This window comes from Scyliorhinus canicula, chromosome 21, assembly GCF_902713615.1.
Source record: "Scyliorhinus canicula chromosome 21, sScyCan1.1, whole genome shotgun sequence".
In the NCBI taxonomy this organism is placed as follows: Eukaryota; Metazoa; Chordata; class Chondrichthyes; order Carcharhiniformes; family Scyliorhinidae; genus Scyliorhinus; species Scyliorhinus canicula.
In genome coordinates, this window is record NC_052166.1 from 17,197,955 (window position 1) to 17,486,312 (window position 288,358).

Here is a 288,358-nt window from a genome sequence, read left to right on the forward strand (position 1 = left end):
CATCCTAATTTCCTCCCATTTTTACAGAAATTGACAGTGATTGGGTGGAATATTAAATCACTATCAGGTCAGTTAACTTGTCCAGCCTTCACTGGTTTCTTTGAACCACCTAATCTAAACTCCTTGCCTATTAACTCCCCAAAACCTATATTATCCCTAATTTTCAATTATCTATGAGTGAGTGCTACCTACAGCTTCAGCAGCTTACTGCCAAAATACTGAACCATTTAAAGAAGAGCTGTTTCTTTACAAGTAAAGGCACTGATTAAAACTGGCTGCCATTGGTCATCTGATGACTGATGCTTGACTACTTTTCCGGAAAGTCTGTCTAAATTGCACTGCAAACCTGTCACGTGAAATTTCACAGCTGTGTGGTTATAGAACATAGAATTGTACAGCACAATACAGGCCCTTCGGCCCACGATGCTGTGCCAAACTAGTCTGAAACTACGATCAAATCAACCTACTTCCAATCATTCTAATGCACTCCATATGCCTATCCAATAACCGCTTGAAAGTTCCTAAAGTGTCCAGCTCCACTGCCATAGCTGGAAGTGCGTTCCATGCCCCTACCATTCTCTGAGTAAAGAACCTACCTCTGGCATCCCTCCTGTATCTTCCACCATGAACCTTATAGTTATGCCCGCTTGCAACAGCTACATCCACCTGAGGAAAAAGTTGCTGAACATCCACTATCTATTCCCCTCATCATCTTATACACCTCAATTAAGTCACCTTTCATCCTCCTTCGCTACAATGAGAAAAGCCCTAGCTCCCTCATCCTTCCTCATGACCTACCCTCCAATCCAGGCAGAATCCTGGTAAATCTCCTTTGCACCCTTTCCAATGCTTCCTATATGAGGTGACCAGAACTGCACACAATACTCCAAATGTGGTCTAACCAAGGTCTTGTACAGTTGCAGCATAACCTCACGGCTTTTAAACTCAATCCCCGTTAATAAATGCTAACAAAGGCTTTCTTCACGGCTCTATCCACTTGGGTGGCAACTTTCAGAGATCTATGGACATGAACTCCATATTCTTCAGAACCCTGCCGTTAACCCTGTAATCCGCATTCAAATTTGTCCTACCAAAATGAATCATCTCACACTTATCAGGGTTAAACTCCATCTGCCACTTTTCAGCCCAGCTCTGCATCCTATCAATGTCTTTTTGCAGCCTACAACAGCCCTCCACATTATCGACTACTCCAACAATCTTGGTGTCATCAGCAAATTTGCTAACCAACCTTCAACTCCATCATCCAAGTCATTGATAAAAATCACAAATAGCAGAGGACCCAGCACTGATCCCTGTGGTACACCGCTGGTTACTGGGCTCCAGGATGAAAATTTATCATCTACCACCACCCTCTGTCTTCTGTGATAGCCTGTTACTGATCCAATCGGAAACATTTCCCTCTATGCCATGCCTCCTTACTTTCTGTATGAGCCAACCATGGGGCACCTTATCAAAAGCCTTACTAAAATCCATGTATATGACATCAACTGCTCTACCTTCATCTATGTACTTAGTTACCTCCTCAAAGAATACAATCAAACTTGTGAGGCAAGACTTACCCCTCACAAATCCGTGCTGCCTATCCTGGATTAAGCTGTATCTTTCCAAATCTTCATAAATCCTATCCCTCAGGACCCTTTCCAATAATTTACCTATGACCGAAGTGAGACTAACCGGCCTATAATTCCCAATACCTATTCCCTTTCTTGAACAACGGGACAACATTCGCCTCTCTCCAGTCTTCTGCCACTATTCCTGTAGACAGTGAGGACATAAAGATCAAAGCCAAAGGCTCTGCAATCTCAACCCTCACCTCCCAAAGAATCCTAGGATATATCCCATCAGGCCCAGGGGACTTATCTATCCTCAGGCTTCCAACACATCTTCCTTCTGAATATCCACCTCCTCCATCCTACCAGCCTGTTACGCACTATCCTCCTCAACAACATGGCCCCTCTCCTTTGTGAACACTGAAGAAAGGTATTCATTTAGGGCCTCTCCTATATCTTCAGACTCCATGCACACGTTCCCACTATTGTCTTTGACTGGCCCTAACTTCACCTTGGTCATTCTTTTATTCCTCACATAAGTGTAAAAAGCCATTGGGTTTTCCTTGGTCTTACCCGCCAAGGACTTCTCATGCCCCCTCCTAGCTCTAAGCCCTTTCTTGAGCTCCTTCCTAGCTATCTTGTATCCTCAAGTGCCCTAACTGAACCTTTTTTTTTCTCATCCTTACATAAGCCCCCTTCTTCCTTCTTTCTCTTGACAAGACATTCAACCTCTTTTGTAAACCATGGTTCCCTCACTTGACCATTTCCTCCCTGCCTGACAGGGACATATATATCAAGGTCACGCAGTATTTTCTCCTTGAACAAGCTCCACGTTTCAATTGTGCCTATCCCTGACAGTTCCTGTCTCCATCTTATGCTCCCCAATTCTTGCCTAATCGCATCGTAATTGCCCTTCGCCCAGTTTAAAAAAAGTATATTTAAATTCTCCATTTTCACATTTTCCTTCAAAATCTACATCCCCCCAACAAGCAGTAAATGGTAACAAATACAAAGTCAATATTGTTGAATCAGCAACGGCCCCATCCTCCCACCACCCCAACCAACAGCCCACCTGTCAATATATGCATCAAATAAGAAACCCTCTCACAGTGGGAAAAAAACAAAGGAGAAAAAGAAAAAAGAGTCCGGGACCGCCCATGGTCACCATTAACCTATAGAGTCCACTCGCCCCCCCCCCCTCCCCCCCACATTCAATGCCATCCAACCTCTGAAAGAGTACCGTAAGTGACACCCAAGAGTTGTAAACCTCCCCTCCCCAACTCCTCCCCTCCACGTCCTCTTGTAAAACTCCTCCCCCCAACCTCGGTTACTTCCCCCCCAACTTTCCACCCCGGCTAGATCACTCGGACCCTGTTCTGCCAGGCTTCGAAGGCCACAGCCCCTCCCCCCACCTCACCCCCGTTCACTGGCCGGCTTAAACCGGCCAGCATGGAGACTCCCACCCGGGTCTCTTTCCCCCTTGCCCGGCCCCACGAAAACCCAGAAATCCCAAACCCCGCATACACATCCACACCCCAAAGAACCCTCATTACGACTGTAAGTCCCATTTCTTTCCTTGTCCAAATATACACAACGTTGGCTCCTGTAGCCCATACACCAGCACGCAGTGAAACAAAAAAGAAAAAATACAGTCATGAGGCTACATCAGTACATGACCATTTTTCAATTCTGCCACAGTCCTTCTGCCTTTGCAAACTCCTCCGCTGCTTCTGCCATCCCAAAATAAAAGTCCTTGTAGGTCACGTTCAGCTTCGCTGGATATACAATGCCGCACTGCACCTTGCTAATGTACAGTGCCCTCTTCACCCGGTTGAAGGCAGCCCGCCTCCTCGCCAGTTCCACCGTAAAGTCCTGGTATACACGTATACCAGCACCAGCCCACTGCACCACCCGCTTCTGCTTAGCCCAGCACAGGACCTCTCCTTCACACTGTACCTACGGAAGCACAGAGTCACTACTCTTGGCGGCTCACTCGCCTTTGGTACAGGTCTCCACGACCGATGAGCCTGATCCAGTTCATATCGGTAGGGAACCTCCCTCTCCCCCAATAGCTTTGCCAACATTGTGGCAAAATACTCAAGTCGGCCTCGGCCCTTCCACTCCTTCGGGCAGCCGCACAATTCTCAAATTCTGTCGCCTGGATCTGTTTTCCAGGTCTTCCATTTTGCCTCGCAGATCCTTGTTAATCTCTATCACCTTCCGCATCTCCTTCCCCATCGAGGTAATTGTTGATCACTGTGCTGCAATAATGTCTCTTCCACTTCCTTCAGCGCCTCGCCTTGCTCCCGCACCTCCGCTCGCCACCGCTGTCCTCACTGGGGTAATCGCCTCCTCCACCAGCACTTTCAAAGCTGCCCCCATCTCCTTCCTCATTGCCTCCTTGTGTTTTGTGAACTGCCTTTCGAATTCCACGGCCATCACCTTAGTTATTTCTTCAGCCGTAAGCAATGCGGCCTCCCCTGGTGCTCCAGCCTCCATTTTCTTTACTGACCCTGTGGTGACCTTTCCACTTCCCGACGGACTTTCAGCTGTTTTCACGGCTGTTTTTTAACTAATCCTCGACATTTCCTTTCCCTGTGCTTTCTCCTGACTTTTACTGCCTTCGCTGCCCCTCGGACCAGGCGTTAAACCCCGACAATGCCATTCCTAAACGGGAGCCCTCCAACACGCGGCTGCCTCCCGCCCGCCGTCACTGGAAGTCCCACCCTTCCCCCAGTTATAAACCTTGCCCTGCCATATGTTCCTATCCCTCTCCATTGCTATAGTGAAAGGGTTGGTATCAATGTCCACTTCACATAGAAACTCTTGAAAGGAAGGCATTAAGAATGTAAAGTACTGGATGATTAATCTCACTGTAATTCTGTGAAAACAATGGAAATTGTTACCCAACCAGTTACATCCCATAAATACTCAATCCCACCCCCTACGCCTCCTCATGGAGGACAAAACAACCAGTCTCATCTGAAAAATGTGTCAAATTTTCTCAGATGCAAGTTTGAAGGCTGGGATTATTACAACAATGGATGCAAGATGGCATTACCTTCCTGGAATAAATAAAAATGAGTTTAAAGATTGATTCTGCCAGGCAGAGAAAGGGACAAGCAGGAAGGAAAGACACCTGGCAGCTATCTGAAGTTCTGATGAGAAAGAGCAGGAAAGATCTCTTTTTCCGCTCCCTGAAACAAGAGTGTCTTCAGGAGAGTGCTGATCTGAACAAAATCAGCTCCAGATTCCTCCCAGAAATATCTACTTCAAACAATCACAATGTTCTGCAATCTACGTCTTGCAGGCAAGCAAAGAACTTCTCGTATATTATTTGAACTTTTATATTTTTGGATTCTAATTTCCTTACTTCTAATATGTGTGTTGCCGCATCTTTTATTATTTTTCCTTTTTAAAAAAAACTAATTTAGAGTGGCCAATTAATTGTTTTCCCAATTAAGGGGGAATTTAGCGTGTCCAATCCACCTACCCTGCATATCTTTAGACTGTGGGGGTGAGATCCACCCAGGCATGAGGAGAATGTTGAAACTCCACACAGTGGACAGTGACCCGGGCTGGGATCGAACCCAGGTCCTCAGCGCTGTAGGCAGCAGTGCTAATCACTGCGCCACCGTGCCACCCCTATCTTTTACTATTTTTCTTCGGGTTTTAGTAACTAATAAACTAGCTCTTGGTTAAACAGTAAATACATTTGGACTGGAAAATCCAAATGTCTCGGGGAAAATAATTTAAAAAACCAATGTTGTGACCAACTGAGGGAGCTGAATAAAAGAGGAGTCAGCTCACTCCTTCTCACCTGGTCGTAGGAATACTTAATTATTCCCTTGTAGACTATTCTTGAATTTTGCAACAACAGGTTGTTTAAGAGAAACCAAATTCTAAGCATCATCTTTATAAAACATAAGCCTCAAACTTTATGGGTTGGAAAAATGTCAGGAGACTGATTTCCATCTGAGTGGGCCTGAGAAAGGGCTGAGGAAATTGATCTGCCTGAAATTCCTCTCAGTTCTGGTTGGTGGGTGGGGGTGGCTGTGGGCACACTTGCTGAATGTTTTAGCATTGTACACTTCCATATACAAAGGAGGCTGGATTCTCCGCAGCCCCGCGCCAAAATTGCGTTTGGCGCGCCGGGGGGGGGGGGGGGGGGGGGGAGTGAATCCAATTTCACGCTGAAATCAGGCCCGTCACCGGTCCAGTGATTCTCCGGGACATGCGAATCGGCATGTTCGCTGAGTACTCCGCGCGGCTGGGGAGGCCATTGCTAGAGACCGGCCCAGCGATCCTCCACTCCCAATCGGCTGAGTTCCCGACGTCGTAATCCTACCCACCTATCGCCATTCAGGAAGCTCGCGTGGTGGCTGCGGAATCAGTGTGTGGCCACCCTGGTGGGGGGGTCGGGGGGATCGGTCACCGCGGGGGGGGGGGGGGGGGGGGTGCAGATCGGGACGCTCTGATCTTCGGGCGCAGGGCCGATCGGGGGGGGGGGCCTACATTCTTAATCTGCCTCTGCGGTCCAAATCTGCCATGACGCTCACGCGGCTGCTGGAGGCCACGGGCGTACACATGCGTGGACTCAAAACCCGAAGTGCGGGGGCCCGTGTCCACAGCTAAAGCTGCGTGAACTAGTCTGGGTCCCTGCTAGCCCCCTGCAGGTCAGTGAATCGGCTCATCTTTTTCCAAGAGAGTGAAACGCCAGTGTTTTTATGCCGGTGTGGGGACATAGTCCCATTTTGGGAGAATCCAGCCCAGGTGTTTGTCCCCATTTTTTTGTCCTTATTTACTTGCACCACCATTATTAATGGCCACACTTGTCCATTTAAATCCTGAGCATTTAAAGTGCATTTCCTCTCCCTATCTGTATTACTTCACATTTTCCTACATTCAGCTGCAATCCTCCAATCCTTTGCTCACCAAGCTATCTAATATATATTCTGCTGGATTATTTACCATCTTTGTCACAATTTGTCCTCCATAATTTGGTGTCATCAGAAAATGTTGATATTATTCTTTTGATTCTTAAGCATGGGTTACTTATATAGACAATAAATAAGCCAGCTCGAGCATGATGCCACCACAAAGCACAGAATGCTCCCTTCGGGATAGCTTGGTCCACTCCTCCATCACCTCCAACTCCTCATCCTCTTCCCATGAATACAATCTCTGCTATATTCTCAGAGCCCTGCTTCAACACCAGGATCTGTTATAAACTGCCAAATAGAAATCTGTGGAGGGCCTTGCTTGCTTACTCACATCAATTCTTGGTATTTTGAACTGTCTGTACAAAGACAGGCTGAAAACCAACACCCCGGCACTTAGCTTTCTATTTAACTTCATGATTCTTAGCTTTTCATCCCCATGGCAAACTCGAAGTCATGTGGTAGTTTTTTGGAACCTAATAATATTTTTCTTTTAATTCTAGAGTACCCAATTATTTTTTCCAATTAAGGGGCAATTTAGCGTGGCCAATCCACCTAGCCTGCACATCTTTGGGTTGTGGAGGTGAAACCCACGCAGACATGGGGAGAATGTGCAAACTCCACACGGACAGTGACCCAGGGCCGGGATTTGAACCCGGGTCCTCAGCGCCGTAGGCAGCAATGCTAACCACTGTGCCACCGTGCTGCCCAGGAACCTAATAATCTCATATTCAGGAAACCAATTGACCGTCTTTCAGAATACGTCCCAGTTTACTCGAGCCGTAAAGGGGACACAGCACAAAAAGAAAATCTAGGCTTTTCCTAAATATATAGGTCACATTTGTCAAACTATCAGTGATTACACGTATCTTTCCTTCAGCTGTTGATAATGTTGTCAATGATTTTTTTAAATCATGTTCACCACGATGTTTTAAAAAAATAAATAATTCTGGCATGGAAGCCACTGTCATGTTTTATACCTAGGCTAGCAATTTTAATGCTCCGTCACAGTGTACATCCTCTAGGCGAATGTGGTACACTATTTAAGTTCAGCGGAAACATAATATCACACCGGGCAGCAGAGGCTGTAAAATCCTGGCCCTGCTCTCTATTTTGCAGTTACTACCAGCAGCTTTTGAGACTATGATAAGTACATCTGTTAAATGCAAAGATCTCTCATATACATATGAATCATGGAATCTAATTTCTGATTCCCCTGATGGTAAACTAAGGAACTGCATGATTTCCAGATAAATAAATTTATCAGCATCACTTCATCTAAAATATGTTAAAACCATAGACTGGATTCTCCGCTCTGCCACATTTCTGCCCCAACCTGCCGGCGGGATTCTCCGTTATGCCGACCAGTCAATGGGGGGGTTCCTATTGTGGGGCAGCCCCACGCCGTCGTGAAACCCCCGGGCGACGGCAAAACTGAGAATCACGCCCAACATGTTTGATTTGAACTCCTATTATTATACACTTTAAAATCTCAGGTTATAGGTGAAGGTCTAGAAGGACAACATAAACAAGATATCATTGTCAAAATATGAAGGAAAATGATTAAAGTAGCCAGAGTGCAGTGCCATAATGGCACACACAATTCACTTTTTTTTAGAACTTGCATAAAAAAGGCAATCACTTCAGATTATTGGTGAGCAGATAATGTTGTGAGCAGAAGATTTGAAGCAACTTGTCCTCAGACTTGTGGTTGGCCATTCCACCAAACTCTTATGGTGGGGCGTTGAAGCAGAAACCTATTTTATAGAATTTACAAAGCAGAAGGAGGCCATTCGGCCCAAAGAGTCTGCACCGGCCCTATGACAGAGCACCATACTTAATCCCTCGCTTCTACCCTATCCCCGATTACCATAACCCAGTAACCCCACCTAACCTTTTGGATGCAAAGGGGCAATTTATCATGGCCAATCCACCTAACCTGCACATCTTTTGGCGCGTGGGAGGAAACCGAAGCACCCGGAAGAAACCCACGGAGAAAGTGCAAACTCCGCACAGTTACCCAAGGCCGGAATTGAACCCGGGACCCTAGAGCTGTGAGGCAGCAGTGCTAACCACTGTGCCGCCCTAACGGAATTTTGGCCCCTTGTAATGAACTGATGTTAAAAGGAAAATGAAAAGCAAAATATAAACACTCACAAACTGAAAGTAGTTATGAAGTCAGGAAAGATCTTTGTGTTTAATACTAAACAATGAAAGAACTATTCAGATGCCTTCCTATTGATCAATATTACAATTAAACCACAACCATAAAATGTTCATAACATTTTTGGAAAGTAAATTAGGGTTCGTAAAATTAATTAATTATGTTTATTGGGATTTCATAGTGGGCAGTTTGTTGAGAATGACTGCATAATCAGCACATACGGACTTCGTGCTTTATGTCAAAGCACATTTTAAATTGTTGTGAAGTATTCTGTAAGCTCACAATTCAAAGAACTGTATTAGGCAATTTATGAGCAGAATGGATATTTACTCTAACACACTAACCATGTATTTCATATCAGATGACAACACAAAATTGCACATATTATTTCCTGGCCTTATGTGCTGTAACGACATCCTGGGCGAGTTCTAACCCACAGATCCTGAGATCTTTCCCCCTTGACTGCTTCAATGAGTTACAGGCACCAGATTATAAGCAGAACATTAACAAACATTTGTTGATAACAAGAGTAAAAGATGAATGTATAATGGCTATAACGGAATAATGGTCTATTAGTCCAGGCATTGTCAAACCTGGGGGCACGACCCGCAGGTGGGTTGCGGGCAGGTGTCGGGAGGGTCGCGGAGCTGTCCGTCGGGGCGCTCCCGATCGCACAAATCTGCGCGCAACAGCAGGCCGTTAATAACGCAGGCTGCAAGCGGCCTTCAAAATGTAAAAAAAATGCGGCCGCACTGCGCATGCATGCCAGATCATCAGCGCGCATGCGCATAGTTTTGCGCGTGCGCGCCGATGATCTGGCAGGCATGCGCAGTGCGGCCGTTTTATTTTTTTAAACGGTCGCAGCTTTCTGTCTTACAAGTTCGGGGGGAGTTTATTCATTTTATTTTTTTCATTTATTTTATTCATTTTATTTTTTTTACAAGTTCGTGGGGGTTTTATTTGATAAAATTTTAAAGGAAGAAATTACAGAACTTTGGACAGATGGAGACTCCATACTTTCCAATACCGGAAGGCTTCACCTTCATCCAACAGGTTCCATTGGAGGAGCGTGTACGAGGGCCAAAGGGACCCAAATCATTTCCTCCATTTTTGTCAGCAGCAACAAGGTAAGAGAAAATGGTGGTCGCGCAGGTCGGCTGGCGTGGGTTGCGAAGGTCGGCCTGGTTGGGTCCCGAAGGTTGGCCGGTTGGTAAAAATGTGTCCCCGGAAAAAAGTTTGAAGAACACTCTATAACTAGTCTACATATTCGCAAAAACTCCATCCCACCCTCTACCCAGACAAACACATGGTGAAGGGGCAGGAAAGGTTAAAAAAATAACAGGGATTAATAGGTATGACAGATTTGAGGATCGTCGCTGCTGAGGTTGTGGTATTGGTAGGTGCCATTCTTCCCTGAATTCAACCCTCTTGAGGAATTGACTCATACAGGAGATTCAGGTCTGTGTAATTCTATCCTTTGACCACCAGGTGGAGCCTCCGTCTCACCGAGATATTACTGGAGTTTTCTACCTGAGTTTATATGAGAACCTACGTTCATTCTGCCGGTCTGATCTCAGTGCAGAGATTGTGGTGAAATGGTGGCTAGTACGGTTGCCTCACAGCGCCAGGTACCAGGGTTCGATTTCAGCCCTGGGTTACCAGATGGAGTTTGTACGTTCTCCCAGTGTCTGTATGTTTCCTCTGGGTGCTCCGGTATCCTCCCACATTCCAAAGATGTGCAGGTTAAGTGGATCGGCCATGATAAATTCCCTCTTAGTGTCCAAAAGGTTAGGTGCAGTTAGGGCGATAGTTCAGAGGACTAAACTGTTACAGATCTGCTGGACAGACCTAGTGGGAGAAGCTGCTCTCCGCTTTTCACTCCAGTAGTTCCCTTCACAGATCTGGCTACTGCCTGCAATCTTTTAAATAGGAGTGTCTTCCACTGGTGTGGCTGGGAGTCCCTTTATCGCCTGGCAGCGAGAGAGTGCCTTCCAGCTGCTTCCGGGCTGAATCTCTTCACAGAACTCAGGACAAAATGGAGCTCTTCACATGACCTGCCTTTCTTCCGGAATGGTCTAAATGGCTCCATCTATCGTGAGTGAGAACAGGTGATGCCTCAGAATTCCAGATGCACTGATTGGTTGCTTGCTAAGTTTATTAAATTGACATCACGGCCTCTGCCACAAAGCATAAAGGGGAAGTCATGGGCTAGTTCATTAGACCAGGGCTGTTTTAGAATGCCTGAAGTCTGTAGCCTAAGCAAAAGTCCAATGTTGCAGCAGCTCTCGGGGCTGGAATAAAAAAAAATACAGAACGGACAAAGGTTTTTGACAGGATCCTTAAGAGCTGTAAGTACTGTCCAACTGTGGAATAACCTCCAGATTATCTGCCATTTACTGCCCCTCTGGTACTATTCCATCTGACCGAAAGCAGGGGCTGGTTTAGCACACTAGGGGCTGGTTTAGCACACTGGACTAAATCGCTGGCTTTTAAAGCAGACCAAGGCAGGCCAGCAGCACGGTTCAATTCCCGTACCAGCCTCCCCGAACAGGCACCGGAATGTGGCGACTAGGGGCTTTTCACAGTAACTTCATTGAAGCCTACTCGTGACAATAAGCGGTTTTCATTTTTCATTTCATTCACCCAGAAATAAAACAGATAAGTCAAAATATCAGTCAATACAAACTAATAATATGAACTAATCCATATTAAAGTGTAACTTTAAAATAAAAGGGACCATATCCTAAGTTTTGTTTTGCAGAAACAAAAAGAACCTAATTGAAAACCAGTTCAATTTAAACAAAAATACTTAACTTCGCCAACTAGCCCCGATTAGAATTCTGCATAACTACAATGTAGCTAAGTTTATTTACGAGACATCCATTTTCTTAGAAATACGGACAATTAACAACCAGACCTACAACTCTTATTGAAAAACTGATTCACAAAATACAAAGCAAACAAGATTTTCACTAAGAAAGATAAAACATTTATTGATCTGCATCATGAATATACAGATTTGATGAGGATCTCCTAGAAAAGAAATCTGGAAATGAAGATTATAATGAGGATGATTAGGGTTCGATGTGGCCATCTAGTGTCAAGTTGTTTCCCTGTATTAAAATAAAAGAGATGCAATTTAAATTCTTATATAAATCTTTTATGCCACTAGGAAGTGGTAGAGAAAATGTGAAACAATACATTTATCCATTCCAGTAATTTTGACAATGCATCTTAAAAGTATTTGAGCATACCACTCCCCTCAGGGTCACTCCAGGGCTCGTCTTAGGCATGCAGAGGTTAACAGCGGATGGCCCATTAAGGTGTGGGAAATTCCACATGAGCAACATGTTGCTTTTTGCAGTCTAATTACATTGTTTAGCTATTTCAATGATAGGTTTGAAGCATGAGTATCCTTGTCAGGAGGCAAGAATCATATTAGAGAGGTGGAGCAAATGGAAGCGAATAGGGTTTAGTAGTGGTGGGTAAAACCAGAACCATGTTAGTGGGAAATCGCACAAGCCAAGTTTAGTCAGAGGGGAGGCAAGTAAAGGAATATCTTTGTACTTTTTAAAATGCAGAAAAATGGCAGAAGAAAGCCTATTAAGCCCACTAAACCCACTCCTTCTCCAATGCAATCTGGCCTGCCATGAAATATACGTCAATTAAATTTCCTGTGGGAAAGTGGAGTACGTGCATTCCTAGCAATGCGGTACATTCACCATAATGTATGTTCTACGAATCCTTCATTGCTTCCCTTCACAGACTCCCTAGTCTCAGTAGCATAATCATCTAGTCTATTACTACCTCTATAAATCTCCAATGCCCTACCAGTTTTTCTTCAGCTCCTTTTTGTAGCAGTTAACTAACTCTATCTCAAATATTTTCAGAGGTTATTTAGCCACATGATTCTGCTGAGAGTCTTCTTGGAGGCTTATTAACGTAAGATTGGATTGTTTTTGGGTCGCTGTGGTGATGGTTTACAGTTGGCTGTTCAGAATGTAACAAAAACTTTAACAGTAAACATTAAGAGTTTCTTTCTGTGGGCTCTTCATTGCCGCCCTAGCTGCCGCTTTTCCAGTCCGTTCTCCGCGATGAACTTGTCTGCATCCACAGGGACTGTGAAAAAGTGCTCCTGCCTTGGTACGTGACCCAGAGCTTGGCTTGGTACAGCATTCCAAACCTCATGCCATTTCTGCACAGTGCGACCTTCGCCTTGTTAAATTCGGCCAGGTTAGCCCCAATGTCTTGATAAATCCGGATCCCTTGGCCTTCCCAGTTACAGTTTGACGCACTATCAATTATGACGAGACGAGAGTAGAGAGTAATCGAGGCTTTATTAAGTAGAGATGTGTTGCCTCCTGCAGCTGCTGCCGAAATGGCTGCAGCTCGTTGAGCAGACATATTTATACTCAGCCTACTGGGCAGAGCCAGCAGGCAGAGATCTACCCCCGTACCTGTAGTGCAGGAGCCTTACTGTATTACCTCTCATATACGTATTATACAAACAGTGGTGACTACCACATTCACCCCCTGTTAAAAAGAGACCAGCGGGGGCGGTGGAAAAACTATTTACATGGTGTGTAAACATTTTTAAAGTGTAGTTTGTTGAAAGTTCACAAATTTAGCCGGTTGGGTGCCTTGATCCTCCGTTGTGAGCGCCGCAGTCCCGGTGGTGATGCAGGCGCTGGTTTGGTCGCCTGTGACTCCGGGAGCATGTAGTCCTCATCCTCATTCCCAGGTGGAACCAATGGGAGGACGGATCGTCCTGGAGCGGGGGCTGTGGTGAGTTGCGCTGGGGGGAGGATGGGTGGCGCCGGGGCAATTGGAGGGGGGGGGGGTGGGGAACCAGCTGGTGCCAGGTCCCTGAGGGAGACTGTGTCTTGGCGGCCGTGGGGGTGCGCCACATAGGCGTACTGCAGGTTCGCATGCAGCAACTGTACCCTCTCGACCAACGGGTCCGCCTTGTAGAGTCGCACGTGCTTGCGGAGGAGGACGGGTCCTGGAGCTGCCAGCTACGTTGGGAGTGAAACCCCGGAGGTGGACTTCCTAGGGAAGGCAAGGAGACATTCGTGGGGGGCATTGCAAAGTAGCGATCGGATGGAGTGGAGCGCATGTGGGAGGACCTCGTGCCAGCGGGAGACCGGGAGATTTTTAGACCGTAGGGCCAGCTGGACGGCCTTCCAGACCATCCCGTTCTCCCTCTCCACCTGCCCGTTTCCCCGGGGGTTGTAGCTGGTCGTCCTGCTCGAGGCAATGCCCTTGCTGAGCAGGAACTGACGCAGCTCGTCACTCATGAAGGAGGAGCCCCGGTCGCTGTGCATGTAAGCGGGAAACCAAATAGGGTGAAGATGCTATTGAGGGCTTTGATGACTGTGGCAGACGTCATATCAGGGCATGAGATGGCGAAGGGGATATTGGAGTATTCATCGACCACGGTCAGGAAATACGTGTTGAGGTCGGAGGAGGGGAGGGGCCCTTTGAAATCCATGCTGAGACGTTCAAAGGGACGGGAGGCCTTCACCAGGTGTGCTCTGACCTGGCAGTCTCTGGTGATAGCCCTGACCTCCTCAATAGAGTAGGTCAGGTTGCGGGCCTTTATGAAGTGAAAGAACCGGGTGTCCCCTGGGGGACAGAGATCATCGTGTAGGGCCTGGAGTCGGGCCACTGTGCACATGTACCTCGGGATAGGGCATGGGGGGGGGCTCATTGAACTTACCAGGGCGATACAAAATCCTGTAATTGTAGGTGGAGAGCTCGATCCTCCACCTCAAGATTTTATCATTGTGTATTATTGTACATGAAGGCAACCGACCGTTGCTCAATGAGGAGAGTGAATTTCCTGCCAGCCAGGTAATTCCTCCAATGCCGCCCAGCTTCTACGGTGGCTTGGGCCTCCTTTTAACAGAGGAGTGCCGAATTTTGGAGGCATGGAGGGTGCGGGAAAAGAATGCCATGGGTCTGCCTGCCTGGTTGAGGGTGGCAGCCAGAGCGATGTCTGATGCATCGCTCTCGACCTGAAAGGGGACGGTCTCGTTGAACGCGTGCATCGTGGCCTTGGCGATGTCGGCCTTGATGCAGTTGAAGACCTGGCGGGCCTCATCCAGCAGGGGAAAGACTGTGGACTGTATGAGTGGGAGGGCCTTGTCTGCATAGTTAGGGACCTACTGGGCATATTGGAGAAAAACCCCAGGCATCGTTTCAGGGCCTTGGGGCAGTGGGGGAGGGGGAGTACCATGAGGGGACGCATGCGGTCGGAGTCGGGCCCCCAGAACTCCATTTTGCACCATATTGCCAAGGATTGCTGAGTGGTTGGTGCTGAACATTCACTGCTCCTTGTTATACGTGAGGTTCAGGAGTTTGGCAGTTTGGAGAAATTTGAAAAGGTTAGCGTCGTGGTCCTGCTGGAAGGTGGCCCGCAGCCCGTACCGGTCAACCATTCGGTCCATCTCACGTTGAAAGACCGAGACCCTGTTCGTGATGCCGAAGGGGACCCTAAGGAAATGGTAAAGGCGGCCATCTGCTTTGAACGCAGTGTATTGGTGGCCCACCTTGTGGAGCTGGTGGTAGGCAGATTTCAGGTCTACTGTCGAAAAGACCTGGTACTGGGCAATCTGATTGCCCATACCAGATATGCGTGGGAGGGGGTACGCGTTGAGCTGCATGTACCAATTGATGGTCTGACTGTCGTCAATGACCATCCTCTGTTTCTCTCCAGTCTTTACGACTACCACTTGGGCTCTCCAGGGACTGTTGCTGGCCTCAATGATGCCTTCCTGCAGAAGCCGCTGGACCTCCGACCTGATGAAGGTCCTGTCCTGGGCACTGTACCGTCTGCTCCTGGTGGCGACGGGTTCGCAATCCGGGGTGAGGTTTGCAGACAGGGAAGGTGGATCAAACTTAAGGGTCGTGAGGCTGCAGACGGTGAGGGGTGGTAGGGGTCCGCCGAACTTTAGAGATAGGCTTTGGAGGTTGCACTGGAAGTCCAGGCCGAGTAACAGGACAGCGCAGAGGTTGGGGAGGACGTAGAGTCGGAAGTTGCTGAACTCTAAGCCCTGGACGATGAGGTTGATGATGCAGTACCCCCGGATTTCCACGGAATGGAATCTGGAGGCCAGTGAGATTCTCTGGTTAATGGGGTGTACCGCGAGGGAGCAGTGCCTTACCGTGGAGGGGTAGATGAAGCTTTCCATGCTCCCGGAGTCAAGAAGGTAGGATGTCTTGTGCCCATTCATCGACGCAGTTGCGAGGTTGTGTGGCCAGGACTGGTCGAGCGTGATGGAGGCGATTTGCGGTTGGTGTTGGTAGGTCCTGGGCTGGTTGGTGGTGATGGCAGGTGATGAACGGCCCGATGAAGTATCCGACGAACAGGGGTCCTGAGGCGCCGTCCACGATGGCGGCGAAGATGGTGGAGTCCACGGGGCGCACATGTTCTGCTTGGGGGAAGATGGCGGTGCCAACGGGACGCATGTGGTCTGCGGGGACGAAGATGGCGGCGCACACAGGTGGTGCAGGAACAATGGGTCTAGATACAGCAGCGATCAACTGGGCCTAGCACATGGCAGCGAAATGTCCCTTCTTTCCACAGGCCTTGCAGATTGCGTTCTGCGCCGGGCAGCGTTGTTGGGGGTGCTTTGTCTGCCCACAGAAATAGCACTTGGGGGGGCCCCCCCCCGGGGTTGGCTGGCTGCCCCGCGGCGCAGGCTTGGGGTTGGCTGGGGGTGGCCGTTGATGGGGTCCATGATGTCAACGAGGGCGCTGTGTGGTCGGGGGTGTATGCTGTGCGATCGGGGTCGTATGACTGTACGTTGCGGGAGGCTACCGTTAGTGAATTCGCTAGTAGCCTGGTCGCAGCAAGGTCAAGGGAACCCCCTTCTAATAGTTGCTGCCGGATGTACGCCGACTGCATGCCTGTAATGAAGGCATCCCTGATTAAGAGTTGTGTGTGTTCCACGGCCGAAACTGCCTGGCAATCGCAGTTCCTTGCCAGGATGAGCAGGGTACACCAGAAATCGTCTAATGACTCACCGGCAGTTGTTGCCGCGCAGACAGGAGGTACCTGGCGTAGAGTTTGTTGATCGGCCGGATGTAGTTCCCTTTCAGAAGTGCCATGGCCTCAGTGTAGTTGGGCACGTCCCAGATAAGGGGAAAAATATCGGAGCTCACCCGCGAGTACAGGATCTCGAGTTTCTGTGCTTCTGTGGGCTGTTCTGTAGCTGATCCGATGTCGGCTTCAAAGCAAGCTAGCCAATGGTCGAAGGCTGATGTGGCATTGGCTGCTTGAAGGTGCAGCTGCAGGCGATCTGGCTTGATGCGTAGTTCCATCGCTGTAAAATCTCTGCTTAATAAATTGACGCACTATCAATTACGACGAGACGAGAGTAATCGAGGCTTTATTAAACAGTAATGTGTTGCCTCCTGCAGCTGCTGCCGAAATGGCTGCAGCTCGGTGTGCACACACATTTATACTCTGCCTACTGGGCGGAGCCAGCAGGCAGGGATCTAAACCAGTACCTGTAGTACAGGAGCCTTACCGTATTACCTCTCATACGTATTATACAAACAGTGGTGACTAACACACAGTTTTTGGATTGCCTGGCCACGTGTAGGATTCTTTCCCGGTCCTGGTACCGGTGCATATTTGCACTTATCGCCCTTGGCTGTTCCCTGGTTTTGGGCTTTGATAGAAGCGACCAGTGTGCTCTGTCGATTTGTGGTGGGTTGGGAAAGCTATCCTTTCCCACCAGGTTGCCTCGCATTTGGGCCGCATAGTCTGTGGTGTTCCTACCTTTGATCCACTCCGATAGGCCCACGACTGGTTCTCCTGGTCCCAGACTTTTCCCTTCAGGCCCCTTTGCGTTGCAACCAGTCTTGCCACCTCCTTTTCCCAGGGTGATAATCAGGTCGCCCTGTCTGTGGCAACCCTTTCCAGCTCCTTGATTGTTTCTTCCTGGGCTCCCAGTCACCTTTCTACCTTGTCCAGGGCCATCTGCATGGTCGGCATAACTTTGGCAGCCACACCTTTCACTGCAGATTGGATTCCAATTTTGTTTCCTGCTGATGCTCTCTCAATTCTCTTGAGAGAAACATCCTCCACCCATCCCCATGTGGGGTGGGGGGGGCTTCTCATGCCCCCTCATGACGGTCCCTCTCGCTCTGGCAAAGCCGGAGTTTCACGGCCTCGTATGTCAGCCGACTCAGTCGTTTGCTGCTTGTCCAGGCTTTTTCTGCTCTTTGTCTCCACTCATCCTCTGGTCTGGCTGCTTTTTGGCATCTTTTCCTTCTTTTGTGTTTTGGTAGGGGTGTGGAGATGTTTTGTGGTGTTAGTGGACGTTTTTGGGCAAAAAGAGCCTATTTTATTAGGTTTGTGGGAGGAGAGCCACCTGATGTTCAACTTCTCACACATCCCCATCACTGGAAGCCCAGGAGAACTTCTTACACCCGTACGTAGAAGGTTCTACTAGATCCGGGACTTAAATTTAGGTAACAAAGCCAGGCAAGTGGTTGATGCATCAGTGGGAAGCATTTTGCAGACAGTGATCATGACTCATTAGATTCAAGATTTTTATGGAAAAGGACAAGGATGGGCCTGAAATCAATGACTAGGGAGCATAGATTTAAGGTAAGGGGCAGGAGGTTTAGAGGGAATGTGAGGAGAAACTATTTCACCCGGGAGTGGTGGGAGACTGGAACTTACTGCCTGAAAGGGTGATGGAGGCAGAGACCATCATAACATTTAAGGAGTATTTAGATGTGCACTTGCGATGCAAAGGCATACAAGGCTATGAGCCAAATGCTGGAAAATAGAATTAGAATAGTTAGGTGGTTGTTTTTGATTGGTGCAATGCACTGAAGATCTTTTCTGTGCTGTAGACCTCTATGACTCTATGCAAAGGAATGTTTACGAGAGGAAACTAGTGTTAAATTATAACACTTCAGTGGAATTTGACATTAAATTTGTGATAAAATTTCTTTGAACTTGTCAATGTTTTGTTTATTCTGAATCTTGATGCTTTGATGGGTTTGAACTGTAAAAATACATTGTAGTAACATTAGCCTGTAATCACTTTGATCTGCAGTGGTTTTGTTAATTGATGGCATTGAAAACACATGACGATCCTATAAAAAGCTCAATTTACTATTGACAAATTTCAGTTAATTCTTAAAATGTGGACAAGAGTGGATCAGATTATCTGCAGTGAAACACGCTAGTATCCCGACAGTGCAGGAGAACATTTGGCCCATTGAGTGTGCTCCGACCCTTCGAAAGAACATCCTACCTAGGCCCAATCGCCCAATCTTTCTCCGCAACCCCAACTAATTTTTGGACACCAAGGGGCAATTTAGCATGGCCAGTCCATAACCTGCACATCTTTGGACTGTGGGAGGAACTGAAGCACCAGGAGAAAACCCACGCACACACAGGGATAATGTGCAAACACTACACAAGTCACCCAAGGCCGGAATTGAACATGGCTGTGAGGCAGCAGTGTTAACCAATGTGGCACCGTGGCACCCATGGTTTGCTTTCTGGGCACACATGTGCCAGTTTCAGCATGGGGTCTGAAAACTTAGCTCTATCAGCACAGCCTCCATGATTTTGAAGGCAGTCTGAAATCAGATTTTATCGATTTAAATAGTCAGCCAGCATCATGCAGTTATTTGGATGCCTTCAGCAAACGTATGGGCAGGGCATTCTTGGCCTGAATTTACATAGACAGTCTCTCCATGTGGTCCCGGGACATCAGATTGGGGAAGATCAGATGCCCTTTGGAAAGATAAGCTTCCCTTTCGAAGAGGCAATATACTCTTTGTGAAAGATACATTTCCCTTTTGGAGAGGTGAGGCGCACTTTAGAAGAGGTAAGGTGACCTTTGAGACAAAGTATTTGTAAAAAGTAGATAAACCAATTGTAACTGTTGAGCTCATTAGAAATGACACGTTCTCATGAATTATCAAGAACTGTCATGGCAACTGTTATGGCAATTAAACCTCCTGGCCTTTCAATATTTGGAAATAAAATTTTCTGCAATGTTTAGAAAAAAAAATCACTGGTTGCTATTTCACTCTGTGACGGGCGGATCTGCAGGAGAAGGGCGTTCCAGGTGTGTGGGGGAGATAAATGGGGGAATGGGGACTCCCGGGGTGGGAACGCTGTTTGTCAGTCTAACACCCTCTCCCAATTCCTCACAGATATTGAACAGTATGGACGGTATTTTGGACCCAGAATTTGCCCTAGTGGTGGTGCCGGCAAGCCGGGCGGCCAGGTGCTGTCAACAGCAGCGTCAACAGAGGCCTGAAGCCGCGGTCCATTTGTCAAACCCACCCCACACCCTGAAGACCCGGTTGTCCATCAGGCCAGGGTGAGACACAGAGGGGGAGGCCCGCGACGGCCCAGGGTGTACAAGCGTCACTGGTCGTTCGAGCAGATGAAGGACAGCACATGCTGCAAGAGGTTCTGCCTCAGCAAGGGGTGGTGCGGAACCTGTGCCATGTCTTTGCGGGCATGACACCACGTGGAGAAGGACACCCGCTCTCTGTGGCCATTAAGGTCACTGCAGCCATGAACTTTTACCTTGGGATCCTTCCAAGGCTCGAGCCGGGACCTGTGTGGCATCTCTCAGGCTATAGCCCACAGGTGCATCCGACAGGTCACGGATGCCCTGTTAGCCCGGGCAAAAAACCAAGCCCAACAAGATGCTCGGGCAGCAGTATTCTCTGCCATCACCAGGATGCCCCAGGCATTGCTCATACCAGGCCACCTGGGAGTGCTCGACATCAACAGGAAGGGGTTCCACTCCTGTGCGTCCACCGCCTTACAATAATGCAAGTGTGTGCACAACAGCTTCATCCGAGGGCAGTCAGACATCCTTGGCATTTTCGAGGACCACCCCAGGATGGCTAGCTGGTTCAACAACACCATGGTGTTGACACCCTTAGTGATGCTCATAAGTGATTTGGACATGTTCTGCAGTGCCTCGGCAATGCTCATCTGCGACTAGGACAAGCTCCACAGAGCCTCGGCCATTCCCATCTGAGAGTGGGACATGTCCCGGAGCGCCTCATCAAGGTCAACCTGGTACTGGGTCACGTCCCCCATCCAGTCGGAGAGTCTAATGAGGCCCGCAGCCGTGGCCGTCACTGATACCTCCACTAATGCTGCTGACATGCACCAGCTCTCCATTACGGTCGTCAGCCTAGCAATGTTGTCCTCGGTGCCCCTCATTTCTGGCACCATCTCCTGCACCTGTAGCCTCTGGAACTCCTCCAATCGGCTATGGACCTGCTAGAGTGTCTCTGACATAGAATGTAGAACATACAGTGCAGAAGGAGGCCATTCGGCCCATTGAGTCTTCACCGACCCACATTAAGCCCTCACTTCCACCCTTTGCGCGTTACCCAATAACCCCTCCTCACCTTTTTGGACACTAAGGGCAATTTAGCATGGCCAATCCACCTAACCTGCACTTCTTTGGACTGTGGGAGGAAACCGGAGCACCCGGAGGAAAGCCACGCAGACACGGGGAGAACGTGCAGACTCCACACAGACAGTGGCCCAGCAGAGAATCGAACCTGGGACCCTGGCGCTGTGAAGCCACAGTGCTATCCACTTGTTCTATCGTGCTGCCCTAAATTTAGAGTACCAATTATTCTTTTTCCAATTAAGGGACAATTTAGTGTGGCCAATCCACCTATACTGCACATCTTTGGGTTGTGGGGGTGAATCCAACGCAAATACGGGGAGAATGTGCAAACTCCACACAGACAGTGACCCGGGGCCGGGATCGAACCCGGGTCCTCAGCGTCGCAGACAGCAATGCTAACCACTGGGCCACCTTGCTGCCTCTGAATGTCCTGGCCACATCCTAACGTCTGCATCAGCTCTAGGTAAACCTGCCTCAGGTTCATTTGTGACATCTAGCTAAATAGTTTCTATTTACGGGTGGTGAACAATTGTTTTACCTCTTGTTGCTCCAATAATCACATGCTCCACCATCAAAAGCACTATTCGTCATTTATTCGCAACAAAGGAGGGAAAGGGAACAAAAGACAAACAAAATTATATTAGTTTGTTGAATACAAATCTATAAATGATTTTCTACAAATGTTTTACATGCTAATTGCTGTAGATAAGCACAGAAACTCCTAAAAACATACTTAAATAATGGCTCTGATCGATCTAAAACGCTCTCTCTCTCCAAATGCTGTCAAATAGCTGAATGTATCCAGTATTTTCAGTTTTTAATCTGGGTTTTCCAACATCCCCAAGATGTTGCTTCTGTCAAAATGATCGCTAGTTTCAGGCATTTATCAATTGCAAAGAGAGAGCAGGGCCCCGAGCCAATGCTGTGCTTGGACACAGTTTTGGAGGAGGTTCCAGAATTAAACACCTTCAAACATTTCAGACTAGGTCTCCTGAATTCTGACAGCTTTTGTGTAGCTGGTGCCGTGCTGATCATTACTTGGTGTGGGCAGAATTTGTAACTTTCTATGCATGGATGGGTTCCATGTATTGGCATTTTAACAACCCTCTGTTGAAAGAAGAGTGGGACTTATTCTGTCAATTCTGGTCTGGCTGGGGAAGCAAGCACCCTCCTTGAGGCTATGGAGGAACCAGGGCAAGGCTCATATTTGCACCTTCTCTCAGGGGTGCACAAAAGGGTCATGAAAGAGGTGGAATCCAGAGTTGAATAGTTTGAGAAGGAGGTTCTCTCCCTAGAACCTAGTCTCCATCAGATTATCGAAGACTCAGCCCGGCAGAAGGTGTACAAAGGGAAGGGTGCACTGTCGATCTGCAGCTTGTCGCATGTTTGAGATTGTCGTGAATCTGGTTCCTTCAGGACCTGAACGATAAATCCTCCTTCTTCTACTCACTGGAAAAAAAGTAGGGATCTGTAAGCAGTTTCTGGCACTACTGGCCAAAAACAGATCCCTGATCTTGGATTGGGGGGAATCCGTGTTCTTGCCTTTTGATGTGCTCTGTGCTCTCTGAATCCATCCAGCCAGGAGGCTTGTAACGTTCTGTGGAAGAACCTGCTGAGTTCAACCTAGAAATCACCGAGTGACGCAATGCACTGTTGAGCCTGACAGACCTGATCTTAGCCCTTGATTGCTTCTCAGAGCAAATTCCCCGAGCTGGAAGGGTTGATCGTGGAGTTCCACAAAGCATCCTGGGAAATTCATGGGTTCTGATGGCTAGGTCTGGTGACTGGGAAGATGCCCTTCACATGGAACAGAGATATCACTGCCCAAAAGGGGCATTCTTCATCTGCTCAATCCTCAGCATGGACGACAAGCGGTGGAATTCTCTGTATTGACGCTCGGCCAGGATTCGTGGACTTGCACGACAGAAAAACTGGCGCTGCACCTGGACCAATTCAGTGACCGTGGAGGGCCTAGCACCAGTGCCACGTGGAACACAATAAATTCCAATGAGGAACACAATAAATTCCAATGAGAAACTACGCCGGATTCGCGATTGACGCTCAGGAGGTTGACAAGCTGCACCCGCATATACACACTTCATTCCCCAACAAGATGGGCCAAGGAGAACGGCCCCGAGATTCACGGACAGCGAGAGGAGACCCCGCTGGATGCCGTGGAGGAGAGGCAGGCCACCCTGTACCCCAGCCAGGGAAGGAGGCTGCTAGCCGCCACCATTCGCTGTGCCTGGGTGCAGGTAGCAGAGGCAGTAACCTACATGAGCAACACCACCCGGAACTGCCTACAGTGCCGTACAAAACTGCACAACCTCCTCAGGGTGGCCAGGGTGAATAGGCAGCATTGTGCATCTGGCACTAATCCCGGTCCCACACACCCGTAGGCATACCACACCCCACCCGGAGAGCGGCCAAACCCCCATCCTGCACCACATGACGGCACCCATATCCGCCACCATGGCTGGCTGTCTTGGCCACTGAAGCCACCACCATCACACTCCCTGGGCTGCATGAGTTGGGCTGTCTAACACTGTGCATTTTCTGATGCCTCCCTTCCAGAAGAAGACCACTCATAACTGCAGGGAGCAGGAGAAGACTGGAGGGGGAACCACCGGACCTGCAGCCCCTCACCGCAGCAGAGCAGAGGGCACTGGATAGGGCTGTCACCGGGGTGAAGATTGGCCTCAGGCGAGGAACTGAGATCTCGCTGTTGCAGTTCCCAGTGACACGTGTGTCCAAAGCTTGGGGCATTCTGTGCAGGCGTCGCCCGAGGTTCAGACCATGGCTGCCCTCTCACATGCAGTCATGTGCCAGAGCTACCTGTACATTGCAGCAGCGCACCTGAGTGCTTCCCAGTCACAGCAGGCCATGGATGAGAGCGTCAACAGCATTGCAGAAACAGAGGGAGGTGGCCCAGTCCCAGATGGAGATGGCGCAGTCACTGGCTGATTGATACAGACCCAGAAGGTGGTGGCACAGTCACAGTGTAATGTGGCGCAGTCCCAGACGGAGGTAGTCCACTCCCTGTGCTCCATGGCCAGGTCGGCAACCCCGAATCATGGAGTTGGTCTCCTTCGTGGCATGGCTATGTGAGGTTTTCTCTGCGGGATCGGTTTAATTGCAGCTCCCCTTTATTAGTGGGTAGCTGGCAAGCACAGTCCCAGCGAATCAGCCAGAGGGTATCATTTGCGGCATGAAGTCAGTGGGGCCTCGTTAAGTGGACCAATTAACGTTTGATACTGGTGATGGCCTCGCCGGGTCGAGCGTCGGATAACTCACGGCAGTTCTGCTCGCTACCACACCAGAAAATTTCTGTTAAATTGTGTTCAGTGTATATAATCACCCTCAACTACCAAGAAATTGAAGCACATCGGGGATGGAGCAGCATCAAATCTGGGTCTCAGACTCGGTGTGACATGCAAGCGGTGCAGTATCTTGAACTGAGTTTCCTTCATTTTGTTGCATACCGAAATTTTAGCATTATTCCATATACTATCCCATGTCCCCTCATCAATATTAGTTGCCAAGTCTCTTTCCCAAGACTGCAAGGTACCCAATGTGGCACAGAATCTAGAACATAGGTCTCATAAAGTATGCTAATTAGCTGTTTAGGCTCCCAAGATATCAGGGTAGTAATTTCAAGGTTACTCCTGAGGCTAGGAACAGAGAGATTCTGCAGTTGAACGCATGTTTAAGAGTTGGTGTATGGAGGAGGGCTTCAAGTATGTGGATCATTAGGATATCTTCCAGGAAAGGTGGGACCTGTACAAGAAGAATGAGTTGCACCTAAACTGGAGGGGCACCAATATTCTGGCCGGAGTCTTGCTAATGTGGGGCGGGAGGGTTTAAACTAGCATGGCACGGGGGTAGGAACTGGAGCAGCAGGCTAGCAAGGGTAGAGATTGGAGGAAGAGCTTGTGACTAAGACAAACATTGCTAAAAGGGAGAGCAGGCAGGGGGAGGTTGCTGAGTTCAACGGGTCTGGAGTGTGTTTGCTTCAACGCAAGAAGTATAACAGGTAAGACAGATGGATCCTGGATTAATGTGGGAAATTATGATATTATTGCTACTACGGAAACATTTTTAAAGGAGGGGCCAAACTGGCAGCTTAACGTTCTGGGATATCGATGTTTTAGATGAGATAAAGTGGGTAGCAGAAAGATTGGGGGGAGTTGCATTGAGAGAGGACATCGTGGAGGGATGCTGCCCACTCAAGGACAAAGGAGGGAAGATTATGCGTGAAGTCAAGAGGAAGTCGGTGAAATCCTTCATGAGTACTTTCCATCAGTATTCACCAAGGAGAGACACATGCCGGACGTTGAGGTAAGCGATGAGTGTAATAATAATAATAATAATTGCTTATTGTCACAAGTAGGCTTCAATGAAGTTACTGTGAAAAGCCCCTAGTTGCCACATTCCAGCGCCTGTTTGGGGAGGCCGGTACGGGAATTGAACCCGCGCTGCTGGCCGTGTTCTGCTTTATAAGCCAGCTCTTTAGCCCACTGTGCTAAACCAGCCCCAGGGTGTATGGATACTCTAGAACATGTCAGCATTATGGAGGAGGAAGTTTTGGATATCTTAAAATGCATTATAAGGTAAACAAGTCCCCTGGGCCAGATGGAATATATTCCAGGTTACTGTTGGAGGCAAGAGAGGAAATAGATACATAGAAGATAGGAGCAGGAGGAGGCCTTTTGGCCCTTCGAACCTGCTCTGCCATTCATCACGATCATGGCTGATCATCCAACTCAATAGCCTAATCCTGCTTTCTCCCCATAGCCTTTGATCCCATTCTCCCCAAATGTTATATCTAGCCGTCTCTTGAATATATTCATTGTTTTAGCATCAACTACCTCCTGTGGTAATGAATTCCACAGGCTCGCCACTCTTTGGGGGAAGAAATGTCTCCTTATATCTGTCCAAAATGGTTTACCCGAAATCCTCAGACTGTGACCTCTGGTTCTGGACACACCCATCATTGGTAACATCTTCCTTGCATCTACCCTGTCTAGTCCTGTTAAAATTTTACAAGTATGATATCCCCCCCTCATTTCTCTGAACTCCAGCGAGAAAGATGGGGCCTTAACAGATTTCTTTGCATCATCATTGACCACCAGGCGAGGTTCCAGGGGATTGTTATCCCTTTGTTTAAGAAGGGAAGCAGGGATAATCCAGGTAATTATAGGCCAGTGAACCTGACATCAGTGGTGGAGAAGCTGTTGGAGAAGATACTGAGGGACAGGATTTATTCACATTTGGAAGGGAATGGACTTGTTAGAGAGTTGGGCAGAGAAATGGCAGATGGAGTTCAATACGGACAAATGCGAGGTGATTCATTTTGGAAGATAATATTAAATTTCCCTAATATTGACTGGGACTCCCTTAGTGGTTCAGATGGAGAGCGATTTGTTAGGCGTGTCCAGAATTGTTTTGAAGCAGTATGTTGATAGTCCAACCAGGGAGGGGGCCTTACTGGACACAGTATTTGGGAATGAGCCTGGCCAGGTGACCAAAGTTTTATCAGGGGAACATTTTGGGAAGAGTGATCATAATTCCATACGTTTTCGAATACTCATGGATAAGGACAAGTGGGGTCCTCGAGTGAGTGTGCTAAATAGGGGGAAAGCCAACTACAACAGAATTCAGCAAGAGCTGACGATTGGGAGCGGCTGTTTGAGGGTAAATCCACATTTGCACAATATTAGGTGCAACCCATTCTTCTTGTATTCCAATTCAGGTGTGAAATATGCAGTAAATGACAGAACCCTTAGGAGCATTGATGTACAGAGAGATCTAGGCATTCAGGTCCATGGTTTCATGAAAGTGAGAATGGAGGGGTCAAGAAGACATATGGCATCCTTGCCTTCATCGTCCAGGACATTGAATATAAGCCGTGGCAGGTCATGTTTCAGTTGCATAAAACTTTAGATTGCCCACATATGGAAAATTCCCTGCAGTTCTGATTGCCACACTACCAGAAGGACGTGGATGCTTTGGAGAGAGTGCAAAGAAGGTTTACCAGGATGTTACCTGGCCTCGAGGGGGATCTGCCTACTGAGGTAATATGGGCCGAAGTTATAAATAGGAAAGGAGCGGTCACGTTGTTAGGAGTTTTCTATAGGCCCCCAAATAATGAGATGTGGAGGAAGAAATTGCAAAGCAGATTATAGATAGGTGTGGAGGTCTCAGGGTAGTTGTCATGGGTGACTTTAACTTTCCAAATATCGATTGGAACCTCTATAGGTCGAACAGTTCGGATGGGGTAGTTTTTGTACAGTGTGTGCAGGAGGGTTTCCTGACACAATATAGGCCGACAAGAGGGGGGGGGGCCACATCGGATTTGGTACTGAATAATGAACCGGGCCAAGTGTTAGATTTGTTTGTGGGAGAGCACTTTGGAGATAGTGACCACAATTCAGTGTCTTTCACTATTGCAATGGAGAGAGATAGGGCCATATGGCAGGGCAAGGTTTATAACTGGGGGAGGGGCAATTATGATGCGATTAGGCAAGAATTAGGGAGCATAAGATGGGAACAGAAACTGTCAGGGAAAGACACAAATGAAAAGTGGAGCTTGTTCAAGGAACAAATACTGCGTGTCCTTGATAGGTATGTCCATGTCAGGCAGGGAGGAAATGGCCGTGTGAGGGAACCATGGGTCACAAAAGAGGTTGAATGTCTTGTCAAGAGGAAAAAGGAAGCGTACGTAAGGATGAGAAAACAAAGTTCAGTTGGGCCGCTTGAGGGTTACAAGGTAGCAAGGAATAAGCTTAAAAAAAGGGCTTCGGAGAGCACGAGGGGGCATGAGAAGTCCATGGCGGGTCGGATCAAGGAAAACCCCAAGGCAAGAAATAAAAGAATGACCAGGCTAAGGTTAGGGCCGGTCAAGGACAGTAGTGACAGTCGTCAAGTCCACTGGGCCAGATGGGATATATCCTAGGATGCTTTGGGAGGCAAGGGATGAGATTGCAGAGCCTTTGGCTTTGATCTTTGGGTCCTAAATGTCCACGGGGATAGTGCCAGAGGACTGGAGAGTGGCGAATGTTGTTCCTCTGTTCAAGAAAGGGAATAGGAATAACCCTGGTAATTATAGGCCGGTTAGTCTTACTTCGGTGGTCAGTAAGTTAATGGAAAAGGTCCTGAGGGATAGGATTAATGACCATTTAGAAAGATGCAGCATAATCCGGGATAGTCAACATGGATTCATGAAGGCTCAGTCTTGCCTCACAAATTTGATTGAATTCTTTGAGGAGGTAACTAAGTGTGTAGATTAAGGTAGAGCAGTTGATGTCGTATTGGGCGGATAATAGGTTCCGACACCAAAATCGAGGCGGGCGCCGATTTGACGGCAATCGCAATTCTCCGTCACCTCAACAGCTGTCAATGTGGTCCGGAACGCACGTACAGTAGACACTGTTTGCATATTAGCGGGCCTCCGCGATTCTCCGCCTCAGATGGGCCGAGTTCCCAGCGGCATGGTTCACTTGTGCTTTTAAAAATCGTGAACCGGCATCGTGGCTGGTGAGGGAGCAAGAGCTAGTAGGACACAGAGAAGGCTGTCAAGTCGAGCATTGGCTGGGGGATGAAGAGGAGACACAGGTCGATTGGCCAGGGTGACCCCTACAGGACTGGGGTGGTGTCCAGGCACGGGCCACCATTGCCGCAGCCTTCAGGGCAACCACCTTGCTGCATACCCCATTGAGCACCAACCTTGGTTCCTTGTTCTGCTCTGAAATTGGCTTTATGGATAACCCGCCCAGTTACCTGGGTCCCTGTTGACAGACGTCTTCTGGGGCGGCTGGGCCCGGCTGTTGTTTGGGTGTCCCAGGTGGTGTGGCCAACTGCCCGCCAGATGCGGCAGGGACCAGCGGGGGGAAGTGAGAGTCCAAGGTGCTGTGGCGTTCACCACATCCTCCATTGGGGTGCCCAAAAGTCCCCGGGCTACTCCATGGAACCAGGATGCGAGCGGAGCTATCCCTTGACGCTCCTCAGCACTCTGGCACTGCCAGTCCTGGAGGCCCGCTCTGGTCCCGACCAGGGTCTGCATGCTTGCAGCCATGGAGCACAGGGAGACAATCTCTGTCTGGGTCTGACTGTGTCTCTATCTTCTGGGTCTGTGTCACAAAAGCCAGTGACTGCGCCATCTCCTTCTGGAACTGGGCCACCTCCCTCTGTGTCTGCTCCATGTCAGCCAGTGCCTGGACAATTCCACTGACGTTCCCAGCCGTGGCCTGCTGTGACTGGCGGCACGGCAGCACAGTGGTTAGCACTGCTGCCTCACTGCTCCAGTGCTTAATTCCTGCTTCTGGTGGCTACGTGAGGAGTTTGCATTTCTCCCCGTGTCTGTATAGCTTTCTTCCTGGTGCTCTGGTTTCCTCCCACGGTCCAAAGATGTGCAGGTTAGGTGGATTGGCCATGCTAAATTTCCCCTTAGTGTCAAAAAGGTTAGGTGGGGTTACTGAATTACAGGGACAGGATGGAGGTGTGGGCTTAAGTAGGGTGCTTTTTCCAAGGGCCGGGCAGACTCGATGGACCGAAGGGCCTCTTTCGGCACTGTAAGTTCCACAAATTCCATGACTGGGCAACGCTCAGAAGCGCCGCTAGCTCTGGCACATGGCTGCCTGTGAGGTGGCAACCCTGGGTTCTGGATGGCAGCCAGTCCCTGGGGTCGGCCCATTCTGACTGCCTGCCCCCTCGGGTGTTCCTACCTCCACCTGCTATACTGGATCAGCTGTGTGGTGCTCACCAGAGAGGGTCCCAGAAGTCTCCACTAAAGTCTCCTAGACCTCGGCCAGTGCCTGCACAGAATGGCCCAGGTCGTGGACAAGCTGATGCATAGCCAAAACTGCCGTCCCAATGCCTCCACCGCGGATGCCACCCGTGTGGTATTGGCCTGGGTAGCACATATTGTCAGCTCCTGCACGCATTCGACTCATCCAACTGCACCTGCAGGTACTGGATGCTCGCCGACAATCCCTCATGTAGTCCCTGGCTCTGCGACTACATCTCCACAATTGATAGGACTGTCTGTTCCAGAGGTCGAAACCCATCTGGACAGCAGCAGTCCCTGAGGTTGGCCCATTCCGACTGTCCACCCCCTCAGGTGTTCCTACCTCCACCTGCTGCACTGGATCAGCTGTGTGGTGCTCACCAGAGAGGGTCCCAGAAGCCTCCACTAAAGTGCCCAACCAAGGTGAATGTCTCTGGGACGGTGAAGGCTGTTGGAGACAGCTGTGAAGGGAAATCAGTGTCACCCTCAGATGCAAGCTCCGAAGTGTCTTTTGGCTCGGGTCGAGGCTGCTGTCTGAGCTGCTCGCGTCGTCAGTGCTCGGCTCATGGTGGCGGGGGGGGGGGGGGGGGGGGGGGGGGGGGGGACCACCAGACAGACCTCCCCATCACTAACAGTTCCTACAAGACAAAAGAGCAACACGTGATTCGACTGTAGGCTGGGGGGTGGTGGTGGTGAGTGTGGGGTTGTGAGGGGTAGTTGTGTGGTAAGGTTGGGGGTGAGGGTGGGGGTAAGGGGGTAGTGAGAGTGAGGATGGTGTGGGGGAAGATGCCGACACATGTGTCACGGGCAACTGCAAATCAGCGGGGTCTCACTTCCTCGGCTGGGCTGACCACCCTTCCCTCCGGGTCGCTGACCGTGTCCAGGGCCCTCTGCTCTGCGACAATAAGGGGCCGCAGGTTCGGTGGTCCTACTCCAGTTTTCTCCCGCTCCCAGCGGTTATGGGACCCTTCTCCTAGGGCGATGGGGGGGAAACGGAAATTTATTTTTAAAAATATAAATTTAGAGTACCCAATTATTTTTTTCAATTAAGGGGCAATTTAGCATGGCCAATCCATCTACCCTGCACATCTTTGGGTTGTGGGGGTGAACCCCATGTAGACAAGGAGAGAATATGCAAACTCTACACGGACAGTGACCCAGAGCCGGGATTCGAACCCTGGTCCTCATGCTAACCACTGTGCCACCGTACTGCCCTTGGGGGAAACGGTATGATGCATGTAGCCCAGAAGGTGGGTAGCTAGTGGCCTCAGCGACCAGGGCACCTGGCCATGGTGGCCGGTATGGGTACTGGCATGTGCAGAGTGGGGGTTTGGCCACCCTAGAAGTTGTTGGGGGTGGTTACGGGAGTGTGGGATGGAGTTCGTGCCAGGGCCACAATGCTACCTACTCATCCTGGCCACCCTGAGGAGGTCGCACACTTTCTTCCTACATTGCTGGCCGGTCCTGATAGTGTTGCTGGTGGCGATCGCTGCCTCTGCCACCTGCGCCCAGGCACGATGAATGGCAGTGGCTGGCAGCCTCCTTCCCAGGCCGGGCACAGGGTCAACAGTCTCTCCACCACCGCAACCATTGATTGCATTCTACGTGGTGCCGGTGCTAACCCCTTAATGGTAGCTGAATCGGTCTGGGGCGGCGCAAGTTTTGCTGTTTTAGGACTCCACAAATCCTGTGCCGGCATGAACACTTAGTCTCAGAAATGGAGATTCCAGCTCCATTCGGTCTGCATGCCTCTAACTGCATCTCAATTTTAAATTTAAGCCCAACAGTGAAAAGGATCTGAAGACTGCTGGATCCAGCTGACAAGTGTCTTTCCCCTTATATGCTAGGTCGAGTTTATCTGTTTCTGGTGCAATCAGCCTCCATCTCCGAGCTAAGATGCTCTTCCAAGCCACAATGTCCCACATCTCCCATTGATCTTTCTAATCCTGCCTGTTTCCTTTGTGTTAGCGAGTTGCAACCTCCTTTCCAACAACCCTTCCAATTTTCACTCTTGTGGACCCTTCCTAAAATCCCTTCCAATACCCTCTCTGAAGTCTCCCATCTACCCAGAGGCCTCCAATCTCCCCCACCCACTTTCCCAATCCCCAGATGTCTTAATGTCAACCCGAAAGTTGGCAGCCTCGCAATCTGACCACTGTGGCCATGAAACTGAATAATAGCCCCTACTGTTCTATCCTCACTGCTGAGATAATATTAGTACTAATTAATTCCTTAATTTTCTCCCTTGACAATCTGAGTTTAGAGGGAGGAAATGGATGAGGAAAAGAAATCTACAAGAATATTTTCACAGGAGAGGCCTCAAACAAGATCCAGACGCCCAGAGAACGGCTGTCAAAGTCATCACAGGCAATAGGGGGTGGAGGTGAGCAGGCCCCCTCAGCCTCAGCCGTGGATTCTGGGGATACACCTAGAAATAATGATAGACAACAAGTTAACCTATCTATCAGAGATAGGTTTTTGATCAATAAGGGGATCAGGGGTTATGGGAAGAAGGCAGGAGAATGGGGATGAGAAAACTATCAGCCATGATTGAATGGCAGAGCAGACTCGATGGGCCGAGTGGCCTAGTTCTGCTCCTATGTCTTATGGTGTAACCTAGGCACTATTAGAGAAAATACACCATTGTAATACCTAGCTAGCATTAAAAATCACTTATGGGCTACAAAGAACAAAGAAAATTACAGCACAGGAACAGGCCCTTCGGCCCTCCCAGCCTGCGCCGATCCAGATCCTTTATCTAAACCTGTCTCCTATTTTCCAAGGTCTACTTCCCTCTGTTCCCCGCCCGTTCATATATCTGTCTAGATGCATCTTAAATGATGCTATCGTGCCCGCCTCTACCACCTCCGCTGGCAAAGCGTTCCAGGCACCCACCACCTTCTGCGTAAAAAACTTTCCACGCACATCTCCCTTAAACTTTCCCCCTCTCACCTCGAAATCGTGACCCCTTGTAATTGACACCCCCAATCTTGGAAAAAGCTTGTTGCTATCCACCCTGTCCATACCTCTCTTAATTTTGTAGACCTCAATTAGGTCCCCCCTCAAACTCCGTCTTTCCAACGAAGACAATCCTAATCTAAGGCTGGTTTAGCACAGTGGGCTAAACAGCTGGTTTGTAATGCAGAACAAGACTAGCAGCGCGAGTTCAATTCTCGAACCGGCCTCCCCGAACAGGCGCCGGAATATGGCGACCAGGGGCTTTTCACAGTAACTTCATTGAAGCCTACTTGTGACAATTAAGCTCTTATTATTACAAGTGTTTTTTTTTATAAATGGTAACTTAAAAAGGTGACAGAACAGAATATCTTTGTTGTACCTACCTTGGTTCTTTTAATGATCTGCTAAAGGAAAAACAAAAAAAGATGTTAAATTTCTCTCATAACACTTAATCCACTATCAAGGAATCAGTTAATCAAAGAGTTGGCATTTGCACAAATTGTGCAGTGTCTAAAGAATTATGAAACAATAAATTGATTGACTAACTATGTTCAGTTAACAATCTTACATTTTTCAGTTCTTGTTTAAAAGTGATAAATAATTTTATTAGCTCTGGCACGCTTAGAAAAACCTGTTGTGCCCAAAAGCAAGATCCAGACCCTCAAGAGAACGCCTGCCAAAGTCATCACAGGCAACAGGCGGTGGAAGTCAGCAGGCCACCTCAACCTCAGCTGTGGATTCTGGGGATACATCTAGACGTAGAGGAAGAGTAAGTAACGATAGGCAACTTGTGGGCACAAGTGAACATATCTATCAGAGTTAGGTTTTTGATCAATAAGGGGATCAGGGGTTATGGGGGAAAAGCAGGAGAATGGGGTTGAGAAAACTATCAGCCATGATTGAATGGCAGAGCAGACTTGTTGGGCCAAGTGGCCTAATTCTGCACCTATGTCTTATGGTCTAACCTGGGCACTATTAGAGAAAATACACCATTGTAATAACTAGCTAGCATTAAAAATCACTTTGATGACCCATAAAGAGCCTTCAAATTGTCATGTCATGGCGGCAGGCTCTGCAAACCCCCGTGCAAACTTGGTGCTTCCTCCTGTGCAACAGGAGAAAGGCAGTACAATGTCTCTCTCACCTCCCACACTGATGACGGAATAATGCAATGTTGCTCTTGGCACAGGCTCCCTAGCCCCAACTCCCCATCCATGAAAGTTACCCCATTCCTAATGGCTGAAAAAGTGACAGAGTTTGTCCACCTCGTTAAGAGGTGGCAAAACACACCAGGACCCCGACCTCAAAGGAGCCAGTAGCAGCTGGCTTGTGTTATTCTGTCTCTATGGGTTTGGTGGCAAGTTGCGTTCAGCTATCGGTCAGGCAGGAGTCAGATATTTTGTGGAGGTTGTGATAAGGATTGCTGTCCTCACTGCAAATCATCATAATTCTCCTGCAGCATCCAGTCAATAACTTTTGAGGCTCTGACCATGAATGGAGCGACCATGCAGATGACCGCGGGTTCCACAGCAGTGCGAAGGAAGTCTTCATACCCTAGTTCTGGTCGTCACCAAAACGAGAGACAATGAGGGCATCCTTAGCACTGCGCCTCATGCAGGCCCTAGCCATCACCCGAGGTCCTTCTTCCTCCTTCTCTGCGGGCTGCCCATCATAGCCCTCGTTAACATTCTCCTCATCCGATGAGATGTGACACTCCTCCATCTCTTCCTGAACTAGCTACTCTGCCTACTGCAGTGCCAGGTTGTGCAGAGTGCAGCTGATCACTATGATGCAGGACACACTCTGGGGCTGTATTGGAAGACTCCCCTTGACCGGTCCACATACCAGAGCCACATCTCGAGCAGTCCAAACTCCAGCTCGGTCAGCGCACACGTAGACACATGAGCCTCATTGTAGTGAGTGTCAGCGGGTGTTATTACCTCTGCACAGGTGTCATCAGCCATCTCCTGAGTGCTTACCCTTGGTCCCTGAGGAGCCACCCTGCTCCCCCTCAAAAACACCCGCTGGGATCTAAGAGCGTCCCAAGATGAAACTGTCATGGATGCTCCTGAGAAATGTGCATTGTGTGGTCACAGACATTGAAGGAGTGATATGAAGCCCTATGCCATCATGGAGAACACAAGAGCCATGTGAGTGCAGTCAATGCCACCCTGCACATGGGGCATGCCTGCTTATGCAGGCTTTGCCAATGGCCCTGATATCCTGGTTCCCTGGTCCCGGTCCAAGTTGATGAACATGTGGGCCCTGGCAGATAGCTCATCTGTGACTTTCGCTCTGCACTGCTGACTGGTCACCCACACATCCTTGAAACAAGCCGCTGGCATAGACGTTCAGAGCGGCAGTAACTTTCAGGGCCGCAGGCAATGGGTGACCTCTCAGTCCATGTGTTGTCAACTCTTGCATCACCTGGCACAGTTGGTCAATCAACCCCTTGAACAGGCGGTGATCTCTGGCACAAGACCTCTGACATCTGGAGGCAGGATGTTCTACGTCGAAACACCCATGGTTTGTAGTGTTTCCTCCGAGGCTCCGCCATCTTGTACTCTGTTTCCAGAAGATCATTGGGCCCTGCCTTCCCCTCCTCTGCAGGGCCCTGGTCCTAGCCACATGCAGTGGCATATCGATGTCGCTTCTGCTGGTCAAACGCATTCAAAATAATTACTCGCTCAACTGACTCCATTATCTCCAGAATCAAAAACTGAAATGAGAACATCAAAGCAATAAATCATGACAATGCCTTGGCCCCCAGCCCTCTCAGGATCACCCGAGTGACCCCCCTGAGAGAGTATCTTTCAATGGAGCCTGACTTCCCCCACCCCCCTATACAGTAGCCGTTTCCTCACAATTGCCCCTCCTAACTCCATCTGAACGAAGTGCTTTGACCCTCAAGTGCCTCAGCAGTGCGTGTTCCCCCCCCCCCCCCATGGGTGAGGAGTGAGGGCAGTTGAGTGCATCCAATGGACCTACATTCTAAACACACGGGGAAACAAGATGCTGCCCCTGCCATCCTTTGATTGGAGTGACCGAAGAGCAAATTCACCATAACACTTTGCATTAGAGGCCACATCGGTGTCACCGATGTTGAAAAAGAGCACGCGAGGAAAAATAGGAAACATGCCAGGTGAGTATCCCAGGATCCAGCCGTCAGCATTTTCATGCCCAACTTAAATGTTTGGACTGCTCTCTCGCTGGCCAGTCCATTTGAAATTGGGTGGTAGGGAACAGTCCTCGTGTTGAAACCCGTTGGCGTAGGCGAACATCGCAAACTCGCACTCCCCCATGCCATTATTGCACACCAATACCTTTGGTATTCTGTGCGTGCTGAATGTTTCGCATAATTTTCCCATGGTGACCCATGCTGGCCGCCTGCAACAGCACCACTTCTAGTCATTTAGAGTGAGCATCTACCAGGAGGAGGAACATTTCCCACTGGAAATGGTCCACAAAGTTGACATGAACCCGGGCTCAAGGTCTTCCAGGCCATTCTTAAGGGAAGAGTGGGCCGCCAGGGGTAATTGTTGGTGTGCCCAATATTGAGGGCCTCACTGGACTACTCGTACAATGTCTGCTTTGAGGCCGGGCGAGCATCTTCATTTTAGATACTCCCAGGTGCCCATTATGGAGTTCCAGTAAGAGTGCTGCATGCCCACGCTCGGGGACCACCCGGCAGGTGCCCCATAAGAGCACAACATTTTTGATGCTCAGTTTTTGCATCTTTCCCGTTTAAGTGTTCAAGTCCTCACGAAGAGCCTGATGCTGGCCCCGTACTGCACCATGTGCCTGACATGGGAAAGCTGTGGTTCGGTCTGGGTCCAGCTACGTGATGCACTATCAATTATGACGAGACGAGAGTAGAGGGTAATCGAGGCTTTATTAAGCAGAGATGTGTGGCCTCCTGCCAGCGCCGGCCCTAGGGTTGCTGGCGCCCCGGGCAAGCTGAACTTCGGCGCCCTTCGGGGGGGGGGGGGGGGAGGGGGGGGGGGGGGGGGGGGGGGGGGGGGGGGCCGAGGGGGGTGGGCCGAGCCCGGGGCCGGGGGGGGGCGGGGCCGAGGGTGGGCGGATGGGCCGCCCTGGGGGAGGGCGGCCACCGCGCATGCGCTGGTTGGCACCGGCCCAACTGCGCATGCACGGGACCAGAGTCTCTGGCGCCCCCTAGCACATGGCGCCCCGGGCGACTGCCCGAGTTGCCGGTACCTTGGGCCGGCCCTGCCTCTGCTACCAGAATGGGAGCAGCTCGGTGTACACACACATTTATACTCCGCTTACTGGGCAAAGCCAGCAGGCAGGATCCTCACTGTCTTCAGGTGATGTCCCGGAGGACTGGAGAATAGCCAATGTTGTTCCTTTGTTTAAGAAGAGTAGCAAGGATAATCCAGGGAACTACAGGCTGGTGAGCCTTACGTCAGTGGTAGGGAAATTACTGGAGAGAATTCTTCGAGACAGGATCTACTCCCATTTGGAAGCAAATGGACGTATTAGTGAGAGGCACCATGGTTTTGTGAAGGGGAGGTCGTGTCTCACTAACTTAATAGAGTTTTTCGAAGAGTCACAAAGATGATTGATGCAGGTAGGGCAGTGGGTGTTGTCTACATGGACTTCAATAAGGCCTATGACAAAGTCCCTCATCGTAGACTGGTACAAAAGGTGAAGTCACATGGGATCAGGAGTGAGCTGACAAGGTGGATACAGAACTGGCTAGGTCATAGAAGGCAGAGAGTAGCAATGGAAGGGTGCTTTTCTAATTGGAGGATTGTGACTAGTGGTGTTCCGCAGGGATCAGTGCTGGGACCTTTGCTGTTCGTAGTATATATATATATATATGTATAAATGATTTGGAGGAAAATATAACTGGTCTGATTGGTAAGTTTGCAGACGACACAAAGGTAGGTGGAACTGCGGATAGCGATGAGGACTGTCGGAGGATACAGCAGGATTTAGATCGTTTGGAGACTTGGGCGGAGAAATGGCAGATGGAGTTTAATCCGGACAAATGTGAAATAATGCATTTTGGAAGGTCTAATGCAGGTAGCGAATATACAGTGAATGGTAGAATCATCAAGAGTATTGAAAGTCAGAGAGATCTAGGTGCACAGGTCACTGAAAGGGGCAACACAGGTAGAGAAGGTAGTCAAGAAGGCATATGGCATGCTTGCCTTCATTGGCCGGGGCATTGAGTATAAGAATTGGCAAGTCATGTTGCAGCTGCATAGAACCTTAGTTAGGACACACTTAGAGTATAGTGTTCAATTCTGGTCGCCACACTGCCCGAAGGATGTGGAGGCTTTAGAGAGGGTGCAGAAGATTTACCAGGATGTTGCCTGGTATGGAAGGCATTAGCTATGAGGAGCGGTTGAATAAACTCGGTTTGTTCTCACGGGAACGACAGAGGTTGAGGGGCGACCTGATAGAGGTCTACAAAATTATGAGGGGCATAGACAGAGTGGATGCTCAGAGGCTTTTCCCCAGGGTAGAGGGGTCAATTACTAGGGGCCATAGGTTTAAGACGCGAGGGGCAAGGTTTAGAGGAGATGTACGAGGCAAGTTTTATTTACACAAGAGGGTAGTGGGTGCCTGGAACTCGCTGCCGGAGGTGGTGGTGGAAGCAGGAATTATAGTGACATTTAAGGGGCATCTTGACAAATACATGAATAGGATGGGAATAGAGGGATACGGACCCAGAAAGTGTAGATTTTAGTTTTGGCGGGCAGCATGGTCGGCACGGGCTTGGAGGGTTGAAGGGCCTGTTCCTGTGCTGTATTTTTCTTTGTTCTTCTTTGCAGAGATCTACCCCCGTACCTGTTATACAGGAGCCTAACCATATTACCTCTATTATACAATCAGTGGTGACTAGCACATTCATCCTCTGTTTAAAAAAAGGAGTCCAGCGGGGATGGTGGAATTTTTTTTACAGGTTTGTGATATTTAAAGTTTATAGTCTGGTGAAAATTTACAAATTCAGCCGGTCGGGTGCCTTCCACTGTGAGCGCCTCAGTCCCTGTGGTGATGTGGGCGCCGACTTGGTCGGAACCAGTGGGAGGACGGGCCGTCCTGGGGCGGGAGCTGTAGTGAGGTGCGCTGGAGAAAGGGTGGATGGCGCCGGGGCGATCGGAGGGGTGTCGGGTGTTGGGCTGTGGGTGGGGATCCAGCTGGTGCCAGGTCCCTGAGGGAGACTGTGTCCTGGCGCCCATCGGGGTACGCCACGCAGGCGTACTGTGGGTTTGCATGCAGTAGTTGTACCCTTTCGACCAACGAGTTCGTCTTGTGGATCCGCACGTGTTTGCGGAGGACAGGTCCAGGAGCTGCCAGCCACGTTGGGAGCGAAACCCCGGAGGAAACCCTCGGGAAGGCAAGGAGACGCTGTGGACGTAAACGGGGAAACCGAACAGGGCGAAGATGCCGTTGAGAGCTTTAATGACCGTGGCAGATATCATATCAGGGCATGGGATGGCAAAGGGAAATCGGGAGTATTCATCGATCACGTTTAGGAAGTACGTGTTTCGGTCGGTGGAGGGGAGGAGCCCTTTGAAGTCCATGCTGAGGCGTTCAAAGGGGCCGTAGGCCTTCACCAGGTGCGCTCGGTCTGGCCTATGGAAATGCGACTTGCACTCCGCGCAGACCAGGCAGTCCCTGGTGACGGTTCTAACCTCCTCAATGGAGTAGGACAGGCCTTTATGTACTGAAAGAAGCGGGTGACCCCTGGGTGACAGAGACCATTGTGTAGGGCCCGGAGTCGGTCCACTTGTGCGCTGGCACATGTGCCTCGGGATAGAACATCGGGGGGCTCGTTGAGCTTCCCGGGGCGATACAAAATCTCGTAATTGTAGGTAGAGAGCTCGATCCTCCACCTTAAGATTTTATCATTTTTGATCTTGCCCCTCTGTATTATTAAACATGAAGGCCACCGACCATTGGTCAGTGAGGAGAGTGAATCTCGTGCCGGCTAGGTAATGCTTCCAATGTCGCACAGCTTCCACGATGGCTTGGGCCTCCTTTTCGACAGAGGAGTGCCGAAGTTCGGAGACATGGAGGGTGCAGGAAAAGAATGCCACGGGTCTGCCTGCCTGGTTGAGGGTGGCAGCCAGAGCGAAGTCCGATGCATCGCTCTTGACCTGAAAGGGGAGGGGTTCGTCGACCGCATGCATCGTGGTCTTCGCGATGTCTGCCTTGATACGGTTGAAGGCCTGGCAGGCCTCAGGTGAAAAATTGTGGAGCGGATGAGTGGGAGGGCCTTGTCCGCATAGTTAGGGACCCACTGGGCATAATAGGAGAAAAACCCCAGGCATCATTTCAGGGCATTAGGGCAGTGGGGGAAGGGGAGTTCCATGAGGGGGCGCATGCGGTCGTGGCCGGGCCCTAGAACTCCATCTTCCACAACATAGCCAAGGGTGGCTAAGCGGTTGGTGCGGAACACGCAATTCTCCTTATTGTACGTGAGGGTTTGGAGCAATTTGTGAAGGTTAGCATCGTGGTTCTGCTGGTCGTGGCCGCAGATGGTGACGTTTTCTAGGTACGGGAAGGTGGCCCTCAGCCCGTACCGGTCAACCATTCGGTCCATCTCAAGTTGGAAGACCGAGACCCCGTTAGTGATGCCGAAGGGAACCCTAAGGAAATGATAGCAGCGGCCATCTTTTTCGAACGCAGTGTATTTGCAGTCCGCCTTGCGGGTGGGGAGCTGGTGGTAATCAGATTTCAGGTCCACTGTAGAGAAGACCCGGTACTGTGCAATCTGATTGACCATTTCAGATATACGTGGGAGGGGGTACACATCGAGCTGCGTGTACCGATTGATGGTCTGACTGTAGTCAATGACCATCCTCTGTTTCTCCCCAGTCTTTACTACTACCACTTGGGCTCTCCAGGGGCTGCTGCTGGCCTCAATAATGCCTTCCCGCAGAAGCCACTGGACCTCCGATCTGATGAAGGTCCTGTCCTGCGCACTGTACCGTCTGCTCCTGCTGGCGACGGGTTTGCAATCCGGGGCGAGGTTGCAAACAGGGAAGGTGGGTCGACCTTAAGGGTCGTGAGGCCGCATACGGTGAGGGGCTGTAGGGGTCTGCCGAATTTTAGAGTTAGACTTTGGAGGTTGCACTAGAAATCCAGGCCGAGTAACAGGACAGCGCAGAGGTTGGGGCAGACGTAGAGTCGGAGGTTGCTGAACTCTACGCTCTGGACGGTGAAGGTGACGATGCAGTACCCCCGGATTTCCACGGAATGGGATCCGGAAGCCAGGAAGATTCTCTGGGTAACGGGGTGTACCGCGAGGGAGCAGCCCCTTACCGTAGAGGGGTGGATGAAGCTTTCCGTGCTCCCGGAGTCAAGAAGGCAGGATGTCTTGTGCCCATCGACTTTCACCGTCGTCATCATGGTTGCGAGGTTGTGCGGCCGGGACTGGTCGAGCGTGATGGAGGAGAGTTGCAGCTGGTGTTGGTGGGCCCCGGGCTGGTTGGCGGCGGTGGCAGGCGATGAACGGCCAGAGGAAGTCCCCGACGAACAGGGGTCCTGAGGCGCCGTCCAAAATGGCGGTGAAGATGGCGGCGTCCACGGAGCACACATAGTGGGCGGCGTTAAAGATGGTGGCGCCCACGGACCGCACGTGGTCTGCTGGGAGGAAGATGGCAGCTCCCATGGGCTGCATATGTTCTGCTGGGAGGAAGATGGCAGCACCCACGGGCCGCATGTCGTCTGCGGGGACGAAAATGGCGGCGCCCACGGGTCGCACCTGGTCCGCCGGGACAAAAATGGCGGCACCCACGGGTCGCACGTGGAGAGTGCAGGAACACTGGGCCCATGTACAGCAGCGATCACCCGGGCCTGGCAGCGAAATATCCCTTCATTCCGCAGGCCTTGCAGGTTGCACTCCACGCCGGACAGCGCTGTCGGGGGTGCTTTATCTGCCCGCAGTGATAGCATTTGGGCCCCCCGGGGTTGGCTGGCTGCCGCGCGACGCATGCTTGGGGTTGGCTGTGGGCGGCCGCTGGTGGGGCCCACAATGTCCATGAGGGCGCCGTGCGGTCGGGGGCGTATGCCGTGCGGTCGGGGGCATACGACTGTAGGTTACGGGAGGCTACTGTTAGCGAGTTCGCGAGTTGCCTGGTTGCCACGAGGTTGAGCGTACCCCCTTCTAATAGGCGCTGGCAGATGTACGCAGTCTCCATGCCCGTAACTAAAGAGTCCCTGATCAGGAGTTCTGTATGTTCAACGGCCGAAACTGCCTGGCAATCGCAGTTCCTGGCCAGGATGTGCAGGGCACGCCAGAAATCATCTAATGACTCACCGGGGAGTTGCTGCCTCGTGGGTAGGAGGTGCCTGGCAGAGAGTTTGTTGATCGGCCAGATATAGTGTCCTATCAGAAGCTCCATAGTTTCAGGGTAAGTGGGCGCATCCCGGATAAGGTGAAAAATCTCCGAGCTCACCTGTGAGTACAGGATCTGAAGCTTCTGTACGTCCGAGGGCTGTTCAGTCGCTGATTGAGGTAGCTTTCGAAGCAAGCTAGCCAGTGGTCGAAGGCCGATGTGGCGTTGGCTGCTTGAGGGTGCAGCTGCAGGCGATCTGGCTTGATGTGTAGTTCCATCGCTGTAATATCTCTGCTTAATAAATTGATGCACTATCAATTACGACGAGACGAAAGTAGAGGGTTTATTAAGCAGGGATGTGTGGCTTCCTGCAGCTGCTACCAGAATGGGAGCAGCTTGGTGTGCACACACAGTTATACTCCGCCTACTGGGCGGAGCCAGCAGGCAGAGATCTACCCCCGTACCTGTTGTACAGAAGCCTTATCGTATTACCTCTATTACCTCTGGGAGAAATCGAATGACTCTCCTTGAAGTGCCCCAGAAAGGGCTTGTGGTCCGCCAGGACAGTGAAGTGGTGCCCATCGACATACTGGTGAAATTTATTTATGCCGAATATTATGGCCAGTTAGTTCTCTTCACTTGTGCGCACCATTTTCCCGTGTCGGCCAATGTCCTAGATGCAAACACGCTATGCCACTCGCAACCATCTTCCATTACGTGGGCTAGCACGGCCCTAATGCCGTAACAGGATGTGTTGCAGGTCAGCAAGTGTGGCCTAGAGGGGTCAAAATGAGCAAGCAGTCTTGGAAGAGGTAAGCTACTGCTTTAATCTATGGAGGAGAGTCAATACATTGGCCAACCCTGGGAGGAACCTTCCATGATAATTGACGAGCCCCAGGAAAGCCCTATGTTCCGTTGATCCCCCTGGCATCAGGGCATGGCGGATGGCCTGGACCTTCTCTCCCATGGGGTGCATGGTGGTCCACAAAGTACCAAAAATATACCACTTCGACCACATAAAGACACTCTTTTCATGGCAGAGGTGGTCGTCAGCCACCTCAAAGCATTGTTGCACTTGCCAAGTTGCGGAGATGCTCCTGGTCAGACAAACCGGTTATCAACACATTGTCTTAGACTGCCACACCCGGAAACCCCCATAAAATGTGTTCTCTGAAATATTGCATACGCTGAGGAGACCCGGAATGGTAGCCAATATATTCATAGAGCCAACCCGTATTGTTGTTGATGAATCTTTTTGATTCAGGGGCCAGGACCAGCTGGAGATACGCATAGCTCATATCTAGCTTGGTGAATGTAAATTTACTGCTGAGCTTGGCATACAGATCCTTGATCCTGGGGACTGGATAACGGTCTAAGCATGATAAACAGTTTACTGTCATCTTATAATCCCTGCACAGATGCACCAACCCATCGGGCTTCGTTACATGGTATGACTGGCGTTGCCCAGTTGAAAAACTGTACTGGTCTTATGATCCCCAGGTTCTCCATGCGGTCCAACTCTGCAACTACCTTTGGACGCAAGGGAGGGGCCATGGGATCGAAGCTTATTCTGGCTTTGGAACCTGATGGTCCCCAAAACGTCCTGTAATATGGTCTGAAATCGGGACAATGTGGGCGCATTTGGCAAACCTTGCCAGCCTAAGCGAAGGTGCCGGAGCCAGTCACGCCACAGGCTCGGACCACTCTCATGTATAATAACCAGTGGTAAATTGGCTGATTGGTGGCAGTATTCAATGTGAACGGTGGTTGTGCTCGCAATCACGAGAGGCTCCCCCGTGTAGTCGCTAGCCTTGCATTGGTATCCTGGAGAATCAGCTGACGAATCACAGATTATATGCGGTCGAAGATGTGGCGATGAATACCAGACATTCAGACCTCATGTGGAGTTCCACACAGGTCATATGGCCGTTCGCCTGGAGCAAGATTTGGATGGGCAGGATCCTGGTCCTGTCATACAAAGTGGTTGTTGGTACTGTTCGTTATTGTCCTCCATATTGCCCTGTCACAAGCGGGCTGGTCATGCCATGCGGTGCAGTGGATGGGCAGGCATCACCACATGGGGCCTTCTGTGCTCCAGATCCCTGCGCCCCGCTGCAGGCCGTTAATCATTGTCCCGGTCCTCCTGGTTAGGGGAAAAGGTTTGCTGGCGCCCCAGGGCCTTTTTTAACACCTTGCCCCTTTCCTGTAGCTGTATCAATGCTGAGGAACGGGTTCCTTGGAGAAACAATGTTAAAGCCACTTTACGGATAGCACATTTTTTCTCCCCCTTCCCCCTTGCTCTCAATACTCTCTTCTCTGAAATTAGGCTTTTGTCAAGCTGGGTACACCTGTCACGTTCATGGAATACAGATTGTTATGGATGTTAAAGGTAATTAGTTATAATATAAAAGGGTTACATAACTGTATCCAGAGAAAAACACACTGTCAGTTGAAACATCTAAGCTGTAAAATTGCATTTTTACAAGAAACACATTTGTCAGACATAGAACATTGTCATCTGGGCAGATCTAGGGGCAATCAGGTATTCTTTTCCTCTCATGCATCAGAGAGAAAAGGAGGTGTTCCAATCTTATTCCACAGATCAGTGAATTTCTGTATCCATTTCTGTATCCACCCGCAACATAAGGACAATGAAAGCAGGTTCATACTGCTTAATGAAACAGTAGATGGGATAAAGTATCATTGATAAATGTATCTGCCTTAAATAAGGATGACCCATAATTTATGAAAAAAAAATCTTTAACCTTATCTTAGATAAAAGTACAGGATTGCTTTTATTGGGTGGGAATTTTAATTGTTATGCCCCAAATGGCAGACAGGCTCTCAGCATCATCAAACCCTTGCATCATGATAAGCAAATCATTGAGAAGTCATGTTACGGAACCTGAATGCATCTCTCTTAATTGATAAAGAATTTGAGAAAAGAATTGCAACACTCTCTAGAACTCAATTCAGCACCTGATACCTCATCCCTAACCTTATGGGACTGCATGAACGCATATTTAAGAGGTAACATCATCTCATTTGCTTGTACCAAAAGAAAGAAAAATGAATAAAATGGGTATAACAAATTCAAAATTTAGAACAACACAAAAAGCACCGCTTACCAGCTTTGATGGCTTCCCTCACAAAAGGCTCGCAGAGCTTTGGATAGTTTGCTTTCAGAACAAGTTGAAGGGGGTTTACGATTTGCAAAACAGATATTATGAACATGGCGAGCCACTTGTTGGTATTTCAATTAAGAAAGCAGCAATCATGCAATATTGTTCCAAAACTTAAGTCACAGGCACCCATCACTTTTTGACCAAACCAGAGCAGACCTCTTCTGCTTTTGTGGACTTACATAGGAAATTGTACGAGGATTCTTATGCGTGCAGGAATAGAGAAATTTTTTTACGATTTTCTGCAAAGCATCAACATGATGAGGTTGTCAGAAATAGCGCTAAGAAATTGGGAAAGTCTATCACCCGTTTAGAAAGGGATGAGGCAATAGATGCATTTAAAAATAATAAAAGTCCCGGCCTGGATGGCTCCATAAGCAAATTTATAAGACCGTTAAAGACATACTTACACCCTAACATGAACAAGCCTATCAACACTCATTAGAATCTGGATCATTGGATCCTTCATGGAGAGATATAATTATTTAAAAAAATAAATTTAGAGTACCCGTTTAATTGCCCTTAGTGTCCAAAATTCTATGATTAACCTAGGACAAAAGTTCGGCACAACATCGTGGGCCGAAGGGTCTGTTCTGTGCTGTATTTCTCTATCTATCTCTACCCAATTCATTTTTTCCAATTGAGAGGCAATTTAGCGTGACCAATCCACCTACCTTGCACATCTTTGGGTTGTGGGGGCGAAACCCACGCAAACACGGGGAGAATGTGCAAACTCCACACGGGCAGTGACCCAGAGCCGGGATTCGAACCTGGGACCTCGCCGTCGTGAGACAGCAATGCTAACCACTGTGCCACCGTGCTGCCCTGAGAGATGCAATCATAATAGTTATTCATAAGGGGAGGGGGGGACACCTAACAGCATGTGGGTCATATCACCCCATAGCGTTATGGAATTGCGATCTGAAAATTCTAACATCAATGCTTGTCCATAGATTAAATATAAGAACATAAGAACTAGGAGCAGGAGTAGGCCATCTGGCCCTTCGAGCCTGCCCCACCATTCAATGAGATCATGGCTGATCTTTTGTGGACTCAGCTCCACTTTCCCGCCCGAACACCATAACCTAGAATAATAACAGAGGTTACCCAGACCAAACCAGATTTACAACGAGACATACTCTGGAGATAATCCCTGCAGGCTCCTTAATATGACTCCTGCCCAAGGTAATGGAGTGAGTATCATGGGTGTACCTATTTCAGGCTTTAGATTGCCTGGGATTTGGATCCAACTTTGTGAGATGGGTCCACATTCTCTATTCAAATCAATGGGCCTCTGTTAGAGTGAATGTCATATTTATAAAGCCTTTGGGCTAGGTAGAGGGACAAGACAGGGTTGCCCTCTGTCCCCTCTGCCATATGCTATATGTATGGATTCCTCAGCACAAATGGAGAGACACAATATAAAAAGGGTTAAAGCAAGAGAAGGGCACAAATTGTCATTATATGCTGATGCTATACTTATCAAATCCTACAATATCCAAATGTTTTCTGAAAGAGAGTATTAAAAAGTTTGACTATTACTCGGGTTACAAAGTTAACAATGATAAAACTGAAGTGATGTAGATCGGTGGCTGGCCCTACCCCACTCTCTGTTAGGGGAATGGAAGTTATTAAGAAGAATGTTCTCCCTAGATTGTTGTATTTGTTCCAGATGCAACATATTCAGATTCCAAAATCTACATTTAATATGCTGGATGATCTGATCTCCCGTTTTATATGGCAAGGAAAACAACCCAGAGTGCGATGTAAAACATTATAGCTTACTAAGTTGGAAGGAGGTTTAGCACTTCCCATTTTAAAATTCTATTTTTGGGCAGCTCACCTAAAATCTATGAGAGCTTGGATAACGGACAAGGGGCGAAAATCTCCAACCCCCAGGACATAGAACATAGAACAGTACAGCACAGAACAGGCCCTTCGGCCCTCGATGTTGTGCCGAGCAGTGATCACCCTACTCAAACCGACGTATCCACCCTATACCCGTAACCCAACAACCCCCCCCCCCCCACTTTAACCTTACTTTTTAGGACACTACGGGCAATTTAGCATGGCCAATCCACCTAACCCGCACATCTTTGGACTGTGGGAGGAAACCGGAGCACCCGGAGGAAACCCACGCACACACGGCGAGGACGTGCAGACTCCGCACAGACAGTGACCCAGCCGGGAACTGAACCTGGGACCCTGGAGCTGTGAAGCATTTATGCTAACCACCATGCTACCGAAAGCAGGAGGGTCGGAGAATCGCCCGGGGCCGCCGAAAATCCCGCCCCAGCCATGTCCAGAATTCTCCCACCCGCAAAAAGTCGGCGTGCCGCCAATCCCGCCTCGGAGAATGGCGGGGGCCGTCAGGAGGCTACGGGTTTCTGTGCTGCCGTTATTCTCTGTCCCGGATGGGCCGAAGTCACGCCGCTGAGAGGCCCCTGCTGCCGCCGTGGTTTGAACCACCTCTGTGCCGGCGGGATCAGCGGCGCGTGGGGCAATCGGACCCCGGGGGTGCCCCCACGGTGGCCAGGCCCGCGATCTTCCGCCACCGCCATGGCCTCCACCATGGCGGAGGCGGAAGAGAATCCCCCAGCGCACATGTGGTGGTGGCGTCAGCGGCAGCTGACGCACCGGCGCATGTGCGAACCGGCGAAGGCCTTTCAGCCAGCCCCGGCGCCGTGCATCAAAGGTCGTTGTTGCTGGTTTTGGCGCCAGTCGGTGTGGTGCCAACCTCAATGTGAGGGCTTGGCCCCTAAAGGTGCGGAGAATTCCGCACCTTTGGGGAGGCCCGATGCCAGAGTGATTGCCGCCACTCCGCTACGCTGGGACCCCCCCCGCCCCCTAGAAGAGAATTTCGCCCAAGAGCAGAAACGTGGTGGCTGAATCTGGAGAATCCTGGCTGCCAACTTCCATTAACAGAACTGCTATTTCATAGAATCCCTAGAGTGCAGAATGAGTCCATTTGGTCATCGGATCTGCATCGATCCTTCAAAAGAGCATCCCATCGGGCCTACTCTCCCGCCCTAACCCGCAACCTCACCTAACCTGCACAGCTTTTGGATACTGAGGGACAATTTAGTATGGCCAATCCACCAAACCTGCACGTCTTTGGACTGTGGGAGAAAACTAGAGTAACATAAGAACAAGGAGCAGGAGTCGGCCATCTGGCCCCTCGAGCCTGCTCCGCCATTCAATGAGATCATGGCTGATCTTTTGTGGACTCAGCTCCACTTTCCCGCCCGAACACCATAACCCTTAATCCCTTTATTCTTCAAAAAACTATCTATCTTTACCTTAAAAACATTTCATGAAGGAGCCTCAACTGCTTCACTGGGCAAGGAATTCTACTGATTAACAACCCTTTGGGTGAAGTTCCTCCTAAACTCAGTTCTAAATCTACTTCCCCTTATTTTGAGGCTATGCCCCCCAGTTCTGCTTTCACCTGCCAATGGAAACAACCTGCCCGCATCTATCCTATCTATTCCCTTCATAATTTTAAATGTTTCTATAAGATCCCCCCTCATCCTTCTAAATTCCAACGAGTACAGTCCCAGTCTACTCAACCTCTCCTCGTAATCCAGCCCCTTCAGCTCTGGGATTAACCTAGTGAATCTCCTCTGCACGCCCTCCAGTGTCAGTACGTCCTTCCTCAAGTAAGGAGACCAAAACTGAACACAATACTCCAGGTGTGGCCTCACTAACACCTTATACAATTGAGGAAATCCCACGCAGACACAGAGAGAATGTTGAGACTCCACACAGTCACCCAAGGCCCAAATTGAACTCGGGTCCTTGATACTGTGATGTAGCAGTGCTACCCACTGCACCACAGTGCTGCCATTTATGGGTAATAGCATAAGGGACTGCGGATTGAGTGAATGAACGAGATTGATTATCAATATTTGGAAAGAAATTCAGAAATCATTTGATTTACATGGTTCATTCTCGGCTCTGACCATTGTGAGGTCTATAAAGGTTTCATATTCCACTTGCATGATAATGGCTTTAAGAAATGGTCTGAATATGGTCTCATCTTCCTTCACCAGCTATTTCAGCAGGATACTCTAAAATCATTTGAGCAGATCAGAGGGGAATTTGGTCTTCCAAATGCTGACATTTTTTAAAGATACCTACAGATAAGACATTTTCTTTTAAAACAGGAAGACCTAAACAAAGTAAGAAGTCCATCTCTTTTACCCTCAATTGGCTGAAACCCATATGCCCAACCTATGAAACTCGGTTATCCGAAGTCAGAGAGCTATTTGAGATTGAAAGAATCATGCAAGCATTATGAGAGCTTGGACATTAAGATTGTTTGCACTTTATTTCTACTTGTCCAGAAGATTTTCAGCAGATGGTACAGAGTAAACCCATTTTCATCTATCAATGTTAACTGGACTGAGAATCCTGTGCATTCGACAAACCACAATAGGTTTACAATATGGTGAAGCTACATGCTTCTAAAACAGGCTTTAACTTTATTGTATGTTAAGGTACCAACTGTGAGGACTCAGATAATACATTCCTGCTGGTTATGCGTCATGTGAGGGTACTGATGTCAACAGAGTGTTTGCTCATGTTTTGGGCAGGTCACGATCTTGATTGCATAAGCAGCATCCTTAATAAACTTCTCATTGTGTTTTACAAGAATCAAGAAAATGGGCATTTCCATACCTTTTCTCTTTGCAACAATGAAGAAAACGTGACGAGGATTGAGGCAGAAAAAAAAAAATTACTGAAAAAGAAGGTTTTGTCAACTAAGAGTGGAATGGCTTCAGGAACAACGGAGGATTCTCGGGACCGAACGCTCACATTCACAGTCGTCAGGCGAAGCACCTCCACCGATTTGAAGGTTTAACACATTTTTTTGGTAGCAATGTAAGACCGAAAGTAGGGAAATAATTTTGCTTGCGTTGAATTGAACGGGGTCCGGGCTGCAGGGACTGCGCACGTAGCAAAGCTAAAGGGGCTGTGCGGAACGGATATTTTAAAGTCTGCAGATTTTGCACAGGCCATGACTTGGGGAAAAAGTTGGACTTCAGTCAGGCAAAAACAGAAAATAATTCCTCACTGCTTGTTAAAGGGATTGTTTGTGCCATACTTTCCATTTTAAAAAAAATCTGAATTTGGTAACTGTAGACCCTAGGAGCCAGGGTGCAAAAACAGTGGAAGAAACGTTCGCCATGGATGCGTTGGTGAGGATTATGAGACATGGACTTCATATGAGGAAAGATTCTAATTATTTCTAATAGCAAATCAGACACCTGAGGACCTAAAGGTCTGAACATTTATCAGCATCAGCTTAGTTGGGTGTAAACATTTATATTGCTGGAGAATCTAGTTCATCCAGAAAAGTTGGGAAATGGGAAAGTGCGTGGAAAGTTTTTTACGCAGAGGGTGGTGGGTGCCTGGAATGCTTTGCCAGCGGAGGTGGTAGAGGAGGGCACAAACTCATATCAAAGAACAAAGAATACAGCTTAGGAACAGGCCCGTAGGCCCTCCAAGCCAGCGGCGACCATGGTACCTGCCTATACTAAAACCGTATGCACTTACAGAGTCCATATCCTTCCATTCCCACCCTATTCATACATTTGTCTAGATGCCACTTAAATGTTTTCGTACCTGCTCCCACCACCTCCCCAGGCATTGCGGTCCCATATATTTACCACCCTCTCTGTAAAAAAACTTGCCTCGTACATCTGTTCGAAACTTTTCCCCACGCACTTTAAACCTATGTCCCCATGTACTTGATTCTCCTACCCTAGGAAAGAACATATGACTATCCACTCTGTCCATGCCACTCAATCTTGTAGACCTCTATCAGGTTGCCTCTCAACCTCTGTCGTTCCAGTGAGAACAGACCAAGTTTATCTAACTTCTCTTCATAGCTAATGCCCTCCATACCAGGCAACATCCTAGTAAACTGCTTCTGTACCCTCTCCAAAGCATCTACATCTTTCTGATAGCGTGTCGACCAGAATTGTACACGATATTCCAAATGAGGCCTAACGAAGGACCTGTACAGCTGCAACATGACTTTCCAATTTTTATATTCAATGCCCGACCGATGAAGGCCAGCATGCCGTATGCCTTCTTGACAATCTTATCCACATGGGTTGCCACTTTCGGTGATCGGTGGACATGCACGCCCAGATCTCTCTGCCTGTCAATACTCGCAAGAGTTCTACCATTTACTGTGTAATTCCTACATGCATTGGACTTTCCAAAGTGCATTACCTCACACTTGTCTGGATTAAACTCCATCTATCATTTCTCCGCCAAGACTCCAACCAGTTTAGATCCTGCTGTATCCTCTGACAATCCTGTTCACTATCTGCAACTCCACCAATTTTTGTGTCGTCTGCAAACGTACTAGTCAGAGCAGCTTACAGTTTCTTCCAAATCATTTATATACACTATGAAAAACAAAGGTCCCAGAACGAATCCCTGTGGATCGCTGCTAGCCACAGCCTTCCATTCAGAAAAGCACCCTTCTACTCTGACCCTCTGTCTTCTGTGCCCAAGCCAGTTCTGTATCCAACTTGCCAGCTCAACTTCCTGACCCATAGACCACAATCAGTAAGGATAAACAACACCTCCTCCACAATAGTCCTCAATAACGGAGCCCAGCAAGGCTGCGTACTATACTCCCTGTACACACATGACTGTGTGACAGAATGTGGCTCCAAATCCATCTAAAAATCTACTCATGATGACATGACCGTAGTGGGTCAGATCCCTAACAACGTTGAGTCAGAGTACAGGAGGGAGATAGAGAACCTAGTGAAGTGGTGTAAGGACAACAACCACTCCCTCAATGTCAGCAAAACTAAAGAGCTGGTCATTGACTTCAGGAAGCAAAGTATCGTACACACCCGTCTGCATCAATAGTACCAAGGTGGAGATGGTTGACAGCTTCAAATTCCTAGGTGTGCACATCACCAACAATCTGTTCTCGTCCACACACGTCGACACTATGACCAAGAAAGCACAACGGCGCCTATACTTTCTCAGGAAACTAAGGAAGTTTGGCATGTCCACATTGACTCTTACCAACTTTTACAGATGCACTATAGTAAGCATCCTATCTGGCTGCATCACAACCTGATATGGCAACTGCTCGGCTAAAGACCGTAATAATCTACGGAGAATCGAGAACATAGCCCAGTCCATCACACGAACCAACCTCCCATCCTGACTCTCTCTACATCTCCCGTTGCCTTGGGAAAGCGGGCAGCATAATCAAACACCTCTCCCATCCGGCTTATTCACCCTTCTAACTTCTTCTATCAGGCAGGAGATACAAAAGTCTGAGAACACCAAATAATACCTTCTCCCCGCTGTTACCAGAGTCCTGAATGACCCTCTTTTTGATTGATCTGATCTCTTCACATATCCTGGTAAGGTGTATCCAGGAAGGCTTTGCGATGCAATATGTATGTATTTAGTCCAACTAGGGAATGGGTAGTAATGGACTTGGTATTGGGGAATGAGTCTGGACAAGTGGTTGAGGTTTCAGTAGTGGTACATTTTGGGAGTAGTCATCACAATTCCCTACGTTTTAGGGTACTTTTGGATAGGGATGAGGGTGACCCTCGATTAAGGTGCTAAATTGGGGAAAGGGAAATAACGATAACATTAGACAGGAATTGAAGAATTTGGATTGAATGCAGCTGTTGGGAGAGTAAATCAACATCGGACATGAAATGAAATGAAATGAAAATCACTTATTGTCACAAGTAGGCTTCAAATGAAGTTACTGTGAAAAGCCCCTAGTCGCCACATTCCGGCACCTGTTCGGGGAGGCTGGTACAGGAATTGAACCGTGCTGCTAGCCTGCCTTGGTCTACTTTCAAAGCCATGTGGGAGCCTTTCAAGCAACAGTTGATTAGGATTCAGTAAAATCATGTTCCGGAGAGAACAAAGGATAAGAATGGGAGGTTTAGGGAGCCTTGGATAAGAAGGGATATTGTGAACCTCGTCAAAAAAAAGCTGGAGGTTATTGTACGGTCTAGAAGGGTGGGAACAGTCAAAATCTTTGAGGAGCATAAAAAAAGTGGGAAGGTACTTAAACGGGAAATTAGGGAACATGAAAAGTCCTTGGCACGTAGGATTAAGGTGAATCCCAAAGCTTTTTATTCATATGTAAAAAGCAAGAGGGTGGCCAGGGAAAGAATTGGACCACTTAAGGACAGTGGGGGGGGGAATCTATGTGTTGAGCCAGAGGAAATGGGCGAGGTACTAAATGAGTACTTTGCATCAATGTTCACCAAAGAAAATGACTTTGTGGAAGATGGTTCTTGGGTAGGGTGTGTGGACAGTCTGGCTCATGTTGATGTCGAAAAGGAGGTGGTATTGGGTGTTTTAAAAGACATTAAGTTAGATAAGTCTCCTGGACCGGATGGGATTTACCACAGAATACTGAGGGAAGCAAGGGAGGAAATTGCTGGGGACTTAACTGACATCTTTATATCCTCATTGGCTATAGGTGAGATCCCAGAGGACTGAATAGCTAATGTAGTACCGCTGTTTAAGAAAGGTAGCAGGGATAATCCAGGAAACTATAGGCCGGCGAGCCTCATGTCAGTAGCAGGTAAATTATTGGAGAGAATTCTCAGGGGCAGAATTTATACCCATTTGTAAGCAAATGGACTCATTCGCAATAGACAGCATGGTTTTGTGAAGGGGAGGTCGTACCTCACTAACTTGATCGAGATTTTTGAGGTGACGACAAAGATGATTGATGAAGGGAGGGCGGTGGATGTTGTTTACATGGACTTCAGTAAAGTCTTTGACAAGGTTGCTCATGGCAGACTGATACAAAAGGTGAAGTCACACAGGATCAGAGATGAGGTGGCAAGATGAATACAGAACTGGCTCGGTCACAGAAAGTAAAGGGTAGCAGTAGAAGGATGTTCTTCTGAGTGAAAGGTTGCGACTAGTGGTGTTCCACAGGGATCTGTGCTGTGGCCTCTGTTGTTTGGAGTATACATAAACGATTTGGAGGAAAATGTAGCTGGTCTGATTAGTAAGTTCCCGGATGACACCAAGGTTGGTGCAGTGGCAGATAGTGTTGAGGGTTGTCAGAGGACATAGATAAACTTAGGCAGAGAAAAGGCAAATGGAGTTTAATCCAGACAAATATGAGGTAATGCATTTTGGTAGGTATAACATAGAGGGGAAATATACCATAAATGGCAAAACTCTTAGGAATATGGAAAGTCAGAGAGATCTGTGCATGCAGGTCCACAGATCTTTGAAAGTGGCAACACACGTGGACAAGGTACTCAAGAAAGCATACGGAATGCTTGCCTTCATTAAACAAGGTGTTGAGTATAAAAACTGGCAAGTCATGCTACAGTTGTATTGAAACTTCGTAAGGACACTTGGAATATTGTGCACAAATCTGGTCGCCACAACCAGAAGGATGTGGAGGCTTTGGAGATGGTGCACAGGAGGTTTACCAGGATATTGCCTGGTCTGGAGGAGGGGGGTGGGGGGTGTGTGTGTGTGTGTTGTTGTTGTTAGCTATGTCATGAACGACGCGGGCTGAGAGATTCACAGACAACACAAAAATTGGTGGAGTTGCGGATAATGAAGAGGTCTACAAGATTATGAGGGGCATGGATAGAGTGGATTGCCTTCCCAGGGTGGAGGGCCAGTCACCAGGGGGGCATAGGCCTTAAGGTCCGTGGGGCAAAGTTTAGAGGAGACGTGCGAGTCAGGCTTTTTACAGAGGGTGGCGAGTGCCTGGAACGCATTGCCAGGGGAGGTTGTGGAAGCAGATACATTAACGGAGTTCAAAAGGTATCTTGACAAATACATGGATAGGATGGGTATAGAGGGATACGGCACTAGGAGGTGTTGAGGGTTTTGGCCAAGATTGGTATCATGACCGGTACATGCTTGGAGGGCCGAAGGGCCTGTTCCTGTGCTGTATTGTTCTTTGTTATCTTATCTACTGAGTAGTACTTTTAAAAAAAATTTAGAGTACCCAATTACTACTTTTTTTCCAATTAAGGGGCAATTTATCATGGCCAATCCACCTAACCTGCATATCTTTGGGTTGTGGAGGCGAAACCCACGCAGACACGGGGAGAATGTGCAAACTTCGCACGGACAGTGATCCAGGGCCGGGATTCGAACCCAGGTCCCCAGCGCTGCAGTCTCAGTGCTATTCACTGCACCACCGTGCTGCCCTTTTCTTTTTTTCTTTTAAATTTTAGAGTACCTGATTCATTATTTCCAATTAAGGGGCAAATTCACGTGGCCAATGCACCTACCCTGCACATCATTGGGTTGCGGGGGCGAAACCCACGTAAACACGGGGAGAATGTGCCAACTCCACACGGACAGTGACCCAGAGCAGGGATCGAACCTGGGACCTTGGCAGCAGGGCTAATCCACTGCGCCACCGTGCTGCCCTTCTACTGAGTAGTACTGCACTCCTGTATTCTCACCCGATGCCTGTGTCTATGATTTTCATTGTGTATTTGTGAATGACCTGTTTTTATCCCATGAATGGAATGATCTGTTTGGACTGTACATAGAACAATACTTTCCACTGTACATCGGTACATGTGACAATAAACAAATCCAATCCAATGCAATGTAATGCACAGAGATCGATTTTGTTACAGAAGACTTCATTTTGGAGTAACATCTGCGCTTGCTCTTTTCAAAGATCCATGGATCAAATTCTAAGTGAGTTGAAAGAAGTGCAATGTTATTTAGATGACATATTCATCATCGGTTCAAATGAACAGGAACATTTGGAGAATTTGGAAGATACACTGAAGTGGCTACAGAGCCACAATTGAAGAGTTAAAAAGGAAAAGTACGACTTTTTCCAGTCATCGAATTGTCTCGTTGGTATTATCAGCAAAGATGGCTTTCACAGAGAGCTGAAGAAAATATCAGCAATTATGTCCTCAAAATGTGACATTTTTAGGATTGGTCAATATTATAGTAAATATTGTCGCTATTTTTCCCACCGGAGATGGCAATAATGTTGCTCCCAACAGCGTCGCCAATACTGTGGGTATTTCTATTTATCTTGGTGAACCACAAGCCTTCCCTTATATCGATCAAATGACCACACAACCAGTTAGTTAGTTCAAAAGATGGTTTATTTACATACACAAGAGTTATCTCAACATGCAAACACAATATCTACTACGAGTTAAACTACACCTATCGGCTACAATAATCTATACTAAACTTCAGGGCGACCGGCACAATGGATATGGATACGGCCTTTCTCTGGATTTCGCTTGCCTTGTTCGAAGAAAGTGCCTCTGTCTCCGCTGGGGTCATCCGTCAGGTCGCGATCGTTGGTCTTGAACTTGGCTGGCTGTTTCTGCTACAATTCGGTTGGCACAGGCCAGATCCAAAAGAGACAGAACACATGGCTGCGTCCTCTTTTATCCCTCTGGGATTTTGTGCTCTTTATTGGGCAGTCCTTACTTCGGACCCAATAGTTCGACAGGGTTCTGATCACTGTCATCGATTTCGGCCAATAAAGGGGCGGGTGCCTTGGTGGCTGGACGGGTCCTTGGCGGTCATTGACCATGGCAGTTGTGGTTTCTGAGTAAGGGGAGTGGCGCCAATCAGTCTGTGGCTTTACTGGCTGCTTGATTGGAGTTCTATTGTCCTGGGAAAATGGACCTTTAAAATGCAAACGGGCGGGGATTTCGATCAGGTATGGTTACCTGTGTTTTAGATACACATAGGCTCTGTATCTGTCCCGAGTCCTGGGTTGGCCATAATTCCCATGGTCCTTTGCAGATGGCCATCTTAGATGGCTACAACATGTACCGAATTTAGCAACAAGATTGAAGCCTTTACATACTTGCTATGAGTCAAATAGGCATAGCACTGATCAGAAGAATGTAGGAGTGCATACAATGAAGTGAAAGAAGCTTTACAGATGTCAGAGCTGCTGGTTCATTATGATCCCAAGATGAAGTTGCAACTTGCTTGTGATGCCACACCTTATATATGGTTGGTGCAGTCACCTCGCACATTATGCCTTTAGTAGAGGAACGACCGATAGCGTTTGCTTCATGCACTTAATAATAATAATTGCCTATTGTCACAAGTAGGCGTTAAATGAAGTTACTGTGAAAAGCCCCTAGTCGCCATATTCCGGCGCCTGTTCGGGGAGGCTGGTACGGGAATTGAACCCGCGTTGCTGGCATTGTTCTGCATTACAAGCCAGCTATTTATCCCACTGAGCTAAACCAGCCCCAGAGTGCGTAACTGGTTAGAAACAGGGGAATTCACAACAGGGAACAAAGAAATAGCTGGAATGGCTGAGGAACTGAATTCGCTCTTTGCTTCTGTCTTCACAAAGACATGAATAATGTACTGGAAGTTCTGAGAAACACAAGTTTTAGTGAGGTGTTGAAGGAAATTAGTATTAACAAGAGAATGGTTTTAGGGAAATAAATGGGATTGAAGGTAGCTATATCTCCAGGGTCTGATAATCTTCATCCCAGAGTACTTAAGGAAGTAGCCTTGGAAATAGTAGATCCATTGGTGGTCATTTTTCAAAATTCTTTGAACTGTGGAATGGTTCCTACAGATTGCAGGGTAGCGAATGTAACCCCGCTATTCAAAAAGGGAGGTAGAGAATATACAGGGACCCATAGACCAGTAAGCCTAGCGGCAGCAGTAAGGAAATTCCTCGAATCCATTATCAAAGACATTATAGCACAGCATTTGGAAAGCCGTGGTATAATCAGACAAAGTCAGCATGGATTTATGAAAGGGAAATCATGCTTGACAAATCTATTGAAAATCTTTGAAGATGTAACTAGTAGAGTTGACCAGGGAGACTCGGTAGATCTAGTTTATTTAGGCTTCCAGAAGGCATTTGACAAGGTTTCACACAGCAGTTTACTATGTAAAGTTAAAGAGCATGGGATTGTGGGTAGTGTCTTGAGATGGATAGAATGCTGGTTCGCAGTCACAAAGCAAAAAGTTGGAATAAATGGGTCTTTTTCCAATTGGCAGGCAGTGTCTGGTGGAGTACGGCAGGGATCTGTGCCAGAACCCAACTGTTCACATTATATATTAATGATTTGGACAAAGGAACTAATTTCCAAATTTGCAGATGCTACGAAGTTGGGTGGGAAGGTGAAAGTGGGACAACACAGAGATGATTCAGTGGGATTTAGATAGGCATATGCAGTATAATGTGGATACATGTGAGATTATCCACTTTGCTGGCAAATATAGGAAGGCAGATTACTATTTGAATGGGTGTAAATTGTGAGAGGTGGATACTCGGTGGTGTCCTCGTGCATCAGTCTCTGAAAGTAAGCGCGCAGATATAGCGGGCAGTAAAGAAGGCACATGGCATGTCGGCCTTCATAGTGAGAGGATTTGAGTTCAGGAATAGGATGTTTTACTGAAATTGTATTGCGCATTGGTGAGGCCACACCTGGAGTATTGTGTGCAGTTTAGATGTCCTTATCTGAGAAAGGATATTCTTGCTACGGAGTGAGTGCAGTAAAGGTTCCTGGGACGGCGGGACTGTCATATGAGGAGAGGCTAAATTGGTTAGCATTATATTAATTGGCGTTTAGAAAAGTGAGGGAGCATCTCGTAGAAACTTCTAAAATTCTAACAGGATTAGATAGGGTAGATTCAGAAAGAATGTTCCAGATGATTGAGGAGTCCAGAACTATGGATCATAGTTTGAGGATAAGGGGTAAACCTTTAGGGCTGAGGCGAGAAGAAATTTTTTCACCCAGAGAGTGGTGAATCTGTGGAATTCACTAGCACAAAATGAGGTGAAAATATTGTGTTCGAGAAGGAATGAGATATTGTTTATGATCATGGCTGACCATCAGGTTCAGTACTCTGATCCTGTCTCCCTGCCCCCCCCCCCCCCCCCCCCCCATATCCCATTAGCCTCAAGAGGCTAAAGGGATCAAGGGATATGGGGGGGGGGGGGGGGGGGCAGGGAGACAGGATCAGAGTACTGAACCTGATGGTCAGCCATGATCATAAACAATGGCGGAGCAGGCTCAAAAGGTCGAATGGCCTCCTCCTGCCTCTATTTTCTATACGTTTCTATGTGTGTATGCATGAATGATTGAACAAAATGAACTATGCTCAGCTGGAAAAAGAAGCATTGAGCATCATTTTTGGTGCAAGAAGGTTCCACCATTATCTTTATGGGCGTATTTTTAATCATTTGATGGATCATAATCATTTGACTACAATCATTGGGCCGTCAAAATGTGTTTCTTTGGCGGCTTGTGGATGGCAGAGATGGTCATTTGTATTGTAGGTACACATATCGCAATCAGTGCAGCATGCAAATTCTGATGCTTTATCAGTTGTCGTTACAAATCAAGCGTGACGCTGAAGAATATTTCATTAGTATTTTTAAAAATAATCTTTATTGTCACATAAGAACATAAGAACTAGGAGCAGGAGTAGGCCATCTGGCCCCTCGAGCCTGCTCCGCCATTCAATTAGATCATGGCTGATCTTTTGTGGACTCAGCTCCACTTTCCGGCCTGAACACCATAACCCTTAATCCCTTTATTCTTCAAAAAACTATCTATCTTTACCTTAAAAACATGTAATGAAGGAGCCTCAACTGCTTCACTGGGCAAGGAATTCCATAGATTCACAACCCTTTGGGTGAAGAAGTTCCTCCTAAACTCAGTCCTAATCTACTTCCCCTTATTTTGAGGCTATGTCCCCTAGTTCTGCTGTCACCCGCCAGTGGAAACAACCTGCCCGCATCTATCCTATCTATTCCCTTCATAATTTTAAATGTTTCTATAAGATACCCCCTCATCCATCTAAATTCCAACGAGTACAGTCCCAGTCTACTCAACCTCTCCTCATAATCCATAATCCAACCCCTTCAGCTCTGGGATTAACCTAGTGAATCTCCTCTGCACACCCTCCAGCACCAGTACGTCCTTTCTCAAGTAAGGAGACCAAAACTGAACACAATACTCCAGGTGTGGCCGCACTAATTAGTTCATAAATCAAAGATTGGTTTCCAACATCAGTTTCAGCTGGTGAGGGATAGAAACTGGGGACATGAGAAATACTCAAGTGGTAAAGGTAAAGGTGATCTGATGGGAGACAGTAAAGAGAATGTACCTCAGATTAAAAAAGAAATCCAGGAGGGTGGAAAAGAAATGAAAAGTTTCAAATGTTTTCACTGTAATAAATAGGCCATGTAAAGTCACAGTGTTGGTGGTTGAAGAAAAGCACTGGGAAGGCTGATGTAGTAAAACAGGATAAGACAGTGGGATTTGTTAGAGTGGTAAAGGAAAGCCCAAGGGAAGCGAAGGAGGTGCAAACGATTCTACAGCCTATTCAAGAAGTAATCGTTAAGAAGGTGCCAGATGTCTTATAAGAATTTACTTGTGTGGGTAAAGTTTACTCATGTGTATCAGGAGGAGCAGGTAAAGAAGTCACAATTTTAAGTGATACAGGGGTTAGTCAATCTTTAATGGTAAGAGATGAGGAATTATGTAGTTTGGGAAGAATGTTGCCAGAAAAGGTAGTGATACGTGGAATTCAGTGTTCCATTATATAAGGTAAGGTTGGAAAGTCCAGTGAAGAGTGATGAAGTGGTAGTAGGAGTAATAGAGAAACTATCTTGTCCAGGAATACAGTTTATCTTGGGTAATTATATAGCTGGATCGCAGGTGGGAGTGATGCCTACTGTGGTTGATAAGCCAGTGGAAAATCAGACAACTGAAGTGTTGAAGGATGAATATCCTGGGATTTTTCCGGATTGTGTAGTAACCCGGTCGCAAAGTCACAGGTTAAGACAAGAGGAGAAATCAAAGAGTGAAGATGAAGTTGAAGTGCAATTATCTGAAACGATTTTTGATCAGTTGGTTGAAAAAGAACAAGAACGGGTGGAGGAGGAGGCGGATATTTTTAGTTCAGGAAAATTGGCGGAGTTACAACAGAAAGATGTAGAAATAAAACGGATATATCAGAAAGCATATACGGAAGAGGAATCTGAGAGTATACCAGAGTGTTATTACCGTAAAAGTGATGTCTTGATGAAAAAATGGAGACCTGTACATGTGCAGGCGGATGAAAAGTGGGCAGAAGTTCCTCAAGTAGCATTGCCGGTAGGGTATAGAAAGGAGGTGTTGCGAGTTGCACATGAGGTACCAGTGGGAGGTCATTTGGGAATCAGGAAAACTCAAGCTAAAATCCAGAAACATTTTAATTGGCCTGGACTACATAAAGATGTAGTATAATTTTGTCAATCATGTCACACATGTCAAGTGATAGGGAAACCTCAAGCAGTGATAAAACCAGCACCCTTAATACCCATTCCAGCATTTGAGGAACCTTTTACAAGGGTCCTAATTGATTATGTGGGACCGCCTCCCAAAACAAAAAGTGACTATAATGGATGTGTCTACTAGGTTTCCAGAGGCCATTCCAGTACGTAATATTACAGATAAAAGGATTGTGGAGGAGTTACTTAAATTCTTTATTAGATATGGACTGCCCACAGAAATTCAATCGGATCAAGGATCAAATTTTACTTCAAAGTTATTCAAAGAAGTTATGGATAGTTTAGGAATAAAACAATTTAAATCAACTGCGTATGATCCAGAATCGCAGGGAGCGTTAGAAAGGTGGCATCAGACATTAAAGACAATGTTGAGGGCATATTGTCAAGATCCCAGAGGATTGGGATAAAGGAATTCCATTCGTATTGTTTACAATTAGGGATGCACTTAATGATTCTACCAAATTTAGTCCTTTTGAACTAATTTTTGGTCATGAGGTAAGAGGACCACTTAAATTGATTGAGGAAAAATTGGTGGGTAAGAAATCGGAAATTACACTATTGGATTACGTGTCAAATTTTAGGAAACTATTAAATAGAGCAAGTGAATTGGCTAGACAATGTTTGAAAGTTGCACAAAATGTGATGAAACGGGTAGCGGATAAGAAATCCAAAGTTTGTAGTTTTGTCAGTGGGGATAAAGTTTTAGTGTTGTTACCAGTGGTAGGTGAGCCTTTAAAAGCTAGGTTTTGTGGACCGTATCAAGTTGAAAGGAAATTAAGTGAGGTGAATTATATGGTAAAAACACCAGATAGAAGGAAGACTCACCGAATGTGAATATGCTTAAAAGGTACTTTGAAAGGGAAGGAGAGAAAAAGGAGGTTTTAATGATTCTAAGTGACGAACCAAATCCAGATGACTGTGAATTTGACATACCTCAAACTAAATTGGAAAATGAGGATGTTCTTAAAAATTGGGATGAATTGTTGTTACCTTCCAGAGGAAAAACGAACTGACCTGAAAGAGTTATTGATATCACATGGGCAAGCTTGTAGAGATAAATTGGGAAGTACTAAAATGGCTATACATGATGTAGATGTGGGAAATGCTGTTCCTATCAAAGAACATCCATATTGACTTAATCCTTTAAAATTGGCACAGGTTAACAGAGAGATTGAGAGTATGCTGAAAAATGGCATAATTGAAGTGGGTTGCAGCCAATGGAGCTCACCCATAATGATGGTACCTAAACCAGACGGTACCCAACGGTTGCGTGTGGACTATCAGAAGGTTAATGCAGTCACAAGAACCGACTCTTACCCTATCCCACGTTTGGAGGATTGCATTGAGAAAGTGGGACAATCCGCTTTTATTTCCAAATTGGATTTACTGAAAGGTTACTGGCAAGTACCATAACATTATAAAGCATTCTCGTAAAGATCAAAGAACCAGGGTATATTACAGAGAAAATTAAGCAAATTTCTGATATCTTACTGGAACACCGTACATACCCTACGGAAAGTTCACCTGCAATGCTGTTGTTCAAGAGGAAACTACTAACGCAGTTTGATTTGTTAACTCCACCTGATACTTCCAAGATTGTCAAGCTATAAGAAGCTAAAATTGCTAAGAGGGAGAAAATACATAAAAAACGAGTTTCAACCAGGGAGAGAGTGTGAGCTAGGGTCAACACCACCAATGAGAAATGGGTACCAGCTATTATCCTAGCAAAGATAGGTCCGACATCATGCGCCATACAGACAGATGATGGAAGACTTTGCTGCACGAAGTGAGTTTACAGAAATTTCAAGAAGTTTTTTTCCCTTGGAAAATGGAGAGAGCAATCCATTTGGAACAGAGACCAAAGAGTGATGAGTTCAGATTCTGTTTCTGAGGACTTTTCAATAACTATAGTGACAGATACTGAAAGGGGGCAGCACGGTAGCATGGTGGTTAGCATAAATGCTTCACAGCTCCAGGGTCCCAGGTTCGATTCCCGGCTGGGTCACTGTCTGTGCGGAGTCTGCACGTCCTCCCCGTGTGTGCGTGGGTTTCCTCCGGGTGCTCCGGTTTCCTCCCACAGTCCAAAGATGTGCGGGTTAGGTGGATTGGCCATGCTAAATTGCCCGTAGTGTCCTAAAAAGTAAGGTTAAGGGGGGGGGGGGTTGTTGGGTTACGGGTATAGGGTGGATACGTGGATTTGAGTAGGGTGATCATTGCTCGGCACAACATCAAGGGCCGAAGGGCCTGTTCTGTGCTGTACTGTTCTATAACTACCAAGTTGTACCATTTACAGAAAGGAATGAAGGCACTTCCAAAGTCGCAAGTAGCCAAGTTCAAGAATTCCAAATTCTACGAAAAAGGAATAGGTGTCCACCACAGAAACTGTCTTATTGAATTGTATCAATGTATAGAATTAATACACAAATGGATCGCCTTTATAAATTTTAATTGTTGTTGTTGCACGAAAGAAGAAAGGGGGAGGGGTGTTATATATCCGAGAATACATTCCTGCTGGTTATGTTTCACAAGATGTGTCGTGACATCAGCAGTGTTTGCACGGGCTTTGGACAGATCACTATCTTGATTGTATGAGCTACATATCTTAATAAATCTCTCATTGTGTTTTAGAGGAATCCAGAGCGTGGGGACCTCCATACTTTTTCTTTTTGCAACAACAAATAAAATATAACACCAACAAAGATTAAGAATTCTATACCTTACTTAATCTACTATTTTTGCATGTCAAAAAGGTACTTACAACTTTTGAAGGCTTTTATGGAGCAGACGTGGAAATATCAGAAGTACAACTCCTGCAATGATTGTAGCAATGCAGAGCAGAGAGAGTAGACCAAGCATTGCCACAATAGCCCTTTCATTCCCTTCTGATGTCATATATGAGCAGTCACAGTTAATAGCTATTAGGCAAATAAAAATAATGATAATTAAATAACCAGTCACACAATCCAAATTCCTTTCTTCTGTTTACTTCAATTTCCTTTAAAATAAACTGGCAAATGGACTGAACTATGAAGCAGTCAGACCCTATTTGGAGTATTATGAGCAGTTTTGGGCCCCATATCGAAGGAAAGATGTGGTGGCTTTGGAAAGGGTCCAGAGGAAGTTCACAAGAATGATCCCTGGAATGAAGAGCTTGTCATATGAAGAATGGTTGAAGACTCTGGGTCTGTACTCGTTGGAGTTTAGAAGGATGAGGGGGGAATCTTGAAACTTACAGGATACTGCGTGGCCTAGATAGAGTGGATGTGGAGAGAATGTTTCCACTTGTAGGAAAAACTAGAACCATTGTAGCAAGAGATCGGGATGCCCCACAAGGGATGGGACCAAATATCGCGGCCAAAGCCAGTTTTAAACCGGCCTCCTGGGATCTACTGGTCTCCCCAGCGAGGCTGCAGCTGGTCACCATTCAGTACTGGTCCACACAAACGTGGGAGGTGGGGGAGGTCTTCCGGGCTATCAGAGACCCCTGGGTGGTCAGGGTCAGTGCAAGGTGGCCCCCTGGCCCTCCCCTTGGAATGTGGGCACTTTGGCACAGCTGGAGCTGTGAAGCATTTATGCTAACCACTATGCTACCGTGCTGCCCTAAGATGCCCCCTCATTCTTCGCTGAATAAAATCCTAGCCGACTCAACTCTCCTCATACATCAGTCCCACCATCCCAGGAATCAGTCTGGTAAATCTTTGCTGCACTCGCTCCATAGCAAGAAATTCTTCCTACGGTAAGACGACCAAAACTGCACACAATATCCCAGGTGTGGTCTCACCAAGGCTCTGTGGAACTACTAATTCTCTAGTATATCTCCTGTATCTAGGGAAGATCAAATATTATGGCAAAACCTTTTTGCTATCTCTACCCTCGTGTCCTTAGCAACCTGGATTACATGCCATCCAGATCAGGTGACGTATCCACTATGTGTCGGCAACCCTTCCAAAAAATGTTTCTAATCAATTTTCACCCCATGCTTCTTCTTCCTTAGTAAACACCAGTACAAAGTAGTCATTACGTATTCTGCCCATGTCTTTTTCTCTAAGCATATCACCCTCTTTGCTCCCGATGGATCCCTCTTCACCTCTTGCTATCTTATTATTATTTCGAAGAATTTTGTTTTTCCTGTCATGTTATTTTTTTAAATTTAAAGTGTCCAATTCCTTTTCTTTAAATGAAGGGGAAATTTAGCGTGGCCGATCCACCTATCCTGTGGGTTGAAACTCACGCAGGCATGGGGAGAATGTGCAAACTCCACACGGACAGTGACCCAGGGTCAGAAAAGAACTCGGGTCCTCAGTGCCATGAACAGCCAACCATTGCGCCACCGTGCCACCCATCTCCTTTCATGTTATCTGTAGTCTAATCTCATATTCTCTATTTGCCAGCCTTATTTTCCTCTGCAAATCCCCTCTAAATCTACTATATTTCGCCTGGTTCATAGTTGAGGAATTTGCCTGACATTCATCTGAACCCTCTTTTTAATTTCATCATATATAGATTTATCCAGAGGGTGGTTACGGTGAGGAACATACTGCCTGGGAGGGTGGAAGAGACACGTTTCCTCACATCCTTTAAAAAATACCCAGATGAGTACTTGGCACGTCATAACATTCAAGACTGCTGGCCAAGTTTAGGGGCTGGTTTAGCTCACTGGGCTAAATCGCTGGCTTTGAAAGCAGACCAAGCAGGCCAGCAGCACAGTTCGATTCCCGTACCAGCCTCCCCGGACAGGCGCCAGAATGTGGCGACTAGGGGCTTTTCACAGTAACTTCATTGAAATTGAAGCCTACTTGTGACAATAAGCGATTTTAATTTTCATTTCATTTCAAGTGGTGGCAAATGGGATTAGGTAGGCAGTTCAGATGTCTTTCATGCATCGGTGCAGACCCGATGGGCCGAAGGGTCTCTTCTGCACTGTATATTCTGTGATAGATCCCCTTTGTTATATAAGGGACAATGATTCTAGTTCCCCTGCCTTTCACCCTTGATGCAATGTACCTAACCTGTACCTGAAACCTTAAAGGTCACTTGTAAAATGTAAATATTTACTACAGTTCTGTACTTTACCATATGGTTTTTCAGAACATAATAGTGACATAGGCCTGGATTTTTCATCCTTAATCTGGAATCCCAATTTAGGAGCGTATCCAATGTCTCTCATATCCCCCATGCCCTCTCCATGAACCATGAACCCCATGTCCACTCACTCACTATTGACAGAACTCATGAACTTTATAATAAAACTGGGAAGTTTTTGTGATGCTCATAAATCTGCCAACAAAAAATACTTTCAAAAACACCATAAAAAAAAAGTCCTTTTAAAATACTCAGTTCACCAAAGTTATTCAAGCTCCACTTGGGGAAAATCTAATACTCTTAAGTGCCCCTAAACTGTCAAACTCAACAGTCATTCAAAAACCTCTCGAAAAATATCTTCCTATTAATGGCTCATTCAACTATCAATCAAGATAAAGCTAATGATACTCTTTTCAGCTGTGTCAACAACTTTGCTGAGCTCAAACTATTTGTGGGCTTTGCAGGTCAGCCAAGTATCCATATGGGATTCCACTGCACAGCTATATAAACAAAGGGGGTGATCCTCTGGCCTCATTGTGCTCTCACTCGAGCGAAACAAGGTCAGTGAAAAGCAAGAGAGGCTGAAAATGAGAACCGCACCAGTTTGCAATGCAATTTGAATTGGCAATAATAATAATAATAATGATCTTTATTGGCACAAGAAGGCTTACATTAACATTGCAATGAAGTTACTGTGAAAAGCCCCTAGTCGCCACATTAAATGAACATTTCAAACAACCCAAGTGGATTCCTGTGGGTGGGCAGGCCATGTGGGCGTCACTGCCTAGCATCCCAATCAGACTGTAATGCCTGGACACTATGCCTGAATACTGCAGGAAGCAACACCACACACACACCAGCCAACATCCGAACACCCAGTGTTGTATGGGACACAGCTCCAGCGACATGTCCATAGCCAGAGTGTGGGTGAGTGCTACAGGGAGGTGACCAGTACCTGGTCCAGGTGACGTTATGAGTGTGTGTCCGGGGTGTGAATCTGAGGTTGGGGCAGGGGGAGATCAATGGGGGAATGGAGGGTCCCGGGGTGGAGGCCACCCACCGCTGTCTGTCAGTCTAACATCCTCTCCAAATGCCTTACAGATATTGAACCTTATGGCAGCGATTTTGGTCCCAGAGCTTCCCTAGAGGTGCTGCTGGTGGGCCGGGCGGCCAGGCGGTGGCAGCAGCAATGTCTGCAGATGCTCGAGGCGACCGACTATGTGCTGGACTCCACCCATACTCTGAGGACCCGGCCGCCCATCAGGCCAGGGAGGGATCCAGAGGGGGAGTTCTGCAACAACCCAGGACAACAGGTGTTGTTGGTTGTTTGAACAGATGACAGACAGTGCGTGCCGCAACAGACTCCGCCTCAAAAGGAGACAGTGCTGCATCCGTGCCAAGCCCCACAGACTTGGCACTACATTGAGGACACCCGGACCCGGTGGTCATCAAGGACACTGCAGCCCTGAAGCTTTACGCCCCAGGATCATTTTAGGGCTCGTGCGGAGACCTGTGTGGCATCTCACAGGCCACAGCACACAGGTGCATCCGACAGGTCACGGATGTCCTGTTTGCCTGGGCGGAAAACTACATCATCTTTAACATGCACCACACCCAGCAAGATGCCTGGGCAGCAGGTTTCTCCGCCATCACCAGGATGCCCAGGTCCAGGGTTTAATAGATTTCTATATAATCTATAATCTTTATTAGTGTCACAAGTAGCTTTACGTTAACATGGCAATTCAGTTACTGTGAAAATCCCCCAGTTTCCACACTTCGGAACCTGTTCGGGTACACAGAGGTAGAATTCAGAATGTCCAATTCATCTAACAAGCACATCTTTCGGGATTTGTGGGAGGAAACCGGAACGCCCGGAGGAAACCCACACAGATACAGGGAGAATGTGCAGACCCTGCACAGACAGTAACCCAAGCCGGGAATCAAACCCTAGTCCTTGCAACGGTGAAGCAGCAGTGCTAACCACTGTACTACCGTGCCGCCTATATTTCCCTGAGTTCAGTGGGCCCTCTTTGAGTAGCCTACATTAGTAGAAAGGGGTTCCACTACCTGAACATACAGCTCGTGTGCGACCACCAGGGAGCATCCATTACAGTTACATCCGGGGCAGTCGGTCATCCCCAGCCTCTTCGGGGACACCCCAGGTTGAGCCGCTGGCTCTTGGGAGATAAGGGGTACCTACTGAGGACCTGCCTATGACGCCAGTAGGAGGCTGGAGAGCGAAGTAGAGACCAGGTACAACAAAGCCCATGTGGCCACCTGGACTGTGATTGAGCGGTACATCGGACACCAGAGGCTAGTTTAGCTCACTCGGCGAAATCGCTGGCTTTTAAAGCAGACCAAGCAGGCCAGCAGCACGGTTCAATTCCAGTACCAGCCTCCCCGGACAGGCGCCGGAATGTGGCGACTAGAGGCTTTTCAGAGTAACTTCATTGAAGCCTACTCGTGACAATAAGTGATTTTCATTTTTCATTTCAAGATGTGGTTCTGATGCCTCGACTACTATGGTGGTGCACTCCAGTAACCCCATCCCTGGAGGGTTGCCCGCTTTGTGGTGGTCCGCTGTTCCCTCCACAACCGCACATAGCAGCGAGGCGACGAGCTGGAGGTTAGTGATGAGGAATATGTGGCCACCAAGGAAGAGGACAGGGATGATAAGGCCGCGCCGGACCAGCATGGGCTGGAAGACGAGCTCAGGGAGGAATCGGAGGGCCAGCTGGAGGCTGCAGGACAGGCAGCAATGGCGTGGGTCCAGCAGGCCCGGGCGGCCAGGAAGGCCCTCATAATCTCCCAATTCACTTAGGATGTGGCCTGGTTCGTCACCCCCCATTCCCATTTCCCACCCTCCCAGTGTGTATGTCACATCACTCAAGGTACATGTCACTTCACTCAGATTGCTGGGACTGTGTCGGCACTGTCAGCGGGTCACTGTTGCATTGGGACGGAGAGGCAGCTTGTTTGAGTCCTGGCTGCCCTGCATCATCGAGCTCTGCCAGCCCTGCTGGCTCCCCATGGTCTGTCGTATCAAATCCCTTGGTGATGCTCCTCAGTGACTGGGACGTGCTTTGAAGCACATGCTCCGCAGTGTCTCGTCCATTCCCATCTGAGAGCGGGCCATAGAACCTCATAAAGGTCAACCTGGTACTGGGTAACATCTCCCAGCACGGCGGACATTCTATCGAGACTCTCAACCATGGCACGAGGCCTTGGACACCTTCACTAATGGTACTGACATTGTGCACCTGGCTTCCCACTGCTGTCGCCAGCCTAGCAGTGTTGGCCTTGGTGCCCGCATTGCCGGGGACATCTGCTGCGCCTGTATCCTCTGGGACTCCTCCAATCATCCATGGATCTGCTGGAGTGTCACTGACATCTCCCTCTCAATGTCCTGACCACTCCCTATTGTCTCCATCAGCTCCGGGAATAACTCTTCCACAGGCTTAGCATCAGGATTGTACCCAGCTGGGTCCTGGGATCCAGAGACCTCTGACTGCTGTTTTGCCGGCGGGAGTTCCTGTCTCCATCCAATGTGCATCAGCAGCAATGTGGTTCTTTCCAGATTGTGCCCCAGAAGCCTGACACTAACATTTCCCACCGATGTGCGTGTATCTGCGCTGGTGGAGGGTAGGGGCGACAGCTGTGCCGCCTTGATCGTGTTTTCCTTGGAGCTTCCCTCCGAGGTGTTCTGCTGGGAGGCTGGAGAAGGGGCCACCCAGAATGGGTCATCGGCTGGAGGACCTATGGGGGAATGAACATGTGGTCAGTGGGTCGGATGGGTCAGTCATTAAGGCAATAACACGTTTGACAGGTTCTCCGGGTGGAGCCTGGTGGTTCCTCACCTCTGCGCTAGCCTCCGCGTTGGTGATCGCTCTGTCCTCGGCTACCCCAGTCACTCCTCGTGGGAGGTAAGGATTCTTACATCTGGGGGGATGGGGCAGTGGGGGGGACTCACGCATGCTGTGCGGTGTAGGTCGTTGACCTTTTTGGGGCACTGGAGGCAAGTCCTCCTGGTCACGTTCCCGATGCTCACAGCCACCGCCAGCTCATCCCAGTGGCTGACTCTCCGGGACCCTCAAGGGAACAGGACATCCCTCCTGGCCTCTACTGCACCTAGCAGCCTCCCCAGATCTGCATCGCTGAAACTTGGGGCCGGTCTCCTGGGCGCCATTGTTGCGAGCTGGCTGGGGTTGACTGAGCAAGAGCTGCTTAAATGCTGCTCAACCTTATTAGCCGGAGGTTTGGCAAGCGCGGTGCCGGCAAATCAGCTGGTGAGCCTTCATTTGGGGCGAAAAGCCCATGGGGCCTGTTAAGTGGACCAATTAACATTGAATAGCGTTGCCGGCTTTGCTGGGATGAGCGCCGGAAAGCTTGCGGCAGTTCTCGCTCGCCACCACACTTATTAATCTTTCCGGAGAATCCCACCCAAAACCTCTAGAGCTGAATTACATTAATAACCTTTCAGGGAAGTTTTGGAGTAAACAACTACAATTACTACACGAGTTAACTATCTTCAAAAGATTGAGGAAATGATAGGTCATGAGGTCTTATTTATGATATAAATCTTTGATGGACCAAAAATGTTGTAGAAAGCAGCATGGTGTTCAATAGATCATCAGAGCAGCCAAAAGATACATAAAGTAAAAAGCTTTGGGTTGGGTTGAGCTTCAAGTTGGTTATCAATAAAGTCTGTTCTGTATACACCACTATGAAATAATCTGTGCCTACTTGAAACATGTTTTTATGAACCGTACGGGGAAACGGTCAAATACTAATAGTTATGTAGGCAAATGTGGCAGTAATTTTATATTTAGCAATGTACCAGAAACAGAAAATTAATGACTAGCTGTTTTTTGGTATTGGTGCTGTCAAAACTGCCAGGAAACATTCCCTCTTTTTCAACCAGCCCTTTATAATCACTTGGTTATAAGTGATATGATGTTGGCTCATCCAAAATATGACACCTGACAATGCAATGAAATGGTGGCCTCAATTATATACTCATGCCCATAAATAAAGATGAGCACACAGCTACCGTTATCATTTAAATATGTCCTGAATGCTACAATTGGATCTCACGTTTGTTTAATATCGGAGTTTCATTATATATTTTTTGTCCTTAAGATGACAAGAAACTCATTTGTACTCACATTGTTTACTCTTTCTCTGATTTGTCTCATCAGGCCTATACTATAAATAGAACAAAAATATTGTGAAATCAGAGGAAGACGAGACATGAATGTATTACTGCAATGTAGAAATTATGTACACAGAACCAGGTACTATTTACCTTTATTATGCTCTATGTTTTCCTTATTACCTTTAGATAGTATTCAGTTTGATGTGATGCAGAGGCAAGAATGGATGCAAGTTTGTTAGTTTCCAGCTATGTTACGTAATTGAGATAAGAAAGTTAATGCAATGGCCACTGTGATGTCCCATCTTTACCCGCAAATATTGCTTTTGCGTCTCTGCTTGACTAAACTGACTGTTATGAACTGGTGTCATTTGCTACCTAATGATCTACATACAAAACCTGGCTTAGGGATATTTTTTTTCGAAGACATGATTTCCATTTTACTCCAGGGAACGAAGACAGTCTGTAGTACAAGTATGCAACAGGAAAGTCACAATTGCTGTTTTAAGAAGGAGTTAATAGCCTGATTGCATTTGTTCTGTAAAGTGGTCAAGATTTATACTTTCCACTGGAAGACACTTGAAGGGCCAGAGATCTTCATGTTTACACCTGTCTCTGCATGAAGAGAAATTAAGTAGAATTTGATAGTGTCCAAAAATGGGCTCAGGCATCATAATTATGCTGTGGCAAGAAGAGTTAACTAATGGCACAACATTAGTTGTTCCAAGGTTCTCAGACACTACACTGGAGAGGCTTTCCTCTTACCACAGAGAGCCAGGAGGCCCTCCAACAGACGTTAATAGCCATTGTAGTTAATTCCAACAGTCCAGCCCAGAGGACATGGATGCAATGCTGTAAGAAATTCAATGATCTCATACAAGTGGTCAAGATCGGAGAATGCATCTTCAAATGCCATGTCTTGCCAACTAAATCGCAAGGATTAAAATTTCTAAATTAACCCTCCTAGCACAGCCCCGCTATTTAAGTTCTATTTAAATTGGCTATTTAAGTTCTATTTAAGTTATAGTATCCTGGCTTCCATGTTAAAACAGGCTTTTTGACTGAAGTAGGTGGGTGCTTCAGATGCCCGTGCTGGCTGAATTAAAATGAACTAACTAAAACAATTAAAATAAATTCAGTTAAAATTGAGGCAACCGCAACAGGGTGGAAAGGCAACTGACACAATATTTAGGCTGGTACTGTCTCATTAACATCAATCAAAGGGAGTCAAATTCGACCCCTGAAATGGACAGTGAATTTTATGTACACCAAAGTAAGGTGGCTAAATGCCTGAGCATTTCAATTACGCTTTGAAAGGCATTTTATGGCCTATCACTCACCTTCCTATTGATTATGACCATAGGTTTAGCAGTAGAAGATAGTGCTACAGATTGAGATGGTTTTGATCCTGCTCTTGATACAGAATTCAAATTTGAAGTCAAATTGTGAGCCGATGTAGTAGGAGCTTCATTGATGATTATTTCCAATGCCCCTGATGCAGGTGATATAAAAGCCGTAACATTCTCAGTTTCTGAGCAAGCTAGGTCAAAGTGGATAAAATAGGATCACCAATCAATTTATCCTGAATATTAGGAAGACAGGTTAAAGGGAAAATCAAAGACAGACATGAGGCATTTCAAATTCTAAAAATATACAAAAGAATTTGAAGATTGCATTCAAAGTCTTTGGAGAATCAAAGTAGCAATGTTCCTTTAAAATTAAAAAAAATCAAATAAATCCTTAATTTATATTTCCAGGCACTACAATAATGAGCAATGTTGCACAAAGAACACAGGTGTGGATGTGTGTCTAGTTTAACGTATCACTTTAAATGCAACTAAAATTGAGACATACATCAGCATAAAAAGACAAAGGGATTAAGTGTTTGGTGGAAACCAGATAGTGCGAAAATGAAAACGGAGCGGAGGTCAGACCTATTCTAATACACATCAATCTAGCAAGCTTGCAGGACCCTCCTTAAATAAACTCCAATGACAAGATCAAGGTCTAGTCTATCATCTTATCCTGAGGTATGAACGGGCAGCAGCGGTGGCTTTGCTATCAGGCCAGATCTCCGGTAAATATAGCAACTAGGCCCGGAAGAAGTTCAACAGCTCACATTAAAAAAAATATGCTTATACAGTAGTTTAAAAATGGCAGAGTTACCTCTCTGAACTCCAGAGGAAACCTTGAGACTCCCTGCACTGAACATTACTCTTCCAGGCCCCCCCACTTGATCAGGTTTCCTCTGGAGCACTTAACTTGCTGCCCCAGTGCTCGGGGTCGGCATGCCATCCGACATGCCACCCCCATATACCCATAAGAGGTGACTGCAGCTGCTGTATGTCCGTCCCCCTGGACAAAGCCCCATCTGTAGTAATATGGTCACTAACTCCCACTCTGGCCGCAAGGCTGAAGGCTAATAGGGAATTGGCAGTGTTATTAATGTGAGCATTTCACAGCTCCAAATTGGTTTCAGGTTGTGTTTACTTTTTACTCCTTGCCTTTGGCTGCGGAACTGCTGGCAGACCTAATGTTTTGTTTGCTGTAGCCCCTTCAGCGTCTGAAGCCTGAAATGAGGCAAAGGAAAGCTGTGAACAAGCCTATTACCTGTCTGAAGGGGGGAGGTGCTTTCTCACTCCTGTTATGCTTTGACTTGGAGTGGCTTTCAGGTACTGACTGTTCCTGTTTTGAGATTTGCTACTGGAAGCTGCCAGAGGGAGAGAGAGAGGAAGCCTGTCTGCTACTGTAATGCCTGTGCTCGCACTTGCTGTTTCCCTTCTGCTTTTTTGACCTAAGTGAGGCAAAAGGGGGATTTTGGCATTTTGGCTGGCCTTTTACCGAGCTGCAGATGGAGGAGGGTTTGCTCTTGCAATCTGTTCAGATTTTTATTGATACCTGCAGCAAGCTGCTCAGTTGAATCAACCACCTTCCTCTTCGTAAGCACTGGCAGTAGCTGCATCTCACTCTCTCCCCTTCCTCACTACAGGCAACAGAAGCAATGGAGGCAGCAGCAAGCGGACACAGTTCCCAAGTAGCAGCAACAGCAGTCAGGCACTCCTCTCTCTCTTCCCCGTCTGGCAGCTCCCAAGAGCTGACTCTCAAGGCAGAAACAATCATTACCCTGAAAGTCACACTAACATAGCGCATAACACAAAGTGGAAGGGTGGTGGTTAATTCAATTGAGCAGCTATCTGCAGGTATGAATAACCGTGATATGCCATCAATTAAGACGGAGAACGCAGAGTGAATTAACTATGGCTTTAATTGACGTACAATAGAACTGGCAGCGTGCCCCAGAATGAGGCAGTGTGAAAGGTCGGCAGCTTATATACCCAGGCCATAGGGGGAGGAGCCACGGGCAGAGCCAAAACCGTACAACATGTGGTGAAGTGAACAAGTTGCATCAGAGATTGAGCCTGACGGGGGCTTTGATTGTCTGCTGTGACCGCCTCAGTTCCGGCAGTGGTGTGGGCATCATAGTCGGCGGAGACGTTGAGGCCGGTGTGTCGGGGAGCAAGACAGCTTCTGTGTTCCCAGACGGGTGGGCAGCAATGGGGGAACGGGGTATAGGGTCGGGTCGAGTAGTAGTAGAGAGGGGAGGAATAGGGTCGGGAGCGCCGGTGACAGTCGCTGGGGAACCAACGGGTGCCAAATCTCGAAGGTCAGTTCGAGCAGTATTGGGAGGGGAGGAATAGGGTCGAGAGCTTGTACTCCTCGGAGACGGCGATGGCGGCAGAACTGCTGAAAGATTCTAGACAGCGTAGCCAGTGTACAAAGACATCGGCGTCGGCTGATTGGGGGTCGACCTGCAGGTGGTCCAGTTTGAGATCCGGATCCATATTAAACAGCTCTTTGATTTAATCTAAGTCAATTAAATTGATATGCAATCAATTAAGACGGAGAATGCAGAGTGAATTAACTATGGCTTTAATTGACTTACAACAGAACTGGCAGTGTGCCCCAGTGTGAAAGGTCGGCAGCTTAGATACCCATGCCCTAGGGGGAGGAGCCACGGGCAGAGCCAAAACCATATAACATGTATGTGGTGAATGTACTTCATGTAATTCACACTGTATAGTATTGTGTCCTTGTGGGCTCTGTGAGCCGCTGTGAGCCGTTGCGCGGCTCTGCCCACAGGGGGAGATGAGGAGCTTGTACAGGGCTCCACCCTCGGCCCCTCCCACTACTGGAAGTATAAAGTGCTGCAGCCTTGCGAACCTGCCCTCAGTTCTTCTGGTCACAGGCAGGCTCAGTTGTAAGTCTATTAAAACCGCAGTTTACTTCCAATCGTGTCTCGAGTGAATTGATGGTCACATCAATTTAATAGACTTAAGAAAACTACTATGGAATCAGCCCTCAAACCTGATCGACTAGAACTCGACTCGCAGGCTGCAGAGGCGAAGGAGATCTTTCTACACTGGCTTTGGTGTTTCAAGGCCTACCTGGCAGCATCGACCATCTCCGAGACTACAGAGGAGCAGAAACTCAGCCTACTGCATGCACGGGTGAGCCATCGCATCTCTACGCAACTCAACTGTACCGAATCGTATACTGAGGCCCTCGCCATGCTCGACCGATTATACCCGCCGCCAGCGCCCCGCAGAGTCGCTAGAGGACTTCCTGCCCGACTTAAAAGCCCTTGCTCGGGACTGCAACTTTCAGGCTGTAACTGCCTCCTAGCACATGGAACTCGCTGTCCGTGATGTTTACGTTGCGGGGGTCCGGTCTAACGATGTGCACCAGCGACAACTCGAAAAGGGGGCCCAGAACTTGGAGGACACGGTAGCGCTAGCAACCACTATGGAGGTCGCGTTTCAAAGTCTCAACACACGCCCCGCAGACCAAGCGACCCCATCATGGACTCCCGACCAGCGACTGCCTCAGGCCTGCACCGCGCGGCCACCCACCCACTATGGTGCGCCAGCGAGCCATTTTTGTGGCCAGCGCCAACACCGACGGCTGCATTGCCCGGCCCGCAACGCGACCTGCAGCAGCTGCGATTGAAAAGGACATTATGCCAGAGTATGCCTGGCGAAATCAAAACCCTCTAACTCCCCCGCAGTCCAGAATAATCGCTCCCCCAACTCGCAGGCCCCGCAACGTTGCAGTGTGTCTGCCAACTCCGCCTCTGCCCACCATGTGCGACTCATGGGGGCCGCCATCTTGGGCGCCATCTTCCTCACCGCCCGCCACGTGCTACCTACGGGGGGGCGGCCATCTTGGATGCCATCGTCTTCATCGCCCGCCACGTGCGATCAACGGGGGCCGCCATCTTGGCCATCACCCGATGTTCACCTCGACGACTACGACCTCCACGGACAGTCATCACGGGGCCACTGCAGCACTGCTGATCGAGCCGACTAACCGCAACTCAACGCAGTCACGTTGGACCAGTCGCGTCCGAAACACCTCAGGAGCTCGATGATGTCCGTTCAAATCAACGGATACAAGACACCGTGCCTCTGCGACTCCGGGAGCACCGAGAGCTTCGTACACCCTGACCTGATAAGACGCTGTTCGCTCCCTATCTTCCCTGCATGGCAAACTATCTCCCTCACCTCGGGCTCGCACTCGGTCCAAATACAAGGGCGCACCGTTGCGACCCTAACGATTCAGGGCGCCAGCTACTCTAATTTCCAGCTGTACGTACTCCCCGACCTCTGCGTCCCACTCTTACTCGGGCTCGACTTTCAATGCAACCTCAAGAGCCTCACACTCAGCTTCGGCGGACCCCTACCTCCCCTCACTATATGCAGCTTAGCGACTCTAAAAATCGACCCCCCCTCCACTCTTCGCGAACCTATCGGCTAACTGTAGACCAGTAGCCACTCGCAGCAGGCTGTACAGCCTGCAGGACAGAGTATTCATTAGGGCCGAAGTCCAACGGCTCCTACGTGAGGGAGTCATAGAGGCCAGTAACAGCCCCTGGAGACCTCAGGTGGTGGTCGTCAAGATCGGGGAAAAGTTCCGGATGGTGGTTGATTACAGCCAAACCATTAACCGGTTCACGCACCTCGATGCGTACCCGCTCCCCAGAATTGCAGACATGGTCAACCAGATCGGCCAGTACCGCATATTCTCCACCGTGGATCTGAAGTCTGCATACCACCAGCTCCCAATCCGCCTGGAGGACCGCTACTACACGGCATTCGAGGCAGATGGCCGCCTCTTCCATTTCCTCCGGGTCCCCATTGGCGTCACGAATGGGGTCTCGGTGTTCCAACGAGCAATGGACCGAATGATGGACCAGTACGGGCTGCGGGCCACGTTTCCGTACTTCGACAATGTCACCATCTGTGGCCACGATCAGCAGGACCACAACGCCAACCTCCACTGATTTCTCCAAACCGCCCAGAAACTCAATCTCACCTACAATAAGGAGAAATGCGTTTTCTGCACTACCAGACTAGCCATCCTCGGCTATGTCGTGGAAACGGAGTCCTGGTCCCCGACTGTATTACAACTCCCCCTTTTACAACTCCCTCTCCCTCATTGTCCCAGGGCCCTCAAGAGGTGCCTGGGATTCTTCTCTTATTACGCCCAGTGGGTCCCCCAGTATGCGGACAAAGCCCGCCCACTATTTAAGACCACACTCTTCCCACTGTCAGCAGAGGCCCACCAGGCCTTCAACTGCATCAAGGAGGACATCGCCAAAGCCGCCATGCGGGCGGTGGATGAATCCGTCCCCTTTCAGGTGGAGAGCGACGCCTCAGAGGTCGCTCTCGCCGCTACTCTGAATCGGGCAGGGAGATCAGTAGTCTTCTTCTCCTGAACCCTCTCCGCCTCGGAACTTCGACACTCCTCAGTCGAAAAAGAAGCTCAAGCCATTGTGGAAGCCATACGGCACTGGAGGCACTACCTCGCAGGTAGGAGGTTTACCCTCATCACCGACCAAAGATCGGTTGCTTTCATGTTCGACAACTCGCAAAGGGGCAAAATAAAAAACGATAAAATCTTGCGGTGGAGGATCGAACTCTCCACCTATAATTATGACATCATATATCGACCGGGGCCCCCAGATGCCCTGTCCCACGGCACATGCGCCAGTGCGCAAGACGACTGCCTAAAGGCTATCCACAACGACCTCTGCCGCCCGGGGGTCACCCGGCTCGCCCACTACATCAAAGCCCGAAATCTGCCTTTCTCCACCGAGCAGGTAAAAGCCATCACCAGGGATTTCCCGATCTGTGCGGAGTGCAAACCGCACTTCTATAGACCAGACAAGGCCCACCTGGTAAAGGCATCCTGGCCCTTTGAACGCCTGAGCATCGATTTCAAAGGGCCACTCCCCTCGACCAATCGAAATGTGTACTTCCTCAACGTCATAGACGAATTCTCCCGCTTCCCTTTTGCCATCCCATGCCCCGATATGACCTCCCACACAGTCATCAGAACCCTGCACAGTGTCTTTACCCTGTTCGGTTTCCCCAGCTACGTACACAGCGACAGGGGTTCGTCCTTTATGAGCGACGAACTGAGTCAGTACCTGCTCGACAAGGGCATGGCCTCGAGCAGGACTACCAGCTATAACCTCAGGGGGAACGGGCAGGTGGATAGGGAGAACGCGACGGTCTGGAAGACCGTCCTACTGACCCTCTGGTCCAGGAATCACCCGACCTCCCACTAGCAGGAGGTCCTCCCCGACGCGGCCTATGCAATTAGGTCCCTCCTGTGCACTGCCACCAACCAGACCCCTCACGTGCGATTATTTGTTTTCCCTAGGGGCGCGACCACGGGGGCTTCGCTCCCATCTTGGTTAAGGACACCGGGCCCGGTTGTCCTCCGGAAGCACGTTCGGACACACAAAACGGACCCACTAGTAGAGGGTACTACTGCTACACTCGAACCCACACTACGCCTTTATTGAATACCCCGACGGCCATCAGGACACCGTTTCCCTCCGGGACCTGGCGCCTGCAGGATCCACCACTACCACCACTGAGGTACCCCTCACACTACACCCCACCCAATCCCCCACGCCCTGCGCCCCCGCGCCTATAGGTTTCCTGCGCCCCCCTTCGCCCGCTGCACCGGTCAGGAATGGAGCTCGGACCGAAACACCCCTGGAGTCCACCCTCATATCCACACCGACAGTCACCACCCAAAGAGGCTGCAACCCGGTGCTCCGCCGATCCCAAAGGACGACTCGGCCACCGGACTGGCTCCACCTGTAGACCCGTCACCCCCGCCGGACTTGATATTTTTACAGGGGGTGAATGGGGTGAATGTACTTCATGTAATTCACATTGTATTGTGTCCTTGTGGGCTCTGTGAGCCACTGCGCGGCTCTGCCCACAGGGGGAGATGAGGAGCTTGTACAGGGCTCCACCCTCGGCTGGAAGTATAAAGTGCTGCAGCCATGAGAGCCTGCCCTCAGTTCTTCTGGACGCAGGCAGGCTCAGTTGTAAGCCTATTAAAACCGCAGTTTACTTCCAATTGTGCCTCGAGTGAATTGATGGTCACATCAATGTAATATAGTAGCAATACTGTGCAACACATAATACTGTGGCAGCACAATACAACACAGTGGTTTCACCACAAACTGCTTTTCAGTTTGCTGGTGCTTTTATTGTACTTCTGACTGTTCAATGTCTGGAAGCTGTGCATTGTTTGCTGCAGTCTTTTACTTCTGTGACCTGGGCCAAGGACTAGGTGGAGTTAATGATCTCATACTGAACTACAGGAATAGAGGGGGGGCGGCTCAATTCGACTGTGCAACTTGTTGAAGGAATGAGAGCTTACTCTTGCAGCTTGCTGGTGTTTTTGTTGTACTACTGACTGTTTCATGTTTACAAGTGTGTGTTGCTTGCTACCACCTCCTTTGCTTCTGTGGCCTGGATCATGGACCGGGTGGACCAGACACCAGTATTACAGGACGGGAAGGGTGGCAGCTCCCTTCAGCTGCGCAAATTAAAGGTCGCGAAGAAATGTCTTTGAAGATTGTTAGTGTCTTATTGTGCTGACGACTGTTTATTGTTTCAGGTTTGGAGGCCGTGCAAATTGCTGGTGTCTTTTTGTACTGTTGCTTGTTTACGTTTAATGTTTGGGACGCCTTGTGCTTGCTATTGTACTGCTGCTATTTGCTGTTTAATGCCTGAAGGCAGTGAGCTTGTTTGATGCAGCCCCTTTTGCCTCAGTGGCCTGGAGTGCTGGAGAGGTGGAGGGGGTGCTCCCTCGCTCTTCGGCCATTCTCTGTGTCAGTGTGACCAGTGTGACAGTGTATTGTTGCGCTGCAACCAAGCGACTTTCCACTGATGCAAGTCTGCTGCTGGAAGCTGCAAGTTGGGAAAGGGCAGCGGGTTGATTTGGATGCTGATAATTTCATTGTACCATTGCCTGTTTGTTATTTAATGTCAGGAGGCCTAAAACCTTGAAGCTCTCGACCCTTTCTACTTCGTTCCCATTTATGTAGACGGGGCATGTTCTCCACTATGCTTCCTGAAGTCGATGATAATCTCTTTCGTTTTGTTGACATTGAGGGAGAGATTATTGTCAATGTGGTGGCAGTGGCTGGCCAGGCGACCAGACGCCAGAGAAGACGTTGGCAGCAGCGTCGACAAAGGCACAAGGCGGCAGTCCATGTGGAGGGGCCCGTCCCACACCCTGAGGACCCGGTCGGGCAGGAGAGATCCAAAGGGGGAGGTTGGTGATGGTCCAAGGTATACAGGCATTGCTGGGCATTTGAAGAGGTGTCAGACAGCACGTGCCGCCTCAACCAGGAGACGGTATGGAACCTTTGCCATGTCCTTGCAGACTTGGCACATGGAGGAGGATACCTGTTTCCAGTGGCTGTCAAGATCACTGCAGTCCTGAACTTATACGTCTCGGGTTCATTCCAAGTCTTGTGCGGGAACTTGTGTGCCATATCCTAATCAACAGCCCACAAGTGCATCCGTGAAGTCACGGAAGCCCTGTTTATCCGGGCAGCGGACTATATAAACTTCGACCTGCTGGATTGCACCATCGCCAGGATGCCCCAGGTCCAAGGGAAAATAGATGGCACACATGTCGCTTTGCGCGCACTGACGGTCCAGGAGGTTCCACTCCCTGAACGTTTAGCTTGTGTGCGACCACCACCTCAAGATCATGCACATGTGTCCTGGCTAATAACAAAAGGCAGAGGCCAATGACCGATGCGTTGACCCGGTATAATGAGGCCCATGTGGCCAACTGGGCTGTCAATGAGCAGTGTATCGGACTCAGTGTACACCTCCTGGGGGGTCACCCACTTTGTGGTGGTCTGCTGTGCCCTCCACATCTGGCACAGCAACGGGGTGACACAATGGATGTGAAGAAAGAGGAACATGGAACCTCATCAAAGGAGGACATCAAGGAGCAGCCGGATCAGCAGGGGCTGGATGACAAATCCGGGATGACTCATGGGAGCACCCGGAGGATGGAGGACAAGCAACAGCGTCAAGGATCTGGCATGCCCGGAGGGCCAGGGAGGCCCTCGTCCTCTTCTCATTGGACGTGACTTTGTCCTTCTTTCACCCCCCTCCCCATTTCCAACCCACAGTCCCCCACCACCCGTCCTCCCTCCCCTACCCGCTCAACCATTCCCTCACCCACCCACAATCGGCCTTTTCCACCCTCCCAAGATGATGGGCCTGTGTCGGGAATGTCAGCGGGTCAATATACAAGGCAGGAAGGTCCTGATAACCTGCTGTGAGTGGAGCTCTGGTGCTTCTCAATCTATGCCATAGTCTGACCCTTACTACTGATGGTGCTACTGCTGTGCCGCCCCCCCCCCCCCCCCCCCCCCCCCCCAGAATGAGGTAACCTGATGGGAAACCTATAACCCTAAACTACCGGGCTGGGGCAGGAATGGGAAGTCCCGATCAACTGGCTATGCAATAGCCTCAATTGGGGAGGGTGGGCAGACCATTCTAGACCTTCCCCACCTCTAGTACAACTGCAGACAGGTCAGAGGCAGACAGAGGAATGCAAGGAGACCACCTAGAAAATTTTACGGGCCTCCCAGTTTGCAAACAAGCCACAAATTCTCCCCCAGGAGTCTATTCCAAATTTTGTCAAGAAGAATTAATATCAGTCCTAACTTAAGTTACACAGAGTAGGGGAGGGTGGGCAGACCATTCTAGACCTTCCCCACCTCTAGTACAACTGCAGACAGGTCAGAGGCAGACAGAGGAAAGCAAGGAGACCACCTAGAAAATTTTACGGGCCTCCCAGTTTGCAAACAAGCCACAAATTCTCCCCCAGTAGTCTATTCCAAATTTTGTCAAGAAGAATTAATATCAGTCCTAACTTAAGTTACACAGAGTACTATGATCTGTTCCAAACACCAGCCTTAGGAAAGATACATTGGTCTTGGAGAGAGCGCAGCATAGTTTGACCAGAACTCGTGGGAGAGGTTGCATAGTGATAATGTAGCTGGATAATGTAGAGGTATCGGCTAATGTTCTGGGGACATGGGTTCATGAATTCATGGGACATATATTCAATTAATAAATCTGGAATATAAAGCTAATCTCAGTAAATGGGGATTATAACAACCATCATGGATTGGTCTTAAACTCATCTGGTTCACTAATGCCCTGGAAAGAAAAGATTGACAATTTTATTCCAGAAGGCGGTCACACCTATGGAATTGGGACGTCTGTTGAGTTTAGCAGTGAGGGACAGGAGAATGTAACCATGAATGGGATAAGTAAAGGGACTGAGCAGACAATAGTGGAGGAGCCTCAGACTTTGCAACTGTGAAAGAGGTTTGAGGTACTCACGACCTGTGAGTTCTGCAAGGTGGATGAACAGGTTGGCCACGGCACAATGCTTTGGGAAGCCCATAACAGAATGGCTATAGTGCAGAAGGAGGCCATTTACCCATAGAGTCTGCACCGATCCTCTGAAAGAGCACCTCCTACACAATCTCATAACCCCACCTAACCTGCACTTCCCTAACCTGCACTTCCCTGGACACTATGGGGCAACTATTTTGGCAGGGCCAATCCACCTAACCTGCACATCTTTGGACTGTGGGAGGAAACCAGAGCACCCGGAGGAAACCCACACAGACACGGGGAGAAAGTGCAAACTCCAGTCGCCCAAAGCCAGAATTGAACCCGGATCCCTGGCGCCGTGAAGCAGCAGAGCTAACCACTGTGCCACCCATGTACAGTAGAAAGGAATGAATTGGTAGTAGGAGACAGTAGAGTGAAGGGAACTGCCACATCTCGACAGCAAAGGGTGGAGTCCAAAAGGTTGTGTTGCCTGCCCAGTGACTGGTTTCAGGACACCTGCTCAGGCTGGAAAGAAACTTACAGTGGGAGAGGGAGGATACAGTTGTCATGGTTTTATAGGTACCAAAGTCATTGGTATGATTAGATTTGTTGTCACATGTACCGAAATACAGTGAAAAGTATTCTTCTGCCGCCAAGGGAACGTACACCGTACGTACATAGTAGACAAAAAGAGAATAATCGACAGATTACATTGACAAATGGTACATAGACAAACAGTGTTTGGTTACAGTGCGGAACAAGGGGCCAAACAAGAGCAAGAGCAGCATAGGGTGTCATGAATAGTGTTCTTACAGGGAACAGATCAGTGTGAGGGAGTCATTGAGGAGTGTAGTAGCTGTCGGGTAGAAGCTGTTTCTATTTCTAGATGTGCATGTATCTTCTGCCTGATGGTGGCAAACCCTGGATGGGAGGGGTCTCTGAAAATGCTGTCTGCCTTCCTGAGGCAGCAGGTGTATACGGAATCAATGTGAGGGTGGCAAGCTTGTGTGATGCGTTGGGCTGAGTTCACCACACTGCAGTTTCTTACGATCTTGGGCTGAGCAGTTGTCATAGCAAGCTATCCTGCAGCCGGATAGGATGCTCTCTGTGGTACATCTGTTGTGGGGGGAAGTTGTGCTAAACTTCCTGAAGTCGATGATCAGTTCCTTGGTCTTTCCAACATTTAGAGAGAGGTTATTTTCGGTACACCATGCAACCAAGTGATCTATCTCCCTTCTGTTGTCTGATTCGTCGTTGTTTGAGATAGGACCCACCACAGTTGTATCATCTGCAAATTTATAGATTGAATTGGAGTTAAATCCATTGGGGACATAGACGTGTGTGTACAGGGAGTACAGTAGAGGACTGAGCACACAAGGAAAGAGGTTCTGTATAGTCAGTATGAGGAGCTAGGCACCAAATTAAAAAGCATATCCTCACTGGAAATAATCTCTGGATTATTGAGGATGTGAAGCAAGGGTTAATAGCTAGAGCGAGCCAGAATGAATGGGATACATTAGTGGAAAATCACAAGTAGAGGAGTTTGTTATTGAAGCCATTGAAGGAGGATGAACTTGTTGAGATAAGGGAGTTGATATCTGAATTCGTGAGCGGACTCATGACTGTAAGCCGAATAGCCTTGAGAAACAAGGAAGATGGCCGGATAACGGAATATGAAATGTGGGAGCCGCTTGCAACTATGGGTTAAACCTGCTGTTTAAGCTAAGACTGCTATATACTCATGTGCCAATAGATAACCTCAAAGTCTGTAAAATCATGTATCGAAACTATGGCAATAACAAGTTAATCATGTTTTGGATCTATGGCAATAACAAGTTTATGCTTTGTAATGGGGGCGAGCTCAAGTGAATGTAAGGGACAGCCCCCTAATAATACATACAAAATAAAGGATGTTTTGAGCAATACTTTGGCACTCTCCGAGGTGGTTCCCCAGAAGACTTAGAGAGTGGCTCCGTTCGTAATAAAGAATATTCTGAAGTACGAACGTGTTAGAGTACTTTCTTCCGGACTGAGAGACAAGTGAATTAGAAACGCATTCACATTATTACCTGAGCCATATACAAATTGTCATAGAACAAATAAGACTAGAGAGAATGCATGGCTCCCAAGATTGGCATGAAAGAAGTGGGTTCCAGTTCATGGGGCACTGGCACCAATGGGCTGTACCATTGGTCTGTACATGAACCATAACTAGAGAAGTAGACAGGGTCTAAGCTCAATGGACGTAGAGTAACCGAAAATAAACAGAGCCCCCCCCCTCCCTCCCGGGCCCGACATAGGTACAGTCAAAATGCCAGCCCAGCACCTTGACTCTGCAAGACTGGCAGTGGCACCCGGAAGTGCCAGGCTTGCCCCCAGGGTGCCAGTGCCAAGGTGACATCAGCAGTTCCAGTGTGCCTCCCACTCCGATCGCCTGGGGGATCCTCCCCAAGTGCGGTTCTGCCTAGTCCTCATTTATGGGCAACAGTTCTGAATGGCACTCGGCTGCGATCTCACATTTTATGTTTCACCCTTCAGTTCATAAGTTAAATTACATATTGCATACCCATGTAAAAAAGGGAAATATTACAAAATAAAGGAAAAGAAAACTAAAGGAAAGGAAGTGAGGGACAAACATAAAACATCACATATATTTACTAACAACTGTCTCCCCTCCCACTGTGGCCGTGGTTTCCTTAAGATGTTCTGCCTGTGTGGCCTGACGCGCACCACACCTTTCCCAAGTGTGTCTTTACCGTTTACTTTGGCTTTCAGCGTGCCCTTGGGCCTGTCCCCTACGGTTCTGTCCCTAGTCTCTCTTGCCTACTATGTGTGGGTTCGATTCCTGGCTTGGGTCACTGACTGTGCAGAGTCTGCACGTTCCCTCCCTGTCTGCATGGATTTCCTCCGAGTTCTCCGTTTTCTTCCCACAAAGTCTCGAAAGACGTGCTTGTTAGGTGGATTGGACATTCTGAATTCTCCCTCAGTGTACCCGAACAGGCTCTGGAGTGTGGCGACTAGGGGATTTTAACAATAACATCATTATGGTGTGAATGTAAGCCTACTTGTGGTGCTAATAAAGATTATTAATTATTAACATTGGGCTCCCAGTAATCAGTTACCACAACTGTACTGTAACTATCCACATGTTGCCCCATGGTATTGCAACATACCAGGGGCATGGTTGAGGCCACCAACGCATACCCTGCTGATATTTGATGTGGGCATACCCATGGATTTTTCTTTCCCTCGATACCCTTTGGTTCCTCTGCCCTGTTTCCCTTCTACTCTGGGTGGTCTCTTCTGTCACACCCCTCCACCTTTACTTCTTCTTCAGATGGTTTCAGTCCCTTCTCCTCCCAGCCTGCTTCCTCCCCCACCTCCATTATTGGTTGCTGGTCACAAACAGGTCCTTGGCAGGTTTTCATGTGTTGCAGAAGCCTTCCTCCTATCCTCTAATGTCAAATTTTAGCAACTTAGCATAATTCCGCAAATTGGGAAAGATAAGACCATGGCAGAAATCCCCGACCTTGACACACACCGACGATCGGTCGGTGTGTGTCAAGGTCGGGGATTTCTGCCATGGTCTTTTTTCTTTAATAAACATTTTATCGAGGTACTTTTTGGTATTATAACAACAACACAATAAACAATGTACATGAAACTATAAACATAGTGCAAAAGCCGTCTACCTCCCTTACAGGTCCCACCTTTATTAACACCCTACTCTATGCTAAACTAACCCCCCTTCTGCTGACGATTAATTTTCCGCGAAGAAGTTGATGAACGGATTCCACCTCTGGGTGAACCCTAACAGTAACCCTTTCAAGGCGAACTTAATTTTCTCCAAACAGAGAAAACTAGCCATGTCCGATAACCAGTCTCCCACTTTGGGGGCTTTGAGTCCCTCCAAGCTAATAGTTTCCGCCTCCAGACTACCAGGGAAGCAAAGGCCAGAACGTCTGCCTCTTTCTCCTCCTGCATTCCCGGGTCTTCCGAAAACCCCGAAAATCGCCACCTCTGGACTCAGCGCCACCCTTGTTTTTAACACCGTGGACATGACATGTGCAAACCGCTGCCAAAATCTCCTAAGCTTCGCACATGCCCAGAACATGTGGACATGGTTCGCTGGTCTTACCACACATTTTGCACACCTGTCTTCCATAGAACATACAGTGCAGAAGGAGGCCATTTGGCCCATCGAGTCTTCACCGACCCACTTAAGCCCTCACTTCCACCCTATTCCCGTAACCCAATAACCCCTCCTAACCTTTTTGGTCACTAAGGACAATTTAGCAATGGCAATCCGCCTAACCTGCACGCCTTTGGACTGTGGGAGGAAACTGGAGCACGCGGAGGAAACCCACGCAGACACGGGGAGAACGTGCAGACTCCGCACAGACAGTGATCCAGCAGGGAATCGAACCTGGGACCGTGGCGCTGTGAAGCCACAGTGCTATCCACTTGTGCTACCCAAAGAATCTGCTCACCCGGGCCACTGTCATGTGAGCCCGGTGAACGACCTTAAATTGTATCAGGCTGAGCCTGGCACATGTTGCGGACATGTTGACTCTACTCAATGCGTCCGCCCATAGACCATCCTCTATCTCTCCTCCCAGCTCCTCCTCCCACTTGCGCTTCAGTTTCTCGGTCTGCTCTGACCCCATAAGTTCCTTGTAAATTTCCTAGACGCTCCCTTCTCCTACCACCCTCTGGAAACTAGCCTGTCCTGAATCCCCCTAAGCGATAGGAGCGGGAAGGTTGACACCAGTTCACGTAGGAAGTCCCGCGCCTGCAGATACCTGAATTTGTTTCCCCTCACCATCCCAAACTTCTCCTCCAGCGTCCTCATACTCGGAAAGCTCCCCTCTGTAAACATATCCCCCATCCTCTCAATCCCTGCTCTCCGCCATATCCGGAACCCCCCATCCATACTTCCCGGGAAAACCGGTGATTATTACAGATTGTGGACTAGACCGATGCGCCCTCTGCTCCCACATGTCTCCTCCATTGCCCCCAGACTCTCAGGGCTGCCACCACCACGGAGCTGGAGGTGTACTGTGCCGGCAGGAACAGCAGAGGCGCAGTTACCAACACCCCACAAACTGGTACCCTTGCATGAAGCCGCCTCCATACGCTCCCATGCCGAACCCTCCCCCCCCCTCCCTCCACTTTCTGATCATGGCTATATTCGCCGCCCCGTCTGCACCCTCCCAACTAATGACAACGGGAGTGCATCCCATCTCCGAAAATCGTCCTTCATTTGGTCCAGCCCCTTGATGCTCTCCGAGCAATTGCCAACAGCTCTATAGCTAGCTCGAACAACAGTGGGGAGAGGGGCCATCCCTGTCTCGTCCCCGGTGCAGTCTAAAATAGTCCGATGTTGTCCTATTTGTCCGTACACTTGCCACAGGAGCCTGATACAGACAGCAACCTGACCCAGTCAATAAATCCCCGCCCAACTCCGAACCGCCCCAGTACCTCCCACAGATAATCCCATTCTACCCGATCAATAGCCTTTTCTGTATCCACTGCGATCACTACCTCCACCTCCCTAACTTCTGGGGGCATTATGATCACATTTAACAACCTTCTTACATTGGGCACCAACTGCCTACCCTTAACAAACCCCGTCTGGTCCTCCCCAAAAATGTCTGGAACACAATCTTCAATCCTGGAGGACAAAACTTTGGCCAGCAGTTTGGTGTCCACATTCAGCCGGGGTATCGGCCTGGAGGGCCCACACAGCTCAGGTTCTTGTCCCGCTTCAGAATTAGCGAAATCATGGCCTGTGACACAGTCGGGTGCAGCACCCCTCTTTCCCTTGCCTCATTGAACATCCTCATCAACACCGGCCCCAATATCCAAGAGAACTTTTTATAAAACTCCACTGGGTACCCATCCGACCCCGGGGCTTTATCTGCCTGCATGGCCTTCAGACCCTCCACTATCTCTTCCAACCCGATCGGTGCCCCCAGCCCTTCTACCAGCTCCCCGTCCACCTTTGGGAAATTCAGCCACCCCGAAGAAGTGCCTCATCCCCTCCGGCCCCGTGGGGGGTTCTGACCTATACAGCCTACTGTAGAAATCCCTAAACGCCTTATTCACCCCTGCTGAATCGCCAACCAGGTTCCCATCTCCGTCATCTACGTTCCCCATCTCCCTGGCTCCCTCTTTCTAAGCTGCTGTGCAAGCATTCTGCTGGCCTTCTCTCCATACTCAGATCTCCCCCCTCGTCTTTCTTAGTTGCTCCACCTGTGGTTACCAAGCTGAACTTCGCCTCTAGCCCCCGCCATTCCCTTAAAAGCCCTGCCTCTGGGGTCTTCGCATACCTCCTATCGATCTGTAGTATCTCCTTAACCAAGTCGGTCCGTCTCTGCCCTGTCCACCGTATTGAGATCAGCTCCCCTCTGACCACCGCCTTCAGTGCTTCCCAGACCATCGCTGCTGAAATTTCCCTCGTGTCGTTGACTGGCAGGTAGTTCTGAATACATTTCCTCAGCCGCTCGCACGCCCCTTCGTCAGCCAAAAATCCAACATCTGACCTCCAGTGCGGGCGCTGGTTACTGTCTTTACTAACCTGCAGGTCAACCCAGTGCGAAGCATGGTATGAGATTCTGATCGCCGAGTCCCCAGTGTCCACCACCCCTGCCAGTAACGCCCTGCTCAAAATGAAGAAATCGATCCGGGAGTCCACTTTATGCATGTGTGAGTAGAAGGAGAACTCCTTCACCCTCGGCTGCCCAAATCTCCATGGATCCACTTCCCCATCTGATCTATGAACCCTTTTAGTTTCTTTTCCATTGCTGGCACCCTGCTTGTTTTCGAGCTTGACTGGTCCAAGCCAGGATCAGTAACTGTGTTGAAGTCCCCTCCCATGACCAACCTGTGTGAGTCCAGGTCCGGTATCTTCCCCAGCACCCTCTTTATAAACTCCACACCATCCCAATTTGGCACATACACATTTACTAATACATAGAACATAGACATAGAACATTACAGCGCAGTGCAGGCCCTTCGGCCCTCGATGTTGCGCCGACCTGTGAAACTACTCTAAAGCCCATCTACACTATTCCCTTATCATCCATATGTTTATCGAATGACCATTTAAATGCCCTTAATGTTAACTGTTGCAGGCAGGGCATTCCACGCCCTTACTACTCCCTGAGTAAAGAACCTACCTCTGACATCTGTCCAATATCTATCTCCCCTCAATTTAAAGCTATGTCCCCTCGTGCTAGCCATCACCATCCGAGGAAAAAGGCTCTCACTGTCCACCCTATCTAACTTCCGATCATCTTGTATGCCTCAATTAAGTCAACTCTTAACCTTCTTCTCTCTAACAAAAACAGCCTCAAGTCCCTCAGCCTTCCCTCATAGGATCTTCCCTCCATACCAGGCAACATCCTGGTAAATTTCCTCTGCACCCTTTCCAATGCTTCCACATCCTTCCTATAATGCGGCGACCAGAATTGCATGTAATACTCCAAATGCGGCCGCACCAGAGTTTTGTACAGCTGCAACATGACCTCATGGCTCCGAAACTCAATCCCTCTACCAATAAAAGCTAACACACCGTACGCCTTCTTAACAACCCTCTCAACCTGGGTGGCAACTTTCAGGGATCTATGTGCATGGACACAGAGATATCTCTGCTCATCCACACTACCAAGAATCTTACCATTAGCCCAGTACTCTGTCTTCCTGTTACTCCTTCCAAAATGAATCACCTCATACTTGTCTGCATTAAACTCCATTTGTCACCTCTCAGTCCAGCTCTGCAGCTTATCTATGTCCCTCTGTAACCTGCAACATCCTTCCGCACTGTCCACAACTCCACCGACTTTAGTGTCATCCGCAAATTTACTCACCCATCCTTCTACGCCCTCCTCTAGGTCATTTATAAAAATGACAAACAGCAGTGGCCCCAAAACAGATCCTTGTGGTACACCACGAGTAACTAGACTCCAGGCCGAACATTTCCCATCAACCACCACCCTTTGTCTTCTTCCAGCTAATTTCTGATCCAAACTGCTAAATCACCCTGAATCCCATGCCTCTGTATTTTCTGCAATAGCCTACCGTGGGGAACCTTATCAAATGCTTTACTGAAATCCATATACACCACATCAACTGCTTTACCCTTGTCCATCTGTTTGGTCACTTTCTCAAAGAACTCAATAAGGTTTGTGAGGCACGACCTACCCTTCACAAAACTGTGTTGACTATCTCTAATCAAATTATTCCTTTCCAGATGATTATACATCCTATCTGTTATAAACCTTTCCAAGACTTTGCCCACAACAGATGTAAGGCTCACTGGTCTATAGTTACCGGGGTTGTCTCTACTCCCCTTCTTGAACAAGGGGACCTCATTTGCTATCCTCCAGTCATCTGGCACTATTCCTGTAGACAATGACATAAAAATCAAAGCCAAAGGCTCAGCAATCTCCTCCCTAACTTCCCAGAGAATCCTAGGATAAATCCCATCCGGCCCAGGGGACTTATCTATTTTCACACTTTCCAGAATTGCTAACACCTCCTCTTTATGAACCTCAAGTCCTTCTCGTCTAGTAGCCTGTATCTCAGTATTCTCCTCGACAACATTGTCCTTTTCCTGTGTGAATACTGACGAAAAATATTCATTTAGCACCTCTCCTACTCCTCGGACTCCACGCACAACTTCCCACTACTGTCCTTGACTGGCCCTACTCTTACCCTAGTCATTCTTCTATTCCTGACATATCTATAGAAAGCTTTAGGGTTATCCTTGAACCTACCTAGAACATAGAACATAGAACGATACAGCGCAGTACAGGCCCTTCGGCCCTCAATGTTGCACCGACATGGAAAAAAAACTAAAGGCCATCTAACCTACACTATGCCCTTATCATCCATATGCTTATCCAATAAACTTTTAAATGCCCTCAATGTTGGCGAGTTCACTACTGTTGCAGGTAGGGCATTCCACGGCCTCACCACTCTTTGCGTAAAAAACCCACCTCTGACCTCTGTCCTATATCTATTACCCTTCAATTTAAGGCTATGTCCCCTCGTGATAGCCACCTCCATCCGCGGGAGAAGGCTCTCGCTGTCCACCCTATCTAACCCTCTGATCATTTTGTATGCCTCTATTAGGTCACCTCTTAACCTTCTTCTCTCTAACGAAAACAACCTCAAGTCCATCAGCCTTTCCTCATAAGATTTTCCCTCCATACCAGGCAACATCCTGGTAAATCTCCTCTGCACCCGTTCCAAAGCTTCTACGTCCTTCCTATAATGGGGCGACCAGAACTGTACGCAATACTCCAAATGCGGCCGTACTAGAGTTTTGTACAACTGCAACATGACCTCATGGCTCCGGAACTCAATCCCTCTACCAATAAAGGCCATCACACCATAGGCCTTCTTCACAACCCTATCAACCTGGGTGGCAACTTTCAGGGATCTATGTACATGGACACCGAGATCCCTCTGCTCATCCACACTACCAAGAATTTTACCATTAGCCAAATATTCCGCATTCCTGTTATTCTTTCCAAAGTGAATCACCTCACACTTCTCCACATTAAACTCCATTTGCCACCTCTCAGCCCAGCTCTGCAGCTTATCTATGTCCCTCTGTAACCTGCAACATCCTTCCGCACTGTCTACAACTCCACCGACTTTAGTGTCGTCTGCAAATTTACTTACCCATCCTTCTGCTCCCTCCTCTAGGTCATTTATAAATATGACAAACAGCAAGGGCCCCAGAACAGATCCTTGTGGTACGCCACTCGTAACTGAACTCCATTCTGAACATTTCCCATCAACCACCACTCTCTGTCTTCTTTCAACTAGCCAATTTCTGATCCACATCTCTAAATCACCCTCAATCCCCAGCCTCCGTATTTTCTGCAATAGCCGACCGTGGGGAACCTTATCAAACGCTTTACTGAAATCCATATACACCACATCAACTGCTTTACCCTCGTCCACCTGTTCAGTCACCTTCTCAAAGAACTCGATAAGGTTTGTGAGGCATGACCTACCCTTCACAAAACCATGCTGACTATCCCTAATCATATTATTCCTATCTAGATGATTATAAATCGTATCTTTTATAATCCTCTCCAAGACTTTACCCACCACAGATGTTAGGCTCACCGGCCTATAGTTACCGGGGTTATCTCTACTCCCCTTCTTGAACAAAGGGACCACATTTGCTATCCTCCAGTCCTCTGGCACTATTCCTGTAGCCAATGATGACCTAAAAATCAAAGCCAAAGGCTCAGCAATCTCTTCCCTGGCTTCCCAGAGAATCCTAGGATAAATCCCATCAGGCCCCGGGGACTTATCTATTTTCACCTTGTCCAGAATTGCCAACACTTCCTCCCTACTCACCTCAATGCCATCTATTCTAATAGCCTGGGTCTCAGCATTCTCCTCCACAATATTATCTTTTTCCTGAGTGAATACTGACAAAAAGTATTCATTTAGTATCTCGCTTATCTCCTCAGCCTCCACACACAACTTCCCACCACTGTCCTTGACTGGCCCTACTCTTACCCTAGTCATTCTTTTATTCCTGACATACCTATAGAAAGCTTTTGGGTTTTCCTTGATCCTACCTGCCAAAGACTTCTCATGTCCCCTCCTTGCTCGTCTTAGCTCTCTCTTTAGATCCTTCCTCGCTTCCCTGTAACTATCAAGCGCCCCAACTGAAACTTCACGCCTCATCTTCACATAGGCCTCCTTTTTCCTCTTAACAAGAGATTCCACTTCTTTGGTAAACCACGGTTCCCTCGCTCTACCCTTTCCTCCCTGTCTGACTGGTACGTACTGATCAAGAACACGCAATAGCTGTCCCTTGAACAAGCTCCACATATCCAGTGTGCCCAACCCTTGCAGCCTACTTCTCCAACCTACACATCCTAAGTCATGTCTAATGGCATCATAATTGCCCTTCCCCCAGCTATAACTCTTGCCCTGCGGGGTATACTTATCCCTTTCCATCACTAATGTAAAGGTCACCGAATTGTGGTCACTGTCTCCAAAGTGTTCACTTACCTCCAGATCTAACACCTGGCCTGGTTCATTACCCAAAACCAAATCCAAAGTGGCCTCACCTCTTGTTGGCCTGTCAACATATTGTGTCAGAAAACCCTCCTGCACACATTGTACAAAGAACGACCCATCCAATGTACTCGAACTATATCTTTTCCAGTCAATATTAGGAAAGTTAAAGTCTCCCATAACAACTACCCTGTTACTTTCGCTCTTTTCCAGAATCATCTTCGCCATCCTTTCCTCTACATCTCTAGAACTATTAGGTGGCCTATAGAAAACTCCCAGCAGGGTGACCTCTCCTTTCCTGTTTCTAACCTCAGCCCATACTACCTCGGAAGAAGAGTCCCCATCTTGCACCCTTTCTGCCACCGTAATACTGTCCTTGACTAGCAGTGCCACACCTCCCCCTCTTTTGCCCCCTTCTCTGACTTTACTAAAGCACCTAAACCCCGGAACCTGCAACAACCATTCCTGTCCCTGCTCTATCCATGTCTCTGAAATGGCCACAACATCGAAGTCCCAGGTACCAACCCATGCTGCCAGTTCCCCTACCTTATTTCGTATACTCCTGGCATTGAAATAGACACACTTCAAACCACCTACCTGAACACTGCCGCTTTCCTGCGAAGTCAAATCTGTGCTCCTGACCTCTCTACTCTCAATCTCTCGCACCCCAAAACTACAATCCAGGTTCCCATGCCCCTGCTGAATTAGTTTAAACCCCCCCAAAGAGTACTAACAAATCTCCCCCCCAGGATATTGGTGCCCCTTAGGTTCAGATGTAGACCATCCTGTCTATAGAGGTCCCACCTTCCCCAGAAAGAGCCCCAGTTATCCAGAAATCTGAATCCCTCCCGCCTGCACCATCCCTGTAGCCACGTGTTTAATTGCTCTCTCTCCCTATTCCTCGTCTCACTATCACGTGGCACGGGCAACAACCCAGAGATAACAACTCTGTTTGTTCTCGCTCTGAGCTTCCATCCTAGCTCCCTAAAGGCCTGCCTGACATCCTTGTCCCCTTTCCTACCTATGTCGTTAGTGCCAATGTGGACTACGACTTGGGGGTGCTCCCCCTCCCCCTTAAGGACCCGAAAAACACGATCCGAGACATCACTTACCCTTGCACCTGGGAGGCAACATACCAAACGTGAGTCTCTCTCGCTCCCACAAAATCTCCTATCTGTGCCCCTGACTATTGAGTCCCCAATTACTAATGCTCTGCTCCTCTCCCCCCTTCCCTTCTGAGCAACAGGGACAGACTCCGTGCTAGAGTTCCGCACCCCATGGCTTACCCCTGGTAAGTCGTCCCCCCCACAAGTATCCAAAACGGTATACTTGTTACTCAGGGGAACGACCGCAGGGGGTCCCTGCACTGTCTGCTTCTTCCCAGTCCCTCTTACAGTTACCCATCTATCTCCAGTCTTTGGTGTAACTACTTCCCTGAAGCTCCTATCTATGACCACCTCTGCCTCCCGAATGATCCGAAGTTCATCCAACTCCAGCTCCAGTACCATAACTCGGTCTTGTAGGAGCTGGAGCTGGCTGCACTTCCTGCAGGTAAAATCAGCAGGGACACTAACAGCATCCCTCACCTCAAACATCCTGCAGGAGGAACATTGCACTACCTTCCCTGCCATCCCACTTAATTTCAACCAAGTTCTGGTAAACAAATATAAAACAAATAAAAAAATAATAATATAATATAGCACTTACCTGCTCACCCCAATGGGTCTTATTATTAGGTTAGAGGAGGAGGGCGGGTGGGAGACACTACACGTGTAGTGTCTCGGGTATCCTCTCCACCACAATTTATTGGCTAGGAGAAAATCCTTCCCAGAAGTCCGCGGGTCGTACTTCCGGTTCCCGCCTTATATTATCTTTGCTCCCACTGGCACCCCGCCGCTCTCAATGTGTCCCCTCCCGCTCTTTTCAATGTCCCGGCTGTCTTACCTCTCGCGCTCTTTTCAATGTCCTGGCTGTCTCTCCTCCCGCGCTGTTTTCAATGTCCCGGCTGTCTTACCTCTCGCGCTCTTTTCAATGTCCTGGCTGTCTCTCCTCCCGCGCTGTTTTCAATGTCCCAGCTGTCTTACCTCTCGCGCTCTTTTCAATGTCCTGGCTGTCTCTCCTCTCGCGCTGTTTTCAATGTCCCGGCTGTCTTACCTCTCGCGCTCTTTTCAATGTCCTGGCTGTCTCTCCTCCCGCGCTGTTTTCAATGTCCCGGCTGTCTTACCTCTCGCGCTCTTTTCAATGTCCTGGCTGTCTCTCCTCCCGCGCTGTTTTCAATGTCCCGGCTGTCTTACCTCTCGCGCTCTTTTCAATGTCCCGGCTGTCTCTCCTCTCGCGCTGTTTTCAATGTCCCGGCTGTCTTACCTCTCGCGCTCTTTTCAATGTCCTGGCTGTCTCTCCTCCCGCGCTGTTTTCAATGTCCCGGCTGTCTTACCTCTCGCGCTCTTTTCAATGTCCTGGCTGTCTCTCCTCCCGCGCTGTTTTCAATGTCCCAGCTGTCTTACCTCTCGCGCTCTTTTCAATGTCCTGGCTGTCTCTCCTCTCGCGCTGTTTTCAATGTCCCGGCTGTCTTACCTCTCGCGCTCTTTTCAATGTCCTGGCTGTCTCTCCTCCCGCGCTGTTTTCAATGTCCCGGCTGTCTTACCTCTCGCGCTCTTTTCAATGTCCTGGCTGTCTCTCCTCCCGCGCTGTTTTCAATGTCCCGGCTGTCTTACCTCTTGCGCTCTTTTCAATGTCCCGGCTGTCTCTCCTCTCGCGCTGTTTTCAATGTCCCGGCTGTCTTACCTCTCGCGCTCTTTTCAATGTCCTGGCTGTCTCTCCTCCCGCGCTGTTTTCAATGTCCCGGCTGTCTTACCTCTCGCGCTCTTTTCAATGTCCTGGCTGTCTCTCCTCCCGCGCTGTTTTCAATGTCCCAGCTGTCTTACCTCTCGCGCTCTTTTCAATGTCCTGGCTGTCTCTCCTCTCGCGCTGTTTTCAATGTCCCGGCTGTCTTACCTCTCGCGCTCTTTTCAATGTCCTGGCTGTCTCTCCTCCCGCGCTGTTTTCAATGTCCCGGCTGTCTTACCTCTCGCGCTCTTTTCAATGTCCTGGCTGTCTCTCCTCCCGCGCTGTTTTCAATGTCCCGGCTGTCTTACCTCTCGCGCTCTTTTCAATGTCCCGGCTGTCTCTCCTCTCGCGCTGTTTTCAATGTCCCGGCTGTCTTACCTCTCGCGCTCTTTTCAATGTCCTGGCTGTCTCTCCTCCCGCGCTGTTTTCAATGTCCTGCCAAAGACTTCTCATGTACCCTCCTGGCTCTTCTTCGATCTCTCTTTAGGTCCTTCCTTGCTAACTTGTAAATCTCGAGCGCCCTAACTGAACCTTCATGTCTCATCTTTACATGAGCCTCCTTCTTCCTCTTGACAAGTGATTCAACTACTTTAGTAAACCACGGTTCCCTCGCTCGACCACTTCCTCCCTGCCTGACAAGTACATATTTATCAAGGACACGCAGTAGCTGTTCCTTGAACAAGCTCCACATTTCAATTGTGCCCATCCCCTGCAGTTTCCCTCCCCATCCGATGCATCCTAAGTCTTACCTCATCGCATCATAATTGCCTTTCCCCCAGCTATAACTCTTGTCCTGCGGTATATACCTATCTCTTTCCATCGCTAAAGTAAACATAATCGAATCGTGGTCACTATCACCGAAGCGCTCACCTACCTCCAAATCTAACACCTGTCCTGGTTCATTACCCAGTACCAAATCTAATATGGCCTCGCCTCTCGTTGGCCTATTTACATACTGTGCCAGGAAACCCTCCTACACATATTGGACAAAAACAGACCCATCTAAAGTACTCAAGCTATAGTATTTCCAGTCAATATTTGGAAAGTTAAAGTCCCCCATAACAACTACCCAGTTACTTTCACTCCTATCTAGAATCATCTTTGCAATCCCTTCCTCTACATTTCTGGAACTTTTCGGAGGCCTATAGAGAACTCCTAACAGGGTGACCTCTCCTTTCCTGTTGCTAACCTCAGCCCATACTATCTCAGTAGACGAGTCCTCATCAAACATCCTTTCTGCCACCGTAATACTGTCCTTGACTAACAATGCCACCCCTCCCCCTCTTTTACCACCTTCCCTGAGCTTACTGAAATATCTAAACCCTGGCACCTGTAACAACCATTCCTGTCCCTGCTCTATCCATGTCTCCGAAATGGCCACAACATCGAAGTCCCAGGTGCCGCAAGTTCACCCACCTTATTCCGGATGCTCCTGGCATTGAAGTAGACACACTTTGAACCACCTTTCTGCCTGCCGGTACACTTCTGCAACTTAGAAACCTTACTCATGACCTCACTACTCTCAATCTCCTGTATACTGGAGCTACAATTCATTCGCCCCTGCATTCCGGGGTTTCCCTTTGTTAGGAGGCCGTCCAAAATGGCTGCGGTCACCGCTCTCACCATGAAGTCGGGCCCCAGGGCTCCCCTTTGTCCCCCCCGAGTGGCTGGTTGTGGCGCCATCTTGGTTCTTCGCCCTGCACCATGCCCGCTGAGGCCTTTATATATACACACACAACAGTGGTGACTACCATACTCATTTACCTTGTTCTGCTCCCCCCCCCCCCCATTGCATTGAGAGATGGAATGAGCCCGGGAACGAGTCAGCACAGTTCTGCGCAGTACACCAAACACGTGTGTACAGTTCGTGATCTTATTGTCTCTGTGGTCTGCCCTCCACTCTTTGTTCCGATTCTTCCTTTCTTTTCCATCCCCGTCGCTTTCATGATGGCCATTGCGGCTGTTCCTCCCCCAGTTTGTTCACTCTAATGAACTCCTCAGCTGCCAATGGGGTGTTAAAAAACAGGTCCTTCCCCTCAAATGTTACCCACAGTTTGGCCAGGAATAACATCCCAAATTTTGTATTACTTTTGTAGAGTGCTGATTTGGCCTTGTTGAATTCAGCCATTCTTTTGGCCAGGTCCGCCCCAATGTCCTGGTACACCCTTATGATCTTCCCTTCCCACATGCTCGATTTCATCTGCCGGCCCCACTTTAGGATTTTTTCCGTGTCTTGGAACTGGTGCAGCTTCACGATAATCGCTCTGGGCTGCTCCCCGGCTTTGGGCCTGGGTCGAATGACCTGTGCGTCCTGCCGATTTCTGGGGGTGGGGGGGGGTTTGGAAATTTCTCCCTTCCCACTAGCTTGCCCAGCATTTGGGTGACGTAGCCTGCTGGGTCTCTGCCCTCCATCCCCTCTGGCAGACCCATTATTTTAACATTCTGCCGTCTGGACCTATTTTCCTGATCCTTCACTTTCGTTACCAGCCTTTTGACCTCGGTTTGCTGAATTACCATCCTGCCGCTCTGGTCCGAGGCGGCCCTCTCCAACTCCAGAATTGTTTTCTCCTGTGTCTCCACCTTCCTTTCCAGGCCATCGATGGTTCGCTGCATTTTGTCCATTGTCTCCGCCAGCATCTCCTTCATCATTGTGTGGAGCTCCGTCCTGAATGCTTCCCTCATGGCATTTATCTCCGTTTTTATCTCCTCCTTTATGGCGTTTATCTCCGTTTTCAGCAGGCTTCTCCATTCCTCCCCCTGTGTGGGAGGACGGAAGGGGTGGGGGGGGGGGGGGCGCGCAATGTCCTGTTCCTGCTCCACTGCTCTTTTCTGCTTCCTGGTTCACCTGAACCTCCGTCTCGCTTCATGGGTCCGCCTGCCTGCACGGCCGTAGCACCTTTTTCATTGCCTTTGCTGCTGCTCCTTCTTACATCTCACGACCCCCCCCCCCCCGATTTATTATTAATTGCAGGCATATTTCTGTTATGTGCCTTTCTCTTTTTACTGGGTTTTGGTGTGCAAAATAAATTCTTCCTTCCCCTCCCCCCCTTCAAGAGTTTTTTTCTTTTTAAAAACAATTTTTTTTTATAAAAAGGAATTTAAAAAAAGTATTTTAAAATTTTCAGCAGAGAAAAAAAAAGTTGAATAAAATTTTTTTTGTTTTTGTCTTATCCTCTCCGTGTTCCGTTTCAGGCTGTTTCTTATTGCGATCCCCACTCCTCTTCCACGTGCATCACCCCAGGACCAGCCCCATCTCTCTCGTTTTTTTTTCTCTTCAGCTCCGTGGAACGGAGTTTTGGCACCTGGGCAGGGCGAGGGAGGCAGGGCCGATTTCACGGGACTTTAATTTTTTTTTAAAAACCCGCCGGAAATCCCCCCGAAAAAAGCTGCAATTTCGTGTACCTGCGGGAGCCTCTTTGCTGCGGCCGCTCCCGGTTCATGCAAATTCTAACCTCTTGAAAACTGAAATCTTCTCCCTATGGCCGAAATTCTCTGACCCCCAGCAGGGTCGGAGAATCGCCCGGGGCCGCCGGAAATCCCGCCCCCGCCATGGCAGGTATTCTCCGCCACCCAGGAATTGGCGGGGGCGGGAAACGCGCCACACCGAGCGGCGATTCTCCGGACCGTGATGGGCCGAAGTCCCGCCACTGGGAGGCCTCTCCCGCCGCCGAGGTTTGAACCACCTATGGTGGCGGCGGGATCGGCGGCGCGAGCGGGCCCCCGGGGTGATCAGATTCCGGAGGGTGCACCCACGGTAGCCAGGCCCGCAATCGGGGCCCACCGATCGGCGGGCGGGCCAGTGCCGTGGGGGCACTCTTTCCCTTCCGCCGCCGCCACGGCCTCCACCATGGCTGACGCGGAAGAGAATCCCCCAGCGCGCATGCGCCGGTGGTGACGTCAGCAGCAGCTGCCGTCACCACCGCCGCATGTGCGAACCGGCGAAGGCTTTTCGGCCAGCCCCAGCGCCGGGCGTCAAAGGCCGCTGGTGCCAGTTTTGGAGCCAGTCGGCGTGGTGGCGCCACTCCGCTACGCCGGGACCCCCGCCCCGCCGGGTAGGGGAGAATCCCGCCCCATGTCTTTGTTCAGTGTTGAGGGAACATCACGCTCGAGTGAGCAATTGGCAGGCAGAGCGGTCCCAGTGCACTAACGGGCTGGTCTAGCACAGTGGGCTAAACAGCTGGCTTGTAATGCAGAACAATGCCAGCAGCGCGGGCTCATTTCCCGTACCAGCCTCCACGGCCAGGCGCCGGAATGTAGCGACTAGGCTTTTCACAGTAACTTCATTGAAGCCTACCTGTGACAATAAGCTATTATTATTATTGTGGGTTTCCTCCGGGTGCTCCGGTTTCCGCCGACAGAATCAGAGAATAGAATCATAGAATCTACAGTGCAGAAGGAAGCCATTCGGCCCATCAAGTCTGCACCGGCTCTTTGAAAGAGCACCCTATCCAAGCCCACGCCTCCACCCTACCCCCATAACCCAGTAACCCCACCCAACACGAAGGGCAATTTTGGACACTAAGGGCAATTTAGCATGGCCATTCCTAACCTGCACATCTTTGGACTGTGGGAAGAAACCGGAGTATCCGGAAGAAACCCACACACACACGGGGAGAACGTGCAGACTCCGCACAGACAGTGACCGAAGCCAGGAATCGAACCTGGGACCCTGGAGCTGTGAAGCAATTGTGCTAACCACCATGCTACCATGCTGCCCAAGAACAGTCTAAAGATGTGTGGGTTTGGTGGATTGGCCATGATAAATTGCCCTTTAGTGTCCAAGGATCTGCAGGGTACACTATGGTGTTATGGGAATACATCTTCACCAAACATAAAAGTGATCCACAGGACCGAGAATGCCACTGGTCAGCTCGCTTCTCCGGTCATGGTGAGGCGGGAATCTCAGATGAAGGTAAGAATGCAGTTCACAGATGAGAGTGCAAAGAGTACTGATAACATTATGAGGACTGCACATCAGAAATTGAACTGTTGCAGCGAGAGTACCCATTGAAGCTCCAATGCAGATGGCAATATGCAGGTCTCCTCAGCCCACCTACCATACAATTTCTATGATTGAATTAACTTAATATTTTGCCTTCCTTCCAGAGATATGCCATCCGTAGGAGCCGCCAGGCACCCAGGAGACCCCCCCCCCCCCCCCACTAAACTCTGAGGAAGACATCGCACCTACACAAGTGTCACGCCCGCTCTCTGAACCAGGCATCAGTGTGGATATTCACACGTCGGTAGGCATTAGGTTGTTGGCTCATCACGCTCGTATGAGCAATTGGCAGGCAGAGAGGTCCCAGTGCACTAACAGGAGGAGCACTGCTAGACACCAGGACCATGCTGAGTCCGAAGCAGATAACATGCCTCTGCAGTCATCCATCAGGCGGCAGATGCTGGATGTCCAACGGGATGTGCAGGGAGAGCTAATGGTCTGCATGCCAATATCTCTGTCATAAAGGAGTCCAAGCGGAGCATAAGTATTGTGTTAATCCTTAACACAGAGAGCATGGCCTCCTTCATTCAGAGAGTGGGGACTCTCATGAAGAGGCAGCTTCAGGAAGAGATTCAGAGGTTCGGACCTGCAAATGAAGACATTGGCTGTGACCTCAGGAAAGCCCTGTCAGTATAAGAGATGGATGGGGCAGATAGTATCTTTGCTACCTGCCAGTCAATGAATGGTGAGCAGGGGAGCTGCAAACATATTTCATGCTGGTGAACAAGCTGCCAATCCTCTCTTTAAGCTTCTCTAAGGGTGCTCCGGACGAGGGCACCAACTCTGTACCCTCTGCCAGTGGTCACTGCGTCTTGAAATGGTAACGTCTCGTCGACTGCGTGCATCGCGGCCTTGGCGATGTCGGCCTTAATACGGTTGAAGGCCTGGTGAGCTTCGGCCATTAGGGGAAAAGAGTTGATTGGATGAGTGGAAGGGCCTTGTCCGCATAATTTGGGACCCACTGGACATTGTAAGAAAAGAACCCCAGGCAACGTTTGAGAGCCTTGGGGCAGTGGGGGAGGGGCAGTTCCATGAGGGGGCGCATGCGGTCCGGATAGGGCCCCAGAACTCCGTTCTGGACCACATAGTCGAGGATGGCTAAGCGGTTTGTGCTGAACAGGCAGCACGGTAGCATTGTGGATAGCATAATCGCTTCATAGCTCCAGGGTCCCAGGTTCGATTCTGGCTTGGTCACTGTCTGTGCGGAGTCTGCACATCCTCCCCGTGTGTGCGTGGGTTTCCTCCGGGTGCTCCGGTTTCCTCCCACAGTCCAAAGATGTGCAGGTTAGGTGGATTGGCCATGATAAATTGCCCTTAGTGTCCAATATTGCCCTTAGTGTTGGGTGGGGTTACTGGGTTATGGGGATAGGGTGGAGGTGTTGACCTTGGGTAGGGTGCTCTTCCCAAGAGCCGGTGCAGACTCGATGGGCTGAATGGCCTCCTTCTGCACTGTACATTCTATGTAAATCAATGTAAACGCACACTTCTCCTTGTTGTAAGTTAGGTTGAGGAGAGTGGCGGTGCGGAGAAATTTGGCAAGGTTGGCGTCATGGTCCTGCTGATCGTGGGCCGCATATGGTGACATTGTCAAGGTACAGGAAGGTGGCCCGCAGCCCGTACCGGTCGACCATTCGGTCCATTTCCCGTTGGAAAACTGAGGCTCCGTTGGTGACGCCGAAGGGAACCCTGAGAAAGTGGTAGAGGCGGCCATCTGCCTCGAAGGCAGTGTATGGGCGGTCCGCCTCAGGTATGGGGAGCTGGTGGTAGGTGGATTTTAGGTCCACAGTTGAGAAGACCTGGTACTGTGCAATCTGATTGACCACATCAGATATGCGTGGGAGGGGGTACGCATCGAGCTGCATGTAACTATTGATGGTCTGGCTGAAGTCCACGACCATTCTGCATTTCTCCCCATTTTTCACCACTACCACTGGGGCTCTCCAGGGGCTGTTTCTGGCCTCAATGATGCCTTCCCGGAGCAGTGGCTGGACTTCGGACCTGATGAAGGTCCTGTCCTGGGAGCTGTACCATCTGCTCCTGGTGGCAATGGGTTTACAATCGGGGGTTAAGTTTGCAAATAGGGAAGGTAGGTCGACCTTTAGGGTCGTGAGGCCGCACACAGTGAGGGGTGGTAGGGGCCCGTCGAATTTCAATGTTAAGCTCTGGAGGTTGCACTGGAAGTCCAGGCCGAGTAGTAAGGCAGCGTAAAGGTTGGGGAGGATGTGGAGTCGGAAGCCGGTAAACTCCACGCCCTGGACAGTGAGAGTGGCTATGCAGTATCCCCGGATCGCCATGTAGTGGGACCCGGAGGCCAGGGAGATTCTCTGATTGGCGGGGTGTACAAGGGAGCAGCGCCTTACCGTATCAGGATGAATGAAGCACTCGGTGCTCCTGGAGTCCAGCAGACAGGAGATCTCGTGCCCATCGATTTTCACATTTGTAGAGGCGGTTGCTAGGTTGTGTGGGCGAGACTGGTCAATCGTGACCGAGGCGAGACGCGGCTAGTCGTCGATAGTGGAAGGCGATGGGGTGCTCAGGAGGCATGGGTCCTGGTGCGGTGGTGGAGCCCATGGGCCGCACGTGTCGTGGGGAAGACAAGATGGCGGCGCTTGGGGCTCCTGGGGAGAACAAGATGGCGGCGCCCACGGGCTGCACGTGGTGGGGGCTGAACAAGATGGCGACACCCATGGGCTGCACGTGGTCCAAAGAGGGAACGATGGTGGCGCCCACTGGCCGTGCGTGGTCCGAGGGGAAGATGGCGGTGCTCACTGGCCGTACGATGGCCGGGGGGGGGGGGGGTTCGGAACAATAGTGGCGACTAAGCGGGCCTGGCACACCGCAGCAAAGTGCCCCTCCTTGCCCCAGGCCTTACAAAGGGTGCTCTGGGCCGGGCAACATTGTTTGGGGTGTTCTGGCTGCCCACAGAAGTAACATCTGGGGCCCCCGGGGTTGGCCGGCAGGCGCGCAGCACAGGCGTGGGGTTGGCTGAGTGGGGTCCCCGATGGGGCGGCCGTCTGCAGAGTCCACGATGCGTAGGAGGGGGCCGCTCAGCCGGGGGTGTAGGCCTGGATGTTGCGCGATGCGATCGTCAGTGAGAGCGCAAGCTTTTTGGTTGCTGGAAGGTCGAGCCTGGCCCCTTCTAAGAGGCGCTGGCGGATGTAATTTGACCTTATCCCTGTAACAAAAGTGTCCCTCATAAGCAAATTCGAGTGTTCCATGGCCGTGATGGCCTGACAGTCACAGTCTCTGATTAGGGGGATTAGAGCACACCAGAAATCTTCTACTGACTCACCAGGGAATTGACAACGAGTGGAAACGATGTGTCTGGCGTAAAGTGTGTTAGTCCGCTGAGCATAGTTTTCTTTCAGTAGCGACATGGCGTCGTCGTAGGTCGGCGAGTCCTGGATAAGCGGAAAGACCTTGGAGCTCAGCCGTGTATAGAGGATCTGAATCTTCTGAGCTTCCGGGATAGGGTCTGGTGCAGACCTGATGTCAGCTTCGAAACAGGCCAGCCAATGTTCAAAGTCCTTTTTGGTGTTGCCTGATTGCAGATCCAGCTTCAGGCGATCCGGCTTGATGCGGAGGTCCATCCTCTCAAAATTTTAGTGTATTAAATTGATGCACAATCAATTACACAAAGACGAGAGTTGGATGCAATCAAGGCTTTAATACACTAAGATGTGTGGCCTCCTACAGCAGCTGGCGTAAAGGCTGCTGTACGAGGAGCACGCATATTTATATTCCGCCTACTGGGCAGAGCCAGCAGGCAAGGAACTACCCCCATTCCTGAAATACAGGGGTCTTACCACAAATCACCTAATATATACATCAGTGGTGACTACCATAGGTGTCACATAATCTTCCTCTCCTCAAGGTGCACTGTGATAACGTCTGTTGGAACTTGCCTCTGGCAGTTTCTATTTGGCCAGCAAAGTGAACAGAATTCCAGGCAAGAGTCTGCGCTGTCTACCATCCAGTCAATGGCAGCAAAAAAGATCTCGGACCCTCAACAGAACTGCTAACTGCAGTTTGATTGATGACTCCAGACTCTGGACACATAAAACTGAAACCGATACTGTTCCATTGTGGTTGTGCCCTGAATCCTCTTCCTTTTTCCTTATCACACATTTATTTTGCGATGTAAAAGGGAGTGGACGTTACAATGTTACAAAACCACTCGTGTGTGTGTGTGTGTGTGTGCGCGCGCATATGCAGCCGCAGTGGACCTAAATACCATCTGATCCAATTTTTCCTTTTCAAACTTAATGTATTTTTCATTTGTTTCAACTGCAACAAATGGTGCAACGCACATCAATTTTTCTATTATAGTACAGGTAGGTAAAACACTAAAAAAAAACAAATACCATTTTAGTTTTCCATAAAAGGGCACAGCATACAACAGCAAGCAAGTTATGACTTGATGAGGCAGAAGTCAGGAGTTTTAAATTATCCTAATGTGAGAAAAAATTTCTTGATACAGTTGTTGGATCATTATACTCCTTTGCTACTGTGATTAATCAAAATGGAGACGACTGCACATTTTTAACGGAAATCTGGATGAATATTTGAAGAGAGTGGACTGTCGGGGGAGACAGCCAGATAGTTAGACAGTCAGCAAATACAATGGTTGATTCAACTGCTTTTGTGGTCTAAGTTTATATTATTAATTATAATTATTATTACGCTATCATTAATTACAATTAAAGTATACCAATTTTTACTTCACTACAGAAAAAACCCTTGATTATTTTCTCATGCGTTGAATTTACCATTTTTATTCCATACGAACAAGATCCTTAATAAAAACAACAGTAACACGATTTGTATTTATATTGCTCTTTTAAGATTGCAAAACATCCTTAGCTGTAGAAGAAAAATAAAAAAATCTGCAGATCAATAGTTGACAGCTAATTGCACAAATAAATATACGATTCTTCCTACCCGAAGGCAAAGATATGAGAATGGAAAACAAGGTGAAATAAAACGTGAAGGCTTCCATGGTGACTGCAGTTTTTGCTGTACTTTTGAAGTCAACCCCCCCCAACCCCCCAGACACTCCCCCAGTGATGCAAAATGGAGTATTATAACATGTTATTATGAATGCATTTAGGAATTATGACCTCACATAGTACTATGATGTCACTGCTTTGCTTTAATCCAGTTTCAGTTGTATTTATTTCCTATGACACTATAATAGTGTGGCATTGTAATTTGATGGAGCTTAAGCATGCAACCCAAACTAAAGACCAAAGGGTAATCAAACTGTATAATGAGAAAAAGTTGATTTGGTTAATTATGGACAAATTGTGTACTTGCTTCTGTAAATTTTCTCTAAATCTGAGCTATCTTTTATGTCGTTGTGTCCTTGATTACACATCATGTAATTCTTATACCTCAAATTACAAGACTAATACCATATTTACAAATAATTTACAAGTCATACTACTTTGCATGCGAACTACATATGTTTATTACAGTGGAAAATGACACCATTGCTGTCAGCATCTTCAACACCGCTTTTCTTGGCCTTTGTCGTTTTCTGACAAAAGTCCAATCTGTTTTTTATTGAGAGGAACAATCACATGCATTATACAATGGTTAAAACTTAGCTTCTTCTTAGAAGGGCCGTACAGTCTACTCCAAATCCATTTTCTTTAGTTCTTGGCCTGAATTTTATATTCTGAGGTTGGACTTGTGCCTGACCCAAATGCACATAAAATTGCGCAAAATGACATCACGTGTGCGTTCCGCCACCACTGCGCATACGTACAATATTGAGGCGGTGGTCATGCACATGAGTGGGAGCTGTGTCGACCCACAGGGTCCATTAAGGCAACTAAAGAGCTTACTGAGATTTTTATTAAGTTTTAATATTTTGTACAAAATATGCAAATCAACCCATATATCAACAACCTCAATAAACCATACCAAACCAAGAACCAAAACCCCACTACCCAATAGATTGCCCCCCCCCCTACGCCCCAGCAGTTCACAGTAACCAGGTCCCTAAAATGCAAAATAAATAGATGCCATCAATTGCTCCCTTCTCTCAAGAAGCAAAAACTTAATTGAGTCACTCAGCCATGCTGCGGCACCGGGCGGTGCCACATGTCACCAAATCAACAGGATCCACGGCCGAGCCAGCAATGAGGCAAAAGCTAATTGCGGATAGTGATGAGGACTGTCAGAGGATGCAGCAGGATATAAATAAATGGGAGAAGTGGGCGGAGAGATGGCAGGTGGGGTTTAATCCAGACAAATGTATATTGTAAATACCTTTGCGTTGCAATAAATCAAAATTGCTTTTTTATCAACTCGTTTCAGACTCATTTGTGGTCAACAAAAGTGTTATTGATATATAATACTTAGTAATTATAGATGGTGATAATCAAGGAAGGAAGACATTTGGAGATCCTGGTAATAAAAAACCAGTTGAACAACTGGATATGATCACATGAGGTTCTTCTGCATTTTTAGCCCATTCCCTTCTTAAAGGGACAATCCAACATGGCCGTTCACATTCAATAGTTTTTATCAGGTAAAAAAATTAGCCAACAATCTCACTGCTGGTAGTTGTGTGGTTTTGAAGCTTTGGGGGTTAACTGTAGAGTTGCTTTCTCTCAATCAGTTCACCATGGCGATGGGTCTGTAATATGCGCAATAACTGGTCATCACCGAATTTCTTCGCTGCAACAGAACATTCCGGAGTTAATTACAGACTGTAATATCCAACGATGAATTATAGTCTGGAATCTGGTTGCGGATTTGACGGTTTATATGTTTAGAATCATGGATACCGGGGATTGAACTACAAATTGAAATCTAATCTCGGGGTTTAGATTGTGTTATGACACCCTGGGCAAGTACGCAGTCAATTCCAGCCCACATGCCCTGGAGTCACAACACAAGTGAATTAACAATAATTCCTCCAAGAATACCCAAATTCTTTGGCCCTTTGCTGCCCAATAATTACAGTCATCAGGTTTGTAAGTTGTAACACAATTACTGTCTATTTATGCCAAACACTATAATGGAATGTGCAGTAAATAACTGGATAACAATAAGTTAACACCTATTACCCCCTTTGACTGTCTCACCCTCTGCCCATGCACACAACACAGACAAACAATAGGTTGGACAGTGAGAGCCCTTTTCCTTGGATAGTGATGGCGAGCACGAGGGGACATAGCTTTAAGTAGCTTTAGGGGCCTCACGGTAGCATGGTGGTTAGCATCAATGCTTCACAGCTCCAGGGTCTCAGGTTCGATTCCCGGCTGGGTCACTGTCTGTGTGGAGTCTGCACGTCCTCCCCGTGTGTGCGTGGGTTTCCTCCGGGTGCTCCGGTTTCCTCCCACAGTCCAAAGATGTGCGGGTTAGGTGGATTGGCCATGCTAAATTGCCCATAGTGTAAGGTTAATGGGGGGATTGTTGGGTTACAGGTATACGGGTTACGTGGGTTTAAGTAGGGTGATCATTGCTCGGCACAACATTGAGGGCCGAAGGGCCTGTTCTGTGCTGTACTGTTCTAAAAAAGTTCAGGGGAGATAGATATAGGACAGATGCCAGAGGTAGGTTCTTTACTCAGAGAGTTGTAAGGGCGTAGAATGCCCTGTCTGCAACAGTTGTGGACTCGCCAACATTAAGGGCATTTAAATGGCCATTGGATAAACATATGGATGATAATGGAATAGTGTAGATGGGCTTTAGATTGGTTTCACAGGTTGGCGCAACATCGAGGGCCGAAGGGCCTGTATTGCACTGTAATGTTCTATGTTCTAAACGTGAGGTGATGCATTTTGGAAGGTCTAATACAGGTAGGAAATATACAATGTGGTGAATGTATAATATAAATTCACACTGTATACCACTGTGTCCCTGTGGGCTCCATCTGTGAGCCGTTGCGCGGCCCTGCCCACAGGGGGAGATGAGGAGCATGTACAGGGCTCCGCCCTTGGCTCCACCCACAACCGGAAGTATAAAGTGCTACGGTCTTGCGAGCCTGCCTTCAGTTCAGCTAGTTGCAGGCAGGCTGTTGTAAGTCGATTAAAGCCACAGTTTACTTCTAATTGTATCCTTGAGTGAATTGATAGTCGTATCAATTTAATCGACTTAAAAAAACTACCATGGAATCAGCCCTCAAACCTGATCGACTAGAACTTGATCCACAGGCCACAGAAGCTTAGGAAATATTTCTGCATTGGCTTTGGTGCTTCAAGGCCTACCTGGCTGCGTCGACTACCTCCGCTGTTACTGAAGAACAGAAACTCAGTCTTCTACACGCACGGGTGAGCCATCGTATTTCAACTCAACTTGATAGTACCGACTCGTACACCGAGGCCCTCGCGATACTCGACCGCCTGTACATGCGGCACGTAAATGAGGTTCACGGGCGGCATATTTTTACAACCCGCCGCCAGCGCCCTGCAGAATCGCTAGAAGACTACCTGCGCGACCGGAAAGCTCTAGCACGAGAATGTAACTTCCAGGCTGTGACAGCCTCCCAGCACTACCCGTCTGAGATGTGTATGTTGCAGGGGTCCGGTCTAACTATGTGCGCCAGCGTCTCCTCGAAAAAGGGTCCCAGAACCTGGAGGACACGGTAACACTAGCGACCTCGTTAGGTCGCTTTTCAAAGCTTAAACTCGTTCCCAGCCGACCACGCGACCCCATTGTGGACCCCCGACCAGAGACTACCCCAGGCTTGCGCCGCGCGGCCACCCGCCCACCACGGAGGGATATTGTGCCACTTTTGCGGCCAGCCCCAACACCCCCAGCAGCACTGCCCGGCCTGCAACGCGACCTGCAGCAGCTGCAGGCGGAAAGAACACTTTGCGAAGTTATGCCTGACAAAAACTAAAAACTCCAACTGGAACGCTACCCAGAACAATCGCCCCTCCAACTCACAGACCAGCAGACTCCGCAATGTGGCAGCGTGTCTGCCGCCTCCGCACGATGTGCGACTCATGGGGGCCGCCATCTTGGCAACCCTCCCCCACACAGCCGGCCACATGCGATCAACGGGGGCCGCCATCTTGGCCATCACCCGATATGCAAATCGACGACTACGACCTCCACGGACAGTCATCACGGGGCCACTCCAGCACCGCTGACCATGCCACCGACTACGTGCAGCTCAGCGCAGTCACTTTGGACTAGTCGCGGCCAAAGCACCTCAGAAGCTCCATGATGTCAGTTCAAGTCAACGGTTATAAGACACCGTGCCTCTTCGACTCCGGGAGCACCGAGAGCTTCGTTCACCCAGACCTGGTAAGACGCTGCTCGCTCCCGATATTTCCAACACAGCAAACTGTCTCCCTCGCCTCGGGGTCGCACTCTGTCCACATACAAGGGCGCACTGTTGCAACACTAACGATACAGGGCGCCAACTACTCCAATTGTATGTACTCCCAGACATCTGCGCCCCTCTCCTACTCGGACTCGATTGTCAGTGTAACCTCAGGAGCCTAACACTCAGCTTCGGCGGACCCCTTCCCCCTCTCCCTATATGCAGTTCAGCAACACAAAAAATCGACCCCCCTCCACTCTTCGCTGATCTCACCGCTAACTGCAAACCAGTGGCCACTCGCAGCAGGAGGTATAGCCTGCAGGGCAGGGTATTTATTAGAGCCGAAGTCCAGCGGCTCTTATGTGAGGGAGTCATAGAGGCCAGTAACAGCCCCTGGAGAGCTCAGGTGGTGGTTGTCAAGACCGGGGAAAAGTGGTTGATTACAGCCAGACTATTAACCGGTTCACGCACCTCGATGCGTACCCCCTTCCCCGGATTGCAGACATGGTAAATCAGATCGCCCAGATCTTCTCCACAGTGGATCTGAGGTCTGCAAACCACCAGCTCCCAATCCACCCGGAGAACCGCAACTACACGGCGTTTGGGGCAGACGGCTGCCTCTTCCATTTCCTCCGGGTCCTCTTTGGCATCACGAATGGGGTCTCGGTGTTCCAACGAGCAATGGACCGAATGGTGGACCAGTACGGGCTGCGGGCTACGTTTCCGTACTTGGATAACGTCGCCATCTGCAACCATGACCAGCAGGACCACGACGCCAACCTCCACCGATTTCTCCAAACCGCCCAAAGACTCAACCTCACATATAATAAGGAAAAATGCGTTTTCCGCACAACCAGACTAGCCATCCTCGGCTACGTCGTGGAAAACGGGGTCCTAGGACCTGACCCTGACCGTATGCAACTCCCTTACTCTTACAACTCCCTCTCCCTCACTGTTGCAGGGCCCTCACGAGATGCCTCGGATTTTTCTCCTACTACGCCCAGTGGGTCTCCCAGTATGCGGACAAAGCCCACCCACTATTTAAGACCACACTCTTCCCACTGTCAGCCGAGGCCCTCCAGGCCTGCAACTGCATTAAGGAGGACATCGCCAAAGCCGCCATGCGGGCGGTGGATGAATCCGTCCCATTTCAGGTGGAGAGCGACGCCTCAGAGGTCGCTCTCACTGCCACTCTGAACCAGGCAGGTAGGCCAGTAACGTTCTTCTCCCGAACCCTCTCCGCTTCGGAACTTCGACACTCCTCAGTCAAAAAGGAAGCCCAAGCCATTGTGGAAGCCGTGCGGCACTGGAGGCACTACCTCGCAGGTCATGCTGGTCATCACCGGCCAGAGATCGGTTGCCTTTATGTTCAATTACTTGCAGCGGGGCAAAATCTTGAGGTGGAGGATCTAACTCTCCACCTATAATTATGATATCGTATACCGTCCAGGGAAGCTCAACGAGCTCCCAAATATGCCCTGTCCCGCGGGGGTCACCCGGCTCGACCACTACGTCAAGGCCCGCAATCTGCCTTTCTCCACTGAGGAGGTTAAAGCTGTCACCAGGAATTGCCCGGTCTGCGTGGAGTGTAAACCACACTTCTATAGACCAGACAAGGCCCACCTGGTAAAGGCATCCCGGCCCTTTGAACGCCTGAGTATCGATTTCAAAGGGCCCCTTCCCTCGACCAACCGTAATGTTTATTTCCTTAACTTCATAGATGAATTCTCTCGCTTCCCGTTTGCCATCCTGTGCCCCAATATGACCTCCCATACAGTCATCAGAGCCCTGCACAGTGTCTTCACCCTGTTTGGTTTCCCTAACTATGTCCACAGCGACAGGGGTTCGTCCTTCATGAGCGACGAGCTGTGCCACTACCTGCTCGACAAGGATATCGCCTCGAGCAGGACTACCAGCTATAACCCCGGGGGAACGGGCAGGTGGAGAGGGAGAACGCGATGGTCTGGAAGACCGTCCGACTGACCCTACGGTCCAGGAATCTCCCGACCTCCCACTGGCAGGAGGTCCTCCCCGACGCGCTCCATGCAATTAGGTCCCTCCTGTGTACGGCCACTAATCAGACTCCTCACGAGCGATTATTTGTTTTACCTAGGGGCACTACCACGGGGGCCTCGCTTCCATCCTGATTGAGGACACCGGGCCCTGTCCTCCTTCGGAAGCACGTCCGGACATATAAAACAGATCCGCTGGTACAGAGGGTCCTACTATTACATTCAAACCCCCACTACGCATTTATCGAGCACCCCGATGGCCGACAGGACACCGTTTCCCTCTGGGACATGGCGCCTGCAGGATCCACCACTACTACTACCACTACCGCCGAGGTAACCCTCACACCACACCACACCCCACCCAACCCCCCACGTCCTCCGCCCCTGCACCTACAGGTTTCCTGCGCCCCCTTTCACCCGTCACACCGGTCAGGAACGAAGCTCGGAAAGAACCACCCCCGGAGTCCACCCTCGGATTCACACCGGACATCAGCACACAGCCATCCGAAGCGGCTGCAACTCCGGTGCTCCGCCGGTCCCAGCGAACGATTCGAGCACCGGACCGACTCAACTTATTGACCCGTCACCCCAGCCGGACTTGATTATTTTAACAGGGGGTGAATGTATAATATAAATTCACGCTGTATACTACTGTGTCCCTGTGGGCTCCATCTGTGAGCCGTTGCGCGGCTCGGCCCACAGGGGGAGATGAGGAGCATGTACAGGGCTCCGCCCTTGTCACTGCCAATGGCTCCAGCCACAACCGGAAGTATAAAGTGCTGCGGTCTTGCGAACCTGCCTTCAGTTCAGCTAGTCGCAGGCAGGCTCAGTTGTAAGTCAATTAAAGCCACAGTTTACTTCTACTCGTGTCCTTGAGTGAATTGATGGTCGCATCATACAATAAATGGCAGAACCCTTAAGAATGGTGTGCTTGCCTTCATCGGTTGAGTATAAAAATTGGCAAGCCATGTTGCAGCTGAATGGAATCAAGCCACACTTGGAATATAGTGTTCAATTCTGATTGCCACATTACTAGAAGAATGTGGAGGCTTTGGAGAAGGTACAGAAGAGGTTTACCAGTGTATTGGCTGGTATGGAATGCATCAATTATGAGGAGAGGGTGAATATACATGGTTGTTTTCACTGGAACAACGGAGATCAGGGGTGACCCTGATAGAAGTCTACAAAATTATGGGGGGCATGGACAGAGTAGACATTCCGAATGAATAGGATGGGAATAGAGGGATAATGAGTCCGGATGTGTAGAAGGTTTTAGGTTAGACAGGCAGCATGGTCAGCACAGGCTTGGAGAGCAGAAGGGCCTCTTCTTGTGCTAAACTTTTCTTTGCTCTTTGTAAAGCGTTGCCATCACTCCCATCTTCAGATCAGTTAGTCTGACACCCCAAATATCGCAATTAACGGACAGGGCTCCAATTCCACATTTAAAATTCCCAATACTGTGTTAAAAATGGTCCCTAAAAACTCACCAATTCAGGGCAGGACCAGAACATGTGCACATGGTTTGCTGGTCCGCTCAAGCACCACTCACGCCTTATCCTCAACTTCTTCAAAGAAACCGACTTATTCTGGACTTGGTACACCCTGAACACCACCTTAAGCTGAATCAAACTTAACCTTGTGCAGGATGACATAGTATTCATTCTACGGAGAAATCACACCACGCCTCCTCCAAAATGGGACCCCTCTTCTCTTCCCCCCCCTAACCTTCACCTCCCCACCAATAACTGCTCTTCCCCCATGCTCCGTCCATATATCCCAGATGTGCTGCCCTCCTCCGACCCTGCACATGAAACAATTCTCTCCAGCAAAGCGGATGGCAGCGCCACCGGGAATGTTGGGAACGCTCGCCGGACCCAATCATGCCCTGAAAGTACCTAAACATATACATCCCAACAAGGCCTACCTTCTCCCTCAGTTCCTCCCCGTCAGCAAACTGATACTCCAAAAAAAGTCCTTAACCCACAATAAAAGATCATCAGCATACAAAGACCCTGTGCTCCACTTCCCCCTCACAATCCCTCTCTACTTGTCCGAGGCCCTCAAGGCAATTGTCAATGGCTCAATTGCCAATGCAAACAACAACAGGGACATATGACAATACTGCCTTGTCCCCCTCTTCAACCTAAAGGGCCCAAGATATGTTGTTAGTTCGCACACTAGATGTCGGTGCCTTGTACAACAACCACACCCACGACACAAACCCAGGCCCGAACCAAAACTTCTCGAGAACCGTAAACAAGCATCTCCAATCAACCCTATCAAAGACCTTTTCTGAGTCCAACGACACAATTATATCTGGCTCTAGCTCTATCTCCAGTGCAAGAACAGCATTGTGTAACCACCTCACATTAGACGACAGCATCCTGCCCTTGACAAAACCCAACTGGTCCTCTCCCTCAACCTCCAGGAGGCACGACTCCAACCTTAGCACCAAAACCTTAGTTAGAAGGTTTGCATCCACATTAAGCAGAGAAATCGGCCAATACGACCCACAATCCTTGGGATCCTTACCCTTCTTTAGAAGGGGGAGATAGAAGCCTGGCCCAGCATTTCAATAAGGGAACCCCATGACAGTGAATAATTGTGGATGGCACGGTAGCACAGTGGTTAGTACTGTTGCATCGCAGCTCCAGGGTCCCAGGTTCGATTCCGGTTTGGGTCACTGTTTGTGCGGAGTCTGCATGTTGTTCCAGTGTCTGTATGGGTTTCCTCCGTGTGCTCCTGTTTCCTCCCACAGTCCAAAGATGTGCAGGTTAGGTGGATTGGCCATGCTAAATTGCCCGTAGTGTCCAAAAAGGTTAGATGGAGTTAAAGGATTGGATGCTCTTTACAGGGGCCTCTGCAGACTCGATTGTCCGAATGGCCTCCTTCTGCACTGTAAATTCTATGATTCTATCATGCATCCCAGAATTAATGGGGCCAACTGATTCTCAAACTTCTTATAAAATTCTACCAGGAATTCCCAGCCTGCATCTTCCCCAATGCCATACACACCTCCTCGAATCCCAACAGCGCCTCCAAATCTCACAGAATTTAAAGTGCAGGAGGCCATTCGGCTCATCAAGCTGCACCTGCCCTTGGAAAGAGCATCCTACCTAAGCCCACACCTCTACCTTAGCCCACACCTCTACTCTATCCATGTAACCCCATTTTACCGTACCTTTTATTTGGACACTAAGGGCAATTTAGCATAGCCAATCCACCTACCCCAAAATTCCTCCACTGCCTGAAGAAACTCCAATCCCTTGAAGAACCCCAACATCTCTTGCTCATCATCCGGCCATTCCGACTTTTAAAGCCCCTTGTAGAAGGGCCGAAACACCTCAATCTTCTCTGGAGCAGACACCAATCCCCTCCCAGGCTCATGCACCGACACAATCTCCCTAGCTGCTTCTTGTCACCTAAACTGATGAGCAAACAGGTGACTCGCGTTCCCGCCATACTTGCACACCGCCCCCTTTATCCCCCGCAGCTGACACACCGCCCTGTCCATTGACAATAGGTTAAATTGCATTTACAGCTTCTTCCTCGTGCCCAAAGCTCTGGCACAGGATCACCCTAACCACCACCAAGATCTCATCCACCAACTCCTGCCTTGCCTCCCTATTTATGTGAGACTTGTACAAAATGGCCTCGCCCCTTATAATGCCTCCCACAACATAGAGGGCGAGACCTCCCCCTTTTCGTTCCATGTCACGTAGTCCCCTATGGCCCTAGAAATCTTAACACAGAACCCAAGATCAGCCAGCAACCCGCGTCCAATCGTCATCTAGTACACTGTGCCCAATCCGCCTCCAGCCTCAAATCCACCCAATGCAGTGCATGGTCCAAAACGACCACTGCAAAATATTCCACACCTCTTACCTCAGAGATCAAATCCTTGAGAAGTCAATCCTTGAGTATACCTTGTGCACTGGCAAAAAAAATGAAAACTCCTTCCCCCGGGTTCACAAACCCCCAAGGATCTACCCCGTCTCGTTTATTTAAAAAAAATATATTTTTATTCTCCTCCTTTTTCACATTTTCTCCCAAATTTGCACCTACCAACAATAAACAATAAGCAGTAACGAATATATTGTCAATCCCCATATCATCAACAACAATCCCATCCTCCCACAAAACCCCAAACAACTGCCTGCATGTTAGAACATAGAGCAGTACAGCACAGAACAGGCCCTTCGGCCCTCAATGTTGTGCCGAGCATTGTCCGAAACCAAGATCAATCTATCCCACTCCCTGTCATTCTGGTGTGCTCCATGTGCCTATCCAATAACCGCTTGAAAGTTCCGAAAGTGTCTGATTCCACTATCACAGCAAGCAGTCCATTCCACACCCTAACCACGCTCTGAGTAAAGAACCTACCTCGGATATCCCTCCTATATCTCCCACCCTGAATCTTATAGTTATGCCCCCTTGTAACAGCTACATCCACCCGAGGAAGTAGTCTCTGAACGTCCACTCTATCTATCCCCTCATAATCCTCTATTAAGTCGCTGCTCATCCTCTTCCGCTCCTCTTCCAAAGAGAAACGCCCGAGCTCCCTCAACCTTTCCTCAGAAGACCTATCCTGCAAACCAGGCAGCATTCTGGTAAATCTCCTTTGCACCCTTTCCAATGCTTCCACATCCTTCCTATAATGAGGTGACCAGAACTGCACACGTTAACATAAACAAATAACAGAAGGGAATAAGGAATCAGCCATAGTCACCATTAACACATATAGTCCCCAACCACCCCACCTAATGTTCGATGTTATCCAATTCTTGAAAGTGCATAATGAATAATGCCCAAGAACCCCTCCATCCTTCCCCTCAGTTCAAATTTAACCTTCTCAAGAGTCAAGAATTCCAACAGGTCCCCCCGCCACGCCAGGGCACAGGGTGGAGAGAGGCTGCTCACCATCCCAACACGATTCGCTTTCGGGCGGTCAACGAGGCGAAGGCTACAACATCTGCCTCCGCTCCCGTTTCCAACTCCGGCCGGTGCGACACCACGAATATGGCCTACCGATGGCCCTGGTCCAGTTTCACCTGCGCCACTTTAAAGATTACCCTGAAAACCTCCTTCCAGTAATCATCCAGCTTCGGACAGAACTAAAAATATGCATGTAATTTGCGGGGCCACCCCTGCAACGTTTCCATACATCTTCTACCCCCTCAGAGAGCCGGCTCATCCTTGCCCTTGTGAGGTGTGCTCTATATACCACTTTCAGCTGTATCAGACCCAACCTCGCGCACGAGGTGGAGACGTTCACTCTCTGGCGCACCTCACACCAGACCCCCTCCTCTATAACCTCTCCCAACTCTTCCTCCCACTTTGCTTTGATCCCTTCCAGTGGTGCCTTCTCCTCTTCCAAAATAGCCCCGTAAACCGCCGACACTATCCCCTTCTCCAGTCCCCCTGTCGTCAGCTCTCCTCCAGCAATGTGAAGGCCGGCTCCACAGGTAAGCTCAGTGTCTCCTTCCTGGCAAAATTGCGAACCTGCATGTATCTAAACATTTCCCTTTGCTCCAGCCCATACTTCACTCCCAGCTCCTTCAATGCTGCAAACCGACCCCCAAGAAACAAATGTTTTAGTGTCTTAATCCCCTTCTCCTCCCATTTCCGAAAGTTTCCGTCCCACTTCCCTGGCTCAAATCTGTGGTTCCTCTGAATCGGCATTTCCCTTGACCCTGCACCCAACCCGAAACTGCCTCCAAATTCTCAATGAAGCTATTATTACCAGACTCCCTGAGTATTTCCCCGGGGCCATCGGGAGCGGCGTTGTCGCTAGTGCCTTCAATCGCAACCCCCTAAACAAACTCTCCTCCATTCTGACCTACTGGGAATCAACCCCTCTGACCCAGCACCGCACTTTCACCACATTCGCCACCCAGTAATAATACATCAGGTTCGGAAGACCCAAACCCCCTGCCTTCCCCTCTGTAGCAGCACCTTTCTAACTTGGCCCCCTTCCGTCCCCATATGAACGAGGTAATCATTCCTTCAATCTCTCTGAAAAATGTCATTGTCAGGAAAATCGACAGGCATTGGAAAATAAACAGAAATCGCCACGTATATGCACGTAATTTGCGGGGCCACCCCTGCAACTTTTCCATACATCTTCTACCCCCTCAAAGTGCCGGCTCATCCTTGCCCTTGTGAGGTGTGCTTTATATACCACTTTCAGCAGCATCAGACCCAACCTCGCGCAAGAGGTTCATTTTACCCGCCTGTACCCGACCTGCCAGTGACACAGGGAGACCATCCCACCTTGCCAGATCAGTTTTCACTCTCCCCACCAAACTACAAATGTTGTACCTATGGAGCCCCCCCCCCCCCCCCCCCCCCCCCAACCAACCTGCACCCCCAGGTATTAGTCAGTCCCTGCCCTACGGAATGGAAGCCGCCCTCACCCCTGCCCCACCCCCGGCCGATACACCACAAAATACTCACTCGTGTCTAGATTTAATTTGTACCCCAAAAAAGACCCAAACACCCGAAGCCGCTCCAATATTCCCCCTATTGACATACTCGGTTCCAACGCATATAACAAGTCACCGGCATAAAAGGACACCCTATGCTCTATCCCCCCCTGCACTATCCCTTTCCACAACCCCAAACTTCTTAACTCGATGTCCAACGGCTCAATCGCGAGTACAAACCAGCAAGGGGGGGGGGGGGGGTGGGGGGAGAGACATAGGACATCCCTGTCTAGTCCCGTAGTGGAGAGAAAAGTATCTTGAGCTGATGTTGTTTGTGCAGACGCTCACCCTCGGCTCCTTATATACTAGCTTTACCCAGTCCACAAATCTTGGTCCAATCCCAAACCGCTCCAGAGCTACCATCAAGTACCCCCATTCTACCCGGTCAAACAATTTCTTGTTGTCCAATGCCACAACCAACTCTGTTTCCTTCCCCTCCGCCGGTGCCATAACCACATTCAATACCCTTCTAACATTTGAAAAGAGCTGCCTCCCTCTCATGAACCCCATCTGATCTTCACCTATCAGCATGTGTAACTAACTGGGCTAAATCGCTGGCTTTGAAAACAGACCAAGCAGGCCAGCAGCACGGTTCGATTCCCGTAACAGCCTCCCCGAACAGGCGCCGGAATGTGGCGACTAGGGGCTTTTCACAGTAACTTAATTTGAAGCCTACTCGTGACAATAAGCGATTTTCATTTCATGTGAGGCACTCCTCCAGCCTACCTGTCAGTACCTTCGCCAATAGTTTTGCGTCCAAGTTTAAAAGTGATATGGACCTATACAACCCACACTCAGTCGGATCCTTATCTTTTTTAAGCAGCAGGAAAATCGATGCCTGCCCGAAAGTTTGCAGTAACACCCCATTTCCTATCACCTCCCCAAACATCCCCACCATCAGGGGTGCCAATTTATCCTTGTATTTTTTTATAATATTCCATCGGAAACCCATCTGGTCCTGCCACCTTCCCTGACTGCATCCTCCCAATCGCACCTTTTATCTCCTGCTCCACTATTGCTCCTTCTAATGTAGCCCTGTCCCCCTCCCATAACCTCGGGTACTCCAGCCCATCTTGAAATCCCTGCATTTCTCGGTCTCCCCCAGGTGGTTCTGACCTGTACAATGTAGCCACCTAAAATGGATGCTGAGCTACAAAAATAGGCCAAGCGCTAAGACTGCTGGGAAACAGACAGTTTAGCCAGAACAGCAGTCTGCAAAGAGAGCATTTTTGCATTCTGCAGCAGCAGAAACCAGTTTGGGCTCAGGTGAGAAGACCTTAGCTAGGTGCAAATGGCAAAACGCTTTGCATGCTAATGAGGCAATCAGACCTGAACACCCACACAATAGATACATTTGATTCTGAATGGACACATTTTAATCAAGGCCCAGACATCGAGGCACCAGAAACCTCCAAACAAAAGGGCATAAGAAACGCCCCCCCCATCACGGAGACCCCCTCGCATTGGGGAATTAAAACAGTATCGATGAGGAATTGACCCAATAGGTAGAGCCCGCCCAAGAAGAGGGAAGGACAATGGAACCCCTATAAAAGATAGGGACCTCGTGTTGTCCGGTCTGCTTTTCCGTGCTCCGGCTCTGACCACGACCTTGAAGATCCACTCTGACTCCAGCTGTTGAGCACCAGCCGCCGAACCGTAAGTGCCAGTACGACGCTCGCTACGCGAACTAAGCCCGCTAGAACCCCCAGTGACCAGAACGCTTGCTGAAGGTTGCAGCCCAAGACCAGGACGAAGGCCTCGCTCCCTGACCTTGCCTGTTCCTGTTAGATAAGTATTCTGATTACTTTAGTTTAGTCATAGCTTAGTCTCTTAGTGTGTGCATGAATATTTATTATTACTGTATAATAAATATTATCGTTTGGACCTTACTAATCGGTGTATCGTCTTTATTACTTTGAACTTGACCTTGGAATACTAGTGACGTTGTCTATACGGCAACTGGCGACTCCTAAAGCTGAATAAATACATAAGACAGAGCCTAGTGGTGTTAAGCACTTGGAAGTTAATACACCCCAATAAACGCGTTTTACGCCCATAGTAAAACGTGCAACAACAACCTCTCATAGAATTCCTCAAAGACCTTGTTAATCAGATCTGGAGCCACCACCAACTTCCCTGCCCTGTCCCTCACCTGAACAATTTCCTCCAAACCTGACCCGCTAACATACCACCTCTGCTATGGAGCTTTCTCTCCATGCTCGTAAACTGCACCCCTTGCTCGCCTTAGTTGGCACACTACCTACCTTGTAGATAGTCGGTCAAAGCTCGCCTGTAATTCGTTCCTATTTTTCAACTTCGCTGGGTCCCCACCTTTTGCATAACTCCTATCTACCTCCAGCATCTCATCTATTACCCTCTGCCGCTCCAACCTCTCCTTTTTGTCCACCCTGGTCTTAAAAAATATCACCTCACCCCTCACCACTGCCTTTAGAGCCTCCCAGACAACTGCCTTCGACACCTCACCTGTACAGTTGAAACCTACATATTCCTCAATTACTTTTTCAGTTTTGTCACATTAACCCTCAGTCCCCCAACAGTTAAAAGAACAAAAAAAATTACAGCACAGGAACAGGCCCTTCGGCCCTCCCAGCCTGCGCAGATCCAGATCCTTTATCTAAACCTGTTGCCTATTTTCCAAGGATCTACTTCTCTCTGTTCCCCGCCCGTTCATATATCTGTCCAGATGTATCTTAAATGATGCTATCATGCCCGCCTCTACCACCTCCGCTGGCAAAGCGTTCCAGGCACCCACCACCCTCTGCGTAAAAAACATTCCACATCTAATTTCCACACCTGCCTCTGTACTACCCCCTTCTCCAGTACCATATCCACCCAATGCAGAGCATGATCTGAGACTGCAAGTGTCAAGTTCTCCAACCCCTTAACCCCAGCCAGCAAAGCCTACCCCACCACACGAGCCTTCCGTGTGTATACCTTATGGACTGCCGAGAAAAACAATACTCCCGCTCCCTCGGGTGCAGAAACCTCCAAGGGTCCACCCCTCCCATTGCCACCATTAGCCCCAGCCAACGCCTTCGCCCCCCCCCCCCCAATCAGACCAGCGAGCGCGGCTGTGACCTGTCCAACCTTGACTCCTGCACCAAGTTCCAGTCTCCCCCCACGATCAGTTTGTGTCTCCAAGTCAGGGATGGCCCCCACCTTCGTTGCGAATCCCACATCGTCCCAATTGGGACCATATATACTTACAAGCGCCACTAGCCTCCCCTCCAGCACCCCTGTCGTAATCACATATCTACCTCCCTGATCTGCAACCGCATTCTCCATCTGGAACCATACTCTTTTGCTGACCATTACCGCTACCCCTCGAGCCATTCCGTCAAATCCAGAGTGAAACACCTAACTAACCTAGCCCTTTTTAAGTCTCACCTCGTCCATCACCCTCAAGTGAGTCTCCGGCAGCATTGCTACATATGCTTTCAAACTTTTAAGAAGCGCAAGCACCCTTGACCTCTTGACTGTACCTCCTAACCCCCTCACATTCCTCGTGACATTAACAACCCCCCCCCTCCCCCCCTTTCTTATCCACCATCATCACACCAGCGGGCTCTGCCCCATGAGCCTGACCCGCCCCATCCCTGATTAACATCGAACCCCTTCCCCACCTCCCAGAATCCCCCCCTGCACTTCCTCTTGAAAAAGCATCTGCCAGTATCGATCCCTTCCCCCCCGCCCTTGCTCTCCTCGTAGGCCCATCAAAACCTGCTAACCAGGCTCCAATGTCCGCAGCCCTCCTCACACCTCACCTCCATTCACTAGCCAACTTTAGTTAGTTAGCTAACTTAGTTAGTTAGGTGCTCCCACCACCAAAGGCATACCGTCCCATCCCACTCAGTCCCAGATGAAAAAAAAGCAATCCAACCCATACGATTCACTAAAATAACATAACCGTCGCAACAAAGAATGCCAATCAACCCAAACAATAACTTGAACTCGATAACAAAGTGAAGTGAAGTAAATTACAATACACGTCAATGAAAAGAAAGTTATAGCATTTATACATTTTCCAGCTCCGCTCCTCACATCTGTCCACAGCCTTCTGCCTTCACGAACGCTACAGCCGCCTTCACTGTTTCAAAATAAAAATCTTTGGCATTATATGTCACCCTCAGCTTCTCGGGTATACCATACCAAATTGTCGTACAGTGCCGCCTTCACTCGGCCGAGTGCCGCTCGACTCTTTGCCAACTCCACCGCCAAGTCCTGGTAAATCCGAACTCCAGGACCATCCCACTGCACCTCACGTTTCTGCTTCGCCCAGCTTAACACCTTCTTCTTCATGCGGTATTTATGGAAGCAGATAATTACTGCTCTTGGCGGTTCATTACTTTGGGCTTCGGCCTTAACGACCGATGAGCTCGGTCCAGCAGTTCTCACCCTCCCCATCAACTCCGCCAGCATCTTAGTGAAGTACTCTGTTGGCCTCGAGCCCTCTGTCCCTTCGGGCAAGCCCACAATTCTCAGATTGTGCCACCTCGAGCGGTTCTCCAAGTCCTCTAGCTTTGCTCAAAGTCCTCTTTTGCCCTCCCTCTGCAGCTCGTCCCCCATCGAGGTGACCTGGTCGCCGTGCTGCGGCATGACCTCCTCCACTACCTTCATCTTCTCGCCCTGCACTCTCACCTCGGCCGATATCTTTGCCCCACCCCTGCAGCGAGACAAAGAAAGAACCTTGGACAATGTTAGCACTCTCCTCTTCGCGCCAGTCACAATTTCACCCACCCACCCAAACAAACATCTCAGCCCATTGTCACCCACCCAAACATGCCCAACAGACCTAGCCTTTCTCCCCACTCCAACCCCGTTCATTAGCCTTCCCTCCCCTTATCGCTAGCAAAGTGGCCCCCAGCCAAGCTCTCTGATATCCCCAAAAAACAGTAACCACCCTTCTGGCCCAAATTCCCCACCAGCACACCCAAACCCCACCATCATTAACATACAGCTTTCCCACCAGAATACCCAAGACCATCCCCTTATCTTTATTAAACCCCTGCTCCAAATAAGACCACAAACACATACCCACATAGGCATAAGTATAGAACACAAGCTTCCCCCTTCGTACCCAAAGTCTCAAACAGTACATCTCTGATGAAGGCCTCCACCAGCTCCAACAGATCAAAAAATGATCCTTCGAGCCCATGGTGACCCACAACCTCGCCGGATACACCACCCCAAATCACACATTCATGATGTAGAGAACAGCCTTCGCTCTGATGAAGGCCACTCACCTCTGCGCCATCTCAGTCCAAATATCCCAAGATACCTGCATTGTGTGCCCGTCCCAGTCAATATTCCAAATCTTCTTCGCCCACTCCAAGAGCAACTCCATTGGCAATTATAGAAGTGGATAATCACCACTCGCGGTGGCTCATTCAGCCTTGGCTTTTGCCTGAGTGCCCAGTGGTCCCGGGGGGGGGGGGGGGGCAGGCACTTTAACCCCATCCACCAACCGAGAAAATATATCCGCAAAGTACTGAGTCAGCTTCGAGCCCTGCAATCCCACTGGCAGCCCCACTAACCTTAAGTTTAACCACCTTGTACTGTTCTCCCGGAGGATTAGCCTGAGCCTCTCTTCTGGATTACTAGCAGTGACATTACAACCACACCACCATCTTCCTAACTTACTGGTCAGGGAAGTTCATGGCAAACATCTGCAACTCCCACTTGACTGAATTTTTGTTCTGGTTCCCCAAACATCTCAGGCTTCCCCCCCAAATGCAAACATTCCCTGAAAATAGGGATTCAAAGTGAACAATATCAGATTGTTTTTGATGCGTGTACTGGTGGGACGAAGCAAGCGTGTGGAACTCATCATTAAATGTCGCCTTACTCAGAAAATAAGGCAGCAGGTTAGTTGTGAATGGTCTGTCAATGGTGTTAGTTAGTTCCATTATTTATATTAATGCAGAGAATTTTATAAGCGTACCTTTCAGATCTGAATTGAGAAAGGACCGTGGAAAGGCTTCTTCCCCGACCACAAGAACAGCGGCTTCACCTTCCCTTGACTAAAATGGCGGGCACGAGCCCCGCGGGCCACGCACCTGGTTGCAAAGCGCGTGGCGGGGCGGGGCAATCAGATGGCAGGGATCGGGCGGCGGGCCGCGCGCGGCAGCACGTGGCATTGGGCCGTTGGAAATGGCGGGACCGGGCCAATGGTTAGTGCTGCTGCTGGTGGCCATAGGGCTGGAGTACTCAGGTAAACGGTTGATAATAGGAACCCACACCTTCCAACGCCATCACAGGTTTTTCTTTCAATGAGAGTGGAGGTAATTTGAACTTTGGTTGATGCTACACAAGGGGTACATTGAATCAACCACCCATTCCATGCCACATCTGATTTTCTTGTTGATCATTGGGGTACATAACTGCAGTGAGAGCAAATAAAAACTCAAATGCATTTGAGTATCCATTTTGTTTCCCATTCAGGGCAACCTAGTGTGGTCAATCCACCTACCTTGCACATCTTTTGGGGCTGTGGGATGAGACCTATGCAGACACAGGGAGAATGTGCAAACACCACAGTGATCCAGGGCCGGGGTCGAACCAGGGTCCTCGGGCGTATGAGACAGCAGTGCTAACCACTGAGCCACCGTGCCTCCTTCAAAGTAGATTTTTAAACACAAATAGTTCACATTCAAACACCTGCCGCACTGCATAGTGCCCAATAGCCGCTCGTGAACAGATTTTGAGAGTGGGTTAAGCAGAGTGATTTATTTGTATTCTTTCATGGGATTTGGGTGTCACTGGCTCAGTCACCATTTACTGCCCATCCTTGATTCCTCTCAAAATGGTGGTGTTGATCCACCTTCTTGAACCACCAATCTGTGTGGCGAAAGCAGTCCAACATGTAGGGAGGCCCAGGATTTGGACCCAGCGCCACTGAAGGAACAGCGATAAGTTTCCAAGTCAGGATTGTGTGTGCCCTGGTCGGAAACCTGGAGGCATTGGGGTCCAATGCATATGGTGCCTTTGAATATCTCAAGTGGTAGAAACTGTGGATTTGGAAGGAAATCTTGGTGAGGTGCTTCAGTGAATCCTGTAAATGGTGCATCCTGTTGCCACTTGATGTGCCAGTGGTGGAGGAAATTAATGTTTAAAGCAGTGAAAGGACTGTTTTGTCCTAAATGTTGTTGAGCTTCTTATTGTTGGAACTGCACTCATCCAGACGAGTGTATTCCAAAACACATTTATGCCTGGTGATTTACATGCAGAGGGATACTCAGCCTCTGACTCGCTCATTGTGGCTGGTCAAATCAGGTTTTTGGTCAATGGTGACCTTCTGGGAATCTTCCGACGATGACATGTAAGCGGAGGCTGCACATGGGGAAGCTCCTACTGGAAGTTTTGGGTTTTTTGAACTTTAATGCCAGATCCCAGGGATGATTTTTGAATAAATTGGTGCAGGAAAGTATTGTGATGCCATAGCCCAGAAAAACAACGGCGGAAAGAAAGGGGTGATTGAAAATCCGCCGTTGAGTGAATCGATGTCTCAGGTGAAAAAAAGGATGGCGGGGGAAGGAGGACAATGTGGCACCATTCCATTCACAGTGGATTCTCTGATCAAAGTGACGTCTGATGAATTTGAAAGGCATATGGAGGTTATGCGAAGGGAAATGTGATGGCTATGATGAAAACGTGGGTGGAGGCGGGTAAGAGAGCAAGGAGAGAAGTTGAAAGAGATGGACGAGGCTATGTCGCAGTTCAGCGACCAGTTCACTTCGATGGGCGAGGAGTCACGGGGGTTAGCAGAGGCAAATAAAAGGCTAAAAGCTAAGGTGGAGGACCTGGAGAAGAGGTCAAGGTGACAAAATCTTTGGATCATGGGTCTGCCAGAGATGTGGATAGCTCGAGGCCAACCGAATACTTTGCAAAGATGCTGCAGCAGTTGGTTGGGGGGGGGGGGGAGAGAAGAATCCTCTTGATACGAGCTGGACAGGGCGCATCGGCTGCTAAGGCCCAAGCAAATGCGCTGTCAAGAGCAGTTATACCTTGCTTCCACAAGTTTCGTACCAAGGAAAAGATCCTAAACTGGTCAAAAAAAGGTGAGAGGTGAAATGGGAGGGTGTTGCTATACAAATTTACCAAGATTTGACGATGGATTTGGCAAAAAGACGGGCGGCTTTCGGACGGGTGAAGGCGGCACTTTAAAACAAAGGCATGTGGTTTGGAGTGGTCTATTTCGCAAAGTTGAGGATGACGTACAACTCAAAGGATCGCTACTTCGGAACGGTGGAGGCAGCGGAGGCGTTCGTGAAGGCTGAAGGATTGGGACTGAAATGAGAGATGGGACTAGAAATGAGATCTGAGCTGAGAGGAAGGGAACTGGGCTTTGTCATTGTTTTCCTTTTATGGTGTTTTCCATTTCTGTATTTGGAGGCGGGAATATAGGGGTCTTGGGGTTGGTTGAAGGTGGGAGGGTAGTTTAGCTGTATTTAGATTTTGTTAAGGGGGATATGTGCACCGGCTTTGGTGAGGGTGGGTTTTTCTTTTCTTTTCCTGGGATTGGGCTATGGAAGAGGGGATTGAGAGGAGTGGGGTTTGGATAGGGTCCCCTGCACTAGCAAGCAGAGTTTGGCTAGTGATCAGGAGTGTGGTGGGGGGAGGGGGCGCGGCTCTCGAAGTCTGGTTGAGCAGGCTTCGATGGACCTGGGAGGCATGAAGTGGGGGGAAGGAGGGAAGTGATATTGGATGAGGGGTTGATAAGGGGAAGTAGTTGGGTTTTTTTTTGAGGGGTTGTTCGACGGTAACAAAGGGATGGGCAGGTTAGGACTGAGAGGCAGGACCCGGATCTATGATGATGGTTGCTAGGAAGGCAGGGGGTGCTGAGAGACCCCCAGTCAGAATAGTAATAATGGAATGTTAGGGGGACCGGTGGAGAGATCAAAGTTTCTCACTCATTTGGAAGGCTTAAAGGCTGACATAGTGATACTGCAGGACACACATCTGAGGTTGAAAGATCAGGTGATGCTTAGGACTGGCTGGGTGAGTCGGGTATTCCACTCCCGGTTTGGCAGCGGGGCTCATGGTGTAGCGGTACTGGAGGCAAGAGGGTAAAGTTTCAGATAGCGGGGCAGGTACGTAGTAGTGACAGGCGGACTGGTGGGTAGACTGGCGGCATTAGTGAGCATATATGGTCCCAGCTAGGAAGATGCAGGGTTTGCAAAGAAAGTGATGGGTGCTATCCCAGATCTGGATACACGTGAGCTGATAGTAGGGGGAGATTGGAACATGGTGCTGGATCCGAAGGTGCACAAGTCCCAGCCATGCTTGCTGCCCCAATCGGGGGTGGAGGGGGACGGGGACAAAAGCATTGGCTGGGCTTATGGGGGAGTAGATCCATGGAGGTTCCTACATTTAGAGGTACGGGAGTATTCTTTGTTCTTCCGATGATGTACTGAAGAATTGACTTTTTCGTAATGAGAAAGGCACTATTGGCTGGGATTCAGAAATCTGAGTACCCAGCAATCGTGATTTCAGATCATGGCCCGCACTGGATGGATGTGGTGCTGGAAATGAGGGTAGCTCAGAGGCTTGGTGGAGAATGGATGTGGGGTTACTGCAGACCGGAGTTTCTGAGAGAAGAGTGGGAAGGTGATCGAGGAATATGTAATGTTTAATTGTATGGGGGAGGTATCGCAATTGGTGGTCTGGGAGGTGTTGAAGGCGGTAGTAATGGGGGAGGTGGTTTTGTTCAAGGCTCAGGTAGACGGGGTGGAGAGGGAAGAACGCCAAAGACTGATACATGAGATTTTGGAGGTAAGATGGGAAGTTTGCTGAGGGCACGGACCTGGGTCTCCTGGTTAAGAGGAAGGAACTACAAGCGAAGTTTGATCAGCTGTTAATGGGGAAAGCAGTATGTCAGCTAAGAAAAGTGAAAGTGTATATGAGTTTAGGGCAGCAGGGTAGCATGGTGGTTAGCATAAATGCTTCACAGCTCCAGGGTCCCAGGTTCGATTCCCGGCTGGGTCACTGTCTGTGTGGAGTCTGCACGTCCTCCCCCTGTGTGCGTGGGTTTCCTCCGGGTGCTCCGGTTTCCTCCCACAGTCCAAAGATATGCGGGTTAGGTGGATTGGCCATGCTAAATTGCCCGTAGTGTCCTAATAAAAGTAAGGTTAAGGGGGGGGGTTGTTGGGTTATGGGTATAGGGTGGATACGTGGGTTTGAGTAGGGTGATCATGGCTCGGCACAACATTGAGGGCCGAAGGGCCTGTTCTGTGCTGTACTGTTCTATGTTCTATGTTCTAGTACGGGGAGAAGGCAGGACGCGTGGTGACTAGCCAACTTCGAAGGGAGGCAGTGGAGAGCGAAATAGTTCGGTTACGGAATAAGGCGGGGAAGTTGGCGGTGACTCCGGAGCAGATTAATGAAGTATTTGAAGAATTGTATAAGGACCTATATAGGCCAGAGCTACCAGAGGAGGAACTGGAGATGAGGGAGTTCTTGGATGGGTTAGAGTACCCGAGGCTGGGAGAAGAAGATAGGGCGGGCTTGGAGGAGCCGTTGAGGGTGCAAGAAGTGAAGGAGGCAATTGAGATGATGCACGCAGGGAAGGTGGCGGGGCCCGATGGGTTCCCATCCGAATTCTATAAGAAATTTAAAGACAAGCTGGCTCCACTGATGGTGGACACGTTCGTAGACGCAATTTAAGAAAGATAAGGACCCGGTGGAGTATGGGTTGTATAGACCTATTTCTCTGCAGAATGCAGATGCCAAAATCTTGGCAAAGATGTTCGCGTTAAGGCTGGAGGGGTGTCTCCCAAAGGTGATCAGTGAGGATCAGACGGGATTTGTTAAGGGAAGGCAGTCGTTTTCAAACATGAGGAGGTTGCTGAATGTGATCCTCTCTTCAGCAGAGGGAAGGGAGACTGAAGTGGTGGTGGCTTTGAATGCTGAGAAGGCATTCAATCGGGTAGAATGCAGTTATCTGATGCTGGTACTGGCGAGGTTTTGGATCGGGCCACAGTTTGGGGCATGTTGCGGCTGCTATATAAGGGACCAAAGGCAAGTGTGCGTGCAAATAATTCGAACTGGGGTATTTTGCATTGCATCGGGGTATGAGGCAGGGGTGTCCTTATAAGGGTAGGGTAGAACATAGGGTGTCCCTATATGCAGATGATCTGCTCCTAATGGATAGGATGTCTGACTTTGGTGATTCGAGCGATGATATCAGAGGTTTGCAGGTTTGAGACCTGCTTCTGTCGTGGCACGGTGGCACAATGGTTAGCACTGCTACCTTGCTACAGGGTCCCAGGTTTAATTTCGGCCTCGGGTGACTCTCCCTGTGTCTGCGTGGCTTCCCTCCGGGTGCTCCAGTTTCCTCCCATTGTCCAAATAAGTGCAGGTTAGGTGGATTGGCCATACTAAATTGCCCCTTAGTGTCGGGGTTAGGTAGTGTTGCTGGGTTGCGGTGATGGGGTGGAGACATGGGCTTGGACGGGGTGCTCGTTCCAACGGACGGTGTAGACCTGAGGCTGAATGGCCTCCTTCTGCACTGTAAATTCTCTGATTCTGTCATTCTATACGTCTCAAGGCCGAAGGTATCGATGGGGGGGGGATAAGCAAACTGCTTCCCAGGTTTGGGAACATTTCGGGGAACAAGTTAAACCTTGGGAAAAGTGAGATTTTCATAGTCTCTCCGCTGGGAGTGGGAAAGGGGGTGGAAAGGTGACCATTCCACTTGGCCACGTTTCACTTTAAATATCTCGGAGTGCAGAGGGCTCCAGACGATTAATTTTTCGAGTTTGATGGGGAGGGTGAAGGCTGATTTGACAAAGTGGGACAATCTCTCTTTGTCATTGGCAGGCTAGGTATAAGCTGTCAAAATGAATGTGTTGCCACGGTTTTCTGTTCCAGTCTCTGCCGGTTTTACCACCTAAATCGTTCTTCACAAGTTGATCTCCTTGTTCGTTTGGGAGGGAGGTCAGGATGGGGGAGGTTCCCAGGATTAGAAAGGTGATATTACAGAGGGGAAGGCGAAAGGGGGGACTAGGCGTCCCAAACTTGCTTTACTATTATTGGACGGCAAATGCTGACAAGGTGAGAGGGTGGTGCAAGGATGGGAAGGCTAGGTGGGTAATGTTGGAGGCTTGCTCCTGTGGGGGCTCGGGGCTGCTGGCATTGGCAACGCCACCGCTCCCGATGGCCCCAGTAAAGTATTCGGGGAGCCAGGTGGTGGTGGTCACACTGAGGATTTGGAGGCAGTTTAGGCTGCACACTTTAAATTGAGGGCTGGGTCAGGAGGGATGCCGATTAGGGGGAACCACGGGTTCTGGCCAGGTTGGATGGATACGAGGTTTGGGGGTTGGGAGGAGAAGGGTATCAGTGAAATGAAAGATTTGTTCCTTGGGGGACAATTTGCGAGTCTAGAAGAGTTGGGAGAGAAACATGGATTTACATAGAGCATTGAGACAAACTATTGATGCCACTTGATAGCCCTGTTGACAACACTTTCCAGTCCGATGATTGATAATAGGCTGATGAGTGGTAATTCGTTAGTTTGGGTTCATCCTGATTTCTGTAGACAGGGTATATCTGGGAAATTTTCCACCTTGCCAGATAGATGCAGATGTTACATCTGTACTAAAAGAGCTTGACCAGAGGTGCAGCTGGTTCTGGAGCTCAATATTTCAGTTGCATTGTTGTGAGGCCCATAACCTTTGCTGTATCCAGTGTATTCAACCTCAGCTTGATATCACATGTAGTGAATCAAATTGGCTGTGAGCATGGGGACCTTAAGAGGAGACCAAGATGGATCATCTATTTCTGACTAAAGATAGTTGTGAATGCTTCAACCTTGTCTTTTGTTTTGTAATCCAACATTTTTATTCAGCCACAGAATGCGGGTGTTGCAGATGAGGCCAGTATTTATTGCCCATTCCTTATTGTATTTAGATACACAAAAAGGCTATTTGGCCCATAGTATCTGTGTCAACTGAAAAAGAGCTATCCAGCCTAATCCCACTTTCTAGCTCTTGGTTCATAGCACTGTAGATTATGGTACGTCAAGTATTTTAAAAATGTGATAAGGGTTTCTCCCACCATTCCAGAATTCCATTCATTTCAGTGAATTCCAGCACCCTCTCACCTCTGGGTAAAATAAACCTCAACTCCCCTCTAATGCTTTCAGCAATTATTTTAAATTTGGGTTCCCAGTTACTAATTTCTCTGCTTTTTCCTTACCTACCATTTTACCTAGATCTATCAGAATTTTGAACACCTCAATTAAATCTCTCCTCATACTTCTATATTACAAAGAAAACATCTCCAACATATATAATCATAGCTAGGATTCTCAATTCCTGGAAAAAAATCATTGTTCCCGTACAGTCCAGCTTGGCATCTGTGGGCCCGCAAATGCTGACACGACACTTAAGCATTGAATATCTAATCTTTGACAACAAAGAGCACAAATCAGATGTATTGGAGCTTAGCTCTGATCCCATTTGAGGCCTTCAAATCACCAACATAATCTGAACGCACCAAGAGCTTCGTACATCCTGACCTGGTAAAACACTGTTCGCCCCCTATCTTCCCTGCACAGCAAACTATCTCCCTCGCCTCGGGCTCACACTCAGTCCACATACAAGGGCGCACTGTCGTGACCCTAATGATTCAGGGCGCCAGCTACTCTAATTTCCAGCTGTACGTACTCACCGACCTCTGCGCCCCACTCTTACTTGGACTCGATTTCCAATGTAATCTCAAGAGCCTCACACCCAGCTTCGGCGGACCCCTACCTCCACTCACTATCTGCAGTCTAGCAACACTAAAAATCGACCCCCCTCCACTCTTCGCTAATCTCACTTCGAACTGCAAACCCGTAGCCACTCGCAGCAGGCGGTACAGCCTGCAGGACAGGGTATTTATTAGAGCCGAAGTCCAGCGACTCCTACATGACGGAGTCATAGAGGCCAGTAACAGCCCCTGGAGAGCTCAGGTGGTGGTCGTCAAGACCGGGGAAAAGTTCCGAATGGTGGTTGATTATAGCCAAACCATTAACCGGTTCACGCACCTCGATGCGTACCCCCTCCCCAGAATTGCAGACATGGTTAATCAGATCGCCCAGTACCGCATATTCTCCACGGTGGATCTGAAGTCTGCTTACCACCAGCTCCCAATCCGCCTGGAGGACCGCCACTACACGGCGTTCGAGGCAGATGGCCGCCTCTTCTATTTCCTCCGGGTCCCCTTTGGCGTCACGAATGGGGTCTCGGTGTTCCAACGAACAATGGACCGAATGGTGGACCAGTACGGGCTGCGGGCCACGTTTCCGTACTTGGACAATGTCACCACCTGCAGCCATGATCAGCAGGACCACGACGCCAACCTCCACCGATTTCTCCAAACTGCCCAGAAACTCAATCTCACCTATAATACAGAGAAATGCGTTTTCCGCACAACCAGACTAGCCATCCTCGGCTATGTCGTGGAAAACGGAGTCCTGGGCCCCAACCCGGACCATACAACTCCCTCTCCCTCATTGTCCCAGGGCCCTCAAGAGGTACCTGGGATTTTTTTCTTATTATGCCCGTGGGTCCCCCAGTATGCGGTCAAAGCCCGACCACTATTTAAGACCACACTCTTCCCACTGTCATCTGAGGCCCGCCAGGCCTTCGACTTTATTAAGGAGGACATTGCCAAAGCCGCCATGCGGGTGGTGTATGAATCCGTCCCCTTTTAAGTGGAGAGCGACGCCTCAGAGGTCGCTCTCGCCGCTACTCTGAATCAGGCAGGGAGACCAGTCGCCTTCTTCTCCCGAACCCTCTCTGCTTCGGAACTTCGACACTCCTCAGTCGAAAAGGAGCTCAAGCCATTGTGGAAGCCGTACGGCACTGGAGGCACTACCTCGCAGGTAGGAGGTTTACCCTCATCACCGACCAGAGATCGGTTGCTTCATGTTCGACAACTCACAAAGGGGCAAAATTAAAAATGATAAAATCTTGCGGTGGAGGTTCGAACTCTCCACCTATAATTACGATATCATATATCGACCGGGGAAGCTCAACGAGCCCCCAGATGCCCTGTCCTGCGGCACATGCGCCAGCATGCAAGACGACCACCTGAAGGCTATCCACAATGACCTCTGCCACCCGGGGGTCACCCGGCTCGCCCAATACGTCAAAGCCCGAAATCTGCCTTTCTCCACCGAGGAGGTCAAAACCATCACCAGGGATTGCCCGATCTGCGCGGAGTGCAAACCGCACTTCTATAGACCAGACAAGGCCCACCTGGTAAAGGCATCCCGCCCCTTTGAACGCCTGAGCATAGATTTCAAAGGGCCACTCCCCTCGACCAATCGAAATGTGTACTTTCTGAACGTCATCGATGAGTTCTCCCGCTTCCCCTTTGCATCCCGTGCCCCGATATGACCTCCCACACAGTCATCAGAGCCCTGCACAGTGTCTTCACCCTGTTCGGTTTCCCTAGCTACGTACACAGCGACAGGGGTTCGTCCTTCATTTAAAAAAAAATGTTTTTATTAAGACTTTCACAAAATATAAACAACAAAACAATATTAACAAAACAACCATAGTAAAAACCAAAGAACAACAACCAACCCCCCCACCCCCAGCAACTACAAAAACAAAAAAAGCAAACAACAAAAAGGAAAGAGATAACACCCGCCACATCCAATAAACCCATGTACACATTTCTCCCACCGAACCAAACCACTCCCCCCCCCCCCCCCCCCCCCCACCCGGGTTGCTGCTGCCGGCCTATTTCCCTACCGTTCGCCAGGAAGTCTAGGAAAGGCTGCCACCACCTAAAGAACCCTTGCACCGACCCTCTCAGGGCGGATTTCACCCTCTCCAACTTGATGAACCCCGCCATGTCATTGATCCAGGCCTCCACGCTTGGGGACCTCGCATCCTTCCACTGAAGCAAAATCCTACACCGGGCTACTAGGGCGCAAAGGCCAGAACACTGGTCTCTTTCGCCTCCTGCACTCCCGGCTCCGTTGCTACCCTAAATATCGCGAGTCCCCAGCCTGGCTCAAACCTGGATCCTATCACCCTCGACACCGTGCTTGCTACCCCCCTTCCAAAAGCCCCCCAACGCTGGGCATGCCCAGAACATATGGGCATGGTTCGCTGGGCTCCCCGAGCACCTAGCACACCTGTCTTCGCCCCCGAAGAACCTGCTCATCCTTGTCCCGGTCATATGAGCCCTATGTAGCACCTTGAACTGTATGAGGCTAAGCCTCGCACAAGAAGAGGAGGAATTCACCCTTTCCAGGGCATCCGCCCACGTCTCCTCCTCAATCTTCTCACCCAGCTCCTCTTCTCATTTACCTTTCAGCTCCTCCATCGAGGCCTCGTCTACCTCCTGCATTACGTGGTATACGTCCGAAATCCTCCCTCCTCCAACCCACACCCCCGAGAGCACGCTGTCCCGTACCCCATGTGGGGGCAACATAGGGAACCCCTCCACCTGCCGCCTGGCAAACGCCCTAACCTGCATGTACCTAAACATGTTCCCCGGGGGGGAGCCCAAACTTCCCCTCTAACTCACCCAGGCTCGCGAACCTCCCATCTACAAACAGGTTCCTCAACCTCCTAATACCTACCCTGTGCCAGCCCAGAAACCCGCCATTGATGCTCCCTGGAACAAACCGGTGGTTCCCCCTTATTGGGGACTCCATCGAGCCCCCCACCTCCCTCCATGTCGTCTCCATTGCCCCCAAATTTTGAGGGTAGCCGCCACCACCGGGCTCGTGTATACCTCGTTGGAGGGAGCGGCAACGGCGCCGTTACCATCGCCTCCAAGCTCGTATCCACACAGGACCCCATCTCCATCCTCTTACATGCTGCCCTTTCCCCGTCCATTACCCACTTACGCACCATCGCTGAATTGGCAGCCCAATAGTACCCACAGAGGTTGGGCAGCGCCAGTCCCCCCCTATCCCTGCGCCGCTCCAAAAACACCCTTCTCACCCTCGGAGTCCCATGCGCCCACACAAATCCCGTGATACTCCTGTTAACCCTCCTAAAAAAGGCCTTCGGGATAAGGATGGGAAGGCACTGGAACAGGAACAAAAACCTTGGGAGCACCGTCATCTTGACGGACTGCACCCTACCCGCCAGCAACAGCGGTAACATATTCCACCTTTTAAACTCCTCCTCCATTTGCTCCACCAACCTTGTGAGGTTATGCTTGTGCAGGGCCCCCCAGCTCCTAGCCACCTGGACTCCCAGGTACCTAAAGCTCCTCCCTGCCTGCTTGAGTGGGAGCCTACCAATCCCTTCCTCCTGATCCCCCGGGTGCACAACGAACAGCTCGCTCTTACCCAGGTTGAGCTTATACCCAGAAAAGCCCCCAAATTCGCTGAGAATCCTCATCACCTCCGGCATTCCCCCCACTGGGTCCGCCACATACAGCAACAGGTCGTCCGCATAAAGCGACACTCGGGGTTCGTCCTTCATGAGCAACGAGCTGCGTCAGTACCTGCTCGACAAGGGCATAGCCTCGAGCAGGACTACCAGCTACAACCCCAGGTGGAACGGGCAGGTGGAGAGGGAGAATGCGACGGTCTGGAAGACCGTCCTACTGACCCTCCGGTCCAGGAATCTCCCGACCTCCCATTGGCAGGAGGTCCTCCCCGACGGGCTCCATGCAATTAGGTGCCTCCTATGCACCGCCACCAACCAAACCCCTCACGAACGACTATTTGTTTTCTCTAGGGGCACTACCACGGTGGCTTCACTCCCATCCTGGTTGAGGACACAGGGCCCGGTTCTCCTCCGGAAGCACATCCGGACACACAAAACAGACTCGCTAGTAGAGAGAGTGCTACTGCTTCATTCAAACCCCCAATACGCCTTTATTGAATACCCCGACGGCCGTCAGGACACCGTTTCCCTCCAGGACCTGGCACCTGCAGGATCCAACACCACCACCACCACCGCCGAGGTACCCCTCACACTATACCCCACCTAACCCCCCATTCCCTGCGCCCCCGCGCCTATAGGTTCACTGCCCATGCTCGGCACCCCCGCGCCTGTAGGTTTCCTGCCCCTCCCCCCCCCCCCCCCCCCCATCGCCCGTCGCACCGGTCAGGTATGAAGCTCGGACCGACACACCCCTGGAGTCTGCCCTCATACCCACACCGATCGTCACCACCCAGCCACTCGAAGAGGCTGCAACCCCGGTGCTCCGCCGATCCCAAAGGACGACTCGGCCACCGGACCGGCTCAACTTGTAGACCTGTCACCCCAGCTGGACTTGATTTTTTTACAGGAGATGAATGTGGTGAATTATACTATATTGTAATTCACATTGTATTGCATTGCCTTGTATTATGTCCTTGTGGGCTCTGTATGTGAGCCGTTGTGCGGCTCTGCCCATAGGGGGAGATGAGGAGCTTGTACAGGGCTCCGCCCTTGGCTCCGCCCATGGCCCCTCCCACTACCGGAAGTATAAAGTGCTGCAGCCGTAAGCTTCCTCTTAGTTCCTCTGGTCGCAGGCAGGCTCAGTTGCAAGACTATTAAAACCACAGTTTACTTCCAATCGTGTCTCTAGTGAATTGATGGCCCCATCAATTGTTGGGGCTGGCCACAAAAATGGCACGCTGGCGCTCCATAGTGGGTGGGTGGCCGCGCAGCGCAGGCCTGGGGCAGTCGCTGGTCGGGGGCCCACGATGGGGTCGCTTGGTCCGCGGGGAATGAGTTCAACCTGCAGAACGCGACCTCCATAGTCGTAGCTAACTCTACCGTGTCCTCCAAGTTCTGGGCCCCTTTTTCAAGCAATCGCTGGCGCACATAGTTGGACCTGAGCCCTGCAACATATACATCACGTACAACGAGTTCCATAATCTGTGCGGCTGTTACAGCCTGAAAATTGCAGTCCCGAGCAAGGGCTTTTAAAACACGCAGAAAGTCTTCTAGCAACTCTGCGGGGTGCTGGCGGCGGGTCGTGAAAATGTGCCGCGCGTAGACCTCGTTAATCGGCTGCACGTACAGTCGGTCAAGTATAGCCAGGGCCTCAGTATATGAGGTGGTACAATTGAGTTGCGTAGAGATACGATGGCTCACCCGTGCGTGCAGTAGGCTGAGTTTCTGCTCCTCTGTAATCTCGGATGTGCTTGATTCAGCCAGGTAGGCCTTGAAACATCGAAGCCAGTGTAGGAAGATTTCCTTCGCCTCTGCAGCCTGCGGGTCGAGTTCTAGTCGATCAGGTTTAAGGGCTGATTCCATAGTAGTTTTCTTCAAGTTTTCTAAGACTATTAAATTGATGTGACCATCAATTCACTAGAGACACAATTGGAAGTAAACTGTGGTTTTAATAGTCTTATAACTGAGCCTGCCTGTGACCAGAGGCACTGAGAGCAGGCAGCACTTTATACTTCCAGTAGTGGGAGGGGCCATGGGCGGAGCCAAGGGCGGAGCCTGTACAAGCTCCTCATCTCCCCTATGGGCAGAGCCGCACAACGGCTCACATACAGAACCCACAAGGACATAATACAATGCAATGCAATACAGTGTGAATTACAATATAGTATAATTCACCACACCGTACAGTCCAGCTTGGCATCTGTGGGCCCGCAAATGCTGACACGACACTTAAGCATTGAATATCTAATCTTTGACAACAAAGAGCACAGTTCAGATGTATTTGAGCTTAGCTCTGATCGCATTTGAGGCCTTCAAACCACCAACATAATCTGAACCACCGTAAAACATGCATTGTGAAATGATAAGCAGGGAAATATTTGAAAATGTTCTGGAAATTTACCCAGACTGTATTGACATACCATTTAACATCTGATTGATAGTAGCAGAGGGATAGATTTGGGATCTAGTTACTGGTCACAGTTGTACCATGGCACAGTTAAATCAAGAAATAAGGCAGAGAAAATAGCTTGAGAAAGGGTAAATATCCTTAACAGAAAGATATAAATCATAACAGTGCTTATGTTTTTGTTTCAGGACAATATGTCACTAATATTGGAGTTTAAAAATGTAAGGAACTCGGGTGGGCCATTCAGACCCTCAAACCTCTCCTGTGAGGCTATGGGTGAAATTCTCCATTTGGGAGTCTATGTTCTCTCACCGGACGTGAATTGCAACTGATTTAGCACACGTCAGGAAGCAATTCACTATTCTTCGCCATGCAAATTTATACGAGGGATACCCGAAGGAATCCTGCTATTGGGCCAGCATTTTTAGCGAGCGGCCCAATAGCGAGGTCCTGTAGCTGGCCACCCCTCCCCCGCATCACAAATCAGCCTCCCATCCCCCAGATTTTCTGGGTTCCTCCCCTTGGAGAGTGGGGGGGAGGGTGGCCCTCGGATAGACTTTGAGGGTAGCACCCTTAAGGAGTTACCTCTTTGGCCCTACGTGAGGTCTACCATGTCAGGGCCATGCTGGGAAATGCCAGTTGTAAATCCCGTTGACGTGATTCCCGCTCTAGAGGAGCGGAGAATCAAGTGAGCCCGGCGAATATGGTGCTCGGCCCGCTCAGTGGATGCATGTACCTTGAACCCTGATACCACCACCTGTGGGGGGACCAGATAATCACCATCCTATTTTTATCCCACATGCCCAATTCGCTACCGCATTGAGAACTCCGCTGCAAGCTGTGGAGGATTTTGTCCTATGACTAATCTAGATAGACCTCAACTCCATTTACTCACCTTTTATACATATCCTTTGATACTTTAAATCTAACAAAGATATATTTATCTCTGCTAGTCATGTTTATTTTTTGATTGTTTAGATAATATGAATTGCCCAGGGGATCCTGACTGGCACATGCGGAATAATCACTGTTACCTTTGGGGTCCATCTTTAAGCGCTACTTGGGAAAAAGCACTAGATATCTGCAGAGCTTACAGAAACACAGAACTGGTCTATTTGGACAGTGTAACTGAAAAGGTAACGATCATTCATCAGTAGAATTGCAATCGAGGTGGTAATAATCAACATTGTAGTAATTTTAACATCTACTCAATGTCATAACTCGGAGTTTAGAAGGATGATTAGGGATCTTATTGAAACTTACAGGATACTGCGTGGCCTGGATAGAGCGGACGTGGAGAGAATGTTTCCACTTGTTGGAAAAAACGAGAAGCAGAGGACACTCAGACTAAAGGGACGATCCTTTAAAACAGAGATGAGGAGGAATTTCTTCAGCCAGAGGATGGTGAATCTGTGGAACTCTTTGCCGCAGAAGGCTGTGGAGGCCAACTCACTGAGTGTCTTTAAGACAGAGATAGAAAGGTTTTTGATTAATAAGGGGATCAGGGGTTATGGGGAGAAGGCAGGAGAATGGGGATGAGAAAAATATCAGCCATGATTGAATGGCGGAGCAGACTCGATGGGCCGAGTGGCCTAATTCTGCTCCTATGTCTTACGGTCTTATGGTCTTATAACAAAATCCATTTTACTTTAAAAGTGCAGTTCAGTGGTAGTAATGTAAGTTCATATTTCACCATTGGTTGGACAAAACAGTAACATTATAACACTGGTGAATTATTTAACACATAGCAATTTTAGACAATTAATGAGGAACAAAATCAACTAAGTTTATCGCTGCAGCAATTCTGGTATTGTTATATGTTTCTAGAACTTCCTCCTACCTTTACCTGCCATTCCATTTTGAGATGGCTTGAAAGTAGCTAATGGAGAACAGGTGTTTGCCTTGTCTCTGATCATAAGAACAGAAGAACTAGGAGCAGGAGTAGGCAGTCTAACCCCTCGGGCCTGCTCCACCATTCAATAAGATGATGGCTGATCTTTTTGTGTACTCAGCTCCACTCACCCACCCGATCACCGTAACCTTTTATTCATTTACTGTTCAAAAATCTATCTATCTTTGCCTTGAAAACGTTTAACAAGATAGCCTCAACTATCCTCACGGTAGCATGGTGGTTAGCATCAATGCTTCACAGCGCCAGGGTCCCAGGTTCGATTCCCGGCTGGGTCACTGTCTGTGTGGAGTCTGCACGTCCTCCCCGTGTGTGCGTGGGTTTCCTCCGGGTGCTCCGGTTTCCTCCCACAGTCCAAAGATGTGCGGGTTAGGTGGATTGGCCATGCTAAATTGCCCGTAGTGTAAGGTTAATGGGGGGATTGTTGGGTTACGGGTATACAGGTTACGTGGGTTTAAGTAGGGTGATCATTGCTCGGCACAACATCGAGGGCCGAAGGGCCTGTTCTGTGCTGTACTGTTCTATGCTTCACTGGGCAGGGAATTCCACAGATACACGACTCTTTGAGTGAAGAAGTTCCTCCTCAACTCAGTCCTAAATCTGCTCCCCCTTATTTTGAGGCTATGCTCCCTAGTTCTAGTTTCACATGCCAGTGGAAACAACCTCCCTGCTTCTTTCCTATCTATTCCCGTCATAATTTTATGTATTTCTATAAGATCTCCCCTCATTCTTCTAAATTCCATGAGTATAGTCCCAGTCTACTTAGTCTCTCCTCTTAAGCTAATCCTCTCAACTCCGGAATCAACCTAGTGAATCTCTTCTGCACACCCTCCAGTGCCAGTACATCCTTTCTCAAGTAAGAAGGCCAAAATATGACCTGTTTTTCATCAGCCCATGCTGCTTCTGCCCAATGGGATAATTTCTATCCAGATGTCTCGCCATTTCTTCCTTAATGATAGATTCAAGCATTTTCCCCACTACAGAAATTAAGCTAACTGGCCTATAGTTACCTGCCTTTTGTTTATCCCCTTTTTAAAACAGTGGTGTCACATTTGCTGTTTCCATACTGCCGGAACCGTGCCAGAGTCCAGCAAATTTTGGTAAATTACCGTAAGCACATTTGCTATTTCCCCCGCCACCTCTTTTAGTACCCTGGGATGCATTTCATCAAGGCCTGGAGACTTGTCTACCTTTAGCCCAATTAGCTTGCCTAACACTACCTCCTTAGTGACAGTGATCGTTTCTAGGTCCTCACCTACCATAGCCTCCTTGCCAACAGTTTTGGCATGTTATTTGTGTCTTCCACTGTGAAGACCGACACAAAATACCTGTTCACTGCCTCAGCCATTTCCTCATTTCCCATTATTAAATCCCCCTTGTCAACCTCTAAAGGACCAATGTTTACCTTTGCTATTCTTTTTCGTTTTATATATTTGTTGAAACTTTTGCTACCTGTTTTTATTTTTTAAGCTACTTTACTTTCATAATCTTTCTTACTTTTCTTTTTAGCTTTTTTCCAGGCTTTCTGTTGACCTTCATGGTGTAGTGGTATTATCGCTGGACTAGTGGTCCAGAGACCCAGAGTCAAAAAGGGGCCTCACGGTAGCATGGTGGTTAGCATCAATGCTTCACAGCTCCAGGGTCCCAGGTTCGATTCCCGGCTGGGTCACTGTCTGTGTGGAGTCTGCACGTCCTCCCCGTGTGTGCATGGGTTTCCTCCGGGTGCTCCGGTTTCCTCCCACAGTCCAAAGATGTGCAGGTTAGGTGGATTGGCCATGCTAAATTGCCCGTAGTGTAAGGTTAACGGGGGGACTGTTGGGTTATGGGTATACGGGTTGCGTGGGTTTGGGTAGGGTGGTCATTGCTCGGCACAACGTCGAGGGCCGGGGGGCCTGTTCTGTGCTGTACTGTTCTATGTTCTATCTCCCAATCCTCTAATTTCCCACTAATCTTTACCATATTGTATGCCTTTTCTTTCAATTTGATACCCTCCTTTATTTCCTTAGATATCCATAGCATTAAATGCTTTATTCTCCATTGAATAACAAGAATAGCTTCACTCTGCAACCATCACCTCTGCCTATTCCCACACCATCATTGTGCACAGCACAGTCTTGTTTTCCTTGTTTATCTATATTCAAAATGAGCAACAAGAAGAATATAGAGCTTGAAATGTGTTTTGTTGTTTCCACAACAGTTTCCTCTCGCCCATTTCTTCCAAGTTGATGTTTGTCAACATTTGTTCATGCGCACACTGAGAAATCAGAAAAGCGGTTTTCGCTGTGCCTCTCGAAACTGGTGTTGGGAACAAGGTTATCCTTGGTCTGGCCGATCAAGGAATTCCGATGTGAATTCTTGAATGTCTTGGAGAAAGCCTGATATAATCTGTTTCCTGTTTCATTGATATTCACAGGTATGGGAAGGAGAATGGGGGCCAGGATTCTGCAAAAACGCAGCTAAGTGTTGATGCCGGCGTAAACACTGGAGTGTTTCACCTTGGCGTCAACCGGCCTCTTGCCACAGCCATTTTGAAGCCCACAGGGGGCCAGCACAGCGCCAGAGTGCTGCACGCAGCTCCGGCGCCGATATGCGGCCCTGCACTGCATGCGACGGGTCTGCGCATGTGCGCGGCGGCTGCTTCTGTGCCGGGCCCACGCAACATGGCGGAGCCACACAGCGGGCTGGCGCAGAAGAAGGTTCGCCCCCCCTACTCCCCAGATCACGTGCACCCGCCAATCGGTAGCCCCCAATCGCGGGCCTGGCCGGGTGAAGGCCCCCCTCGGAGTATGATCCCCCGCCCTCCCACAAGGATGGCCACCGCAGCCGCGAGTCCGAGTTCCCGCCGAGTGGAACCATACGTGAACCACGCTGGCAGAAACCCGGCCGGTCGACTGCGGAGAAACGCCGCGGGAGCCTCTTTCAACAGCCCCCGACCGGCGCCGCGTTGACAGCGCATGCGTGGCTGGCAGCGATTCTCTGGTCGCTGGAGAATTGCGTCCTGGCGTCGGACCCAATCGTGGGTCTGAGGTTCCATTCTCCGTCCCCACGCCAAACGCGATTTCGGCGAGGAGGCTCAGAGAATCCTGGCCAGTGTTTGTGAAGAGTAGTGACTGCTGTCCTGAAAAAATAGCCACTTTCATCTGATCCCTGTTGAAATTCTAGATTTGATTTGACTTAATTTGATTTATTATTGTCACATGTATTCGGAGACAGTCAAAAGTATTATTTCTTGCATGCTATACAGACAATGCATACCGTATGTAGGGAAGGAAGGAGAGACTGCAGAATATAATGTTACAGTCATAGCTAGGGTGTGATATGTTGGGCAGGCTGGTCAATGTGGACTGCGTCTGATGCAGTACAGCGAGAGACAGACTTCCAACACTTGATGAGATGCAACACGATTTTATTTAACATCTAACTATTTTACATGTTCAATTGTGGGTTGACACTATGCTGACTTGACTGGATACCTGAGGCTAGCCTGACCAGACTTACTGACTACCACATGGTGTTTGCACTAACTATGCTCACGAGCTCTGACTGTCTCAGAGGCTGAATCCCGAGAGAGCGGGAAAACTAGTGCCCTCTGGCTTTATAGTGGTTGTGTCCTGTCTGGTGATTGGCTGCTGTGTTCTGTGTGCTTACTGGTCATCCAGTGTGTCAATCACTGCCTGTCTGCACTCCACTATATACATGTATGTATATTATGACATCTCTTCCCCTTCTGTTTTTGAAGGTTGTGTTCAGATAAAAAATATTAAGATGCATGTGCGTGAAGATGTGTATATGTACATGACTAGATACACAATATGCTAAAATGGACTTATATACATAGGAAAGTGTCGCTAGTGCAGATATAGGGCAGATGAAACGGTTAAAAAGAAAACTATGTACAGACGTCAAAACGATGAGGTAACAAAGTTGTGCAAACATTCAGTCTATCGAAGAGGAGAGGTTGGAGCGGCAGAGGCTAATAGATGAGATGTTGGAGGCAGATAGGAGTTATGCGGATCTGGGGACCCAGCGATGCTGGGAAAGAGGAAGGAACTACAGGCGAGCTTCGATCCACCAGGAAGGCGGTGCGCCAACTGAGGTGAGCGAGGGGTGCAGTTTATGAACATGGAGACAAGGCATGTATGTTAGCAGGTCAGCTCTGGAGGGAGGCAGCAGCAAGGGAAATTCTTCAGGTAAGGGATAGGGCCGGGAAATTGGTGGTGGCTCCGGAGCTGATTAACAAGGTTTTTGAGGAATTCTACGAGAGGTTGTACAGGTCAGAGCCACCCGGGGGAGACCGTGAGATGCTGGAATTTCTGGATAGGTTGGAGTACCCGAGGCTAGGGGAGGGAGACAAAGCTACATTAGAAGGAGCAATACTGGAGCAGGAGATAAAAGACGCGATTGGGAGGATGCAGTCGGGGAAGGTGGCAGGGCCGGATGGGTTTCTGGTGGAATATTCTAAAACAATTAAGGATAAGTTGGCACCCCTGATGGTAGGGATGTTTGAAGAGGCGATAGGGAAGGGAGTGCTACCGCAAACCTTGGGGCAGGCATCAATTTCACTGTTGCTTAAAAAGTATAAGGATCCGACGGAGTGTGGGTCGTATAGGCCCATTTCACTTCTTAATGTGGACGCAAAGGTATTGGCAAAGGTACTGGCGGGTAGGCTGGAGGGGTGCCTCCCGAAGATGATAGGTGAGGATCAGACGGGGTTCGTGAAAGGGAGGCAGCTGTTTTCGAATATTAGGAGGGTCTTGAACGTCGTTATGGCACCGGCGGAAGGGAAGGAAACAGAGGTGGTGGTGGCACTGGACACCTAGAAGGCGTTTGATCGGATGGAATGGGGGTACCTGATGGCAGTGCTGGAACGGTTTGGGATTGGACCAAGGTTTGTGAACTGGGTAAAGTTATATAAGGAGCCGAAGGCGAGTGTCCGCACAAACAATATCAGTTCGAGATACTTCTCTCTCCACCGAGGGACGAGGCAGGGATGTCCTCTGTCCCCCCTGCAGTTGGCGCTTGCGATTGAGCCGTTGGCCATCGCATTAAGACGTTCGGGAGCATGGAAAGGAATAGTGAGGGGGGGATAGAGCATAGGGTGTCCTTGTATGCCGACGACTTGCTGCTGTATATGTCGGAGCCGAGTGCGTCGATAGGAGGAATATTGGAGTTGCTGCAGGGTCTTTCTCTGGGTACAAGCTGAACTTGGACAAGAGTGAGTATTTTGTGGTGTCTCAACCGGGGGTGGGGGCAGGGGTGGTGGGGCTGCCATTCCGTAGGGCTGGGACTCACTTTAGGTACTTGGGGGTGCAGGTTGCCCGGAAGTGGGGAAGGCTTCGCAGATACAACATCACTAGTTTGGTGGGGAGCGTGAAAGCCGACCTGGCGAGGTGGGATGGTCGCCCTCTGTCACTGGCGGGTCGGGTACAGGCGGATAAAATGAATGTGTTGCCGCGATTTCTGTTTATTTTTCAATGCCTACTAATTTTCCTGCCAAAGTCTTTTTTCAGACAGATTGAGGGGAGGATTACCTCGTTTATATGGAGAGGGAAGGTGGCCAGAGTGAGGAAGGTGCTGCTACAGAGGGAAAGGCAGGCAGGGGGTTTGGGTCTCCCGAACCTGATGTACTACTACTGGGCGGCGAATGTGGAGAAGGTGCAGAGCTGGGTCAGAGGGGTTGATTCCCAGTGGGTCAGAATGGAGGAGAGTTTGTGCAGGGGGCCGGGGTTAAAGGCACTAGCAACGGCCCCGCTCCCGATAGTTCCGGGGAAATACTCAGGGAATCCGGTAGTAATAGCTTCATTGAAAATCTGGAGGCAGTTTTGCTAACACTTCAGGTTGGGGGCAGGGTCGAGGGAAATGCCGATCCTGGAGAACCACAGATTTGAGACATGGAGGTGGGACAGAAGCTTTCGGAAATGGGAAGAGAAGGAGATTAAGACTCTAAAAGATTTATTTCCCCGGGGTCGATTTGCAGGATTGAGGGAGCTGGAAGTGAAGTATGGGCTGGAGCAGGGAGAAGTGTTTAGGTATATGCAGGTTCGGGACTTTGCCAGGAAGGAGATACAGAGCTTCCCGGAGGAACCGGCCTCCACGTTGTTGGAGGAGGTGCTGGCGGCAAGTGGACTGGAGAAGGGGACAGTGTCAGCAGTATACGGAGCTATGTTGGAAAAGGATAAGGTACCACTGGAGGGGATCAAAGCAAAGTGGGAGGAAGAATTGGGAGAGGTTATAGAGGAGGGGGTCTGGTGTGAGGTGCTCCGGAGAGTGAATGCCTCCACCTCGTGTGCGAGGTTGGGCTGATACAGCTGAAGGTGGTGTGCAGGGCACACCTCACGAGGGCAAGGATGAGCCGATTCTTTGAAGAGGTAGAAGATGTGTGTGAACATTGCGGGGGGGGGGGGGGGGGGGGGGGGGCGCTAATCACGTTCATATGTTTTGGTCCTGTCCAAAACTTGGGGAGTACTGGAAGGAGGTGTTTAGGGTAATTTCCAAGATGGTGCATGTGAAGCTGGACCCAGGTCCCCGGGAGACCATATTCGGGGTGTCGGATCAGCCAGGGTTGGAAACTGGTGCGGAGGCAGATATCATAGCCTTCGCCTCGTTGATTGCCCAAAGGCGGATCCTGCTGGGATGGAAAGCGGCCTCTCCACCCTGTGCCCTGGCGTGGCGAGGGGGCCTGTTGGAATACTTGACCCTTAAGAAGGTTAAGTTCGAACTGAGGGAAAACTCGGAGGGGTTCTACAAGTCATGGGCACTATTTATTATGTACTTTCAAGAACTGGATAACATCAAACGTTAGTTGTGGGGGGGAGGGGGACGGATTGGGGGGGGCTGCGGGGGGAGGGGGGCTGTGTATGTTGAAAATGGCTATGGGTAATCCCTGATTCCTTTTTTTCTTTGTCATTTGTTTATGTTAACGTGCGGCTGATGTCTGGACATGGTGGGAGGATGGGATCGTTGTTACTGTTATGGGGTTTGAGACATTTGTTGTTGGTTATTGATTGTTGTTGGGTGTAAATTCGGGAGAAAAGTTGTGAAACAGGAGGAGAATAAAAATATTTCAAAAAACATTCAGTCTATAAGTTTAGAGTCTGTGGCGGGAGACGAATTCTGGTTGACCGCCTCAAGGGTGGAGCAGGGGCCACCTGCACTTGGATGGGCGTGACTGCCGCCAATGCGGTGGTCGCAGAGGTCGGCAGGATTGCTGGTAGATGGGTGGCCTCATGGCAGGGCGCGACCGGAGGAAGCAGTGTGTGAGGTGGGACATCACGGTTGGGTGGCGGGTTGGAAGTCTGCGCAGTGCCCGCCTGTTGCGTCGTAGGAAAGAGCCATCAGCCATGCGAACGAGGAACGATCTCGGGGCCATTTGCTTGGCCATTGCTGTGGCGGAGAGATGCTCGGGGAGATCCGTGGCATGAGCGTTGTATGCTGATTTCTGTTGGGCCCGAGACTGCTGCATCTTCTGTATGACCGGGAAGTTGTCAAGGTCTGGAATGTGGATGGCTGGAACCGTTGTTCGCAGCGTGTGGTTCATGAGCATCTGCGCTGGAGACAAACCAGTGGACAGCGGGGTTGCTCTGTATGCCAACAGCGCCAGGTTGAAGTCGGAGCCTGAGTTTGCAGCCTTACATAGTAATCTTTTGACGATGTGGACCCCTTTTTAGGCCTTCCCGTTTGACTGTGGGTAGTAGGGGCTGGATGTGACGTGACGAAAGTTGTATAGCCGGGCAAAATCAGACCACTCCTGGTTGTAAAAACAGGGGCCGTTGTCACTCATCACCGTGAGTGGTATCCCATGTCTGCCAAATGTTTCTTTGCATTCCTTAATCACTGCCGCCGACGTGAGGTCGGACAGTCTCACCACTTCGGGGTAATTGGAAAAGTAGACGACCAGGAGGACATAGTCACGCCCTTTGGCATGGAAAATGTCGACACCGACTTTGGACCATGGGGAGGTCACCATCTCATGTTGCTGCAGAGTTTCTTTAGGCTGAGCTGGCTGAAATTTTTGACATGTAGGGCAGTTGAGGACCGTGTTGGCAACGTCCTGGCTGATGTCCGGCCAGTAGACTGCCTCCCCAGCTCTGCGTCGACATTTCTCGACCCCCAGGTGACCCTCGTGGATTTGGCCGAGCACCATAGCTCACATGCTCTGCGGGATCACGATTCTGTCAAGCTTCATGAGGATGCTGTCCACCATTGTCAGATCGCCCTTGACGTTGTAAAACTGGGGACACTGTCCCTTCTGCCAGCCATTCATGAGGTGTTGCATCACCCGCTGGAGCAGAGGATCCCTGGCCGTTTCCTCACGAATTTGAATGACCCTCTCATCAGAGGCCGGAAAGTTGGAAGCACAGAATTGCCCCTGCGCGTCGATTTGACATACAATGTCAGTTTGCTCACACGGTGTGGTGATAGACCTGGAAAGTGCATCTGCACCAATGAGTTCTTTGCCTGGGGTGTAGACCAGTTCAAAATCGTAGCGGCGTAACTTGAGAAGGATGCGTTGTAACCGTGACGTCATGTCACTGAGATCTTGTGGTGTATCATAAAAGCATAATTCATACTGTTATCACACATGTTGTCCCATGCCTCTGTAAGCTCGGCACACGAGCAGTTGCGCGGCTCTGCCCCTAGGGGGAGGTGTACTGGGAATGTACGGAAGTTTGTACTGGGCTCCACCCTTGGCTCCGCCCATGATTCCTCCCCCCCCCACTGGTTGTATAAAGCTTGGCAGTCGGAGCCTGCCTGCCAGTTCATCTAGAGTTCATCTCGTCACAGGCACGCTCTGTTGTAAGATGATTAAAACCACTGTTCACTTCTAACCACGTGTCGCCTGAATTGATGGTCTCATCAATTTAATCGTCTTAAGAAACAGTAAGGAACAACTATGGAATCAGCCCTCAAGCCTGATCGACTGGAACTCGACCCACAGGATGCAGAGGCGAAATAAATCTTTTCACATTGGCTCCGATGTTTTAAGGCCTACTTGGCTGAAGCAAGCACCACAGAAACGACGGAGGAGCAGAAAAACAGCCTACTGCACGCAAGGGTGAGTCATCGTATATCTACTCAGTTAAATTGTACCGGCTCATATACAGAGGCCTTGACCCTACTCGACAAAATGTACGTGAGGCCCGTCAATGAGGTCTACGCGCGCCACGTTTTTACTACTCGCCGCCAGCGCCCCACAGAATCGCTAGAAGAATTTCTAAGAGACTTAAAAGCCTTATCCCGGGACTGTAATTACCAGGCAGTAAATGCTGCTGAACATAGAGAACTTGCTGTCCATGATGTCTTTGTTGCTGGCCTTAAATCGAACTACGTGCGCCAGCGACTGCTGGAGAAAGGGGCTCAAAATGTAGAAGATACTGTTGAACTCGCTACAACTATGGAGGTCTCGTTTCGTAGCCTCACCTCGTTTCCTGCGGACTCCGCGACCCCGTCATGGGCCCCCGACCAGTGACTGCCCCAGGTCTGCGCCGCGCGGCCGCCCAGCCACCATGCTGCCCCAGCCTGCCACTTTTGTGGCCAGTCCCAGCACCCGCGGCAGCACTGCCCGGCCCGCAACACGACACGCAGCAGCTGCGGGCGAAAAGGTCACTACGCCAGAGTGCGTCTGGCAAGGAAGGCCCCAGCCCCTAACCCTCAAGCGGCAGAAAGAAACCGCTCTCCGCACTCGCAGGCCCGCAGGCCCCGGAACGCTGCGGCCTATACTCCGCCCCCGCCCGCCACGTGCGATCCATGGGGGCAGCCATCTTGGCGGACCCCCACCACGTGGCCGACCACGTGCGACTCATAGGGGCCGCCATCTTGGACGCCCTCTTCCTCGCCGCCCGCCTCGTGCGATCTACGGGGGCGGCCATCTTGGGCTCCATTCTCTCCAAATTCAGAAAATTTGATTGAAGACTGCAACCTCAGCGGGCACTCATCACGGGGCCACCCCAGCGCAGCCAACCGAGCTGCCGACTACCCGCAACTCAACGCAGTCACACTGGACCAATCGCGCCCAAAACATCTCCACAACTCTATGACGACGATCCAAATCAACAGGTACAGTACACTGTGCCTTTTCGACTCCGGGAGCACCGAGAGCTTCGTACACCCAGATTTGGTAAGACGCTGTTCGCTCCCTGTTCTTCCTGCACGGCAAACTATCTCCCTCGCTTCGGGTTCCCACTCTGTCCACATCTAAGGACGCACCGTCGCGACTCTAACGATCCAAGGTGCTAGTTACTCTAATTTTCAACTATACGTCCTGCCCGAACTCTGCGCCCCACTCTTACTGGGACTCGATTTTCAGTGCAATCTCAAGAGTCTTACCCTCAGCTTCGGCGGACCTCTACTCCCACTCACTATCTGCAGCCTAGCCACGCTGCGAACCCCCCCCCCCCTTTCTTTGCCAATCTCACTCCGGACTGTAAACACGTAGCCATTCGCAGCAGGCGGTACAGCCTGCAGGACAGGGTGTTCATTCGAACCGAGGTCCGGAGGCTCCTACGTGAGGGGATCATAGAGGCCAGTAACAGTCCCTGGAGAGCTCAGGTGGTGGTCGTCAAGACCGGGGAAAAATTCCGCATGGTCGTAGACTATAGCCAGACTATTAATTGGTTTACGCTCCTCGACGCGTACCCCCTCCCTAGGATTGCAGACATGGTGAATCAGATAACCCAGTATCGGATTTTCTCCAAGGTGGATCTGAAGTCTGCATACCACCAGCTCCCAATCCGCCCTGAAGAGCGCCACTTCACGGCGTTCGAGGCCGATGGCCGCCTCTTCCACTTCCTCCGGGTTCCCTTTGGCGTCACAAATGGGGTCTCGGTGTTCCAACGAGCAATGGACCGAATGGTGGACCACTACGGGCTACGGGCCACGTTTCCTTATTTGGATAACGTCACCATCTGCGGCTATGACCAGCAGGACCACGATGCCAACCTCAATCGATTTCTCCAGACGGCCCAGAAGCTTAATCTCACATACAACAAGGAGAAATGCGTTTTCCGCACAACCAGACTAGCCATCCTCGGCTATGTTGTGGAAAACGGAGTCCTGGGCCCCGACCCGGACCGTATGAACTCCCTCTCCCTCATTGTCCCAGGGCCCTGGGGTTCTTTTCATATTATGCCCAGTGGGTCCCTCAATATGTGGACAAAGCCCGCCCACTCTTTAAGGCCACACTTTTTCCCCTGTCAGCTGAGGCCCGTCAGGCCTTCAACTGCATCAAGGAGGACATCGCCAAAGCGGCCATGCGGACGGTGGATGAATCCGTCCCTTTCCAGGTTGAGAGCGATGCCTCAGAGGTAGCTCTTGCAGCCACATTAAATCAGGCAAGGAGACCAGTCTCATTTTTATCCCGAACCCTCTCCGCTTCGGAACTTCGACACTCCTCGGTCGAAAAGGAAGCACAAGCCATTGTGGAGGCTATTCGTCACTGGAGGCACTACATCGCAGGTAGGTGGTTCATCCTCATCACCGACCAAAGAGCGGTTGTCTTTATGTTTGACAACTCGCAAAGGGGCAAAATTAAAAATGATAAAATTCTGAGGTGGAGGATCGAGCTCTCCACCTACAAATACGATATTATGTATCGACCTGGGAAGCTCAATGAGCCCCCAGATGCCCTGTCCCGCGGCACGTGCACCAGCACGCAGAGCGACCGCTTAAAAGCCATCCTCAATGACCTCTGCCACCCAGGGGTCACCCGGCTCTCCCACTACATTAAAGCCCGAAATCTGCCTTTTTCCACCGAGGAGGTAAAAGCCGTCACCAGGGATTGCCCGATCTGCACGGAGTGCAAACCTCACTTTTACAGACCAGACAGGGCCCACCTGATCAAGGCTTCTAGGCCCTCTGAACGCCTCGCTATCGATTTCAAAGGGCCACTCCCCTCGACTAACCGGAATGTGTACTTCCTAAATGTCATCGATGAGTTCTCCTGATTCCCTTTTGCTATCCTGTGCCCCGACATGACCTCCCACACAGTCATCAGAGCCCTGCACAGTGTCTTCACCCTGTTCGATTTCCCCAGCTACGTACACAGCGACAGGAGTTCGTCCTTCATGAGCGACGAGCTGCGTAAGTACCTGCTCGACAAGGGCATTGCCTCGAGCAGGACTACCAGCTATAACCCCAAGGGGAATGGGCAGGTGAAGAGGGAGAATGCGACGGTCTGAAAGACCGTCCTACTGACCCTCCGGTCCAGGAATCTCCCGATCTCCCATTGGCAAGAAGTCCTCCCAGACGCGCTCCACGCTATTAGGTCCCTCTTGTGTACTGCCACCAATCAGACCCCTCACGAGCGGCTCTTTATCTTTTCCAGGGGTACTACCACGGGGGTTCTGCTCCCGGCATGGTTGAAGACACCGGGCCCAGTGCTCCTCAGGAAGCACGTCAGGGCACACAAAACTGACCCGCTTGTGGAAAAAGTGCTCCTACTACACTCAAACCCCCAGTACGTCTTCATAGAGTTCCCTGACGGCCGTCTGGACACCGTATCCCTCCGGGACCTAGCACCTGCAGGATCAAACTCCACCACTACCACGCCGAGGTACCCCTCACACTACATCCCACCCAACTCGCAGCGCCCCACGCTCCCGCGCCTACCAGTTCACTACACATGTTCCGCGTGCCCGCACCCGCAAGCTCCCAGCGCCCCCAGTCGAACCAGACGGGTACGAAGCTCGGACAGAATCACCCCCGGAGTCCGCCATCGTACCCCATCGACCGTGATCATCCAGCCACCAGAAGAGTCTGCAACCCCGGTGCTCCGCCAATCACAACGGACAACTCGACCACCGGACAGACTCAATCTGTAAACCATCACCCCTGCCGGACTTGACTTTTTTTTACAGCGGGTGAATGTGGTGAATCATAATAGCATAATTCACACTGTTTTAAAAAAAAAAATTTTTAATTCAAATTTTCACATTTTCACAGAAAAGAAAACAATAACAGAAAATTCTAAGAACAAAAAAAAAACAGACCCCCCCCCGCCGTAAATACAAATGAGAAACAATAAATTAACGCCCGTCATTGGCAAAAAACAGATATTCAACCCAACACAAAAACAAAGAGACCCCCCCCCCCGCCGGTTGCTGCTGCTGCTGACCTTTTGTTTTTACCGTTCTGCCAGGAGATCTAGGAATGGTTGCCATCTCCTGAAAACCCCCTGCACTGATCCCCTTAGGGCAAATTTCACCCTCTCCAATTTAATAAACCCTGCCATATCATTGACCCAGGCTTCCATGCTTGGGGGCCTCGCATCCTTCCACTGAAGAAGAATCCTCCGCCGGGCTACTAGGGAGGCAAAAGCCAGAACTCCGGCTTCTTTCGCCTCCTGCACTCGCGGCTCCACTGCAACCCCATATATTGCGAGTCTCCAGCCTGGATTGACCCTGGATCCTACCACCCTCGAAACCGTCCTTGCTACACTCTTCCAAAATTCCCCCAGCGCTGGGCATGCCCAGAACATGTGGACATGGTTTGCTGGGCCCCCAGAGCACCTAATACACCTGTCCTCGCTCCCAAAAAACTGGCTCATCCTTGTCCCGGTCATATGAGCCCTATGCAGCACCTTAAACTGTATGAGGCTAAGCCTCGCACAAGAAGAGGAGGAGTTCACACTTTCCAGGGCATCCGCCCACGTCCCCTCCTCAATCTCCTCACCCAGCTCCTCCTCCCATTTACCTTTCAGCTCCTCCACTGAGGCCTTGTCTACCTCCTGCATCACCTGGTACGCTTCCGAGATCCTCCCCTCTCCAACCCACCCCACCGAGAGCACCCTGTCCTGAACCCCACGCAGCGGCCCACCACCTGCCGCCTGACAAACGCCCTTACTTGCATGTACCTAAAGGTGTTGCCCGGGGGGAGCCTGAACTTCCCTTCCAGCTCACCCAGGCTTGTAAACTTCCCGTCTGTGAACAGGTCCCCCAGGCTCCTGACACCTGCCCCGTGCCAACTCAGGAACTCGCCATCAATTCTCCCCGGAACAAACCGGTGGTTCCCCCGTATCGGGGACCCCATCGAGGCCCACACCTCCCCCCTTTGCCACCTCCATTGCCCCCAAATCTTGAGGGTAGCTGCCGCCACTGGGCTCATGGTATACCTCGTCGGAGGGAGCGGCAGCGGCGCCGTTGCAATCGTTTCCTGGCTCGTACCCACACAGGATGCCATCTCCATCCTCTTCCATGCCACGCCCTCCCCGTTCATTACCCACTTACACACCATCGCTGCGTTGGCAGCCCAATAATACCCACAGAGGTTGGGCAACGCCAGCCCCCCCCATCCCTGCCCCGCTCCAAGAACACCCGTCTCACCTTTGGGGTCCCGTGTGCCCACACAAACCCCGTAATGCTCCTGTTAACCTGCCTGAAAAAGGCCTTCGGGATAAGGATGGGGAGGCACTGGAACAGGAACAGAACCCTCGGGAGCACCGTCATCTTGACTGACTGCACCCTACCCGCCAAAGACAGCAGCAGCATGTCCCATCTCTTAAACTCCTCCTCCATTTGCTCCACCAGACTTGTGAGGTTTAGCTTATGCAAGGACCCCCAAGCTCCTGGCCACCTGAACCCCCAAGTACCTGAAGCTCCTCTCCGCCCTTTTCAGTGGGAGCCTCCCAATCCCCCCCCTCCTGGTATAATTCACACTGTTATCACACATGTTGTACCGTGCCTCTGTAAGCTCGGCACACGAGCAGTTGCGCGGCTCTGCCCCTAGGGGGAGGTGTACTGGGAATGTCCGGAAGTTTGTACTGGGCTCCACCCTTGGCTCAGCCCATGACTCCTCTCCCCCCCCCCCCCCACTGGTTGTATAAAGCTTGGCAGTCGGAGCCTGCCTGCCAGTTCATCTAGAGTTCATCTCGTCACAGGCAGGCTCTGTTGTAAGACCATTAAAACAACTGTTCACTTCTAACCACGTGTTGCGTGAATTGATGGTCTCATCAGGTCTTTTTGGATGATGTGGACCAATGGCCTGTGGTCCATCGCAACCGTGAATTTAGGGAGGCCATATACATAGCCGTGGAACTTGTCGATTCCCGTTAGGAGGCCCAGGCATTCCTTCTCAATCTGAGCGTACCATTGCTCAGTGGGCGTCATGGCTCTGGAGGCATACGCAACTGGGGCCCAGGAGGAGGAGTCATCCCGTTGGAGGAGCACCACCCCAATACCGTTCTGGTTCGTGTCAGTGGATATTTTTGTTTCCTTGGCGGGGTCGAAAAACGCCAGCACCGGGGCTTTGGTGAGTTTTGCCCTCAGCTCACGCCATTCTTTCTCATCAGCGGGCAGCCACTGGATTTCCGTCGACTTTCTGACGACTTTCTGACGAGATGGCAGAGGGCTGTCGTGTGGGACGCCATGTTGGGAATGAACTTTCCAAGGAAGTTGACCAGCCCTCGAAAGCGGAGGACCGCCTTCTTGTCCTCTGGGGTCTTCATGGCGTTGATTGCCGAAACCTTGTCAGCATCTGGCTGTACACCTTGCTGCGTGATGTGATGGACTGGTATCGTACATGATAAAAAACAAGGGAATGGACTGTGTGGAAACACCTGGACCACTTCCAGAGCAGGGAGCCAGTGTCAGGGCAAACCCCATCAGAGGAACGTCTTCAGCCCTGCCGGACTAGCACAAGGGAGCCTGGGGACATCACCCTCTAGGGGTCCTGACATAGATGCGTGAGGTGGAGGATACATGATCCAATATGGAGACTCCGGCATCGGACTTTCGGACAATAGCCTCACCAGGAAATGGTCGCCGATGGTGCCCCCAGATGTTCACCAAGAAAATTATGTTCCCCGACGCACTACACATCCCCAACCTAGCTTCACGACAGCTGGAGGCGCAACTGTGGTAATGCGGAGAAGACAACCTCCGCTCCCGATCGATCCCCCCATTGGGTTCGTGGAGTACGAACTGCCCGGCTAATGGACGGAGGCTCAACAATGGGCTGGTTAATTCCCTGAAAGAAGCCTAGGAGAGAGCCGGCATATCAGGATGTTCCTGGCTGAGACTTGGAGTGTTGATTAGTTGCTATATTTTATTTCCTCACTGTGAATTGGAAATAAACTGCTTTTGAATTACCTGTTCGGGGGTCCTCATTGACTATAATAGTTCACTTGTAGTTTATTGTTGCAACCATTTAACGTAAAAATTGTACATATTCCCAGAATGGACAATATTATTGCAGATGCATTGTCACAAAGTTAAATGTTGATAAGAGGCAGATATAAGTATTTGTGGAACTTAGGCAGTGAGTGGGAAAGAAAAGATAAATGGATGTGTGTTTTTGTCACATACCTTATGATGGAATGTCCTTTAAGCAGAGGACTCCAGCAGAAGCTGCCTGCTTGTCGGGACATTGTGTTCCAAGTTTTGTATTTTGGAGAGGAGAAACCAGACACTTCGGCACTGATAGATTGGCTGGCTGGCTTGCCAATTGATGGATCTCTCTGTCTCTTTGGAACCCTGTATATGCGTTATCCTTCTACTGGGAATTCAATTTCAGTACAAAATTAAGAGAAAGTTCCAACTATCTGCAGCAAGCTAGTCAGATTGATTGTCTTTAGCAAATACAGTAGTTGGATTCAAAACACATTATATTTCTTGGTAATTTCTTTAAATCAAGATGCACAGTATAAAGACGACTGAGTGATTTAAAACAAAAGAAAATGGCAATTTTGCAAAGCAAGCAGAATAGGTTTCAGAAAAAAGGTTAGAGTGATTCCGGAAAAAAAGAAGTATTTTCTCATCCCGACAACTGATCTTTTAAGGAGATTACTATCTTAAAGTTTTGCCCTCTTCACAGCTGTGATTGGCTTTAACTAATTTATAATTCACTCAATTCGAACAAACTGTCTGTCAATTTAAGAGATAAATGATTTGGGGTAATTTTCCATAACATTGTCTGAGCGAAACACATTTCCCACCAGGACTTATCACAATGGACTGACTGGTTGTTACCATGGAAACGGAACTCGGACCTCAGCCCAGTTCTTTAACACAAAGGGTCTTTCTGCTATTTGACCTTGCTGTCTCTAACAGTTTACACAACTTGCAAATTATGAACATTTTAAGTCTTATCTGATTAACTCCCAGTTAGTCAGCTTCTCTTATTCTCATGGTTAATATGATTCAGTCAGTGACTCCCAAAGATTTCTTATTTAAACCCCCTATCTACCTCATCTATAGCTAACCACAAAATCTGATTTCCAAGCTAATCGTAGGAACCAGATTTGGAGGAAGTCAGCTCAATTGGTTGGCTGTCAATCGGTCAGTTGGCCAGGGACAGTGTTCTGCCTGACAACAGTCAGTGATTGGTTCCTGCATGATCCTTCTGAGAGAGAGCTTAGCAGAAGTGATTAAATCTTGGAAGGAGAAGAACACACTCTCTTTTGCTGAAAAAAACTGAGTTATTGTTCTTATTGTGGCAGGGGGATGGGAACCAGATTAGGAAGTTACAGGTCAGTAAAGAGGCAGCAACTAAAGCCAGTAAGGTACTAGATAATACACTCATTGTGACTAAGGGGAAGAGTAGACGGGGAAGAGATGATGAACACAAGGGGACAGGTGGTCTGAAATACATTTGTTTTAATGCGAGATGTGTAGCAGGTGTAAGGCAGATTAATTTAGGGCTTGAATTAGTACCTAGGAATATGATGTTATTGGTATTACTGAGACTTGGTTGAGGGAAGGGCAAGATTGGCAACTAAATATCCCAGGGTATAGATGCTTCAGGAGGGATAGAGAGGGGGGTAAAAGGAGTGGAGGAGTTGCATTATTGGTCAGAGATGATTTCACAGCTGTGATTAAGGAGGGCACTATGGAGAATTCGAGCACTGAGGCAATATGGGTAGAGCTAAGAAATAGGAAGGGTGCAGTAACATTGTTGGGACTTTAATACAGGCCTCCCAAAAGCGAGCGTGAAGTAAAGGTACAAATATGTAGACAGATTATAGAAAAATGTAGGAGCAATAGGGTGGTCGTGATGGGAGATTTTAACTTCCCCAACATTGAATGGGACTCATGTAGTGTTGGAGGCGTAGATGGAGCAGAATTTGTAAGGAGCATCCAGGAGAGTTTTTTAGAGCAGTATGTAAATAGTCCAACTCGGGAAGGGGCCATACTGGACCTGGTATTTGAGAATGATCCCGGCCAGGTGGTTGAATTTTCAGTTGCTAATTACTTTGGAAATAGCGATCACAATTCCGTAAGTTTTAGAATACTCATGGACAAAGATGAGAGTGGTCCTAAAGGAAGAGTGCTAAATTGGGGAACGGCCAAGAATAACAAAATTCGGCAGGAGCTAGGGAATGTGGATTGGGAGCAGCTGTTTAAGGGTAAATCCACGTTTGAAATGTGGGAGTCTTTTAAGGAAAGGTTGACTAGAATGCAGGACAGACATGTCCCTGTGAAAATGAGGGATAGAAATGGCAAGATTAGGGCACCATGGATGACGGGTGGAATAGTGAGACTAGCTAAGATGAAAAAGGAAGCATACGTAAGATCTAGGCAACTTAAAACTGATAAAGCTTTGGAGGAATATCGGGAAAGTAGGACAAATCTCAAACGCGCAATAAAGAGGGCTAAAAGGGGTCATGAAATATCTTTGGCTAACAGGGTTAAGGAAAATCCCAAAGCCTTTTATTCGTATATAAGGAGCAAGAGGGTAACTAGAGAAAAGATTGGGCCACTCAAAGACAAAAGAGGGAATTTATGCATGGAGTCAGAGGAAATGGGTGAGATTCTTAATGAGTACTTTTCATCGGTATACACCAAGGAGAGGGTCATGACGGATGTTGAGGTTAGGGATGGATGTTTAAATACTCTAGGTCAAGTTGGCATAAGGAAGGGGGAAGTTTTGGGTATTCTAAAAGGCATTAAGGTGGACAAGTCCCCAGGTCTGGATGGGATCTAATCCAGGTTACTGAGGGAAGCGAGGGACGAAATAGCTGGGGCATTAACAGATACCTTTGCAGCATCCTTGAGCACTGGTGAGGTCCCGGAGGACTGGAGAATTGCTAATGTTGTCCCTTTGTTTAAGAAGGGTAGCAGGGCTAATCCAGAGAATTGTAGATCTGTGAGCTTGACATCAGTGGTAGGCAAACTGTTGGAGAAGATACTGAGGGATAGGATCTATTCACATTTGGAAGAAAATAGACTTATCAGTGATAGCCAGTATGGTTTTGTGCAGGGAAGGTCATGTCTTACAAACCTAATAGAATTCTTTGAGGAAGTGACAAAGTTAATTGATGAGGGAAGGGCTGTAGATGTCATATACATGGACTTCAGTAAGGCGTTTGATAAAGTTTCCCATGGCAGGTTGATGGAAAAAATGAAGTCGCATGGGGTTCAGGGTGTACTAGCTAGATGGATAAAGAACTGGCTGGGCAACAGGAGACAGAGAGTATTGGTGGAAGGGAGTATCTCAAAATGGAGAAGGGTGACTAGTGGTGTTCCACAGGGATCCGTGCTCGGACCACTGTTGTTTGTGATATACATAAATGATCTGGGCGAAGGTATAGGTGGTCTGATTAGCAAGTTTGCAGATTATACTAAGATTGGTGGATTTTGCAGATAGCGAGGGGGACTGTCAGAGAATACAGCAAAATATGGATAGATTGGAGAGTTGGGCAGAGAAATGGCAGATGGAGTTCAATCCAGGCAAATGCGAGGTGATGCATTTTGGAAGATCCAATTCAAGAGCGGACTATATGGTCAATGGAAGAGTCCTGGGGAAAATTGATGAACAGAGAGATCTAGAAGTTCAGGTCCATTATACCCTGAAGGTGGCAACGCAGGTCGATAGAGTGGTCAAGAAGGCATACAGCATGCTTGCCTTCATCGGACGGGGTATTGAGTACAAGAGTCGGCAGGTCATGTTACAGTTGTATAGGACTTCTATAGGTTCGGCCACATTTGGAATACTGCGTGCAGTTCTGGTCGCCACATTACCAGAAGGATGTGGATGCTTTAGCGAGGGTGCAGAGGAGGTTCACCGGGATGTTGCCTAGTATGGAGGGTGCTAGCTATGAAGAAAGGTTGAGCAGATTAGGATTGTTTTCGTTGGAAAGACGGAGGTTGAAGGTGGACCTGATTGAGGTTTACAAAATTATGAGGTATGGACAGGGTGGATAGCAACAAATTTTTTCCAAGAGTGGGGGTGTCAATTACAAGGGGTCACGATTTCAAGGTGAGAGGGGGAAAGTTTAAGGGAGATGTGTTTGGAAAGTTTTTTACGCAGAGGGTGGTGGGTGCCTGGAACACTTTGCCAAAAGAGATGGTAGAGGCGGGCATCATTTAAGATGCATCGAGATAGATATATGAACGGACGGGGAACAGAGGGAAGTAGATCCTTGGAAAATAGGTGACAAGTTTAGATAAAGGATCCGAGTCGGCGCAGGCTGGGAGAGCCGAAGCGCCTGTTCCTGTGCTGTAATTTTCTTTGTTCTTTGTATTTGTAAACCAGTGAGTGCATGGCACATCTTTGCTGTAAACTTGAAATGATCCTGAAGCTACAGAAAAAGTAGTCGACCTGTGTTGCGACTCTGTGTCAAGTGGGGCTGGAATTGACCACACGCTAGCCGAGGGTGTCGTGACAATACAGAGATTGAGATAAAGGCTATTGTACTCCAGAACTCCAAACTCCTAATTAACCGTAAAACCTCCACTCAGCATCGGGATTCGCATGATTCGGCCTGATTGGCTGAACGGATCATATGACACCCCATGAACTCTCCCATTAAAGGGGCATGCTACCACAAAGTATTTTTTCCCCATACCTGCATTTTAATCTCTTTATCTGTATTTTAGTGAATAACTAGTTACTTAAATAATTTTCAGTAGTAGTTTTCTAATGTTCTTGTTTAAGACTGAAGTTTGTCTGCAGGGTTATTTTTAAATTGAACTGTTAAGGCTCATCTCAACTCATATTGGTGAAAGTATTTGTTTTGTAACAGGATTGGCTTAGTGCTCGAGCCTCTGGAACATACTGGACTGGACTCAATGATCGGGCAACTGAATCTGTTTTCCAGTGGACAACTAATAATTCTCTGAGGGCTACTCTGGTGCCGTAAGTTCCAATTGTTTTATTTCATTAATTTTTTTCAGTTTATTTTTGTTTCTATATTTGAACATGGGTGGAAGCATAGAATGAAACAATTTAGCTCAGTTGGCTAGATTGCTAGTGTGTGGTTCAGAATAACACGAACAACATGGGCGGAATTCTCCGCTCCCGCGCGGAATCGGGAAGGCCGTCGTGAACTCGGCCGAGTTTCACGATGGCCTCGGAGGCCGCTCCTCGCACCTTATTCACCCCCCCCCCCCCACCCCCCCAGGGGGCTCCGTAAATCTCGGCCGCCGGGCCTTGATGCTTGCGTGATGCTTGATGGCCGGCTCCAACTCACGCATGCGCGGTTGACGTCACGACGGCTGACGGCTCCAACCCGCGCATGCGCGGTTGCCGTCTTTCCCTCCGCCGCCCCGCAAGACGTGGCGGCTTGAGACGCCAGCCCGCCGATCGGTGGGCACCGATCGTGGGCCAGTCCCCTCCTGAGCACGGCCGTGGTGCTTACTCCCCTCTCCGCCCCCCACAAGCTTCAAACGGAACTTTGTCGCCATGTTCACGACGTCAGCGACCAGGTGTGGTTGCCGCCGTCGTGAACCGGTCGGGAACGTCAGGACGCTCGGCCCATCCAGGCCGGAGAATCGGCGGTCGCCGTAAAAAACAGTGAGCGGCGATTTATCCGAGTGGGGGGTGCCAGGGCGGCGTGTCGTGAGTCACACGGCCCTCCCACGATTCTCCCACCCGGCGTGGGGAGTGGAGAATCGCGCCCCATGAGTTTGATTCCAGTTCTGGTTGGGGGAATTTTCATCCTGCTGCTGAAGGGAAAAACATTTGAGCACAGGTTTCATCCCACATTCGTGGCAGACTGGCTCTAATTCAACTGCCCCGGTTTCAGCTAAGTACTTTGGTCAGGGGGGGAAGCACAGTAGCACAGTGGGGGAAGCACGGTAGCACAGTGGTTGGCACAATTGCTTCACAGCTCCAAGGCCCCAGGTTCGATTCCGGCTTGGGTCACTGTCTGTGCGGAGTCTGCACATTCTCCCAGTGTGTGCGTGGGTTTCCTCCCACAGTCAAAAGATGTGCAGGTTAGGTGGATTGGCCATGATAAATTTCCCTTCATGTCCAAAAAGGTTAAGTGGGGTTACAGGAGGGGCTAGCGTAGAGGATTAAGTGGGGTGCTCTTTACAAGGGCTGGTGCAGACACGATGGGCTGAATGGCCTTCTGCTCTGTAAGTTCTGTAAATTCTATGAGATCCAGTCCAGTCAAAAGGGTGGTGCCAAGAAAGACTGCCAGAGGTTCAGAATGCTGCATGGGATGGAGGAGAGGTAGGGCCTCCTAGCCTCAAGTGAGGTGAAGACCCTCCAGCAAGGTGACCAACCCCACATGAGAGGCAGGGTAAACGTCTGATCCCTGATTTAGTGCAGGAAGGTGACTGATCTCTTCTGTAAAGCCGGGCTAAGTCACTCTTCTCATTTCGCAATATTCACCCACTCACATACGCATCCACTGGCAGCTCACTCACTACTACCTCACGGGGCCCCACCATTCACCCTCCTGCATGTTTCCTCATTTCCTCTGTGGCTCCTCACTTCCTCGCATCCCAACTCACCAGCAACACATACCAGGCATCCTTTCCATCTGCCCTGGTATGTAAGAACATAAGAACTAGGAGCAGGAGTAGGCCATCTGGCCCCTCGAGCCTACTCCACCATTCAATGAGATCATTGCAGATCTTTTGTGGACTCAGCTCCACTTTCCGGCCCGATCACCATAACCCTTAATCCCTTTATTCTTCAAAAAACTATCTATCTTTACCTTAAAAACATTTAATGAAGGAGCCTCAACTGCTTCACTGGGCAAGAACCTGCTTACACTCTCTCTATCTGTCTCGTTACTGGCTCACAATTAAAAAGAGAGAGCACAGATTGGGAACTGAAAAAAACCCTCTTATCTTTCGAATTGAGGGCCCACCAGCTTGCCAGGAATCAGATCAATTCTCCGCTCAGTTGTGTTTCCTGATTTCGGTGTCGCCCGAGGGAGAAACACGCTAGTGGAAAGACCCTGAGCTCAGTGACTGAGCAGCCAGAGGCCTCTGGGATAGAGAATATTTCGCAACCCTCTGAGTGAAGAATTTGCCATCTGCCACCACCATTCCCCAACTTAAGTTCAGTCGGAAGCACACTTTATGTCACTCTTCGTGAACTTTAAAATGTTTCCTGGGCAGCTTTAACTTTCCACTAGGGCCACTCAGCTTAACTGCAGTTGAACCCGCGGGCCTCAAAATATTGACTTTTTCCCCCCCAGGCTTTGTCCTCCTCTTCTACACAAAATATCATTTTGTAAAAGAGGTAAGAAAGACTTACGGTACATTTAAAAATCAGCCTTCAGGATGGCACAGAGTGATTGATAACCAAATAAATAGTTTTGAAGCGTAGTTACTTTTATTGTCACAATCAATTTATGTTTAATTACTGTCATCAGTGGAGTCCAATTTTTTTTTTGGGTCAATCATTGTTTTTATTTTGTTTATTGAAAGATTCTTAAAGACTGATTTGGTGAATGGAGATCCGAAGGACTGTGTACAACTAGATTCAACGACAGGACTGCTAACGGACAGCATCTGCTCATCAGTAAAACATTTTATTTGTAAATCCAAGCAATGTAAGTATAGGGGCTTCAGAGAATTTTCACTGACATCATTTTATATGGGTGCCCTACTGAACCTAGAGGGTTTACACATACTAATAATTTAAAAATATTAAACCTTAACATTGCCCTCCCCTATACATTTGCAGGAATTTAAATAACTGTGAAGGTTATTAATGGATTAATTTGTGTCGGCCTGCTGTTGATCAGCCTGCAATACTAAGGGTTAATGAGAACTTGAGAAAGCAGCTAAAAATGTCTGTAATGTATCATCATTCTTATTCTTTAGTTCTCTGCCTAAAGGCAGTTCCAAACCACAGCCCTACAACCTCTACCATGAATAGGGCACGAAGGCAGATTCCGAATGGATCCCATCTGTAACGGGCATCAAATCCCATGCTGTTAGCACCAATTTGTTCTGCACCAGCTGTCCAGTCAACTGAGCCAACTTGCCACAAAGGAGTCCGAGTTGTTGTGGCAACATGCACTTTTGCATCCATGTATTTTTTAAATTCATTTTTGCAGGATATGAGCTTTGCTGGCTAGGCCAGCATTTGTTGCCCATCCCAATTGCCCTTGAAAAGGTAGTGCTGAGCCGCCTTCTTGAGAAGCTGCTGGTGAGCCGCTGCAGTCCTATGGTGTAGGCGTACCCACTATATGGGGAGAGAATTCCAGGACATTGACCCAGGGACAGTAATGAAATGGCAATATATTTCAGGATGGTGAGTGACTTGAAGGGGAACTTCCAGGTGATGGTGTTTCCATGTATCTGCTGCTCTTGTCCTTTTAGATTGTAGGTTTGTACATTGCTGCATAAGGAACCTTGGTGATGGTGCTCACTGCTGCGACTGTGCATCAGTAGAGGAGGGAGTCAATATTTGTGGCAGGGGTACCATTCAAATGAGCTGCTTTGTCCTAGTGATGTCGAGCTTCTTGATTATTGATGGAGCTGCACTCATCAAGGACAGTGGAAGTATTCCATTACACTCCTGTAGGTGGTGGACAGGCTTTGGGGAGTCAGGAGGTGAGTTACTTGTCACACAATTTCTAGCCTCTGACCTGCTTTGTAGCCACAGTATTTATATATCTAGTCCAGTTCAGTTTTTGGCAAATGATAACCCCCAGGATGTTGATAATTGGGCATTCAGTGATGGTAATGCCAGTGAACCTCAAGGGGCGATGGTTTGATTCTGTCTTGTGGAGATGGTCATTGTCTGGCCCTTGTATTGTGCGAATGTTGCTTGCCACTTGTTAGCTCAAACCTGGGTATTGCCCATGTCTTGCTGCATTTGCATGTGGACTGCTTCAGTCATGAATGGTGCTGAACATTGTGCAATCACCAGTGAACATCCCCACATTTGACCTTGTGTCAGAAGATAGGTCGTTGAGGAAGCATCCGAAGATGGTTGGGCCTGGGACACTACCCTGAGGAAATCCTGTAGTGATGTCCTGTGTGTGTGAACGCTCTTGAGAATGTTAATATATCAAAAAGGAAGTGTTGAGTATCCTAAATTTCATTAAGGTGGACAAGTCCCCAGGCCAGATGGGATCTACCCCAGGTTACTGTGGGAGGCAAGGGCAGAAATAGCTGGGGCCTTAACATATCTTCACATCTTCTTTGACCACAGGCGAGGTTCCAGAGGACTGGAGAATAGTCAGTGTTGTTCCCTTAATATTGTTCCCTTATTTAAGAAAGGAAGCAGGGATAATCCAGCAAATTATAGGCCGGTGAGCCTGACATCAGTTGTGGGGCTGTTTTTGCAAAAAATACTGAGGGACAGGATACAAGCACATTTGGAGGAAAATGGTTTGGTTAGTGACAGGCAGCATGGTTTTGATGGGGAAGGTCATGTCTCACCAACTTGACTGAGTTTTTGAAAAGTTGACAAGGAAAAGTAATGGGGGTAGGGCTGTGGATGTAGTTTATATGGACTTTAGTAAGGCGTTTGACAAGGTCCCACATGGCAGACTAGTACGAAAACTAAAATCACATGGGATTCAGGATGAGCTGACTAGATGGATAGAGAACAGGCTTGGTTTAAGAACACCGAGAGCAGCGGTGGAAGGTGTTTTTTCAGAATGGAGATCCGTAGCTAGTGGTTTTTCGCTGGGACCGCTATTGTTTGTAGTATTTATAAATGATCTGGAGGAAAATGTGGGTGGTCTGATTAGTAAGTTTGCAGATGACACGAAGATTGGCGGAGTTGTTGATAGTGCCAAGGATTGTCAGAGGATACAACAGGATATAGATAGATTGGAGACTTATAGAACATAGAACATAGAACACTACAGCGCAGTACGGGCCCTTCGGCCCTCGATGTTGCGCCGACCTGTGAAACCATCTGAAGCCTATCTGACCTACACTATTCCATTTTCATCCATATGTCTATCCAGTGACCACTTAAATGCCCTTAAAGTTGGCGAGTCTACTACTGTTGCAGGCAGGGCGTTCCACACCCCGACTACTCTCTGAGTAAAGAAACTGCCTCTGTTATCTGTCCTATATCTAGCACCCTTCAATTTAAAGCTATGTCCCCTCGTGTTGGTCATCACCGTCCGAGGAAAAAGACTCTCACTGTCCACCCTATCTAACCCTCTGACTATCTTATATGTCTCTATTAAGTCACCTCTCAGCCTTCTCCTCTCTAACGAAAACAACCTCAATTCCCTGAGCCTTTCCTCGTAAGACCTTCCCTCCATACCAGGCAACACCCTAGTAAATCTCCTCTGAACCCTTTCCAAAGCTTCCACATCCTTCCTATAATGTGGTGACCAGAACTGCACGCAGTACTCCAGGTGCGGCCGCACCAGAGTTATGTACAGCTGCAGCATGACCTTGTGGTTCCGAAACTCAATCCCCCTGCTTATAAAGGCTAGCACACCATATGCCTTCTTAACAGCCCTATTAACCTGGGTGGCAACTTTCAGGGATTTATGTACCTGGATGCCGAGATCTCTCTGTTCATCTACACTACCAAGAATCTTGCCATTAGCCCAGTACTCTGCATTCCTGTTACTCCTTCCAAAGTGAACCACCTCACACTTTTCCACATTAAACTCCATCTGCCACCTCTTAGCCCAGCTCTGCAGCTTATCTATGTCCCTCTGTATCCTATAACATCCTTCAACACTATCCACAACTCCACCGACCTTCGTGTCATCTGCAAATTTACTAACCCATCCTTCTACACCCTCTTCCAGGTCATTTATAAAAATGACAAACAGCAGTGGCCCCAAAACAGATCCTTGCGGTACACCACTAGTAACTGAACTCCAGGATGAACATTTGCCATCAACCACCACCCTCTGTCTTCTTTCAGCTAGCCAATTACTGATCCAAACCGCTAAATCACCTTCAATTCCATACTTCCTTATTTTCTGCAATAGCCTACCGTGGGGAACCTTATCAAACGCCTTACTGAAATCCATATACACCACATCAACAGCTTTATCCTGATCCACCTGTTTGGTCACCTTCTCAAAAAACTCAATAAGGTTTGTGAGGCATGACCTACCCTTCACAAAACCGTGTTGACTATCGCTAATCAACTTGTTCTTTTCAAGATGATTATAAACCCTATCTCTTATAACCTTTTCCAACATTTTACCCACAACCGAAGTAAGGCTCACAGGTCTATAATTACCAGGGTTGTCTCTACTCCCCTTCTTGAACAAGGGGACAACATTTGCTATCCTCCAGTCTTTCGGCACTATTCCTGTCGACAAAGACGACATAAAGATCAAGGACAAAGGCTCTGCAATCTCCTCCCTGGCTTCCCAGAGAATCCTAGGATAAATCCCATCTGGCCCAGGGGACTTATCTATTTTGACATTTTCCAAAATTGCTAACACCTCCTCCTTTTGAACCTCAATTCCATCTAGCCTGGTCGACTGAACCTGAGTGTTCTCCTCGACAACATTGTCTTTCTCCAGTGTAAACACTGACGAAAAATATCCATTTAACGCTTCCCCTATCTCCTCTGATTCCACACACAACTTTCCACTACTATCCTTGATTGGCCCTAATCTTACTCTAGTCATTCTTTTGTTCCTGATATACCTATAGAAAGCCTTAGGGTTTTCCTTGATCCTATCCGCCAATGACTTTTCGTGTCCTCTCCTCGCTCTTCTTAACTCTCCCTTTAGGTCCTTCCTGGCTAACTTGTAACTCTCAAGTGCCCTAACTGAGCCTTCATATCTCATCCTAACATACGCCTTCTTCTTACTCTTGACAAGTGCTTCAACTTCCTTAGTAAACCACGGTTCCCTTGCTTGACAACTTCCTCCCTGCCTGACAGGTACATACTTATCAAGGACACGCAGTAGCTGTTCCTTGAAAAAGCGCCACATTTTGATTGTACCCATCCCCTGCAGTTTCCTTCCCCATCCTATACATCCTAAATCTTGCCGAATAGCATCATAATTGCCTTTCCCCCAGCTATAATTCTTGCCTTGCGGTATATACCTATCCCTGCCCATTGCTAAAGTAAACATAACCGAGTTGTGATCACTATCACCAAAGTGCTCACCTACATCTAAATCTAACACCTGGCCGGGTTCATTACCCAGTACCAAATCCAATGTGGCCTCGCCCCTTGTTGGCCTGTCTACATACTGTGTCAGAAAACCCTCCTGCACACACTGCACAAAAACTGACCCATCTATAGTACTCGAACTATAGTATTTCCAGTCAATATTTGGAAAGTTAAAGTCCCCCATAACAATTACCCTGTTACTCTCGCTCCTGTCGAGAATCATCTTTGCAATCCTTTCCTCTACATCTCTGGAACTATTCGGAGGTCTATAAACAATTCCCAACAGGGTGACGTCTCCTCTACTGTTCCTAACCTCGGCCCATACTACCTCAGTAGACGAGTCCTCAAGTGTCTTTTCTACCGCCGTAATACTTTCCTTGATTAACAATGCCACACCCCCCCCCTCTTTTACCATCTTCTCTGTTCTTACAGAAACATCTAAATCCTGGAACCTGCAACATCCATTCCTGTCCCTGCTCTACCCATGTCTCCGAAATCGGCACAACATCGAGATCCCAGGTACCAACCCATGCTGCAAGCTCACCCACCTTATTCCGGATGCTCCTGGCGTTGAAGTAGACACACTTCAAACCAGTGTCCTGCTTGCCGGTGCCCTCTTTCGAACTTTTAACCCTATCCCTGACCTCACTACTCTCAACATCCTGTACACTGGGACTACAATTTAGGTTCCCATCCCCCTGCTGAATTAGTTTAAACCCCCCCGAAGAGCACTAGCAAATCTCCCCCCCAGGATATTGGTACCCCTCTGGTTCAGGTGAAGACCATCCTGTTTGTAGAGGTCCCACCTACCCCAGAATGAGCCCCAATTATCCAGGAAACCAAAACCCTCCCTCCTGCACCATCCCTGTAGCCACGTGTTCAACTCCTCTCTCTCCTTATTTCTCACTTCACTAGCACGTGGCACGGGTAACAACCCAGAGATAACAACTCTGTTTGTTCTAGCTCTCAGCTTCCACCCTAGCTCCCTGAATTTCTGTCTCAAATCCCCATCTCTCTTCCTACCTATGTCGTTGGTACCTATGTGGACCACGACTTGGGGCTGCTCCCCCTCCCCCTTAAGGATCCAAAAACACGATCAGAGACATCACGAACCCTGGCACCTGGGAGGCAACACACCAACCGTGAGTCTCTTTCGTTCCCACAGAACCTCCTGTCTGTTCCTCTAACTATGGAGTCCCCAATGACAAGTGCTCTGTTCCTCTTCTCCCTTCCCTTCTGAGCAACAGGGACAGACTCTGTGCCAGAGACCTGTGCCCTATTGCTTACCCCTGGTAAGCCGTCCCCCGCAACAGTATCCAAAACGGTATACTTGTTATAGAGGGGAACGACCACAGGGGATCCCTGCACTGCCTGCCGGTTCCCTCTCCCTCCCCTGACGGTAACCCATCTACCTTCTTCTTTTACCTGAGGTGTGACTACCTCCCTATAACTCCTCTCAATAACCTCCTCCGCCTCCCGAATGATCCGAAGTTCATCCAGCTCCAGCTCCAGGTCCCTAACGCGGCTCTCGAGGAGCTGGAGTTGGGTGCACTTCCCGCAGATGTAGTCAGAAGGGACACCAGAGGTGACTCTTTCTTGGGCACAGAAATGGCAGGTGGAGTTTAATTTGGACAAATGCAGGGTGATGCATTTTGGAGAATCAAATCTAGGTATGGATGATACTGTACATGACCGAGCCTTTAGGAACATTAACAGACAGAGCAATCTGGGCGTGCAGGTCCACTGTTGCCTAAACGTGGCAGCACAGGTGGCTAAGATGATTAAGAAGGCATATGGCATGTTTGCCTTCATCAGCCAGGGCATTGAGTACAGGAGTTGGGAAATCATATTGCAGCTAAAGAAAACCTTGGTTAGGCCCCTTTTGGAGTATTGCATGCAGTTCTGGTCACCACATTATCAGAAGGATGTAGAGCTTTGGAGGGAGTGCAAAGAAGGTTCACCAGGATGTTTCCTGGACTCAAGGGTGTTGCCTATGAATAAACTAGGAAAGATGGAGGCTGAGGGGAGACCTGATAGAGGTCTACAAAATTATAAGAGGCATAGACAGGGTGGTTAGTCAGAGGCTTTTTCCAAAGGTGGAAGTGTCAATTACAAGGGGGCACAGGTTCAAGGTGAGACGGGGAAAGTTTAAGGGAGATGTGCGGGGCAAGCTTTTCACGCAGAGAGTGGTGGGTGCTTGGAATGCACCGCCCGAGGGTGTGGTGGAAGAAGGCACATTATCACCATTTAAGTGGCATCTGGATGGGTGCATGAATAAAGAGGAAATAGAGGGATAAGGACCGAGTAAGGGCAGAATGTTTTTTTTTAGTTAGGGCATCATGATCCATTGCCACAGAACCCCTTGACCCTCTACTGTTCAATGAGGTGAGTGTGAGCAGTTGAGGCAGTGTGGGTGAGGTCATTCATCTTTTTCAGGCATTAGAGAGTAGTCCTCTGTTGGAAATCATGGGCAACTTGGAGACTTCATGCAGGGCTGGTCTGACGGCTCGGCCTCCTTCTTCCATCTTCGGGCTAAAGGATGTCCCTCCTGGCCTCCACTGCATTGTGCAGCACGTTCAGGGATGCATCAGTGAAACTGGAGGTGGTGCTCCCTGTGATTGACATTTCATTGGTGGCTAAATTGATGTATGGCATCATTTACATATGACACCTGGATATGACAGTGGAGTGCACACCAGCCAGCTCACCCTGCTGTGTGAAAACATCGGCAAATGCTCAACTGTTATTAATTGAGTCCGTATGGCACAATTTGGTGCAAATTCCCACCTTCCTCCACAGTGGAAATACTCACGGTTATCATCCCTGCCATGGAGTTTAGGTCCAGAATGGAAATTTTTGCCAATTGTTACTAGAGGGTTAATTAGTTCTGTACATATTGTATACTGGGTGAATGGGTATAGAAGTGGCAGCAGGGCCGGCTCAAGGTACCGGCAACTCGGGCAGTCGCCCGGGGCGCCATGTGCTAGGGGGCGCCATCAAGGAGTGCGTGACCGGCGTCAGAGACCCGGCGCCGCGTAAAAGACTCGGGTCCCGCGCATGCGCAGTTGGGCCGGTACCAACCAGCGAATGCGCGGTGGCCGCCCTCCCCCAGGCCGCCCCGCACAAACATGGCGGATGGATCCAGGCTCGCCGGTGGAAGAAAGGAGGCCTGCTGACAGAGAGACCAGCCCGCCGATCGGTGGGTCCCGATCATGTACCAGGTCACTCCGGCGTCCCCCTCCCCCTCCCCCGGTGAACGGAGCCCCCCCCCCGAAGGGCGCCGAAGTTCAGCTTGCCCGGGGCGCCAGCAACCCTAGGGCCGGCGCTGAGTGGCAGGAGTTGGTATGGAGGGTATGAGGGGCTATTGGAGGTGGATGGGAGCATGAATGGGCATTGAGTTATCATGGACACATGGATGGGGCATAAGGAGTGAGTGGGAGGGGTTATGGGTTGTGACAGGTGAAGGCTAACAAAGTTGCAAAATAAGCAAACAGCAGGGATGAAGTCCCAGAGAATCAGGCCGGCTTTTAAATCGCCCCAGCTGCTCCTTTAGCTGCCTCCGATCTCATTCCTGGATGGTGGGCCCAACTCTCCCCTCTCCCTGCATGTAGAAATTTGATCTGGAGGAAAACTTTCTACCGCATTGTGTCTGCTGAGTCGGGAAACTTCCTGACTCAAGCTACCAGCTTCAGTAACAAAAATATGGTTCTGAATGTAAATCAATGCTTAAAGAAGGGAATGCGTAAAGTAAATAATATACTATTTAATTAACAGATAATCTATTTATTTTTCCATTTTACAGATAACATTTCAGAATGATTCAGAACTGTTAAATTTATTTATTTTAGTTATGGATTGGTTTCGTAAAGAGGAGGATACGGGACTAAAGCAACGACCTCCATTTCCTTATCAGTCAAAACCAACTCTTGCAGAAGCCAAAATTGCCTGTTTGCAGCAAGGAACAGCCTGCGCAGCAGTGCTGGAGACTTATGGCACAAACGCTTTCTATATTCTTCATTCTTCAGCCACATTTATCTTCAGCCCCCAGAGTACCATCTACACCCCATCAGGTAAGATCATGGGCTGGATTCTCAGATTCTGAAGCTGTGTCCCCCATGCCGGCGTGGAAACGGTGGCATTTTAAGACCGAAACTTTGTCGTAAAATGGCCACCGATCCTCAGTTTGGCTGGGGGCTAACAGCTGAGCAGCGTAGAGCACCTGACTCTAGCTGCCGATACGGCAGGGAGAATTGCTGGATCATGGCCGTGCATGCGCCCGGCAGCGGCGTGCATTGGCCATGCCATGCAACTTGGCACCGGCCGCTTGCGGACCTGGCCTGCAAAATAGTGTCCCCCTTTGGCTGGCTCGCGCGCCCTGGACCACCCCCAACATTGCCCCCAGCCTCTGAAAAAGTTTGCCATGCCTGCAGATCATGCCCCCCCTCCCCCGACTGTGGTAGCGCTGGACCGAGTCCACAGTTGCCACGCCAAGTTCCCGACGAATGATACCACACGCGACCGATGCTGTCGGGAACTTGGCCGGTCAGGAGCATTGGAGGGTGAGGCTCAGGCAATGTCCTGAGGCCGTCGGTACTGTGCGTGGTGTACTCCGTGAGTTCGCCACTTTGGAGCATCGCAAAAGCTCTGCCGCCCCAGATTTTGTCAGAAGTGGGTATTCTCCGGTCGATCGCTGAACTCGATTTCCCCGTCAGCGACTGGAGAATCTCGCCCCATAGGTAGCAGAAGTGAATAGCCAGGAAGGCTGCCTCGGACTTTTCCAACTGTTAATCACATGCTTTTAGTTGGATATATAAAAACCAGAGTGCAAAATTTTTCAGTCTGGGTTATTATTGCCGTTGTTTGATGGAAAGACGATATATTTTCTGGAAGCGATTATGTGATTGCAAGTACTTTGTCATGTGTTTAATAGTTAAATCATTGCTAATGTGAAAAAGGCAAGGGACTTGTGTGATGGGGCAATTTTAGACAGTTATATGTGGGGTCTGCATGTTGGCACAGTGGTTAGCACTGCTGTCTCACAGCGCCAAGGACCCCAGTTTGCTCCCGGCCCCTGGTCACTATTCATGTGGAGTTTGACTTAAATTAGGACTACCCTTCTCTGCTCCAAGGAAAACAAGCCTAATCCAATTTTTCTTCATAACTAAAATTCCTCATTCCAGGCAACATCCTCGCATATCTCCTCCAGTGAAATCACATTTTTCCTCTCGTGTCGTGACTGGAACTGCATGCAGTGGCTGAACTATTTTCCGCAGCTTCAATGTACCATCCCAGCTTTTATATTCAATGCCTTGGCCCATAAAACAAGTATCACATATGCCATCTTGACCACCTTATCCATTTGTCTGGCCAGGAATCTGTGGACATGTTCTCCACTTCTCTATGTTCTTCTCTTCCTCTTGACTTCTCAATATCCTACCATTTATTGTATTTTTCCTGGTCTTGTTGGTCTTCTCCAAACAAATGACCTCACGCTTCTCGATATTGAACTCCATTTGCCACTGTTCCACTCAGCTGAATTCCTTCCTTGTAAGAAGGAACATACTGGACTTGAAATGTTCACTCTTTCAATGCTGCCAGACCTGCGAGTTTCCCAGCACTTTCTGTTTTTATTCCTGTGGTGAATGTAACTTGGTAATTCACACTGTATCTTTGTAAGCGCAGTAGCGCTATCCGACCACTAGGGGGAGTAGCTCTGGGAATGCTCAGGAGTTTGTACGGCGCTCCACCCTTGGCTCCGCCCGCGACTCCTCCACCTTGTGCTGCTGTATAAATACCCTTGTCCAGAGTCAGCCTGCAGGTCACCGAGAGTTCATCAACGGGTAACAGGCTGGCTCTGTAGTAAGTAGATTAAAACCACTGTTCATATCGGAAAGCACGTGTCTGGTGAATTGATGGTTCGAACAATTCCCTCATCATTAGTTCATCATTCACAAAGCCGTCACCATTTGAGCCCCTCTAGTAGGTGTTCAGGCAGCCCATAAAATTACCCAGGTGACCTTTCTCGCACCATCACCAAACTTGTCCATATTTTACATGGAGCAGGCAAAGCCTAAGAACATAAGAACATAAGAACATAAGAACTAGGAGCAGGAGTAGGCCATCTGGCCCCTCGAGCCTGCTCCGCCATTCAATGAGATCATGGCTGATCTTTTGTGGACTCAGCTCCACTTTCCGGCCCGAACACCATAACCCTTAATCCCTTTATTCTTCAAAAAACTATCTATCTTTACCTTAAAAACATGTAATGAAGGAGCCTCAACTGCTTCACTGGGCAAGGAATTCCATAGATTCACAACCCTTTGGGTGAAGAAGTTCCTCCTAAACTCAGTTCTAAATCTACTTCCCCTTATTTTGAGGCTATGCCCCCTAGTTCTGCTGTCACCCGCCAGTGGAAACAACCTGCCCGCATCTATCCTATCTATTCCCTTCATAATTTTAAATGTTTCTATAAGATCCCCCCTCATCCTTCTAAATTCCAACGAGTACAGTCCCAGTCTACTCAACCTCTCCTCATAATCCAACCCCTTCAGCTCTGGGATTAACCTAGTGAATCTCCTCTGCACACCCTCCAGCGCCAGTACGTCCTTTCTCAAGTAAGGAGACCAAAACTGAACACAATACTCCAGGTGTGGCCGCACTAACACCTTATACAATTGCAACATAACCTCCCTAGTCTTAAACTCCATCCCTCTAGCAATGAAGGACAAAATTCCATTTGCCTTCTTAATCACCTGTTGCACTTGTAAACCAACCTTCTGTGACTCATGCACTAGCACACCCAAGTCTCTCTGAACAGCGGCATGCTTTAATATTTTATCGTTTAAATAATAATCCCGTTTGCTGTTATTCCTACCAAAATGGATAACCTCACATTTGTCAACATTGTATTCCATCTGCCAGACCCGAGCCCATTCACTTAACCTATCCAAATCCCTCTGCAGACTTCCAGTATCCTCTGCACTTTTCGCTTTACCACTCATCTTAGTGTCATCTGCAAACTTGGACACATTGCCCTTGGTCCCCAACTCCAAATCATCAATGTAAATTGTGAACAATTGTGGGCCCAACACGGATCCCTGAGGGACACCACTAGCTACTGATTGCCAACCAGAGAAACACCCATTTATCCCAACTCTTTGCTTTCTATTAATTAACCAATCCTCTATCCATGCTACTACTTTACCCTTAATGCCATGCATCTTTATCTTATGCAGCAACCTTTTGTGTGGCACCTTGTCAAAGGCCCACCTTATCTCAATTGAGGCCCTTAATCAGGATTCCCATCTGCCTTGAACATGAGGGTGGTGAGAGGAGTTCAGGGACAGGGTGTGGGGAAGCTTGACAGGCCACCCTACTCAGGCCACAGGCGAGAGGTGGGCTACCTCGCTCAAGGGTCCCCTTTATACTCCATGTGACCACCACTAAGGTCATGATGTGGAGATGCCGGCGTTGGACTGGGGTGAGCACAGTAAGAAGTCTTACAACACCAGGTTAAAGTCCAACAGGTTTGTTTCAAACACGAGCTTTCGGAGTGCAGCTCCTTCTTCAGGTGACTGGAGATGTATGATCCAGAAACATTTATATAGACAAACTAAGGTCCACTAAGGTCAGCATTCCTATATCTATTCCCCATTCCCTGGTCTCATGACTCTCACACTCCCTTCTCCCCACCCTTCCAGGCCTCCCTTCCCTCCCCACAATGAAAGCCTCCTGGTCCTGGACCCCAGGACTCAGATTCTGGAGAATACAATTGACTTCAAATTTATTTTTATTTGTTCATTTATTTTTTATTCAATTATGGGATGTGGACATTGCTGGTTAGGTCAGCATTTATTGCCCATCCCTAGTTGCCCATCAGAAGGTGGTGGTGAGTTGACTTCTTGAACCGCTGAAGTCCATGAGGTGTGGGTACACCCACTGTGCTGTTAGGGAGGGGGTTCCAGGATGTTGCGACAGTGAAGGAACAGCGATATATTTCCAAGTCAGGGTGGTGAGTGACTTGGAGGGAAACCTCCAGGTGGTGGGGCTGCTCTTGTTCTTCTAGATGGTAGTGGGCATGGGTTTGGAAGGTGCTGTCTAAGGAACCTTGGTGAGTTACTGCAGTGCATTTTGTAGATGGTACACATGGCTGCCACTGTTCGTCAGTGGTTTGAATGTTTGTGGAAGGAGGAGCAATCAAGTGGACTGCTTTGTCTTGGATGGTGTTGAGCTTCTTGACCTGCCCTGGTAACCACAGTATTAATATGGCTAGTCCAGTTCAGTTTCTGATCAATGGTAACTCCCAGGATGTTGATTGTGGGGGATTCAGCGATTCATCGCCTCCAATGGGCCGAGTTCCCGACGGCGTGGTTCACTTCTGCTCTCACAAATTGTGAACCTGGCACCGGTGGATAACAGGCCGCAGGTGAGGGGATAATGGTGATGAGGGTGAGGAATAAGTCATGTGACGGATGGGTCAGTCAGTAAGGCAATAACAATTCACGTTTTACAGGTCCTCCTAGTGGAGCCCGGTATTCCTCACCTCTACGCCCGCCAGTCTCCGCGTTCGTGACTGCCCTGTCCTCGGCCACACCCCCAGGGCCTGCTCCTCGAACCTCGAAGATGGTGCAGATTCTGATGTCTGGTGCCCCTGTAATCCACATTCAAACTTTTTCTACCAAAATGAATCACCACGCACTTATCAGCCAATTTTCGGCCCAGCTCTGCATCCTATCAATGTCTCTTTGCAGCCTACAACAGCCCTCCACTTCATCCACTACTCCACCAATCTTGGTGTCATCAGCAAATTTACTGACCCACCCTTCAACCCCCTCCTCCAAGTCATTGATAAAAATGAGGACCCAGCACTGATCCCTGTGGTATACCACTGGTAACTCGTTTCCAGTCTGAAAATTTTCCATCCACCATCACCCTCTGTCTTCTATGTGATAGCCAGTTACTTATACAATTGGCCAAGTTTTCCTCTATCCCACACCTCCTTACTTTCTTCATAAGCCGACCATGGGGAACCTTATCAAACGCCTTACTAAAATCCATGTATACGACATCAACAGCTCTACCTTCATCTACATACTTAGTTACCTCCTCAAAGAATTCAATCAAATTTGTGAGCCAAGACTTACCCTTCACAAATCTGTGTTAACTATCCCGGATTATGCTGCATCTTTCCAAATGGTCATAAATCCTATCCTTCAAGACCTTTTCCATTAACTTACCGACCACCGAAGAAAGACTAACTGGCCTATAATTACCAGGGTCATTCCTATTCCCTTTCTTGAACAGAGGAACAACATTTGCCACTCTCCAGTCCTCTGGCACTATCCCCTAGGACAGTGAGGACCCAAAGATCAAAGCCAAAGGCTCTGCAATCTCATCCCTTGCCTCCCAAAGAATCCTTAGATATATCCCATCTGGCCCAGGGGACTTGTCGACCCTAAGGTTTTTCAAAATTGCTAATACATCTTTCCTCAGAACATCTACCTTCTCCAGCCGACCCGCCTGTATCACACTCTCATCCTCAAAAACATGGCCCCTCTCCTTGGTGAACACTGAAGTAAAGTATTCATTCAACGCCTCTCCTATTTCTTCTGACCCCATGCACAAGTTCCCACTACTGTCCTTGACCGGCCCGAACCTCACCCTGGTCATTCTTTTACTTCTCACATAAGAGTAAAAAGCCTTGGGGTTTTCCTTGATCCAACCCGCCAAGGACTTCTCATGCCCCCCTCCTAGCTCTCCTAAGCCTTTTTTTTTTTTAGCTCATTCCTTGCTACCTTGTAACCCTCAAGCGACCCAACTAAGCCTTGTTTTCTCATCCTTATATACGCTTCCTTTTACCTCTTGACCAGACATTCAACCTCTTTTGTGAACCATGATTCCCTCACACGGCCAATTCCTCCCTGCCTGACAGGGACATACCTATCAAGGATACGCAGTATTTGTTCCTTGAACAAGCTCCACTTTTCATTTGTGCCTTTCCCTGACAGTTTCTGTTCCTATCTTATGCTCCCTAATTCTTGCCTAATCGCATCACAATTACCCCTCCCCCAATTATTAACCTTGCCCTGCCGTATGGCCCTTTCCATTGCAATAGTGAAAGACACCGAATTGTGGTCACTATCTCCAAAGTGCTCTCCCACAAACAAATCTAACACTTGGCCCGGTTCATTACCCAGTACCAAATCCAATGTGCTCCCCCCCACCTCTTGTCAGCCTATCCACATATTGTGTCAGGAAACCCTCCTACACACACTGTACAAAAACTGCCCCACCCGAACTGTTCGACCTACAGAGGTTCCAATCAATATTTGGAAAGTTAAAGTCACCTTCGACAAATACCCTGAGACCTCCACACCTATCCATAATCTGTTTTGCAATTTTTTCCTCCACACCTCTATTACTATTTGGGGGCCTGTAGAAAACTCCTAACAACGTGACCGCTCCTTTCCTATTTCTAACTTTCTAACTGATCTGTGCTCGGACCACTGTTTTTTTGTGATCTACATAAATGACCTGGAGGAAGGTATAGGTGGTCTGATTAGCAAGTTTGCAGATGATACTAAGATTGGTGGAGTTGCAGATAGCGAGGAGGACTGTCAGAGAATACAACAAAATATAGATAGATTGGAGAGTTGGGCAAAGAAATGGCAGATGGAGTTCAATCCAGGCAAATGCGAGGTGATGCATTTTGGAAGATCAAATTCAAGAGCGGACTATATGGTCAATGGAAGGGTCTTGGGGAAAATTGATGTGCAGAGAGATCTGGGAGTTCAGGTCCATTGTACCCTGAAGGTGGCAACGCAGGTTGATAGAGTGGTCAAGAAGGCATACAGCGACTTCCGGTGGCTGTGATGAAGTAGGAAGCCACACATTTGGGAGCTCCCCTTTTAAACTGACTTTTCGGCTCTTTTTAGAGCCCAAAACGGAAATTTTTCAACGTCTGCCGGTGGGGGAAGGTGTGCTGAACGACTTTCCCCGCAGTCCATGACTCGAACTCGGAGTGGAAAGGGGGAAAAAGCAGCAGCAGCTCCCCAGAAACAATGGGGGAAGGGATCCAAGATGACCACCGGCAGAGCTCCAGAGGAGTGGAAACAGTGGGCCCAGGAGCAACTAGCTGCTCTCCTGCGCTGCTTCACAGACTTCGAGGCTGAGGTACTGAGCTCTCTGCAGGAAACAAACAGAAGGCTGTCGGAGATTCAGACCACCCAGGGTGCTGCCATCAAGGAGTTGCAGACGCAGGCCACTGAACGAGAGGAGGAGGCCGTGGTCCTCGTGACTAAGGTGGAGGGGCACGAGGCACTCCACAAGAAGTGGCAGGAACGCTTTGAGGAGCTTGATCACCGCATGAGGCGGAAAAACCTGCGGATCCTGGGCCTTGCGAAGGGGCTGGAGGGGTGGGACCTGACAACCTATGTGGCTATAATGCTGAACTCGCTAGTGAGGGCCGGGTCTTTCCATCTGCCCTTGGAGCTGGAGGGAGCACACAGAGTACTGGCCAGGAGGCCTAAGGACAATGAACCCCCGCATGCGGTGCTGGTGAGGTTCCACCGGTTCAGTGATCGGGAGTGTGTGCTGCGCTGGGCCAAGAAGGTGAAGATCAGCAAGTGGGAGAATGGGGTAGTACGGATCTACCAGGATTGGAGTGCGGAGGTGGCTAAGCGGCGGTCCGGATTTAATCGGACGAAGGAGGTGCTTTACAGGCAAAAGATAAAGTTCGGAATGTTGCAGCCCGCGCGCCTGTGGGTAACTTATTCGGACCGGCATTATTATTTCGATTCCCCGGAGGAGGCGTGGGCCTTCGTGCGGACGGAGAAACTGGACTTGAACTAGGGGTTTGGGGTTGCGGGGTCGGTTGTAATATCTTAGCGCTGGATTCTGCTGTTGCTATGTTCTTTTTTTTGTACTTTTGCAATTTTGATATGGTTATTTATGGGGGTGTTGTTCTGCTATGTTTTTTTCTGCTGTGGGGCATTGGTTGAGTTGTGTATCTTGCGGGGAGGGCTGGGGGGGTTTTGTTGTATTCTGTGTCGGGTTGGGGGTATGGAGTGGGGCTGTTATTTGGGAGCTGCGTCAGAAGGGTGCAGTGGGGCAGTGCAAAAGCGCGGGCTTTCCTCTGATTTCCCGTGCTGCGGGCTGGGGGGCGGAGACGGTGACGGGGGAGGCGGGGCCTTAACTGGTTCTTGCCCGTGCTGGAGCGGTGCCTGGAGGAGGGATAGATTGGGGGATGATCCCACTTTGGGAGGGGTCGGGTTATTGGCGGGAGTTTCCGGGGTCAGCAGAAGTTAACTGTCCCACGGAAGTACAATGGAGGACGGTTCGCGGCTGGGAGGGTTCCTAGCCTGGGGGGGAAGGGAGGGGGGGGGGAAAGGGGAATACCGGGTTGCTGCTGGTAGGGTCAGGAAGGAGCTGGTGGGGGCTGGGGGGGACAGAGGAGAGGTGTTGTCGCTATGGGGACTGGGTCGGGCAGGGGGTGTTGGCCTGGGGCGGGCAGTCGACGGGCTATGGCTAGTCAACGGGGGAGGGGGGGCGGGACTCCCTCTGATCCGGTTGGTCACCTGAAATGCGAGAGGGTTGAATGGGCCGGTGAAGCGGTCGATGGTACTGGCTCACCTGAAGGGGCTAAAGGCGGATGTGGCAATGCTTCAGGAGACCCACCTGAAGGTGGCGGACCAGGTCCGCCTGAGGAAGGGATGGGTGGGGCAGGTTTTCCACTCTGGGTTGGATGTGAAGAACCGGGGAGTGGCGATTCTGGTGGGGAAAAATGTGTTGTTTGAGGCATCGGAGGTGGTGGCGGATAAGGGGGGTAGGTATGTTATGTTTAGGGGCAGGCTACAAGGAAAGAAGGTGGTACTTGCTAGTGTGTATGCCCCAAATTGGGACGATGCGGGCTTTATGAGGCATATGTTGGGACGGGTCCCGGATCTGGAGGCGGGAGGTCTGATCATGGGGGGGGGGGGGGGACTTTAATACGGTATTGGATCCTTCACTGGATCGGTCCAGCTCTAGGACGGGTAGGAGGCTGGCGGCGGCCAAGGTACTGAGAGGGTTTATGGATCAGATGGGTGGGGTGGATCCATGGAGGTTTGTGAGGCCGAGGGCACGCGAGTACTCTTTCTTCTCCCACGTACATAGGGTCTACTCTCGGATAGATTTCTTCGTGGTGAGTAGGGGACTGATTCCGAGAGTGGAGGAGGCCGAGTATTCGGCCATTGCAATCTCCGACCACGCTCCGCATTGGATAGAGTTGGAGATGGGGGAGGTGCGGGACCAACGTCCGTTGTGGCGGTTGGATGTGGGGTTGTTGGTGGAGGAGGAGGTGTGTAGGAGGGTCCGGGCAAGTATTGAGGGGTACCTTGAGGTGAATGATACGGGGGAGGTTCAGGTGGGGATGGTCTGGGAAGCCCTGAAGGCAGTGATTCGTAGGGAGCTGATATCCTTCCGGGCACACAGGGAGAGGAGCGAGAGGAGTGAGAGGGATAGACTGGTGGGAAAGATGCTGGAGGTGGACAGGAGGTATGCAGAGGTGCCAGAGGAGGGACTGTTGGGGGAGAGGCGCAGCCTGCAGGCTAAATTTGATTTGCTGACCACTAGAAAGGTGGAGGCACAGTGGCGGAAGGCACAAGGGGCAGTGTACGAACATGGTGAAAAGGCGAGTAGGATGCTGGCTCATCAGCTCCGCAAGCGGGATGCGTCTAAGGAAATTGCTGGAGTGAGAGACAAGAGTGGGAATGTGGTGCGGAAGGGGGTAGAGGTGAATGAGGTCTTCAAGGACTTTTACGGGGAACTGTACCGGTCGGAGCCAACGGGGGAGAGGAGGGGAATGGAGAGGTTCCTTGACGGGCTTTCTTTCCCGAAGGTGCAGGAGGAGAAGGTGGAGGGGTTGGGTGCGCCGATTGAGCTGGAGAAGCTAGTTAAGGGGATCGGGCAGATGCAGTCAGGGAAGGCACCGGGGCCGGATGGGTTCCCGGTGGAATTTTGTAAAAAGTTTGTGGACCTAGTGGGCCCCTTGCTGGTGCGGACACTCAATGAAGCGTGGGAAGGGGGGACTTTGCCCCCGACGATGTCGCGGGCGCTGATCTCGTTAATTTTAAAGAGGGACAAGGACCCCCAGCAGTGTGGTTCATACAGGCCCATATCTCTCCTCAACGTGGATGCTAAGGTCCTGGCAAAAATCCTGGCCACCAGGATAGAGGACTGTGTGCCTGGGGTTGTGCACGAGGACCGGACAGGTTTCGTGAAGGGAAGGCAGCTGAACACGAATGTGCAGAGATTGTTGAATGTCATCATGATGCCGGCGATTGAGGGGGAGGCAGAGATAGTGGTGGCGCTGGATGCGGAGAAGGCCTTCGATAGAGTGGAGTGGGGGTACCTATGGGAGGTGTTGGGGAGGTTTGGATTTGGTGAAGTGTTCATTAGATGGGTAAGGCTGCTATATGAGGCCCCAATGGCGTGCGTGGCCACGAATAGGAGGAGGTCGGAGTACTTCCGGCTTTACCGAGGGACCAGGCAGGGTTGCCCCCTGTCCTCCTTGTTTGCACTGGCAATCGAGCCGCTGGCGATGGCGTTGAGGGATTCAGAGAGGTGGAGAGGCTTGGTGCGAGGTGGAGAGGAACATAGGGTGTCGTTGTTTCCTGATGACCTGTTACTGTATGTGGCGGACCCGGTGGGAGGGATGTCGGGAGTGATGGAGTTGCTAGCTGAGTTTGGGACCTTTTCAGGTTATAAATTAAATTTAGGCAAGAGCGAGGTGTTTGTGGTGCACCCTGGAGACCAGGAGGAAGGAATTGGTAGGCTCCTGCTTAGGCGGGCAGGGGAGAGCTTTAGGTACCTGGGGGTGCAGGTGGCCAGGGACTGGGGGACTCTTCACAAGCATAACTTCACCAGACTTGTAGATCAGATGGAGGAGGAGTTCAAGAGGTGGGACATGCTGCCATTATCGTTGGCGGGGAGGGTACAGTCCGTCACAATGACGGTGCTTCCGAGGTTCTTGTTCCTCTTTCAGTGCCCATCTTTATCCCCAGGGCCTTCTTTAGGAGAGTGACTAGCAGTATTTTGAGCTTTGTGTGGGCACATGGGACTCCGAGAGTGAAGAGGGTGTTCCTGGAGCGAGGGAGAGATAGAGGCGGGCTGGCGCTGCCCAACCTTCTGGGGTACTATTGGGCAGCCAATGTGTCAATGGTGCATAAATGGGTGATGGAGGGGGGAGGGGCGGCGTGGAAAAGAATGGAGATGGCGTCATGTAGAGGTACGAGCCTGGGTGCCATGGTAACGGCACCGTTGCCGCTCTCCCCTAAGAGGTTTACCACGAGCCCGGTGGTGGCGGCGACCCTAAGAATCTGGGGACAGTGGAGACGGCATCGGGGGGAAACAGGGGGCTCGATGGAGGCTCCACTGGGTGGCAACCATCGGCTCATCCCGGGGAACAAGGATGGGGGATTTAGGGGGTGGCAAAGGGCGGGCATCAGCAAATTGAGGGACCTGTTTATTGGCGGGAGGTTTGCGGGCCTGGGGGAACTGGAAGATAAATTTGGCCTTCCCCAAGGGAACATGTTCAGATACTTGCAGGTAAAGGCGTTTGCTAGGCGACAGGTAGATGGATTCCCTCTGCTTCCGTCATGGGGGACGATGGACAGAGTGCTTTCGGGGGTGTGGGTCGGAGAGGGGAAGGTGTCTGACATCTATAAGGTAATGCAGGAGGTGGAGGAGTCGTCAGTGGAGGAGCTGAAGGCTAAATGGGAGGAGGAACTTGGGGAGCAGATAGAGGACGGGACTTGGGCGGATGCCTTGGAGAGAGTCAACTCTTCCTCCTCATGTGCGAGGCTTAGTCTCATCCAATTTAAGGTGCTGCACCGGGCCCACATGTCCGGGATTAGGATGAGTAGGTTCTTTGGGGGTGAGGACAGGTGCACCAGATGTTCGGGGAGTCCAGCGAACCATGCCCATATGTTCTGGGCATGCCCAGCACTGGAAGAATTCTGAAAGGGGGTGGCGGGGACGGTGTCGAGGGTGGTTGGATCCAGGGTCAAACCAGGCTGGGGACTCGCGATTTTTGGAGTTGCGGTAGAGCCGGGAGTGCAGAAGGCGAAAGAGGCCGGTGTCCTGGCCTTTGCGTCCCTAGTAGCCCGACGAAGGATTCTGCTACAGTGGAAGGATGCAAGACCCCCAAGTGTGGAGACCTGGATCAGTGACATGGCGGGATTTATAAAATTGGAAAGGGTCAAATTTGCCCTGATAGGATCAATACAAGGGTTCTATAAACGATGGCAGCCTTTTCTGGACTTCCTGCCTCAAAGATAGGTAGCTTGGTCAACAGCAGCAGCAACCCAGGGGGGGGGGGTTCCTTATTGTAGTGTCTATTCTGTACCTTTATATTGTGTTAATTTGCGTTGTTGTTAAAATGCTGTGTTGTTCATGGAGGTGGGGCGAATGTTCATGATTGTTAATATTATTGTTATTTTTGGTATTTTACTATGGTGCGTTATTGTTGTATAAATTCAAAATTTTTCAATAAAAATTATTTCAAAAAAAGAAGGCATACAGCATGCTTGCCTTCATCGGACGGGGTATTGAGTACAAGAGTTGGCAGGTCATGTTACAGTTGTATCGGACTTGGTTCGGCCACATTTGGAATACTGCGTGCAGTTCTGGTCACCAGAAGGATGTGGATGCCTTGGAGAGGGTGCAGAGGAGGTTCACCAGGATGTTGCCTGGTATGGAGGGTGCTAGCTATGAAGTAAGGTTGAGTAGATTAAGATTGTTTTTGTTGGAAAGACGGAGGTTGAGGGGGGACCTGATTGAGGTCTACAAAATTATGAGAGGTATGGACAGAGTGGATAGCAACAAGCTTTTCCCAAGAGTGGGGGTGTCAGTTACAAGGGGTCACGATTTCAAAGTGAGAGGGGGAAAGTTTAAGGGAGATGTGCGTGGAAAGTTTTTTACGCAGAGGGTGGTGGGTGCCTGGAACGCTTTACCAGCGGAGGTGGTAGAGGCGGGCACGATAGCATCATTTAAGAAGCATCTAGACAGGTATATGAATGGGCGGGAACAGAGGGAAGTAGACCTTGGAAAATAGGAGCCAGGTTTAGATAAAGGATCTGGATCGGCACAGGCTGGGAGGGCCGAAGGGCCTGTTCCTGTGCCGTAATGTTCTTTGTTCATATTACCTCAGTAGGTACAACCCCCTCAAACTGCTTTTCTGCAGCCGTTAAACTATCCTTGATTAACAATGCTACTCCTCCACCTCTTTTACCACCTTCCCTACTCTTACTGAAACATCTATACCCCGGAACTTCCAACAACCATTCCTGTCCCTGTTCTAACCATGTCTCCATAATGGCCACAACATCGTAGTCCCAAGTACCAATCCACGCTCCAAGTTCACCTACCTTATTCTGGATGCTCTTTGCATTGAAGTAGACACACTTCAACCCACCTTGCTGTCTGCCGGTACACTCCTGCGACCTTGATACCTTCCTTAGTACCTCACTACTCTCAACACTGGCTTCTGGACTACTAGTCTTCCCATCCCCTGACAAATTTGTTTAAACCCCCCCCCCAAAGAGCCGTAGCATATTTCCCTCCCAGGATATTGGTGCCCCTCTGGTTCAGGTACAAACCGTCCTGTCTGTACAGGTCCCACCTTCCCCAGAATGTGCTCCAATTATCCAAGTAACTGAAACCCTCCCACCTACACCATCCCTGCAGCCACGTGTTTGTCTGCACTCTCTCCCTGTTCCTCACCTCGCTCGCACGTGGCAGCGGTAACAAACCAGAGATGACAACATTGTTTGTCCTGGCTCTCAGCTTCCGTGCTAGCTCCCTAAATTCCTGTTTTAAATCCTGTCCCTTCTCTTACCTATGTCGTTGGTACCGATGTGTACCACGATTTGTGACTGTTCCCCCTCCCCTTAAGGATTCTGAAAACACGATCCGAGACGTCACGGACCCTGGCACACTGAAGGCAACATACCATCCATGAGTCTCTTTCGTTGCCACAGAACCGTCTATCTGTGCCTCTAACCAATACTCTCCTGCTCTCCCACCTTCCCTTCTGAGCCACAGAGATGGACTTAGTGCTGGATATCCGTTCACTGTGGCTTACCCCTAATAGGTCGTCCCCCTCAACAGTATCCAAAATGGTATACTTGTTACTGAGAGGAACGACCACAGAGGATCCCTGCACTGACTGCTTCCTCCCAGCCCCTCTCACCATCACCCATCTATCTTGATTCTTCGGAGTAACTACATCCCTGAAGCTACTATCTATGACCACCACTACCTCCCGAATTATCCAAAGTTCATCCAACTCCAGCTCCAGTTCCCTAACGCGGTTTCTGAGGAGCTGGAGATGGGTTCACTTCCCACAGGTGAAATCAGCAGTGACGGCGCCCCTCACCTCAAACTTTCTGCAGGAGGAACATTGCACTGCCTTCCCTGCCATCCCCTCTAGATGAAACAAGAAAAAGAAAGAAAGAGGTTACCTGTTATTCACTCTACCCCTTAGGTTAGAGAAGGTGGAAGGGTGGGGGACACTACGGGCGAAATTCTCCCCCCCCCACGACGGGTGGGAGAATAGCGGGAGGGCCTTCCCGACTTTTTTGACGCCCTCCCGCTATTCTCCCGCCCCCCCCGCCGAAATCCCGACACGAATCGCTGCCGCCGTTTTTTTACGGCCGGCAGCGATTCACAGCTGTTAGAAGGGCCGAAGTCCCAGCCCTTTACGACCTTTTTACGAACGGCAAACACACTTGGTCCTGCCGTTCGTAAAAACGTCGTGACCACCTGGAAAAAAATAACCATGGCACCGATTGGCACGGCAGTACCACGGCCGTGCCAAGGGTGCCATGGGCCCGCGATCGGTGCCCACCGATCGCGGGCAGCGGGCCCGATGCCCGCGCACTATTTGTCCTTCCGCCGCCCCGCAGTATCAATACGCGGGGCGGCTGAGGGACAACCCGGACCGCGCATGCGCGGATTTCGCGCAAAAACGCGATGACGTCACCCGCGCATGCGCGGGTGGAGTCTTCCCACCTGTGCATGCGCGGCTGACGTCATATGACGCGTCAGCCGGCGCTAAATCCGACAAGCGGGCTTAACGATTTTCGTTAAGCCCGACTTGTCGGAGCCTCCGACGTCGGGCTGCTAGCCCCGACGGGGGACCAGAATCGGTCCCCCGTCGGGAAGGGGCGCGATGCCGTAAAACCCGCCCGGGTTTTACGGCAGTTTGACGATTTCTCCCGTTTTGGGAGAATTTCGCCCTTCAAGTGTAGTGTTTTGGGTTCAGGAACCGCACAACTTAAATACAGGTAAAAATAAAACACTTAACCAGAAACCACTGCTCCCTGCACGAGAACGGCAATCAGCTGTTATGGGCCCGCAGAAACAATTTAAATTTTTACTACTTACTCAGCAGTCACTCTGTCCTCACTCTGAACGGATTCACTGGAAACTCCCAACAGTAAGCACTCACTCAGCAACCACTGCGCCCCGCTAGAGAACAGCAATCTAACAGGTGAGTGGCGATTCTCCGGCCCAGCAATCAGCTGTTCAACAATTTGAATCTTTACTACTTACCCAGCAGTCACTCTGTCCTCACTCCGAACGGATTCAGCTGGAAACTCCCAACAGTAAGTTTTTTAAAAATTTACTCCCCTTCTCAGCAAGCACTCACTCAGCAACCACTGCGCCCCGCTAGAGAACAGCAATCAGCTGTTATGGGCTCGCGCAAACAATTTGAATCTTTACTACTTACCCAGCAGTCACTCTGTCTTCACTGCGACTGGATTCAGCTGGAAACTCCCAACAGTAAGTTTAAAAAAAAATTTACTCCCCTTCTCAGCAAGCACTCACTCAGCAACCATCACCCCGCACGAGAACACCTCAGGGAAAAGAGAAACTACTTACCAGTCACCAGCCAATCACATACCTGCAGGCTGTGACGTCACAGTTCAACTTCTTTCTACTTCTACCTGCCCTCAAGTCTCCCTCTTGATCTTTACTTGGCTGGGATCCTTACAGTGATTGTTATTTTTGGTTAGAGGAGGAGGTAGGGAGGGAAACACTGAAGATGTGTTTAGGGTTTAACTGTCACTTGACAGCTCCTCCACAAACCACCTTCTAGATACAGAGAGGCAATGAACTGATGCAAATTTTCCCTGCAACAGCCAATCAGCAACTCTGCTCTGCTGCCCTCTGCTGGATTCTTGCCTTCACTTGAACATGGAGGATGTCTTGCTCAGGTACACGTTCTGGATACAGTGACCGCAATGCACTGATGCTAATTTTCCCCACAGCAGCCAATCAGCAACTCTGCTCTGCTGCCCGCTGCTGGATTCTTGCCTTCACTTGAACACGGAGGGTGGCTTGCTCAGGTACACGTTCTGGATACAGTGACCACAATGCACTGATGCAAATTTTTCCTTGCAACAGCCAATCAGCAACTTTGCTCTGCTGCCCTCTGCTGGATTCTTGCCTTCACTTGAACACGGAGTGTGTCTTGCTCAGGTACATAGAACATAGAACAGTACAGCACAGAACAGGCCCTTCGGCCCTCGATGTTGTGCCGAGCAATGATCACCCTACTCAAACCCACGTATCCACCCTATACTCGTAACCCAACAACCCCCCCCCCCCTTAACCTTACTTTTTAGAACACTACGGGCAATTTAGCATGGCCAATCCACCTAACCTGCACATCTTTGGACTGTGGGAGGAAACCGGAGCACCCGGAGGAAACCCACGCACACACGGGGAGAACGTGCAGACTCCGCACAGACAGTGACCCAGCCGGGAATCGAACCTGGGACCCTGGAGCTGTGAAGCATTTATGCTAACCACCATGCTACCGTGCTGCCTTAAATGCCTACATGTTCTGGATACAGTGACCTCAATGCATGGGTGGAAATTTTCCCCGCAACAGCCAATCAGCAGCTCCGCTCTGCTGCCCTCTTTCAGTATTCTCTGCACTTTTTGCTTAACCACTCATCTTAATGCCATCTGCAAACTTGGACACATTGCACTTGGTCCCCAACTCCAAATCATCTATGTAAATTGTGAACAATTGTGGGCCCAACACTGATCCCTGAGGGACACCACTAGCTACTGATTGCCAACTGGAGAAACACCCATTAATCCCCACTCTTTGCTTTCTATTAATTGACCAATCCTCTAACCATGCAATCCTTTACCCTTTACACTTAACGCCATGCATCGTTATCTTATGCAGCAACCTTTTGTGTGGCACCTTGTCAAAAGCTTTCTGGAAATCCATATATACCACATCCATTGGCTCCCCATTATCTACCGCACTGGTAATGTCCTCAAAAGATTCCACTAAATTAGGCACGACCTGCCCTTTATGAACCCATGCTGTGTCTGTCCAATGGGACAATTTCCATCCAGATGCCTCACTATTTCTTCCTTGATGATAGATTCCAGCATCTTTCCTGCTGCCAAAGTTAAGCTAATTGACCTATAATTACCCGCTTTCTGCCTACCTACTTTTTTAAACAGTGGTGTCACGTCTGCTAATTTCCAGTCCGCCAGAACCACCTCAGAGTCTAGTGAATTTTGGTAAGTTATCACTCGTGCATTTGCAATTTCCCTAGCCATCTCTTTTAGTACCCTGAGAGGCATTCCATCAGGGCCAGGAGACTTGTCTACCTTTAGCCTCATTAGTTTGCCCGTCACTACCGCCCCAGTGATAACAATCGTCTCAAGGTCCTCACCTGTCAGAGCCTCATTTCTATCAGTCACTGGCATGTTATTTGTGTCTTCCACTGTGAAGACCGACCCAAAAAAGCTGTTCAGTTCCTCAGCCATTTCCTCATCTCCCATTATTAAATCTCCCTTCTGATCCTCCAAAGGACCAATATTTACCTTAGCCACTCTTGTTTTATATATTTTTAGAAACGTTTACTATCTGTTCATATTCTGAGCAAGTTTACTCTCATAATATATCTTACTCTTCTTTATAGTAGCTTTATGTAGCTTTTTAGTAGCTTTCTGTTGCCCCCTAAAGATTTCCTAATCCTCTAGTCTCCCACTAATCTTTGCCACTTTGTATATTTTTTTCTTCAATTTGATACTCTCCCCTATTTCCTGAGATATCCACGTCAATTTTCCCTCTTTCTACCCTCCTTCCTTATTGTTGGTATAAACTTTTGCTGAGCACTGTGAAAAATTGCTTGGCAGGTTCTCCATTGTTCCTCAATTATTTCACCATAAAGTCTTTGCTCCCAGTCTACCTTAGCCATCTCTTCTCTCATCCCATTGCAATCTCCTTTGTTTAAGCATCAAAACACTAGTGTTTGATTTTACCTTCTCACCCTCCATCTGTATTTTAAATTCCATCATATTGTGATCGCTCCTTCCGAGAGGATCCCGAACTATGAGATCATTAATCAATCCTATCTCATTACACAGACCATATCTAGGATCGCTTGTTCCCTCGTAGGTTCCATTACATACTGTTCTGTGAAACTACTATTTGGTGGCCTATAGACTACACCTATCAGTGACTTTTTCACCTTACTATTCCTGATTTTGACCCAAATGGATTCAACCATATCTTCCATCACACCGATGTCATCCCTCACGACTGCCCAGATGTCATCCTTAAATAACAGAACTATTATGTTAATACCATCCACTCTGTCCTTCCGAATTGTTTGATACCCTTGGATATTTAACTCCCAGTCGTGACCTTCCTTTAACCGTTTCAGTAATGGCCACTAAATCATAGCCATTCATGATGATTTGTGCCATCGGCTTATTTACTTGTTCCAAATACTACTAGCATTCAGGTAAAGTACCCTTATGTTGGCTTTTCTACCTCCGTTTTGAATCTTAATAAACAAGGACACAAATCAGATCCCAGAAATGTTGGAGAATGAAAGGTTTAGTGAGAGGGAAGAACTGAGGGAGATCAACATTAGTAGAGAAATGGTGCTGGGAAAACTGATGGGACTGAAAGGGGATAAATCCCCAGGGCTTGAGAATCTGCATCCCAGAGTGCTTAAGCAGGTGACTCTGGAAATAGTGGATCCATTGGTGGTCATCTTCCGAGATTCTATAGATTCTGGAACTGTCCCTGCAGATTGGAGGGTAGCTCACGTCACTCCGATATTCAGAAAGGGAGGTAGAGAGAAAGCAGGGAATTATAGACCAGTAAACCTAACATCGGTAGTGGGAAAAATGCTTGAATTCATTATCAAGGACTTTATAGCAGAACATTTAGAAAGCAGTGCAGGATCAGTCAGAGTCAGCATGGATTTATGAAGGGAAAATCATGCTTGACAAATCTGTTGGAATTCTTTGAAGAGGTAACCAGTACAGTCGACAAGGGGGAGCCAGTCGATGTGGTATATTTGGACTTTCAGAAGGCGTTTGACAAAGTTCCGCATAAGAGATTATTGTGCAAAATTAAAGCGCATTGGATTGGGAGAAATGTATTGAGGTGGATAGAAAACTGGTTGGCAGAGAGGAAACAAAGAATGAGGATTAATGGGTCCTTTTCAAATTGGCAGGCAGCAACCAGTGGGGTATCGCAGGGATTGGTGCTGGGACCCCGGCTCTACACAATATATATAAATGATTTGAAAAATGTAACATCTCAAAGTTTGCAGATGATACCGAATTAGGTGGGAGGGTGAATTGTGACGAGGATGCAGGGATCCTACAGCAAGATCTGGACAGGTTGAGCGAGTGGGCAAACCAATGACAGATGTAGTGTAATTTGGATAAGTGTGAGGTGATTAATTTTGGAAACAAAAACAAGAAGGCAGATTACTACCTGAATGGTTGTAAATTGGGAGATGGGAGTGTGCAGCGGGACCTGGGTGTCCTTGTGAACCATTCGCTGAAGGTAAGCATACAGGTGCAGCTGGTGGTGGAGAAGGCTAATGCTATGTTGGCCTTCATTGCAAGAGGTTTCGAGTATAGAAGCAGGGATGTGTTGCTGCAATTGTGCAGGAACTTGGTGAGGCCACACTTGGAGTATTGTGTGCAGTTTTGGCCTCCTTCTCTGAGGAAGGATGTTCTTGCTCTCAAGAGAGTGCAGCGAAGGTTTACCAGACTGATTCCAGGGATGGCGGGACTGTCATATGAGGAGAGATTGACTAGTTTAGGATTGTTCTTGCTGGAATTCAGAAGGATCAGGGGGGATCTCATAGAGAGATAAAATTCTAGCCGGACTGGTAGGTGCAGGGAAGATGTTACCAATTATGGGTGTGTCCAGAACCAGGGGTCACAGCCTGAGGATTCAGGGTAAACCATTTCGGACAGAGATAAGGAGACATTTCTTCACACAAAGAGTGGTGAGCCTGTGGAATTCATTACCACAGGAAGTAGTTGATGCTAAAACTTTGAATATATTCAAGAGGCGGTGGGATATAGCACTTGGGGAGAATGGGATCAAAGGCTATGGGGAGAAAGCAGGATTAGGCTATTGAGTTGGATGATCAGCCATGATCGTGATGAATGGCGGAGCAGCTCAAAGGGCCAAATAGGCCTCCACCTGCTCCTATCTTCTATGTATCTATGTTAACACCTCTATCAGTAACCTCTTCTAAGTTATTTTTCCTTTTAACTTTTCTCCTAATGTTCCTTATTGTTGAACCCATATCTTCATGTACTAACCTGCTGCTTTGTTTTCCATTTATGTTTTAATTCCCGTTTTATTCCTTTTAGTATTACTGGGCCTATTCACTGAGCTCTCCTCAGTCACTGTACCCTGTACTGTGGCCCTTTTTGATTTTTGACTGTGGCTTCTCTGCCTTACACTTTCCCCCTTACTGCCTTTTGTTTCTGTCGTATTTTACTTCCCTCCGATTTCCTGCATCGGTTCCCATCCCCCTGCCACATTAGTTTAAACCCTCCCCAACAGCACTCGCAAACACCCATGGACATTGGTTCCAGTCCTGCTCAGGTGCAGACCAGTTTGTACTTGTCCCACCTCCCCCTAACCGGTTCCAATGCCCCAGGAATTTGAATCCCTCCCTTTTGCACCATCTCTTGAGCAAGGCATTCATCCTATCTATCCTGTCATTCCTACTCTGACTAGCTTGTGGAACTGGTAGCAATCCTGAGATTACTACCTTTGAGGTCCTACTTTTTAGTTTAACTCTTAATTCCCTGAATTCAGCTTGTAGGACCTCATCCCATTTTTTACCGAGATTGCAACGTCCGGGTGTCCCTGGTACACAGCTGCCTGTGACAGGGCAGCGCTGTCCTGTGCCTCGGCCACCACCCGCACAGAGTGCCCAGGCCTTGGACAACATAACCCATGGCCAACACCAACGCCCCCACGGCATCCACTGCGGACGCCACCTGTTCAGTGTTGACCTTGGTGGCATGCATTGTCGGCAATGACTCCTACCCCTGGACTCCTCCTGTAGGCACTGAATGGCTGCTGACAGCCCCTCATGTAGTCTCTGGCTGTGCATCTCCATTATCGATGGGACCATCCTATCCAGAAGCCCGAGACCCATCTGGACAGCAGCTCGGCCCTCTGAACATCCGCCCCCTTGAGGGTTTCTACCTCCACCTGATGTACCGCAGCACATGCGTGGTCCAGGCGTCTCTTCACTGAAGTTCCCAACCGAGGTGAATGTCTCTGGAATGGTAGAGGGTGTTCGAGACAGCTGTGACGGTAAATCAGTATCGTCCCACAACTGGTGCTCCCGGGTGTCTTGGCTGACAGTTGGGGGCTTTCTTCGCTGTCTGTTGCCTCCTCGTCACTGGAATCTGCTTGGGGTTAAGGGTGGCGGAACACCAGAAGGGCCTGCCTCGTCGCCAGGGGATCCTGTAAGACACAAGACATGATGCATGACTGGATCACGGGTTGGGGTGGTGGGTGGTGGAGAGCAATCGTGAAGGGGTGGTGTGGGGGTGGTGGAATGGGGGTCATGCCATGGGAAACAGAAACACAGCGGGTTCTCACATGGTTGCCCGATGCCAACCTCCGCCTTATGACTGCTCTCTCTCCGGGACCACTGACCAGGTCCAGAACTGCCGCTCCGCTGCGGTGAGGTGCTCCAGGTCCGGGGTCCCCACAGGTCTACAGAATGCACAAAGTCTGACGTGAGCAGCACAGGAGGTGGGCAGCTGGTGGCCTTCGTGGCCTGGGCACCCAGCTATGGTGGCCTGTATGGGTGCTAGAATATAGTGCAGGATGGGGAGCGCGCATGCTGCTGCTGGGTGGGGTTCGGTCGTCTTTCATCTGGTGGTGTGTGGAATGTGGGTTGGTGCCAGGGCCACAGTGATGCCTACTCACCTTGGCCATCCTGAAGAGGTTGTGCAACTTCTTTCGGCACTGCTGGCCAGTCCTGGCAGTGGGGCCCTCCGCGCTCACAGCCTCTGCCACCTGCACCCAGGCACAGTGTACAGCGGCACATGAGAACCTCATTCTCACCCCAGGAACAGGATGGCCTGCCTCTCCTCAATGGTGTCCAGCAGGGTCTCCAACTCAGCGATGGCAAACCAGGGTGCCACTCTCCATGCTGCCATCTTTTTGGCTGGGATGAGTGTGTCTATGGGGAGTCGAGTGCTAATATGCGGCTGTAGTTTGCCAGCCTCCTGAGTGGCAATCCTGACCCCGGCGAATCTGTCACCGTTTTTCTTTTTTAAAAGATATTTCTTTATTCTCTTCCTTTTTCACATTTTCTCCCAAATTTACACCCACCAACAATAAACAATAATCAGTAACAAATAAGTCAATCCCCATATCAATAACAACGATCCCATCCTCCCACCAACCCCCAAACATTAGCCCGCATGTTCACATAACCAAATGACAAAAAAGAATCAGGAATTACCCAAAGTCACCATCAACACACTCTCTCCCCCCCCCCCCCCCCCCCCCCCAAATAACGTTCAATGTTATCCAGTTCTTGAAAGTGCATGATGAATAATGATGAATCGTAAAACCCCTCCATCCTTCCCTCAGTTCAAACGTAACCTTCTCAAGAGTCCAGAATTCCAACAAGTTCCCCCGCCACGCCAGGGCACAGGGTGGAGAGGCTGCCCTCCACCCCATCAGGATCTGACTTCGTGCAATCAACGAGGCGAAGGCTACAACATCTGCCTCCGCACCCGTTTCCAACCCTGGCTGGTCCGACACCCCGAATATGGCCACCCGGGGTCCCGGGTCCAGTTTCACGTGTGATGTGTTGGGTACTCTGGATCTGTGGAGACTGTGTTTACCTTAGCAGTGACATAGGCAGGCTACTAACACTTGTAACAGTACAACACTATTTTATTAAGCTAGGAACTGTTGAACATACTTTCACTGTGGGTCGACACTATGTTAGATTAACTGAAGACCTATGCCTATCCTGACCAGTCTAAACTGTTAGCACATGGTGAAGGTCTGTGCTACAAGCTGCAAGCTCTGTCCTTCTCAGAGGCTGCATCCCAAATGAGCGGGAAAACTAGTGCCCTCTGGCTTTATAGTGACCGTGCCCTAACTGGTGATTGGCTGCTGTGTTGTTTGTGTTGATTGGTCTTGCAGTGTGTCAGTCAGTGTGTGTCTGCATCATTATATACTGATATGTATATTATGACAACGTGCACCACTTTAGAAATGACCGTAAAAGCCTCCTTCCTGTAATCCTCTACTTTGGACCAAAACAAAGAACAAAGAAAAATGACAGCACAGTAACAGCCCCTCCAAGCCTGCGCCGATCCAGATCCTCTGTCTAAAACTGTCGCCTATCTTCTAAGGATCTGTATCCCTCTGCTCCCTGCCGATTCATGTATCTGTCTCGATACATCTTAAATGACGCTATCGTGCCCGCCTCTACCACCTCTGCCAGCAATGCGTTCCAGGCACCCACCACCCTCTGCGTAAAGAACTTTCCACGCATATCTCCCTTAAACTTTTCCCCTCTCACCTTGAACTCATGACCACTAGTAATTGAGTCCCCCACTCTGGGAAAAAGCTTCTTGCTATCTACCCTGTCTATACCTCTCATGATTTTCTAGACTTCAATGAGGTCCCCCCTCAACTTCCGTCTTTCTAATGAATATAATCCGAATCTACTCAATCTCTCTTCATAGCTAGCGCCCTCCATACCAGGCAACATCCTGGTGAACATCCTCTGCACCTTTTTCAAAACATCCACATCCCGTACCAGCCTCCATGAACAGGCGCCGGAATGTGGCGACTAGGGGCTTTTCACAGTAACTTCATTTGAAACCTACTTGTGACAATAAGCGATTTTCATTTCATTTTCATTTCATTTCATTTCCTTTTGGTAATATGGTGACCAGAACTGTACGCAGTATTCCAAATGTGGCCGAACCAAAGTCTTATACAATTGTAACATGACCTGCCAACTGTTGTACTCAATACCCCTTCCAATGAAGGCAAGCATGCCTTATGCCTTCTTGACGACTCTATCGACCTGCGCAGCCACCTTCAGGGGACAATGGACCTGAACAAAATATTCACTCTTGTCGAGATTCAGTTTGTATCCCGAGAAAGACCCAAAACTCGAAGCAGCTCCAATATTCCCCCTATCGACACACTCTGTTCCGACACGTATAACAGTAAGTCGTCGGCATACAAGGACAACCTATGCTCTATTCCCTCCCGCACTATTCAATTCCATACCCCCAAACTTCTTAATGCGATAGCCAATGGCTCAATCGCGAGTGCAAACAGCAGGGGGAACATAGGACATCCCTGCCTCGTCCCACGGTAGAGAGAAAAGTATCTCGAGCTGATGTTGTTTGTGCGGACACTCGCCCTCGGCTCCTTATATAATAGCTTTACCCAGTTCACAAATCTTGGTCCAATCCCAAACCACTCCAGAACTGCCATTCTACCCGGTCGAACGCCTTCTCAGCGTCCAATGCCACAACCACCTCTGTTTCCTTCCCCTCTGCCGGTGCCATAACAACGTTCAATACCTATCTAATGTTTGAAAAGAACTGCCTTTCACGAACCCCGTCTGATCTTCACCTATCACCTTTGGGAGGCACTCCTCCAGCCTACCCGCCAGTACTTTCACCAATACTTTTCCGTCCACATTCAGAAGTGATATGGGCCTATACGACCCCTTCGGATCCTTATCGTTTTTTAGCAACAGGGATATCGATACCTGCCCCAAAGTTTGTGGCAACACCCCCTTCCCTATCGCCTCTTCAAACATCCCCACAATCAGGGGTGCCAGCGTATCCTTGAATTTTTTATAATATTCCACCGGAAACACATCCAGCCCTGCCACCTTCCCCGACTGCATTCTCCCAATCGCATCCTTTATCTCCTGCTCCACTATCGCTCCTTCTAATGTAGCCCTGTCCCCCTCCCCTAACCTCGGGTATTCCAACTGATCTAGAAATTCCTGCATCTCACGGGCTCCCCCATGTGGCTCTGACCTGAACAACCTCCCAATTGGGGCCGTATACACTTAACAGCGCCACTAACCTCCCCTCCAGCGCCCCTGTCACAATCACATATCTACCCCCCTGATCTGCCACCACCTTCTCCACCCAAAGCGTGCTCTTTTGCCGACCATTACCGCTACCCCTCGAGCTCTTCCGTCAAGTCCAGAGTGAAACACCTGACTAACCCAGCCCTCTTTAAGTCTCACCTGGTCTTTCACACTCAAGTGAGTCTCCTGCAGCATTGCTACATCGGCTTTCAAACTTTTAAGATGTACAAGCACCCTTGACCTCTTGACTGGACCTCCTAACCCCCTCACATGCCATGTGATTACCCTAACTGGGGGGTCTCTCACCCCCCCCCCCCCCCCACCCTTCTTATCCACCATCATCATACCACCGGACCCTGCCCCATGAGCCTGATCCGCCCCTATCCATTAAGGCACCGTTTTTCATTGGAATCGATCGTGTTCCACGTGGCCTGGAGCTAGCCCATTAACAGATTATGACCGGTCCGGTACCAATCTAGTTGTTGTAAAAGTCCAGTGCTGCCTTCAAAACGGAGAATACCGCCCATTGTATCAATTCATATGCCCTTAAGTAAGAAATGTTGACTAACCAAAAGACTAAAAAAATCTATTTAATGCAATTCAAGTAGAGTTCCCCGCAATACTTGAGTATTAAACTGCTGCTAGGGGATTTGATGAAAGGTTAATAACCTTCATTCTTAAAGCATTTATTTTTATATTCCAGCTTTTACACTAGGAAATTTTTTTCTCAATACCATCTCTGATTTTTTTAAAGTGTGTGCGTCAGGATTTCCTGGACCAAAGTGCGGTTTTGAGGATCAGATTTGTGATTGCACTGGTATTGTGAAGACTTCTTTCGCTGAAGGTATGATTGCTAACCTTCTCTTTTTGGTTGAATAAACATTGAATTCTATGTTCACTGCATAAACTACATGTCAAATTGTCCCGACATTTGTCAGAGTATCAGGATCAGACTGAAAACCATCACGTATCTTTCCAGCTACACAACCGAGGTTTCATTCCATATTTTCTGGCACTCAGTACAGAGAGAATCTGGGGGCATGGTTTGCACAGTCACTCAAGTGGGGCAAGGTCAGCTCCACAGAGATTGTGCCACCATCATTAAAAGATGGCCGCATCTGTACTAAAAGTAGTCCCTGTAAATGCAGTGAAATCACATGCTTGAGTGATAGGGATGCACTTACATCTCTTTGATGTGGTCAATGTTTACAACATTGGGGTTTCACCACTTCGGCCACTGAAACATGAAGGGATATGAATGGATCAAAGATGGTTTGTACAAGCTATCAATCACAGACAACTATTCGAAAGCTGTGAATGGCTTGCAGATAATGGATCTGTAGGAATCAGATGCAGGCTGCTCTCTTTCGAGGAATGAGCACGTGGAGCTGCAAGGTAAGTATTCAACTGTATTACTTCCTACTGCCTGTGTGTGTGTGGGGGGGGGGATCTGTGGAGGGGGTTCCTTTAGGCAGGGGGTCTGTTTAAGGGGGATCCCTATTACAGAAGTCCTTGGGGTGGTCCAATATTACAGCTTTCTCTGGGGGTTCCTCCTATTACAGGGGCCTCTGTTGAGGGCGGGGGGAGAAGGGAGGGAACTGTTGGATGAAGCGAGGGCAGACAGTGCTTTGTTGGGGGGAGGATGGTCACTACCAGTGAAACCTGGCATGGTGGACCTCGCGATGGACCAAGGGGGGAACCCCCTTGGCCCGCTGCGAGGTCCACCACATCATGTTCACGATTGCTGAGGCCACAAATGGTCTGCGCCCATGTGATTCTTGGTTGTGGGGAGCGGAGAACCATGGCAGGCCAGAGCATCAGGTGCCATGCCCGCTAAATAGATGCAAATTGGTTATTTAGACCCACTGTCTTTTTTTGTGTCCAATCCCCCCCCCCCCCCCCCCCCCCCCCGAGCATCGTGCTCGGGCGCCGGTCCCGATTTCACCTCGACGCCCGATTCTTCATCCTATCAGGGAACGGATTCCAGATGTCCCGGGAAAGGAGAATTCTGTCCATGGTTCTGGAAGGCAAAGAATTTTCCATGAGTTTAAGGGAGAACCTAAGCTAATTAGGGAGATCTTCATACCTTTTATCTTCAAGCCATTTATGTAGTTTGAAAAAAATTATCATCTGTTCAGAAAAGAAGTACTGATAAATACCAAATAGATTTGGTGAGAATTCTTCTTTTTACATGGCTTAAATCAATGTGCACCAGAGTAGCTAATAAAGTATTCAGTATAATGTTATTGTTTTTCATAGTGTGTGGTGTTTCTGTGGAAGCCTGCAAGCAATATTGTGCGAAAAATAAACGTGGCGTAGACTGCTCCATGTGTATTCCGGTTTGTCCAGGTTAGTACCCCACTGGAACGAAAGGGAAAATGCTGGAGTTAGCAGTACGTCTTCAGGGTAGGCATTCCTGGAAGAGAGGTGGCAGTGAGTTAAACACTGGATAAAAGCAAATTACTGTGGATGCTGGAATCTGAAATGAAAGGGAAAACGCTGGATTTTCCAGCATTTTCCCTTTCGTTTCAGATTCCAGCATCCGTAGTAATTTGCTAGTACCCCACTGGGTTGTTCCATGTCCAGAAACCATAGTATATCATTGCAGATCTCTGGCTGTCAACCTTAAATAGACTTGTCGCTCTTGCTCTGCGTGTTCATTACAAGGACATACACGTTCATCTCCGTGAAGTCTGCCACCTACTTTACTGATTTGATTGCCCAGCTTATTTCATTGCCTGCTTCCTCCAATGCTCCTGCTTCTGAATATAATCTTAGCCTCTCCTTCAGGTATCATGATTAATTTACAACAGGGTTAGTGCCACTGAAGTCCTATTCCAGCACCTCAGGCTTTTAATTTTATCCAGAGTAAATTGATCAACGTCGGATGCAAACTTGTACAAGATAGCAACTTGTGCAATCCAATAGCACAGAGCGGCATGGTGGCACAAGTGGTTATCAGCACCAGCGACCCAGATTCAATTCCGGCCTTGGGTGAATTTCTGTATGAAGCTTGCACGCTCTCCCTGTGTCTGTGTGAGTTTCTTCTGGGTGCTCTGGTTTTCTTCCACAGTCCGAAGATGTGCAAGTTATTTGGACTAGCCATCATATTATGCAGAGTTACAGGGTTGGGGCGTGGCCGTGGGCATAGATAGAATGCTCTTTCCGAGAGTCGGTGCATACTCGATGAGCCATATATCGTCCTTCTGCACTGTAGGGATTCTATGAATAAAAATGTGTTTTTTTTTCATTTATTTAATCTCCACATATAAACTGAGATGTTATGCTCACTAATTTTGTAAGATTATTTGCTGAGCATGGCAACATGCACTGTGGAAAGATACATCCATCACCTTGTAGCATGGATTTGGATCCCACTTGAGGGACTTTTGATTAAGAATCATTCTTACCCACTACCTCATGTTTCTTCTGTTATAAAGAATAATTTGTTTGCACATAGAACTACCTTATTAAATAGACAAGATGCATTTGTCTGTCTTGTGGCTAGAGGGTAGGACAGTAAAATGGTTAGCTTGATGTTTTCCAGTTATGTTTACTGCATATTTCATCATCATTCCTGTTATAAATAAACAGGAAATGTATTTCAATTTACAAACCTGGTGACTAATTATTTGGTGGCCAAGGGCCAAAGATTTCGGGAATTTTTATTAGAATTATTGGTTAAATGTAACTCCAGGGCTGAAATTGACCACACACTAGCCCACTAACAGTTGTGACTTTAAAGAATAGACATAAGAAAGTTTGTTGGTAAATTTTAATCAAAAGAAAGGACAACCATTTATTTAAATATGTTATGGGCCAGGGTTTGGAGAACCCCAAAGTGTATCATGGAGTTCACCTGACCCACAACTTTTAATAGATTGTGGTATGGGGAGCACACAGCCCACTCTACAGGTGTGGTGCAGCAGAAATGGAAAAGTATTTTTTAAGCAAAACAATGTTTATTCTATGAATTCAAGTTAACCTTTTTAAAACAGTGAACATCTTAGCAACCATTAATTAAAATACAACCCCCAAAGAATACAACACTAAGTAATCCGTAAGCTGTCCTTTTAACATCCAGAAGACTTTAAAGAAAAACCTTTAAACAGAAGCACATCAGGTTAAAGTCACAACTAAGAGCAGTTAATAGTTTTAAATCACCAAAGGATCGATTACATTCTTTAGATTACAGAGAGGGACTCTAATACACCTTCTGGCTGTGACTGCAGCTATCCAGCTCTGAAAACGAAACTAAAACACACACTGCAGCAAACAGCCTACAACAAAAGTAAAAAGCTGACAGACAGCCCATCACCACCCACTCTCTGACATCACTGCATGACTGCATCACTGTACTCTCACATGACAAGTAATATCCAAACGGTAAATGCAGCAAAACACTCACAACCTCAAACATACAGACACACATGCACACACAGAAGAAAAAGTGGTGGGGTAATAATATTGATAGGAGTGAAAATCGCACAGTACCTTTGAAGATTAAATCCTGTCTTCACAATGAGAATATCTTCTACTGTGTTGTGTAGCACTACCATTGTGCTAAATGGAATAGGTTTCAAACAGATCTAGCAAATCAAAACTGGGTCCAACAGCAGCACAATTGTACTCAACTGCAATCTATAACTTCATGGCCTGGTGTATCTCCCACTCTACCATTACCACCAAGCCAGGGAACCAAGCCTGGTTCATTGAAGAGTGCTGGAGGGCATGCCAGGAGGAACACCAGGCATACCGGAAAATGAGATATCCAGCCATGAATGGTGGTGGACAATTAAACAACTCAGTGAAGGAGGAGCCTCCACAACTACCCTCATCCTCATGATGGAGGAGCCCAGCACAGCCCAGCGTAGCAAAACAATGGTACCATGGTCACAAATACCCATACACAGCCGCTCGGAGTGGCTGCAGGACATTCTGGGGAGGGGGGGAGGGTGAACAGCCAGCTGTCATGGTGCACATAGGCACCAGCGATATAGGTTAAAAAAAAGGGACAAGCTGAATTCAGGGAGTTAGGAGTTAAACTAAAAAGTAGGACCTCAAAGGTAGTAATCTCAGGATTGCTACCTGTGCCACAAGCTAGTCAGAGTAGGAATGTCAGGATAGATAGGATGAATGCTTGGCTCGAGAGATGGTGCAAGAGCGAGGGATTCAAATTCCTGGGGCATTGGAACCGGTTCTGGGGGAGGTAGGACCAGCACAAACCGGGCGATCTGCACCTGGGCAGGGCTGGAACCGATGTCCTAGGGGGGGTGTTTGCTCGAGCTGTTGGGGAGGGTTTAAACTAATGTGGCAGGGGGATGGGAACCAATGCAGGAAGTCAGAAGGTAGTAAAACAGTGACAGAAACAAAAGGCAGTAAGGGGAAAGTGTAAGGCAGAGGAGCCACAGTTAAAAATCAAAAAGGGCGACAGTACAAGGATCAGTGACTGAGGGAAGCTCAGTGAATAGGCCCAGTAATACTAAAAAGAATAAAACGGGAAGTAAAAACATAAATGGTAAGCGACGCGGCGGGTTGTTACATGAAGATATGGGTTCAACGACAAGGAAAATTAGGAGAAAGTTAAAAGGAAATATAACTTAGGAGAGGTTACTGATCGAGGTGTTAAGATTCAAAACAGAGGTATAAAAGCCAACATAAGTGTATTTTACCTGAATGCTCATAGTATTGACAGGATTGATTAATGATCTCATAGTTAGGGATCCTCTCGGAAGGAGCGATCACAATATGGTGGAATTTAAAATACAGATGGAGGGTGAGAAGGTAAAATCAAACACTAGGGTTTTGTGCTTAAACAAAGGAGATTACAATGGAATGAGAGAAGAGCTAGCTAAGGTAGACTGGGAGCAAAGACGTTATGGTGAAACAGTTGAGGAACAGTGCAGAACCTTCCAAGCGATTTTTCACAGTGCTCAGCAAAGGTATATACCAACAAAAAGGAAGGACGGTAGAAAGAGGGAAAATCGACCATGGATATCTAAGGAAATAAGGGAGAGTATCAAATTGAAGGAAAAAGCATACAAAGTGGCAAAGATTGGTGGGAGACTAGAGGACTGGGAAATCTTTAGGGGGCAACAGAAAGCTACTAAAAAAGCTATAAAGAAGAGTAAGATAGAGTATGAGAGTAAACTTGCTCAGAATATAAAAACAGATAGTAAACGTTTCTACAAATATATCAAACAAAAAAGAGTGGCTGGGGTAAATATTGGTCCTTTGGAGGATCAGAAGGGAGATTTAATAATGGGAGATGAGGAAATGGCTGAGGAACTGAACAGGTTTTTTGGGTCGGTCTTCACAGTGGAAGACACAAATAACATGCCAGTGACTGATAGAAATGAGGCTATGACAGGTGAGGACCTTGAGATGATTATTATCACGAAGGAGGTAGTGATGGGCAAGATAATGGGGCTAAAGATAGACAAGTCTCCTGGCCCTGATGGAATGCATTCCAGAATGCTAAAAGAGATGGCTAGGGAAATTGCAAATGCACTAGTGATAATTTACCAAAATTCACTAGACTCTGGGGTGGTCCCGGCGGATTGGAAATTAGCAAACGTGACACCACTGTTTAAAAAAGGAGGTAGGCAGAAAGCGGGTAATTATAGGCCAGTGAGCTTAACTTCGGTCAAAGGCCTTACTGAAGTCCATATAGACAACATCCACTGCCCTACCTGCATTAATCATCTTTGTGACCTCCTCAAAAAACTCTATCAAGTTAGTGAGACATGACCTCCCCTTCACAAAACCGTGCTGCCTCTCGCTAATATGACCCCTTGCTTCCAAATGGGAGTGTCATAGAATTTACAGTGCAGAAGGAGGCTATTCGGCCCATCGAGTCTGCACTGGCTCCTGGAAAGAACACCCCACCCAAGGTCAACACCTCCACCCCATCCCCATAACCCAGCAACCCCACCCAACACTAAGGGCAATTTTGAACACTAAGGGCAATTTATCATGGCCCATCCACCTAACATGCACATCTTTGGACTGTGGGAGGAAACCGGAGCACCCGGAGAAAACCTACACACACACGGGGAGGATGCGCAGACTCCGCACAGACAGTGACCCAAGCGAGAATCGAACCTGGGACCCTGGAGCTGTGAAGCGATTGTGCTATCCATAGCGAGACATCTGGATGGAAATTGCCCCATTGGGCAGACGCAGCATGGGTTCATAAAGGGCAAAACGTACCTAACTAATTTAGTGGAATTTTTTGAGGACATTACCAGAGCAGTAGGTAATGGGGAGCCGATGGATGTGGTATTTCTGGATTTCCAGAAAGCCTTTGACAAGGTGCCACACAAAAGGTTGCTGCATAAGATAAAGATGCAAGGCGTCAAGGGTAAAGTAGTAGCATGGATAGAGGATTGGTTAATTAATAGAAAGAAAGAGATGGGGATTAATGGGTGTTTCTCGGGTTGGCAATAAGTAGCTAGTGGTGTCCCTCAGGGATCAGTGTTGGGCCCACAATTGTTCACAATTTACATAGATGATTTGGAGTTGGGGACCAAGTGCAATGTGTCCAAGGTTGCAGACGACACTAAGATGAGTGGTATAGCAAAAAGTGCAGAGGATACTGGAAGTCTGCAGAGGGATTTGGATAGGTTAAGTAAATGGGCTAGGGTCTGGCAGATGGAATACAATGTTGACAAATGTGAGGTTATTCATTTTGGTATGAATAACAGCAAAAGGGATTATTATTTAAATGATAAAATATTAAAACATGCTGCTGTGCAGAGAGACCTGGGTGTGCTTGTGCATGAGTCGCAAAAAGTTGGTTTACAGGTGCAAGAGGTGATTAAGAAAGTGAATGGAATTTTGTCATTCATTGCTAGAGGGATGGAGTTTAAGGGAGGTTATGTTGCAATTGTATAAGGTGTTAGTGAGGCCACACCTGGCGTATTGTGTTCAGTTTTGGTCTCCTTACCTGAGAAAGGACATACTGGCGCTGGAGGGTGTGCAGAGGAGATTCACTAGGTTAATCCCAGAGCTGAAGGGGTTGGATTACAAGGAGAGGTTGAGTAGAAGAGGATTGTACTCATTGGAATTTAGAAGGATGAGGGGGGATCTTATAGAAACATATAAAATTATGAAGGGAATAGATAGGATAGATGCGGGCAGGTTGTTTCCACTGGCGGGTGAAAGATTTAGGACTGAGTTTAGGAAGACCTCTCCACCCAAAGGGTTGTGAATCTATGGAACTCCTTGCCCAGTGAAGCAGTTGAGGCTCCTTCATTAAATGTTTTTAAGATAAGGATAGATAGTTTTTGAAGAATAAAGGGATTAAGGGTTATGGTGTTCAGGCCGGAAAGTGGAGCTGAGTCCACAAATGATCAGCCATGTTCCCATTGAATGGCGGAGCAGGCTCTAGGGGCCATATGGCCTACTCCTGCTCCTAGTTCTTATGTTCTTATAAGACATAGGAGCAGAATTTGGCCACTCGGCCCACCGAGTCTGCTCCTCCATTCGATCATGGCTGATATTTTTCTCATCCCCATTCTCCTGACTTTCCCCATAACCCCTGATCCCCTTATTAATCGAGAACCTATCTATCTCTGTCTTGAAACACTCAGTGATTTGGCCTCCACACCCTTCTGTGACAAAGAGTTCCACAGATTCGCCACCTTCTGGCTGAAGAAATTCCTCCTCATCTCTGTTTTAAAGGATTGTCCCTTTAGTCTGAGGTTGTGTCCTCTGGTTCTAGTTTTTCCTGCAAGTGGAAACATCTTCTCCACGTCCACTCTAGGCCTCGCAGTATCCTGTAAGTTTCAATAAGATCCCCTCTTATCCTTCTAAACTCCAATGAGTACAGACCCAGAATCCTCAACCGTTCCTCATATGACAAGCTCTTCATTCCAGGGATCATTCTTGTGAACCTCCTCTGGGCCCTTTCCAAGGCCAGCACATCCTTCCTTAGATATGGGGTCCAAAACCACTCACAATACACCAAATGGTGTCTGACCAGAACCTTATACAGCTCCAATTCAAATAGTGGTGGGCAATAAAATTGCTGTCCTAGCCAGCCCACATCCCATTAAAAGAAGTAAAAAATAATGATGACAATCAATGTACACCAATACAGTGTAGACTAGTCTAGTCAATGCACTATCACCAAATCAATCTGAGTGCAAAGCAAAATCATTGGCATCACTGGTGAAATGGCATTTTAAAGCCGAGCACAAGATAAGAGAGATCACAGTGATAAGGAAAAGGAAATAGATATTAATATTAAATACTTTAAACATCCCCTGTTTTCCTTAGATGATGCTGCAGAGGTTTTGAAAAAGGACGAGGCTTCAGTAATAATGCTGGCAAAGAGAAGGCTTTTTGGAGGTGCCACTATTCTAACAGTCGACGACTATCTGGATGGATTTAAACTATTTTACAAAAAGAATTAGTCCTGTCTTGCCAGATTCCACTTAAGTAAGTTACAAGCATTAATGTAATGTGGTGATGGCGAGGAGCTCGCTTTAAAATATTGTAGTCAGAGGGTTTAAATAATTTATGTGAGCTCTTGATCTAGCTTCCCTCCGCCCAACCTGAAGTCACTGAAGGAGGATGTGGCTAATTAAAGGCTGCATTGTGGTAATATATGAACAGTGAATCTTGATCGCATGCTATCCATGTTCCAACTGTTAAAAAGCAGGAGCTCCACACATTTGTATGATGGAATTGAAAGTGCTGGGCTCTAAAATCATGCTTACTATTTACTCTTTTATAAAAGCTTAACATATATTTATCAGCCAACATGAAGGCTAGATGAGATAGAAAGAGCTAGAGAAGGCAAACCAAACATGAGTTGTGAAATAGAGTGGGCAAATGATGGAGTGACACAGCACCCAAATTTTATTTAATGGGTGCCAATGCTGCATGATATGGGAGAGTGGGATGTTTACTAATTGGCCGAGCTGTATTGGAGGGCAAAACCTGATTGTAAAATGTTCAAGGTGTTCAGTTGCTCTGTCCTTAATTACAGACTCGAACAATTTTTCAATGGTGGTTAGGCTAACCGGTCTATAATTCCCTAGTTTTCCTCTCTCATGAATGAAAAAAATGAAATGAAAATCGCTTATTGTCACAAGTAGGCTTCAAATGAAGTTATTGTGAAAAGCCCCTAGTCGCCACATTCCGGCCCCTGTTCGGGGAGGCTGGTATGGGAATTGAACCGTGCTGCTGGCCTGCCTTGGTCTGCTTTAAAAGCCAGCTCTTTAGCCCTGTGCTAAACCAGCCCCTCATCTGTTTTAAGTAGCAGCATGATATGCACAAATTTGTAATCTAAAGGAATGGTTCCCAAATGAAGAAAACTTTAGTTAAGGATTATAGTTAGGGCATCTTTCTCATCTATACCCTTTAAAACCCTGTGAATGAAACCAAATGCTACTGGAGATTTGTCACTGTTTAGCTCTGTAATTTTTTTCAGTTGTTATTTTACTTATATTAACTTTGGCGACTAGCTGTCCCTGATTTGGTATTGATTTCCATGCGACATTGGTCATGCTGACCTCATTCTCCAATGGCATGCATCGGCCCATTTATTCAAGGTTTTTGCCATTTCTTTACTTTCATTGACCTCATCAGTTTAAGTGCCCCACATTGCTCCTCACCACTCTCTATTTTAAAAAAAAATTTAGAGTACCCAATTCATTTTTTTTCCAATTAAGGGACAATTTAGCGTGGCCAAGCCATCTTTTGGGTTGCGGGGGTGAAACCCATGCAAACACGGGGAGAATGTGCAAACTCCACACGGACAGTGACCCAGAGCCGGGATCGAACCTGGGACCTCGGCGCCATGAGGCTTCAGTGCTAACCCACTGTGCCACCGTGCTGCCCTTGTTCTCTTTTTTCTAATATAATTGTAAACATTGTTGATTTTGATGTTTTTTGAAAGCTTCTTTATATAACTCCCTTTTTGGAGCTCTTACTTTGGAGCTTTCTCACCCTGTGTTCTTCTTAGTATCTTTCCCAATTACCAGGAGCTATGCCATTTAGTTTTACTCATTTTTATGTTTTACATTTTGTTTTTATCTCCTCTCATCCCATTAGTTGTCGATACTTGTCTATTTGACAGAACTCTTGCCACTCAGAGGTATAAATTATGATCCCGTACCAGATCCCAACAATTGCTCGGATACCAGACAGAAACCTGAATATCTTATTTAATTTGTAAAACTGTGAGGAAAGGATACTACGCTCCAGGAGTGATTCCACACACAAATAGTCATAGCGTATTAAAACAAACTTGTAACTTGTAACTACAAACTCAAGCAACTTGTAAAATGTGAGAAATTGAGACTATTACCTGGATTAACCCTTAGCGTATTTCCCAGCTAAGTTAGATAGAGATAGAGAAATACAGCACAGAACAGGCCCTTCGGCCCACGATGTTGCGCCGAACTTTTGTCCTAGGTTAATCATAGAATTTTGGACAATTTGTCATGGCCAATCCACCCAACCTGCACATCTTTGGACTGTGGGAGGAAACCGGAGTACCCGGAGGAAACCCACGCAGTCACGGGGAGGATGTGCAGACTCCACACAGACAGTGACCCATGTCGAAATCGAACTTGGGACCCTGGAGCTGTGAAGCAATTGTGCTATCCACAATGCTACCGTGCTGCCCTTAAGACGTTAACCTACACTCCCTTATTCTACCCTAATCCAAGTACCTATCCAATAGCCGTTTGAAGGTCCATAAATTTTCCGACTCAACTACTACCACAGGCAGTGCATTCCATGCCCCCACTACTCTCTGGGTAAAGAACCTACCTCTGACATCCCCTCTATATCTTCCACCATTTATCTTAAATTTATGTCCCCTTGTAATGGTGTGTTCCACCCGGGGAAAAAGTCTCTGACTATCTACTCTATCTATTCCCCTGATCATCTTATAAACCTCTATCAAGTCGCCCCTCATCCTTCTCCGTTCCAATGAGAAAAGGCCCAGCACCCTCAATCTTTCCTCGTATGACCTACTCTCCATTCCAGGCAACATCCTGGTAAATCTCCTTTGCACCTTTTCCAAAGCTTCCACATCCTTCCTAAAATGAGGTGACCAGAACTGCACACAGTACTCCAAATGTGGCCTGACCAAGGTTTTGTACAGCTGCATCATCACCTCACGGCTCTTAAATTCAATCCCTCTGCTAATGAACGCTAGCACACCATAGGCCTTCTTCACAGCTCTATCCACTTGAGTGGCAACTTTCAAAGAACAATGAACATAGACCCCAAGATCTCTCTGCTCCTCCACATTGCCAAGAACCCTACCATTAACCCTGTATTCCGCATTCAGATTTGTCCTTCCAAAATGGACAACCTCACACTTGTCAGGGTTAAACTCCATCTGCCACTTCTCAGCCCAGCTCTGCATTCTATCTATGTCTCTTTGAAGCCGACAACAGCCCTCCTCACTATCCACAACTCCACCAATCTTCGTATCATCTGCAAATTTACTGACCCACCCTTCAACTCCCTCATCCAAGTCGTTAATGAAAATCACAAACAGCAGAGGACCCAGAACTGATCCCTGCGGTACGCCACTGATAACTGGGCTCCAGGCTGAATATTTGCCATCCACCACAACTCTCTGTCTTCTATCGGTTAGCCAGTTTGTTATCCAACTGGCCAAATTTCCCACTATCCCATGCCTCCTTACTTTCTGCATAAGCCTACCATGGGGAACCTTATCAAATGCCTTACTAAAATCCATGTACACTACATCCACTGCTTTACCTTCATCCACATGCTTGGTCACCTCTTCAAAGAATTCAATAAGACTTGTAAGGCAAGACCTACCCCTCACAAATCCGTGCTGACTATCCCTAATCAAGCAATGCCTTTCCAGATGCTCAGAAATCCTATCCCTCAGTACCCTTTCCATTACTTTGCCTACCACCGAAGTAAGACTAACTGGCCTGTAATTCCCAGGGTTATCCCTATTCCCTTTTTTGAACAGGGGCACGACATTCGCCACTCTCCAATCCTCTGGTACCACCCCTGTTGACAGCGAGGACGAAAAGATCATTGCCAACGGCTCTGCAATTTCATTTCTTGCTTCCCATAGAATCCTTGGATATATCCCGTCAGGCCCGGGGGACTTGTCTATCCTCAAGTTTTTCAAAACGCGCAACACATCTTCCTTCCTGACAAGTATCTCCTCAAGCTTATCAGTCTGCTTCACGCTGTCCTCTCCAACAATATGGCCCCTCTCATTTGTAAATACTGAAGAAAAATACTTGTTCAAGACCTCTCCTATCTCTTCAGACTCAATACACAATCTCCCGCTACTGTCCTTAATCGGACCTACTCTCACTCTAGTCATTCTCATATTTCTCACGTATGTGTAAAAGGCCTTGGGGTTTTCCTTGATCCTACCCGCCAAAGATTTTTCATGCCCTCTCTTAGCTCTCCTAATCCCTTTCTTCAGTTCCCTCCTGGCTATCTTGTATCCCTCCAGCGCACTGTCTGAACCTTGTTTCTTCAGCCTTACATAAGTCTCCTTCTTCCTCTTAACAAGACATTCAACCTCTCTTGTCAACCATGGTTCCCTCACTCGACCATCTCTTCCCTGCCTGACAGGGACATACATATCAAAGACACGCAGTACCTGATCCTTGAACAAGTTCCACATTTCACTTGTGTCCTTCCCTGACAGCCTATGTTCCCAACTTCTGCACTTCAATTCTTGTCTGACAGCATTGTATTTACCCTTCCCCCAATTATAAACCTTGCCCTGTTGCTCGTACCTATCCCTCTCCATTACTAAAGTGAAAGTCACAGAATTGTGGTCACTACCTCCAAAATGCTCCCCCACTAACAAATCTATCACCTGCCCTGGTTCATTACCAAGTACTAAATCCAATATGGCCTCCCCTCTGGTCGGACAATCTACATACTGTGTTAGAAAAGCTTCCTGGACACACTGCACAAACACTACCCCATCCAAACTATTTGATCTAAAGAGTTTCCACTCAATGTTAGGGAAGTTGAAGTCGCCCATGACTACTACCCTGTGACTTCTGCACCTTTCCAGAATCTGTTTCCCAATCTGTTCCTCCACATCTCTGCTGCTATTGGGGGGCCTATAGAACACTCCCAACAAGGTGACTGCTCCTTTCCTATTTCTAACTTCAACCCATATTACCTCAGTAGGCAGATCCCCCTCGAACTGCCTTTCTGCAGCTGTTATACTATCTCTAATTAACAATGCCACCCCCCCACCTCTTTTACCATCCTCCCTAATCTTGTTGAAACATCTATAACCAGGGACCTCCAACAACCATTTCTGCCCCTCTTCTATCCAAGTTTCCGTGATGGCCACCACATCGTAGTCCCAAGTACCGATCCATGCATTAAGTTCACCCACCTTATTCCTGATGCTTCTTGCATTAAAGTATACACACTTCAACCCATCTCCTTGCCTGCAAGTACTCTCCTTTGTCATTGTTACCTTCCCCACTGCATCACTACGTGCTTTGGCGTCCTGACTATCATCTACCTTAGTTGCTGGACTACAGATCCGGTTCCCATTCCCCTGCCAAATTAGTTTAAACCCTCCCGAAGAGTACTAGAAAACCTCCCCCCCAGGATATTGGTGCCCCTCTGGTTCAGATGCAACCCGTCCTGCTTGTACAGGTCCCACCTTCCCCAGAATGCGCTCCAATTATCCAAATACCTGAAGCCCTCCCTCCTACACCATTCCTGCAGCCACGTGTTCAACTGCACTCTCTCCCTATTCCTAGCCTCGCTATCACGTGGCACCGGCAACAAACCAGAGATGACAACTCTGTCTGTCCTGGCCCTTAACTTCCAGCCTAACTCCCTAAACTTGTTTATTACCTCCACACCCTTTTTCCTACCTACATCGTTGGTACCAATGTGCACCACGACTTCTGGCTGCTCACCCTCCCCCTTCAGGATCCTGAAGACACGATCAGAGACATCCCTGGCCCTGGCACCCGGTAGGCAACATACCTTTCGGGAGTCTCGCTCGCGACCACAGAATCTCCTATCTATTCCCCTAACCATTGAATCTCCTATTACTATTGCTTTTCTATGCTCCCCCCTTCCCTTCTGAGCCCCAGAGCCAGACTCAGTGCCAGAGACCTGGCCGCTGGGGCCTTCCCCCGGTAGGTCATCCCCCCCAACAGCATCCAAAACGGTATACTTGTTTTGAAGGGGAATGGCCACGAGGGATCCCTGCACTGTCTGCCTGTTAGTTTTCTTTCCCCTGACTGTAACCCAGCTACTCTTGTCCAGTACCTTTGGTGTGGCTACCTCCCTGTAACTCTTCTCTATGACCCCCTCTGCCTCCCGGATGATCCGAAGTTCATCCAGCTCCAGCTCCAGTACCTTAACACGGTCTCTGAGGAGCTGGAGTTGGGTGCACTTCCCGCAGGTATAGTCAGCGGGGACACCAGTGGTATCCCTCACCACCCACATCCTACAGGAGGAGCATGCAACTGCCCTAGCCTCCATCCCCTCTTACTTTACAGAATTAGCTGCCCTGTGGACCAACTGGACCTCCGCCCTCCGACTCTGCTTCCAGTCAGCTGTACTCTAAACTCCTGGCTCCCTTCACGCTCTTTGATAAATATAGGAAATGAAATGTAAGGAGCACCTTACTCCCTCCTCACCTAACTCCCTCAGTCACCAAACTCTCACTGTAGCACTCAAATGCCACAAGCTCAGCACTCCCTCAGTCACCAAACTCTCACTGTAGCACTCAAATGCCACAAGCTCAGCACTCAGTGCAAACAAAGTCTGCACTGTATCTAGCCCCTATTTATACTGTGACTCTAGCTTCTAAAAAACTGGCCTAATGCAATTAACTAATTAACAAGCTCCAGCTGCAAGTAAGTCCAAGTAGAACCTTGTTTAAAGCTGATTCAAAATTCACCTTCTTATAGACCAAACAGCAACTTTTAAGTTAATTAACTAAATAAAAGAAATACTAGACTTTAAATAACCCTTATACTCCCTCAGTCACCAAACTGTAAGGTCAGAGAAGGGGGCAAAAGAGGGGGAGGTGTGGCGCTGCTAGTCAAGGACAGTATTACGGTGGTAGAAAGGATGCAAGATGGGGACTCTTCTTCCGAGGTAGTATGGGCTGAGGTTAGAAACAGGAAAGGAGAGGTCACCCTGTTGGGAGTTTTCTATAGGCCACCTAATAGTTCTAGAGATGTAGAGGAAAGGATGGCGAAGATGATTCTGGAAAAGAGCGAAAGTAACAGGGTAGTTGTTATGGGAGACTTTAACTTTCCTAATATTGACTGGAAAAGATATAGTTCGAGTACATTGGATGGGTCGTTCTTTGTACAATGTGTGCAGGAGGGTTTTCTGACACAATATGTTGACAGGCCAACAAGAGGTGAGGCCACTTTGGATTTGGTTTTGGGTAATGAACCAGGCCAGGTGTTAGATCTGGAGGTAGGTGAACACTTTGGAGACAGTGACCACAATTCGGTGACCTTTACGTTAGTGATGGAAAGGGATAAGTATACCCCGCAGAGCAAGAGTTATAGCTGGGGGAAGGGCAATTATGATGCCATTAGACATGACTTAGGATGTGTTGGTTGGAGAAGTAGGCTGCAAGGGTTGGGCACACTGGATATGTGGAGCTTGTTCAAGGAACAGCTATTGCATGTTCTTGATAAGTACGTACCAGTCAGGCAGGGAGGAAGGGGTCGAGCGAGGGAACCGTGGTTTACCAAAGAAGTGGAATCTCTTGTTAAGAGGAAGAAGGAGGCCTATGTGAAGATGAGGCGTGAAGTTTCAGTTGGGGCGCTTGATAGTTACAAGGAAGCGAGGAAGGATCTAAAGAGAGAGCTGAGACGAGCAAGGAGGGGACATGAGAAGTCTTTGGCAGGTAGGATCAAGGAAAACCCAAAAGCTTTCTATAGGTATGTCAGGAATAAAAGAATGACTAGGGTAAGAGTAGGGCCAGTCAAGGACAGTGGTGGGAAGTTGTGTGTGGAGGCTGAGGAGATAAGCGAGATACTAAATGAATACTTTTCGTCAGTATTCACTCAAGAAAAAGATAATATTGAGGAGGAGAATGCTGAGACCCAGGCTATTAGAATAGATGGCATTGAGGTGCGTAGGGAAGAAGTGTTGGCAATTCTGGACAAGGTGAAAATAGATAAGTCCCCGGGGCCGGATGGGATTTATCCTAGGATTCTCTGGGAAGCCAGGGAAGAGATTGCTGAGCCTTTGGCTTTGATTTTTAGGTCATCATTGGCTACAGGAATAGTGCCAGAGGACTGGAGGATAGCAAATGTGGTCCCTTTGTTCAAGAAGGGGAGTAGAGATAACCCCGGTAACTATAGGCCGGTGAGCCTAACGTCTGTGGTGGGTAAAGTCTTGGAGAGGATTATAAAAGATACGATTTATAATCATCTAGATAGGAATAATATGATTAGGGATAGTCAGCATGGTTTTGTGAAGGGTAGGTCATGCCTCACAAACCTTATCGAGTTCTTTGAGAAGGTGACTGAACAGGTAGACGAGGGTAGAGCAGTTGATGTGGTGTATATGGATTTCAGTAAAGCGTTTGATAAGGTTCCCCACGGTCGGCTATTGCAGAAAATACGGAGGCTGGGGATTGAGGGTGATTTAGAGATGTGGATCAGAAATTGGCTAGTTGAAAGAAGACAGAGAGTGGTAGTTGATGGGAAATGTTCAGAATGGAGTTCAGTTACGAGTGGCGTACCACAAGGATCTGTTCTGGGGCCGTTGCTGTTTGTCATTTTTATAAATGACCTAGAGGAGGGCGCAGAAGGATGGGTGAGTAAATTTGCAGACGACACTAAAGTCGGTGGAGTTGTAGACAGTGCGGAAGGATGTTGCAGGTTACAGAGGGACATAGATAAGCTGCAGAGCTGGGCTGAGAGGTGGCAAATGGAGTTTAATGTGGAGAAGTGTGAGGTGATTCACTTTGGAAAGAATAACAGGAATGCGGAATATTTGGCTAATGGTAAAATTCTTGGTAGTGTGGATGAGCAGAGGGATCTCGGTGTCCATGTACATAGATCCCTGAAAGTTGCCACCCAGGTTGATAGGGTTGTGAAGAAGGCCTATGGTGTGTTGGCCTTTATTGGTAGAGGGATTGAGTTCCGGAGCCATGAGGTCATGATGCAGCTGTACCAAACTCTGGTACGGCCGCATTTGGAGTATTGCGTACAGTTCTGGTCGCCTCATTATAGGAAGGACGTGGAAGCTTTGGAACGGGTGCAGAGGAGATTTACCAGGATGTTGCCTGGTATGGAGGGAAAATCTTATGAGGAAAGGCTGATGGACTTGAGGTTGTTTTCGTTAGAGAGAAGAAGGTTAAGAGGTGACTTAATAGAGGCATACAAAATGATCAGAGGGTTAGATAGGGTGGACAGCGAGAGCCTTCTCCCGCGGATGGAGGTGGCTAGCACGAGGGGACATAGCCTTAAATTGAGGGGTAATAGATATAGGACAGAGGTCAGAGGTGGGTTTTTTACGCAAAGAGTGGTGAGGCCGTGGAATGCCCTACCTGCAACAGTAGTGAACTCGCCAACATTGAGGGCATTTAAAAATTTATTGGATAAGCATATGGATGATAAGGGCATAGTGTAGGTTAGATGGCCTTTAGTTTTTTTTTCCATGTCGGTGCAACATCGAGGGCCGAAGGGCCTGTACTGCGCTGTATCGTTCTATGTTCTATGTAAACTCTCACTGTAGCACTCAAATGCCACAAGCTCAGCACTCAGTGCAAAAACCAAAGTTCAAACCAATTTCAGTTGCACTGAAATAATGCCTAATATGATTACAGTTAATTATTCTTAATGAGTTCTCATTTAAACCTCTTATACCTGACTAGAATAGTCAATTTCTATCACAAACACAGGAATCCATGCTATATAGAGATGTCTTGAATAAACTACTTTGAGAAAGAGAAGTTCTTTTGGACACTTCTACAAATTCAGTAATTTTCAGGAATAATTTTAGCTAATATTTTAAAGGACCCCCCTCTATAATTGCTCAATCCAAAATGTATTAAAACAAACTATTATTAACACAGTCTTAATATAGAACATAGAACACTACAGCGCAGTACGGACCCTTCGGCCCTCGATGTTGCACCGGCCTGTGAAACCATCTGAAGCCTATCTGACCTACATTATTCCATTTTCATCCATATGTCTATCCAGTGACCACTTAAATGCCTTTAAAGTTGGCGAGTCTACTACTGTTGCAGGCCCCTACTACCAGTGGCGTGCAGAGGGGGGGGCCGACGGTGCCTTGGCCCCGGGCATCCATTGGATGGGGGCATCCAATCAGAGAAGGGAAAAAAAAAAAAAAATTTTTTTTAAAAAATTTTTTTTTTTTTTTTTTAAATTTAGATTACCCAATTATTTTTTTCAATTAAGGGGCAATTTAGCGTGGCCAATCCACCTACTCTGCACATTTTTTGGGTTGTGGGGGCGAAACCAACGCAGACACGGGGAGAATGTGCAAACTCCACACGGACATTGACCCAGAGCCGGGATCGAACCTGGGACCTCAGTTCCGTGAGGCGGTTGTGCTAACCACTAGGCCATCGTGCTGCCCCAGAGAAGGAAATAAGATAGTAATTTTAAAATTTCAGCGGTGATAAATCAATTTTTGGAGGCTCACCACACTGCAGAGGCAGTTGTTAGCCCTTTATTCCTTTAACATGGTGTACCCTTTCTGTCTAGAGAAAATGGTCCTTCTCCCCATCCCCCCCACACGCATGCACATGATGTACGTGGTGCAACCATCAAAAGCAACAAGCAGACGTGGCTGTTCGTTCCTGCGTTTCCTCGAGTCATAACTCGTCTTTTCTTCAGCTTTTTGTGCATCTAGATTAGTTCTTTTACCTACTCAGGTCAGTGAATAGCTCTAGAACAGGTGCAACTACGGTTTTTATAGGTTTTTTGGCGATATTTAATGAAATATTTACGTGGGATGTAGTAAGAGTGAAGCCTGGATGATCAGAGGACTGCTATGGCATTTAATCTCGGAATAGAAGACATTTATTCCTTAACATGCTAATATTCGAATACAGATACCACTAATTTGCAAGTCTATGATATAAATTGCACAAAATTATCAGTGAAGAATCAGTGTAAAATAATTTGATACGAAGGAACAAAGAAATGAAATATGGTTTATCCGTCTGCAACTGACCGATTGTTTACCATTTTCTTCCCATTTTCTCATGCGTCTTACGGTTTTTGAGATAAAAAATGAAATGTTACGAGTATTTCGTGTACAACCAAGTGGAGCACAGAACAGGAAAAAAAAGAGGGCCAGAGTCGAAGAAAAGTCCCATCAAAGAGGGGCATTAGATGCATGGATAAAAAGAAGTAAAGAAGAAGTAGGAGAACCTGGAGAAGTAAAAGATGATGTGGGTGCAGAGAAGGATTTTTCTGATACGGATTCAGCTCGGTCAGAACATAATACTCTCTCTCCTCAGTCTCGTTGTCAGGATGATGGATGTGAAGAATCCATGTGAAGAAAATAAAGAAGATATTTGCATATTTTTGCAAAGAAGCGATTTTGGCTGTTTGAAGAAACCGATTCCAGATCATTTGAAGATGACAATATTACAACATGGCCCTGAAAGATATCAGAATAAAAGTGGTCCATTTGCTGAGAAGGATGGGAGATCATTTTCCAAACAGTGGTTTGATAAAGTTTCCACAAACAGAGAAATTGTGGAGAGAAAATGGTTGTTATACTCTCCATATCGGAAAGCATGCTACTGTTTTGTTTGCTTTTTGTTTTCAAAGGAGCATTTGTTGTCTGTGTCAAACTTTGGAAAGGAAGACGGTTTCTCCACTTGGAGAAAATTAAATCCAACAATACCTGACCATGAGAAAAGCCCTTCTCATAGAGCTCACATGAGGGAATACCTGAACCTTGTAGTTCGACTCCATCATTCAACTACGATAGATGCTGAACTTCAACAGCAAATGTCTGCTGAAAAGAAAAGATGGAAAGCTATAACTGAACGGATTGTCGAGGTTATATCCTTTCTGGCAAAACAGAATCTGGCCTATCGTGGACATCGAGGAGAAGGAATATCTGGGTTATCAGAGCCAGGGGAGACAGTCAGTGAAAATATAGGAAACTTTCTAGCAACAATCAGACTTTTGGCCAAATATGATGACATCATAGCAAAACACTTGCAGAGAGGGAAAGTGAAACCAAAAAGTGTCACCTACTTGTCCAACAGAATTCAAAACGAAATAATCAATCTTCTTGGTGAAACTGTCAAGAAAAATATAATTTCCGAAATTAAGGACGCAAAATATTTTAGCATAATGCTGGATTCAACTCCAGATATTGCCCATGAAGATCAGGTTTCTGAAATTCTGCGTTACGTTCATATTGATGAAAACAGAAAAGTAGAAATAAAGGAGACATTTCTGGGATTTTTTCAAGTCAACAAGAAAGATGCAGTCAGCCTGGTAAATAAAATTCAGGAAAAATTGGAAGAAGACAAAATTTCCATGAATGACTGTCGTGGTCAAGCATATGATAACGCAGCAGTTATGGCTGGAGTGAGAGGAGGTGTTCAACAAAAAATTCTTGAAGTTAACCCAAAAGCTGTGTTTGTGAACTGCGAGAACCACAGCCTCAATTTGTCCTGTGTCCATGCAAGTGAGGTGCAACCTGTTGTTACATTTTTTGGCATTCTAGAAAAACTCTACTTTTTTTTCTTCATCTACTTCTCGTTGGGAAGTGTTAAAATCATTTGTCACTCGGACTGTGAAAAGACAGTGTGACACAAGTCGGAGTTCCAGCCATGATGCTGTGCAAGTAATCCACGAAGAGTGTGACAACGTTATTGCAAGCCTTCAACACCTGCTGGAAGAAGAATTTTCAAGGGAAACTGAATCTGATGCAGGATCGCTACTGAACTCTATTCAACAGTTCCCGTTTATAGCTTTATTAAATTTTTGGTACTCAGTTTTATCATCAGTGGATAAAGTCTCAAAACGTTTGCAGGATCCGAAAATGGGGTTCCATGAAGCTTCTTGTGATCTGAGAGGACTTATTCATATCTTGAATTTGAAGAATGACGAAATTATCCACAATGCAATAGATTTAGCCAATGAATATTGTCAAAATTGGGGAATACCAATTGCACGAACAAGGAGAAGAAGAATAATGCCTGGAGAGTCAGCAAGAGATAGTGGACTGACGGCACAAGAAGAAATGAATAGAGTAATGGTAGAGATTGTGAACAGATTAAAAACTGAAATTGAAGACCGCAGTGTCCATCTTCAAAGACTCAGTGACCGATTTTCTTTTCTTCTGAACTTGAATTCAGGAGTGATTGAAGATGAACAAGAAAGAGAGAAATTAAAAAAGGAATGTTCAGACTTTGCAAATTATTATGACAATGATGTGGTTGCAATTCAGTTATATGACAAAATTATTGATTTTGTGATGCTCCTTCGAGCTGGAGGGAATAGAGTTCCCCCTGATCCTAAAGATGCTCTGGAGTATTTACTGCAGTATGGGAGGGATGTTTTTCCGACGCTGTGTGTTTCATACAGATTACTGCTTACAATCGCATTTTCAGTCGCAAGCTGTGAAAGGTCATTTTCAAAACTGAAATTAATAAAAACATATCTGAGGTCTTCTATGTCACAGGAGCGACTGACCAACCTGGCTTTAATAAGCATTGAAAAATAATTTCTCACAGCTGATGTAAAAAGTGAAGTAGTTCAGGTGTTTTGTGACAGGAGGTATCATTTGGGGAAAAGAACTTAATAAATTTGATTGATTTATAAATATTAAAATCGAATAAAGCGCTTATTTCATGTTTCATCTGTGTTTATATATTCAAAATATATTCCTTTTTCATAATATTTCTCAGTATATTAGGCCTTATACTTGAGTCTTTGGGGCATACAATCAAGATTTGCCCCGGGCATCACCAGACCTCTGCACGCCACTGCCTACTACTCTATGAGTAAAGAAACTGCCTCTGACATCTGTCCTATATCTATCACCCCTCAATTTAAAGCTATGTCCCCTCGTGTTGGTCATCACCATCCGAGGAAAAAGACTCTCACTGTCCACCCTATCTAACCCTCTGACAATCTTATATGTCTCTATTAAGTCACCTCTCAGCCTTCTCCTCTCTAACGAAAACAACCTCAAGTCCCTGAGCCTTTCCTCGTAAGACCTTCCCTCCATACCAGGCAACATCCTAGTAAATCCCCTCTGAACCCTTTCCAAAGCTTCCACATCCTTCCTATAATGTGGTGACCAGAACTGCACGCTGTACTCCAGGTGCGGCCGCACCAGAGTTATGTACAGCTGCAGCATGACCTTGTGGCTCCGAAACTCAATCCCCCTGCTGATAAAGGCTAGCACACCATATGCCTTCTTAACAGCCTTATTAACCTGGGTGGCAACTTTCAGGGATTTATGTACCTGGATGCCGAGATCTCTCTGTTCATCTACACTACCAAGAATCTTGCCATTAGCCCAGTAGTCTGCATTCCTGTTACTCCTTCCAAAGTGAACCACCTCACACTTTTCCGCATTAAACTCAATCTGCCACCTCTCAGCCCAGCTCTGCAGCTTATCTATGTCCCTCTGTATCCTATAACATCCTTCAACACTATCCACAACTCCACCGACCTTCGTGTCATCTGCAAATTTACTAACCCATCCTTCTACACCCTCTTCCAGGTCATTTATAAAAATGACAAACAGCAGTGGCCCCAAAACAGATCCTTGCGGTACACCACTGGTAACTGAACTCCAGGATGAACATTTGCCATCAACCACCACCCTCTGTCTTCTTTCAGCTAGCCAATCCAAACCGCTAAATCACCTTCAATCCCATACTTCCTTATTTTCTGCAATAGCCTACTGTGGGGAACCTTATCAAACGCCTTACTGAAATCCATATACACCACATCAACCGCTTTACCGTCATCCACCTGTTTGGTCACCTTCTCAAAAAACTCAATAAGGTTTGTGAGGCATGACCTACCCTTCACAAAACCGTGTTGACTATCGCTAATCAACTTGTTCTTTTCAAGATGATTATAAACCCTATCTCTTATAACCTTTTCCAACATTTTACCCACAACCGAAGTAAGGCTCACAGGTCTATAATTACCAGGGTTGTCTCTACTCCCCTTCTTGAACAAGGGGACAACATTTGCTATCCTCCAGTCTTCCGGCACTATTCCGACAAAGACGACATAAAGATCAAGGACAAAGGCTCTGCAATCTCCTCACTAGCTTCCCAGAGAATCCTAGGATAAATCCCATCTGGCCCAGGGGACTTATCTATTTTGACATTTTCCAAAATTGCTAACACCTCCTCCTTATGAACCTCAATTCCATCTAGCCTGGTCGACTGAACCTGAGTGTTCTCCTCGACAACATTGTCTTTCTCCAGTGTAAACACTGACGAAAAATATCCATTTAACGCTTCCCCTATCTCCTCTGATTCCACACACAACTTTCCACTACTATCCTTGATTGGCCCTAATCTTACTCTAGTCATTCTTTTGTTCTTGATATACCTATAGAAAGTCTTAGGGTTTTCCTTGATCCTATCCGCCAACGACTTTTCGTGTCCTCTCCTTGCTCTTCTTAACTCTCCCTTTAGGTCCTTCCTGGCTAACTTGTAACTCTCAAGTACCCTAACTGAGCCTTCATGTCTCATCCTAACATAAGCCTTCTTCTTCCTCTTGACAAGTGCTTCAACTTCCTTCGTAAACCACGGTTCCCTTGCTCGACATCTTCCTCCCTGCCTGACAGGTACATACTTATCAAGGACACGCAGTAGCTGTTCCTTGAAAAAGCTCCACATTTCGATTGTACCCATCCCCTGCAGTTTCCTTCCCCATCCTATACATCCTAAATCTTGCCGAATAGCATCATAATTGCCTTTCCCCCAGCTATAATTCTTGCCTTGCGGTATATACCTATCCTTGCCCATTGCTAAAGTAAACATAACCGAGTTGTGATCACTATCACCAAAGTGCTCACCTACATCTAAATCTAACACCTGGCTGGGTTCATTACCCAGTACCAAATCCAATGTGGCCTCGCCCCTTGTTGGCCTGTCTACATACTGTGTCAGAAAACCCTCCTGCACACACTGTACAAAAACTGACCCATCTATAGTACTCGAACTATAGTATTTCCAGTCAATATTTGGAAAGTTAAAGTCCCCCATAACAACTACCCTGTTACTCTCGCTCCTGTCGAGAATCATCTTTACAATCCTTTCCTCTACATCTCTGGAACTATTCGGAGGTCTATAGACATCTCCCAACAGGGTGACCTCTCCTCTCCTGTTCCTAACCTCGGCCCATACTACCTCAGTAGACGGGTCCTCAAACGTCCTTTCTACCGCCGTAATACTTTCCTTGATTAACAATGCCACCCCCCCCCCTCTTTTACCATCTTCTTTGTTCTTACAGAAACATCTAAATCCTGGAACCTGCAACAACCATTCCTGTCCCTGCTCTACCCATGTCTCTGAAATCGGCACAACATCGAGTTCCCAGGTACCAACCCATGCTGCAAGCTCACCCACCTTATTCCGGATGCTCCTGGCGTTGAAGTAGACACACTTCAAACCAGCGTCTTGCTTGCCAGTGCCCTCTTTCGAACTTTTAACCCTATCCCTGACCTCACTACTCTCAACATCCTGTACACTGGGACTACAATTTAGGTTCCCATCCCCCTGCTGAATTAGTTTAAACCCCCCCCGAAGAGCACTAGCAAATCTCCCCCCCCCCAGGATATTGGTACCCCTCTGGTTCAGGTGAAGACCATCCTGTTTGTAGAGGTCCCACCTACCCCAGAATGAGCCCCAATTATCCAGGAAACCAAAACCCTCCCTGTAGCCACGTGTTCAACTCCTCTCTCTCCTTATTTCTCACTTCGCTAGCACGTGGCACGGGTAACAATCCAGAGATAACAACTCTGTTTGTTCTAGCTCTCAGCTTCCACCCTAGCTCCCTGAATTTCTGTCTCAAATCCCCATCTCTCTTCCTACCTATGTCGTTGGTACCTATGTGGACCACGACTTGGGGCTGCTCCCCTCCCCCTTAAGAATCCCAAAAACTCGATCAGAGACATCACGAACCCTGGCACCTGAGAGGCAACACACCAACCGTGAGTCTCTTTCGTTCCCACAGAACCTCCTGTCTGTTCCTCTAACTATGGAGTCCCCAATGACAAGTGCTCTGTTCCTCTTCTCCCTTCCCTTCCGTGCAACAGGGACAGACTCTGTGCTAGAGACCTGTGCCCTATTTATTACCCCTGGTAAATCGTCCCCCGCAACAGTATCCAAAACGGTATACTTGTTATAGAGGGGAACGACCACAAGGGATCCCTGCACTGCCTGCCGGTTCCCTCTCCCTCCCCTGACGGTAACCCATCTACCTTCTTCTTTTACCTGAAGTGTGACTACCTCCCTATAACTCCTTTCAATAACCTCCTCCGCCTCCCGAATGATCCGAAGTTCATCCAGCTCCAGCTCCAGGTCCCTAACGCGGCTCTCGAGGAGCTGGAGTTGGGTGCACTTCCCGCAGATGTAGTCAGCAGGGACACTAAATTAACCTTAACCTTATCAAAGAAAATTCTTTACAATTACCAGTTAAACAATGATAAACTATAATATATATAAATCCTAACTGCTATCTTTTATCTCCAATCAAGGAAAACCCGTCTCAGGTCAAAATAAACTACTTTGAGAAAGAGAGGTGCTTTTGGAAACAGCCTGCAGATTCTTGCCATTGTCAAACTGCTGTTTAACTTGCCAGCATTTGGTGAAAAGCTCTTGTTCTGTTTACAGCCAGATCAAATCTCATTGTTTTTCAGAAGCTGTTAGTCTGTTTACAGACAGATCAAAACTAAACTCAACATGTGACTGCTTCAGCCCCAGGCTCTTCCAATTAATCACATCATCTCTATCACATTAACTGGGTTATGACCTTCTGACTAAGGCTAAACATGTTCAGCTGGATTCTCCGTTTCAGAAACATGGGCCGGGATTCTCCCTTCTGGGGACTAAGTCCCCACGCTGGTGGGAGAACTGGTGGCAACCACTCCAGCTATTCCATGCGGAATTCTAGGTGGACGCCGGAGGGGTTGGCACCGCTCCAGCTGGCGCCGAAGGGATGGCGCAAGTTCACTGTGGTTCCTCGCATGCGCAGACTGGCCGGCGTATTTTGGTGCACGCGCGGGGCTTCTCTTCTCCGCGCCGGTCATGGCGGAGCCCTACAGGGGCCGGCGTGGAAGAAAGAAGGGCCCCCATGGATCAACCCTGCCCACAGATCGGTGGGCCCCGATCGCAGGCCAGTCCACTGTGGGGACCCGGGCCGAATCCCCCCCCCCCCCCCCCCCCCCCCCCCGAGGACCGCCCCCGCCGACGTACCTGCCAGGTCCCACTGGTATGTGAGTTGAGTGATTCACGCCAGCGGGACTGGCCAAAAATGGATGGCTGCTCAGCCCATGGGGCCTGGAAAATCACCAGGGGGGCCACTGCCAACGGCCCCCGACTGGCGTGGTGTGAATCCTGCCCCCGCCCGAAATACTGCATCGGAGAATACGGCAGCTGGTATCGGGGCGGCGGGGTGGGATTCACGTCGCCCCCCCGGGGATTCTCGGACCTTGCGGGAGGTCGGAAAACCCTGCCTTAAGTGTTGATGCCAGGACTGAATCTGTGGTGTTCTACGACAGCAAAATTGGCACCGTTATCAGAGCATTTCATCAACCATTAATGGACTAGCACTGGTGCCATGTAGAACACAACTAATGCCAATGAAAAACGGTGCCTGATTTGCTGGAGTCAGGATTGACACTCGAAAGGCTGACAAGCTGCAGCTGTATATATGCACTCCAATCCCCATACACACTCATCCCAGCCAAGAAGATGGCAGCAAGGAAAGTGAAATGCCATTTAACAGATGCAGAACTGGAGACCCTACTGAACATAGTGAAGGAGAGGCAGACTACCATGTACCTTGGGGTGGGGAAGAGGTTACCATCTGCGTCGTGCACCGGGTCTGGGCACAGGTAGGAGAGGCCATGTGCACCATGAGCAACACTGCCAGGACTGACTATCAGTGCTGCAAGAAACTGCACAACCTCTTCAGGGCGGCCAGAGTGAGTAGGCAGCATGATGCCCCTGACAGTAATCCTTGACCAACACATCTCCTACTCCGCTCCTCCCCTCCCCCACCACCCAGAGGGAGACCGAACCCCCACCCTGCACCACATTCCAGCACCCATACCGGGCTGGATGCCCTGGTGACGGAGGCCACCAGCAACCAACTGGTTGTTGCATGTGTCTGACTGTCAAACACTGTGCATTTTCTGACTCCCGCCGCCTCCCAGGATAAGACAGCCCACAACCGCCGTGAGAGGGGAAAGTCCAATTTCTGAGCAGTGGGCACTGGAGCTGATCGGTGGGCCCGGGAAAAGGGCAATCATTACGACAGAGGTTGGCAATCGATCAAGCAAGTGAGACTCCGCTGAGTTGTGGTTCCCCATGGACGTGTCACCACCCCCTCCACCACCCTCACCTCCCCACACTGCCCCTCAACAGGGCCGAGGTGGAGATGGTTCGCAGTTTCAAATTCCATGGGGGGCACATCTCCAAAAATCTGTCCTGGTCCACCCATGTCGACACTACCACCAAGAAAGCAAGGAAACTAAGGAAATTCGGCATGTCCGCATTAACCCGTACCAATTTTTACAGATGCACCATAGAAAGCATCCTATCTGGCTCAATCACAACCTGGTATGGCACCTGCTCGGCCCAGGAACGCAAGAAACCTCAGAGAGTCGTGAACACAGCCCAGTCTATCACACAAACCTGCCTCTCATCCATTGACTCCATCTACACCTCCCACTCCCTGGGGAAAGCGGGCAGCATAATCAAAGACCCCTCCCACCCGGTTTACTCACTCTTCCAACTTCTTCCATCGGGCAGGAGATACAGAAGTCTGAGAACACGCATGAACAACTCAAAAACAGCTTCTTCAACGCTGTTGCCAGACTCCTAAATAACCCTCTTATGGACTGACCTCATTAACACTACACCCCTGTATGCTTCATCCGATGCCGGTGCTTATGTAGTTACGTTGTATATCTTGTGTTGCCCTATTATGTATTTTCTTTTATTCCCGTTTCTTCCCATGTACTTAATGATCTGTTGAGCTGCTCGCAGAAAAATACTTTTCACTGTACCTCGGTACACGTGACAATAAACAAATCCAATCCAATCCAATACCTACAGTCAATCTGTATCAGTGGAAAGCCGCTTGGTGAGCCAACCATTGGAAGGTCGGACCGGCATGGAGCGTAGTGGAGGAATGAGAGAAAGCGATAAACACCTCCCTCTCTCCAGCACTGGCAGCGGCACCTTGTTCCAATGACTCCTAGAACACACGGAATCCATCATACAACCCCCCCCCCCCCCAAAACATAGACCAGTTGCAGGAAAACAAGGCACACTAGTGACCTGCATGGCACCCCTAGAAAATAGATACTGATTATAAAAGTCACCGCTAGTCCATGAAAGTGTCCTGGCGCAACGTCCAGGCTGTTCAGTCGAGTCGGGCTGCTGCCCCTCCTCACCTACATTATCAGTATCTAATCTTCCATCACCACCCTGTCCGAGGACTGGCCACAAGAACACAGGGGGCATTAACAGGTGACCCACTAGTCCAGAACAGAATACACAGTCAATGCACAAAACAGACCTTCAAAAACATTCACAGACTTCTCGAGAAATCCTCAGCCGGGAGTAGGCTTGCAAAAACCCCCTTCTTGCTGCACTGGAGGTAAAAGACAATGAAAGGCCTTCTTTCTTCCTTCTTTATTCCTTCTCTTCATCCAGAAAGCAGCAAGTAAATCCAAGGGGAAGGGCAGCAGGCAAGCAGAAAAGGCAGGAGCAAACAAACTCAGCTACAGCCTCCAGACTTTTGCAGCAAGCAGCAAACACAACCTGCAGCTGGGAAGTGCTCTCACAACTGACAAGGATAATTCCCATTAGCAATAGCATTCAGCTGTGAAGCGAGAGGCTGGTCACAGTCAAAGGGGGTGAAATTGACTTTCACCATTGAAGCCAGAACAGTGCTCCGTCCTGAAAGTGTTTGGTGGGATAGACAGGCTGCAGCTGTGGTTCCCCTGTCATGGGACTCGACAAAATTTAAAGATGGCTTAAACGCCCAACAGACTCAAAGCCGCTCACATCCTGACCCAGGAGCAAGCCCTGACCTGCAATGCTTCAGTCCTCTGACCAAGCCCAATACCCCACCACAGGGCCAGTAGCTCCAGTGCTCTTGAGCTGCATGCGGGATAATGGAAATGGCTACTCATCCCCTCACTTCCCCTCAGCAGCCATTGTGCCAGCTTCACGATTTAGAAAAGGAGTATTAAAGGACACTCATGTGATTTTTCGCTGGGGAGTCAGATAATTCCCTTGACAGCGCTGCATTTGACTTAAGTCTCACGAATGAGCGTGAAATGAATGCAAATGAGGGCTAATGTTGTGCTCACCATTTTTGGGTGAGATCTGGAACTCGTCATTGGGAGCAGGCCAGGTGAATTGTAAACCACAATTTTGGCCTTTCTCGCTATTCAACCAGAGCGTTTATTTGAGAACAATTAAAAGATTAGAATCTTTGAAACTTCCATATTGATATTTTATGGTCTCTCTGAATAACACTTGTGTAGTGGACTGTTGGAACAGCACCTTCTTTTATCCCGCAAAATACTCTGAATAGAAGTTTTCCCTCTGAGGTTCCACACTTGCGATTGTTGTTATATACATCGAAACACAGATATTAGAAGCAGGAGGAGGCCATTCGGCCCTACGAGCCTGCTCAGCCATTCATTATGATCATGGCTGATCATCAAGTCTAACACTCTGATCCCCCCCCCCCCCCCATTTCCCTTGATCCCTTTAGCCCCACGTTATAACTAATTCCTTCTTGAAATTACACTACGTTTTGGCCTCAACTACTTCCTGTGGTAGCCAATTCCACCAATTCACCACACTCTGGGTGAAGAAATTTCTCCTCACCTCAATCCTAAAAGGTTTACCCCTTATCGACAAACTATGACCCCCTAGTTCTGGACCACCCCCCCCCCCCCCCCCCGCCCCCCAATCGGGAACACTCTCTCTGAATCTACCCTGTCTAAGTCTGTTAGAATTTCATAAGTTTCTATGAGATCCTTTCTCACTCTTCTAAACTCCAATTAACATAATCCTAACCAATTTAATCTCTCTTTATATGATAGTCCTGCCACCCCAGGAATGAGTCTGGTAAACTTTAGCTGTACTCCATCCATAGCAAGAACATGTTGGGTGAATGGGCATGAAAGAGGCATTGAGTTTACATGGAATATATAGTGGCCTTGATAAGTGGGTAGGGGTGTGAGGTGATGTGACGAGAGAGGGGTAGAGTGCCTAACACCTTTCATTACAACTTGGACAAAGTCTCAGAGAACCAAAACAAACCTTCAAAGTGTAGAAATTTCCCAACTCAAATACTCACCTCAGCAGCAAAATTCTGGTCCGCAGCCCTAGCTAGGGGCTCGATCCAATGGCTACGCTGCGCCTGAAAAGCAGCTCGTCGTGGAGCAGCATGGCCATTGAAATCCGGGAGACGCCACTCCGCACATAATAGGCGGGATCACTTTTTAGCAAATCTGCTTATTAGAACAAGGCAGACTGCAGCATGGTGGCACAGAGGTTAGCACTGGGACTACAGCGCTGAGGACCCGGGTTCGGATCCCATCCCTGGGTCACTGTCCGTGCGGAGTTTGCGTGGGTTTCACCCCCACAACCCAAAGATGTGCTGGTTAGGTGGATTGGCCACACTAAACGGCCCCTTAATTGGAAAAAAAAATGATTGGGTACTCCAAATAAAAAAAAACAAAATTAGAGCACGGCAGTAAGCCTCTCTCTAATCTGCAGATTCCTGAGGTACCTGAGGCTTTGGGATTCAACACCTTTGCTTCAGAGACCTCGGCGAGTGCTGTTCAGCACTGGTTCCCATAAATGGGGACCAGACAGAACCACACTTGTGGGGGTCTCCAAGGGGAGGCCCCGGTTGCATGCCCTTTGGGCCGAATAGTGCCCTGGCACTGCTGGTGCAACCTGGACACCTTCGTAGTGCCAGTCTGGCATCCTGGCATCCACCTGGATGTCAGCCTGGATGATTGCTGTAAGAAGTCTTACAACACCAGGTTAAAGTCCAACAGGTTTGTTTCAAACACGAGCTTTCGGAGCACGGCTCCTTCTTCAGGTGAATTCACCTGAAGAAGGAGCCGTGCTCCGAAAGCTCGTGTTTGAAACAAACCTGTTGGACTTTAACCTGGTGTTGTAAGACTTCTTACTGTGCTCACCCCAGTCCAACGCCGGCATCTCCACATCATGGATGATTGCTGGCATGGAAACTGCCAAGATGCCATTTTGGCACTGCCAAGTTGCCAATCTGGCATTTTCTGCGAACATACAATCGGGCCGGAGTTTGGGGGGTGGGAGGGGGGGCGGGTGGTTGGGGGGGCGGTGCATGGGTTGTGGATTGTTTCGGGAGCCTTGGAGATTGGGACACCATTTAAAAATGACGTCCCAATTTCTCACTACAATGGGGAGTTCCGACGATCAAAGCTCTCCACTGTAAAAAAAAAAATGGGGTTATTTGTGGCTGGGGCGCACGTTCTCCATTCAGTCCCTTATTCAACGTGAGTCACTGAGAGTGCCTGAAATCACGCGGCTAACGTGCTCGTGAGGGAACTTTGTTCCCTTTTCAAAGAATCGAGCCCGAAAGTTGAGACACACCCAAAATAGTGACCGGTGAGGTTTGAATTGCAGGGTGTAGGTGGAATTAAGTCATTGCCATTACAATTTCATACATGACTGAGTTTAGGAGGAACTTCTTCACCCAAAGGGTTGTGAATCTATGGAATTCCTTGCCCAGTGAAGCAGTTGAGGCTCCTTCATTACATGTTTTTAAGATAAAGATTGATAGTTTTTTGAAGAATAAAGGGATTAAGGGTTATGGTGTTCGGGCCGGAAAGTGGAGCTGAGTCCACAAAAGATCAGCCATGATCTCATTGAATGGCAGAGCAGGCTCGAGGGGCCAGATGGCCTACTCCTGCTCCTAGTTCTTATGTTCTTATTACATTTATGTTAATGCTGTTGGGAGATGTACAAAAACGAACCTGGAAGTGAGTTGCCTACTTTATTGGTAAAAGCCATAAAAATTATAAGGAGAGATCAAGGACAAGCTGTTTTTTCAATGGAGGCCTCAAACAACTATTGGGTCCCGTTGTTACATTTGTGATGGCCGCTACATGGCTTTTACCAGCTTCATTTTTATACATCTCCCAACAGCATTAACATAAACGTAATGTATGAAATTGTAACGGCAATGACTTAATTGCAACTGAGAAAATTTAGTTTAAGTAATAATGGACAGAGTACTTTTCCCAGAAGTTTGTTTTTCTTGGCCATGCCATCATTACAAGAGAGTACTATTATTATTTGCTATCATAAGATTAGATACTGGGCAGTATCAGCATACTGCTCGATATTAGATATTGGAACCATGTAGCCACAGCAATGTCGTTGACTCTTAAAAGTCTTCAGGGATGGGCAATAAATGCTGGCCTAACCAGTAATCCCCACATCCCACGATTGAATAAAGAAAAAAAAAAAACCAGGTAGGGTCTGAAAGCTATTACCAAATGTGAAAGCATATCTGAGGCAGACCCAAAATGTATAACAGGCACAAAACATACTGATGTACCATCAATTCACTACAAGACGATGAGAGCGAGTGAACATAGGCTTTATTATCCAAGAACTTGCCTGCCTGTGACTGCTGTAATAAATGAGCGCCGGTCTATATGCCGCCAGGAGGGGGCAGAGCCAGAGGCAGAGCCCACCAGGGTTCCAGTACAATACATGGAAGGAGATCATATTACCATTCCCTGGCCATAGGCCCCAGTACTATACAGACAACTTATATTATGGTGAATACATTCACCACACATACCTAACATTTGCTGGTCCAATTCTCGGATCCCTTGTGCACAATCTGCTGCTTTACGGCCAGCGCAGTTGAATACAAAATCAACCCCATGAGTAAAACTAAATAAGTATCAGTGCAGATCCCACAAAATAACTCCATCTCTGACCATTCAAGCTTTAAGGTTCATATTCATTGAGAGTGAAGTATCTCTGAGGCCATGGGTGGAATTCTCCGACCCCCCCGCAGGGTCGGGGAATCGCCCGGGGCCGGCGTAAATCCCGCCCCGCCGTGGCGGGAATTCTCCACCACACGGGAATCGGCGGGAGCAGGAATCACGCCCCCCCGAACGGCAGGCGCCCTGCGGCGATTCTCCGGCCCGCGATGGGCCGCTGACAGGCCAATCCCGCCGACGTGGTTTAAACCACCTCTGATGCCGGCGGGATTGGCGGCGCGAGCAGGCCCCCGGGGTCCTGGGGGGGGGGTGGGGCTCGGGCCACTCTGCTACGCCAGGACCCCCCGCCCCGCCAGGTAGGGGAGAATCCCGGCCCTTGTCAGGAAGAGATCAGGGCCGGGATTCTCCCCTACCCGGCGGGGCGGGGGGTCCCAGCGAATTCTCCGCACCTTTAGGGGCTAGGCCCATGCCGGAGTGGTTTCCACTCCGTCGATGGCGCCAAAACCGGTGCCAACGGCCTTTGGCGCTACGCCACCCGGCGTCGGGGCTGGCCGAAAGGCCTTCGCCGGTCCGCGCATGCACCGATGCGTCAGCTGACGTCACCTCCGGCGCATGCGCGGTAGGGGGGTTCTCTTCCGCCTCCGCCATGGTGGGGGCCATGGCGACGGCGGAATAAAAAGAGTGCCCCCACGGCACTGGTCCGCCCGCCGATCGGTGGGCCCTGATCGCGGGCCAGGCCACCGTGGGGGCACCCAATGGGGTCCGATTGCCCCGCGCCGCCAATCCCTCCGGCACTAGAGGTGGTTTAAACCACGTTAACGGGATTGGCCTGTAAACGGCAGGACTTTGGCCCATTGCGGGCCGGAGTATCGCCGCGGGGGGGGGCATGCCGATCGGCAGGGCGTGATTCCCGCTCCCGCCAATTTCCAGGTGGCAGAGAATTCTGGCCATGGCGGAGGCGGGATTGACGCCGGCCCCCGGGCGATTCCCCGACCCTGTGGGTGTCGGAGAATTCCGTCCCAGGTTAATTATTCCGACTGAAGTGGATCCAAATGTAATCAATACCTTGTACTTGCCACTTGCCTTTTAAATTATACCCTTTTAAATGATCACTTAATTGCCAATACAGGCATAAGAAAACATTAGAAAGTAAAATTTACATGCATTTATTTGTCTATATGCAGGAGGTTTTGTAAATGAAGATTGCAGTGGAACACTGGTTATCAACATGGGCAAAATATTAACATTCAACAGTCTTCAAACATTGGTGACAAAAGCGGCCAGTTTGAGATCTAAACCTGAGAAGTGGTAATATTATTTTCAGGCAATTGTTTGACTCTGAAATCATTTGGAAATAAGTTTAATTTAATATTATTTTAATATTATTTTTCATGTTTAGAATAACAAATATGTTGAATCACTATGATTCCTTCAATTTTCCTGCAGACCTGTTTAAAACTTGCAGTTGATTTTATCTTTCTTGTTCTATGTTAGAATAATTAAAAGCTTTAAATGATTGAAGCAAATCTGCCTAAGATCACACTTGTTCAAAAGCATACAACAACCCGTTGTTGTAACCTGGCATATTAATGCTTTGTGAAATAATATTGTTTGCTGCACGAATATTATTTGCTAGCATCACTTGGGAGAGTTTAAACTAGTGTGGCTGGGGGTGGGAGCCAGAGCAGTAGATCAGCAGGTGAAATAACTGAGGAGGAACGAGTGAATAAGGCCAGTAAGCCTGAAAGAAAGATCAGGCAGGGAGATGTTGCTCAACACAGCGGAACTGGTGGTCTAAAATGCATTTGTTTCAATGCAACAAGTATAACAGTTATGCTAGATGAATTTAGAACTTGGATTAGTACTTGGAACTAAGATTTTTTTTGCAGAGACTTGGTTGAGGGAAGGACTAGATTGGCAGCCAAATGTACCAGGATTTAAATGCTTCAGGTGGGATGGAAGGGGATGTAAAAGGGGTGGGGGAGTTGCATTACTGGTTAAGGAGAATATCACAGCTGTACTGCGGGAGGACACCTCGGAGGGCTCATGGAGCGAGACCATATGTGTAGAGCTCAGGAATAGGAAGAGTGCAGTCACAATGTTGGTGGTTTACTGCAACAGCCAGTGGGAGATAGAAGAGCATATATGTAGACAGATTTTGGAAAGATGTAAAGACCACAGGGTTGTTGTGGTGGGTGATTTTAACTTCCCCTATATTGACTTCATGATAGGGGCTTGGGTGGAGCAGAATTTGTAAGGAGCATCCAGGAGGGTTTCTTGAAACAATATGTATGTAGTCCTAAATGCTCTAAGAAGAAAAAACCCAGCCTAACCAGCCTCTCTTCATAGCTGAAATGCTACAGCCCAGGCAACAAAACCCTGGTGAACCTACACTACATCCTTTCTAGTATAATTACATCTGCCCTATAGTGTGGAGACCAGAACTGCACACAATACTCTAGCTGTGGCATAACGAGTGTTTTATACAGCTCCATCATAACCTCCCTGCTTTTGTATCCAATGCCTTGACTAATAAAGGCAAGTATCCCATATGCTTTCTTAACTACCTTATCTACCTATCCTGGTGTCCTCAGGGACCTATGGACATGCACCCCAAGGTCCCTCTGGTCCTTTGTACTTCCTAGCATTCATTGTATATTCCCTTGCCTTGTTAGTCCGCCCAAAATGCATTACCTCACACATTATTGGCGGCACGGTGGTACAGTGGTTAGCACTGATGCCTCACAGTTCCAGGGACCAAGGTTCAATTCCGGCCTCGGGTGACCGTCAGTGTGAAGTTTGTACTTTCTCCCTGTGTGCGTAGGTTTCCTTCGGGTGCTCCGGTTTCCTCCCACAGTCCAAAGATGTGCAGGTTAGCTGGCTTGGTCATGCTAGATTGCCCTTAGTGTCCAAAAAGGTTAGCTGGGGTTACTGGGTACAGGGATAGATTGGAGGCAGGCTTAAGTATGGTGCTTTTTCCAAGGGCCAGTGCAAACTCGATGAGCCAACCTTATCTACCTATCCTTCTGCACTGTAAATTCCATGATTTCAGGGTTAAATTCCATTTGCCACTGTTTTGCCCATCTGACCAGCCTGTCTCTATCGCCCTGTAATCTAAGGCTTTCCTGCTCACTATTTACCACACCACCAATTTTAGTGTAATCTGTGAACTCACTGATCATATCCCCCACATTCCAGTCTAGATCATTAACGTACACTATAAACAGCAAGGGACCCAGCACTGATCCTTGCAATACACCACTGGATACAGGCTTCCAGTCACATAAACAACCTTCGACCAACACCCTCTGCCTCCTGCCACTGAGACAATTTTGGATCTAATTTGCCAAATTGCCCTGGATTCCATGGGCTCTTATCTTCTTGATCAGTCTCCCATGCGGAACCTTGAAATATTTTTACTTAACTCCTATTATCCAACAGCCTTAGATTTAATTTTTGAAATACGTGGAGTCCTTTAGTGTTAATATCCTTTCCTATTTAATTTTAACTTCATCCTGGTATGGCTTATAAATTAATAGAACATATTGTAAATGATCAGGCTTGCCTCTTGTGCATGCTAATTAATTGAACTAGTCTTATTTTAAGATTGATTAATTTTAAAAAAAAATTTTTAAATAATTTTTATTGGAATTTTTTACAGAAAATATAACAACAAACAATGAAAAGCAACAATAAAACACCATAATAACTGTAACACCCCCAAGACCGTATCAACGCATGTATCACACCACACCACCCCAAACTTAGTAAACAACAAGAGAACTTAAAAATAAATTAAAATTAAATAAGCAAACATAGTCAACGTCCCCCCCCCCCCTCCCCCCCCCCCCCCCCTCCCCCCCGGGTTGCTGCTGCTGCTGACCCAGTACCCTATCGTTGAGCCAGAAAGTCGAGGAAAGGTTGCCACCGCCTAAAGAACCCTTGTACCGATCCTCTCAGGGCGAATTTGACCTTCTCTAGCTCAATAAAACCCGCCATGTCATTGATCCAGGTCTCCACGCTTGGGAGCCTCGCATCCTTCCACTGTAGTAAGATCCTCCGCTGGGCTACTAGGGACGCAAAGGCCAGCACACCGGCCTCTTTCGCCTCCTGCACTCCCGGCTCCACCCCAACCCCAAAAATCGCGAGTCCCCAGCCTGGCTTGACCCTGGATCCTACCACCCTCGACACCGTCCTCGCCACCCCCTTCCAGAACTCCTCTAGTGCCGGGCATGCCCAGAACATATGGGCATGATTCGCTGGACTCCCCGATCACCTGACACACCTGTCTTCGCCCCCAAAGAACTTACTCATCCTAGACCCGGACATGTGGGCCCGGTGCAGCACCTTGAATTGGATGAGGCTAAGCCGCGCACATGAGGAGGAAGAGTTAACCCTCTCCAGGGCATCATCCCATGTCCCATCTTCGATCTGTTCCCCCAGTTCCCCCTCCCACTTAGCTTTCAGCTCCTCTACTGATGCCTCCTCCACCTCCTGCATTACCTTGTAGATATCAGATATCTTCCCCTCCCTGACCCAGACCCCCGAAAGCACCCTGTCACTCACCCCCCTCGCAGGAAGCGAAGGGAATCCCTCCACCTGCCGCCTAGCAAACGCCTTTTGCTGCAGATACCTGAACATGATCCCTGGGGGGAGCCCAAATTTCTCCTCCAACTCCCCCAGGCTCGCAAACCTCCCATCAATGAACAGGTCCCTCAGCTGTCTGATGCCCGCTCTGTGCCAACCCTGGAACCCCCCATCAATGTTACCTGGGACGAACCGATGGTTCCCCCTTAACGGAGCCTCCATCGAGCCCCCCACTTCCCCCCTATGTTGCCTCCACTGCCCCCAAATCTTGAGGGTAGCCGCCACCACCGGACTCGTGGTATACCTCGTAGGAGGGAGCGGCCATGGCGCCGTTACCAGGGCCCCCAGGCTTGTATCTCCACAGGACGCCCTCTCCATCCGTTTCCATGCTGCCCCCTCCCCCTCCATCTCCCACTTGCGCACCATCGACACATTGGCCGCCCAATAATACCCCGAGAGATTGGGTAATGCCAGCCCCCCACCATCTCTACCCCGCTCCAAGAAGACCCTCTTCACCCTCGGGGTTCTATGCGCCCAAACAAAGCTCATGATGCTGCTAGTCACCCTCCTAAGAAAGGCCCTAGGGATAAAGATGGGCAAACACTGAAAGAGAAACAAGAACCTCGGGAGAACCGTCATTTTGACGGACTGCACTCTACCCGCCAGCGATAGCGGCACCATGTCCCCCCTTTTGAATTCCTCCTCCATCTGCTCCATAAGCCTGGTAAAATTAAGCTTATGGAGAGTCCCCCAACTCCTGGCCACCTGCACCCCCAGGTATCTGAAACTCTTCACTGCCCTCTTAAACGGCAGCCTCCCAATTCCCTCCTCCTGATCACCCGTGTGTACTACAAATACCTCACTCTTGCCTAGATTTAACTTATAGCCCGAGAAGCTCCCAAACTCAGCCAACAGCTCCATCACCCCCGGCATTCCCCTCTCTGGGTCCATCACATACAACAGCAAGTCGTCCGCATACAGCGATACCCTATGTTCTTCCCCACCCCGCACCAGGCCCCTCCACCTCCCTCAGCGCCAAAGCCAAAGGTTCTATCGCCAGTGCAAAAAGCAAGGAGGACAGGGGGCACCCCTTGCCTGGTCCCACGGTAGAGCCTGAAGTACTCTGATCTCCTTCCATTGGTAACTACACTCACCATCGGGGCCTCATAGAGCAACCTCACCCATTTGATGAACCCCTCCCCGAATCCGAACCACTCCAGCACCTCCCACAGGTACCCCCACTCAACTCTATCAAACGCCTTCTCTGCATCCAGCGCCACCACTATCTCTGCCTCCCCCTCCACCGCCGGCATCATAATAACATTTAACAATCTCCGCACATTCGTGTTGAGCTGCCGTCCCTTGACAAATCCTGTCTGATCCTCGTGTAACACCCCTGGCACACAGTCCTCTATCCTGGTGGCCAGGATCTTCGCCAGCAACTTAGCATCAACATTGAGGAGCGAGATTGGCCTGTATGATCCACACTGCAAGGGGTCCTTATCCCGCTTCAGGATCAGAGAGATCAGCGCCCGTGACATCGTCGGGGGCAAAGCCCCCCACTCCCATGCCTCATTGAAGGCTCGCACCAACAGGGGGCCCACCAGATCCGCATACTTTTTATAAAATTCCACCGGGAACCCATCCGGCCCCGGCGCCTTACCTGACTGCATTTGACCAATCCCCCTGACTAGCTCCTCCAACTCTATCGGCGCCCCCAGCCCCTCCACCAGCTCCTCTTGCACCTTTGGGAAACGTAGCTTGTTCATGAAGCTCTCCACCCCCCCCCCCCCCATCGGTGGCTCCGACCGGTACAGTTCCTCGTAGAAGTCCCTAAAGACCCCGTTCACCTCTGCCCCCTTCTGCACCACATTCCCACCCTTATCCGTCACTCCACCAATTTCCCTAGCCGCATCTCGCCTACGGAGCTGATGCGCCAAAATCCTGCTCGCCTTCTCCCCGTACTCATATAACACGCCTTGCGCCCTCCTCCACTGTGCCTCCGCCTTTCTGGTGGTCAACAAGTCGAACTTGGCCTGCAAACTACGCCGTTCCCCCAGCAACCCCTCCTCCGGTGCCTCCGCGTACCTCCTATCCACATCCAGGAGCTCCCCCACCAGCCTCTCCCTCTCCCTCCTCTCCCTCCTTTCCCTATGGGCCCGGATGGAAATCAGCTCCCCCCGGAACACTGCTTTCAGAACCTCCCAGACCATCCCCACCCGGACCTCCCCCGTGTCGTTGGTCTCAAGATACCCCTCAATACTTCCCCGGACCCTCCTACACACCTCCTCATCAGCCAGCATCCCCACATCCAGGCGCCACAGCGGGCGCTGGTCCCGCGCCTCCCCCATTTCCAGATCGACCCAGTGCGGAGCATGGTCTGAAATTGCTATGGCCGAATACTCGGCATCCTGCACCTTCGGGATCAATCCCCTGTTCAGGATGAAAAAAATCTATTCGGGAGTAAACCCTATGGACATGGGAGAAAAAGGAATACTCCCGCGCCCTCGGCCTCCCAAACCTCCAGGGATCCACCCCTCCCATCTGGTCCATAAACCCCCTCAGCACCTTGGCCGCCGCCGGTCTCCTACCCGTCCTTGATCTGGACCGGTCCAGTGGGTGATCTAGCACTGTGTTAAAGTCTCCCCCCATGATCAGGCCCCTGCCTCCAGGTCCGGAATGCGGCCCAACATGCGCCTCATAAAGCCGGCATCATCCCAATTCGGGGCATATACATTAACCAGCACCACCTTCTCTCCCTGCAGCCTACCTTTCACCATAATATATCTGCCCTCCTTGTCCGACACCACCTCAGACGCCTCGAGCGCCACCCTCTTCCCCACCAGAATCGCCACCCCCCAGTTCTTCGCGTCTAATCCTGAGAGGAAAACCTGCCCCACCCACCCCTTCCTCAGACGAACCTGGTCCGCCACCTTCAAGTGGGTCTCCTGGAGCATACCCATATCCGCCTTCAGATGAGAAGATACCCTAGTTCTCTTAACCCGCCCATTCAGCCCCCTCACGTTCCAGGTGATCAGCCGGATCAGAGGGCACCCCGCCCCCTCCCCGCCGACTAGCCTTAGCTCATCGACTGTTCGCCCCAGGCCAGCACACCCCGCCCGACCCGTTCCCCATGACGATAACGCCTCTCCTCTACCCCCCCGGCCCACACCAGCTCCTTCCTGGCCATTCCAGCAGCAACCCGGTATTCCTCCCCCCCCCCCCCCCCCCCCCAGGCTAGGACCCCTCCTAGCCGCGACGCACCCTCCATGGTACTTCCGTGAGTCAGCTGACTTCTGCTGACCCCGGCAACTCCCGCCAAAACCCGGCCCCTCCCAACATGGGGCCATCCCCCCTCCTGCCACAGCTCCTTGGCACCGCTTCAGTGCGGGAAGAAACCAGTAGAGGCCACGCCCCCACCACCAGCTCCACCCCCCCCTGCCCCGCAGCACAGGAAACCAGAGGAAAGCCCGAGCTTTCACATTGCCCCACCCCACCCTTCTGACGCAGCTCCCCAAATTCCAGCTCCACCCCATCCCCCAGCCCCGTACAGAAGAGAAAATAATTTTTTAAAAACCCCAACATTCCCCACATAACCCAAAACCATACCCAACAGAGCCACCCAGAAACAGAGCAAAAAACCAGCATAAAAAACGCATGTCAAAGTTACGAAAACAGCAACAGCAAAAACAGCAACGACCATAGTGCACCGGACCCCGCAGCCCCCAGACCCTAGTTCGAGTCCAGCTTCTCCGCCTGTACAAAGGCCCACGCCTCCTCCGGGGACTCAAAGTAGTGGTGCCAGTCCTTATATGTCACCCACAGACGCGCAGGCTGCAGCATTCCAAATTTGACCTGCTTGGCATGCAGCACCGCCTTCGTCCGGTTAAACCCGGCCCGCCGCTTAGCCACCTCCGCACTCCAGTCCTGGTAGATTCGCACTACCGAATTCTCCCACTTGCTGCTCCTCTCTTTCTTGGCCCAGCGCAGCACACACTCCCGGACGCTGAATCGATGGAACCGCACCAGCACCGCCCGCGGGGGTTCATTTGTCTTGGGCCTCCTGGCCAGCACTCTGTGGGCTCCCTCAAGCTCCAGGGGCAAATGGAAGGACCCCGCTCCCATCAACGAACTCAGCATCGTGGTCACATAAGACGGAAGATCCGACCCCTCCAGCCCCTCCGCCAGACCCAGGATCCTCAAATTCTTTCGCCTCGTGCGAACGTCCAGCTCCTCCAAGCGGTCTTGCCACTTTTTGTGAAGTGCCTCGTGCAACTCCACTTTCCCCACAAGGACCACGGCCTCCTCCTCCCACTCAGCGGCCTGCTGCTGCAACTCCCGAATGGCCACCCCCTGGGCCGTCTGGGTCTCAAGCAGCTTGTTGGTAGTCGCATTCAGGGAGTCCAGCAACTCAGCCTTCAGCTCCGCAAAGCAGCGCAGAAGAGCAGCTTGCTGCTCCTGCGCCCACTTCCACCAGTCCTCGGGTGCTCCGCCGGCCGCCATTTTGTCCTCCTTCCCCCGCTTTTCCTGGGGAGCTGCTGCAGCCTTTTCCTTTGCCCTACTCCGGGTAAGCACCATAAATTTCGGGGAATGTTCCTCCAAACACCTTCCCCCACCGGGAATCGTCAAAACAGCGCCGTTTGGGGCACTAAAATAGGCCCGAAAGTCCTTTAATAGCGGGAGCTGCCGAACGGAAGTCCAAGATTGATTAATTTAAATAAAATTGTATTAAAATAAAAATTCAAAGTTTAACAGTGTTCTCATCACATGTGACTCCTTGTCCTGTGAAGTCACATTGCAATATGTGCTTTTCACTGCTTTACTGTTCCGCAATATATCTTGGGAAGTTGGAAGATTATGGAAAGACCTTGCGGTCTCTCCATCTTCACTTCCTTTAGCCAGCTGGGATGCAAACCATCCTGACCAGACGACCTATCCACTCTAAACATAGCCAGCCTTTCCAGTACATCCTTCCTTTCAATTCCCACCCCATCTCGCCTTCAGCAGTGCCAAGGTGCACTACAGCAACTTGCCAAGGCTTTTTCAACAGCAACTCCCAAACCTGCAGCATCTACCATCGGGAACACAATAAGCTGGATTTTCCCATTGGCGGCAGGATTGATCAATGTCAGTGTAAAACCGATTTTTGGACTCCCGTTGAATTCCTCCACCTCGCTGTCCACCTTTGAACCTGCCGGCGGGATCATGACTGGTTTAGCACAGTGGGCTAAACAGCTGGCTTGTAATGCACAACAAGGCCAGCAGCGCGGGTTCAATTCCTGTACCGGCCTCCCCGAACAGGCACCAGAATGTGGCGACTAGGGGCTTTTCACAGTAACTTCATTGAAGCCTACTTATGACAATAAGCGATTATTATTATGGCAGAATTCCGTCCACTTGATCTGCAAATGTTTTGAGAAAACCTGGGCGGGATTCTCCAGGTTTATGTCCCCACGCCTGCGAAAAACACGTGCGAATCATTCTGGACTTACCTGGAGAAAGTCGGCTTCTCAGATTTGCAAGGGGCTAGCAGGGCCCCGGAGTAGTCCTTGCAGCTCCAGCTGCTGATACGGGGCCCTGCACTTCCGGCCAGGGTCTGCGCATACGCACGGTGGCTGCCTGCGTCGGCCGCCCTGCGAGACATGGCCGACCCACACCGCGGACGGGCACAAGGAAGTTAGGTCCCTACCAGATCACGCGCTCCCGCGGATCGGTGCCCCCCCGATCGGTAGCCTGGCCATCCTGGAGGCCCCCCACATGAATGATCCTCCCGCCCCCACCAGGACAGCCGCAGACTGAGTCCGCTGCCGCCACGCCGAGTTCCCGCCGGGTGGAGCCATGAGAGAACCACGCCGGTGGGAACTCGGCCAGCTGCACTTGGTGAATTGCTGCGGGGGCCTCTTTCAATGGCCCCCGATAGGTGGCGATTCTCTGTTCCAGCGGCGTCGGACCCGATCTCGGGTTTGAGGCCCATTCTCCGGCCCTGCATTAATCGCGGTTTCGGCACGGAGGCTTGGAGAATCCTGCCCCCTTTGTTTCATGGGCTGCAGAGGTTTAAGAAGACAGCTTACTGTGCGCACCTTCTCAAGGGCATTTATGGGTGAACATTAAATGCTGGCCTTGTCAGAAATGAGCCATATCTCAAAAATTAATAAATAAAAAAATGCAAGTTTCACATCCTCCCTGCCACCCCTACATCAAACTTGCATCATGAGATAAAATCAAGGCTTTGATGTAATTTCATGACTACTCCATGTTGATTAATGTTAAGAGGCTTTGGGGAATAGATGTTATACGAAGAGTTCACTTGAATCAAAACCCAGTTTCAGAATGCATATGGTCAAAAAACAGCACATAAATGTCAAATACCTTTTAAATGATTAATTTTAATTTTTTCAGAATTATTGAAAAAGTGCGTCCATTTCAGTACCGTGCATTACCCATTGCCAGTTCCAATACAGATTGACTGAACTAACATGAAAATTCTCAGGCACTGTATTTATTATCCACTCATACAGGGAACAATACCAAGTCAAACTTGTTTTGTACCAGTGTCCTGCAGCAGTGAATGACACATGTTAAGCACATTACAGGAATTCCCCTCAGAAAGCAGGCATGACAATAGCTCCCTAGTGTTAAAGTACAAACACAATTACTAATCACAATTCACTATGTAAAATGAATTCACAAATCTTTAGTTCTTATCACTGTAAAAATGGAAGAATAATTTCTGTCGTGTTCACAAATATTTTGGGTGTTCATCCTGTAAGAATTCCAATTCAGTCCAATGAAAGAAAATAGCATGCAGTGCCTCTCTGCAGTCTTCCTTCTCTGTTGCAAATGGGAAATATTTATTAGTTTCTATGAGAGGCACCAAAATCCACAGGAATACAAATACACTCTGCAGGTGTATGTGGAAATAAAATATGTGTGTGTATAAGGGATGCAATCGTTATTATGTTTTCAGCTTTAAAGGTCAATAATAAGAATGTTATCTAAAATGCATAACTTAATGTTAGATTCTTGGGCAAGGTGAATTAGTAACAATGTTGTTGCTTCACTCATCGACTTCAATGTCAGCCCTAAAAAAGTTTGGGGATATTAGATGCTTTATATAAGATTTGATTAACATTGCAAAAGAAATAATGTGAATTTTGTGGGAGTAAAGTATTGCTGATGTTGTAAATTTGAAAGGAAAACAGAAATGCTGGAAATACTCCACTGGTCTGGCTGCATCTGTGAAGGCAGAAACAGAGTTAACCTTTCAGGTCGATGAGCTTACATCAGAACCAAGGAAGTTCTGACAAAGGGTCACCAACCTGAGATATTAGCCGGGATTTTCTGGCCCCGCTGTGGCAGGACCTGCCGCTGGCCAGCCAGAAATTCATTGACTTTCAGCAGGACTGGAAGATCCCAGCAGTGGATGGGGCAGGCAAATCCCGGCCATTAACACTTTCTCCCAGGATCAGCAGTAAGAAGTCTTACAACACCAGGTTAAAGTCCAACAGGTTTGTTTCAAACACGAGCTTTCGGAGCGCAGCTCCTTCCTCAGGTGAATGGCGAGGTATGTTCCAGAAACATTTATATAGACAAAGTCAGAGATGCTGGACAATGCTTGGAATACGAGCATTTGCAGGTAATCAAATCATTACAGATCCAGGGAGAGGGATAATCACAGGTTAAAGAGGTGTGAATTGTCTCAAGCCAGAACAGTTGGTAGGATTTTGCAAGTCCAGGCCAGATGGTGGGGGGTGGATGTAATGCGACATGAATCCAAGATCCCTGTTGAGGCCGCACTCGTGCGTGCGGAACTTAGCTATAAGTTTTTGCTCGGCAAAAACATCCATCCCCCACCATCTGGCCTGGACTTGCAAAATCCTACCAACTGTTCTGGCTTGAGACAATTCACACCTCTTTAACCTGTGATTATCCCTCTCCCTGGATCTGTAATGATTTGATTACCTGCAAATGCTCGCATTCCAAGCATTGTCCAGCATCTCTGACTTTGTCTATATAAATATTTCTGGAACATACCTCGCCATTCACCTGAGGAAGGAGCGGCACTCCGAAAGCTTGTGTTTGAAACAAACCTGTTGGGCCGTAACCTGGTGTTGTAAGACTTCTTACTGTGCTCACCCCAGTCCAACGCCGGCATCTCCACATCAGGATCAGCAGGGCATTTTCTGTTGAGTCAGGAATGTAGAGGACGACTGTCAGTGAATTAGAAGATGATGATTCAGTTAAGTTTAATTGATGTGAGGTGTTTTCATTAATAATGTCCTGCATGAGGCATGATTTTGTAAAGTGCTGGATTAGCTGGGAAATATTAAATATTCTATTGTCCCTACCCCATCTCATGCCTGAATTCATTTCCTTTCTTACATGCAAAACTGTCAAAAATTTAAAGGTTTCAAGGCCCTAAAGATCTTTGGGATGTTCTACTGATTCCCACAGAAGGAGGGTAATTTTGGCAGGTCTATCATCTCTGGGAGTTTCTGTCCACTGTTTATACGGCCAAGGACATGCAGAGACTGAAAGTCCCTACCATAGGCTTCCCCATTCCGCCAGAATCTGAGGGTGAACTGAAGACAATACATCAGGTGGGAAGAGGCACACTGGCCTCCAGATGCACATTAATGGGCTCCACTGGCAGATCAGGTCAAGGAAAGGGCTTAAAGAATAGTTGAAATAGATATATGTTTAAGTAAAATTGAAGAAGGCTGATGAACACCACTGAAATGTACCTTGGCAACCACCCCAACTCTCCCAAAAGTAGCAGCCAGGTTAAGATTTTATTCTTCAAGCTGCAGTACGTATTCATAGAAGATGTTCATAGAATCCCCTGCAGTGCCGAAAGAGGCCATTCGGCCTATCGAGTGCACACTGACCCCCTGAAAGAGCACCCTACCTAGACCCACTCCCCTGCCCTATCCCGGTAACCCAACCTAACCTTTGGATTCTTCTGGGTTTCTTACTTTCCATTGTCCTCCCAGAATGGGATTCCAAGATATACAATGTTGAAAAAGGTTAGACTAATTAAATATCGAATGACTTCCAACCTGAGTGCAAAGGCCCCTTCAAAATATAAAACTTACTTATCAATGAATAAACAAATCTCTCAAAAACATGTACAATTAATTACTGTTTGGAACACCCTCCTGTTCTCCACTGCCCCGATTTGTGAGCAAAAATAGAAAATGTGGATGATGAGATCAAGAAATCATGATGGAATTTCAATAACATTACCTGACTCCAATTTAAATGTATCCACCCATGCTTTGAATGGGAGCAGAACCCCTTTCCTCCATTCTGAAAAACTGGGTAGCCTCACAATTCAGTGTAAAGTGGACAGGAGGAAATTTTCTGACTGCTATTTTGCTACTTTTGGGGTCAAATATGGCAGCATTTTATTGTATTTTGGTTGCATCAGAGATAACACTGGTTGCATATCAAAAGGAAATTTTATTCACACTAAAGGGGGAGAGAGAGAGAATACATGTTGGAATCCTATTTTCCTATGTGTTACAATCTACCCAATGAGTAGATCCAACACTAAAAGCATGAATAGTTAAGTTGCTGGTCTATTATGATATTGGCCATGCTCACTGGACTTAATTGATAATTAGTGAGACACCAGCAAATTAAGTCTTCTACTCTTCCATTGACTGACTTTCGCAAAGAGATTGGTGTGACTATGAAGCAGGTTTTCCCACTTTCATAGAAATTACAACACAGAAAGAGATCTTTTGACCCATCACTTCCTCTTTTGTGCTAGCTCTTCAAGTGGAGACATTCTTTTGCCCTTCTCTTTCTAATAAGCCTTTATGTTTTCCCTTTTCAAACAGTTATACAATTCTATTTGAAATGAAGTTATGACCTGCAATCCAGTAAAACATCCAATTATCCTATGTAACATTTCTTCCAACGTTTCCTTCATTCTTCTGATAATGATCTTGAGTTTACGCCCCCTTGTAGTTGATTAAATCAGTATCAGAAACATGGGTTGAATTTCCCATCCGAGTTGTAAGCCCAACATCCGGCTGATTTCATGTTGCGAACAGCAATGTGCATGTGATGGAACATCCACTGTGACCATCTTGGAGGAGACCAATTACGAAGCTGCCTGCAATAAGAGTTGGCGGGTTGTCAAAGGACAATGCGGAGGGCCCATAGAGCACAAAGTGAACGATGGCCCGCAGACCCACTGTTAAATCTTGTGTGCTGCTGAGTTGAATGGAGAAAGACATGTTGAAAATTAGAAATACCATTGTGCCGATGGGATCAGCAGCTAATTCTTCACGCCCAGCACTATCCAGTGGATCTATTTCCATGCCTACAGTAACAAGCATTTGTAAGTGGATGTCCTGACAATTTCCAATTCAGTTCTTGACATTAAGTACATGTAAACAGTTATTGTTTAAAGTGACCACTGCAGAGGATTCATATGACACTCCAATCTCCCGCTCTGTTCTTGTTTCCTAGGGATAGACGAGCAGCAGACCCAGTGGTGACTGATTTCCATAACCTTCCAAAAATGTCTGCTAATTGCCTCCATAATTACCTTAATAAGCTTCCTACTGGTGACAGACAGGTTGCCGTCACCTGTCTGAAATCACCTCAGGTAAAAGTGAGGGCAAGTGAGAACATGTCGGGGAGCTGGTCCAATACAGTTTACTTTGCCACTTTCCCAGTCCCCTTTCCTCCAAACCCCTCCAAGGGGCCAGACAAATGAAAAGATACCTTTCAAAATAACCATTCATCTTTTTTAATTTTTGGGACTCCTCTATCGTGTTCTGGAGAGAAAAAACATAATTCTTTCAGATGTTAACCTCCCATTTCTTGTATCATTTTGCTGAATCTTTGCTGTATTTATATTAGGTTTTTCATTAATATTAGCAAGTGGAAGAAAATATGCACCCATTGTATACATTTAGCAAAACATGGCCAGTAAATAAGTGTGGTTTTAAGGTTTATCATGACAAAACTCTGATTTTAACAATAATAGTAGATTTTGAATAAGAATTCTAACAAACACATGTTGATTCTACCCCCCCGGCTCACAATGTGCCTTTGCCGTTTCAGAAGCAGTGCCATCTGTTATACCAGAAGCGAAGCCCCCTTTGTGGTCCCGGTGATTGAGTTTGTCAATTAGATGTCAATGCATGTATTGGACAAAGAGTGTGTTGTGGGATAATGCCTGCTTGGCACAGAGTTGATACCGTCCAAGATTACCCTGGTCTGGGATAGATTCATGGCAGATCCCAGAGGTGTACCATGCTAACTCACTGTGACACACAGTTTCCCTGTTTTGATCATTTGCTGTATATTTTTAATATCGATGGCTCAGAGCAGAATACTGAAGTTTTGCTGAATAATTTTAAGTGAAAATTTGATAAATAACTAATAGTAAAGGCTTGGTAAGTAAATAAAACACTGATGGTGTGAGTAATGGTTTGCTGAGTAGCACTGAAGGCTCAGTGACCTTAACACTGAAGGTTTGCAGAATACACTAACACTGATGATTTTGTTATGATTCCATTATAACTTTTTACTCTCCTTCCCTGTCACTCTGGTCATTGCTGGTGTTCTAAAGTCTTGCTGCTGTAGGACAATAATTCTTGAATCTCATTTCTTTCTGGTTTTAAACATCAATGTTCTGGACAGAATTACACCACAGTGCTGACAGAGGGGTCTGAGAGATTCAGTTGCCCGCTTATGTCAGTAGGGTGGTATTGCTGCAAAACAAAAGAGAGAGAAGTTAGTGCCAGTATTCCACGAGTACAATAAAGAATCAGTGTGCCTCCCATCTCAAACATCTGCCTGTAGAATGATGCCCTCATTGTAGGCATTAACTTTAATTACATCTATAGAGTTTCTTATTTAATTCTGACAAATATATGTTGAATTTATCAAGAAATGGCATTTGTGGATTTATTAACGAAAGACAAGCAAAATAGTACATTGGGAAAAGTTTGGATCCAACAGTATCTGAATCATCATTTCCAATAGCAGCAATTGATGAATTAAGTATTGCATGTCAATGATTGCGTAACATTGTACCAAATCTAGCAGATGCTTTCTAACCTTACAGTAGAAAGGTGCTTGATAAATTTAACATTGATCACCATGGTGATCCCCAAGGGGTGCTCCTGATAATAGTAATAATAATCTTTATCGTCACAAGTAGACTTACATTAACCCTGCAATGAAGTTACTGTGAAAAGCCCCTAGTCACCACATTCCGGCGCCTGTTCGGGTACGCAGAGGGAGAATTCAGAATGTCTAAATTACCTAACAGCACGTTTTTCGGGAGGAAACCGGAGCATCCGATGGAAACCCACGCAGACACGGAGAGAATGTGCAGACTCCACACAGACAATGACCCAAGCTGGGAATCGAACCTGGGACCCTGGAGCTGTGAAGCACCAGTGCTACCCACTGTGCTGCCCTAATGTATATCTCAAAGCTCTGTACTCATGGAGAGGAATAATTTTTATTTCCACTGTCTAGCTGTTAATTTGGCAGAGTGAATTGCTCAGAACTTGCCCATTTTTAACTTGTGGATTTTGTGCAGGTTCTACAACATGCAGTTGATTCACTTCATCAGATTGTCGCTTAGGAAAATAACTCATCGATTTGCATTCCTACCAATCTGTTTCACCCTCAGATGACAAGTTATATCAATCTTTAGGTGAACTATCAAATGGAAAGATGAGGGACTTTTGTGATGCATCCCCTCAACCACTTTCAGGGGCTGGATTCTCCGACCCCCCCGCCAGGTCGGAGAATCGCCGGGGGGGGGGGGAGCGGCGTGAATCCCGCCCCCGCCGTCTCCGACACCAGAGATTCGGCGGGGGCGGCAACTGCGCCGCGGCTATCGGAGCCCCCCCCCCCCCCGGCAATCCTCCGGCCCGCGATGGGCCGAATTCCCGCTGCTGTCATGCCGGTCCCGCCAGCGGGAATCAAAACACCTCCCTTGGCGGCGGGCATGGCGGTACGGGTGGTCCTTGGCCCGAGGTCTTTTGGAGGGGGGGGCGCGGGGGGCCGATCTGGCCCCGGGGGGTGCCCCCACGGAGGCCTGGCCCGCGATCGGGGCCCGCCAATTGACGGGCCTGTGCCGTGGGGGCACTCTTTTCCTTCTGCGTTGGCCATAGCATTCACCATGGCGGAGGCGGAAGTGACCCCCTCCCCAGCGCATGCGCGGGGATGACGTCAGCAGCCGCTGATGCTCCGGCGCATGCGCGGACTTCCGCCGGCCGGCGAAGTGCCTTCGGCCCCGGCTGGTGTGGCGCAAAAGGCCTTTTCCGCCGGCCAGGCGGGGCGCCAACCACTCCGCGCGGGCCTAGCCCCTCAAGGTTAGGGCTTGGCCCCTAAAGATGCGGAGAAATCCGCACATTTGGGGTGGCCCGACGCCGGAGTGGTTCACGCCACTCCATCGCGCCGGGACCCCCCGCCCGCCGGGTACAGGAGAATCCCGGCCCAGGTTCAGGCCTCATTAATATTTTCTCACCGAGCCGTAAGCATCAAATGGGCAAAACCTGCTGCAGCTCAACATTTCATTGGGAAAAAGATTGCTCTGCTACCTGACACAGCTCGCCGCAGGGATGCCTGTTTGGGGAGGGGACTGGATGCCAGAGTTGCTCCTTCTTGCTCCATTTTGGGACGGTCTCTGCAATCCCTTTCTCTCAGTACCTGGAGAAACAGGATTGGCGTGTACCTCCTGTACTGTAAATTCTATGTCTGTGATTTGCACATTTCTCCTCAGATGTTTCTCCTCATGCCTTGGATCCCAGCCAACATATTTAAAAAGCCTCCTACTGATTTTGCAGGGATTGCTGACTGCTCATTTAAAGACCTGCCTGAAGGTTCATTCAGGTGGACAAATGAGTGCAATAGATGCCCATCAGCCTTTTATGTGATATTTACCCATTTTTCATCTGAGAATTGGATGCCTGGCTGGTGACGGTTTCAGAAATAGGTGCAGAAATTGATCATTTGGCCTCTTGATCTTGTTTCTCCATTGAACAAGATCATGGTTGATCTGATTGTGGCTTTAACTCCATTTTCCTGCACACTCCCATAAGCATTTCCCTAGTCGATCAAAAAACTATCCCTATCAGCTTTAAATTTATTCAATGACCCTGCCTCTGCTGCTGTCTCTGGAGGAGAGAATATTTCAAGGATCAATAACCTTCAAAGAGAAGGAATTCTTCCACAGTTCCTTCTTTAATGAAAGATCCCTTATTCTGAAACGGTGCCCCTATTTCTAAATAATCCAAAAAAAATCAATTTCCAAGTTCTTTTCCTGCTTTGGACCTGCCCAGTTTCAACCCAGCCAATTTCTTGCCCTTTTGACTTCAATCTCTTTTGGCACTTTGTGCAACAATTTTATTTTTGGGATCTGTGTTTAACCTATCATTGACTGATGTTTGGTATGGAAGAGGGAGTGGTCACACTGTAGAATCTGCATCAAGTACAAACAATAACATACAGAAGGGTAGGGATAAAGAGACAGGAGAGTCCCGACAAAATTAATCGAACTGAGCAACTAAAATCTTGATCTTAATAGGGTTTTCGATCTGTCAGGGATGGAAATTATTTCAAACTATTAGATTAGTGTTCAAAATAAGCTTATTTTAAATTGTATCAGTTCATCAGAAGAGATAAAAAAAGATTGCAATTCTATTGAACTAAACATAACTTGACACCTTGCATATCATGAATGCTATTATCATTGAATAAGTTTGTTCAAAATTCTCCTGCTGCTGCAAGTTGTGAACATTGATGATGGGAGTGTGGTGAGGTTGAGGGTAGGTTTTGTCATTGCTGGTGATAGAAACCAGCCCAGTATCACCGGGCATGTAGGAAATAAAAGATTGGCAGAAAATTGAAACTTCTAGCACAGAATTTCTGAAAAACCTTGCTTACAAATCCCAGACCTTACAATCAATTTGAACTATTGTGTTGATGTAGGTTAGAAGAATCCACAGCACTTTCAATTTTGTTACCAAAGGTGTTGTCCAAACACATTATGGTTGTTGAAATAATTGACCTTCGCCATGTTTACCGGTTGGTATTATCCAATCGGAGCTAAGTACATAGAAAACTACAGGGCATTATATCAAAAATACTGTGCAAGGTCACAGTTCTCCCTCTGTGTTATGCTCACAAGAAATAATGGCTGCAGGGTCATTTTACTGTTGGGATTTTAACAGGGATTAGCTGAACCTCTGTGATCAACCCTACATTTTTGCACAAATCAATAGAAAACCAGAGCAGGCCAGCATTTGCTTTACTACTTCACCAAGTTCATCTGCTGAACTATCAAGATATTTTTGCCTTCAAGATTTCACACAGCCGACAGGTGGTGCAATGATGGTTGAAGGAAGATGGGGATCACAGTGATAGTCCAGGATCTACCTGAAACCTAGAAATCAGAGAAACAATCTCAAAGACTGGGGCTTATCAAGGGCCATCATAACCCAAAAGTGATATCAAGTGACATTAAATTCAGTTAGCCGCTGCACTATCAGTAAAACCCGTTGCCAATAGTTACTTTGTGAAATAAATGTATTAGAAAGGAACACAAAAAAATTATCAAAACTAATCTGTTGTTCTGTAAAAGTTTCAAAATGAAATCCTTCTCAGAGCCAAATATTTATTTATTTCTTCAGGTCCAGTCATTTTGGAACACTGAGTTGGTAGAAAATATGGAAATGATTGCAATTTTTCATGATAGCAATGTGTGTCTCCATTTATAAAACTCTAAATCCTCAAAATGTCATAGTTGAGGTCATGAACCTTTACATTGGCTGCCCCCTCACTCATTTCCATCCATATTGTTCACTGCACTCAGTGGTCTGTGTCAGCATCTGTATCATACTTGCCCTTAAAAATAATCTTTCTGCATTTTTATTTTTACAGTATGTTTTAATAAGAATACATTCATTTTATTGTTATACCATTCATGGTGGGTGACTAATTGTATAGATAAGGAATTAGCATTATGTATATTAATCTAAAACGCAAATTACAATACAGTATCTATTACAATAACATTTGTTGTCTGATAATTTTGACTCATAGTGCAAGACAGTATGAGATAATGAAGGATCAATTGGAGTGCTGCAGAAGTAACCACCCAATGATTTTCATGATTTAGGTGAAAATGTGAACCAGATTCCAATGCATCAATATCCTTTCCTCCATTAAAGCAAGGATCTCTAAACTTTTACAAATACCACCTGTGTACACATGACCTTGTGAGGTCACCATTTTCCAAGCAACCGCATCATATACCATTTAGCATTCAAAGAGAAAACAAAGAGTACCCAAGTTACATTTTACTAATATGGATTTTCTCATGCCTAGCCTGCTGGTCTTTGCAATAGTTCTAGAGAGCCAGACTGAGGTGGAGAAGCAGTTCACAAAAGGTATGCATTCATTTTCTTTGCTTGGGGAATCTACCTTCTAATCTAAAGAAGGAGAAGCAGAAAGAAGCATCAGTGTTCAGTCTGAAAGCAAGGAGAAAGAGAAATGGTTTCGTGTCAGAATAACAGAATAAAAACTACAGCATATAAAGATTCTGCCTTCTTGAGGACTGCCAAGGTGGCTGGGTGTGGGAAATGACAGCTGGCAGGCAGAGTTTGCACAATGGAGCAGAAGATATGAGGGACACATGAGGTTGGCAACATTGGAATTTGTTGAAGATGAGGTTGCTCAATTGATATCAAAGACTAGGAAGGCACATAAATCAGGCTGACAGACAAGACAAATTTTTGCATTTTATTTTATTCAGAAAGTAAAATGCTTCTTCAGTTTAAAAAGAGTACATTAAAATTCTCTAAACAAGATCTTAAAGGATAATGACACCGAGAGTTGCTGATGCATATTTTTTGATGTGTCAACATCGTCTGAATTTAAAAATATAAATGAAGTTTGAAACACTTTGGAAACAATATGATTTTAAGCTATGACTGACGAAATGATGAAGACATTAGTTATAAGGCAGCAGAGGAATACAACAGAATACAACTTAGAGCCCTGTATTTGGAATAAGAAGAGCATGTTAAGCAATGGGTTAAATAAAAAGCAAGAAAAAAAAATCCCAATAAACATGGCAAGCCTTTCAGGATGAGTACAACTGAAGAAGCAGAATTGCATGATTATTCAGGACTAGGATTGCCAACCCGCCAGGATTGCCCTGGTGTTTCCAGCAATAAAAGGCTAATCTTGAGGCTGCAAAGGACACTACAGAAAAATAGACAGGGTAATTAAAACATTTAAAAAATGTTCTTTGAACATTTTTATTTACTGGCTATAAAAAATTTTAGTCATGGACACAAGTGCTGTTTGACTGATGGAAAATAAATCACCCAATTGAGTAAGGAAGAGTCTTACTGTTGGGGTAGCTATGTTGCGCACCATGTGGATGGACATGTTGGGTGACCAATTGCAAGGGTCTGACAGGTTATTGTGACAGGAAGTCATGTGATGAAACCTCCAGGAATATGTCCAACCAGGGTTGGCAACCCTATTTATGATCCAAGACACTGTTGCATAGTTAATAGAGAGAGCATAGATTCATATGCATTGTCCATGAGAACTGTCTTCGATATTGTGCCCGCTACTGACTCAAGAAGACAGATCAACTCCTAGCTTTTAAATCTGCCAAAAGAGTCCTATCAGGGCTTAACAGCTCTGGAGAACAGAAAGTTGCACCGGCATTGTGCTCGGTTACAATTGTGCATTTTGTCATTAAGTTTTATTAAGCTTGCATTTGTGATTATAATTCAAGCGTAGCATGAACCAGGCAGCCTGATTCATTGCTCCCTGCCTTCCATGTCCTGGACAAGCCTTACTTTGCTGTTCTGCACTGCTATCATTCACTTTATTTTACAGTAGGTTGGTTGGCTATATTTTTCATATTGCTAGTCAATTTACACAGTAGCATCCATGCATTCAATCTAAATGTCTAAATTTTTAAGTTTTTGAAATATAGCCAGTGTTCTAGGGACTTTAGCTTCCTGGCTTTATATAAATTTTTCTTATATAATCTATTTTCAAGGGAAACAACAATATTAAACAAAAAAAACAGTAACATAATAAATGTTGTGAAAAAATCTACTTCATTACAATTGAACCAGAAAAATGTTGAAGCAGCTAAAATGGCCTAGTGATGTTATCATGTGCATGGACATCAATGCTGTGACATTTGGAAGTCAAATTTATCTTCTAATGAAAATCAGGAGAATGCCTATTTTTGCTAAAACACAAGGTGAGTTAACAAAAATACATTTTCAGATACTATGGCCGGGATTCTCCGCCGGGGTGATTCTCCGTTATGCTGGTGCCCGGGGGTTTCCCGACGGCATGGGGCTGCCCCACAATGGGAAACCCCTTTGACCGGCTGGCGTAACGGAGAATACCGCCGGCCAGTTGGGGCAGAAATGTGGCACAGCAGGGTGGAGAATCCCGCCCTATGCACTTCAAAGCTGTGCATTCCTACAATTTTGCTGGCTGTTGTCAATTGTTGGAAGAACATTCATTGTGCTGCTTTTCATTTGAGAAACTTCAGCCCCAAATTATTTTGCGGTCCAGCTCAATTTGTGTGGATGAAATCTAAATTGAGCAAGGCTAAACCCAAGCTTATTTCAGCTCAGTTTGCTTTTGTGATGATGTGACCAAATTCAGCTTGAGTGTACCACAAGTCAAACTCCCATTCGTCCTGTATAGTTTCAGTTATGGTCTAGCTCACTTTTGTGTGAATGCATATTCAGTAAGGGATAAGCTTCTGTTTTCAAACTCAATGTGAGCACTGAATCTAGCCAAAATTAGCACCCTCCTATTGTCCCTCCCCCACCCCCCAAACCTGATATAAGATCACTTTGGAATATCCCTGAGCTTGATTGCAACCAAAAAACAGACATCCACCCTACAAATATATCACTAAATACATGAAAAATAAATCCAAAGTAGAAGGTGAAAAATGTCAAGATGAAAGTAAAGAAAGTTTACAATTGATAATGTGCGATTATTGGGTGATTTTGGTGACCTTACAGCAACAAGCCAAGATAAAGATGAATTTCAACAAGAACTTGATAAAATTGGTCAAGAAAAAAATCTAAAAGGAAGAAAAAGTGTCTGCAGAGAGAGAAAAAACATCATTACATCATCACAGTTAACAAATGTATCAAAAAAAAGTCATGTCAGTAATTTAATTTAGAAATTTCATCCTCATCATCACCATCATCAAAAAGCAGTTAAAAGAACATGATCGTTGTAAATGATTCTTGTGAATGATAAAGAACATGATTTGTTGAAATTGTGTAAAACATGATGCTTGGACATGGCAGAAGACATGATGCTTAGGAAGGATGAAATATATGAATCTTGGGAATGAACCTAGACTCTTGTGGTTTTGGGATTTAACTGAAGGTTGTTGTCATCATGAATGAATCAGCAATCAGCATAGGGAATTTTCTTCAGAACACCAGGACAACTAACAATGGCAATGAGAGCAAGAACAAGTGTCAGACATAAACATTCAAGGATGTTATCAACACTTCTGGAGTTCTCCCAAGTTCGCCTCCTTCCTTTGCCCAGTGTTAAAGATGTAATGCAGCTGTTTCACATGGGCATGTGGTGAGGTGGATATGTAATTGTACCGAATGAACTTTGGGCTAATGGACTCATGGCATGGTGAAAGGAGTCCCAATTCCTCTTACCGTGTCTTTGGAAGACCTACGTCTCTTGAAGCTGGAGGTCAGTGTTGAAGTGAGCGATCTAAAAGGTGCTTTCTTTTTAGGGTCAGGCTCTGCGCTACCATTTTTTCTATCCTAGAACAGATATATTTGATGTTATTGAGTTTTTTCTGTCGGTAGTAGCTATTTATAATCTAGCTTTGTCTAATAACTGTTCTGGCAAGCAGAAATCAAGTAGATGTACACTACAGATATTTGGCTTGGCAAATATATGTGGTAACCTGGCCTAAGAAAGGCAGTTCCAGTGAGCTGTCCAGGAAAGGAAGTGATTAATCACTATCGGGGTCCATATTGTCATCAGGTAAAGGAGGGTCTGTCAAGCAGCACTAATGGCAGAATCAAAGGAAAAAGTTCACCACAAGCTGAGATTTGTGAAAGAGCAGTGAATCTAATGAACGTGGCTCAGATCTTGAAGATGAGAATGTATGAACCTTTGTGTATGTAGTGCACTGGCCACTAATACACTAGTGTTCTTTGTGTGAGTTTTAAAGCAATTTTAGAAGTAAAATAAAATCTAACAAATTATTAGAATCAATATGAATTGAAAAAAAAATAAGTATCTTTCTAAATACTGCAAAATAAAATGCACCATTGTCATTAAATCACATTCACACTATTATGTTTTTTAAAATCGATGACTTTGTGTTGTGAGCTGTATATTACTTTGAGGCAAAACAATCAGGTCCTTCCAATGAGTGACTCTTGTTCCAAATTGATTCCTCCACTAGTGTCCTGAAGAGCTGGTCCTTTTCAAAGAATGCAGAGGATGCATTTGAGAACCTTGACTCAAATAGCCAGTAGTCGACTCCACTTCATATATCTAAGACTGAGCAGTCATTATTTCCTGTGTGAAGCTGTACTCTTCATTCACTTGGATCCGTTACTATTATAATTTTGTTTCAAACCAAAAGAAAAACATTTTTAAAAATCTTGAGTTCTGAATTGTGGAGCCAAAAGTACAGTAACAAGAGTGCCAATGTAGACAAAGTCTGCCAAGTTTGAAAACAAAATTGGAATTCTTTTAAAAGAATTTTCACATTGAAAAAGACCCTGGCAGAGAGACAGATGCTAGTAAACAGACACATGGACTGATCGACAGTCAAGACACTCAAAAGACAGACACTAGAGCAAGATGATTTTCATAGTATTGATCCAGTTTGTGTGGTGCAAAAGTTAAATTACACAAAAGCCTTAGGAAAATTAGCTTTCTATCACTGTAGGATTGAATTTAGCACTGAATCTGATTAGGTACTCTTTACATAAGTACATCTCTATTTTGTATTTCCTTCAACACTAACCACATAATGAAGGAAAAGAAGAATCACGAAAACAGCCATTTCTGTTCTCTAAATTTTTGTTCTTAATTTTTCCCAATTTTGCAGGAGGAATGATAGTTCTCCCGTACACATTAACATTCTTTCAAAATTCACGTCGCTCTCTTAATAGATAAGATCGGTTAGTGAGGTGAAACAGCCAATGGTGGAGATTGTACGTAGCAACATTAGCAATGGACATGTTCATAAGAAATTTCTTTACCCATAATGGAAGTGTTCATCCTTTTAACATAAATGGATCAATCTCATAATCGAAATAGCAGACAAAATAGCAACCTGGCATCCTGGCACTGCCTGTGTGCCTGGGGGTAATATCCTGCCAGGTCCTCGACCACCCAGGGGTTACAATTTACTCAGAGCCCCCCCCCCACCCCCCAGCGCGGTCCTCATATCTGGTCTCCGGTGGTAGAGACCAGTAATGATTCCTGCCAGGTTGGCACTGCCAAGGGATGGGGGCAGAAAGTGGATAGGGTCTGAAGGGCAGGCATGATGGGAGGGAGAATTTAGCAACCCAGTAACAGGATGTTGGCACTTAGGTGAGGGGGGGGGGGGGTTCCTGGTACTGGCAATTGGCAGGGAAGAGAGTTCTTTGCCGCAAGAAGGTGGCGGAGCCTAAAGAGAGGCACACTAGGAAGGTCCTGATGTCAGCAATCCTTGGGGGCGTGGGAAAGGAGGATGATGTTGGCGAGGATGGTGGTGCAGTGAGGGGGCATGGGTCACTGAGCTCCGTTGCAGGCGATGTTAGGGTTTTGAGGGGTGCCTTGTCTGTCACATTGAAGCCTGTGAACATCGGCTTGCCGGCGTGTTTAGGTCCCGTTCTTTTCAATGCCGGTGCAATACATGCCTCCCTCCAGAATAACAGCTGGCGTGATCCGCACTGATTTTCATGCCCAAAATGACGCTGAGTAATTTTGGGGGGATATTCCACTTATATATTTCAGTACGGAGAGAGCCACCTGAATACCTTGGCAGTGCCAAGATGCCACCTTGGTGGCACTGCCAGAGTGCCAGGCTAGCAATGCAAGGTGCTTGGGTGGCACCAGCAGTGCCAGGGTGTCAGCCTGGCCAGAGGCCAACCTTACCTGGGCCTCAGATCGTCTGGGTGGCCCCTCAAGTGCCGTTCCACCTGGTTCCCGTTTGTGGGGACCAGTGGGATCTCCTTGGCGAGGCCAGTAGATGCCAGGTGGCCGTTCAATCCGGCGTAGACATTGATAAGTGGGTTTTTAAGCTGACTTAACTATGTGAGTCTGGGTCCCACTCATCGTGCGCGGCATCCAGATCACAACGTCTCGTGACACCTGAACTGGATTTTCCGCTCCATGAAGCTGGCACTGTGGGTCACAATGAAGCGGAGAATTCGGAGTCAGGGCGAAATTGAGGTTCGCAGCAGGCATCGAACTGACTGGCATGCTCTGGCCCCTCACTGGTGGCGTATTTGGGGTTAGCACCCGCACGTCAGTGGGAGGATGCTAACAGATGCAAATGGATCTTAACGATCAATTTACATGCACGAAGCGGACCCAACACCAGATTCTCCAGGCCGGGACTCACATGGGCGCGGTTCACTACAGGTAGCACCATTTCTACCTGACGTGGTAGTCCCCGAGATGGGCCAAGGTGGTAACGCCTTAAGGGTGTTGCCCCCAAAGGTCACCCCACAATGCACTGCCTGCCCACCTTTCCCCTACCAGATCTCCGCCAACTGCACCGCCCCTACGAAGACCCCTTAAAGTGGGGAACTCCCTCCCGCAACTAAAGGGACCTCCCACAGAAACCTCCTGAATAGAGGGATGCCCCCAGGGGCCCTCTTAACAGGGAGACCCCACCAGGGGTCCTCATAATAGGGAGACCCACCTCGGACCTGCTAACTAAAGGAACCCCCCACTGAGACTGCCTAACTAGAGGGACTCCCTGCAGAGACCCCCCTAACTAGAGGGACCTCCCACAGGGGTCCCCTAAATAGAGGGATTCTCCCCAGAGATTCCCAGAAAAAATTGCTAGAGAGCAGCCCAGACAGGGGCAGTGACAGAAGTTACAGGTGTAACACCTGTCCATTCCTGGAAAGAGAACAGCTGTAACCAGTGGCGGACTGGGTCTAAAAATATTGGTTGCCAGGAGACAAAGGGGGCCCACTCACAACTACAATGCTATCATTTAATTTTCATAACGAATAAATAAAATTTTCAAAAAATACATATGGGAAAAAAGGGTACAATTAAAATATTTGTGGAAAAAATGTGTATTTCTTAGTAATTACAGTGGACATGTACTGTACATATTACTGGCAGTAGATACCAAATGTAAATACAGAATGTTATAATTAGAACATAGAACAGTACAGCACAGAACAGGCCCTTCGGCCCTCAATGTTGTGCCGAGCCATGATCACCCTACTCAAACCCACGTATCCACCCTATACCCGTAACCCAACAACCCCCCCTTAACCTTACTTTTATTAGGACACTACGGGCAATTTAGCATGGCCAATCCACCTAACCTGCACATCTTTGGACTGTGGGAGGAAACCGGAGCACCCGGAGGAAACCCACGCACACAGGGGGAGGACGTGCAGACTCCACACAGACAGTGACCCAGCCGGGAATCGAACCTGGGACCCTGGAGCTGTGAAGCATTTATGCTAACCACCATGCTACCCTGCTGCCCCTAATGAAATAAATTGAATTATTTACTTATTTTTTAAAATTTTAAGTAATTGGTTGATATTTTTAAATAGTTTACTGCACAATTTACACATTAACAGATAGTTCAAAAGCACAATAGAGCATTGCATGCAGTCCACTATATTAAGAGCAATCATTTGTGTTCGCTAGATGATTGTGCGAATTTGCCAATAATTGCTTCTGGATCCAATTCATCTAACAATTCCTTTTCAATGGATAGCGACATGTATGATTCCAAATTCTCCTCAGACAGTGAATTTCTTAACCTTGTCTTTATGATCTTTAGCTTTGAAAATGTCCTCTCACATTGGACTTGAGTAACTGATAGTGTGCAGATGACTTTATAAAGTTCATAAAGGTTATCATATGCCTTGTCATGAAGTCTGTTGGATGCCAGAATTTTTAGTACACACGATGGGCAAGTGCTGCAAATTTTACAATTGTTGCAACTGGAATCCATATTCTCACCATCATTAAGCAATAGCTTTAATACATCAAAGTTTGAAGCAAAAGAAAACAATTCCAAAATTACTTGATCTTTGCGGATTTGTGGAAACAGCTTAATAATACCTTCCAATGCTTCATCTTCAAGGCCCTTCTCTGCAATAGTTTTAAACTTTGCTGGGTCCAAGCAGGACAGATCTTTATGCAACTGTTTGTGTTGTACAAAGTGTGATTCGAGTGACTGGACAATGCGATCCATTATTAGGTTAAACACATTTACTCGAAAATCAGCTAGAGAATCTGAGGAATTTCTTTCATCATCAATAAGCTCATCTGCCGTTCTTTTCTTCTTCCTCTGCTTCTTAACTGGCAATGCTGTTTCCAACGCATCAATTTCCAATGTTTGATTTTCATCCATATTCATCTGTGAAATCCTATCATTACATTTATTTACAAATTCCAAAGCCTTGCTGTGAACGTTATCAAATGTTCTTGTCTGTTCCTTCAACTTTGTTGTAGCTGAATCTACCAAACTCCATGCAGTAAACATATCTAAACCACTTGTCTGTAGATAACTTGATAACGGGGTTGTAGTTTCAAATATATACAAGTAAATGCTGTCAATATGGTTTCAAACTTTAGAAGACTTTGAAGTAAAACTTTTGCTTCCTGTTTTGTTTTTGCATCAAACTTTTCTGAATATTGTATCATTGATAAACATGTCAATAGATTTACGAAAGTACTGGCAGCGGCATCATCAAAACGTCCAAATATAGTTGTTGCTGCATTGGATTTTCCTGACCATCTGGTCTCACCAATTAGCTTTAATTGTTTCATTTTTTCTTGTCCTAGATGTTTTCCAACAACTTCTATCCACACAGCCATTCTCTTGTATGATGCTTTCACAAAAGTTGCTATATTCTGGAGCAAATTGAAAAAAGAAACTGCAAGCACACAACATTTTGTTGTTTCAGTTATCACCAAATTCAAGACATGGGCATAGCACCATATATGAACATGTTGATCAGCCACATCAGCAATTTTACTTTGTAAACCATTATACTGGCCATGGTAGCTTGCAGCGCCATCTGTGCTATCAGATAAACATTTTTGGGGGTCAATTTTAAGATGCTGTAATGTTTCAATCAATAGATCAAAAAGTCCCTGTCCTGTACCATCATTACTTGGCACAACTGAAAGTAGTCGCTCACAGATAATACCTTTAAGCACATACTGAATAATAATGCTAAACTGATCGATGGATGAATTATCTTGTGTTGAATCAACCTGAATAGAATAATATTTTGCTTGAGAAACTTCATGACTAATTCTTTCTTGTATCATATTCTTCATAATTTTGATTAACATGTTTATAGTTGTTTTACTCAGGAATGTAACAAGTCCACCACGGCCTTTACTTTGAGCCTTTCCTTGTTGCTCTAATCGTTTGATTCTTTGTTTAGACTTGTTTTGCACTGCAGAAACGTGAGCTGCTATAATGGGGTCATATTTTGCCATCAACTGCACTGTAGCTAAAAAATTGCCATGATTCATTGCCTCATTATCTAGAGTGTAGGCCGATTCATTTCTGTGACCTCGAAAAGGATGTGCTTGCTTGCCTAACATCTTTATGATGTCTATAATCCTCATGACAATACTTCTCTGCTTCAATACTTCTTCTTTCCTTTTAATTAGTGATGCTGCAAACATTTATCTAAGGTGCCATCATTAACCACACTGATATATTGCTGAGCATTTCTGACATGTGTTGTTGTCGATTCATGTAAAGTCAAGCTCTGGCTAATACGCTTGTAGTCACTAAAGCCACGTACAAAGGGTGATGGATTACAAGTGTTGGGAAACTCAAATGCTAAGCAGTATGAACAATATAAGCATCTATTTTCTTTGTTATATGTTAGCCATTTTCTTGGGACTGAGTCATTCATAATTTTCCTCTCATACAAACGAGCATCAAATGGCAGATCATCAAGTGGCTGAAGTGGATGTTCAGCAAAAAACTGTTTTAGCTTTGCTCGTGATGGATATTGGAAGATTCCAGTAATTGATCTTTCATTTTCTTGCGTAGGTTCATTTACAGGATGTGCTTCAGAAACCAAGTCATTTATGCTTGAAGGAATATCTGATTCCCTGTCACTAGTTGAAGCTATGTGTTCAGATGTTGCAACTACAGGCAGTACAGATACCGGAACAAGGAAGCCAGAAGAAATATTGGGCCTGGGTTGATTAGTAATGGATGCACTTGTATTTGTCTCTACATTCAAAGTAGCTCTTCTCTGTTCTTGTAACTCGCATGTCATTGCATCATCACCATGAGCATTGTTTCTTGCTACTTGATTATTTGTTGCAGAACTGGATATTGATGTGGATTGTGCTTGTGGTAGTATAAACTCTGTAATAGGCCTGCATCGCTTGGCTGATTCCTTCCTTTCTGCTTCTTTTTGTTCTTTGCGTCTTAGTGACCCAGATTTATGCTTTTTCTTTTCCATGCTGGTAGGGGTAATATTCCTGAAATAAAAACTTAATTAAAAATAGCCCACATTGGGAAAAATGAATATTGATGATTGCAAGAATAACTTGAAGGAACGCCAGATAACCCCCTACTTGATAAAAAATATAAAATAACTTACTTACACTTCAATAGGCTATGTTCATTAGTCAATACTACTGTGGCCTATGCAGCTTCAGAAGAGGAGACAATCCACTGTCCAGTGTTCACACCAGCAAGCAACTGAGACAACTGTTGAAACTTAGAAGTTTGGTCTGACTATAGTAAGACATTAAGAATGGTGCCACGACCAAAGTTAACATGTCCAGTTTGATACCAGTGTAGTGTTACAAGTGGCAACCCTTTGAGTTTACCGATCATGGCTTATCACTTCAATATCTTTGACCTCATGATTCACGGTCAAAGGTACCGCTTCTCCTTTTCGGTGACCTCACGACCCTATGTACTGCTTAATATCCTTTCAAGTTGCCGACCATCTCAAATCACGAACTGTAACTTTATCTTTAAATTCACACACTCTTGCTGAAAACGTGGATTTCCAACTATGTCCGACCCGGGTGAACCAGCCCCCCCCCCCCCCCCCCCCCCCACTCCTTTTCACATCCGTTTACACTGCTTCGTTCCTTCATACACTGAGTGATTATTTGTTTGTTTCTTTATTGCATTTTTATTTGGTATTGCTCTTTTTAAAAACAGTTATATTTTATTAAGTTAGGATACAAATCTCAGGAAAGAAGTTGGAGATTTATTTATCTAATTAATTATAATTTTTAAGGGCCCTTCAGAGATTCACGGGCCCCTTCTTGGCTCTCCGGGCCCCGGACCGATGTACCGGCTGAACCAAGACTACTGCTTGATATCCTTTGAAGTTGCCGACCATCTCAAATCACGAATTGTAACTTTATCTTTAAATTCACACACTCTTGCTGAAAACATGGAATTTCCTTAATTATGCCCGACCCGGGCCCCCCTATTCCACATCCTTCCACTACCTCCCCTGCTTCGTTCCTTTTCATGCACTGCTTATTTGTATCCTGTTCTCTTTTTTTTAATTCCTTTTTATTACAACAGTTGTCTGTTTGTTTCTTTCTTGCATTTTTATTTGATATAGGGGGCCCACTTGCCATCGGGCAAGCTGACACCCTGGCCAGTCCACCACTGGCTGTAACCTGTGTATAGACTCCTCAGATCCTGCAGCTGCAAGCCATTCATTCATTTCTAGTGGTGGGCTGTGATTGACAGCTTCCACAAAACAGCGGCAACTTTGATTCATTTATCTCTCTTCATGGGTGAGTGACACTTAAGTGCTGAAACCCAATGTTTACAAACATCAACCACATCAAAGAGAGGCAAGTGCATTGCAATCACCCGCTTGAGTGATTGAAATGCATTTAGTGATTGGAATAAGTATTAGAACTGTAATTTCTGTCACTGGCCCTATCTGGGCTACTCTCTAAGCCAGAAATCTTTTCTGGGGCCTCGGTGGGGGGGGGGGGGGGGGGGGGGATGCTCCCTCTATTTAGCGGGTCCCTCTAGTTAGGAGGTCTCTTTGGGGGGTTCCTTTAGCTAGGGGGTACCTGGGGGTGTCCCTATTAATAGGGTCTGTGGGCTCTCCCTATTAACAGGGTCCCTGGGGGATCTTCCTATTAAGGGAGTCCCTGGGAGTCCTTCTATTTAGGGGGTCCCTGTGGGGGTTCCTTTATTTAAGGGCTCCTTGTGGTGTATCTCCCGAGTTAGGGATTCCCTGTGTTTACGCTACCCCCTTACCTGGGTGAAGGGGCGTGCACCCAGAAAATCTGGAAGTGGGAGTCTGTTTTGCGAAACGGGGGTGGGGGGGGGGGGGGGGGGGGGGTGGTGCTGCTTTAGGTTGCGCCGGGGTGAGAGGTGGCTGGTCGCGGGACTTAGCTATTGGGCCGCCTGCTCAAAATGGCGGACTGAAAGTGGGAATCCCTCGAGAATCCCTCCTTTTTCTCGCCTTGTCATAAATTTGCATGGCGCGGGATACTGGATTGCTTCCCGATTTGGCTACCAGGGGGAACGTAAATTAGGAGCAATTCACTTCCGGTGGGAGCACAAAACGGAAAATCTCACCCCTGAATAGCTCTCTGGAGGAGTACGACTGCCGGGAACCCCGGGATCTATCAGCTGTATCTCGTCCTGATTCTTGCGGAATGCGGCCAGTAAATTGCGCCTCAGGTGTCCTAACTAGCAAGGTGAAAGTCCACTCCTTTAGCCAACAGTTACTAAAGGTCATTAATGGTTTGGAATACCAGGTGTGAAGCAATTATAAGATCAGCTGACAAACAACTGCTTTGCAAACCAATAGTAGCAGATGCAGTTTTTTGTTAAACATAAGAACATAAGAACTAGGAGCAGGAGTAGGCCACCTGGGCCCTCGAGCCTGCTCCGCCATTCAATGGGATCATGGCTGATCTTTTGTGGACTCAGCTCAACTTTCCGGCCCGAACACCATAACCCTTAATCCCTTTATTCTTCAAAAAACTCTCTCTCTTTATCTTAAAAACATTTAATGAAGGAGCCTCAACCGTTTCACTGGGCAAGGAATTCTATAGATTCATACCCCTTTGGGTGAAGATGTTCCTCCTAAGCTCAGTCCTAAATCTACTTCCCCTTATTTTGAGGCTATGCCCCCTAGTTCTGCTTTCACCCGCCAGTGGAAACAACCTGCATCTATCCTATCCATTCCCTTCATAATGTTATATGTTTCGATAAGATCCCACCCACATCCTTCTAAATTCCAACGAGTACAGTCCCAATCTACTCAACCTCTCCTCGTAATCCAACCCCTTCAGCTCTGGGATTAACCTAGTGAATCTCCTCTGCACACCCTCCAGCACCAGTACATCCTTTCTCAGGTAAAGAGACCAAAACTGAACACAATACTCCAGGTGAGGCCTCACCAACACCGTATACAATTGCAGCATAACCTCCCTAGTCTTAAACTCCATCCCTCTAGCAATGAAGGACAAAACTCCATTTGCCTTCTTAATCACCTGTTGCAACTTTATGCGACTCATGCACTAGCACCCCCAGGTCACTCTGCACAGCAGCATGTTTTAATATTTATCATTTAAATAATAATCCCTTTTTCTGTTATTCCTACCAAAATGGATAACCTCACATTTGTCAACATTGTATTCCAGCTGCCAGATCCTAGCCCATTCACTTAACCTATCCAAATCCCTCTGCAGACTTCCAGTATCCTCTGCACTTTTTGCTTTACCACTCATCTTAGTGTCGTCTGCAAACTTGGACACATTGCACTTGGTCCCCAACTCCAAATCATCTATGTAAATTGTGAACAATTGTGGGCCCAACACGGACCCTGAGGGACACCACTAGCTACTGATTGCCAAACCAGAGAAACACCCATTAATCCCCACTCTTTGCTTTCTATTAATTAACCAATCCTCTATCCATGCTACTACTTTACCCTTAATGCCATGCATCATTATCTTATACAGCAACCTTTTGTGTGGCACCTTGTCAAAAGCTTTCTGGAAATACAGAAATACCACATCCATTGGCTCCCCGTTATCTACTGCACTGGTAATGTCCTCAAAAAATTCCACTAAATTAGTTAGGCACGACCTGCCCTTTATGAACCCATGCTGCATCTGCCCAATGGGACAATTTCTATCCAGATGCCTCGCTATTTCTTCCTTCACGATAGATTCCAGCATCTTCCCTACTACCGAAGTTAAGCTCAGTGGCATATAATTACCCGCTTTCTGCCTACCTCCTTTTTTAAATAGTGGTGTCACGTTTGCTAATTTCCAATCCGCCGGGACCACCCCAGAGTCTAGTGAATTTTGGTAAATTATCACTAGTGCATTTGCAATTCCCCTAGCCATCTCTTTTAGCACTCTGGGATGCATTCCATCAGCGCTAGGAGACTTGTCTACCTTTAGCCCAATTAGCTTGCCCATCACTACCTCCTTAGTGATAACAATCATCTCAAGGTCCTCACCTGTCATAGCCTCATTTCCATCAGTCACTAGCATGTTATTTGTGTCTTCCACTGTGAAGACCGACCCAAAAAACCTGCTCAGTTCCTCAGCCATTTCCTCATCTCCCATTATTAAATCTCCCTTCACATTCTCTAAAGGACCAATATTTACCTTAGGCACTCTTTTTTGTTTTATAAATGCCCCATTCTGCTGGTTATATTAATTGTTACTTCCAAAGACCAAAATTTGATTTCCTAACTTTAGATTAGAATAGTCTTTGTTCTACATTCAGGGGTAACAGATATATGCAGATGCTTATTTTGCATGCCAATGCAATTTGCACTTCATGGAGAACAGGCAATTCCTACTGCTTTTGTGGAGACGTTGAAATTATCATTAAAAATTAGCTCTTTGGAGACAAGAAAAGCATGTGGAGTTACACGTAGTACAGATTCAACAAATCTGTTCCTCATTCATAGAACATACAGTGCAGAAGGTGGCCATTCGGCCCATCGAGTCTACACCGACCCACTTAATTCCTCACTTCCACCTTATCCCTGTAACCAAATAGCCGCCCCTAATCTTTTTTGGTCACTCAGGGCAATTTAACATGGCCAATCCACCTAACCTGCACGTCTTTGGACTGTGGGAGGAAACCGGAGCACCCGGAGGAAACCCACGCAGACACGGGGAGAATGTGCAGACTCCGCACAGACAGTGACCCAAGCCGGAATCGAACCTGGGACCCTGGAGCTATGAAGCCACAGTGCTAATCACTTGTGCTACCGTGCTGCCCCAGGTTCCAGGTATTTAAGCTCTCAAAAATGTAATCTTATCAAGATAGTGCACAGGTGTAGCATTATTTATTTATAAGACATAATTAACATTGAGGTAGACTGAAGACTGCAGAAATCAATTATAGCAAATTTTTAAACAATTCATATTTAGTTTAGTCCAAGATTCTCTGCAAAATTCTGAAACTATCAATTTGTATTCTGGAAGTGACAATAGTGAACGTTAAGCCAGTTTAAAAAAAAATGATACACACCACTTAATAGATTAAACACCAGCTGTGAACATTCTTGACGATTGCACACCTAAGAATTTAAGCAGAAGGAGGCCATTCAGCCCATCGAGCCTGCTCCGCCATTTAATGATATCATGGCTGATCTGATATAATCCTCAACTCCACTTTCCTCCTCATATCAGCACGGTGGTGCAGTGGGTTAGCACTACTGCCTCACGGCGCCGAGGTCCCAGGTTCGATTCTGGGTCCCTGTCTATGTGGAGTTTTCACATTCTCCCCGTGTTTGCGTGGGTCTCGTCCCCGCAACCCAAAGATGTGCAGGGTAGGTGAATTAGCCACGCTAAATTGCCCCTTAATTGGAAAAAATTAATTGGGCACTGTAAAAAAAAAAAAATTTTAAACTCCACTTTCCACCTTATCCCCATAACCCTTAATTCCTTTACTGATTAAAAATCTGACTATCTCAGCCTTGAACATACTTAACGACCCAGCTCCTACAGCCCTCTGCAACAAAGAATTCCACAGATCTCTGTCTTAAATGAGCGTCCCCTTACTCTGAGATTATGCCCTCTGGATTCTCCCAGAAAAGGAAACATCCTCTCCGCATCTACCCTGTCAAGTTCCATGAGAATCCTATGTATCAATACGGTCACACCTCATTATCTAAATGCCAATGAGTACAGGCCCAATTTACTCAACCTCTCCTCATAAGAAAATCCCTCAATACCCAGGATCAACCTAGTGAACCTTCTGTGGGCTATCTCTAATGTCAGTATATCTTTCCTTACATGAGGGACTATAACTTCTCAGTATTCCAAGTGTGGTCTAACTAGTGGCCTTGTATATTTTTATACTCCAATCCCTTTGAAATAAAGGCCAACATTGCATTGCCTTCCCAATTATCTGCTGAACTTGCATGCTAGCTTTTTGTGATTTAAGCACGAGGACCCCTCTTTGCTGCGGTTTTCTGCAGTCTTTTTCCATTTAAATAATATTCAGCTCATTTATTGTTCCCACTAAAGCATATAATTTCACATTTTTCTACATGATATACCATCTGTCAAGTTTTTGGCCACTCACCTAATCTGTCTATATCCCTCTGTAGACTCTTTGTGTCATCCTCAGAACTTGCCTCCCCACTTATTTTTGTGTCATCCGCAAACTTGGTAATAGTACACTCACTTCTCTTATCCAAGTCATTAATATATGTGGTGAATAATTGTGGCGCCAGCAAGGGACCCTATGACACTCCACTAGTTACAGGTTGCCATCCTGAAAATGCTCCTCTTATCCCAACTCTCTGTCTTTATGTTAGTCAACCCTCTTGATGAGACCATCAATTCACGCGACACGTGGTTAGAAGTGAACAGTGGTTTTAATCGTCTTACAACAGAGCTTGCCTGTGACGAGATGAACTCTAGATGAACTGGCAGACAGGCACCGACTGCCAAGCTTTATACAACCAGTGGGGGGGAGGAGTCATGGGCGGAGCCAAGGGTGGAGCCCAGTACAAACTTCCGTACATTCCCAGTACACCTCCCCCAGGGGCAGAGCCGCGCAACTGCTCGTGTGCCGAGCTTACAGAGGCATGGTATAACATGTGTGATAACAGTGTGAATTATGCTATTATGATTTACCACACCTCTATTCATGCTAATTTACCAATACCAACGCAATAGGCTTCTTATTGAGTAACCTTTTGTGTGGTACCATCGAACACTTTTGGAAAGCCAAGTATATTACATCTACTGTTTCCCCTTCATCTATCCTGCCCATTACCACCTCAAAAAAATTTGAATAAATTTGTCAGGCATGATTTCCCCTTCATGAAGCCATGCATTTCTAAATGTTTTGCTGCTACATCCTTTATAATGGACTCTAACATTTTCCCAATGACAGAAGTTAAGCTAACTGGCCTACAGTTTATTGTTGTCTCCCTTCTTTCCTGAATAAAGATGTTACATTGGCAGTTTTCCAATCCTCTGGGAATTTTCCAGAATTTAAGGATTCATGGAAATTTACTTACAGTATCTCTGTAGCTACTTCTTTTAATATTCTGGGATGCAACCCAGAAAAGGTCCAGGGGACTGTTCGGCCTTTAGACCCCTTAGTTTTCCTAATACTTTTTCCCGACTGATTGCTGTTGTATTTATTTCCCCTCTTTTCTGCCCTGAGACACACTATCATAAAATATGTTTGTGTAGTATCTGTATTTTCAGCACGGTGATTACAGGCTTTGGGTCCACATTGGCATGTATAACAATGGCATGTATGCACTTGTATGTAATGGGTCATGCTGGATGCCACTTTGAATATGCACCAGCGGCATGCATCAGAATGTGAATTCATGTATATATTGCCACGGCCTGTACACAGGAAGTGACGTGTCGGTAGTGCAGGAGTTCTCACCAGTGTGGCCTCAGGCATGGCGTGTGAGAGCTGCTGAAGATCTTATAGTAAACCATTTAAATTGTAGTCCCTTGTCATCATTCCTACACAAGCCAGCAACTTTACATGTTGTCAGGAGTTAGCCAAGATGGGACAAGGACTGTGGCACATCAACCCGCTCATCACCAACAATTGGAAAAAGTTCGAAAAGGAATGGCATGTATACTGCCATGCTGGCTTTTCCAATAAATTGAAGAAAGTACAAGCATGCACACTGTTTAACTTAGCGGGCCTGGAGGCCATTTAAAAATCAGATTCATTAGTCTTCCAATGGGAGGAAGACCAAGAGGGCCCTGAGGTACTGTTGAAGAAATTTAAACAGATATGCACACCCATAAAAAAGTCACATGGCGAACACGTTTTTAACATCACAAACCAGCAGCTCGATGAATCATATGCCTCAACATTGAAAATTCTGGCAAAAAACATGCATATTTGGTACTCTCACCAATGAACTTATAAGACCACATATAATGTATGGAATACACAGTGATGTTATATGTAAGCAGACGCTCCGCGAGAAAAAACTCATGTTAGAATCTGCCATTGGTACCTTCATGCTAAATCAGCAGTCCAAGAGGAACAGCAAGGAATTAAAGAGAGAAACGGAAGTTTTCTCGATGCCCAACACACCTGAACTGCAGCAGCCAACACCCACAAAAACAAAGTGCATGTTTCACATAACATTGCAATAACTGTGGCAAATGGAATCACTGTGCCAAGTGTTGTGGGTCCAAGCCACAACAACTTGCTACTACTGCAACTCGCTTTGCAGCTGGCTGCCCCTCCGAGGTTCAGAACATGAACAAAGTGAAGCTGAAGGTAAATCAAAACAACCAAAGCATCAAAACCCTTAAAACATTCTACTGCAAAAGAGTCGACTTTATAACGGGAAAAGATGAAATATTCACTCGCTCATTGCAATTCTAAATTTAAAGTTAAAATTGAGACCGGGGCAAAACGCAATTGTTGAGCCGCTTCCATGGGAAATCGAGACCTGTGCTGCACGAGATTCCACCAACAAAATAAATCCCGTTGTAGATGGTGGACAAACCATACGCACAGAAGGCACAGTTACCCTGCACTGTATGCAGGGCAAGTTCCAGTTCCACGTAGTGGACTAGGACGTCAAACCAATGTTGGGTTTCCAGGACGTTGGGGCTAATGCACCTTGGGCCAGATTGTACACACCCTACAGCAACAAGCCCCAGAGATGCTAGAATACAAAGACTGGTTTGACTGTGATATTATTGGGAAGCTGCCCGTCATACATCACATAAGGCTGGACGAATCAGTAACGCCCACTCTCTGTGCTCCAAGAGTATCCCATGCCATGAAACAGAAGGTGGTTGATGAATTGGATAGAATGGCAATGCTGGGGTGTAATAGCCCCTTTGGATGAGGCCACAGAATGGGCTTCTGTGATGGCAACTGCGGGGAAGAATGATGGCGCAGTCAGGATCCTAGTTCACCGAAATAAAGCACTTCTGAGACGCCCGCCATCCTATGAAGAAGGTTGATTAGGCCATTGCCGACATGCCCAATTCTAAGGTTTTCAGCACCCTGGAAGTTGTAGGGAAATTGACGTTCAATGATTTATTTTAGTTTAGTTTATACACAATCAAAGTATGTCAACCCAATATGGTTTTATGCTGAATTCTGGGCACGAGCTCATCACATGACTTAGCCTTAGCATAACATTCAAACTTCACAAGAGATAAAGAACATATGGCCTTAAGGCAGTGATGTAAGACATCAAAGTTGAACAATTACTGGTCTGGAATTATCCACCTCCGCAATTGTAATTATCATCTCCGTTCTCTAAATTCAAAGTCCTATTGTGCAAAGAAAAGCAAGTATTAAAACAGTCAGCCTTGTGCAATTCACACTGTGATGTTTAAAATAAGTCACTTTACTTCACAGTGTGTAACTATCTTTGGATTTGTAAGTTTAGAATTAAGGAACACACTTCAACCAAAAAATTCAGTGTCTGGTTTTGGGTGTATTTAGTGGGTGTTTATCGGCAGCTGCAGCACCGGGAAATGCCCCGCTATTCAATGGCACTTTGCTGTTTTTTTGGCCTCGGGGAGTTTCTCTCCGTCGAGGCCTCACTTAGAGGGATTTCCTGCTGGTGGACTTCAGCTCACCAACAGGAAAGACTCCTCCCAGATTGGGGCGCCATTTTGGAAGGCTGCCCCGATCACCCCCTCTCACTTCAGGCCCCAACCATTTTCGCCCTGCGCTCCCCTCCCGGCTTTTTGGAAGGTCCTGGGCACACCCCTCCCCCACTCCCGTCTACCCGGTAAGGCTTCCCCAGGCCCAATCCCTGGCAGTGTCAACCTGGCACCTGGGCACGCTGGCACTGCCAGCCTGGCACCTTGGCAGTGCCCCTGGAAAGGATGAAGGTTTCAGCAGCAGATGAGCTGAAGGGAGGGAGAGGGTGGGGGTTGGGTCATATAATTATGAGGTGAAAATAGGTGGTTTTAGTGATGTCTTTGGTAAATCTGTGTCTGTGTATTTATCATGGTAAACTTTGGAGACAAGCTCATATGTCTCATATCGATATGGCTCATATCGAGCTTTGTAAATGAACAGCCCCCGGCCAAGCATACGACCCGGGGCTTTGGGTAACGGTCCAATCGCGAAGCCTTATTTCCAGTAAACTTGATGTCCCCACATAGCCGGATGGTTTTATCAAGTTTCATGATTGGCACCATCGATGCAGCCCATTCCGCAAACTGTACGGGTCGGATGACTCCTAGATCTTGCAAAGGGAGCCAGCCTCGTCTGGAAGTACTGCGGCTGAGCAGTAAGATCGACATAGATGTGGGCTCTGGTACTCTAAATCCTGCCCAGACCTTCCTGAAAAACCTTCGGATATTTAAATCACACGTAATAAAGATTGGCAGAGACCATTCGAAAAATTTGCTGCCAATTTTTTCGAAGGACCCTCAACCAGTCTCTTCCCAGTAAATTTGGACCTGGACCATGTACAAAGCCCTTGTCCAGGGCGATCGCTGTGGCCCTGACCCTCACAGAACTGTAATGTTCTTTGATTGAACTGATGTTGAATCTTGATATTGCCGTGTGAACAAAGAATATTAGACTTTGTTTTGGATGCAAAGTTATTTATTACTAACACTACACCAATAGATTACTAAAATGTCTAAGATTCATACAGTTGAAAATAATGGTCTAATACTAACTTACATGAAGATACTACAGAGCTACTCTAATATGAGACTGCTACAACCTCCTTACTAACACCGTCTCCTGGAACACATGGTGCATCCGGGTCATGTGCCTGCATACTCACACCACCTGCTGGTCGGTGCTAGAACTACAACAGTAAAACTTATAATAAACATGCAGATGATGATCTACTCATATTATATACCGATGATAGTCTACCTATCATCACAGAGACCTTCGATCACAATGGCAGCACAGCAGCATCTCACCATCCTCTTCGGGCAAAGTATCCCACCCGGCTGCGTTAGCGCCCGCAACGTGAAGTCTGCCACAAACCTGCCTCGGGGACTGCTCCGCCAGAGGGATTCTGTTCAATGGCTGGCTGAAATCTAGTGTAGTTTCCGCTAACAGCTTCCATTGAGTGGCCAGATTATTGATGCACATGAGTCTGTCCCTTTACATTTCTGAGAGGGGTGGCCTGATCTTGCAGTGCTCAGCCAAGCGCTGTAATCGAGTTTAAAACGTCCATAACTGACTCACTAGGGGAGTGTATTGCCATGTTAAATCAGTACCGTTGCATAATCACAGCAGGTTTGGGGTCGTAGTGATCGGAAACCATTACCATGAGTTCATCGAATGACCTGGAATCTGGTGCAACTGAGTAGGTCAAACCTTTGATGATACCAAATGTATGGGCCCCGCAGGTGGTCAGAAGGAGAACCTTTTGTCGGTCTTCCCCCAATACACCATTTGCTTGAAAGAAGTACCATATGTGTTCTGCATAGTGATTCCAAATCTCCAGCCCATACCGAAGGCATCCAATTGACCAAACAAAGGCATTTTAAACAATAAGACATACCGCACTCCCTATGAACTTCATTCATAGAATCATAGAATCAACAGTGCAGAAGGAGGCCATTCGGCCCATCGAGTCTGCACCGGTCCTTGGAAATAGCACCCTACCTAAGCCCACACCTCTACCCTCACCCTATAACCCCACCTAACCTAAGGGTGGACACTAAGGGCAATTGATCACGGCCAATCCACCTAACCTGCACGTCTTTGGACTGTGGGAGGAAACCGGAGCACCCGGAGGAAACCCACGCAGACACAGAGAGAACATGCAGACTCCGCACAGACAGTGACCCAGCGGGGAATCAAACCTGGGACCCTGGAGCTGTGAAGCAACTGTGCTAACCACTGTGCTACTGTGCTGCCCTCTGTGCTATCCTGCGGATAGGCAAGTCCAGGGCTTTTGTAGATTCTTGTAGATCCTTGTCGCCAATATAATAACTCGTAAGGAAGCTTTCGCAAATGAAGGTGAATTTATTGGCATATTTACAATTACATGCTTAGTACAGCATCTCACTCCCAAAACAGACCTTGCTGGAGGCTAGATCTAATCAGGCCTGAGTTGGGCTTGCTTTTATCCCCTGCCTTAACGAGCCCCAGGCAGTTAGCCTAAACCCCCCTACCTAGGGAGCTCATATTCCATGAGTCTCACAGGGAGATCAATGCTTGTTTCCCCATGGTCCTCATGGGGGTTGTAGGGTCGCTTAAATTTGGTTTCTTAGTAACAGTCATGCACGGCAACAGGAATTACTAATAATTTATATCTTTGTGAAATTTAATCTACATGTCGATTGGTTTAACCAGGTCGGTCAAGGCAACCTTGAGGAGGAGTTTATAGAATGTATCCGCGATAGTTTCCTAGAACAGTATGTAATGGAACCTACGAGGGAACAAGCGATCCTAGATCTTGTCCTGTGTAATGAGACAGGACTGATTCATGATCTCATAGTTAGGGATCCTCTCGGAAGGAGCGATCACAATATGGTGGAATTTAAAATACAGATGGAGGGTGAGAAGGTAAAATTAAATACTAGTGTTTTGTGCTTAAAAAGAGGAGATTACAATGGGATGAGAGAAGAACTAGCTAAGGTAGACTGGGAGCAAAGACTTTATGGTGGAACAGTTGAGGAACAGTGGAGAACCTTCCAAGCAATTTTTCAAAGTGCTCAGCAAAGGTTTATACCAACAAAAAGGAAGGACGGTAGAAAGAGAGAAAATCGACCGTGGATATCTAAGGAAATAAGGGAGAGTATCAAATTGAAGGAAAAAGCATACAAAGTGGCAAGGATTGCTGGGAGACTAGAGGACTGGGAAATCTTTAGGGGCAACAAAAAGCCACTAAAAAAGCTATAAAGAAGAGATAGATTATGAGAGTAAACTTGCTCAGAATATAAAAACAGACAGTAAAAGTTTCTACAAATATATCAAACAAAAAAGAGTGGCTAAGGTAAATATTGGTCCTTTAGAGGATGAGAAGGGAGTTTTAATAATGGGAGATGAGGAAATGGCTGAGGAACTGAACAGGTTTTTTGGGTCGGTCTTCACAGTGGAAGACACAAATAACATGCCAGTGACTGATAGAAATGAGGCTATGACAGGTGAGGACCTTGAGAGGATTGTTATCACTAAGGAGGTAGTGATGGGCAAGCTAATGGGGCTAAAGGTAGACAAGTCTCCTGGCCCTGATGGAATGCATCCCAGAGTGCTAAAAGAGATGGCTAGGGAAATTGCAAATGCACTAGTGATAATTTACCCAAATTCACTAGACTCTGGGGTGGTCCCGGTGGATTGGAAATTAGCAAACATGACACCACTGTTTAAAAAAGGAGGTAGGCAGAGAGCGGGTAATTATAGGCCAGTGAGCTTAACTTCAGTAGTAGGGAAGATGCTGGAATCTATCATCAAGGAAGAAATAGCGAGGCATCTGGATAGAAATTGTCCCATTGGGCAGACGCAGCATGGGTTCATAAAGGGCAGGTCGTGGCTAACTAAATTAGTGGAATTTTTTGAGGACATTACCAGTGCAGTAGATAACGGGGAGCCAATGGATGTGGTATATCTGGATTTCCAGAAAGCCTTTGACAAGGTGCCACACAAAAGGCTGCTGCATAAGATAAAGATGCATGGCATTAAGGGTAAAGTAGTAGCATGGATAGAGGATTGGTTAATTAATAGAAAGCAAAGAGTGGGGATTAATGGGTATTTCTCTGGTTGGCAATCAGTAGCTAGTGGTGTCCCTCAGGGCCCACAATTGTTCACAATTTACACAGATGATTTGGAGTTGGGGACCAAGGGCAATGTGTCCAAGTTTGCAGATGACACTAAGATGAGTGGTAAAGCAAAAAGTGCAGAGGATACTGGAAGTCTGCCGAGGGATTTGGATAGGTTAAGTGAATGGGCGAGGATCTGGCAGCTGGAATACAATGTTGACAAATGTGAGGTTATCCATTTTGGTAGGAATAACAGCAAACGGGATTATTATTTAAATGATAAAATATTAAAGCATGCTGCTGTGCAGGGAGACCTGGGTGTGTTAGTGAATGAGTCACAGAAAGTTGGTTTACACGTGCAATAGATGATTAAGAAGGCGAATGGAATTTTGTTCTTCATTGCTCGAGGGATGGAGTTTAAAACTAGGGAGGTTATGTTGCAATTGTATAAGGTGTTAGTGAGGCCACACCTAGAGTATTGTGTTCAGTTTTGGTCTCCTTACTTGAGAAAGGATGTACTGCTGCTGGAGGGTGTGCAGAGGAGATTCACTAGGTTAATCCCAGAGCTGAAGGGGTTGGATTACGAGGAGAAGTTGAGTAGACTGGGACTGTACTCGTTGGAATTTAGAAGGATGAGGAGGGATCTTATAGAAACATTTAAAATTATGAAGGGAATAGATAGGATAGATGCGGGCTGGTTGTTTCCACTGACGGGTGAAAGCAGAACTAGGGGGCCATAGCCTCAAAATAAGGGGAAGTAGATTTAGGACTGAGTTTAGGAGGAACATCTTCACCCAAAGGGTTGTGAATCTATGGAATTCTTTGCCCAGTGAAGCAGTTGAGACTCCTTCATTAAATGTTTTTAAGGTAAAGATAGATAGTTTTTTGAAGAATAAAGGGATTAAGGGTTATGGTGTTCGGGCCAGAAAGTGGAGCTGAGTCCACAAAAGATCAGCCATGATCTAATTGAATGGCGGAGCAGGCTCAAGGGGCCAGATGGCCTACTCCTGCTCCTAGTTCTTATATTCTAAAGTAAATCAAGCTCCAAGAGGAGCAGAAATACAATTAGGTTTGAAAAGCCACTTGCCTTCCCAGCTCAGTCACCTCACCTAGATTTTCTCACACTTGGTTAGTGACTGAGCTACATTTGTCTGCCTCTGCCTGCACCGTCAGTACATAAACATCCCGGTCCCACGCAAACTCACCCCTAAAAATCCATCCATCCCTTACTGTTTTGTAGCATCGATCCAGTGGGTCCATGGCTGCCCCCCCCAGAACCTCCAGTCTCCTCTCCACCGTCGCCAATGCTGTCTCAAGGGAGAGGGGGCTTGCGACCCCAAATGTCACGTCCTCACAGTTTATGGACTACTGGTGAATGGGCATCCACAGCGTTATCCAGTATGTTATCCCAATATGTCTGAGGAGCTGTGCATCAGGAGATTGTGCTTCAACAGACAGACAGCCTGTTGCAACAGAATTGGAACCAAACACATGGCCTGCTGACCAGGAAACAGGTCACAGATGTCCCTTCCACCGCTGTTGCTCATCAGAACAGCTCTTGGATTTGTCCACAACATTGGATTTCCCTCGACACAAGGTTTCACTGACTGTACACACATTGCCCCCTACCACCATCACCCCTGACCCTCCTGAATCAGGAAACTGTTCTATTTTATAACAGGAAGGGGTTCCCCTCCCTGAATGTTCAGATGGTCCTTGAGCAGAGACAGGGAACAATGTAAGTCCCTGCCAAGTTCACTGGCAGTAGAAATGGTGCTTTCGTATTGTGCCATTCTTTACATAGAATTTACAGTGCAGAAGGAGGCCATTCGGCCCATCGAGTCAGCACTGGCTCTTGGAAAGAGCACCCCACCCAAGGTCAACACCTCCACCCTATCCCCATAACCCAGTAACCCCACCTAACACTAAGGGCAATTTTGGACACTAAGGGCAATTTATCATGGCCAATGCACCTAACCTGCACATCTTTGGACTGTGGGAGGAAACCGGAGCACCCGGAGGAAACCCACGCACACACGGGGAGGATGTGCAGACTCCGCACAGACAGTGACCCAAGCCGGAATCGAACCTGGGACCCTGGAGCTGTGAAGCAATTATGCTATCCACAATGCTACCGTGCTGCCCATTCCTAGGTACATGGAAAGAGGGAGGTCATTTCACCCCTTGAGCCTTTCCATAATTTAAAGGGACCATAGCTGAACAATGACCTTACTGCATAAACCCTCCTTTATCTTATATTCTTTGAGGAAAAATCAAACCATTTCAGTTTTAACATTAGCAATGTATCTAACATATTTGCAACTTGTGGGTGAGCATTCCAAACTTCTCCCATCCTTTGTATATTTCCTAATTTCATTCCTGAAAGGTCTGACTCTAATCTATAGATTCTGTCCCCAAATTCTAGACCAGGGGTGGGCAAACTACGGCCCGCGGGCCGCATGCGGCCCGACAAAGGTTTTTATGCGGCCCGCCAATGAGGTGCCCGGAATCATAACCGGCATTTTTGAAAAGCCGCCGGGGAAAAGCCGCTGAAGTAAATGCGCTTATTCAACGGGCAGCAGGGTAGCATGGTGGTTAGCATAAATGCTTCACAGCTCCAGGGTCCCAGGTTCGATTCCCGGCTGGGTCACTGTCTGTGTGGAGTCTGCACGTCCTCCCCCTGTGTGCGTGGGTTTCCTCCGGGTGCTCCGGTTTCCTCCCACAGTCCAAAGATGTGCGGGTTAGGTGGATTGGCCATGCTAAATTGCCCGTAGTGTCCTAATAAAAGTAAGGTTAGGGGGGGGTTGTTGGGTTACGGGTATAGGGTGGATACGTGGGTTTGAGAGGGGTGATCATGGCTCGGCACAACATTGAGGGCCGAAGGGCCTGTTCTGTGCTGTACTGTTCTATGTTCTATGTTCTATTTACTTCAGCGGCTTTCCCCCGGCGGTTTTTCAAAAATGCCGGTTATGATTCCGGGCACCTCATTGGCGGGCCGCATAAAAATGCGCGTAGTGGGGTGGATGAGTGGGGCTGTCTCATTGGTCGGTTTAGTTGGGTGTGCGACCAATAGGAGTCCAGGTTACAAACAATAAGCCTTATTATTGTTTGTAACCTGGACGCCTATTGGTCGCACACCCAACTAAACCGACCAATAAGGCAGCCCCACCCATCCACCCCACTACGCGTGTTTTTATCGTTGACTCGGCCAGGCTGTGCTTCTGTCAGTGTTAAGGATCAGCACAAGCAACTTGACACCTGATTTCAACAAACTGGTAAATGACTGCAGTCAGATGCATCATTCTCATTGACATTGTTCTGTTACTTACTGAGTTACTTTGTTTTTCAAATAAATGTGCTTTTTTTTCTTTAAAGACCTTTTATTTTGGCTATTTAAAATATTAATTATTTTACTTAATATACTATGCGGCCCTTTAAAATTGTGAATTTCTGAATGTGGCCCTTGCACGGAAAAGTTTGCCCACCCCTGTTCTAGACACTCAAACCAGCAGAAATAGTCTCTCTCCATCTATACTATCTGATCCCTTAATACCATGAAAACTCTAATAGAAATCATTCCTTAACCTTCCAAATTTAAGTGAGTACAGCCCCAGTTTATGTAATCTCTCCTCATAAACCCACCTAATTTAACTCTTACAGGTATTATTCTGGTAAATCTACACCACGCTTCCTCCCAGGTCAATATATCTTTCCTAACATGTGGTGGCCAGAATTGCTTACCGTAAATCCAGGTGTGGATCGAACAAAGGTTTTGCACAGTTGAAGTATGACTTCTACCTATTTGTAGTCTAATCCTTCAGATAGTCCATTAGCCTTTCTGAATATTTTATATACCTGTTCATGACATTTTAATGATCTGATGATCTATGTTCCTGAACTTCCCAAGTTTCTTTGGACCTTCACTGTTTCGAGATTTTTACTGTTTAGGAAATATCCTTTTCTATCCTTTTTAGGACCAAAATGGATGAGCTCACATTTGGCTACATTGCAATCCATTTACCACTGTTTTGTCCATTCACTTAATCCATCAACGTCACTTTGTAATGTTATGCTTCCATCTTATCTTTGAGTCATCAGGGTTCTCAGTCCACCCTGTCTTTGACCCAGAACAAAAGCTTTGAGACTGGCTCTTGATAGACAGTGCATTTCCCTCTACATGTGGCTAGGACTTCTGCCAGGCACCCAGGCACTGATGCACAGTACCAAGAGATTGAGTCCCACATTTAAACTAAAGTTCTTTAGAGAAAAAACACAGAAGACGAGAGCCTGACCCAATCCAATGGAGCCCTACATTACAGATTCATGTGTTTCGAAAATTTGAGCAGCTTGCGGAATGCTGCACAAGGAAACCTTTCAGAGGGTCTCAGGTGGAGGAGGAAGAAGTTCCTCAGATGATGAAGAAGGGGTTGGAGGAAGAAGAGGATGACGAAGAAGTGGGTTGCCAAGCAGAACTGCCAAAGATCAAATTATTGAGGAGACATTCTCCTTGGCAATCCTCCCCTCAGTGCACGAGCACTCCCTCAATTCGCTAACATTCCCTCAATCCACCCCTCAGTACACCAACACTCCCTTGATCCTCCCTCGGTATACCAACACTCACTCGATCCTCCCCTCGGCATACCAACACTCCCTCGATCCTCCCCTCAGTACACCAACACTCCCTTGATCCTCCCTCGGTATACCAACACTCCCTTGATCCTCCTTCGGTATACCAACACTCCCTTGATCCTCCCTCGGTATACCAACACTCCCTTGATCCTCCCTCGGTATACCAACACTCCCTTGATCCTCCCTCGGTATACCAACACTCCCTTGATCCTCCCCTCGGCATACCAACACTCCCTTGATCCTCCCCTCGGTACACCAACACTCCCTCGATCCTCCCCTCAGTACACCAGCACTCCCTTGATCCTCCCCTCGGTACACCAACACTCACTCGATCCTCCCCTCGGTACACCAACACTCACTCGATCCTCCCCTCAGTACACCAACACTCCCTCGATCCTCCTCCCACACCAGCATTCCTCAATCCTCCCCTCGGTACACCAACACCCCCTCAATCCTCCCCTCGGTACACCAACACCCCCTCAATCCTCCCCTCGGTACACCAACACCCCCTCAATCCTCCCCTCGGTACACCAACACCCCCTCAATCCACCCCTCGGTACACCAACACCCCCTCAATCCACCCCTCGGTACACCAACACCCCCTCAATCCACCCCTCGGTACACCAACACTTCCTCAATCCTCCACTCGGCTCGGTACACCAACATTCCCCCGATCCTCCCCTCGGTACACCAACAGTCCCCCAATCCTCCGCTTGGTACACCAACACTCCCTCAATCCTCCGCTCGGTACACCAACACCCCCTCAATCCTCCCCTCGGTACACCAACATTCCCTCAATCCTCCCCTCGGTACACCAACACTCCCTCGATCCTCCCCTCGGTACACCAACACTCCCTCAATCCTCCGCTCGGTACACCAACACTTCCTCAATCCTCCCCTCAGTCCACCAACACTTCCTCAATCCTCCCCTCAGTCCACCAACACTCCCTCAATCCTCCCCTCGGTACACCAACGCTCCCTCAATCCTCCGCTCGGTACACCAACACTTCCTCAATCCTCCACTCGGCTCGGTACACCAACACTCCCTCAATCCTCCCCTCAGTCCACCAACACCCCCTCAATCCACCCCTCGGTACACCAACACTCCCTCGATCCTCCGCTCGGTACACCAACACTTCCTCGATCCTCCCCTCGGTACACCAACACTCCCTCGATCCTCCGCTCGGTACATCAACACTCCCTCGATCCTCCACTCGGTACACCAACACTCCCTCGATCCTCCGCTCGGTACACCAACACTCCCACGATCCTCCCCTCGGTATACCAACACTCCCTTGATCCTCCCTCGGTATACCAACACTCCCTCAATCCTCCCCTCAGTACACCAACACTCCCTCGATCCTCCTCCCACACCAGCATTCCTCAATCCTCCCCTCGGTACACCAACACTCCCTCAATCCTCCCCTCGGTACACCAACACCCCCTCAATCCACCCCTCGGTACACCAACACTTCCTCAATCCTCCACTCGGCTCGGTACACCAACATTCCCCCGATCCTCCCCTCGGTACACCAACACTCCCTCGATCCTCCCCTCGGTACACCAACACTCCCTCGATCCTCCCCTCGGTACACCAACACTCCCTCGATCCACCCCTCGGTACACCAACACTCCCTCAATCCTCCCCTCGGTACACCAACACTCCCTCAATCCTCCGCTCGGTACACCAACATTCCCTCAATCCTCCGCTCGGTACACCAACACTCCCTCAATCCTCCCCTCGATACACCAACACTTCCTCAATCCTCCCCTCAGTCCACCAACACCCCCTCAATCCACCCCTCGGTACACCAACACTCCCTCAATCCTCCCCTCAGTCCACCAACACCCCCTCAATCCACCCCTCGGTACACCAACACTCCCTCAATCCACCCCTCGGTACACCAACACTTCCTCAATCCTCCACTCGGCTCGGTACACCAACATTCCCCCGATCCTCCGCTCGGTACACCAACACCCCCTCGATCCTCCCTCGGTATACCAACACTCCCTCGATCCTACCCTCAGTACACCAACACTCCCTCGATCCTCCTCCCACACCAACATTCCCCCGATCCTCCCCTCGGTACACCAACACTCCCTCAATCCTCCGCTCGATACACCAACACTCCCTCAATCCTCCCCTTGGTACACCAACACTCCCTAGATTCTCCCCTCGGTACACCAACACCCCCTCGATCCTCCCTCGGTATACCAACACTCCCTCGATCCTCCCCTCAGTACACCAACACTCCCTCGATCCTCCTCCCACACCAACAGTCCTCAATCCTCCGCTCGGTGCACCAACACCCCCTCAATCCTCGCCTCAGTACACCAACACTCCCTCAATCCACCCCTCGATACACCAACATTCCCTCAATCCTCCCCTCGGTACACCAACATTCCCTCAATCCTCCCCTTGGTACACCAACACTCCCTCAATCCTCCCCTCGGTACACCAACACTCCCTCAATCCTCCCCTCGGTACACCAGCATTCCTCAATCCTCCCCTCAGTACACTAACACTCCATCAATCCTCCCCTCGGTACACCAACACTTCCTCAATCCTCTGCTCGGTACACCAACACTTCCTCAATCCTCCCCTCGGTACACCAACACCCCCTGAATCCTCCCCTCGGTACACCGACACTCCCTCAATCCTCCCCTCGGTACACCAACGCCCACTCGGCCCACTCGATCCTCCCCTCAGTACACCAACATTCCTCAATCCTCCCCTCGGTACACCAACACCCACTCGATCCTCCCCTCGGTACACCAACATTCCTCAATCCTCCCCTTGGTACTCCAACATTCCTCAATCCTCCCCTTGGTACACCAACACTCCCTCAATCCTCCCCTCAGTACACCAACACCCCCTCGATCCTCCCCTCGGTACACCAACACTCCCTCGATCCTCCCCTCGATACATCAACATTCCTCGATCCAACCCTCAGTCCACCAACACTCCATCAATCCTCCCCTCGGTACCTCAACACTCCCCCAATCCTCCCCTCGGTACACCCACACTCCCTCAATCCTCCCCTCAGTACACCAACACCCCCTCAATCCTCCCCTCGGTACCTCAACACTCCCCCAATCCTCCCCTCGGTACACCCACACTCCCTCAATCCTCCCCTCAGTACACCAACACCCCCTCAATCCTCCCCTCGGTACACCAACACTCCCTCAATCCTCCCCTCAGCACACCAACATTCCCTCGATCCTCCGCTCGGTACACCAACACTCCCTGAATTCCAACAGTCTTCTGAATGCCTTTTGTGTTTACTTCCTCATTGGTCAGAATGTGAGGTCCAACATCAATGCAAGAATAATTTAGCAGCATGCACACTGAGGATTTAACATCATTTCATAAATTCATAAGATATAGGAGCAGAATTGGTCCATTGTGACTATCGAGTCTGTTCTGCAATTTGATCAAGGTTGATCTAATCCTAGCCTTAATCCCACTGTCCCGCCCATTCTCCATAACTCTTCAACCCATTTGGAATACCGCGTGCAGTTCTGGTCGCCACATTACCAGAGGATGTGGATGCTTTGGAGAGGGTGCAGAGGAGGTTCACCAGGATGTTGCCTGGTATGGAGGGTGCTAGCTATGAAGAGAGGTTGAGTAGATTACGATTGTTTTCGTTGGAAAGACAGAGGTTGAGGGGGGACCTGATTTAGGTCTACAAAATTATGAGAGGTATGGACAGGGTGGATAGCAACAAGCTTTTTCCAAGAGTGGGGGTGTCAGTTACAAGGGGTCACGATTTCAAGGTGAGAGGGGGAAAGTTTAAGGGAGATGTGCGTGGAAAGTTTTTTACGCAGAGGGTGGTGGGTGCCTGGAACGCTTTGCCAGCGGAGGTGGTAGAGGCGGGCACGATAGCATCATTTAAGATGCATCTGGACAGAGATATGAACGGGCGGGGAACAGAGGGAAGTAGATCCTTGGAAAATAGGCAACAGGTTTAGATAAAGCATCTGGATCGGCGCAGACTGGTCGGACCGAATGGCCTGTTCCTGTGCTGTAATTTTTTTTGTTCTTTGTTCTTTTGTTCATTACCAATTAAAAATCTGTCTAACTGCTCCTTAAATGTACTCACTGTCCCAGAATCCATCGCACTCTGGGGTAGCGAATCCCACAGATCCACAACCCTTTGGGAGAAGTAGTTTCTCCTCAACTCTTTTTAAAATTTGCTACCTTTTATCCTAAGACTATGACCTCTCATTCTAGAATGCCCCACAAGAGGAAGCATCTGCTCCATGTCTACTTTATCCAAACCTTTTATCATCTTAGGGGCAGCAGGGTAGCATGGAGGGGCAGCAGGGTAGCATGGTGGTTAGCATAAATGCTTCACAGCTCCAGGGTCCCAGGTTCGATTCCCGGCTGGGTCACTGTCTGTGTGGAGTCTGCACGTCCTCCCCCTGTGTGCGTGGGTTTCCTCCGGGTGCTCCGGTTTCCTCCCACATTCCAAAGATGTGCAGGTTAGGTGGATTGGCCATGCTAAATTGCCTGTAGTGTCCTAATAAAAGTAAGGTTAAGGGGGGATTGTTGGGTTACGGGTATAGGGTGGATACGTGGGTTTGAGTAGGGTGATCATGGCTCGGCACAGCATTGAGGGCCGAAGGGCCTGTTCTGTGCTGTTCTGTTCTATGTTCTATGTTCTATCTTGCAAACCTCAATTTGATTTCCTTCTCTTCCACCGAATTGAAAGCTACTTGTTGCAGCGCTTGGCCTCTGCACTCATGCTGATAGTTCAACCTTCCAGGCGGGGCGATTCTCCG

General features: G+C 48.2%; 3 protein-coding genes across 17 annotated transcripts in view; 1 reads left to right on the forward strand and 2 right to left on the reverse strand.

Annotated features, from left to right (window-relative positions):
• Positions 1 to 11,647: 11,647 nt before the first annotated feature.
• On the reverse strand, positions 11,648 to 126,339 carry LOC119955955. 7 transcript variants are annotated; one of them, XM_038782624.1, is made up of 7 exons: positions 107,451 to 107,564; positions 73,223 to 73,422; positions 71,896 to 71,935; positions 64,407 to 64,563; positions 33,227 to 33,244; positions 21,639 to 21,680; positions 11,648 to 11,788 (listed from the first exon to the last, which is right to left on the reverse strand). In XM_038782624.1, exons 1-7 carry the CDS (start codon positions 107,506 to 107,508, stop codon positions 11,776 to 11,778), a joined length of 528 nt encoding a protein of 175 aa, XP_038638552.1. In that variant the 5' UTR covers positions 107,509 to 107,564; the 3' UTR covers positions 11,648 to 11,775. The 7 variants fall into 7 exon arrangements, with proteins under 7 accessions (XP_038638552.1, XP_038638551.1, XP_038638554.1 ...); XM_038782623.1 differs by having other exon boundaries at positions 33,227 to 33,247; XM_038782627.1 differs by lacking the exons at positions 11,648 to 11,788; positions 107,451 to 107,564 and adding exons at positions 35,271 to 35,496; positions 126,255 to 126,339 and having other exon boundaries at positions 33,227 to 33,247.
• On the forward strand, positions 126,132 to 235,341 carry LOC119955954 (C-type mannose receptor 2-like). 3 transcript variants are annotated; one of them, XM_038782619.1, is made up of 9 exons: positions 126,132 to 126,177; positions 141,044 to 141,201; positions 162,931 to 163,043; positions 165,575 to 165,699; positions 174,068 to 174,289; positions 200,430 to 200,519; positions 201,935 to 202,024; positions 208,958 to 209,119; positions 235,093 to 235,341. In XM_038782619.1, the coding sequence occupies exons 1-8, from the start codon at positions 126,147 to 126,149 to the stop codon at positions 209,092 to 209,094; spliced, it is 966 nt and encodes a 321-aa protein (XP_038638547.1). In that variant the 5' UTR covers positions 126,132 to 126,146; the 3' UTR covers positions 209,095 to 209,119; positions 235,093 to 235,341. The 3 variants fall into 3 exon arrangements, with proteins under 3 accessions (XP_038638547.1, XP_038638546.1, XP_038638548.1); XM_038782618.1 differs by lacking the exon at positions 126,132 to 126,177 and adding an exon at positions 126,463 to 126,524 and having other exon boundaries at positions 235,093 to 235,340; XM_038782620.1 differs by lacking the exon at positions 126,132 to 126,177 and adding an exon at positions 126,520 to 126,594 and having other exon boundaries at positions 235,093 to 235,340.
• A 13,007-nt stretch (positions 235,342 to 248,348) lies between these two features.
• LOC119955564 (glutamate receptor ionotropic, NMDA 1) overlaps positions 248,349 to 288,358 on the reverse strand; it is a 221,420-nt gene continuing 181,410 nt past the window's right edge. For 2 of the 7 annotated variants that reach the window (XM_038781881.1, XM_038781875.1), the window contains 2 exons: positions 258,223 to 258,333; positions 248,349 to 250,230 (listed from right to left, as the gene is read on the reverse strand). In XM_038781881.1, the coding sequence (XP_038637809.1) occupies positions 250,162 to 250,230; positions 258,223 to 258,333 (180 nt within the window). In that variant the 3' untranslated portion in view covers positions 248,349 to 250,161. The other 5 variants (XM_038781882.1, XM_038781877.1, XM_038781880.1 and 2 more) reach the window with 4 other exon arrangements.

Coding starts and splice junctions, on each gene's coding strand:
- LOC119955955 (XM_038782621.1), bottom strand. CDS start 107,508: ATGGAAGCCTTCACGTTTTATTTCACCTTGTTTTCCATTCTCATATCT. Junction 73,423..107,450: donor TCTCATATCTTTGCCTTCGG/GTAGGAAGAATC, acceptor ACTTTGACCTAG/CTTGCTCAGAAACTGAGAAT. Junction 64,564..71,895: donor TCAGAGAAAGAGTAAACAAT/GTGAGTACAAAT, acceptor TTTGCCTAATAG/CTATTAACTGTGACTGCTCA.
- LOC119955954 (XM_038782618.1), top strand. CDS start 126,464: ATGGCGGGACCGGGCCAATGGTTAGTGCTGCTGCTGGTGGCCATAGGG. Junction 200,520..201,934: donor GAAGACTTCTTTCGCTGAAG/GTATGATTGCTA, acceptor TGTTTTTCATAG/TGTGTGGTGTTTCTGTGGAA. Junction 202,025..208,957: donor GTGTATTCCGGTTTGTCCAG/GTTAGTACCCCA, acceptor TGTTTTCCTTAG/ATGATGCTGCAGAGGTTTTG.